General features: G+C 47.7%; 3 protein-coding genes and 1 long non-coding RNA gene across 4 annotated transcripts; 3 read left to right on the top strand and 1 right to left on the bottom strand.

Annotated features, from left to right (window-relative positions):
* The first annotated feature begins 47,385 nt into the window (after positions 1 to 47,385).
* Positions 47,386 to 90,305, top strand: LOC101935733 (sodium- and chloride-dependent betaine transporter-like). Its single transcript, XM_065582120.1, has 14 exons — positions 47,386 to 48,236; positions 48,881 to 49,015; positions 49,779 to 49,919; positions 52,787 to 52,874; positions 55,145 to 55,277; positions 60,556 to 60,690; positions 63,186 to 63,289; positions 64,361 to 64,485; positions 64,988 to 65,100; positions 66,051 to 66,188; positions 68,371 to 68,473; positions 76,060 to 76,160; positions 77,531 to 77,701; positions 86,862 to 90,305. The coding sequence occupies exons 1-14, from the start codon at positions 47,930 to 47,932 to the stop codon at positions 87,021 to 87,023; spliced, it is 1,956 nt and encodes a 651-aa protein (XP_065438192.1). The 5' UTR covers positions 47,386 to 47,929; the 3' UTR covers positions 87,024 to 90,305.
* Positions 90,306 to 122,191: 31,886 nt separating this feature from the next.
* Positions 122,192 to 188,879, top strand: LOC101933957 (sodium- and chloride-dependent betaine transporter-like). The gene is made up of 15 exons (XM_065582111.1): positions 122,192 to 122,345; positions 129,048 to 129,258; positions 136,676 to 136,810; positions 137,562 to 137,702; positions 140,374 to 140,461; positions 142,897 to 143,029; positions 146,889 to 147,023; positions 149,504 to 149,607; positions 150,690 to 150,814; positions 151,807 to 151,919; positions 152,605 to 152,742; positions 164,381 to 164,483; positions 170,233 to 170,333; positions 171,709 to 171,879; positions 186,421 to 188,879. The coding sequence occupies exons 2-15, from the start codon at positions 129,069 to 129,071 to the stop codon at positions 186,580 to 186,582; spliced, it is 1,839 nt and encodes a 612-aa protein (XP_065438183.1). The 5' UTR covers positions 122,192 to 122,345; positions 129,048 to 129,068; the 3' UTR covers positions 186,583 to 188,879.
* Positions 182,716 to 189,062, bottom strand: LOC135981044 (uncharacterized). Its single transcript, XR_010598019.1, has 2 exons — positions 188,805 to 189,062; positions 182,716 to 184,314 (listed from the first exon to the last, which is right to left on the bottom strand). It is a non-coding gene; the product is annotated as an uncharacterized LOC135981044 (long non-coding RNA).
* Positions 189,063 to 245,715: 56,653 nt separating this feature from the next.
* On the top strand, positions 245,716 to 281,779 carry LOC135981042 (sodium- and chloride-dependent GABA transporter 1-like). Its single transcript, XM_065582102.1, has 14 exons — positions 245,716 to 245,953; positions 250,916 to 251,047; positions 252,480 to 252,580; positions 257,492 to 257,601; positions 258,059 to 258,191; positions 259,680 to 259,814; positions 263,216 to 263,319; positions 263,953 to 264,077; positions 265,445 to 265,557; positions 274,416 to 274,547; positions 275,430 to 275,532; positions 276,703 to 276,803; positions 278,027 to 278,194; positions 281,247 to 281,779. The coding sequence occupies exons 1-14, from the start codon at positions 245,716 to 245,718 to the stop codon at positions 281,349 to 281,351; spliced, it is 1,800 nt and encodes a 599-aa protein (XP_065438174.1). The 3' UTR covers positions 281,352 to 281,779.
* The last annotated feature ends 976 nt before the right edge of the window (positions 281,780 to 282,755 follow it).

Here is a 282,755-nt window from a genome sequence, read left to right as displayed (position 1 = left end):
TGACTCTTCCCTTCTTCTTATAGGACTAGCTGCTCTTCTCTTGTTCCTTGCCCTCTCACCTTCAGCAACCACCTGCTGTGCCCCTTCTTCTTCATTTTCCAACTCCGCAAACCTGTTCCTGAGCTCTATTTCTCCTTCACTAGCCTGTCTTTTCCTCTGCCTGGTTCTCTTAGTCACATGCTTCCACTGTCCACTTTCCTCACCCAGCAGTCTCCCCTCAGAGTTCTTTGGTCCTGTTTCCATCTGCAAGTCTGAACTTTTCCATTCAGACTCCTCATGTCCTTGCTCCATCATCCGCTCGACCCCCGTTGTAAACTCAACCAGAGTTTCCACCTGCATCTCCAATCCTCAGATTTTTTCTTCCATCAGCTCTATCAGGCGGCACTTCATGCAGATGAAACCCTTATCAGGTACCCCCTCTGGGATCATGTACATGCTGCAGCTTCTACATCCGGTCATCTTCATTGTGTCTTCCACTGCTTGGGTCACTACCACTACTGCCTCTGAATCTGTCATAGGCTTCCCACCTAAATCCTGTAAATCTGGGAAACACAAACCAAACCAAACCAAAACACCACCACCCACAGCAAAACACCCCCAACAAGCACTAAAACACTGCTAGAACACTGCACACTCCCTTCACTAGCTTGTCTGATCCTCTGCCTGCCTCTCTTAGTCTTCCCCCAAACTCCCCCTGCAAACTCCCCTGTTTACAGCTCTGTTTGCTGGCTCCTGTGCCACTGCAGCTCTCCCCCTGTTTGTCTCTGTTTGAATGACAGCTCAGGCTGATGGAAATGTAAATGAATTGGGGAGGATGGAATGTAACTCTGGGAAGCTGGGGGGAGTTATTCAAATCTCGCTACATGAGATGAGTGGAGAGGAGAACCCTGCAGTACTATTGCATCAGGGGGAAAATGGGCTCACAATGTCTTTTCCAGCTCTGTCACCTCAGGGAAGGTGAATCTGTGTCCACGAGGCTCTTATTTCCTGGCTAGGAACTCTAACTTAATTAGAAGTGACAGGCTGTGTGGCAATGCTGATTAGTGCCAACCTCAGGTGCCTAATGAGTTACAAGGCAAAGACCCATTCAGAGGAGAGGAGGAGAAAAAGCCTTGAGGGAGGAAGGCAGAGAAGACAGTCAAGGAATGCAGCCTCCTGGATTGGAAACAGCACTGGGAGTCAGGAGACCTGCCTTCTAGTATTGACTACATCCGTGCTCTTAGGCAAGTGACTTGGCTTTACTGGCCCTCTCTGCACAGGGGAAAGGATGTTTTTATCAGCTGAACCAGCTTTATGCAGTTGGAAAGGCCCTTAACACCTGGGCCTAGTCTACACTGATTTTGTAGCAGTATTGCTATTTCGGTTAGGGTTGTTGTTTTTAATTGGAACGGTTATACTGGTACAACTGGTACTGGTACAACCCTTAATGTGGATGCAGTTATATTGGTATAAAGGTGCCTTTTGTGGGTATACCTTAATCCCCTTCCCACACTGGAATAAGCTAGACTGGTATAAGCACTTTAATACTAGTGGGACTGTTCTTAGCTTTTAGCTGTGGAATCTCCTGAGCCTAGAGGCACATGCAGCAACCCATTTTCCCCACTGCTGTCTGTCCAGAGCAAAATGTTTGACTCAATAATATGTAGTCTCCATGGTGGAAACATCATTTTCAGTCATCCTGGAATAACTCATTCAACGTCCTCCATGCCTTCTTTTCCCCCCAAGAAGAATCCAATTTAAGACATACCTTGTGCTTCTGCTACGGGTAACCTGATGGTATGGCCAAACCACCGTAGCAGTCTCTGTCTGATCACAAAGGTCCTGGTGGATTCTCCATCATTGGCCATTTTTAATTCAAGATTGGATGTTTTTCTAAAATATAAATTCTATGGCCTGTGTTATACAGGTAAGAAGTCAGACTAGATGATCACAATGGTCCCTTTTGCCCTTGGCATCTATGAATCACTGAGTCCTTAGTCTGCTGACCCATGTGATGCAACACTTCCGCATTGGTTATATGATCTTTCTAATGAGTTCCTTAGAGTTTTTTTAAGTAATGCCTGTGGAATGCTTTTAGTATCCTCTTGTGTACTTCTGCCATCTGCCATGTTTCTGGGCGCACAATAGAACTGTACAATCTCATTTTTGTGTGTAGCTGTGTCTTACTCTTCCAGATGTTTGACACATGGGAAAATGATCCACTGACTTTGTCGATTCTTGCCTTCACATCTTTAGTGAGATGGCCATTAGCAGATATTTAATTTCCAAAATAGATTAAGTCATTAACTCTTTTGTAATCGTCTCCATCAATCACACATCTGCCCGTGTTGATAGCATTCTCTCCGATCTCCATGATTTTGGTCTTCTGTATACAGATACAAAGTCCCACTTTGGCTGCTTCTGCTTTTGGGTTCATAAAGAGTCTTTTCATTCCATCCCAGCTGGTATCCAGCATGACTATATTGTCTGCAAAATCTAAGTCTTGCAGCCTATTTCTTGCGTAAACAATACCACTGTTCTCGTCAGTAGCGGTCAGTCTTACCATCACAAAATCTATGACCGTACACTACAACCCATCCTGTGATCTACAACCCATCCTGGACAATGATCCCTCACTTTCACAGACCTTGGGAGGCAGGCCAGTCCTCGCCCACAGACAACCTGCCAACCTTAAGCAAACCTCGATGCCAATTCTGCCCACATATCTACACCAGCAATACCATCACAGGACCTAACCAGATCAGCTACAACATCACCGGCTCATTCCCCTGCATGTCCACCAATGTTATATATGCCATCATATGCCAGCAATGCCCCTCTGCTATGTACATTGGCCAAACTGGACAGTCACTACGCAAGAGGATAAATGGACACAAGTCAGATATCAGGAATGGCAATATACAAAAACCTGTAGGAGAACACTTCAACCTCCCTGGCCACACAATAGCGGATGTAAAGGTAGCCATCTTACAGCAAAAAAACTTCAGGACCAGACTCCAAAGAGAAACTGCTGAGCTCCAGTTCATTTGCAAATTTGACACCATCAGATCAGGATTAAACAAAGACTGTGAATGGCTATCCAACTACAGAAGCAGTTTCTCCTCCCTTGGTGTTCACACCTCAGCTGCTAGCAGAGCACCTCACCCTCCCTGATTGAACTAACCTCGTTATCTCCACACTGATTTATACCTGCCTCTGGAGATTTCCATTACTTGCATCTGAAGAAGTGAGGTTCTTACCCACGAAAGCTTATGCTCCCAATACTTCTGTTAGTCTCAAAGGTGCCACAGGACCCTCTGTTGCTTTTTACAGATTCAGACTAACACGGCTACCCCTCTGATACTTCTAATACTAGCACTCCTATACAGCCTGGTGTTCAACTGTGATCTTCTCTAGCACCTACTAAAGACAACATGATCAAGCTGTTTCTGGGTGAAGCCATCATTTCATCACCATGTCAGTTTGTCTTTCCTTGTGTGAAAATGCATAGATTGCATCGGACACAGAATTATAAAAACATTTTCCATTGTCAGTCTGTTCTAATATGCCATTTCTGCCCATAATGTGCTCAGATCCAGTATTATCATCGCCAACCTGTGTATTTATATCTCCCATAGAGATAACAATATCATATTTATTGATCTTGCCAAGGACGCTCTGCAACCTTTCATAGAAACAATCTTTGCCTTGTTCATTGCAATCATTCGTTAGGTGCATAACACTGAACAAGTGTGACTTTTGCTTGGTTTGTTATAAAGTGAGCGGTCAGTATTCTTGAGTGTGCAGGTACCCATTCCTTCAATGTTGTAGTAGCTTCCTTGCTAAACTTAACCTTCCCAATGTTTATCATCTTCTCTTCAACTATGCCTTCCAATGATAATTAGATGGGTCCAGTCCACCTCATCTCAGTCAGTCCAAGTATACTTAGGACAAAGATTTTCATTTCTCTGATAACCTGTGTCAGTCTACCTGTGCTCTTGTCACAACCCAGTGGCCCCCTTTCTGAAGGGGTCCCTTGCGGAGGCAGATCAGCATTGTATGTTGCTAACGCTGTTGCAAGCATTGCAAGGCATTTTGGGAAGGGTTAAATGGTTAAAGATGTGAGTGTGGAGTGGAAGATTCCTTTTCAGGTTGCGAGAGGCCGAAGGGGGAGGAAGGGAGAAGAGAACGGGTTAACTCAACGCCTCCACTCTCAGCTCAGCCCGAAGATAAGACGCTGGCTCCAGTCCAAGGACACGGCGCTCAAACAGACTCTATGCAGCCAAAAAACCTGCAGCCACATCTGCTTCTTACCCAACCCCAGCCAAGCGGGGGAAAGGGTGGGGTCAGCTGGGCAGGGGATCTAACATTCCAACTCCCAATTCTTGACTTAGTTTTAGCTGTGAAGATACCCCATTTCACATTAAAAACTTCCTTGTGGATTTGATTCTCCAGCATCAGAATGTCAGCCGGATTTGCTGGTTGATCAGTACTATCTTGTCTTACATCCAGCACATCATGGTTCTGCACAGTTGATATTTGTATTTGCAAATCTGTGACAGATTCATCTTGTCGCCGGGATGTTTCTGTAACAGAGAACATTTTTGTAAGACATGTGGACTGCCTTTATTTTGGCTCCTACCCTTTGACCTTTCTGTCTTGGGTGACCCTACCAGGAGTTCTACACCTGCCAACATAGCTCTCAGGGTACCTGGAGCACACAAGCATACGCACCACATCAAGGTGCAGTCCCTGAGGAAACTATAACTGTCCTCACACTGGAGGGGTGGTTATTGTATTAACGAGACCGATATAATTAAAGTGGTAAAACTTGTGTGTAGACAAGACTTCAGCTACCTAGTCTACAACACAACCAGCTTACACAGCTGAAAGATGTTAAACTGTCTAATATTAAAGGTAGATGGGGGCCTTTGTGACTTAACTTTCCCAGCTGTAAAATGGGAATGATACTTATCCACCTTTGGTAAGCATTTTGAGATCTACAGCCAAAAAGTTCCTGTAGGTGCCAAATATTTTATTATGATGCGTTAGTGCTAATTTATAAGTGTGCTCAAGTGACTGATTTAGTCAAGTTACAGATAAGAGATTTTTTTGTTTACCTCTCACTTTATATAATGTCAGATATAACTTCCATGGACTTTTTAACTGTCTCTTTATAAAGAAGCTTCCGAGGACATGGATTAGAAATGTAGGAAGGGGTCTGTCTACCTCGTCCCCCCCCGCAAAGAAAAATCCTCAATGAATATTTGTTCTGATTTTGAAACGGCGTCTCCCTGACTGTGCTCGTGCCCCTCTTTCATTCACTGCCTATGAATATTTTAAGCAATGCATGTAGTGGCAGCAAAGCTCCAAGGAACAGCATACTGTATTTCAAGTGACTATTGCAGTATATTCATGGAAAGCACATTTCTAATTGGTAATTGTGACTATTCACACCAACAAGCTGATTCCCAGAGTTCCACTGGGCCAATCAGGAAACACAAACATTGTTACCTTATGTGACCAGCTAAAAACAGCTCAAATTCCAAACACGGAATCACAAACAAGCTACAGGCCAAAAACTATATCAGAAATTACTGGATGAATATTTTTGAATCAATTAGAGAAATTAACAATCTGTTCGCAGGCAATTCACAAAGACTGTGTGTCAAAATTAGTTATATAAATGAGTTAATTGCTCAGCCTTGTTTGTGATATGGTCTGTAAGCATGTGATCAGATGAGTGATGTGTGCTGAACCAGACAGTTGGAGTAGAAAGATATATGTAGCTATGAATATAAATGTCTGTTAGAGAAGTGTTTGATGCTCAGTGAATCTGAAAACCACTGAGAAACACTTCTTTGTGGTAGTCCCAGACAGTGCAGGGTCTCAGGAGGGTATAGGGTATGAGACAAATGCTAGAAACATGGAGTGGGGGAAGATCTATAGCTAAAAGCATCTCTCTCTATGGCACTGCTCTGTGGGTAGGTGTGTGCAGTGGGATAATAATATTACCTAACATTTTTCATCCAATGATTGCAAAGCATGGCACAGCCTCTAATGAAAACCTCCCAGGACCCCTGTAAGGAGGGCAGTATTAGTAACCCATTTGCATGTTTACAGTTGATGACATGGGTACAAAGAGCTGAAGATGCTGATTTTTCTATTGACGTGAACTGGATCTGTGACTGAGCATCACTTCTTTATTATCAGCCCTTCGAATCGGATGAGTTCTGGGGTGTAGCATTAGTGAAAATACCCCTGCAGTAGTGGGAGACCATCCTGAGAAAATGTCATACCAATGGTAGGCTGTTATGTCTTTCTGTAGTGGCAATTCTTAACATGTCCCCGTTTGTATGTATAATATGAATGGTTCGGTTTTCCACATTACCTTTTAGTTTGTTCTAGGAACTATGTTACCTTTTTACCTTTAGCAGATGATTGGTAACTTTCTGCCATTCAATGCCAAGATTGATAGAGAACTCAGCTAAATCAGTGCTCACAGTAAGCTGAGATTTTTTTGGTTGTGGCAAGTAGTACATGTGATTATTGGTAAACACAGTACTTGCATTCCATTTACATTTGTCTATTGGAAGGTTGCTAACACTTCCATCCTTTCAAAACACTTCTTTCCAAGACTTAACACGTACACATTGCCCATTATACAGTACTTTGGTCTCATTATCCATTTTATCCCATATATAGGATCCTAGTGAAATGTCTTTACTACAGGGCTTTGGAGCAACAGGCATGGATAAGCATACCCACTTTTGAGGGGTCCACTTGGTACAACCTCTGGTGTCCAATAGCTTCCCTCCCTCCCCAGCCCACTGGCTCGAGGTCCGGGGCAGCCAGAATGATCCCATGTGCAATATGGGCTAACCTTCCATATCTTTGCTTCCAGAGCCTGTTGGTGTGTGATTTTAACAACAATTTAAAGGTCTGGCCGTACTATGCTAGATACATACTGCATCCATTCACGTTTATATGTATTAAACAAAGATCTTTTTCGTTGTTTTAGCAAGTGTATCAAAACCTTTGTGTTTCCTGATATTACCCAAAACATTTTGTGTTCCAAGGTGGACAAAGCAAATCTTTACATTTCAGTACATCCCATATCTATAGTGGTATGGTTTTTCATTTCCATTTGTTTCTGTATTAGGTTGTCCTGTAGCTGGTATTCGCTTTTTCTGATTTTCTGAAAGACAAAAATAACATTTTTCTACCCCTCTTGGAGTAGCATTGATTATTGCTTAAAATATTTCTTTCTTTTACAAATACCCTTGCAGTTTGCAGGCAAAACAGAGGAATTACCTGCATATTTTCCTGTGTTTTTGTTCTATAGGCAGGCCAGGTTTTAATGGCTTCTACCTTTAAGGGTTATGGGGAAATTATCCCACTGTTTAGTCATTAAATCCATGAGGTGGTGTATCTCAGTTTTTCTTCTCATGCAGCAGACCAAGTTTGTAATTTTTTTCCTGCTGTGTTAAGCTTTAAGTTTATTTACAGGTGATAGCTGAGAAGCATCATTACCATATTACCTTAAAGGATTTTTCCAAAAATCATACACACTATACATTGTTACAGGGGTACTTATTAGTATTACATTTTAACAATAACATTATCATTGAATCTATTAAAGGTATTCTGTTATACCGTGCCTTCTATTTAGACAATTTGTTTGCTGACCAGGTATGTCCTTTATCTGCAGCTTCTTCTGTGCTGGCACTTCTTGTCTTCCTTTATCAGTTAGGTAATTTGCATCAACACAGGCTTGGCTTTTGGATTCAAAGCCATCAGCAGCTCAGAGACTCTGTCTTGAAAGGAACACAATTCACTTTTACCAGAGTTTTGATAACTTTTAACTCTTGCTTCCAAAACACACACAGATCTGAAAAAGAAAACACAGCCTATTGTGGCTTTTTTGGAGCCCTAATAGGATTTTAATTAAGTAGCATGTTTTGTTTGCATTTCTTTTACCCCTTCCAGAATATACACTGCACATGTCCTGGGGAAAAGGCACATTCCTTCTATACTTTAACTTTTAAAACATTAGCCATATCAATTTTTACATAAGGTGTAACTGTTTCTTTTGTTCTTACCCAGTTTTTATGTACCCTTATCAAAGTGACAGTCTGATTACACAGAGCCATCTCATAGCTCAGTGTTTCTAATATTGCTTCTTTTTGTTTTGTGCACCTCACCCCTGCTGTTGCTTCAGAGGGGCACTGGTTTTTTTATTATTATTTCTTATTCTTTTACTACAGTTCTGACCTGCTATTTTGTTACAAAAAACAACCAAACAAACAACCAAACAAAAAGAATCCAGAATCTTTTCCCATTCTCCTGATTTGAACTGCCCTGCTGCAGCCACGACTTTGGTCTTTATTTAAAAACATTTTAAATTTTGTAAAGAATCAAGTTACCCCTTAAGGATTAAATGCCAAATCCCAAAGCCAAACAAGAGTGAAATGGATTTTTAGTGGCATTAAAAAACAAAACCAAACCAATTTATCTTAAACCTACAAAACAGGAGTTTTACAAACCAGATGTGTTGGTTTAGGTTCTTAGAACCTCACATATTTCCACAGACAAATAGATACATACACTTTTCTTTTCCTTAACATCCCTTTCACACTGTTTTATTTTTACATAGCTATACATAGATTACACTCCCATTTTACATTTGTGACAGTTAAGTTCCAATAGAACCCCCTTATGTTCTTTTAGCAACTTTGACTAAATTGTTCATAGGCAAATGATTTTAATCAGATAGTCTCTTTACCTGGATTATTTACAGACACTCTTTTGGAGAAGGGCCCATTTTTCCTCCAGAATGGCTGCAAAGAAACCAAGAATTATTATTTTTTCTTTAACATGGTCCTTTTTAACATTTTCACCAAGTTTAACTGCTTAATTCTCTCCAGCCTCTGTAGAGTTAACTTTTTACTTTCTTTCCTTAAATCACTTGTTTATCTTCCAAAATGACATCTTTATCAACTCAGATTTCACCATTTTAAGTATTGTCCAGGGATTCATGCCTGCACTTGCTGCTTTTCTTACTCCTGCCACTATGCCCTTAGGGCTTCCAACCTATTTTCCAATTTCTCTATCTGTTGCTTGTCTGCTTGTCTGGGCCCGATCCTGCTTTTTCCAATGAACCTTTCCTTTCCATGAGCACAAGCTTTGTTCCACTACCAATTTAGCAAGGAGGGTGGGCTTCTTAACTAGCCCCCACCCTTCCTGGTTCCTTTCCTTAAACATTTCTTTCAGAATTGTGAAATGACCACAATATCACTCACAAAAAATACTACACTGCCCAAACTCCTATATCCTTCAGAGTTTGGTTTAACAGAACAAGATCTGGATCTTATGTTTGCCCGTGCCAGTGTTGGGGCTTATGATTTTAACCCCCTCTGGGCCAGAGGGAGAGCTTCCCTCTGTATTGCTCGGCCTTTTACCACTGAGGATTCATACACCAAATTAGGGTTACCATACGTCCTCTTTTTCCCGGACATGTCCGGCTTTTCGGCACTCAAACCCCCGTCCGGGGGGAATTGCCAAAAAGCCGAACATGTCCGGGAAAATGGCGGCTCTGCTCCTCCCCTGACTCTTCGGCTCTGTTTAAGAGCCGAGCTGCCCGAGCGCTACCGGCTTCGGGCAGCCCCCTTGCCTCCGGACCCTGCGCCCCTAGCCGGGCACTTCCCCTCCCGGGCTCCGGCGGCGCAGGGTCCGGAGGCATGGGGGGCTGCCTGAAGCCGGTAGCGCTGGGGCAGCCCGGCTCTTAAACAGAGCCGAAGAGTCGGGGAGGAGCAGAGCCTCCGGCCGCGGTGGCTCTGCTCTTCCCCGACTCTGTTTAAGAGCTGGGCTGCCCGAGCGCTACCGGCTTCGGGCAGCCCCCATGCCTCCGGACCCTGTGCCGCCGGAGCCCGGGAGGGGAAGTGCCCGGCCGGGGGCGCAGGGTCCGGAGGCAAGGGGGCTGCCCGAAGCCCAAGCGCTACCGGCTTCACGGTTTGCCGGGCAGCCTCCAGACCCTGCGCCCCCGGCCGGGCGCTTCCCCTCCCGGGCTCCAGCTGTGCTGGGGAAGCGCCGGCTGGGGGCGCAGGGTCTGGGGGCTGCCCGGCAAACCGTGAAGCCGGTAGCGCTGGAGCAGCCCTTTCCTCGTGGCTGGGAGTGGGAGGGAGGAGGGGGCAGGGTTAGGGCGGGGAGGGGCGTAGTTGGGGCTGGGCTGGGGGTGGGGAAATGGACGGGTCCAGGGCCCGTGGAGGGTCCTCTTTTTTTATTTGCTGGATATGGTAACCCTACACCAAATATTAAAAAAAAAAACCTCCCAAGGGCAGAGCGAGAAACCCTAAGTTCTCCTCTTATGCTCAGTCATGCTACGACCGAGGGTGTATGCACCTATAGTTTTCTTTCTTTCAGTTTGGAGCGAGGATCTCTAAGTCCTCCTCCTACTGCCTGACCATACTACAACCGGGGGTATGCCCACCTTCTCTCAAACATTTTTAAAAGCTTGTTCAAACTTTCCTTTTGCTCCTGACACCGTTCAGTGAGTGACACAGCGTAGATTCTGAAATCGTAGCTTATCCAATTTCCCCTTCACACCTGACACAGGTCACTGAGTGACACAGCCTAGATTCTCTGATCCTGCTACTCCTTGTTTCAGTGAGCAGCACTGCCTGGCCCTTAGGCCTTCTTGTTGCCCCTGATACTTCGGTGAACAAAAGGATGTGGATTCTGTAATCATAGCTTAGAATTATATTATGAGTTTGTTATTCTCCTGCTACCTATCCGGAGGCCGGCAGGTTTGGTTAACCAGATTGTATTGTGCCAAGTTTACTTGGCGGTGTGCACACCAATCTTTACAATAACTGAGGCCTTTTACCAATATTCCCCCTTTCGCAATTCTCCACCAATTATGTTACATTAATAAAATAATACAAACAGGATCTTCTAAGAGAGATGAGGCAAAACACCAGATTTATTGTAAATACAGAGAAAGAGCGAGAAATCAGGATATGCAATTCAATATTATTTCACTACCATTCCTTATTCATTCACACACTCATTCATACAAGTTCTGCAGAGTTGTTATAGTTACCAGCCTAGAGGCTGCTCGTGGCAGAGTACTGGCCAGGTAGCCAGGATTTCGGCTTGCCCTCCAGGGGTCATCCAGTTATCTCCGTGCTACGCATTCTTCGGCCATCGGAGATCAGTTATAACTCTTAGGCTGGCACCTTTGATTTGCTACTTATTTATTTGCATCACACACATTCATTCACATTCATCTTTATCTTTAAGTCACATCTTACACTTTTGTTTTACTACCTCCTCTTCCTTGACATCCTTATTTTACAATTCTATTTTCCAGCTGTGACAGACTTTAATCAGTCTATTTAACCTTTTCGATACAATAGCAGAAGACAACCAGGATAATAAACGAAGGGGGTAAGGGATTTCTGCAAGACCAATTTCAGAGCACAGTTGTTTTTACAACAACTCTTATCACCTCCTCGAACAGACTCTTTGTCTGTGGATGTGTAACTTTTCACATAGAGATACAGGGAGGATAGTTTTAATTAGCTTGTCCTTGGTGTTCAAGCTTCTATATTCCTTTCTCTTGGCTTCAAATTAAGTCATAAGGGGCTTGTCTGAGACCACTGGAGATGTGAGGCAGAACCAGGAGTAGAACCCTTGTGTACTGATTCCCACTCCTGTGCCTTAAACAGAAAACCGTCCCTCCTCCCATAAATACATCTCTAGTGCGCCTTGTGATACATGTGTCCCAAAATGTAAACAAATAGCAACATTGTAAGCCTGGAGGTTGAATAATCATGGATGAGAACTGGCTAAAGATCAGAAAAGTAAAGTGTGTGTGTGTGTGTGTGAGAGAGAAAGAGAGAGAGGAATGGAAAGTGGAGAGGATTAGCTCTCTGAAATGCCTTTGCCCACAGCAATTACTGTGGATTGCTATTGGGTGTCAGTTTGTTTACCAGTTTAATTAACAGAGATTCCCTCTGTCTGCCTGTCTCTCTGCAGAGGCTAAAGCAACTCACTTCCCCAGCCAAAGAAGCACCGGGCTAGCATGTCTGAACCATTGGAGAGCTCCAAAGCAGAATAAAGGATCTCATCCCCATCAGCCAAGGAATGCTCATAACCACAGAGAAGGAAACCCACTTGTAAAGCATATGGGAAAGGATTTCGCCTTTGCATTCTGGAGGGATTCCCCTTCTTGTTCCTGAGGTGGCTTCTCTTCACACCTGGGACAATGCACTCTTCATTTCTCCCCTGCACACCTGAGGCAGAGCCTCCTAGTCAGTGACTCTGGGACATCCTTCTCCTTCCCCAAGTTGATCAGGTAGTTAACTATACAGACGGGATGGCAGTTCTTTTGACACCGCTGGGGCAGCTCTCTCCTTCTGCACCTGGGAAAGAGCAATGTGACTTCACCAGAGGCGCTTTAGAGCCCTGACACTGAAAAAAGGAACTGGTGCCCCTATGCCTGACTTGGGGCACAGCCACCACCCCAGCCCACGGACCCTCAGAACACACCCCCTCCCCCCATTGCTGTCACACACCGAGCTTCATACGCAGCAGATGCTGCAGCAGCCCGGGCTCGTAGCCTGGGAGGGGAGGGACGAGGCAGCAAAGGATACCGAGCGGCCTGGCCCACCTCACAGCGGTGGAGAGTCACAATTCCGCACCCTGTACCCTTTCCCTCACATTCGGCTCTGTGAATATGGGCCCTGCCTAAGGAGACTGCAGCACGCGCTGGGTGTGCGGGAGCCGACCTGCTCTTACCTGCTGTCCCGGTGGTGCCCCAAATTTTCGGGTGCCCTACGCAGCCACCTATGCCTAAGGACGGCCCTGAGGAGACTGGAGGTATTTCAACTTGAATAAGGCATTAGATAGAGTTTCACATGGCAGTCTCCTGAGACTGAATTCAAATAGAACAGGTATAAACTGAAATGCCAAAAACGACATCGATGTATATCAAGGCTGCACAGTTAAAATCACAGGAAAAGCTGAAGTTAAGGGCCCATCAGCCGCATTACCTCAGCTCCGTGGCACGTATATTGGTATATAGACTGTGTGACATAATAGCAGCCTATTGAACTGAAGCACACACTGAACCAGAAAAAGAAGAGGGGCAAATACTACACACTGTGGGACTGGTTCTCCATTGCACTGCACTTTGTGGGTATGTCTACACTGCAGCTGGGAGCGAGGCTCACAGCCCAAGGGGAGAGACCTGGTGTTGCTGGGGCTGAAGCTAGTGCGCTAAAAATAGCAGTGTAGACATTGCTGTGCTGGCGAAGGCTCAGGTTAGCCAGCCAAGCTTGGATCCTGTTTCATTCCTGTCCAAGCTTGGCTGGCTACCCTGAGTCTCTACCCGTGCAGCATCATCCACACTGCTATTTTTAATGCTCTACCTTGAGTCTCACTAGTGTGAGGTCTGTCTGGGAGGTTCACTCCCAGCAACAATGTAGACATAACCTGTGTGGTCATTGACACCTGTGCTGAGTGGGCGTAAAACACTAACACTGATGAATGTGAGTGGAAAATCCATGCCTCTTGTGTGCAATGCAGTAGCATCTAGATTGCTGTTGGGGCCTTAGCTTTTGCTCTTCTTGTGAATGTCACTGTGCAGCCTTATTGCTGAATTAGCACAGGTTTTTGTGTTTAGTTTCCTTTCCTTTAAAAAGAGAAGAAAGAAAGAAAGAAAGAAAGATTGCTGGTTCAAGGAATATTTAAATGGCCCCAATTAAGTGTCAACATTCACACTTCATGGAGGGGAATGGTTGGAAGATGTGGAAATTTGGTTGGAGACAATTTTTGGTGAGTCTAGGTGGATAGCAGGCCAGCATCGCATCTGGTTCATTGTGATGGCTGTACTTTTGCAATGAAAACAGGGTATTTTTTAAAAAGAAACTTTAGAATGTGCAGACAGCAGGAAAGTTGTGGAATGGCCTGAAAATTATGAGATCAATTGTTTCCTGTGTTCATTATTTTCTCCTTCCCTTGTGTTAATACTGATGTGGCTTTTACTTGGAGGGTTGCTATATGAGTTTCAATAAGACAAATATTGCCTCAGACAATGTTGCTCGTACAGATTGCCCTAGCAACAGCCTGAGTGCAGCAGCTGTGGCCAGCCTGGAAAATTGTGCAAATGTGCAATAAGACTGCTAAAATTTGAGCAGATGTCCACTGAGCATGCTCAGAAGTAAACTTTTCAATTGCTTATAACTGCTCTATTGTTATTTCACTACCACCTCTTCCCCCCACCCCCCCACACCCCAGCAAGCGGAGCACAAGTGCTCGCAGGATTATGCCTAGGCCAATTTTGTTTTTTAATTCCAAGTTTTAGGCTTCAGCAGTTTTTCTCGCATCCTTGCTCGAAAGAGTGTGGTACAGTATTAGAGGGGGAGTGTGTATTTTAATCTCTCTCCAATAATTCAAGTGGCAGAAGGAGAAGGTTGGTTTTGTAGCTCAGGCACTGGAGTGAGACTCAGGCTATTGGAGTTCACTTACAGACAGTGGCACAGACTCCTTCTATGTCCAGGGGCAAGTCACTTAAAGTCTCTGTGCTTCATTTTGTAAAATACTAGGGATAATAATACGTACAACCTCCCTGATATGATGGGAGGATAAATTCATTCATGTTTGTGAGGTGCTCAGATCTGATGGTGAGGAGGCTGTGGAAACACTTGATAAATGCACAGAGACCAAGGGTCAGATTCTGATCTGAGACTTGTTGGCTTAAGTGTGTGGAGTTGTATTAACAGAAATATCACCAACGAGGAAATGATTCTCCTCTACTCACCAGTAGGCAGACCTTGTTGCGCCACTTTCACGTTCGGGCAGCTCCAGTTTAAGAAGTCAGAGGGTGAAATGAAAATTGTGAAAATGATCTCTTTTGTGTTTAAATAAAATTTTGATTTTTTTTATTAAAATCAAAAAGTGTTCAGTTTTTCCTTTTCTTCCTTTTTCACCCTTTGTTTCTTTTCCACTCCTCCCTTTCCAGTGGCAAAATGGAAAAGAGGGAGGAAAGGAGGTGAAAAGGGGGGTTAAAAGAGAGAAACTGAGAAGCTGAACACCACAAATTTTTGCTTAAAGAAATTCACCAATATTTTCAAGAAATAAATAAATAAACCAAAACAAAACAAAACAAAACAATTCTTCTAAAAACCAAACCAACCCCACAAACAACACGCCCAACTTCTAAACTAAAATGGTAGTGAAATTTACTAAAGTGTTTTAGATTTTTTTTTTTTGGTGACCAGATCTACTTTGTGGCAGTGCTGGAAGGAGTTAACACCCCATTTCTCCTGCCCACCCCATGCATTAGTAGAGGTGGGTACTGAATCAGAATAGGAGATGGGCTTTTATAGGATTGGAAAAACTTCCCTCAGCCAGCATCCTCGCACACTCATCTGTTCATGAGAGATCTGTTATGAGGTTACATCTGGGATCTTCTCTTCACCACGAGAAAAAGATGTGTTCTTAACCTGAGTGAACTAAGTCAAGGTAAAATCTTAGTGTGGACAAAGAAGTCTGTGGTATTCCCATGAGCTAGCAGGTTAAGTTAAAAGCTAACCTCCCCCATAGCCTTTACCTAGACCTGCTGGCTCGTGTGAAAACTGCCAACTGGCTTGCATTCACTAGGCTATTACCCTGTGTTAGTTATCACCTGTTAGCTAACTTGAGTTAACACCCCTTTCTTCCTACTGTAAAGATGGAGCCTGTAAGTCTAAGGACCCAGCGAACAGGGTATTCTGCAGCAGAAGGCAAGAATCCAGTGGCAGGGGCAGCAGAGGGAGAAGTGGGCATTGCTATATATTTGACATGTCCTCTGCTGAATGTAGGGAGTTCTGGGTCCATCAGCACAAATTACCATGCTCTACTGTCAGAGGGGACCATGGGAAGAGAGGAACCCAGTGACAGAGCAGGCTGTTTGGTAGGGATCCACCTGTCAGGAGGCTGGCTACTCCTCATTTCCATCCAGTTACTCCAGAAGTGCTGGGGAAAGGGCCCTAATTTCGGAGTTTGGGGGGGAGGGGTGTTTGTTAGCAGTAAATTCCTTCCTTAAAAGTTGGTTACAGCACTTGTATGCACAGAATATGCCCCCATGTGCAATATTTGTACTTGTTTTTCATAGACCTGTGAATATTTTGGAAGACTTTGTACTGAACAATACTCTTAAAAATAAAGGTGTTTCGTCAGACTGTTCTTGTCTGTGCAAATAGGTAGGTGAGTGGGAGGGTTTAATCTCCAGCTAGTGGCGCTCCTGTTCAGTAACCCAGCTGGATGCCCTGCTGATAGAACTGGATGGAGATGGGTGGAGAGCTGAGTTCAGTCCCTAGGCCTGGGCTCAATACCCGTAGTTGGTGAAACCCCTGAATGACAATCCTAGGTGTTAAGGTTAATCAGGTGAAATGCTTGATTGGTTGAGTTTTAAGTTAGTTTTTATTAGCCACTTTTCACTGGCCATAGGACACAACCTATAGATGAAACTTCTCTCCTTAGCCTATGAAGAAAACTGCTGTTCATTGTCTTGGGCACTGGAAGGAGGTGTGACCTTCTACTAATTCCTGTTATTGGTTTCCTACTGAATTTTGTTGTCATATTATGCTTCATTTGCCATAGTGCCAGTTGTCAAGGAAGCAGAATTCACCCTGGGGAGAAGCAGGGGTGGCTCTATGATTTTTGCTGCCCCAAGCATGACAGTGAGGCGGCTTTCAGTGGCGTGCCTGTGGGCGGTCCACAGGTCACGCCGATTTGCCGCCGAAGCTGCGGGACCGGCGGACCTCCCGCAGGCATGCTGCGGAAGGCAGCCTTTCTGCTGCCCTCACAGGGACCGGCAGGCCGCCCCCTGCAGCTTGCTGCCCCAGGCATGCGCTTGCTGCACTGGTGCCTGGAGCTGCCGCTGGGGAGCAGAGGGCAGCAGGACCAATTCTTGCAACACTTTAAAAAAAAAAAACAATAGATCCTAAACCCTCAATTGCTATGGAGTACCAGCACCATTCTGTATCCCCTACCTGTGAGCCTTTTCTGCAAAGGAGGACATTTATGTTTGGAGCTGTCTGTTCTAATTTGTCAAGCCTCAGCATGGAGAGTCATGTAGAAAGGAAAGGAATTCCCCCAGAGAAATGGATGCAGTTCCCATGCAAAGTCAGCCATGGGCTGTTCGGTGTTACCCTCCCTTGTGACATGCTGTAGAACAGTGGTCTCCAACCTTTTTAAGCACAAGATCACTTTTTGAATTTAAGGGCAACCCAGGATCTACCCCACCCCTTCCCCTGAGGCTCATCCCTTCCCTGAGGGCCCAACCCGTTCACTCAATTCCCCCACCTCCATCGCTCACTCGTCTCCCTCACTCACTTTCACTGGGCTGGGGCAAGGGATTGGGGTTTGGGAGGGGGTGCAGGCTCAGGGCTGGGGCCGAGGGGGTTGGAGTGTGGGAGGGGGCTCTGGGCTGAGCCTGGGGTTGGAGTGCAGGAGTGGCTGAGGGGTGCAAGCTCTGGGAGGGAGTTTGGGTGCAGGAGCGGGCTCCGGACTGGGGCAGCGTTTTGGGAAGAAGGAGGGGGTACGGGATGCAGTACCTGGGAGGGGGCTCAGGGCTGGGACAAGGGGTTGGGGTGCAGGAGGGGTTTGGGAAGATGGCTCCTGGTGGGGCTGGGGGTTGGGGTGCAGGAAGGGTGTGGTCTTCCGCCGGGCAGCACTTACCTCAGGTGGCTCCCCGTCAGAGGTGCAATGGGGCTAAGGCAGGCTCCCTGCTTGCCCTGGCCCCACACCGCTCCTGGAAGTGGCCCGCAAGCCCGTGCGGACCCTGGGATGGGGGCATGTGGCTCAGTGCGTTACTCCTGCCTGCAAGCACTGCCCCCACAGCTCCCATTTGCCACAGTTCCCCCTTCCCAGCCAATGAGAGCTGCAGGGGTGGTGCTTGCAGGTAGGAGCAGCATGCGGAGACCCCTGCCCTCCCAGGGGCCACAGGGATGTGCTGACCACTTCCTGGAGCGGCATGGGGCCGGGGCTGCCTTAGCCCCGCTGCACTGCCTGACTTTTAGTGGTTGGAGATTGCGATCGACTGTCAGAGGCTCCAGAATTGACCAGTTGATCACGATCTACCGGTTGGTGACCACTGCTGTAGAAGCTATGAGCACGCTTATAAAATGCAAAAAGAACAGGAGTACTTGTGGCACCTTAGAGACTAACAAATTTATTAGAGCATAAGCTTTCGTGGACACTCTGTATGCATCCGAAGAAGTGGGCTGTAGTCCACGAAAGCTTATGCTCTAATAAATTTGTTAGTCTCTAAGGTGCCACAAGTACTCCTGTTCTTTTTGCGGATACAGACTAACACGGCTGCTACTCTGAAACTTATAAAATGCAGTCACTGTACTTTCCCCTCCTGCAGACTCTCAGAACTACAGTAGTTTCCACTATAAGGCTTGGTTGCATCCAATGCAGGGGTGGAGGGGGACTACCACCTTTTAGGAACAGAGAAATTGCCAGGATGGAGCGGAACAGTGGTCCATCTATTCCATGAGCCAGTCTCTGACAGTGACCAGCACCAGATGCTACAGAGAAGACGTATAGCAGTACATGAGAGCGTGGTGCACCACTCAGTGCCACTGGCTGCAATGGGTCAGCGAGCTTCTGAGTAAATTGAGTTTGATCGTGTTCACAAGCTCACGCTTTATTAGTAGCTGACACAAAGTTTTAGCTCTCGCACTGAAATGTCCAAAAATCCTAACTGCCATTCTTTGTTGAAGATGCCAGTTATGCTCTTGTTGGTCTCTTCTGAGGCTACCTCTCCTTTCTGTGTTCCAGGCCTGGTCTGTATTACAAAGATGGGTTGATGTAAGTTGTCTTGCATTGACCTCTTTGTACGTGTGTCTATGCTCAAATTTGTCTCTGGTCGATGTAAGTGCTTCCTGACGGTGATGCAGTAAAACCACCTCCCCCAAGAGCGTGCAGCCATGGTTGACCTGCTGGGGTCAATGCGGTGCAAGTGTAAACACTGTGTGATCTGTGTCAACCCTAACAGTCCCCCAGCAACCATCCCACAATGCCCCACTGTGACAGTGGCCATTCTGATCACAATTTTAAACTCCAATGCTCCCCACCTGAAAGTCCTCTGTGTGTTTTTGAAATGCCTTTTCCTGCTTGCCCACCTTGGTGAACACACCTAGCAGCTCCCCCTGGTTGTGTGCAATGGCACAGCCAATCATGCTGGCTCCAGACACTAGACACAATCCTCCCTGGAGTAGACAGGAGATGGTGGATCTCCTGGGCCTGTAGGAAGAAGAGGCTGTGCAAGCACAGCCATAGCACCATGGACCTCTACAAGCAGATAGCACAGGGGATGAAGGTGTATAACAGGGATCAGTAGGTCCTGCTACTGATCATGTGAGTATCTCTGCTGAAATCACTACAGAGCGAGATACAAATATAGACACAGAGAAGTTGCTTTAAAGAGGAAATCGAAGCATTTATAAAGCACACATGGGGAATGTTCCTTTAAATAAGACATGGCATCACATGAAAACAACCCAGTGGGCATGTGTCAAAACAAAGGCTTGGGGCATGCTGATCCTGGCCAGCAACAATAGTGTTACACAAGCCGTGAACTCAGACTGGGTGTACGTGTGTGTGCATGGTAGAAATGCAGACATTTCAATATGTTGCCCTGAGTGCAGTAGAATAAATATACATCCCCCTTGCACAGCTCCCAGTTCCTCCATTGCATTTTGCAGGTTGACAGCTGGATTCTTCATTCTTTTTATTCGTGCTGAGCTCCAGCACTGAAAAAGGCTTAGCATAATCATTCCTGGTGGAGTTTGAGGCGATTCATTCCATGTCCACAGTTCCCAGGGCACTGTAAGGGGATTCCACAGTTTAAAGAGCTGGGAATGTGAGGCAGTCTGGTTAGGTTTTATCAAACTGTGTGTGAGAGGAGAGCTTGCTTCGTTCCAATGACCGTAAAGGGACTTGGTTTGGGCCGTGGCTACACTCGAAACTTCAAAGCACTCCCGCGGCAACACTTTGAAGTGTGAGTGTGGTCGCGTGCCAGCACTGGGAAAGAGGTCTCCCAGCGCTGCAGGTACTCCACCTCCATGAGGGGTTTAGCTTACAGCGCTGGGGCACTATTGACACTGACGCTTTACAGCGCTGTAACTTGCTGTGCTCAGGGGGGTGTTTTTTCACACCCCTGAGCGAGAAAGTTGCAGTGCTGTAAATTGCCAATGTAGCCAAGCCCTTAGTTCCACCGAAAGTTGTAATTGCTGCCTGCAAATTTCTGGCCTTAGTTCTGTCTGGCATGGCCTCTTTTTCCCATGTTCTCTGTCTACCAGTGCTTCCTATTACAGTTAAAGGTCTGGAGAGGGAAGTATTGTAAGGGAGGTGAGGAGAAATTTCCATTGCTCACACACATTCCCCCTCTCTCCCACTCCTCCCACAAGTGAACTTGATAATAATTTAACAGGGAGATCTGATGGAGGGTGGAGAGAGGGAGGAGAGAAGGAGGAGAGAGGGAGGGATCTTTTCCCCAATCCCCTTTCTCCCAGAGTTGTAGGCACCTTGACTTGCCTGTTCTTGCATATAATGAGTTGCCTGTTGGCCACTCAGTGGGACAGTACTGCGCTGCCTATGGAGACTTGAGGTGGATTCATGTGAGCTGGGTAATTGTTCTGTCCATGTGTCTGTCTGAGTCTGTATGTCCTGTTGCCTGTGCTGGGGCCATAGCGAACTCCACAGCCCCTGACTGTCACTTAGGCAGTGACACTGCAGGCTTCATGAACATTTCAACAGAACTGCTTGCTGGAGTCCAGGGGTGCATGGAGTATTTCGATGGGCGGGCAAAGGAGTCTGTGAGAGGGAGAAGCCCCCGCTGCTGTTAGGCTAGGAAGAGGGACCTGAAGAAAGTAAATGAATTCATTTTGAGGGACCAACTGAAGGGAACTTTCCTTATTGATTTCCAATGGAAATTCTGAGGTGAGAAGGTAGGGACACCAGAGGGGCAAATGGGTGTGAGGGGACTTGGCAGCAAGGGATGCTAGAGAGATTGGCAGAGAGGTGGATGGATAGCAAAGGGAATGGGCACTGAGGGATTGCTAGTGGGGTGGAGAGCACAGGGCTGTAAGAGGGACAGGCAATAGGTACCATTAGGGTTAGGGAGTACATGGGCCAGGTAGCAAAAGGGATGGGCAGAGACAGTTACGGGCTGTGAGAAGGACATGCACTGAGGGGAGCAGGCAGTGATGGGGTTGTAAAGCAGGGATGGGTAGAGAGGGTGTATGGGGAGTGGGAGGGAGGATTCAGTGGGACAGGCTGCAGGAATTTCATTTGGTGTAAGCAAAGTATAGAAATTCCTTCTCTTCAAACACCATCTCCCCGGGGAGATTAGTGTCCTGACTTGTACTTGGGCGCCTACAGGCTGCTGCTCTGTGAGAAGAACTTTCCTGGGTTCCTGGGGTGCGTGTTTGCTGGGGAATGTTCTGATCCAAGGATTCTGCGGGGGAGAGGGGGAGCGCTGTGAATAGGGTAGCGTGAAGAACTGCACTTTTTTTTGGTTTGCTGGTACTGCAAAAAATATTGGTTTTGGTTGACCCGGATCTGAACATTGTGGAAAATATCAGTGAGTTGAAGAAGTCTGTGCTGGGTTGAATGAAGGTGGTGGCCCACTTGTAACTTTTAGGCCATGTCTACACTAGAGACCTTACTGCGACACAGCTGTACCGATGCAGGTGCACTGCTGTAAGGTCTCCTGTGTAGCTGCTCTATGCTGACAGAAGAGAGCTCTCCGATTGGCATAATTAAACCACCCCCAACAAGTGGCATTAGGTATGTTGGTGGGAGAATCTCTCCCACCGAAATAGCACTGTCCACGTTGACAACTCTGTCACTGTAACTTATGTTGGTCGGGGATGTGTCTTTTCACCCCCCTGACTGATAAAAGTTTTATTGACAAAACTGCTGGTGTAGACATAGTCTTAGACCAGTGTTTAGGGCATTAAATGTTCATTGGCATGGGGACTTGAAGTTGGATCTGCCACATTCCAGGGGACTGCCCTAATCTCCAGACTATCAAGTTATTCTCATTGTGTCTCACTCTCCGGCCCAATGACTATTCAAGTATTTTATACAAAGCACAACAATTTCAACAGGAGAGATGGAGAGAGAGCCCCACACTAGAAGAGCTAAGAGCCTGCTGGTTAGGGCAGAGCTGGGTTCAAATCCCTGTTCCAGAGCTTGGGGGACCAGTGGATTTAAGTCCCTGCTCCAGAGCAGGAATTCAGACTTAGGTCTCCACATCCCTGCTGAGTGCACTGGGCTAAAAGCTATAAAGTCCCCAACCTCTGCCTCCTCTGGCTGTTTTGTGAATCTAGCCTGGAAATTTCTCTCTGGCTGAAACTATTCAGCAAATTTGTATTAGGTTCAGGAATAGTTCCAGGTTGACTGAATAGTGTTCATCAGAAAAACTCTTCACCTAAAAAAATGTGCCAAGTTCTAATTGTAAATCCCTTGCTGAGAGCAAGAGAGAATGTGTGGCGCTAAGATGTCTTTAGGAAGAAGGAGTTTTGTCTGCGCACTGGTGAGAGTGGTCAAGTAACATGCCTACGGATAAACAGGCATATCTCTGGGCCAGATCCTCAGCTGGTCCAACTCCAGTGACTTCACAGGAGTTGCTCCCATTTATAGGTGGCGTGGTCCTGGAGGGCACTGGTCTGTGTGTCTGTGCCTGCATGCTAGTCTGTCTGCAAGTACACATCTACGCACACATGAACATTCATGTGGATCACTATGTTTGCACAGGCCTGTTGGATAAGTGTGCATGCAACAGGTCATATTAAACGTTCATAAAAGATATTCCATATCTTCTTTGAATGAGCAGAGTTTTCAGTGGAGCCCTTGATGGTCACTGCCAATCCCATTGGAAATATCTTTGCTCCAATTCTCCAGTCAGCAGCTGCTGACACCGGATGTGTAAGCCTTTGACTTTCGCATAACCTTGGATGTAAGAGCCAACTTTCCCTGAACTGGCAGGGACACAGTCTGAACCTGATGGCTGGGTGCAGGCTAAAGAGATGCTCTGGGGGAAAGCTTGCAATTGAAAGCCGCTGTTGATTTGTGTGCATCTGTACTTGGGAAGGGAATTTCAGTACTTTGTGAGAGTGAATAGAGCTGTAACCTTGGCAGAGCTGAGCTCAGCTTGTGACTATTTAGAGTGTAGGTTCCTTGTGAAAGGGAATGTCTTTGACTGTTTGTACAGTGCCCAGTGCAATGTATCCCTGATCCTCACTTTGGATGCTACTGTGATACAAATAAAAAGTGATGCTGAGGAACCGTGATCCAGCTGTCCACAGGGCCAACTACATTACTTTGCTGTAAGATTACAGCAGTAGTATAACCTCGATAGTATCCATCACCATGAATTTTTGACAGGTTTCCATGCCCCATTTAGGGTTTATGTCCCACCTTCCCACCCCATTTCCAGTGGTGCCAAAGTTTGGCACGGTCAGCCATTTTAAAAAAATGTGTGTGGGTGTGTTTGACTAGGGGAAGTGTTGTGTGTGTTTGTTCTTGGGTACATTTAGAGAAAAAGGTTGAAAGAATAGAGTGAGAGAGTTTAAAGATCAAAAAAATTATCTGTTTTTTACCAGAGATATGGAGCCTTCCTCACCCCCGCTCTCCACACACATACACACACACACACTGCCCCCCTTTTTTTTACTTTAAATTGCTTCCAAATGATAAATGCTTGCCCATGCTAAAGCATAACAGCTAATACAAACAGGCTGCCTACAAAACTGTTTCACTAAAAGCGTGATCAACATTGTCCCCTAAAACTCAGGACAGCTTTCTTACCCCCATGGCCTGATCTCTGTGGCTCTGACTTTTTTTTTTAAATTTGTTTGTCCTTGGGTTTAGATTAAAAAAAAATTAAGTGTGTGTGTGTATGTGTGTGTGGAGAGCCAGGGTGAGGAAGGCTCCATATCTCTGGTAAAAAACAGATAACTTTTTTACATAAGCTTTTTTTTCTTGTTTTTTGTACAAATCCAAACTTTAAAAAGCAATCTTATTTTCTTTAATTAAAACATGTATGTAAACTCCCTTCAATTGCCAGTTTTCATATTCTTACCCAGTTGTTGTTTTGGTACTTTAAAAACACTATTTTTTAAAGGACAGGCTAGTATCTTAAGCCTTTTTACTTCACTAAACTTCTACAAAATATTCCTAAGAGGGGCCTTGTTTTGTTACAACTCAGTCAATACTGCTTTTTCATAATAAACTTTAAAAAAACATAATGCTTCAAATAGGCCTCACTACATACAGAATATTCTTTAAAAAGGTCTTTTTTTTTTAAATGGAGATATCCTATCTCCTAGAACTGGAAGGGACCTTAAAAGGTCATCGAGTCCAGCCCCCTGATTTCACTAGCAGGACCAAGTACTGATTTTACCTCACATCCCTAAATGGCCCTCTCAAGAATTGAACTCACAACACTAGGTTTAGTAAGCCAATGCTCACACCACTGAGCTATCCCAGGCATACATCTCAGTTAATTCTGTATTTCATTTTAAATGTTAAAAACCTTTATATAATGAAACACTGCATATTTAGCAAGTGATAAAAGTATGGGGGGAAAGTCAAGGGGTGAGGATATTCTTCAGATAGGGTATCTCTAAGCTTCATGCAGTCATAAAGTGGTGGTTTTTGTCTTTTAGAATGAGTAAATGGAAAAAATACTTGTTATAACTTTCATAAAGTATCTTTCAATGCAATCTCACCATTTTTTAAAACTTTAACAGCATTTAAAAAGTTAGGAAAGAAGTCTGTGTAAAAAAACAAGCAAACTAAAGAAGTGACCCCTAGAGCCTTTTTAAAACAGCCTATAGCACATGGAGCACTGGCTAGCCTAATTAGTTTTATCTGTTTTTGAAATGTAGAGAAAGCTCCAGCTCCAGCCTGTGTTGTATTATTTTAATAAAATCTATGGACCCAAAACAAACACAGGAGCTTGTACCGGTGTCTCAGCACACGGGTTGCAAACATTTAAAAACAAAGACATTCTAATAATGCAACAAAAAAAAATCATACTTAAATCTAAAAGCCCTAGGAAAATAACAGCTTACTATAACTTTCACATGAATTTGTTAAAAAGTGGGGAGAAAATAAACTTCTCTATGATCCACTGGATTACAAAATAAGGGGAATATAAACTAGCTGTTACTAAGGTTCTGTGGTTTTCACTCTGGGGTGTTTTCTGCATGCTCTTTTTTTTTAAATGGAAACACACATGTAAAAATGTTAAATAAAGGGTTCTGTCTTCATATAGGCTTGTCTTTTAAAGTGTTTATTCCTTTACAAAACTTCATAACTTTCACTTGTATTTGTTAAAAAAGCAGGCAAAGAAGCAGCCTTCTTATCTCTGATCTACTGGCTTAACGAGGCTGTTTTTGCTGATCGCTGCTTTGCTGCAAAAGCCTGCTGTTTCAAACTGTCCTTACAAAAAAAAAAAAAAAAAAAAAAAAAGACCAGTGCTAGCCTAAAACCTAGGGGGAAACTTTTTTATCACTATACATTTCTTTTATAAACAGGTTTTCTGTGTTTTTAAGCCTGGGTTGTTTCTGCATTTTATTGAAACACTTATGCCACGGGGGCTAAATAAAAAAAAAGTGTTTTCCAGTAGCCTGTTTTTCAAAGGGGTTGTCTTCTTTTCTAATCTACTACCTTTAAAAGGCTGTTTCAAGTGGTTCTCACTAAAAAGCTTGGGGAAAAACTTTTTCTTAGTAAGGGTTTTGTGGGTTTTGGTCTGGGGTGCTTCTGCATGCTCTTTTTTATTGAAACACGCCTATAAATTAAGGAATGTGTCTTCAGGTAGGTTTGTTTTTTCATGTGTTTATTTAATAAGTTAAAAAGAGGGGGGGGTTAGATATTACTTTAAAAAACACATTTTAAAATGGTTTATCATATGTGTTGGTCAGCTTTTGTTACAGGGTCCTTGTTGTTTAGATAAGAACAGAGCAGGGGGCCTTTTCCTGGAAAAAAAACTCGGGAGGGCCTCTATCTACATACTTTAGCTTTTTTAAACTTTTATTGTAAAAAGTTTTTATTTTATATAGTAAGCTTATTTACAGTTAAAGTTACTATTCTTTTTAGTACAAGTTTTTGGTATAATTTTGTTTTAAAAGCAGGCCTAGGGCTTTCTTGTTATGTTCTGGCCTTCTTCTCTCTAATCACAGAGGCTGTTTTTGCTAACAAGGGCCTTGCTGCAGCTTCACAGTTTTTACTAAAAAAACAACCCATTTTAGTCTAAAACCTAGGGAAAAACTTTTTTATCACTATACATTACTTTTATAAACAGGTTTTCTGTGTTTTAAACCCCGAACTGTTTCTGCATACTTACATTTTATTAAAACACTTATGTCTCAGGGGCTAAATGAAAACATGTGTCTTCATATAGGCTTGTCTTTTTCAAGTGTTTATACCTTTTCAAGACTTTCACCTCTCTCTTTTTTAAAAAGTGGGGGAAGAAACAAACTTCTTTTCTCTAATCCACTGGTTTACAGAATAAGGGGAATATAAACGGGCTGTTGCTAAGGATCCGTTGTTTTAAACCTGGGGTGTTTCTGCCTGCTCTATTTTATTGAAACACACCTGTAAATAAAGGGATGTGTCTTCATATAGGTTTGTCTTTTAAAGTGTTTATCCCTTTACAAGACTTAACATAATGTTCACCCCCATTTATTAAAAAGTGGGGGAAGAAACAAACTTCTTCTTCTCTCTGATACACTGGTTTACAAAATAAGGGGAATATAAACTGTCCTTTACTAAGAATCTGTGGTTTTAAACCTGGGGTGTTTCTGCATGCTCTATTTCAGGGATAAGCAACCTATGGCACGTGTGCTGAAGGCGGCGCGCAAGATGATTTTCAGTAGCACTCATGCTGCCTGGGTCCTGGCCATCGGTCCGGGGGGCTCTGAATTTTAATTTAATTTTAAATGAAGCTCCTTAAACATTTTAAAAACCGTATTTACCTTACATACAACAATAGTTTAGTTATGTATTATAAACTTATAGAAAGAGACCTTCTAAAAACGTTAAAATGTATTACTGGCACACGAAACCTTAAATTAGAGTGAATAAATGAAGACTCGGCACATCGCTTCTGAAAGGTTGCCGACCCCTGCTCTATTTTATTAAAACACACCTGTAAATAAAGGGATGTGTCTTCATATAGTTTTGTCTTTTAAAGTATTTATCCCTTTACAAGACTTAATATAACTTTTACTTACATTTGTTAAAAAGTTTGGGAAAGAAGGAGCCTTTTTATCTCTGATCCACTGGCTCACAGACACAGTTTTTGCTAACAATGGCTTTGCTGAAAAAGCATGTTGTTTCAGATTGTGCTTACTAAAAAATAACCCATGTTAGTTTAAAACTTTTTTGTCACTATACATTACTTTTATAACCAGGGTTGTTTCTGCATACTCTTTTTTTTTTATTAAAACACTTATGCCAAGGGGGCTAAATAAAGAAATGTGTCTTTAGATAGACTTGTCTTTTCAAGTGTTTATTCCTTTACAAGCCTTTCACCTCTTTTTGTTAAAAAGTTAAAAATAAACAAACTTCTTCTCTCTGATCCACTGGTTTACAAAATAAGGGGTATATAATCTGTCTGTTACTAAAAACCTGGGGTGCTTCTGCCTGCTCTTTTTTATTGAAACACTCCTGTAAATAAAGGACTGTGTCTTCATTAGGCATGTCTTTTCAAGTGTTTATTCCCTTAAAAGCCTTAATATAACTTATAAGCAATATAAGCAATCTTCTTCTTCTCTCTAATCCAATGGTTTATGAAATAAGGGGTTTATAAACTGTCTGTTCCTAAAAACCTGGGGTTTTAAACCTAGGGCGCTTCTGCCTGCTCTTTTTTTTAATTACAACATATACAAAAGGGATGTGTCTTAGGTTTGTCTTTTCAAGTAATTATGCCTTTGCAAAACTTAATGTAACTTTTACTTGTGTTTGTTAAAAAGCAGGTGAAGAAGCAAACTCCTCTATGATCCACTGACTCATAGAGGCTGCTTTGTTAACAGGAGCTTTGCTGCAGCTTCACATTATTTTTACTTAAAAAAATAAATAAATAATCCCTGTTAGTTTAAAACCTAGGGAAAAACTTTTAAAAATTGTTTGTTAGTAAAAGCTTATGGTTTTAACTTTTATAAAAACCCCTATGCAAAAGGGCTACATGGTGGGGAAAATGCTGGGGGTCTGTTTCTTTAGATAAGAATAAGACAGTTAAAAGGGGGGAGAGAGGAGGGGAGGGGAAAGAGGAGGGAGATGGCTCTTGTTTAAAATCTTGGAACTCTAGAATTGGTTCAGGAAAATAAATTCTATGATGCTGTTGTAGAACAAACTCTGATTGGTCCGATCCAAAGGTCATGATAACAAGTCTGTGAGGGTCTGAACCAGGGAAGTTGCCTCATTCTACAGAAAGACTTGAAAGGTGAGATTTCTCTCTCTTGCTCTCTCTCTCTGTGATTCAATCATGTGCTGTCTATCTTGCGCTTTGCAAAGGGGGCTCTCTTTTCCCTTTTCTTGCCCTGTTCTTTCTTTTAACCTCTCTTTTTTTCTTAACCTACACTGGTATTGAATAGTTTAAATGCTTTTTTTATTCACTTTTTTTTATCATGGGCTTACTAAACAGGCCCTGCCTTAGTAAATTTCCTTTTTAAACCTAGTTTTATTGTTTTAAATATTATTTAATTATTTTAAAGGCTCTTTTCTTAACCTACCCTGATGGTGAGTAGCTTAAATGCTTTCCTATTCACTTTTTTACCATGTGCTTACCAAACAGGCTTTGCCTTAGTAAATGCCCTTTTTAAATCTAGCTTTTAATGTTTTTAAAGGCTCTTTTTTTAAACCTACCCTGATAGTGAATAGTTTAATTTTGTTTTTCTTAGCAACCCTCTTACCATGGGGTTACTAAACAGGCTCTGCCTTAATAAATTCCCTTTTTTGGCTATATGTGTTCTTTTTAAACCTAGTTTTTAATATTATTTAACTCTTTTCTTAAACTAACCCCTTAAAAACAAAAATTTACTTTTTTCTTTAACTTCTATCTTTCTATTCTTGAATAACCTACCAAACTAGGTCTTTACAATCCTCTCTCCTGACTCAACCTCCCCAAATAATCTTTCTTTCCTTTTTTCTCTAAACCTTACTCAACTTTCTTTTTTCATCTTTAAACTCTCTCATTCTATTCTTTCAACCTTTTTCTCTAAATGTATCCAAGCACAAACACACACAGCACTTCCCCTAGTCAAACACACACACACACAATTTTTTTCAAAATGGCCGACGGTGCCAAACTTTGGCGCCAATGGAAACGGGGTGGGAAGGCAGGACACAAGCCCTAAATGGGGCATGGAAACCTGTCAAAAATGCATGGTGATGAATACTATCAAGGTTATACTACTTACAGCTCATTCAGAATTGACAGTGGGTAGGACGGTGCTTTAAATGGCTCCTTCCAATAAGAATTACCTTGTACTTTTCAATGGTAAGTTTCATCTGCCATTTCATTTAGATCAGTTCCTCCTGATTTACCCTGGTCTATGTGAGAGCAGAATCTGGCTCTCTCTCTGTACAGTAGATACAATGTGAACCTTGCCTGACCAGTGTGCAATAATGAAGCAAAAGGGTCCGGGCAGAAGAAGTTCCTTTCTGAACTCAGAAGGGTGCTCATTCCCTGTATTTAAAATCCTAGTTACTGTGTTTGCAGATGCAGAGTCAGATTTTGATCTCACCCACACATGTGTAAATCCAGAACCACTAAACTGATTTCAGTAGAGTTACTCTGTTTAACACTGGTGACTATGAGAGCAGCATCTGGTCCATTGGTCAACTTCTCATTCCTGCCACTGGCCTCCATGAATCTCACTGAGCATACACCTTGAAAATACCCTGCAGCAGCAAGTATCATGAGTCAATTATAAGAGGAGTAAAAGAAAAAAAAATCCCCTTTTCATTTTCAAACGAGCAGCTCTTTATTTTAAGTGCTGTCTTGTAGGCCAGGGTAAATAGGTATGTTGAGCACATACTCTCCCCGCCCCCTCCCCCTCCCCATCCTCTTTGCCATTCTCCTTCCTACACTGGGAGCTGGTCTGCACACAGTTTGGTACTGCTCGTAATACATTGCTTTAGGAACAGATATAGTTAAAGCAGTACAACCCCCTAATGTGGATGTAGTTATATGGGTACAAAGACACTTCCATTGCTATAGCTTTCCTGTAAATTTACAGGCATAAACAGTACCAGTAGAGGCACTTTTGTACTGCTTTAATTATACCTCTTTCTAAACCAATACAGTACTAGTAGTGCAAAATCTGTGTGTCAGCCAGCACTAAATAATCCTGTTTTTTAATATTTCCTTCTATGGATTTCCTTCCCCCAGTATCTCTCCCCATTGTTGTTGCCCTTGTGATGCTGGCCAGTCAGGTGCCAGCTTATGCTAAGGACCCCATGCGTCAGTGGAACACTGACAAATCCATAGGTGGAACCAGTCTGGCTAACCTGGGTATTACTATTGGTCAAATTGGTATTAGATTAACAAAAATGTGCTTTGTGTTTAGGCTGTATTGAATGCTTGTAAGTTCCTGCAGGTATCAATCTCACGTCTAACATCTCTAGCCCATATCGTAAGGTGATAATTGAACATTTGCATTGTAAGCCTTTGTAACTGCATAAATCACCAGCCAGGAGAGAAGCATTAACTAGTGTGAAATACTAGTCTCCAACAGAAGGGGCGATATTCTGCCAGACAAAGAAGTCCCAGTGATACCAGGCAAATCATTATGGAACATCAGATGACAAAAAATATTGCTGATGGCTCTCCTCCCACCCTGCCCCCCCAGTAAAGAGCAGACATGCAAGTGAATTCTACCCATCAGCTAAATTTGAAACTTGAAGCAGAAGGGGGTAGGGATAAAACCCCCTAACAGGGAAGAACTGTACTATTTATGCTGCTTGGACAGTGAGGGGCAAGAAGTGCTAAGGATAAGCAAAAGAGCCCCGGTGCTCAGTCTGAGTCAGCCCTAAAGGACCTATAGTGAGCAAACTCTAGATAAGCTTCTATTCATAGGTGGCATGTGACTCTTGTGTTTGGCTGGGCGTGAGCGCTGGAAGATCTCTAGAAATATATGTGTGAGTTGGGGGCCACCAGCAGCTGGACTGTGGCTCTGACCCCTGCTCTGCTCTAGGCCCCACCCTTTCTTGACCTCCTCTCCCTGAGGCCCTACCCGTGCTCCACCTCCGCTCCACCAAGAGCCCCCACTCCAGCTTGACCTTTTCCCCCGAGACCCCCCCCGACCGCTGCTCGCTCCTCTCCAACCCTTTTTTCTGCCCTCCCCCTTTTTTCCTGCGTTAAGGGTGAGCAATGGGAGGCAGGGGAAGGGGCAGAAAAGAGTGAGTGTGGGTGGGGAGAGCCTCGGGTCAGGGGGTGAAGAGGAGGGGTTGGGGAAGGCCTCGGGGGGGAGTGGGTGGGGAGGGCCTGGGGGGAGCGAGGGCGCGGTGTCAGGGAGAAGAGGCGCAGCATGGGCAGGGCCATGGGGGAAGAGGCCAAATGGGGTTGGGGCCTCAGTCTGGGCTCTGGCAGCCCCCCCACTTCTCAGGAGTTTCTAGTGGTGGTGCTCCAAAGTCAGTGGGCTGGCATGCCTCCAAAGGGAAGAGTCGCATCTGGCATTTCTTGCCTCATTTGGGGAGGCTGAGCCTCCCCAAGCCTCTTCTACCCACTGCCCCTGCTTCAATTATGTTTTTGAAACTTAACATTGGAACTCATTTGTGTGTATGTATGTTTACCTGCTTTAACATTATATATAACTCTTGTCATTTTCCTGTATGATGAATAGCTAGATATTTTATTACAGGATTGGCTACAAGCATTGTGTTTGGTGTGAGATCTAATGTGCAATTGACCTGACTAGTCCTTTGGGACTGGGAGTAACCTGAATTGTAAGGGACCATCTATTATAAAGACAAGCTTACCTGGGTAGCAAGACATGTTGGAGTATCCAAGGGGACTACCTGGGCCTCCATGTTAAGGCTTTTGTACACTTGATAACTGGTTGGTGAAATCTAAGTATAAAGCTCACAACCAATTTGGGGGTTGTGCCCTGCTTCCTAACAGTCTGCCCTGAGCGTGGTACCCAGGCTTTTGAACCACGACAGGATGGCTTGACTGCCCCTTCCACACTTTTTTTGTCAGTGATCAAAACATAATGCAGTATTTTAGCTGACCATATATTGCCACTTTATATAACAGTATTGTAGCATTTTCCAGGTTATTCTATTCCCTTCTTATAGGCCAACATCCTATTCACTCTTTGACTCCTCCCTTGCCCCATTCAATTGTGTTTTACACTCCCTGTTGCCTCTTGTGCCTATTTAAAGTGTAGGTTCCTTGTGAAAGGGAATGTCTTTGACTGTTTGTACAGCGCCCAGTGCAATGTATCCCTGATCCTCACTTTGGATGCTACTGTGATACAAATAAAAAGTGATGCTGAGGAACCGTGATCCAGCTGTCCACAGGGCCAACTAGATTACTTTGCAGTAAGATTACAGCTCATTCAGAATTGTCAGTGGGCAGGAGGGTGCTTTAAATGGCTCCTTCCAATAAGAATTACCTTGTACTTTTTAATGGTAAATTTCATCTGCCATTTTGTTGCTCAGTGTTAAGATTTGTCAGGTTCTCATGTACTTCGAGATAATGTGGCTGAAATGATCAAATGTAGATGTGAACTTTAAGAGAGCAGAATCCTACAGCATTCACAAAAACAATCACCTTGTTTGCTGGAGGGTGGGGAAGAAAATATATGGAGGAGCATCTTCCTTTTTTGGTTGTTCAGTAGAGGATTTGGATGCCCTCTCTTGGGCTCTCAGGTTCTGATGTTCAGTGGAGATAGCACCCATAGCTCCAGTTGAAGTCAATGGGAGCTGCAGGTGCTCAGCGCCTTTGGAAATCTGACCCTCAACCAACAAGGGTGATATTCAAAAGAGAGAGTGGGTGGCGCTTGTCCTTTGAAAATCTGCTCTCGGGACTGGTTGCTCAAGCTGTCCAGGTGCTCGGGCTCAGCAGGGCATACTGCCACTTGGAATTTCAAACCCTCACAGTCACTACCACATGACGCTTTCTCTCTGTGCCTTGCTCAACCCAACTGAAAAGTCACTGACGATACTTCTGCAAACATCTCATGGCAACCTGCTGGGACAGTACAACCACTTTGTCAGCACTTGAACTGATAGAAAAGCTTTAGAAACATATTGAGGAGAAGAAGGGGAGAAATGAACACAAGTTTATGGAGATGATGATAAAACAGTTTTCCACGTTGTGTCTCTTTGGTATTTATGAATGATCTTCCCACTTCCCCATTATCCTACAAGTAAATCTAATGAAGGGTTTGTTAAATAGCGTGATATCAAATGCTACTACAACAGGCACCATTATAAATATATGTAATAATTTCCTAATTCTTTTCAGATGCACCCTGCAGTGTCTGGTCTGGGAGAGGTAAGCTCTGTTTAGTTCTGCGTGGGGTTATTCTTGTTAATTATTGCAATAGTGTCTAGGACTAGGGCCCCATTGTGCTCGGGGCTGTACACATACCGAACAAAAATGTGGCTAGTGAGAGACCAGAATAGCTCATTCTAGTACAGGACTTTGAAGAAGAGAAGCTTTATAGAAGTGCCATGTGCTGAATGGTGTAGCCTGTACTTACTGCTACCTCCAGGCTGTGGTTGTTTGTTTTAGTGGCTGTCTGAATTTCAATCCCCAGGTGGTTCCCTATTTCTCCCACAATAAGTCCCTCCCGTGAAAAGTGGCCACCTGCAAACAGTGTTTCAGGCCGCGTGCTGACCCACCCAGCTGCAGTTCTTTTGTGCAGTGTCATGTGTTAAAGCAGCCAGATAGGAAACAGCCCACCTGCCCTGGAAGCTGACAAACTGGTTGTTGCACACAGACAAGCTGCCTACAGATGCAGATAAAGGCACCGGATAGAGGTGTTGAGTTTGGAAAGCTGCAATAAAAGGCATCAGTGAGCGTGGTCAGAGAATCAGGGACAGAACAGAAGAGGTGGCTGTAACACAGGTCCAGGATATTTTTACAGAGCATAGAATCTTTTTAATGTAACTGGGAGGAAAACTTCACTGGTGAAGGTGATTTCTGAAGGAGGAGAAAGACTGAGAATGATGGTCTCCGAGAAGTACCGACTGGGAGCATCTTTATGTTACTAGACTGCAGAATGCTCCTATCAAGTGACTTTTACTCCAGTTTGAGGTATTTGAGCAGTGGTGCAAGTACGGTGGTACGGTCCGGTATGCTGTACCAGTAAGATGTGTATAGCTGGTACAGTGTACCGGAAAGACACAGGAGGCGCCCGCCACCAGCCCCATGCCCAGCCCTTCCACGCAGCTGCATCTCCTGAGTCCTCCTGCCTTAGGTCTGTACAGCAGCACTAGCAGAGGACAGGTCGAGGGGAGTGGGGGGGCGATGCTGATGGTGGTACAGCAGCCACGCCAGAGGAGCTGCTGGTGTGGGGCTGCCTCGCGGTGCCATATTCTGCTCCTTTCCCTACTGTGGTTCCAGAGAGCCCTGATCTCCTGGGAGCTGCAGCGGCAAAAGGAGCAGAACATGGGACTGCCAGAACCCACACCGGCAGTTCCTCTAGTGTGGCTGTAGCGCCCCCAGCCCTTCCACGCAGCTGCATCTCCTGAATTCTCCAGCGCATTGGGAGGAGGACAGAGCTCCCCTAGCTAATGTGGGACCGATGTGGATCATGGGAAGGGGACGGAGGGGGAGACCATGGGGGCCCCGGGCTGGGGGTAGGGCAGGGAGGGGTCACTTGGGGAGGTCACGTGCTACCCCTTTGTGTCCTTCCCATGAGTGCAGCATATTAGCAAGACATGATTTCTACTTGCACCACTGTATTTGAGATAGAAAACAGGTGGAGATGGGAAAAACTAGCCTCTTAGGAGATGCAGAATGCGTTACGCTTTGTGTCTGAAAATGAGGTGGTGAGACTGCTGCTGGTCCCTGAGAGTGGACAGTGTTAAAAGGAAACAAGAAACCATCCAGGGTCTCCTCTGACCTGAAAACACAAGGGAAAGGAATGAAATAGGGCCTCACGTCTGTGGGTTGTGCAGAGATTTTTTCTTAGAAGCAACAGGCAAAACAAAGGTGGTGAATTGACAAAAGGCAGCATAACTTGTGCTGCGTGATAGTGACTGGTGAGAGAGAGAGAGAAGCTGTTGCTAACTGAGTAAGCCACCAAACTTTGAGCATCTGTGTCACTTGCAGCCCTGCCAGTTACTTGGGGACCCAAGAAGAGAGCTTGGATGCCATCTGACATAACGGGTATATTTTTAATCTCATCTTTTTTTATAAGAAAATTAGGCTACAAAGGCACCGCGGCTTCCTGTAAGTAGACAGCACTCCTTGCCATCTGTCTGCCTAGGTGTTTATCCCATGCTTGCTATTATATACACTACCTCAGAGTCACTGCAGTTTGGTTTGGCCTATTATAGAGAGAAGGGCCATCTGCAAAGTCCAGCTCCATGTCCTGATGTCTCTGAGGTTCAGGGTAGTTTGTGGTCAGGGAATTGGCATAGGGGCAGGAACTATGGGTACGGTGGTGCTGCGGCACCTCCAGGTTTTACGTGGGGCTCTGCTCCCTGCCCTGCATGTGGGGTCCCAGATCCCAGCCCCGCACCTGGCCTCTGCTACTGCCCCCCCCCCCCCAACAGGGTTCCGGCCCCACATCCGGATGTCCCAGCTGCCAGCCCTGCGCCCGGGGTCTTGGCTGCTGGCCCCAGACTCAGCCCCCTTATCCCTGTCTGGTTCCCCACCTCCTGGAGAGACAGCCCTGCTCCCAGCCCCAGTTCTGGGGGGCAGGATGCAGACAGGGGTAAGTGGGCTGGCTTTTTGCACCACCACTATTACAAATGTTCCGGCGCCACTGGGAGAGGGACCAGAACTAACTGAAACTAGAGAACCACTTTGAACCGCTATTTTTATTTGAACTGGAACTGAACCTGAACCATAATTTTGTCCTATCTACTGAACTAGGGTGACCAGATAGCAAATGTGAAAAATTGGGATGGGAGCTAGGTGGGGAATAGGTGTGATGAACCCCTGGGGTGCAGCTTGGGAATGTGGGATCGCTGTGCCCCCTTAACTCTCCAGCCTGGGCTGTCTCTCACAATGCTTTGCTAGTGATAAGCAGCAAACCCCTTCAAGCGCTGTGATCACTTAGTCAACAACATGCATGGACGCACCCAGCTAAATTGCATGAATGCTCTCTATGTCATTCACGAACCATACCCAGGGAAAAACCAGTAAATCTCCCCCACCCCAGTGCAAGCTCATTAATTAGTTCACCATTCCTTCAAAGGGTGGTGGACATGCCTCAGCCTGTAATCTGAGCAGATTTCCCAAGCTCTTCAGACAAACTCCCTCGTTAAGATAAAACATTAAAATAAGTTTATTAAATACAGAAAGATAGGTTTTAAGTGATGATAAGTGGTAGGCATGAAGGTCAGAAATAGTTACCTAAGAAATAAAAAGAAACACGCATTCCAAATCCTAAACGTTATCAGACTCAGTTAGTTTTGAGTCAAGCAGCTTTTCTTGTCCCACTGGATATTACAGGCAGGTTATAGTTCTTAATACACAGGCTGAATTCCCTGCTCAGCCTGAGACCAATCTCCCCAGTTCAAAGTCTTTATCTTTCCAGCATTCCTGTTGCCTTCAGTGCAGGTGGGGGAGGAGAGAGGAGATCCCATGATGCCACCATCCTGTATTTTATTTTCTCAACTCATGTCCCAGGGAAGATACTGGCCAAGGCATGTCCTGGTGGGCCTTGCTGAGTCAGAGTTGATTAATCCCCATTGTGTGGTGCTTGTGCGACTGTGTCTTATTGAATTATAAATCCCTTGTTTACAGTTCCCCTGCTGGTGAATGGCTGGTGATGATCATTTAATGCTCGCCTGGATGTGAGTCCCCTCTTTTGTTGCCACTGGGGAGCTAGCTGTAGGTGCCTCCCAGCCTCACAACATATTTCAATAACAACCATATGGCAAAATCTTATAGCTTCCTACTCACTACAGATATACATATTTTGACAGAACAATGAGTTTCAGCAGATCATGACCTCTCAGATGATACCTTACAAGGCATGCTGTGTATGAAATATCACAACCAGCTACAATGATGAGTATTGGGGTTACCGGGTGCTATTTTAAGGTACAATGCCTCACAATAGGGTCCTATCAGGGGACAATAGGGTCCTATATAAGACAAAGCTCCTAATATTGGAACGGTCCCAATAATATCAGGACTTCTGGTCACCCTAAACTGAACTGGAAAAAAAATTGGGTGACTGGTTAAAATAAACTACTGTGATCTTATTTTCAAACAAGACAGCACAATAACAAATAGGCTCGTGATTGCTACAGCAAGGCCGGTGCCAGTAGAATGAGATGAGAATACAAAGATGCCAGCCCACAAGAGTAGGGAGGGAGACAGAAGCTTAGGTACAGCCTGCCCAACCATGAACCATGTCTGAGATTCCCCCTGGGGAGAGAAGAGGTGGAATGTTACCTTGTCCCAGAAGTTAACAATAACTCTTCAAGCCCACAGGCAAAGGTATTGGCACCCCAACCCTTCTCCCTCTTAGGCAGGCCACCTCCCTCCCATCCCCAACCCCTGGGGCAGCCCCTCCCTCCCTCCTGTTGCTCTCCCCGAGCTAAGGCCCATGCCCCAAACTCCAATGTATCCTGTCACTGCAGAGATCCAATATTATGCAGCAAATATTAGATGTTATATTAGTTTGCGCAAAAAAATTCTTCATAAAGACGTGTTTATTTGACAACACAAAACCAAAGTTAAATGGTGAAAAATAAAAACAGTTTCAATTTTAAGTTTCAACTTTTTAAATTTACCTCACTAAGATTGAAATTTGATCTGAACTGGTGTTTAATTTTTTTTTTCTTGAGTGGCTGGAACCAAAACTGAACCTGAACACACAGAATACAGTTGGACCCGAACCTGAACCAAACCAAAATAAATACCAGTTTGACTCCCTGCCAGGTTAAGGTACTGGGCTGTGACTGAGGAGATCTGAGTTCCAGTCCTGGTTCTACCACAGATTTCTTGTGTGACCTTCAGCAAGTGACTGAATCTCTTTCTGCCTCAGTTCACTATCTGTAGAATGGAGATCAGCCGCCTTTTCTCCCACCCATGGCCTTGTCCATGTAGGGACTCTCTTTCTATGGTGTATGTGCAGCATCTAGCATAATGGGGTCCTCATTTAACCAGAGTCCCCTAGGGGCTTCCATAATACAAAGAGATATGAATAAAAGGAGGCTGACTCTGTGGTTTTGCTTCAGGTCCATCTCAAATAAATGAAGTTAAGCCGCCTGCTCCCAGCATCGAACAACATCTCCAATCAGCACAGACAAAACCATCATCCTGCGTGATGATGTGCATTAGGCTACAGCAAATTGGAGCATAGTGAAGACTGTGACAGATCAAACGAGAGGCCTCTAAACTTTCTCTCTCCTTCCTTGCTCTTGTGCAGAAGCATTGAGATGAAATTATTAGCTGGGTGGCCTATCTGCTGCAGATGAGGTGGCAGTGAAAGACGCTTTGCGCGCTTGGGAAGCTTAGGGAAGGCTGTCAGGAGAAAGCTCTCAGAAATGGCTAGAATTCGGAATGACATGTTGGTAGGAGATCTGGCTGACGGTGACAGTGTGGGGGGTCTGACAGGTTCCCCACCCCAGTGAGCCAGAGGGAAATGCACTTGTGCTTCAGCAGTCAACAACCTGGGACAATTTAGGGATTTCTGTAGATAACAAAAGTTTAAAGGACATCTGTGCCTAATAATAATAATACCTAGATTGTATATAGTACTTTTCATCAGCTGATCTCAAAACACATTACAAAGGAGGTCAATATCATTATCCACATTTCACAGATGGGGAAACTGAGGTACAGGGCAGGAAGTGACTTACCCAAGATCACCCAGCAGGTCAATGGCCTGGAGTGGAAACCAGGTCTCCTGTCCACTAGGCAGCACTGTTCTATAGAACTGTGGGGCTGGATCCTGTATGTTGCTAGAAATAAGAGCCCCGATCCAGCATAGCACATAAACCATGGGACCTTTAACAAGCTTAAAGTTAAGCACATGCTTAAGTGCTGCACTCAGTACCTTGCAGGATCAAGCCCTTAATAGACATCTACAGGAATTCTAAGTTACTCTAGAATTCAACAGGGAGTGAGAGCCACACAAAGGGTTTTTTTAAACCATCCTAAAGAATTCTACAGTATGGTAGAATTCTCTTAAACTCTACCACCCATGCTTTTACTCTTGTTGCTACAATCACTCTTAGAAAAGACAGAATCAATTGCTTTGCTCAGGGCCCAATCCTCTTTGCATTTAAGTCAATGGGGGTTTTGCATACTGTTGTCAAAGAGAGCAGGTCAGGATGGGGCCCTCTAGCCCCCAGTCAGTTGCAGAAGTGAACTCCATCCTTGCTTTGCTATGCATGCCCATAGGAGAAAGCACATTGCCCCACAATTTATGCTGTGATTTCTTTATTTGTTTGAAATGTAGAGGAAAGATGCATTATCCCAAGTACTGAGAGCTTTGTTATGAAACTTAGATAAAAGTTGCCTTCTCAACTGTCTGCTCCTTTCTTTGCCCTGGGCCTATTATGTACAGAGAGTTAGCGTTTATCAGATCATTTTATTTGCATTGTGCAACCTGCAGACACAGTGATGATAATGTTCTCTACGGTACAGTACTGTGTCAGCTTCCCCTCTTCCCCTGCCCATTTCCCACCTTCCTTCCTTTTCCAAGCAAAATTCTGCTTCATCTTCACTCTGGTGTGCATTTCACCATTAAAATGCATGGAGAATGATTGATGTTTGTCACGTTAGCCAGTTAACACACAATTAAGGCACCACCTGTTAGAGCAGCCAAAAATAATAATGAAGTCCATAGTTATCCAGTTTCACTGTGCGCTATAATTAGTCTTGCCGGGGTAATGAAGACCCTGGGTGAAATTCAGCCTTGCTGTAAGCAAGAACTTACACCAGGGCTTGATTTGGCTCAGAAAGTAGGTACAAAGTAGAGAGGGCCCCTCACCAGAGCCTCTCTTACCTTTGGGGATGTTGAGATCCAGCTGTAGGTCTAAGCTTTCTGGCTCAGGCCTGTCTCTAGTGGGCCGAACCGTGACACGTTTTCCAACCCCTCCATGATTTTCTCATGAGTCGCATGATATTTGTTGTTTTTCTGAACGCCCCTGGAGGCCTTGTGATTGTAAAAAATAAATACATAACTAAGAGAGCGAGAAAGAAAGAAAGAGCTTAATTCTCACATAATTCTCATAGTTGTGCAGAAAAGCTTGAAAATGTGACCTGAGTGCACCCTAAAGACTCACAAACCGAAAAGTAAATACAAAAAAATTCCAAATATATTTTTAAAAACTCATGTTTTTTATGCTAATATCACTAGTGTTTGCCTTGGCCGGACTCCTGATTTTTGGGCCCTTGGGGTTGGCAATAGTAGAAACCCTAGAGCTGATTCCTGAGCCTCACTTTGCAACTTGGACCCATCTCTGGTGCCGAGAGACCAGGACTCTGGGCAAAGTCTGTTCCAAGGTTCCACAAATGATTTTTAGCCATGACTAGGATTTCACTGGGATAATTCATTAGCTGACACTTTTCCCATGAGGCAGTCGCAGGTGAATCTCTGTCTCGAAATCTGTGTTTAACGTAAATCATGTAAGGATACCCCTACCCCCGGGGCCGTCCTTAGGATTTATGGGGCCCTACACAGTATTATTAAACTGGTGCCCCTATGCCCTACTTGGTTCAAGCCTTGCTCGGACTGCAGCAGGCCTATGCCTGTGAGTGACCCCCAGAGCAACTGCCTTAAGTGCCTGGGGGAGTCACATGTTAAGGAGCAGTGCTGGAACTGCAGAAACTTTCGGTCCCACACCCAGAAGGAGCGGGACGTCCTCCTCAGGGCTCTCCTGATGGAGTCCGCCTTCCACCCGGCTTCCAAGCCATCTGGGCAGGTTGCACCAAGTGCCTTGGCCTCTGTGCACAGCGCATCACCAGCACCCGACTCCTCCTGGCACCGTTCACCATTGCCGGTGCCGAAGAAGAAGACCAGGAAGTGCTCCCTGGCACCGAGCAAGAAGGCCTGGGGTCATCTATCAAGGGACTCGGACCTGCCCACCAGACTGCTCCAGAGCCACATGATTGTGCCTCCCCAGCTGGGGCGCCCAGCCCTGAAAGGTCCATCACCAACTCTTGGGAGTGGTATGGGACCTGCACTCCTGCCTGCACCTTCGTCAGCTCAGGCTCCCACGGCATAGAGATCGCCCAGGTCTCCACCTGCTCCGCTGACTACCCTGATGCTGCAGGACCCGGCTCAGGCTCCCCAAGGGGGCAAACCCACCGTTAAGACCCCTCAGGGAACACGGGACCAAAGTTGATCACTGGACAGAACGTGTTGATCTTCGCTGCTGTGTCAGGAATCCCGAGGCAGATCGCAGTCGCATCGCTTGTCGCCCAGGTGAGCTTCCAGATCCCCGCGACGCTACTTTCCGGCATGGGGCCAACGCTCCCTTTACTTTTCCCGCCACCGTTCGCTGTCTCGACAGTTGTCCTCTAGGCATTGGTCCTGATCACTAGCATGGTGGGAACGTTCCCCATCCCAGTACCAGTTCCCCTCTCCACGCTGCAGTTACTGTTCAGTTACGCCCACATAACGGTCACCCGTAGGCATGACCAGCAAACAAACCCAGGCATCGACGGCTCCTCCCTGGTCGCTGGAAGGTGGTTCCTCTGGTATGGAGGTCCAGTTCAGCCCATCGCCACGGTCTCATCGATGTGGCTGGGCACAGGAGCTCGCTCCCTCATCAGCAGCACCACAATGGCAGCATGGCCAGTGGCAAGCGCAGTGGCCATATTGGAGCACATGGGGCGTACCGGGCATGACGATGCCTCCTTCACATCACTCCTCGGTGGCTGCGCCAGAACAGCGGGCGGCAGCCCCACCGGCACTGGACCCAGTACCAAAAGGCCGTTCTGAGGTCGGGGCAGATGAACCTGTGCCCAACCCAAAGCCTCTTTCTCTGATGGTGGTCGAGACCCCAGTATCCCTACCTGCAGTCCAGTCTTCCTCATTGTCCCCAGATGAGGCAGTGGTGGGACTGTCTAGAGATAGTTCGCTAAACGATTTTCGGGAGCAGCAATCCCTTCTCTGGAGTGTGACCGAGAACTTGGGGCTTGAGGTGCAAGAGATAGCAGAGCAGGAGGACACCCTCTTCAACATCCTCTCGGCATCTACGCCTGGCTGAGTCGCACTGCCTGTGCATGAGGGGGTCCTCAAGATAGCCAAGGCTTTGTGGCAGACCCCCTCCTCCATTCCACCCAACTTGAAATGAGCCAGGAAAAAAGACTTTGTGCTGGCCAAAGGTTTTGAACACCTTTATGCCCCCCCGCCCCTTGGCTCGCTGGTTGTTTCTATGGCAAATGAAAAGGACAAGCAGGTTCCCCCATCCCCCCCCCAATTCCCAAAAATAAGGATGCTAAAAAACTTGATTTATTTGGGAGAAAGATTTATTCTACCACCAGCCTGTAATTTTGGGTGGGGAATCATCAGGCCCTGCTGGGCCGATACAATTTTAATCTCTGGGACGGTCTCAAAAAGTTCCAGGAATCCCTCCCTCAGGGGTTGGCCCAAGAGTTTGGCACTCTGGTGGAGGAGGGCACCGTGGCGGCCAGATGCTCCCTGAAAATGGCCTTGTACGGGCTGGATTCGGTGGCAAGGGTGGTCACATCAACAGTGGTCATGTGATGTAGTTCCTGGCTCCAGACAGCAGGTCTCTCCCAGGAGATGCGGGCCGCGATCCAGGACCTCCCCTTTGATGGAGTTGGTCTGTTTTCGGATCAGACAGACACCAGAATGCACAGGTTGAAGGACGCCAGGGCTACCCCTCACTCGTTGGGCATGCACACGCCTCAATTAGCCAGGAAGCCCTTCAGACCACCAGCACTGCCAAGACCCTGGCAGCCTTGTCAGGGACCTACGAGGAGAAGGGATGCTAGTTTTTGTCATCGTCGTCCTTCGTCCTCCCGCTCGCCAGCCCACCCTGGGACAGCCAAACACTTAGGGGGACAGAAGCAATCGTTTTGGGGATGCGCACGAGAGGAACGCCCCAGTCAATCGGCCAGATCCTACCCACCCTTTCCTCAACTGCTTTTCCCCCTACCGCTTGGCCTGGTCACGGGTTACATTGGACCTCTGGGTCCTGGACATAGTGGCTCGGGGCAATACTCTGCAGTTCATGGCCACCCTCCCTTCCCGCTCCACCTCGCCCCCACCCGCATTTTCTCATCCCTCTTCAGGGACCCTTCTCACGAGCAGCTCCTCATTCAGGAAGTAGAGAAGCTCCTAGGCTTGGGGACTGTGGAGGAGTTCCTCAGGACATGGAAGGAAGAAGATTCTATTTCTGCTACTTCCTAATCCCGAAGGCCAAAGGAGGCCTCAGGCCCATCCTGGACCTGCGTGGCCTCAACAAGTCTTGCAAGAAGTTGAAGTTCCATATGGGCTCCCTGGCCTCCATCATCCCCTCCCTGGATCTGGGGGACTGGTACGCCGCACGTGACTTAAAGGACGCTTACTTTCATGTCTCCATATTCCCGAGCCACAGGCACTTCCTGCGCTTCATAGTGGCTGGGTGTCACTTGCAGTTCATGGTGTTACCCTTTGGTCTGTTCTTAGACCCCCGGGTGTTCATGAAATGTGTGGTGTCAGTAGCAACTTCGCTGAGATATCAGAGGGTCCAGATCTTCCTGTATCTCGACAACTGGCTCATCAAGGGCAGGTCTCTGGGGTAGGTCTAACGGAGCCTCAAACTGGTGTAAGCCGTCTGCGATGATCTGTCCACGTTCACGCCAGTCCAACACATATTGTTTATCGGAGCAGTTCTCGACTCCACGCGAGCCAGGTCCTTCCGTCCGGAGGCATGCTTCCAGGCCATGTCAGACTTGATTGCCCATGTAAAGAGCCATCCGCTTACCACAGCCTACATGTGCCTGCAACTGATGGGCCACAGGGCCGTGTGCACATACGTGGTCCACCATGCCCATCTTCCTCTACGACCTCTGTGGGCATGTCCAGCCTCAGTCTATATTCCCAGCACACACGCCCTGGACCGAGTGGTCACGGTGCCGAGCCATGTCCCTTCGTCCTTGGACTGGTGGCTGGATTGGGAGTTGGTGTTGCAGGGGGTTTCCTTTGTGTCCCCAACTCTGTCGCTTACCTTGGTTTCAGACACATCAGTCCTGAGCTGGGGAGCCCAACTGGGTGAGCTCAGCACCCAACACCGCTGGCTTCACAGCGATCTGGCCCTTCATATCAATGTGAGGGAGCTCAAAGTGGTTTGCCTGGCCTGCCAGGCATTCTTGCCCCACCTGAAGGGCAGGGTGATGCAGGTCCTGATGGACAATACAGCCGCGATGTACTACATCAACAGGCAGGGCAGAGCCAGGTCTTTGGCCGTTTGTCAGGAAGCTCTCAGGCTCTGGGACTTGTGTGCGACATGCCATTCATCTGGTAGCCACCCACCTGCCTGGAGCCAAGAATGTCCTGGCAGATCGCCTCAGCAGGACCTTCTCATCTCGCCACGAATGGTTGCTTCATCCAGAGGTGGTCAGCTTGATCTTCCGCAGGTGGGGGACTCCCCAGGTGGACCTATTGGCATCCAGACAGAACAGGAAGTGCCACGTGTTCTGTTCTCTGCAGGGCAGGGACAAGGGATCCCTATCGGACATCTTCTTGATTCTGTGGTCGGGAGCACTCATGTACGCCTTCCCACCAGTGCCGCAAATACACAGAGTCCTGCTCAAGGTAAAGCAAAACAAAGCATTGTTCATTCTCGTAGCCCTAGCATGGTCTCGTCATCACTGGTTCAGCATACTGCTGAGTCACTCAGCAGCCACCCGGCTGCAGCTGCCTCTTCGACCGGATCTGCTGTCACAGAACTACGGCAATGTGCTGCACCCAAACCTGGAGTCGCTGCACTTGACGGCTTGGCTGCTGCATGGCTAAGTGTGGATGAATGGGGGTGTTCCGCTGGTGTCTAGCAGGTCTTGCTGGGCAGCAGAAAACCGTCCACCAGGGCCACATATGTGGCAAAGTGGAAGCATTCCACCATCTGCTTCGAGGCGGGTCAGTTTTCACCCATCCCATGACGGGGAGCTTCCTGAAGTGGTTGTAGCGTCTTTACCCGCATGTACGAGACCCGGTCCCCCCCTTGGGACCTGAATCTTGTGCTGTCCAGGCTCATGGGCCCCCACCTTCGAATCCGTGGCTTCCTGATCCCTCCTGCTTCTCTCCTGGAAGGTCTCTTTTTTGGTTGCTATAACTTCGGCCTATAGGGTGTCCGAGATCAGGACGCTCATTTTGGAGCCGCCCTAGATGCATAGGTGCCACTTTTCCTGATGCCAGTGGGTGCTCGGCCCCGCCCCGTCTCCCCCCCCCTTCCCCACCCCACCCCCATTCCAACCCCTTCCCCAAAGTCCCCGCCCTAACTCCGCCCCCTCCCTGCCCCTATTGGACTTCTTCCCCAAATCCCCACCCCGGCCTTGCCTCTTCCCCGATTGCACCGCGTTCCCCCTCCTTCCCCTTCCCTCCCAGCAGTTGCCACCGTGACACAGCTGTTTTGTGGTGGCAAGCGCTGGAGCTAGGAGGAGAAGTGGCGCGCTCAGGGGAGGAGGTGAAGGTGAGCTGGCACGTTCAGGAGCGGAGGTGAAGGTGAGCTGGGGCGGGGCGGGGAGCTGCCGGTGGGTGCAGAGCACCCACCAATTTTTTCCCATGGGTCCTCCGTGGCTGGAGCATCCACAGAGTTGGTGCCTATGCCTAGACGGTCTTCTACAAAGACAAGGTCCAGCTGCGTTCACACCTGGCCTTTCTGCCCACGGTTGTCTCCCAGTTCCACACTGGTCAGGACATTTACTTACCAGTTCTTTGTCCAAAGCCTCATGCAAAGGATGAGAAGAGCAGGCTGCATACCTTGGACATCAGAAGGGCGTTGGGCTTCTACATTGATAGATCAAGGCCGTTCCGTAAGTCAACACAGTTGTTTGTTGCTGTCACTGACAGGATGAAAGATTGCCCAGTGTCAGTCCAGAAAATCTCATCTTGGATCACGGCCTGCATCCACTATTGCTACGAGCTGGCAAGGGTGCCCCCGCCGGTGATCATGATGGTTCATTTGACTAGGGTCCAGAGGTCATAAGCTGCCTTCCTGGAGCATGTGCTGATCCAAGAGATCTGTCGGGCTGCGACCTGGTCATCCATCCACATGTTCGCATCACATAATGTGCTGGTCCAACAGGTGCGAGACGACACTGGCTTTGGCAAAGCAGTGCTGCAAGCTGTGAGACTCTAAACTCTGAGCCCACCTCCGTTCATTCTGCTTGTGTGTCTCCTAGAATGGAATGGACATGAACAAGCACTCGAAGAAGAAAAAACGGTGACCTGCCTTTCGTAACTGTTGTTCTTCGAGATGTGTTCGAATCATGGAATCATAGACTTTAAGGTCAGAAGGGACCATTATGATCATCTAGTCTGACCTCCTGCACAACGCAGGCCACAGAATCTCACCCACCCACTCCTGTAACAAACCCCTAACCTATGTCTGAGTTACTGAAGTCCTCAAATCATGGTTTAAAGACCTCATGGTGCAGAGAATCCTCCAGCAAGTGACCCGTGCCCCAAGCTGCAGAGGAAGGCGAAAACCCCCCCTGGGCCTCTGTCAATCTGCCCTGGAGGAAAATTCCTTCCTGACCCCCAAAATGGCGATCAGCTAAACCCTGAGCATGTGGGCAAGACTCACCAGCCAGCACCCAGAAAAGAATTCTCTGTAGTAACTCAGATCTCACCCCATCTAACATCCCATGTACATTCCATTTCTTGACCTTCAACCCCTCTGTCGGAATTATCAGCAATAAGGAACTGAGAGGGCGTAGGGTCAGCGCTGCCTGATATATAGCGGCATGAGCGCAGTACTCCAGAGGGTGCCACAGCAGGCTCTACAGGTACTGCTAAGGCAAAAATCTGTGATGGCCGTGCACATGGGTGCATGCACACCTAGAATGGAATGGACATGAGCAACACATCTTGAAGAACAACAGTTATGAAAGGTAGGTAATCATTTTTTTCTCTTGTTATTGAGGGAGACTTAGGTCAAAGGAGTGTGTTTTACATTCTGCTCCCATTACATGCTATGATGTACAAAGCTGTGTTGGCTAGTGGGTCAAAAAATAGTAATTCAGGACTCCTGGCAATGTCTGGAAATAGGACAATAGGATTTTCCATACTTGTTTAGACACTTGATCCATCAAATTCACTATCCTGCCTCTGACAGTGGCCAGTATCAGATATGTTACTTGAGAGGAAGGCAAACACCCTGTAATTCACCTGGTCAATTGTACAATATTGCGCACTCTGAGGGAATTCTTCCTGATCACCATAGATGTTTTGATCAATGTATCTCCCCACAGCATTTACTTTGATTGCTTTTCCCTTTCCTGGAATTATTGGTCATAAAATTATATCCGGACATTTTAAAAAGGTTTTGTCATCAATGACAGGGAGGCTATTGGGAATAAGAGGATGGGGATGAGGTGGGTCTAGTCAAAGGGAGGTGGAGATGAAGGTGGGGCCAGGATTCCGTTTCAGCTGATGAATCAATTTGCTTCCATCTTTTAAGAAACAGCCCTTCCATGGTGCAGCTAGTTCTCAGATGGAGTTTCCCTGGACTACGCTGGGAATTGCCCTGAGCTGAGGCTTCTGTCACAACAATACGAATGTGTCCAGTTGGGTGGCTGGGTCCCTTCCAGGCTCATTTCACCTGTGTGTCCTGTAACAGCTTCTTACAGTCTGTGTTCTATTTTCCCTCCCAGTTTCCCCTGCTCCGTTGGGCCATGGAGAGTAAAGCAGCTGTGGAGGCTGAGCCCAATGTGGGCATGGTGCTGCTCGAAAAGGAGAAGCCAAAAATGGAGCCAAGAGACCAGTGGAATAATAAAATGGAGTTTATGCTCTCCATGGCTGGGAAGATCATCGGCCTGGGCAATGTCTGGAGATTCCCTTATCTCTGTTACAAAAATGGAGGTGGTAAGTCCATAAAAGCTCAGTCTGTGTGAAATGTTGGCCCAGGAGGACCCAGTTTGGACACAATAAGATTTCCTCTTACCTTCCCAAACCTTTGCTCAAACTGGTTTTAAGGGCTGAAAAGTATAGTCAACGTTTATTTTCTGTGTCTTTTTTTGTCTTCTTGCCATGCTGCTCTTCCAGGTTCTGGCCAGGACCAGACGCGGCAGTGCTGAAATAGCATGAGGACAGGGGTGCTTGTGGTATTTCCAGGACAAGAAGAAAGCCGAGAGGCTGTTCTTTTGCAAGATCCAGGGCTGCCCAGAGGGGCAATTTGCCCCAGGCCCTGGGCCCCGCAGGGACCCCCACAAGAATATAGTATTCTATAGTAGTGCAACTTTTTTTTATGGAAGGGGCCCCCGAAATTGCTTTGCCCCAGGCCCCCAAATCCTCTGGGTGGCCCTGGCAAGATCTGCACAGTTTTGCAGGCCCACTGGGTCCATTTAGTTCAGATAGACATTTACATTCAAGGGTGTTTACCTGAGCCTTGATGGTACATCTCGCTTGTTAGTGTAGCTGGTAATGGGTGATTATGATAATGTTGAGTAGTAAAGATTCCTCCATTTGCTACCCACTCTCTCTCTCTCTCTCTCTCTCTCTCTCTGCAGGTGCCTTCTTTATCCCCTACCTCATCTTCGCCTTCACCTGTGGGATCCCAATGTTCTTCCTGGAGACAGCACTAGGACAGTACACCAGCCAGGGAGTGGTCACTGCCTGGAGGAAGATCTGCCCTCTCTTTGAAGGTGAGTCAATGAATGGGTTTCTCGGGTCTACGATGGAATTTCTGGGTCTCATGGGTTTTTGTGTGAAAAATTTCATAAGATCTAGTTCTTGTTCTGAAGCAGAACCAAAATCAAATGATAAACCATGGACTTTTTTTGTGAAATGGAATTCTTGTTTTCTGTAGAGCTCTACTTTAAAACCACAGAGAATTAACCTCACAACTATCCTGAAGTTTTATGATCCCCATTTTACAGAGGGGGAAACTGAGACACAGAACGATTAAGTGTTTTGCTCAGATTGGCATTTGCTGATATTGGCAGAGCCAGGATTAGAAGGTACCTCCTAGAATCATAGAAGATTAGGGTTGGAAGAGACCTCAGGAGGTCATCTAGTCCAACCCCCTGCTCAAAGCAGGACCAACCACAACTAAATCATCCCAGCCAGGGCTTTGTCAAGCTGAGCTTTAAAAACCAATAAGGATGGAGATTCCACCACCTTCCTGACCCTATGCTTTTGCTCTGGCCCCATTCTTTGGGCGTGGGATGTAGTTAGCAGTGAAAACCCTTTTTATTTCTGATTTCTCCACCATGATGAACCACATCTGGCTCTCCCACCCTCAACCTGAGTCTTACAGGTTTCTTTGGTGAACCAAATTGCTCATTAATCTGCCCTGCCCGCAGCTCCAGTGCGATGTGGCCTATGGCACTATTTGAAGCGAAAGTCTGATATATTTGGGGCTTGCCTAGGGGTCCATTTCCTAACCCCTGTCACTTTCCCTCTTAGGAATTGGATACGCCTCACAAGTCATCGAATCCTATCTGAATATCTACTACATCGTCATCCTATCTTGGGCTATCTTCTACCTGTTCAGCTCCTTTACTGCTGTGCTTCCCTGGACCACCTGTAATAATCCTTGGAACTCAGGTACAACTTCAGCTAGTCTGCTTCTGGAAAGAGGATCTGGGTTTGAAAACTTTCCATCAAAACTGCTTTTTGACAGAAAATTGGGTATTTGATTAAACAGATTTTTTTGCACTGTTTGCTTTATGTGGAAAATTTTGAATTTTCATTGAAATATTCAGCTGAAAACTAAAATATTTTGATTTCAATATGCAGTTGTGGGCCAAATGGGTGTTGTTGGTTTCCTCATGTGCAGGGCTGGATTTACACCTTGCATGCCCCTAGGCAGGGTCCGCACACCTTCCCTGGTGTCTGGGCAGTTGCGGGGCCCTCTGGCTCGGAGCTCCCCACCCCCGCCCGCAGGGGCTCGGAGCTCCAGAGTCTCCTGCCACCTGTGACTTGGCGCTCCGGGGCCCCCCACTGCCTACGGAGGCTGGGATCAGTGGGGGCCTCCCCCCATGGCAGCCAGGAGCAGCAGGGTCCCCCCACCAGTTGTGGCAGCTCGGATCCGGGGCCCCGGTTGCCAGGCAGCACCCAGGAGGTGTGGAGTGATCCCCAGCCACCCGCAGCAGCTAGGAGCTGTGGCAGATTAGCCACTGGGCCAACAGGGCCCATGCCCAGGGGTCCTGGTCAACTGGGGTCCCCGGAAAAATGGGCACTCTGGTGCCCTGACCTGTTCCACTTCCCGCCCCGGCGCTCCTGCCCGGGAGTGGGGTCAGGGCGTGGGGGCTTGTCCCACTCCCCCCACCCACCCGGCGCTCTTGATGGGGAGCAAGAGAAGCCCCCCACACCCTGACCCCTCTCCCCAGCAGGAGTAGCAGAGTGAGGGGGGAGGTGGAGGAAGCCCCTGTGCTCTGACCTTTCCCCAGCAGGAGTGCAGGAGTGGGGGTGGGAGGGACTGCAGGTCTAAGGGGTGGGGAGTGTTCCCCACTTGCTCTGGCCCAGAGCCCTACAAACCCCTTATCCACCCCTGGCTGGGAGCTCCAGGGGTCCCCGCTGCCTGGCAGCAGACGGGAACTGTGGGGTCCCCACAGTGGCTCGGAGCACCTAACCATTGCTGGCAGTGGGGGTACTGCCACTTTTAACTTTTAGGCATCCCGCCACCCAACCCCCTCCACCACAGACAGGGCCGGCTCCAGGGTTTTTGCCGCCCCAAGCGGTGGAAAAAAAAAAGCCGCGATCGAGAACGGCGGCACTTCAGCGGCAGCTCCACCGTGCCGCTTTCTTCTTTGGGGGCACTTCGGTGGCAGGTCCTTCCCTCTGAGTGGGACCGAGGGACCCACTGCCGAATTCCCGCCAAAGAGCTGGACGTGCTGCCCCTTCCCCTTGGCCGCCCCAAGCACCTGCTTGCTGCGCTGGTGCCTGGAGCCGGCCCTGACCACAGACCCCACACTGCCCCAACACACATATACCTCCCGCACCTCCCACTGCCCAGCGCCTCTCCACAACCCCACCAGAGACGTGCTCTGCCCCCCGACTGCACTCATCAGTCCCACTGGGAGGTGACTGTGTCTGCTGGGCTGAGTGAGGAGCGATCCAGCAGGGCTGCATGGGGCCATCTCTCGCTCAGCTGACTCTGCCCCACCCCTGCTGGGACCTGGCAAAAATTTAATTTTTAGATGCCCCTAGTCACATGCCTACTGTGCCTAATGGGAAATCCAGCTCTGCTCATGTGTCCATTCTTCGATATGGGCTGGGCTCCCCAGCTAGACTACTTCTCCCATGATCCACCATGGTCAGGATGCAACAGCCTCCTGACACCATGAGGAGAGACCATGGTGCATCATGGGTTAGGTAGTCTGACGAGGGAACTCAGCTCATAGCGGGAGCATGCGACATCCAAACTACAACTCTATGGCAGCATTTCTGAATCAAAATGTTTTGGTTTTTGATTTTTCACGGGAAATTCAAAATTTTCAGCAGCAAAAAAAGCCCATTTTCAGACCAGCTTTAGTCTGGAGTCCTCACCCCACTCTAAGCCATGGAAGGAGCTTTTCAGTGGAGCTGGCACTGCCCTTATCTAGTGTAACGGGGTACAGCACAACCCACTCACTGCACCTCAGACCCTCAAGCATCTGGGCCAGCCTCTGTCACAGCAGAGAACTGTTTGAGTCCTTGGCTCTCTCAGGCCAGGTCTCTGCTAGGAGTGCACTGTCGGGATAGCTGCACCATGTACTGTACAGGCAAAGCACGTCTCATGTGGTTGCAGCTTATACTGGCAAAATTGTGCTTTTTCCAGTATCGCTTATTCCAGCTCACTCCCCGCCCCCCCTCGTTCCCTGAGTAAAATAAGCTTTCCTGGCAAACTCTTAAAGTCTCAAATCAAGGTTGGATGTTTTTCTGAAAGATTTGCTCTGGGGATTATTTTGGGGAAGGTCTATGGCCTGTGTCATCCAGGAGGCCAGACTGGCTGGTCGCAGTGGTCCCTTCTGGCCATGGAATCTGTGGATCTATGAAAGTTCCCCTCTCCATGTTCAGCCGACTCACAGTCCTTCCCTGGCCATACCCCTGACAGGAATCACTGCCTTCCCCAAAGGGGGATCCAACTCCTCCAGCTCCAGAAGCAGAGCTTTATTTGTGGGGAAAGCCAGGGAAATTCCTCTCTGAGCGATCTCTTAACATTCAGTAACTTCCCAGCCTGGGTAACCGTAGTCGCTGCCCCACAGTACCCTGCATTCCACAGCCATCTGGGTTCTATTCAGTAGGGAGCCTCCACTTCCCCCATCCCTGGCTGTTTCTGGACTAGGATTCTGGCAGGGGTCGGGGGAGAGTGATGTTTTACAGGGCAGCGTGAAGTGTGTTTGTGCAGCTGCAGTGAACAGGTAGGAGGCAGGAGGGAGCACAAAGGCTGAGAATTCTCCGGGCTCACTGACTTGCTTCCTCCTTTGTAGATCGCTGCGTGGACTTTCTGAATCACTCTAACGTGGAGAACTGGACAGCGCCTGCTAATGCCACCTCCCCAGTAACTGAGTTCTGGGAGTACGTACCCCGGTTTCACACTCTTCTCTCCTCAAGCGGTCACAGCAGTGTGAATACTCCAAATGGAGTCTCTGTAAGGCCAAAAAAGATGTGCAAGTGCCACATCTTGGAGCCCAGACCTATGGCACATCGCACATCATGGGGCACATGAGCACACTCATCGCACATGCAAACTTGCATACTGACTGGGCCCACTGACTGACAGAAAGCCATGGGGCACATGGGCACTCCCAAGACACATGCTGTCTCACCCCATGCACCACACAGCCCCAGAGGTCAGACATTGACCCTTACCGAGAACGCATGCACATACGCACACGGACACATTCTTTCTGACATGGCAGATGTACTCAGCACTCGCAGGTTGTGGATACACAGGGCCTGACCACATGTTGGCAGGACCGCCCTGACAGACACCCAGCGGTCACGCATGTACGCACACCAAGTGTGATGATTTATCTAGAGCAGGAGGCCACGTGGGAGAGGGCTGGAAGAGATTCTGCAAAGATGCTCTGCGGTGAAGCAGGAAGAGACAAAGTAGCTTTCTCCCTTATTCTAATTGAGTTCCTTGTTCAGTGTTAGAGGAAAGCAACTTTTTCTGTGATTCTTTACTGCTGGGTACCTAATGCACCCCGTGAAAACACCCAGAGGGCAAACTGAAAGGAGAAATGCTGCAGAATACACTGTAGGGAATCATCCAGCACTAGCTCTCAGGGGGCGTGAACAATATGGGAGTTGTAATTCTAAGGACTCGCACTCACAGCCGTGCCCCCTCCCAATCTAGGGAAGTCACGGGAAGCAAGTGGGAATCAGGGGCTCAATCACAATAGCACGTTTTCATCCATCGCTTTCAAAGTGCATTGCAAAGGTGATCAGTATCCATTATCCCACTTAGCCTGTCTGGATATGTCTACACAGCAACTAGACACTCACGACTGGCCTCTGCCAGGCGACTCGGGCTTGTGGGGCTGTTTCATTGCTGTGTAGACGTCCAGGCTTGGGCTGGAGCCTGGGTTCTAGAACCCTGCCGGGTGGGAGGGTCCCTGATTCTGGGCTCCAGCCCGAGCTCAGGAATCTACAATGCAGTGAAACAGCCCCGCAGCCCAACCCCCGTGAGCCTAGGTCAGCTGGCACGGGCCAGCTGCGGGTTTTTCTTTGCTGTGTCTCAGCTTCCCAATTGGTGAAGTGACTTGTCGAATGCCACAGGATGAGCCAGAGGAAGAGTTGGAACTTCAGTGTCAGGCTCCTGTGCCCTGGGCCCATCCACCAATAGCTACAAAAAACATTGTGATTTCAGTACAACGTTGCTGGCTACAAGGGAGCCCCTAGAGTTCGGGGGTGAGGGGGTGTTTGGCCTGGAGGCCATAGAGTTGTCATAGATATTAGGTCAGTTCTCACATGGTCCCTGTTACGCTATGTCTACACTATGACTGTGTGGTCCCAGCTCTTCTAGATATACTGATGTCAGCTCTCATCTGAGCTAGCGTGCGTAAAATAGTAGAAATAGTAGTGTAGCCATGGTAACATGGGCAGAGACAGCACCGTGCTAGATGCCCTGAGTACAACCCTCCTGAACGCCATGGGTACGTAGTGGGGGCTGCTAGCACAAGCAACCCCTGCCCATGCTACCACGACTACACTGCTATTGTCAGTGTGCTAACTCAGGTGAGTGTGAGGGCAAGTATGGCTGGGTGAAGTGGGAATCACCCCACTCCCCCGCTCATCGTGTAGACATAGCCTTAGGGACCCTGGGTGCTGAGGGGAAACTGTAGGGATGAGTGAGGGCCATAACCATAAGAGTTCCTGGAGAGAGCCATAGAACATGGGTTGGTTGGAGAAAAGAAAGTAGCCAGCAGGTGATTAGGAGCCATTGATGATATCCGGGAGTGCAGGGGAGGCTGCTGATGGAGTGTGGCCTGCGAGGCAGCCAAAGGGATGGCAGTGATGTGAGATCGGGAGTGACTGTGCTGTGAATGGTTGGGGGCTGCAGTGGTGCTATTGAGGGCTTTGGGAGAGTTGGAGAGCCCAGGCTGACTAAAGGGTGAGGTGGAACTGCAGGGGCCAGGCTGCTAGGGGATCCCAGAGACACCTAAGGCATTGTGGTGACCAAGAATACTGTACTGCTGTCAGGGCTAGGGTGACTGGAAGCAGGAATGATGGGGGAGATTGGGCATCTGCGCTATGGGATGTGTATGAAAACTCTGGGCGGGTGGCTGCTGGAAGAGTCAAGTCTGGGATGTTAACCTTTCTCTCTCCTCCTGCACTGGCAGGAAGCGAGCCCTGGGGCTCACAGACGGTATTCACAATCTGGACACTGTGCGCTGGGAGCTGGCTCTCTGCCTCCTGCTCGCCTGGGTCATCTGCTACTTCTGCATCTGGAAAGGAGTCAAGTCCACCGGCAAAGTAAGAGCAAACTCTGTCCCCTTAGTCCCTAAACCTCCTCCTAGCTGCCATTATATCTCTTCCCCCCCCCTTCTTAGCCTTCTCCAGGATACAGAGAGAGAATAAAGGAGGCAGGGAACACACAAGACATAGGGCCATACTCTGATTGGCACGGGTGGGAGCAACTGCATTGAAGTCACAGCTGCTTACGCTGGGTCTGAATTTAGTCCATTATGAGAAGAGCAAAGAAAGTCAGTCAATCAGAGGGGAGACAAGGGAAAGATCTTAGAAGAAATGGTGAAGTCCTAGCCCAGCATGGTCCACTGTAATGGGGAAACCTTGTGAAAGACACTGCTTCACCATTAGCAACACACAATCATCCAGTTGCTGCTGATGCACAGTCCCCATGTGGTCTGGTGGCTTTTGCACCATTAACCTGTTTTAATGTCAAATCTCCAATCACCAATAATAATTAAACACCAGAGCTGAGTGAATATCCCACTAGAAATAATCTCCTTAGGGGGTTCATCGCGGTTACCTCCCACTTCCTCATTATTTGTAATTGCTCAGTTTGGGGGTTTTTCTGTCTTTTTTCTTTAACCCAATGAATTGCTCACAAACAGGGCGCTGCTGTGAGCATTCCACACTCGATACTGAAAATTTGAGCTGGGCTGGCTGGTTGTGATTGCATAAGTCACAGGTTATTGTTTCTATTCCTGGATTGGATGAGCATAACATATTTCACATGGGAGGTTTAAAGAAGCCACTCAGGCTTCAATGGTGCAGGGCTGAAGTATAACCCCCTGAGCAGCGGTGAGGGTGGGTTATACTACTCAGGGTTGGTCTTGCACATTTCTAGAGGACCTGTGACAATCGCTGAGGGGTGAGTGGCCAGTTTCTTCAATCCCCTTCTTCCATAAAAGATGTTTCCCACTATTTGCTCTCTCTCCATCCATGAAGCTCCCATCACTCTCACCTTTTCCTGGTACAGGTATTGGGACGCATCCTTCATAATAGACACATCCCTTTAGTTCTGCGTCAATGAGGGTGAGTCCACAGGGCTGTCTTCATCTCCCATATTTACAACCTTTTTACCACTGTGCTCCTTGGCTCAACTCTCAGATGGGAATGTGTGGAGCCTGCAAGACTCTTTGCCTTTAATGGAAATGTACTGAGTTGCTCTCTCCTGCTTGCTGCATATGTGTGGAGACACAGGGGACTCAATTAAAATCCATGTCTCCTCCCCACTCTTCTCTCTTTGCACTTCAGAAAACAATCAAATACTGAAGTGTAAATATGCGGATTTAAAAAGATACTTTAAAATGATGTTGAAAAATTGGAAAGGATTCAGAAGAGCTACAAGAATGACCTGATGCCTGGAAAATCTGTTTTATGGTTAAAGCCAACCTGGAAATGGTTTTCCTGTCCTGTGGAAACTTTTGAGATTTCAAAAAACTTTTCCCATCCCGAATCAGGACAAAAGGTCAAAATATTAAAAATTTTCACAAACTGAAAAAAAAATTCAATTTGGGTGAATTGAAACGTCTAGTTTCAATAATTTTGCAATGTTTCATTTCTATTATAAGATTTCAACTTTTTTTTTTTTTTTACTTCCGTTAGTTTAGTTTTCTAAACCTAAAATTGTTTTGAACTGGTAAGCCAGAATTTGTCATGTTGGCAATTTTAAAACTTTATATACAAAACATTTTGAGAACCGATTTGTGGAAACTGACCCTTTTGAATTAAAGATTTTGGTTTTGACAAATCTGCATATTTTGATGGGCAAAAATAGTCTGATCAAAATTTTTCCAACCATAATTACTGACAGTGAGAGACTAAAGAAAGTTCAATCTATTTATCTTGACAAAGAGAATGTTAAGAGGTGACTTAATCAGTCATAAGTATTTACATGGGCAGAATATTTCTGACAGTAGATTGCTCCTTCATCTAGCAAAGTCCCACGGTTGGCAACTGAAGTTTGACCAATTCAGACTAGAAATAAGGTGCAAATGTTTAACAGTGAGAGTAATTAACCATTGGAGCAATTTACCTAGGAATGTGGTGGATTCTCCATCATTCCAAGTCTTTAAATCAAGCCTAGATATTTTTCTACAATAAATGTTCTAGCTCAGTTAGAAGTTATGGGCTTAATGCAGAAATTGCTGTGTGAAATTCTATGGCCTGTGCTACCCATGAGGTAAAATGAGATGATCATAATGGTCCTTTCTGCCTTAAAATCTAATAATCTGACTGGATGCTGTCAAGTAATTTAACTGTTCTGCTCTGTTTCTTACTGCCAAAGTTGTGCTTTGACATATTATGAACAAGCAGTAGAGAGTTCACAGAATCTCTTAAGAACTACATATCTTGGTTTAATATTTACAGTGGTGTAAGATTATTTCCAGAGATCATCTACAGAACTTTGTAGTCAACAGGAAGTCAACTCTTGACTGAAAGTTAATTTTTAATAGTCAATACTTAAAGGCCTGGTACCAGATCCTAGAGCTGGGAGAATAATTCATATGAAAAGTCTGAATGAGTAGTTTTTTAAAACCAGTTCACTTTGGCCACATTTGTGTTCCTTTTGTGTTTACTTTCCTCATACTTCGAATAAATCTGGTTTACTAGCATAAATGTTCACAAAAAGTGAATTTCAGAGACAAATTTCAGTGTCAGCAGTGCTTGTGTGCTCCTCCAATCGGGGAACAGAAACAATACCATCTGACTTATTGGACCAATCACAGTCAATAACACAGTTTGACGTTTGAATATTTGCGATCGATCCATAGTGTGAACAAAAATTCAAAAGGATATCATTTGAATGAATCTGAATAATGAATACATTTAGGGAAATTGCAGCTTGCTCACTGATATTCAATTCCATAAACAGAAAAATGGGCTTGACGAATGATTCATTCTGCTTAAACCGTTCCCTAAACCAATGCATTTCATTTCCCACACAAAAGAGAGGACAGGAGGGCTTTACAAAAACTGTGGTCAAGGCTTTCAAAAATATGTCAAGATTTTGGGTGCTCTCTGATTAAAGTTGAGATTCCTTAAGGAGGCTACATTTTTCAGTGTGGTGAGCAATCACGCTTTGAAAACACTGCTCTACAGCCAAAATGCTTCTTTAATAAATATAGTCAAACTTTACTAATTCTGGGTCACTGAGAATGAAAATGATGTTTAAAATTGTTGATTGGCTCTAGTTTTCAAGATCTGCTATTGGGTCAGTATATACGACCCTTGACTTGGGAATGGCGGAGGGTAAGTGAATTATAAAAGGAAGAGATCTCAATTTAAACCAGAAATGACTAAAATACATCTTTGACTGGATCTATGAATAAGTCTATGACTGGGTTTGGACAGTACTTGCTTTTTAGGCAAAACAATGAATGATGCAATCTGAAGCTGGTATTGCGTCATACATGCTATGAATTGCATCATGTTATTCCTAGAAGTCATGGATGATGCAATCATAACGAAGCTTACATCTCTGCTGAACAAATTGCCCTATATCAGCTCTAGAAATCATAGTGTCGTGCTCTCTTATTTGTCAGTGTTTGATTTTGCAAAGGGACACATTTCTGTTTAGCCAAAGTGAGCAGAGATGCCTCGTACTTGTGTGAACAGTGCAGATAACTTCTGTTATGTCTGTGGTGAAGTGACTTTTGCATCACAAAAGCGCAGTATAACCACTATGGTTAAGAAAGCCTATCACCTTTATTTTGGCTGCAAAATTGGAGATCAGGACAAGAGGTGGGCCTCACACATATGCTGCAACACTTGTGCAACAAATCTTCGCCAGTGGTTGAACAGGAAAAGGAAATCTATGCCTTTTGCAGTGCCAGTGATTTGGAGAGAGCCAAGAGATCATACCAGCAATTGTTACTTCTGCATGGTGCCTCCAGTTGGGAAAGGTGTGTCAAAGAAGAAAAAGTGGACTGTGCATTATCCAAACATTCCATCAGCTATACGCCCAGTACCCCACGGAGAAGGACTGATGGTTCCTGATGCACCAGAATCATTCTCACTTGAGTCAGATGAGGAAGAGGAAGAGGATGCAACTTCTGGTCCTGAACCGATTCCCACTACATCAAGAAAGATTGGCCACTCCGACAGTCATTGGAGCCTGGGAGGAAAAGTGTTCAGCATCCACCACTTGTTGAATCAAGGAAGATTTTGTTACCACCCTTACACATTAAGCTGGGACTGATGAAGAACTTTGTCAAGGCCATTGACAAAACACAAGCAGCTTTCAAGTACCTCCGTGGAAAATTTCCAAGGTTAAGTGAAGCTAAGATAAAGGAAGGTGTCTTTGTTGGTCCTCAGATTCGTGAACTTCTTCGAGATGATGCATTTGACCATGCACTGCGTGGCAAGGAAAAGATGGCATGGAAAGCCTTCCAGTTAGTGGCAATAAATTTTCTCAGAAACAACAAGGCAGACTACTACAGGTTGTTGGTGGAAAACCTCCTCAAGGCATACAAAAGCCTTGGTTGCAACATGTCACTAAAGATACATTTTTTGCACTCTCATCTAGATTTTTTTCCACCAAACCGTGAGCGACAAGCAGGGCGAGCGATTTCACCAGGACATTGCAACAATGGAGAAACGCTATCAGGGCAAATGGAGCCCATCAATGCTTGCAGACTATTGCTGGACAGTGACAAGAGATGATCCATTTAATGAATACAAGAGACAAGCCAAGAAGCGCCAAGTAGACACTGAATAGGACTAAACTATGTACATAATAGTTTTTTGCCTTTTGTTTCATAATAAATTTTATTTATATAACCCTTTTGCTGATTTTTAAAGTGTTACATAAACAGGACAGGTGAAATATTATCATGTAAAGCAACCATAAACACATGAAAAGACCTAGGTTTACAATTTATGATTAAAACTCTACTATCTACACAATATACATAGACATAAAATGTAAAAACTTAAATATCTTAGAAACAGTAGCCAATCAGTTGTCTTAATTGTCATATTTGAATTCAACACATCAAAATACATAATAAATAGCACATTTTATCTCTGAAGCAGACGACTTCTCAAAAATTGTAGACCAGTGAAATTGCTGCCTTGTCCCCCTCAAATTCACTGCTCACTTTTGGAAATCTTGGCCATGAATAGAAATATTTTCATGACCTTTAATTAGAATTCAGTGAAAGCAGAGGCTTTGGGGATTTAAAGACTCAGGTGTTGTTAATAATAGAGTTAGGGGATTTGCTTTGAATGTATAATCTATAGGGTGACAACATCCCCTTTTTATCCTTCTCTCTGCTTCCAGGTTGTTTACTTCACTGCCACATTTCCCTACTTGATGCTTTTTGTCTTGCTGATTCGAGGGGTCACCCTGCCTGGTGCTGCTGAGGGGATCATGTTCTACCTGAAGCCAGACATTTCCAGGCTTGCAGACCCACAGGCGAGTGAATACAGCCTGATACTGTGAGGTGTGGAGAGACTCCAACAAAGTGGTGATGACAAAAGCAGGGGTTCAGCACCTCGCAGGATCAGGCCTTAATTGGCTGCTATCTAGATCAGGTTGGACTTCCCTCCCCTAAGAGACCGACAAAATACTGAGGCCTCTTTAAAAGGGTTGATGGGGGAATCTCAGCCCAGCACAAATATAGCCTTTTTGTCAGGGTATTTTAAACATATGGATCTGTTGGTCATTGCCATTTAGGGGCTTGACAAATGCAGAAGCATCTATGAAATATTCAGTGTACGACAGGTGGTTTTGTTGAGCCTTAAGTGAAATGATGTTGAACAAAAGGAGAAAAAACCCTCTCGCTTCATGCTCTCTGGCCCAGCTTGAGCTTTTCTTGGTTGGAGGTTGGAGCTTCCTCAGGGAGACGAGCTTCCTAGTATAAGACAAACTGCAGTAGGTGTGTAGGTAACTATTGGAGCTACAAATGGTCAGTTTTTGTAAACAGGAGCCCCTTTATTCTGAGATTCGGCATTTCTGGCATTTGCTGTGAAATCAGCACCTTCTTGCAGAATTGTGCTCCAGAATCTCGGCTTTAATTTAAAAAACATTATGTTTCTAGCCCTTATCCGTATAGGGGAAAAAAGCTTGAAACTGTGTAACTTGCATTCAGTGTTAGTTCCCTGAGTTTGCAGAGCTCCAAACTATTGTTCCCTGCATCCCAATGGGGTTTTAATTCTGAGACCTAACGGAGGGTATTTAAACCTTAATTGTTTCACTGCTGATTATTGTAGCAGAAGCAATCAGCTAATGTGTTTTTCCCATATCTCAAACTGTCTCCCGCATCTTCCCAGATGGCAAAAGGCCCAACTGCTCTTTACCCAGTTGCTAACACCTCCAGCTTCCCCCGATGACTTTCAGATGCAGTTATGTCTTGTCAACACAAAAATCGGTGACATGTTGAAAACATGGAGAGAGCGTAAATTAAATGGAATTTTAATATGAAAATAAACAACACGAGTTGAGTGTTCTTTCATGTTCAGTTAATTCATTAAAAACCTCCATTTTGTAATCTAAATGAAGTTGATATGAAATTTCTGGTCTGCCACGTGGGAGAGCTGCAGGAGCCAGACACCTTGCTGCAGAATTTGAGTCCAGTTTGCTGTGGAGAAGGTTGGACCTTGATTATAATGGGGGTAGGGGTGACAAGAGGGGGAAGGTTCCTGGGTGAATCTGTAGGTCTGAATCCATGAGGGATCTCCATTAACTCAAAACAGCAGTGGCTGGCTGCCTGTATTTGAAGGCCTGCTTATTTGCAGCCACTTGAAGCCTGCTGGGCACCGTTTAGGGGACAGCAAGGATACTGGACAAGGTGTTCCTTCCTGGCTGTTAACTTGCTATTAATATCCTTCCCTGGCTGTGTGGAAGATTCTGAGCACTGCAACCCATCTTTGTGGCTCTGTATACTAGCATCACATGGTGTGAGAGAAAGTGCTATCAATACAGTGAAGTGGAGGAGCCAGCAGCTGAAGGCTGAAATAAACAACAAACTCTGCTGCTCTGGATGGGTGCCGGGATGAGTTAATGGTGGTGATGAGATATTATGAACCCAACATCTCCTGGCTGCTCCCGTTGTCCTGATCTTCCTCCACCCTCATGTGTAAGGAATACCAGGTGGTGTGGTGTCATATAAAGGTTTTATTGGCACTTGTTTGGGATGGCTTTATGAGATACTCCTGTTTTTTTCACTCCAAGCAGCTAAGTGATCTCCAACTTGTGCTGGTACAGTCTTTATACCATGCCACATCCCCATGCACCCTCTCTGTACATTCTCCGGGCACTTTAACTTAGAAAAAATGAATGGTGTTTGGGATTGATCTAGCCCCCTGAATCACTGCCTCGGGGGAACGATGATGACAGCCCTCTTGGAATATGCCCTCCATCAGGGTAGCTGGTGAAGGACAGATTATGCAACAGACACCCTAGGGCAGGGATAGTCAATTATTTTTTGTCAAGGTCCAAATTTCCTGGTCAAGGTATAGTCCAGGTCCAGAATCCAGAGAAATATTTTCACACCCCAATAACAATAATGATGATAATAAGCAAATACAAAGATTTTTGCGGTCCGTTCAGAAGTGTCTGGCAGTCCAGATTTGGCTCACGGTCTGCCTATTGACTGCCCCTGTCTGAGGGCTAAAAATCACTCTCCCTTCCCCACTCAGATCCATTCTTCCTTGGATTATTTGAGAGAAGCCATTGGGGTCCAGAAGGAAAATCCTCCCTTTTCATGGTGGAATCTTCAGTCCAGTCCCCCAAGCTGGGACAATCAATCCAGAGACACGTCACACCCTGTATGGATTTTTCCCTTCTCTGCCTGATGTGGATTTCTCCATGTCTGACAGACTGCTGCTCTGAAGTGTGTGTACCCTGACAGGACTTTACCATTTATTTCCTTAGCCATGGCTGGAAATCTCTGTCCTTTTCTGTTCTAGGTGTGGATGGATGCAGGCACTCAGATCTTCTTCTCTTATGCTATTTGCCAGGGGTGCCTGACAGCCTTGGGCAGCTACAACAAGTACAATAACAACTGTTACAGGTAGGAGCAGCCTCTGCCTCTCTCTTCCTCTCACATCTGGCTGAGGGCCGTGTGAGCAGCCGAGCAGAATGTAGTTGGAGATGTGGCACTCACTGCCTCGAAATCACACATGGGGCCCACGCCATTTCATCCTATGCTCTTGTCAGCTCTTGCAAGCTAAGCAGGGCTCAGCGACTGGATAGGAGACTGCCCAGGAAAACCCAGGGGCTACAAGAAATGCCTTTGGTGGCTCTGCCGGTGGCACTCTTCCATCTGCGCAGGGAGAGGGGGCACGGGAGTCCTGGAGGTGCCATTGTTGAGTTGATATGGGTATTGTAAAATGTTATCTGATGTGGAAATAAGATTTAGTAATGCATATGGCCAAATTCAGTTCAGTTACCTGGGTCTGATCTCAGGGGAATTACACCAGATTCCCAGTGGTCTAAAGAAGAGGAGAATCTGCCCCATGGCATCAAATGCATTATTAAAATCCCAGCCCCTTTAGTGCCCCCTGTGTGTGTTTTAATTCGATCAGAAAGAGCAACAGAAAGGTTTGTCTGGCATGACAGGTTCTTTTTCATCCAGTGCTTATTGCTTCTAGTTCCCTTTTCCTCTCAGGCCTGATCCCCAGCCCATTCAAGTCAATGGGAGTCTTTCTATTGGTTTCAGAGGGCTTTGGATCAGGTCCCTTGTTATTTAAGGATCCTTTTTCTCTCAATATTTGTTCCATTGCTCTACCCTCATATGATGATTCCTGCTGCCCCTTGTTGTGCCAAGTCCCTAGTGACTTCACTGGGGCATCCTGCTTACAATATATGGCTGCAGCCCTCCGTCATTTTTATTGCCAAGTATAATCATGTAGTTCTTGTAGTGCCATGGGTCAAGGCTGTAGGCAGCCGAGTTCTGTTTTGGGCTGCTGGCCTCTGGAGGAGTCTCAGGCTAGTGTTAGTGTAAGCAAGTGCATGGATTCATGTCCCATTCAGAAAGCTGAGCACAAAGCAATTGCCCAAAGTGGTAAATTTGCAGAGGAAAACAATGCCGTCTCTCTCTCTCTCTCTCTCTCTCTCTCTCTCTTTGGTTCTGCCCCAACAGGGACTGCTTCATGCTATGTTTCCTGAATAGTGCCACCAGCTTTCTGGCCGGCTTTGCTATCTTCTCTGTGCTGGGCTTCATGGCACAAGAACAGGGCGTGCCCATTTCAGAAGTGGCCGAGTCAGGTAGGTGCTTTCTAAATGTGGCAGGGCCAAAAGGAAAACTTAAAACATGGGTGGACTTTTTAGGAATTGACACCTTTGAATATGAAGCCAACCCATGAGGTTAGCAGTGCTGCTACCTTGAACCAAGGTACATCCTCTGTAATTGCTAGTGTTCCCAGTCCAGTTGCCCAGAACAGCCTCTGCCTATTCTGCGGACTCAGAGGCCCTGTCATCCAGAACCACTGCTTTATTCTCTGCTGTCCTGATGCACTTAGTGCCACTGTCCAGAAGCAGAGCTGCATTCCCTGTTGTTTTGAAATCCCTGATTCTTCTTTCCAAAACCAGCCACTCAGCCCATGTCAGCAGCTATTATCCCGAGTGTCAGTGACCATTGCACGATACATTCTGGGGAAGTGAGGTCTTGGCAGGTTAAGTTTTTTAAACAGCACATCAAACTGGTCTCTGTGTTGCTGGGTTGTATTTTTGGGGAAACCTCATCCTTACTCAGCTATCTGATTGGCAGGTCCGGGCCTAGCATTCATTGCGTATCCAAAGGCTGTAACGATGATGCCTGTGTCTCAGCTCTGGTCCTGCCTATTCTTCCTTATGCTGATCTTCCTGGGACTGGACAGCCAGGTACAGTAAATAACCCTCCTCTTTCCCTCTAACTCCAAGGTGTCTGTCACATGTTTGAGAGCCTCATGTAGATCATAACTCGTGGGTGGGAAATGGTGATGTGTCTCTCAGCCACCTGTCACACATCCATGTTACTACTTCAGAATGATAATACTTAGAGCTGGCCAGTACATCCCAGCAGTCAGCTGGTGTTAGGTGTTACTCCTTAACAGTTCTGCAAATGTATATGCAGCACCTGTACCTTCCAGCATAAGTCTCTGACAATCCAGTGACAACCAGTAGCCACGCCTCTTTGTCCTTCCCACCAAGTCTGCCCTTAGTGGCTACCAGTCATCCCTCATGAACCAGGCACTTTACTACACATTTTGTGTCAATCTCCTCTAAGTTCACTAGGACTCCCTTTGTATTGTGACAAGCCCCATCTGTAACTGTAGTTTGATGGCAGCTCCCACTGTACTATGAGTGTTCTTGATTCCAGGTGTGACTTGTGACCTGCAGTACCCTCACTGTCTCCTGGCTCCAGAGTAGCTGCTTCCTGGCAGTAATTTCTTTTATATCACAGTGGTTCCTTGTGACACACAATTTATTCCTTGATAATTCTTTGTGGTGAGGTGCAATTCCCTTAGTGTCTCCATGTTCCGTGTGTCATTTCTGTTGTACCTGAACATCCTCCCTACTACAGGTGGAAGGCTTGTGATAATCTCACTCAGTTCCAGATGTGGTTCCAGTCACTCCTCTGGGACGCTCAATTCCTGATGTTGCACCAGTAGTAACTCCACTTCCTTTGGGACTCAGATGCAGCTATACCTCCCTGTTTCCAAGCCGTTCATGCTTTAGGTGTAGGAAAAAGGAGAGAGACTACCTGAGTGGAAGAATGTAAGTGGGAAAGAGAATAGGTAGGGAAAGAGAGACATTAGGTCCTTGGTTTCTTGACATGAATTCTTCTGCAGTTCGTCTCTGTTGAGAGCGTGGTGACGGCTATTGTTGACATGTACCCAAAAGTTCTCCAGAAGAAAGGGCACCGGGAGCTCCTGATCCTGGCCATTGCAGTCATATGCTACCTGCTTGGCCTGATGCTAGTCACTGAGGTAAGAAGGGAAGTACATGGTGGGGGAGAGGGATATGGACTTGTTTGGAGCAGTATTATCTGCAGCAAGTTTGTATTTCACACTGTTAGTTATTCTCTCTCTCTTTAGCTTAGTTTATTAGCTGGTGCATATCAGAACCAGTAGTTCTTCTTTCTTATATAGTGCCAGTTGAGATGTTGTCATACTGTATAGCTGAGCCTTCCTCTGGGGTATGTCTCAGAGATAACCTAGCACAGGGGTCAGCAACCTTTCAGAAGTGGTGTGCCAAGTCTTCATGTATTCACGCTAATTTAAGGTTTCGCGTGCCAGTAATACAATTTAATCTTTTTAGAAGGTCTCTTTCTATAAGTCTATAATATATAACTAAACTATTGCTATATGTAAAGTAAATAAGGTTTTTAAAATATTTAAGAAGCTTCATTTAAAATTAAATTAAAATGCAGAGCCCCCCCAGACCAGTGGCCAGGACCCGGGCAGTCTGAGTGCCACTGAAAATCAGCTCGATTGCTGCCTTTGGCACACGTGCCATAGGTTGCCTACCCCTGAACCTAGCATCAGGGAAGGGCCACCTGAAAGGAACTTTATATCCAAACTCCAGTCCTGATGGCTCTCAGGTCAAAAGTAGAGGAGCTACACGTGAGATGTGAATGCTGCCACTCTTTGCCGTGGTGGAGACCTTCCAAGGGAAGGCACAGTTGGCTGGCTGTCATGGAAAACATGACTGGGGGTATGAAGGCTGTTGATAGCAGGTCCTAGACTAAGTTAGAGCAGTGGCTTTCAACTTTTCCAGACTACTGTACCCTTTTCAGGAATCTGATTTGTCTTGTGTACCCCCAAGTTTCACCTCACTTAAAAACTACTTGCTTACAAAATCAGACATAAAAATACACAAGTGTCACAGCACACTGTTACTGAAAAATGGCTTACATTCTTATTTTTACCATATAATTATAAAAGAAATCAATTGGAATATAAATATTGTATTTACATTTCAGTGTATAGTACATAGAGCAGAAAAGACAAGTCATTTGTCTGTATGAAATTTTAGTTTGTACTGACTTCACTAGTGCTTTTTATGTAGCCTGTTGTAAAACTAGGCAAATATCGAGATGAGTTGATGTAGCCCCAAGGTATGTGTACCCCTGGTTGAGAACCACTGATTTAGAGGAAAGAAGTCATTGATAGCTGCTCCCCACACTCTGGAGACAGCAGGATCTTGCTATCTGATACAGCCTCTCTTAGATGGCATTCCTGCAGTCATCTGAAAAGTCAGAGGTCCTTGCTGAGATTTTACTGGGGAGAATTCCCGCAGAAGGCAATAGGAGTTTTGCCTGAGTAAGGACTGGGTGAAAACTGCATCAGGACTTCAGGACGTATCTAACTTCCCTGGGGCTTTTACACATTGCCCATCACTGCAGGATAATCTAAACACTGCACAAAGCTGGCTCAGTGTTTGGTGGGATTAATAGGAAAGCTTTTCTTCTGTCTCTGTGGCCATTCAAGGGGTTGAATAATTTTCCAATGTATCTACTCCACTTTTTTCTTTTCTTGGAGGTGCTATTTTCTTGTCAAGACCAGTTGTGAGAACACAAGAGAGCGTCAGATTGTACAAATAGCTCTCCTGAGAGTAGAACAAATGCTCAGTCCATTGTCATCGCACAACAGAGAGCCAAAGGCTGTTGTCTCCATAAGGCTTCCAACTATGCTTGGGACCCTTGCAACATGTAGAGATGGGCTTGAACTAGAAACCTGGCATCTAAACATACTGAACTTCAGGGTAGTTCACACCTAGATCTAAACTTTACGGCTTATGCCCAAAGCGCAACATAGCCAAGGACCACATTCAGAAACAGTGTGAGAAACTTGCCAGGGAGAATGGTCTGTAGCAGCGTTTAAAAAAACCCCAAATCCTGTTCTCTGTGGACACTGAAATCATGCTATGAAATGATTGTGAAACATTATCCTGGCCCCATGCCTGACCATCATTTTAGTGCCTCGTGGTACCTAGTATAATTTCCTAGTGTGGACAGGCCTACAGAGAGATCCCTCCTCCTATGCCCCTTTGCTCTGTGTGCAGTTTCCCGTCCCTCAGCCTTGTTTTGTATTTGTCCAAATTCCATTTTCTCTTGCACATACCTTTCTGCTGAGCCCTCCACGTCTCCCCTTTCTCTGCTTGACACAGGGTGGAATGTACATCTTCCAGCTGTTTGATTATTATGCTGCCAGCGGTATGTGCCTACTGTTCCTGGCCATTTTTGAAGTCATCTGTGTTGGCTGGGTGTATGGTAAGTGGAACACAAGGACCCAGGTTGCTATGGGAGGGATGGGAATAGCCGTGTCAGCCCCATGGAAAAGCAGGAATGCCTCGTGCTTCCCATTTAATCTGTTCACCCATGGGATTCCTCAGTTCCCATACACTTAGTGTAGGAATGATTCTTATCTCTGCTTTGAAAGGGATTTTCCCAGGAAGAGAAGTGAATTCAGTCTTCCTGCTCATTCAGGCATAGGTTCTATCTCCCACGCACTGTGCCGTTCTGCCAGGGGACCTCTAGCCCTTTCTGGCTGACACAGACTACACTCATTTAGAGCAGAATAGGATTCTCCACGTAGGAGTGACACTGGCTGCCATTTTATGGCTGACCTGTCATGCGATCTCCCTCTGTCTTTCTGTTAATTTAATCCTGACAATTTATTTAACCTGAAATTCCATATACATACACACTGTGAATTAGCATGCATAAAACTCATTTGCATAGTGTCTGGCCACAGTTACAAATGAAATTAAAGGTCTGATCTAGCGCCCAGTGAAATCAATAGAAAACTCCCAATGACTTCAAGAGGAGCAAGGTTGGACCCCAAAAGCTTGTGCCTGCTCCCTCTGTGTGTGCATGTTTCTTGTGAGAGAGATTTATACAAATGCAAAAACCAGAGCATGGATTCATTGCAGGACCACCCAAAATGCTGCCTTAGGGCATCACTTCACCTCGTATCTGCTCTGGTTATCTAAAACAGTCCTCATGGTTTCAATCTCAGCTCTGATGCAGCAAGAGGACTGTATCTGAGCTCTCTTCTGGAACAGTTAATCCCAGTGTGTACACTGTTGTTTGGAGAATGCTCCTTGCAGCATGTTATTGGGGCATCAGCCTTCAAATCCAGAGCTTCAAAAACTTATCAACTTATTCTACGCTCGGTTTTCAGAGCTGGGAAAAAATTACATTAGTGCTTCCCCTTTGGCAAATGCCATCAGTGGGTTTGACTCAGCCTGCTCTGTTTACAGGACTAAAGCTGTGCACCAGAAATCTCAAATCCTTGTAACAATGCCTTGCTGACAGGCAGGAGGAAGCTACCTAGTGGTGGATGGCATCATAATTGCTGGCAATAGGGAAGCTTGGAATGTGTGTTTGTGTTAGCGCCACTGCTGTAATACTTTGCAGTGTAAGCCAGAGAATCAGTGCTGCCGACCCATAGGCAGGGAAAACCCATTAACTGGCATTAGTCACTTTTTTTTAACTAACTCCCCCATTTTTTCTACTGACTCCATTTCAACACTCTTAGAAATGAAGCCAGCAAGTGCAAATTAGAGTAAAGCCATTACAATCACAACATGTATTGTCCTGACCTGACCTATGAGGAAATGTTAAAAAAACAAAACAAAACTGGGCATGTTTAGTCTTAAGAAAATAAGACGGGGCAGGGGTGGGGGGCTGAGAACAGTCTTCAGATATCTTAAGGGCTGTTCTAAAGAAGTCGGGGATCAATCGTTCTCCAGGTCCACTGAAGGTCGGACAAGACGTAATTGGCTTAATGTAAAATAAGGGAGATTTAGGTTAGATATGAGGAAAAACTTTCTAACTATAAATAGTAGTTAAGCACTGGAACAGGCTTCCAAGGGAGGTTGTGGAATCCCCATCACTGGAGGTTTTTAAGAACTGGTTAGACAAACACCTGTCAGGGATGGTCACTTGGTCCTGCCTCTGTGCAGGGGCTGGACTCGATGCCCTCTTGAGGTCCCTTCTGCCCCACATATCTATGATTCTATGAATACGCAGCATGCGAACACTCAGCAGGATAGCGGCTTCCAACAGGGCTGGCTTTCTTCTTCGTTCCCAGCTGCTATGTCCCATTACAGACTGCTAAGAGTGCCCTGACTTCATTGCTAGTCATTCTTTTCTACATGAGCAATCGGTGAGGTTGTCACCAGCGTGTTATATGATCACAGTTGGGAAGGGATGTGGCCTGTGCAATTGTGAACGCGGAGGCGTGATGCTCAGGAGGCCGTCTGTCTGTAAATGTGGTCCACGCCCTGGTAGTGTTTGAGAAGCCCTGCAATAGGGGGAATGAAATCTCATTGCCATAGAATGAATGGAATCCTCCCCCCCTAGAATTTAAACACAGCCTGGGTTTTCTTCCACAAGATCACCTGGGGACCTTCACCTTTACGATTCATCCCTCAAACAGACCTTCTCCAGGTGGAGATACAGAGTCACACAGGGATTGGGCCCCAGGATCTGTTCCCTTTTTAGTAAGAGGGAGGGAGGAGAGTAGCTCCCTTTATGGGACTCTTTCACTAATTTCTGTAATGTGTGTCCAGCTACAACAGCTCTGGGCTCCTTCCTGCATATAAAGTTTTACGAAGAACAAGGGATCCCCCTCACCACCCTCATGGAGCATTACTCCTCTGGCTAACTGCATGGGTTATCCCTTTCTCCAGAGCACTAGCACTGACCATCAGATACCGGACATAATGATCCATCTGGTCTGAGCAATCCTGTGCTCCTAGTCAGATATGATTCTAAGAGGTGCTGACTGCCTGCAGCTCTCACTAAAGTCAAGGAGGGATGTGGGTGCTCAGCACGGCTCAGTATTAGACCCCAGGCCTGGAAATGTCTGATCTCTAAGCAGCAACACATGTTATAACTTGAGTGAAACTTTGCAATGAAGATAAGCCCATAATCAGTTCCTGCAGGAATTAAGCACTTTTGGAGGGGTGGGTGGGGAGGAGAAGAGGTTTCTAGCTCCTATGATTGTGGAGAGAACCTTCCAAAGGGAAGCTGAGGCAGAGCTGTCAGACTGAGTTTGGAGAGAGAGAAGCCATTGTTTCTCTATTGTGACTGCACCCGGGATACCTTACACTGCTCCTTTGGCAAGCAGTGAAGCCAGCCACTGGGGGATTCCACCTGCATAGGAGAACCTCAGGAGGGGTAGTTGCTGTAGTGACTTTATGCCAACCCCTCTTCCCGTAGTCTGTGCAGGAGATAAGGCTGGAGGAAGGGACCATAGCCCCAGTGACCCCTGGCTGCCACAACACCCCCTTGGGACCATTAGTAGTTAGTGTTTAGTAGAGAATCCACCAGACTTGTCGAATTTATGCCAGGAACAGGCCCTGTGTTCGCACAGTCTAGGACTGAGGAGCTACAGGGGGCTGTGCTGTGCCCTAGCCCCAGCTGCACCAAGCCCATCGAGAGGCGTGAGAGTTCTTCCCGCCTCCCTGGGGTGCTGTGTTTCAGGAGCTCTGCTGCCATTGTGATTGTAAACTCGCAGGGCAGGGACTCGGTGTCTTCCTGTGTGTTTGTGCAACATCCAGCAGAATGGGGCCCTGATCCTGATTGGGTGCTACAGCAATGTAATTAACACATAAGAATGAATTACACTTTTTTTTGGCCCTCCTCCCATCTTCAGCGTGGATTCCTGGACAACTAATCTTTGCCATCGCCTCTTCTCCTTCATAACATGATCCCTGGCTGGTGCTCTTTCCTTCCCCTCTCATGCCTCCATTCACTCTTCTGCTTTCCTTTCCCTTCTGCAGCTTCAGCCTGCTGAACTGGTACTTGTGCTTTCCCTGCCATCCAATGGGTGCGTTGCTTAGAGGGCTCTGCTGCCTCTTTGCCAGACTGCCATATTTTAGCTTCTCTCTGGTTATGCTTTGCAAACTCATGTCTTTAATGCCTCCTCATCAGTCTCCCTCTATTTCAGGCATGGTGAAGGCCTCTGGGTACTTTATCCTGGTCTAAATATTGCCACATAAGGTTTGCATTGGAGACTGCCAGGGTCTTTCCATTTGTTCACCTTCGATGAATTCTCTTCGCCCGTGCCTTGTGCTGGTTTCCAGTTCTCCCACCTCATGACACAGCTCACTCTTGCCCATGACTATGGCATTTTCATGGTCAGTAAACTGTCCCTTGGTTTCTTCCCACTCACACATGCACCAAGCACCGTCTCTCTGCTTCATTCTTCATCACTTTCCTTACAGCCCATGTTTCTGTTCCATGGAAGGATGTTAAGTGTCAACCTGATCTTTTCAAACCGAGAGGCCTCTTACTCTTTGTGATGTTGTTCAGCTTCCCCAGTGGCTTCTTGTCCATCCTGGAGTCTTCTCCTCAGCTCTGCCTTCTGCTTTGGAATAACAGGGACTGGTTATCTGAGGCAAGCATCCACTTTAGCAGCTTCCCTGTCCACTATGATCGATTCCTGTTCTACATTTGCATGTGACATTTCAGAGCTCTGTCTCTGCCTACTGTGCAGATTGCTTATAATTTAATCTGCAGACTCCCAAGTCCCGGTAGCTCACACTTCTACTCCCCCACTCCGCTCTATCCCATCCTGAACTGAAATGACCTTTTGAGCCACTTTTGAAATGAACCAACACCATGGCTGATGAATTCCAGTGTAGACAAGTGCAAAGAAATGCATGTTGGGAAGAATAATTTAAAATACACACCTGCACTGATGGCTTCTGAATTTGTTTCATCCTCTCAGAAAAGAGATCCAGGCATCACTATGGTCATGTCAGTGAAGATGTCTGCTCAGTGTGTGGTGTTAGTTGAAGATGTGATTGAGGCTGTATTAAGAAGAGAGAGAATAAAACAGACAACATGGCTGTTCAGTGGATAGCTCAGAGAACAGAGAGTCTGAAGAACTTGGGCCAGATCCTCAACTGGAGCTATGCCAGTGTGCATCAACTAAGGATTTGGGCCGTGGTTTCCATTCTGGGCTTTCCTATTGCTTAGCTGGGCAGATCTTGGACAAGTTATTTGGCCTCTCTGGGCCTCAGCTTGCTCCTCGGTAGAATAGGGACAATAATATCTACTTTTGTAAAGTGCTTTGAGATCCTCAAATGAAAGGTTCTATAGGACTGCAAATGATGATTATGCTACCCTATGAATGGGTTGTATAGTTGAATTCTGCTTTCGGCTTTGGTGAGTTCATCTCAAAATAGAGAAAGAAGGGCAATCAAACTGTGGATGGTAGTTACTGTATGAGCAATTGCACCTTTTTATCTTTTCTCATAATACAAGAACAAGGGGAGACAGACAAGCACAAATTTAAAATGGATTGAAGGAAAACTTTTTTTCCCTAATGCACCATATAATTAACCTGAGGAACTCACCATTGCTGGATAGTCTTGAGAAAACCAAAATTTAATAACTTCAAAAATGGATTAGACACATTTCAACTTGAACAGCATCTGTGGTTCTTATAGGCTAGAGAAAACATTATAAGGGCTCTGCATCCTGATGCTTCAGGGCGTAAACAGATCACCAGCTGGGTTCAGAAAGAAACTTCCCCTCTGGATATAGGTTTGCAAAATTAGGGGAACTGTCAATGGGGTTTTTATGTCTTCTAAAACATCCAACACTGGTCACTTGCAGAGGAGATATTGGGGTTCATGGACTATTGCTTTGTTCCAGTCTGGCAACTCTTAGGATGCGCAGGATAAAAGCAGACACGTCTCTTCCTTCCAGCGAAGATCGCTCTGGGGAGATCTTTAGGGCATTCCCTCCCATAATGCATATAATCCTTCCAAATCTGTACTGGGGAGAAAGGGCAACACATGCTGTGCCTCCTTCTTCTTCTTAGCTAGAAAGCAATGGTGACTGGGTGAACTGATAACTTCTTCAGCCTGATTACTTTGTCATTTGCTTGTGAAAGGTAGATCATGCAAACCTCATGTTCAAGGGCACTCCGAATCCATTCATGTCAGGTCCCAAGGTGTACCACTGCATCATTCACTGCTTGCAATCGGCGCGCTGGAACCACAGAAAATGGTGTTTATCTGGAACACATTTGGAAAAGGAAACATTAACGATACTACTACTAAATATAATTAGTAGAATATGGATTCCTGGGCAGAGGTGTCTTCTGTGTTCTCCTTGCTATCGTTTGGTATATTTGCTTTTAAAAAAGAGCTCTTTCTCCAGTCATCCAGAATTTCCCATTCCACTTGATCCTGTAGAGAAATCCAGGATGAAAGTTTTTCTTCACACAATGCACAGCGAGTGGAACTCTTTGCCAGAAGATGTTGTGAAGGTCAAGACTATAACAAGGTTCAAAAAAGAACTAGATCAATTCATGGAAGATAGGTCCATCACTGGCTATTAACCAAGATGTGCAGGGAAGGTGTCCCTAGCCTCTGTTTGCCAGAAGCTGGGAATGGGTGATGGGATGGATCCACTTGATGATTACCTGTTCTGTTTGTTCCCTCTGGGTCACATGGCATTGGCCACTGTCAGAAGACAGGATACTGGAGTAGATGGACCTTTGGTCTGACCCAGTATGGCTGTTCTTATGTTATGTTCATGATACTCTATTGACTTCAGCAGATTTACACCAGGGATGAATTTGCCCAGGCTGTATTTAACATCACAATGTGTTCCTGTGGAAAGATTGTGCAATGTCACACAGACTATTCCATGGTCCTGTTTGAATCTGGAAAGTGATATCAGTAAAGCTGGTGCAAAAAAAGCTTTTCCCCCCCGTATGGAAAATTTCAACTTTTCAGGAGAAAAAAGAAACCCACCACACTGAATATTTTTGGCCAAAGTCAGAAATTCAGAAATGCTGCCTCATGGCCAGACTGACTATGCCTTGATATGCCCCAATCTCCCCTCTTTACTGAGCCACTGCAGTGCATCATGGGAATTACATGGATGTGGTGCACCACGGAAGATATAATACAGCTGGGGAACCCAGCCACAGACAATGAGGGCATGAGCCATCCACTTCAACTCCCATTAAGCACCATGTCAACATTTGCAAATTGAATTTTTTTTTGATTTCAGCAAAAAGTGTTGATTTCCAAGTTTTCAGATTTTAAACAAAAAAGGTCAAAATTTTCTATGGAAAGTTGACACTTCATGGAAAATTTTGCTTTGTCAAAAACCCAATTTGCCTTAAAAAACATTTTGAGGGAAAATATTGGACCAGCCCTAGAAACCAGCTAGGACAATTAAGCCGAAAGCCCCAGATGTATCCATCTGGTTACTAGGGCAGAATATTTTTCAGAGAGCCCCATCACCCACAGCCACACAGTTAATCTAACAGAACTGTCTCTTGTTGACCTACGGGGCACATTACAAAGCCTGTGTATATCCACAAGTTTATTCTGAGGGGGAGGGGATCAGCTAGGTTAGGGAGTTCTTTTAGGCCCAAATTGTTAAGAGGGGGTGCCTAAAGTGAGACACCTGGCCATAGGGGTCATTTCAGAAAAATTCAGGTGGGCAAAATTTGCTTTCCTGATGACCACATCCTAAGGGGGGGAGGGGGCAGAGAAGGGGAGGGCAAAAAGTGGAAGACCTAATGGAGCATGAGTGAGAGTCAAAACCAAGGTCTAGCAAGGGACACCTGCCCCTCTTGCCCCATAGCAAATAACGCCCCTGCACCTATTTCCATATTTAGGCATCTAAATAAGTGGCCTGAATTCCAGAAATTCTGAACATCTGGGGGACCAAATACATCCCTGCTGTATGGAATTAAAGCTTTCATGTTAGTAAAGCATAACTAAACCTGGACTTGGCATGAGTAATTTCTGAAGAACAAAAATTCTCACCCCCCTTACCTCTCTCTTTCTCTGTCCTTTCCTCTGGTGGTCAAGGTGCAGACCGTTTCTATGACAACATCGAGGACATGATTGGTTATCGGCCATCGCCGCTGATTAAGATGTGCTGGCAGGTTGTCACCCCTGGTGTTTGCCTGGTAGGTATAAACTATGGTGAGGCATGTTTGTACAGGGACCCTAGAATCTGAGTGAAGAAGAGAATTTGAGGGGGCATTATTGTTTCATAGAATTGCTGTGGAGGAGCAGTAGCTTCTCCGTAGTTGAAGCTGGAATCAATTTCCATTGTAAAGCCTTGTCTTAGGTCTGGAAATTTCATTTAGCCTGAAAATTGGCATATTTATTCTGCAGGCTAAGGAGAATGTATCTGCAAAGCCTGAAGGGAACTGATCAAATCATTTTTGAATTTCAGCCCATTAAAGAATTACCTTGTTCTGAAATGTTCTCTTCTGTCTACATTTCTATGACTCCCGCTAGTTCAAAAACATCTTGTTCCTGCACCTTGCTTTCCATAAAGTCAAATCACCTTGAAAATGCACCCACGGACTATGTTTGAAGAAAACAGTTTATAATTAAGGAAAGATATTAACTATTTTTGTCTCGTGCCCAGTTCTGTTTCCATTGATTTCAGCAGATGGTATGGGCCTAATCCTGCTCCCATGAACGTCATGACATTTGTTTGCCATTGACCTCAATGGGATCAGGATCAGGCACTATGGCCAAAATCTTCAACAGCTTGGATAGGCACAAATAGCTTTTGGAGCTGCCACCTGAGGGCTCCAATGGGAGTTGAAAACAATGAGGGAGTTTTCATGCTTGGTCGTGTATGAGTTGCTGAGAGCTCACTGGTTTGAGTGCTCTATAGGGCTGGGTGCTGGCTGAGAGATCATCTTTCAACGAGTATTTTCAGAGAGGACCTTGGGTGCCCCAGGGCTGTTCTCGGAGCTCAAAAGTCAGTCCTGTCAGAGGCATGACTAAGCCAGGAGTCACCAGAGAAGGTGCCCAAACTGCAGCCCCTGATTGGCTGCTCCAGAGTTTCTGCACCCTGACTACAGAGAGCTTACAAATAAGGACCTTCCTCCTACACATACATTGGAGAGAGAGGGAATTTCCTGGATGTTTAGAGGATCCATGTTGGAGAGGGCAAGGGAAGGTAAGGATTTGGGTAGGGGCTGGAAAGGTGGGAAATAGGAGGTAGAAGAGCACTGAGACTCACATCCCAAAGGTTCAGGGGAGGGGAGGGGTTGGTGAATGGAAAACAGCACGGGGTGGGGGGGAATTCCAAAACCAAAAAAAGTTTCAAAACTCAGTTAAGGCTGGTAAGTAACAGCAGTGTACATACCCATCAAATTATTTCCAACTCCCAAACGAACAAGGATATAACTAGATAAGGAGATCACAAATCTTCTACTGCTTATACATCCCTTGTCAGGAACTGTCTCTCACCACCTGTTTCTGACTCACCATGTACCCACCTGCTATTCTGACTTTTATGTTCTTCATTGCTCAGGCGACCTTCCTATTTTCACTGATCAAGTACACCCCCCTCAAATACAACAACTGGTACGTGTACCCTCCGTGGGGCTACGCTCTGGGCTGGTTGGTGGCTCTCTCTTCCGTGATCTGCATTCCACTCTACATCATTTTCATCCTGCTGAAAACCAGGGGATCACTAAAGAAGGTAAAAGACGGTCTAGAACTTCTAGGTCCCAGATTCAAATCTAGCCCACGTCATCAGTGACTAAAGTCTGTGTGAGTGCTTCCCATTGGCTTGTGTGAAATGAATAGATGGTCTCCATCCAGTACAATAGAACCTCAGAGCTATGAACCCTTGGGAATGGAGGTTGTTCATAACTCTGAAACGTTCGTAACTCTGAACAATACATTATGGTTGTTCTTTGAAAGGTTAGAATTGAACATTGACTTAATACAGCTTTGAAACTTTACTATGAAGAAGAATGCTACTTTCCCTTTATTTTTTTAGTAGTTTACATTTAGCACAGAACTGCACTGTATTTGGCTTTTGGTTTTTTTGTCTCTGCTGCTGCCTGGTTGCATACTTCCAGTTCCAAATGAGGTGTGTGGTTGACCGGTCAGTTCATAACTCTAATGTCCATAACGCTGAGGTTCTACTGTACTAGTACGAAGCCATCTCGGCAACTGGCCCTAATTGAACCTCTTGTTGAGAGGTTTAGAGGAGAGGCCACAGATGAATAGAGGTGTGGGGAATAAAGTACCCTCCTGCTCCCAGAGGTAGTCACTGTGGATCACATTTGAGACACATGAGTGGGACAGTGGGGATGAAGATAATCCTTATGCTGCCCATGCTGTCCTTGATCTGTGGCACTGTCAGTACAGCAGTTTTCACGACCGTGAATGTTATTCAGACAATTCAGTGCGTAACATTTCTTTAAAGGGATAGACATAGAGGAGGGCGTGGTTCACTGAGGCCTGGCACCGTGTTCATTGGTTACATCTGTGTAAAGTTGGCATAAGTTAGAATGGGAGCAATTTGCACTAGTGTAAAATGATGACACGAGATGCAGGGAAATGGAGAATCTGGCCCGAACTGTTTGGAAGTGCTTCAAAAAGAATATAGTGAATCAATGAGGTGACCAAATAGAAATGTCTCCTATCATCTACCTCTCCTCTATAGGCATGTGACCATATCTGTCAGTTCTTTCCAATGCATCCCTTTTCCTGTCAGCCCTTTGATTCTCTAGCTGAGAGTTGTAATGTGATGAGAATGGAAGGAGCTGTGTAAGAGAAGGCTCTCTTGCCAATATCATTTGAGACCATGAAAGGATAGGGAAGAGGCCAGTGTAGATGAATGGAGGGATTTGGAAGGAGGGCAGAGAGAAACCAGAATTGTGCATTTGGCTGGAACAAGTCCATGGAGAGTTTTAAAAAGAAAGAGGAACATTTTGGACTGGATGCTGGAGAAAATGGGGAAGCAGCAGGGTCATTTGAAGCTGAGGCTGAAGGTGATGTGGTGAGGCTTTGTGGGACAAAGGTACTTTCATTTGGTAGCTGCCAGTTTATAGGAGCCCAAATCCTGAAGCCCTTACTTAGGCAAAACTCCCAGTGACTTCATTGGAAGATTTGTCTGTATTAGGAGTTATGGGTCCATGGTCAATGGGCAATACACAAAACAGTGGTCAGGATCGCCTCCTATGATAAAACTCACAGGATGGGGCTCAGAGGAGGACATCTCAGTGAGGATCTCCTTGGCTAAGTCCTCCCCTGATCATTTGGTCTGGGTGGCCTGCCGTTTGTCTACTGCAGAATGACCTGCAGCAGCCGTTGCTACACTGGGAAGGTTCCCATGAATTTACTCAGCTCCCAGGGGACCAACAAGCACTTCGGCCTTCCTGGAGCGGGTCAGATCCGCAGTTCTATATGCAACCGATATGCATGACTATGATGATGCAAGGGAACCATAATGCTGAATTAACCAGCTAGTGGAGGATTCCCCCAGTGTGGCACAGAGCTGTCATAGCAGCATCTATCTCTACCCCTCCCACTCCCTGGTGCAAAGAGTGTCAATGGAAAAGGGAGTTTGACTGAGGCAACTCTATACTCTGTCAATCCCTGGCTTCCAGAAAGGCCCCCTGATGACACAGGCTTCTGGGCTTAATTTCCACTGGAGATCAGCTGCCCCCAGGATCAGGGGGAGTGAAGGTGGCATAGAGCACCCTCCTGAGTTGTGCCAAGTGCAAGTCCTGGATCAGACACTGGCTCTTTACCTCTGATCTCCCCCTTACTCCTTACCAGTGTCTCCCCTGGCCAGGGCTGCCCCAGATAACTCTTCACAAGGTGTATTACCTAACCCTGCCCTGGCCCAGGCAATCTCTCCAGGGTCAGTATGGGCAGGACATATGACTTTCTCCAAGTCTATACAAAGCTGCCTTTCCCCTGCCCAATCCCCTCTCCTTCCATCACAGGGATCCTGAACCTGTGGAGAGCCTTATGCAAGGTTCTAAGATGTCGGGGGGGGGCGTGAAGGGGGAATGGGGCCATGGAGGCGGCCACCCCCTATTCCAAGGTCCATACACACTGGGTTACTTCCTTGTGAAGACCTGGGGAAACAGAATCTCTCCCCCTGTTTGTCCCAGTTTGAATGACAGATCAGGCTGATGGAAATGTAAATGAATTGGGGAGGAAGGCATGTAACTCTGGGGAGCTGGGGGGAGTTATTCAAATCTCACTACATGAGATGAGTGCAGAGGAAAACCCTGCAGTACTATTGCATCAGGGAAAAAACTGGGCTCACAATGTCCTTTCCAACTCCGTCACCACAGGGAAGGTGAATCTGTGCCCATGAGGCTCTTATTTCCTGGCTAGGAACTCTAACTTAATTAGAAGTGACAGGCTGTGTGGCAGTGCTGATTAGTGCCCACCTCAGGTGCCTGAGTTACAAGGCAAAGCCCCATTCAGAGGAGATGGGGAGAAAAAGCCTTGAGCAAATGGGAAAGGGAGGAAGGCAGAGAAGTAAGTCAAGGAATGCAGCCTCCTGGATTGGAAACAGCACTGGGAGTCAGGAGACCTGCCTTCTAGTATTGACAACATCCGTGCTCTTAGGCAAGTGACTTGGCTTTACTGGCCCTCTCTGCACAGGGGAAAGGTTGCTTTTATCAGCTGAACCAGCTTTATGCAGTTGGAAAGGCCCTTAACACCTGGGCCTAATCTACACTGATTTTGTAGCAGTATTGCTATTTCGGGTAGGGGGGCTGTTTTTAACTGTAATGGTTATACTGGTACAACCCTTAATGTGGATGCAGTTATATTGGTATAAAGGTGCCTTTTGTGGGTATACCTTAATCCCCTTCCCACACTGGAATAAGCTAGACTGGTATAAGCACTTTTATACTAGTGGAACTGTTCTTAGCTTTTAGCTGTGGAATCTCCTGAGCCTAGTGGCGCATGAAGCAACCCATTTCCCCCACTGCTGTCTGTCCAGAGCAAGATGTTTGACTCAATAATATCTAGTCTCCATGATGGCAACATCATTTTCAGTCATCCTGCAATAAGTCATTCATTATCCTCCATGCCTTCTTTTCTCCCCAGGAAGAATCCAATTTAAGACATACCTGGTGCTTATGCCACGGGGTTACCTCATGGTATGGCCAAACCACTGTAGCAGTCTCTGTCTGATCACAAAGGTCCTGGTGGATTCTCCATCACTCATGATTTTTAATTCAAGATTGGATGTTTTTCTAAAATATAAGTTCTATGGCCTGTGTTATACAGGAAGTCAGACTAGATGATCACAATGGTCCCTTCTGCCCTTGGCATCTATGAATCACTGAGTCCTCAGTCTGCTGACCCATGTGATGCAAGTTTCTCAATGAATCTTCTCAAGGTGAAAATCTGTTCTGAACATGACCTACCAGATTGAAATCCAGCCTGTTCTTCCCTGAGTACTTTATCAATAGCAGTTTTCATCCCATTCAAAGTGATAATACAAAACACTTTCCCAGGTACAGCTAGGAGTATCACCCTTCTCTACTTATCACAAATAAGCTGTTCTACCTTTTCAGGGATTTTGGAGATAACACCTCTTCTCCAATCTTTGGACGGGTGTCCCTTCTCCAGATCACTCTTCAACTGCCTGCACATGTAATTCACCATCACTTCCTCCCCAGTGTTTAACATTTCAGCATTTGTTTTATCCTAGCCTGGTGCTTTAACACTTTTCAGCTGGTTTATAGCCCTAGTTCCTTCCTCCAAGGCGATTACTTGTAGTGATATAGATAAGACCGCTATGTCTTCACATTTCTCAGTATGTGTTAATGGTTCTGGCTGGTTTAGCACAGCCTGGGAATGTACCATCCAACAGGCACTCTGTCCATCCTTTATGGTTGAAATCGTACAGTCTTGAGCTTTTCTACACAATTCTACAAAGATTAGAGCATTGTGATGTCAGTTGTTTAAATACTAGAGAAAACTTTTTCTAATCCTCTCTCCTGTGTGCCTCCGCAGTGTCTCTTGCTTTATTTTTCATCCATTCTCTATGATCTCTTCTGGCTAATCTTTTAACTTCCTTGTCTCGATCCGCATATTCTTGTTGCAGAATAGTTCTTTTACTGCTTTCTCATTCTTGTTGCTTTCTCTTCTTTAATTCTTTCCTCTATTCCATTAGCTTCCATGTATTTGGTTGGAGACATTCTTCTTTCTTAGATAGTCTCATTCCACATGGTAGTCCTGGATGCATCCTCACTTGCTTCTTTGAAAAACTTCCATTGTTTTTCTGTCATCCATCTGTGTCTTTAACTCTTCAAATCTATTGCTAAATTGCATCTTGAAATGTGCCTTCACTGTTGGATCTACTAACTTTCTAGTATCACACATACCTTCTGCCTTGAGTGTTGTGATTTTTTTGTTTGTTTTATTTTGATTGTCCCAATAACAACATGGTGGTCACTTCTAATACTAGCACTACTATACAGCCTGGTGTTCAACTGTGATCTTCCCTAGCACCTACTAAAGGCAACATGATCAAGCTGTTTCTGGGTGAAGCCATCATTTCATCTCCACGTCAGTTTGTCTTTCTTTGTGTGAAAATGCATAGATTGCATCGGACACAGAATTATAAAAACATTTTCCATTGTCAGTCTGTTCTAATATGCCATTTCTGCCCATAATGTGCTCAGATCCAGTATTATCCAATATTATCATCGCCAACCTGTGTATTTATATCTCCCATAGAGATAACAATATCATATTTATTGATCTTGCCAAGGACACTCTGCAACCTTTCATAGAAACAATCTTTGCCTTGTTCATTGCAATCATTCATTAGGTGCATAACACTGAACAAGTGTGACTTTTGCTTGGTTTGTCATAAGGTGAGCGGTCAGTATTCTTGATTGTGCAGGTACCCATTCCTTCAGTGCTGTAGTAGCTTCCTTGCTAAACTTAAGCTTCCCAATGTTTATCATCTTCTCTTCAACCATGCCTTCCAATGATAATTAGATGGGTCCAGTCCACCTCATCTCAGTCAGTCCAAGTATACTTAGGACAAAGATTTTCATTTCTCTGATAACTTGTGTCAGTCTACCTGTGATCTTGTCACAACTCAGTGGCCCCCTTCCTGAAGGGGTCCCTTGCGGAGGCAGATCAGCATTGTATGTTGCTAATGCTGTTGCAAGCATTGCAAGGCATTTTGGGAAGGGTTAAAGGTGTGAGTGTGGAGTGGAAGATTCCTTTGCAGGTTGCGAGAGGCCAAAGGGGGAGGAAGGGAGAAGAGAATGGGTTAACTCAATGCCTCAGCTCTCAGCTCAGCATGAAGATAAAACACTGGCTCCAGTCCAAGGTCACGGCACTCGAACAGACTCTATGCAGCCAAAAAACCTGTAGCCACATCTGCTTCTTACCCAACTCCAGCCAACCATGGGAAAGGGGGTCACCTGGGCAGGGGATCTAACATTCCAACTCCCAATTCTTGACTTACTTTTAGCTGTGAAGATACCCCATTTCACATTAAAAACTTCCTTGTGGATTTGATTCTCCAGCATCAGAATGTCAGCCAGATTTGCTGGTTGATCAATATCATCTTGTCTTACATCCAGCACATCATGGTTCTGCACAGTTGTTATTTGTATTTGCAAATCTGTGACAGATTCAACTTGTCTCCAGCATGTTTCTGTAACAGAGAGCATTTTTGTAAGACTCGTGGACTGCCTTTAGTTTGGCTCCTACCCTTTGACCTTTCTGTCTTGGGTGACCCTACCAGGAGTTCTACACCTGCCAACATAGCTCTCAGGGTACCTGGAGCACACAAGCATACGCACCACATCAAGGTGCAGTCCCTGGGGAAACTATAACTGTCCTCACACTGGAGGGGTGGTTATTGCATTAATGAGACCGATATAATTAAAGTGGTAAAACTTGTGCGTAGACAAGACTTCAGCTACCTAGTCTACAACACAACCAGCTTACACAGCTGAAAGATGTTAAACTGACTGATATTAAAGGTAGATGGGGGCCTTTGTGACTTAACTTTCCCAGCTGTAAGATGGGAATGATACTTATCCACCTTTAATAAGCATTTTGAGATCTACAGCCAAAAAGTTCCTGTAGGTGCCAAATATTTTATTATGATGCGTTAGTGCTAATTTATAAGTGTGCTCAAGTGACTGATTTAGTCAAGTTACAGATAAGAGATATTTTTTGTTTACCTCTCACTTTATATTAGGTCAGATATAACTTCCATGGACTTTTTAACTGTCTCTTTATAAAGAAGCTCCTGAGGACATGGATTAGAAATGCAGGAAGGGATCTGTCTACCTCCTTCCCCCCTCCAAAAAAATCCTCAATGAATATTTGTTCTGATTTTGAAACGGCGTCTCCCTGACTGTGCTCGTGCCCCTCTTTCATTCACTGCCTATGAATATTTGAAGCAATGCATGTACTGGCAGCAAAGCTCCACGGACCAGCATACTGTATTTCAAGTGACTATTGCAGTATATTCATGGAAAGCACATTTCTAATTGGTAATTGTGACTATTCACACCAGCAAGCTGACTCCCAGAGTTCCACTGGGCCAATCAGGAAACATAAACATTGTTACCTTATGTGTCCAGCTAAAAACAGCTCAAATTCCAAACATGGAATCACAAACAAGCTACAGGCCAAGAACTATGCCAGAAATTACTGGATGAATATTTTTGAATAAATTAGAGAAAATAACAATCTGTTGGCAGGCAATTCACAAACAGAGAGAGTGTGTCAAAATTAGTTATAGAAATGAGTTAATTGCTCAGCCCTGTTTGTGATATGGTCTGTAAGCATGTGATCAGATGAGTGATGTGTGCTGAACCAGACAGTCCGAGTAGAAAGATACATGTAGCTATGAATATAAATGTCTGTCAGAGAAGTGTTTTGATGCTCAGTGAGTCTGAAAACCACTGAGAAACGCTTCTTTGTGGTAGTCCCAGGGATTGCAGGGTCTCAGGAGGGTATAGGGTGTGAGACGAATGCTAGAAACATGGAGTGGGGGGAGATCTATAGCTAAAAGCATCTCTCTCTATGGCACTGCTCTGTGGGTAGGTGTGTGCAGTGGGATAATAATATTACCTAGCGTTTTCCATCCAATGATCACAAAGCATGGCACAGCCTCTAATGAAAGCCTCCCAGGACCCCTGTAAGAAGGGCAGTATTAGTAACCCTGTATTACAGTTGATGACACGGGTACAAAGAGCTGAAGATGCTGATTTTTCTATTGACGTGAACTGGATCTGTGACTGAGCATCACTTCTTTATTATCAGCCCTTCGAATCGGATGAGTTCAGAGGAGCCACAACTCCCATTGAAGTCAGCGGTGTTACACTAATAAAATAAATCCAACAGGATCTTCTAAGAGAGATGAGGCAAAAGGCCAGGTTTATTGTAAATACAGAGAAAGAGCAAGAAATCAGGATATGCAATTCAATATTATTTCACTACCATTCCTTATTCATTCACACACTCATTCATACAAGTTCTACAGAGTTGTTATAGTTACGAGCCTAGAAATTGCTCGTGGCGGAGTACTGGCCAGGTAGCCTGCACACGAGGGTGGAGCCGAGTCCTTGTCAGATGCGCATCCGATGCTCCTGGAGGGTGGTTGCAGAACCAGATTCAAAGTTTTCAGTCTTTAGAGTCTGTTCTTATAGGATGTTGTCCTTATACAAGTCTATGGGAATTGCTTCATCATGCTGAGGTTTGTTTGCAGTGATTATCAATCAGCAGGTGGCACCTCCCCGATGGCTGAGTGTCTGAGTGTTATCTTGTTCTTCGGAGTCAGGGGAGAGGGGAATGGGGGGATTTTGGTTTGCCCTCCGGGGGTCATCCAGTTATCTCCATTCTACGCATTCTTCGGCCATAGGAGATCACAGTTATAACTCTTAGGCTGGCACCTTTGATTTGCTACTTATTTATTTGCATCACACACATTCATTCACATTCATCCTTTATCTTTAAGTCACATCTTACACTTCTGTTTTATTACCTCCTCTTCCTTGACATCCTTATTTTATAATTCTATTTTCCAGCTGGGACAGACTTTAATCAGCCTATTTAACCTTTTTGATACAATAGTAGAAGACAAGCAGGATAATAAATGAAGGGGGTAAGGGATTTCTGCAAGACCAATTTCAGAGCACAGTTGTTTTTACAACAACTCTTATCACCTCCCCGAACAGACTCTTTGTCTGTGGATGTGTAACTTTTCACATAGAGATACAGGGAAGATAGTTTTAATTAGCTTGTCCTTGGTGCTCGAGCTTCTATATTCCTTTCTGTTGGCTTCATTTGGTTTGGGGTCTAAAAGGGGCTATATCTATACCTATGAAATCACAAAACCATCTATATATATACAACTATCAATATCTCAACAGCAGAAGTTGTGACTACTCAGCACCACAGAAAAATTAAGTCACAAGGGGCTTGTCGGAGGCCACTGGAGATGTGAGGCAGAACCAAGAATAGAACCCTGTGGACTGATTCCCACTCCTGTGCTGTAAACAGAAAACCGTCCCTCCTCCTATAAATACATCTCTAGTGCGCCTTGTGATACATGTGTCCCAAAATGTAAACAAATAGCAACACTGTAAGCTTGGAGGTTGAATAATCATGGATGAGAACTGGCTAAAGATCAGAAAAGTAATGTGTGTGTGTGTGTGTGTGTGTGTGTGTGTGTGTGTGTGTGTGTGAAGACGGAGGAGAGGAATGGAAAGTGGAGAGGATTAGCTCTCTGAAATGCCTTTGCCCACAGCAATTACTGTGGATTGCTATTGGGTGTCAGTTTGTTTACCAGTTTAATTAACAAAGATTCCCTCTGTCTGCCTTTCTCTCTGCAGAGGCTAAAGCAACTCACTTCCCCAGCGGAGGACTTGCCTCAGCCAAAGAAGCACCGGGCTAGCGTGTCTGAACCATTGGAGACCTCCAAAGCAGAATACAGGATCTCGTCCCCATCAGCCAAGGAAGTGCTCATAACCACAGAGAAGGAAACCCACTTGTAAAGCATATGGGAAAGGATTTTGCCTTTGCAGTCTGGTGTAATCCCCCCTCTTGTTCCTGAGGTGGCTTCTCTTCACACCTGGGACCATGCACTTTTCATTTTTCCTCTGCGCACCTGAGGCAGAGCCATCCTAGTCAGTGACTCTGGGACATCCTTCTCCTTCCCCAAGTTTATCAGGTAGTTAACTATGCAGACTTGGGACGGCAGTTCTTTTGACACCACTGGGACAGCTCTCTCCTTCTGCACCTGGGAAAGAGCAATGTGACTTCACCAGAGGCGCTTTAGAGCCCTGACACTGAAAAAAGGAACAGTAGATATAAAATAATGGGGAAAGGAAATTGCAAAGAGTAGAGAGGTTCAGAAGTAAAGTCAGGAAGGCAAAGGCACAAAATGAGGGGGTGTGAGCAAAAGGAACAAGTTAAATGGTTTATAAGTACATAAAAAGCAGGAGGCTGACAAAGGAAAGTGCACAGGTAGGTCAGCGACATACCAGGGAGAGAGAGCCAATCACACACTAAAGACGCTGCAATGCTGAGTAGCTATTTGGCTTCAGCTGTCACTCAAAGGGTGAGTGACAGGATACTTAACATAATCCTAGTTAATGAGGAAAGGGAGAGACCACAAGACAGACTCAGGATGGAACAGGCTGAAGGATATCTGGGTAACTTGCGCTAATTCAAATCAACATGGGCCAGTGAAATTCATGCTAAAGAGGATGAAGCTAGCAGAGAGCTGGCGATTCTTTCGGGGAGAGCCTGGAGTGCAGGGGAGGTCCCACAATACTAGTCAAGAGTAAACATAGCACATAGGGGGCAAAAGGGGCTACAGGAATTACACACGAGAAAGCTTAACTGCATTGCCTGCAGCTGTCTAGAAGAATTAATAGAGACGTCGATAGGCCTGTTTCCCTGCTACACTGCACTTTGTTGTGTCATTTATACCAGGGCAAGTGATACCACATCAGAATGGGAGCTTTTTACACCACTTTGCCCTGTGTAAATGTCCAAGTGCAGATAGGAGGAAAGTTGTGGAATGGCCTGAAAATATGAGATCAATTGTTTCCTGTGTTCATTATTTTCTCCTTCCCTTGTGTTAATACTGATGTGGCTTTTACTTGGAGGGTTGCTATATGAGTTTCAATAAGACAAATGTTGCCTCACACAATGTTCCTCATACAGCTTGCCCTAGCAACAGTCTGAGTGCAGCAGCTGTGGCCAGCCTGGAAAACTGAAAAATTGCAAATGTGCAATAAGACTGCTAAAATTTGAGCAGATGCCCACTGAGCATGCTCAGAAGTAAACTTTTCAATTGCTTATAACTGCTCTATTGTTATTTCACTACCACCTCTTCCCTCCCCCGCCCCCCAGCAAGCAGAGCACAAGTGCTCGCAGGATTATGCCTAGGCCAATTTTGTTTTTTAATTCCAAGTTTTAGGCTTCAGCAGTTTTTCTTGAAAAAGTGTGGTACAGTATTAGAGGGGGAGTGTGTATTTTAATCTCTCTCCAATAATTCAAGTGGCAGAAGGAGAAGGTTGGTTTTGTAGCTCAGGCACTGGAGTGAGACTCAGGCTATTGGAGTTCATTTCCAGGCTGTGACACAGATTCCTTCTGTGTCCAGGGGCAAGTCACTTAAAGTCTCTGTGATTCATTTTGTAAAATACGAGGGATAATAATACTTACAACCTCCCTGATATGTTGGGAGGATAAATTCATTCATGTTTGTGGGGTGCTCAGATCTGATGGTGAGGAGGCTGTGGAAACACTGGATAAATGATCATCTTTGCACAGAGACCAAGGGTCAGATTCTGATCTGAGACTTGTTGGCTTAAGTGTGTGGAGTTGTATTAACAGAAATATCACCAACGAGGAAATGATTCTCCTCTACTCACCAGTAGGCAGACCTTGGTTCGCCACTTTCACGTTCGGGCAGCTTCAGTTTAAGAAGTCAGAGGGTGAAATGAAAATCGTGAAAATGATCTCTTTTGTGTTTAAATAAAATTTTGATTTTTTTAATTAAAACCAAAAAGTGTTCCGTTTTTCCTTTTCTTCCTTTTTCACCCTTTGTTTCTTTTCCCCTCCTCCCTTTCCATTGGCAAAATGGAAAAGAGGGAGGAAAGGAGGTGAAAAAGGGGGTTAAAAGAGAGAAACTGAGAAGCCAAACCCCACAAATTTTTGCTTAAAGAAATTCACCAACATTTCTACTAAATAAATAAATGAACAAACCACACCAAACCAAAACAGTTCTTCTAAAAACCAAACCAACCCCACAAACAACACGCCCAACTTCTAAACTAAAATGTTAGTGAAATTTTCAAAAGTGTTGTAGGTTTTTGTGTGTGTGTGTGTGTGTGACACCAGATGTACTTTGTGGCCGTGCTGGAAGGAGTTAATACCCCATTTCCCCTGCCCCACCCCCTTCATTAGTACTGAATCAGAAAAGGAGATGGGCTTTTATAGGATTGGAAAAACTTTCCTCAGCCAGCATCCTCGCACACTCATCTGTTCATGGGAGATCTGTTATGAGGTTACATCTGGGATCTTGTCTTCACCACGAGAAAAAGGTGTGTTCTTAACTTGAGTGAACTAAGTCAAGGTAAAATTCTAGTGTGGACAAAGAAGTCTGTGGTATTCCCATGAGCTAGCACATTAAGTTAAAAGCTAACCTCCCCTATAGTCTTTACCTAGACCTGCTGGCTCGTGTGAAAACTGCCAACTGGCTTGTGTTCACTAGGCTATTACCGTGTGTTAGTTATCAGCTGTTAGCTAACTTGAGTTATCATCCCTTTCTTCCTACTGTAAAGGTGGAGCCTGTAAGTCTAAGGACCCAGTGAACAGGGTATTCTGCAGCAGAAGGCAAGAATCCATTGGCAGGGGCAGCAGAGGGAGAAGTGGGCATTGCTATACATTTGACATGTCCTCTGCTGAATGTAGGGAGTTCTGGGTCCATCAGCACAAATTACCAGACTCTGCTGTCAGAGGGGACCATGGGAAGCGAGGAACCCAGTGACAGAGCAGGCTGTTTGGTAGGGATCCACCTGTCAGGAGGCTGGCTACTCCTCATTTCCATCCAGTTACTCCAGAAGTGCTGGGGAAAGGGTCCTAATTTCAGAGTTTGGGGGGGAGGGGTGTTTGTTAGCAGTAAGTTCCCACCTTAAAAGTTGGTTTACAGCACTTGTATACACAGAATATGCCCCCATGTGCAATATTTGTTCTTGTTTTTCATAGACTTGTGTATATTTTGGAAGACTTTGTACTGAACAATACTCTTAACAATAAAGGTGTTTCGTCAGACTGTTCTTGTCTGTGCAAATGGGTAGGTGAGTGGGAGGGTTAATCTCCAGCTAGTTGTGCTCCTGTTCAGTAATCCAGCTGGATGCCCTGCTGATAGAACTGGATGGAGATGGGTGGAGAGCTGAGTTCAGTCCCTAGGTTTGGGCTCAATACCCAAAGTTGGTGAAACCCCTGAGTGACAATCCGAGAGGTTAAGGTTAATCAGGTGAAATGCCTGATTGGTTGAGTTTTAAGTTAGTTTTTATTAGCCACTCTTCACTGGCCATAGGACACAACCTATAGATGAGACTTCTCTCCTCAGCCTATGAAGAAAACTGCAGTTCATTGTCTTGGGCACTGGAAGGAGGTGTGACTTTTTACTAATTCCTGTTCCTGGTTTCCAACTGAATTTTGCTGTCATTTTATGCTTCATTTGCCATAGTGTCAGTTGTCAAGGTAGCAGAAATTCACCCTGGGGAGAAGGGGAGAGCAGAACCGATTCTTGCAATGCTTAAAAAAAAAAATAATCAATAGATCCTAAACCCTCAATTGCTTTGGAGTACCAGCACTATTCTGTATCCCCTACTGTGAGCCTTTTCTGCAAAGGAGGACATTTATTTTTCGAACTGTCTGTTCTGTGGAGGGGGTGCAGGCTCAGGGCTTGGGCTGAGGGGGTTGGAGTGTGGGAGGGGGCTCTGGGCTGAGCCTGGGGTTGGAGTGCAGGAATGGCTGAGAGGTGCAATCTCTGGGAGGGAGTTTGGGTGCAGGAGGGGGCTCCGGGCTGTGGCAGAGTTTTGGGATGAAGGAGGGAGTACAGGATGCGGGGTCTGGGAGGGGGCTCAGGGCTGGGGCAGGGGGTTGGGGTGCAGGAAGGGTGTGGGCTCCTGCTAGGCGGCACTTACCTCGGGTGGCTCCCGGTCGGGGTGCAGTGGGGCTAAGGCAGGCTCCCTGCTTGCCCTGGACCCACACCGCTCCTGGAAGTGGCCAGCATGCCCCTGCGGCCCCTGGGATGGGGGCATGTAGATCAGTGCCTTGCTCCTGCCTGCAAGCACCACCCCCACAGCTCCCATTGGCCGCAGTTCCCCCTTCCCCGCACTGCTGGACTTTTAGTGGTCAGAGATCATGATCGACTGCAGAGGCTCCAGGATCGACGAGTTGATAGCATTGGTGACCACTGTTGTAGAAGCTGTGAGCGTGGTTATGAAACGCAGACACTGTACTTTCCCCTCCTGCAGACTCTCAGAACTACAGTAGTTTCCATTATAAGGCCTGGTTGCATCCAATGCAGGTGGGAGGGGGGCTACCACCTTTTAGGAACAGAGAAATTCGCAGGCTGGAGCGGAACAGTGGTCCATCTACTCCATGAGGCAGTCTCTGCCAGTGACCAGCACCAGATGCTACAGAGAAGACATATTGAAGTACGTGAGAGCGTGGAGTGCCACTGGCTGCAATGGGTCAGCGAGCTACTGAGTAGATTGAGTTTGGTCGAGTTCACAAGCTCACGCTTTATTAGTAGCTGACACAAAGTTTTAGCTCTCACACTGAAATGTCCAAAAATCCTAACTGCCATGCTTTGTTGAAGGTGCCAGTTATGCTCTTGTTGGTCTCTTCTGAGGCTACCTCTCCTTTCTGTGTTCCAGGCCTGGTCTGTATTACAAAGGTGGGTTGATGTAAGTTGTCTTGCATTGACCTCTTTGTACATGTGTCTATGCTCAAATTTGTCTCTGGTCGATGTAAGTGCCTCCTGATGGTGATGCAGTAAAACCACCTCCCCACACAGCATGCAGCCATGGTTGACCTGCTGAGGTCAATGCAGTGCTAGTGTAAACACTGTGTGATCTGTGTCAACCCTAACAGTCCCCCAGCAACCATCCCACAATGCCCCACTGTGACAGTGGCCATTCTGATCGCAATTTTAAACTCCAGTGCTCCCCACCTGAAAGTCCCCTGTGTGTTTTTGAAATGCCTTTTCCCTCTTGCCCACCTTGGTGAACACACCCAGCATCTCCCCCTGGTTGTGTGCAATGGCACAGCCAACCATGCTGGCTCCAGACACTAGACGCAATCCTCCCTGGAGTAGACAGGAGATGGTGGATCTCCTGGGCCTGTAGGAAGAAGAGGCTGTGAAAGCACAGCCATAGCACCATGGACCTCTACAAGCAGATAGCACAGGGGATGAAGGTGTATGACAGGGATCAGCAGCAGTGCCACATGAGAACAAAGGAACTTCGGCAGGAATACCAAAAGGCCAGGGAGGCCTCTAATAGATCTGGTGGTGCCCTGCAGATCTACTGCTTTTTTATTGAACTGCCTGTCATACTTGGAATAGACCCCACCAGAAACCCATAGGCCACTGTGGATACCTCGGAGGAGCCTGAGCTAGAGACCCCGGCCATGAAAAGTGAGGAGAAGGAGCGGAGAGACTTAGCGAGGAACTCCAGCGAGGCTGTGAGCCAGGACCTGTTCGAGACTCCATCACAGAAGACAGTCCTGCCAGGTAGTCACTAATGAGCCTGAGAACGGGGAAGCGAATTTGAGTGTGTGTGTGTACATGCATTTTCCCTTACAGTCTTTACACTTAATGATGGCACCCAGCTCATCCACAAGTTAACAAAACACAGCTATTGGAGACACAAGGTAGGTGAGGTAATATTTTTTATTGGACCATCATCTGTTGATGGAAAGATCAAGTATTCAAGCTACACAGAGGTGTTCTTAAGGTTTGGGGAAGGAAATTAGAGTGCCTGAGCTAAATACAAGTTGGAACAGATTGTTAAGTAAAAGGGGTAATGCAAGTTGTAGGAGGCCACTTGAAAAGAAGTAGACAATTGAGGGTTACATTGTCATGCATAAGAGGTTTGAAGTAGGCAATTAAAGGTTAGCAAGCAGTGGGGTGTGTTACAAATTGTTGTAATGAGCCATAAAACTGGTGTCCCTATTGAGTCCAGGGTTTTAAGTGTCTAGCAAAGTTATGAATTTAATTCCTTTGAGGAAGCAAAGAGTACTTTGTAAACGTACAGCAAGCGCCACACAATTTATAGGATCACTAAAATATACCTAGTCCTATTTATAAAAGTACAGCAAACACCAGACAGTTCCTAACAGCACCCTAATATTCAGACCAGAGAACACTCCAAGAAAGAACATTGCTGTGAATGACCTTAAAGTGCTCATTCAAAGCCTCCCTTAGTTGCACAGCTTCATGTTGGGCTCTTGTAATCAGGGCCGGCTTTAGCAAGAGCGGGGCCCGATTCCTGGGGGCGGGGCTTGCTGCAAGCCCCGCCCCCAGGACCCGAGCCGCGCCGCCGGGGGGGCCCGAGCCGCGCCGCCGGGGGGGCCCCGAGCCCAGCCGCGCCGCGCCGCAGGGGGGCCGGGGGGGCCCCGAGCCCAGCCGCGCCGCGCCGCAGGGGGGCCGGGGGGGACCCGAGCCCAGCCGCACTGCCGGGGGGGCCCCGAGCCGAGCCGCGCCGCGCCGTGCCACCGGGGGCCGGGGGGGCCCCGAGCCGCGCCGCCGGGGGGGCCGGGGGGGCCCCGAACCGCGCCGCTGGGCGGGCCGGGGGGGCCCCGCGCCGCGCCGCGCCGCCGGGGGGCCCCCGAGCCGCACCGCGCCGCCGGGGGGGCCCCGAGCCCAGCCGCGCCGCGCCGCAGGGGGGCCGGGGGGCCCCGAGCCCAGCCGCGCCGCAGGGGGGCCGGGGGGCCCCGAGCCGAGCGGCGCCGCGCCCCAGGGGGGCCGGGGGGGACCCGAGCCGCGCCGCGGGGGGGGACGGGGGGGCCCGAGCCGCAGGGACCGGGCCGGAGCCGGGCCACGGGGGCCATGCTGGGGCCTGCGGGAACGGGCCGCGCCTCCCCAGAGCCCTTCTCCCGCCCCCACCCCAGCTTACCTCGTGCTGCCGGCTGGCCCGCCCCTGCTGCTTAGTCTCAGACTTCCCGCGAATCTCTGATTCGCGGGAAGCAGGGGAGGGGGCGGGGCGTGCAGGGCAGGGGAGGAGGGGGAAGTGGGCGGGGTGAACAGCTGCAGCGCGGGGCCCTCTTGGCGCGGGGCCCAATTCAGCCGAATCGGCTGAATCGGCCTAAAGCCGGCCCTGCTTGTAATGGCCCTTGTGCCTGGTTGTTCAGAATCAGCCAATAGCCTCCCCACAGGAAGCAACTTTCCCCCCTTTGCCTCACAGCTATTATGCAGGACACAATAGGCAGCTATAACCATGGGAATATTGTGACATTGTATAAAAGATGGGTGATCATTTATATTATTGATCCCATTATTATATAATTTCAAGAAATCTTGTACAAAGTACATCATGTAAGGTATCAATGGAAAAGTTACTCTGTCAAGTATGATTATCCTGGTTAAATCCATGCGTCATCACAATATCTGACGTTCTAACTATTGGTGATGTATTTGTATCTCAGATGTGTTTGTTCTTGGGGTGACACCCACAGGGTAGTTTACATCCAGTCTCTCCAGTCCATTGTGAATGGACTAGTCAAGCTTGATGGGCCACTAAGAAGAATCAACTCTCCAGATAGCAATTCCTGAGGATGTCTCAGACAACAAGGAGCCAATGGCCACCCCTGTGATTTAACAAAACATATTGGGGCATTTGATGCGGACATGTGACTTCAGACTCCTTCTTTGTCAGTAACTTTCCATACACAGGGGCTATGGGCTTTGTTTGGTATAGGTAAATTTCCATGCACATGGCAGAGAATATAAAAGACACCTGAGAAATCTCCATTTTGCTTCTTTCCTGCTACAGTTCTCTGGACTGGATTGACAACTGAAAGGAGTGTTTTGAACTATGGACTGAGGAAGTTAGCAGCGTTATCTTTTGGAAGTTACCAGTGGGACTTTTGCAAACCAGCAGACTATTCCTTCACTGCTACAAACCTGATTCAAGGACTTCCCAAGCATTGGTGAGTATATGATCTTTTAACCATTGTGACAAAGTTCCGTCCTTGACTCTGTGGGTCCTGCGTTACCTGACGGAGTTTGCTAGCCTCAGAGCCTCTCACTGTGACCCTCCACATAGCCCTTCTCTCTCTAGAGGCAAGGGTCGCAGTCTACTGAGCCATTTTCATCATATACCAGCAAGGGAGGTGAGGAGAAACAACCCTCCCTCACACAGTCTCTGTTGTCTCCCAGTATCAGTGATTAATCAGGGTGGGGAAGGGGGAGTCCGGGCCCTCCCTCTACTCTGGGCTCCAGCCCAGGGACCCTAAAATTAGCAGCTATGGAAGCTGACTTTTTGGAAATAGGATGTGTACAATTCCCTGGGCTACTTCCCCACAGCAGACCCCACTCAATATCTTCTTCACAGTTACCTCAGGGCCTCCTTCCTTGCACGTGATATGGATTCATACTACTTCGTTCCTCCAACAGCACAGCTCCCTCCTATAGGTCCCGACACCCACACCACACTGACTAACTGGGAGGCTTTTAACTAGTTCCAGCCAGTCCTTGATTGGCTTCAGGAGTCCCAATCAATCTAGCTATCTCCACTGCCTTCTAGAAGGATCTTAATTGGCCCCAGGAGTCTTGATTAACCTGGAGCAACTGCCATTTGGTTACCATGGTACCAGGGATTTGTTTAGCCTAAAGCTAACATGCCTATTCCTCACTACTTTACTGTAGCCATCTGGCCTTGCCCCATCACTCTATATATAACTCTGTTCTTTTCTTTTATTAATTAGTTCTTAGCAGGGTGGATTTGATTGAAATCAAATTGATTTAAATCATGATTGATTTAAATCACTAGTCAGGAAGACTCCATTTAACCATGGTTTTCTACATAAAAGTGCATTCTTGTTGGTTGTTATAACCTTAATACATATTCTTCACAACTCAGAGATAGATGTAGGTTTCATTTTTAGAAGGTACACACTATACATTTTTAAACAGTGGTTTATTTTGAAAACTTTTCAGATTAGTTTTACAGCTATATCAGAAAATTAATGATTATTTGGTTATTTCATTTACCAAAGGTAAGTGAAACAGATATTTATGACATCATTGGGAGGTGAACTATTTCCAATTCAACAGGTTAATCGTTAATATTTGGAGGATTTTCTTGCCAGGCTGTATTAGGAGGAGAACATCACTAGACAGACATTTAAATTGTTTTATTTAACTAAAACAACAACATTAAGTATTCTGGATTGTTTTCTTCAACAGCAAACATATAATATTTTAACAAAAAAGCGTATGTCCCTCGCTTCTCACATTTATCTCCAGACTTCTTCTCCTTGTCCAGATCTATTCCGCCCCCAACAATCTTCTATTTGTTGAACTTTTTGAAACTTTGCACTTTTAGACAGAGGTAAGGGATTGACTCTGTGTACACAAATTTGCAGAGGAACAATAGGATGGAGGTCTGTTATTTCTCACCTCTCTATATTATTTATTTATTTTAAAACATTTTTGCTGTTAACAAGCATGTTACCTCTGGAGACACAAATCCACAGTTTGAGAACTGCAAAACTAAGTATCTCTGATGGTATCTTCTAGACCGAACACTGAGTCCCATTGGGTAGATAGAAAGATTAACCTAAATAATCTATACAGAAGCCTGTGGAAACCCATAAGATTGGGTCCATGAACTATTGGAACCCCTTTACAAAACTTTTCTTAAACATTACATGAATATATTGTCTCATACTATAGAATTAGAATTTATAATCCCTATTCCATGATGAGATATCTTTGATCTATAATGTATCTTAATTAAAACTATCTTCAGATACATTTTCCCTCAAAAATCCGATTTAAATAAAAAAAATCAGATTTTTTTTATTTAAAAAAAAAAACATTGATTTTTATCCACCCTGATTCTTAGTTTATTAAAGATTGGTTGACAGCATGAAAATTGGGTAAGACCTGAGATATATATTGACCTCATGGTAAGTGTCTGATCCTTTGGGAATGGTAGAACCTTACATACGGTGAACTGGGTTTTCAGTAACCATTCACTATATTAGACCAGTTGGTCTGGATGGAAGCCAAGGGCTGGAGTGCCTAAAGGGGACTGTTTGGCTTCTTGTTAACCAGTGGGTACTACAGAACCACTTTGTTACTGGTTTGGCAAATCTAATTATAGAATAAACCACCAGTTTTGGGGGATTGTTTGCCCTGTTTCTTGCAGTCTGCCCTGAGTGTGGCATTCTCAGTGTGGTCCATTCCAGGCACAGATCACAGATATTTTTCTCACTGAAATCCCATCTAGTAACTAAACATTGCCAGCATCCCTTCAGTCTACCAAAATCACATCAATCTGTCATTCTGCACCTGCTGAGCCGGTAGTTGAATCTTCCCTTGGTGCTAGTGAGGTGGCCAAAGTATGACTTGATGAGGCAGGGGAGCAAGGGGTAGGCTGGGTTCCACAGAATCACTATTGGCATTTCAATGTTGCTGTTGGTAAGCCACCGGTCAATAAAGAATGTCCCTGCTTGCAGCTTTCTAAATAGTCCTGTGTTGTTAATAATGTAGGCATCGAGCAACTTCCCCACCCAGCCCACATTGATATTGATGAAGAATCTCCTGGGATCCATCAACATTTGCATAACCATAGAAAAATAGGCTTTTTGCTATACTCTGTGGCAAGGTGGGCTAGTGCCAATCTAGGGCCGTGTGTGTCATCTATACATGTGCATGACAATAGCTCCCATTGTGGATTTTCCAGCTCCAGAATGATTTCCCACTGCCCGGTAGCAATCTGGCATTGCAAGCTTCTAGAGTGTGATCATCACTCGCTTCTCCACTGTCAGTGCAGCTCACATTCTGGTGTCCCTGAGTGGGGCCAACACGGCACACAGATCCAGGAATGTGATCTTTTGCATCCAGAAGTTCTGTGGCCATTGCTCATCATCTCAAACCTGCATTACAGTGCAATGCCACTAGCCAGTGCTCATTTCTCGGGCCCCAAAGCAGCGCTCTACCATCTACAGCTGCTCCATGAACGCTACCAACAACCTTGAATTGCTTTTCGCTATGTCCCTTAGCAAACTGTATTTGAAGAAATTATCATGTCCCCCTTTGTGGTTCTTTCTGTGGCTCTGAAAATATCAGCAGATTATTTGTGTTGTGTTTGCCATGGTCATGACAATACTGCAGAGCTTCTGTCAGAGATGGCGGACAGCAAAAAAGTGCCACATGGGTTTGTGGGACTAAAAAAAAAAAGCTCAAAAATTATGGGATCTGGATTGCATTATGGAATGGAGAAAATTGCATAAGGGTAACTTGACCCATTGCTTCTAGTCACCCCTGCACAACTTGTTTCTATCTCATGATGCATTGAAAAAATTTCCCAAAAGACGGTGCACCGGACAGTGGCACATGGCACATTGGGATACCTACCTATGGTATACTGGCCTGTGCATCAACACAAGCTCTCTTGTTGAGCACACACAGTGCTGACTCACACAGCCAAGTATACACATGCCTGAGCGATATACTAACTGTGATGGCTTTGTAGAGTAGGCATGGCCCCAGTCCCCCATCCATAAAATGGGAAAACAATACTTATCCTTACAGGTGGTGTTTATATAATGCTTTGAATAGCTGTCTGTGGGCTTGATCTTACTCCATTGACTTCAATGGTGCAAGAAAGTAGCAATGGCCGTACGGATCAGACCCAAGGTCACCCAGTCCAGTATCCTGTCTCCAACAGTGGCCAGCATCAGATGATTTGTGGATAGTTATGAAAGAACCTGCTCATAAGCCCTTGTTTCTTCTTAAATCCTTGAGTAAGTGGTTGGCTTAGTTCCTGAAGCATCAAGGCTTATATCCCTGCTCAGCGTTTTTAAAAGCTCTTTTACATCCATAAATGATGTTACCATGACTGTTCTCATTATCTACATGTCTCAGCTTGTTCTGAAACCCATTAAATTCTCAACCCCTTATATCTTGTGGTAGTGAGTTCCATAGGATAAAAATGCATTATGTAAAAAGTGTTTCCTTTTATCAGTTTTAAATTTGCTCTTGAATGTCCCCTTGTTCCTGTTTATGAGAGGTTAAGGAGTGCCCAGTTTACCTTCTCTATAACTTCATTGTTTAGCTATGTCTGTGCTACAGAAGCAAGAGTTCTGCCAGTGTAGGATCACTCCCTTTCCTGAATTACATTAGCTATGCCAACAGAAGTACTCTTCTGTCAGCATAGCTGTGACTACATGGGAGGTTTTGCTGGCATAGCTATTTTGCTAGCGTGTGTGGTTTTTTTCACAGACCAGACCAACACAGCTATGCCCGTATACATTCTGAGTGTAGTCCAGGCCTATTTATTCACCATCATATCCCTTCTTGTTTGTCTCTTGTCTACACTGAAGAGTTACATCAGTGTAGCTCTGCCCTGGTCTACACTATGAGTTTAGATAGACTTTAGCAGGGTTAAATCGAATTAAGCTTGGACACATCCACACGACGAAGCCCTTTCTTTCGACTTAAAGGGCCCTTTAAACCGGTTTCTTTACTCCACCTCCGACGAGGGGATTAACGCTAAAATCGGCCTTTGCGGTTCGGATTTTGGGTAGTGTGGACAGAATTTGACGTTATTGGCCTCCGGGAGCTATCCCACAGTGCTTCATTGTGACCGCTCTGGACAGCACTCTCAACTCAGATGCACTGACCAGGTAGACAGGAAAAGCCCGGCAAACTTTTGAATTTCATATCCTGTTTGCCCAGCATGGAGAGCACAGTGACCATGCAGACCTCATCAGCACAGGTAACCATGATGAAGTCCCAGGATCGCAAAAGATCTCCAGCATGGACAGAACGGGAGGTACGGGATCTGCTCACCATATGGGGAGACGAATCAGTGCTAGCTGAACTCCGTAACAGTAAACGAAATGGCAAAATATTAGAAAAGATGTCAAAGGCCATGAAGGACAGAGGCCATAACAGGGACGCACAGCAGTGCTGCGTGAAAATTAAGGAGCTAAGGCAAGCCTACCACAAAGCCAGAGAGGCAAACGGAAGGTCCAGGGCAGAGCTGCAGACATGCCGCTTCTACACTGAGCTGCATGCCATGCTAGGGGGTGCAGCCACCACTACCCCAACCGTGTGCTATGACTCCATCAATGGAGAAGCACACAACAGGGAAGCGGGTTTGGGGTACGAGGAAGATGATGATGAAGACAATGAAGCTCACAGCAAGGAAGCAGAGAAACTGGTTTCCCCAACAGCCAGGATCTGTTTATCACCCTGGACCTGGAACCCGTAATCCCTGAACTCACCCAAGGCGTGCTCCCAGACCCTGAGGGCACACAAGGGACGTCTGGTGAGTGTACCTTTGTAAATATCACACATGGTTTAAAAGCAAGTGTGTTTAATGATTAATGATTAATTTGCCCTGGTAATCGCGGCCAGTACAGCTACTGGTAAAGTCTATTAACGTGTATGGGGATGGAGTGGAAAACCTCCAGGGACATCTCCAGAAAGCTCTCCTTCATGTACTCCCAAAGCCTTTGCAAAAGGTTTCTGGGGAGGGCTGCCTTATCCCGTCTGCCATGGTAGGACACTTTACCACGCCAGGCCAGTAGCACGTAGTCTGGAATCATTGCATAACAAAGCATGGCAGCGTATGGTCCCGGTGTTTGCTGGCATGCAGACAACGTCCATTCCTTATCTCTCTTTCTCTAATATGTGTCTTTTTTAACCACCTCTCCCTTGTCCTCCACCAGCTGCAAATGTTTCTCCTTCACAGAGGCTAGCAAAGATTAGAAGGAGAAAACGGCGGACTCGGGATGATATGTTCACGGAGCTCCAGATGTCCTCCCATGCTGAAATGCAGAATGCGTGGAGGCAGTCAATGTCACACTACAGAAAAGCACAATATGAACGAGAGGAGAGGTGGCGGGCTGAATCGCGGGATGAACACAGCAAGTGGCGGGCTGAAGATGATAGGTGGCGTCAGCTTGCAGACAGAAGGCAAGAGTCAATGCTCCGGCTGCTGGAGCATCAAACTGATATGCTCCAGCGAATGGTTGACCTGCAGGAAAGGCAACAGGAGCAGAGACCGCCGCTACAGCCTCTGTGTAACCAACAGCCCTCCTCCCCAAGTCCCATTACCTCCTCACCCAGACGCCCAAGAACACGGTGGGGGGGCCTCTGGCCACCCAGTCACTCCACCCCAGATGATTGCCCGAGCATTGGAAGGCTGGCCTTCAATAAGAGTTAAAGTTTTAAAGTTTTAAACTGCAGTGTGTCCTTTTCCTTGCCTCCTCCCGCACCACTCTCGGGCTACCTTGGCAATTATCCCCCTAGCTGTGTGATGAATTAATAAAGAATGCATGAATGTGAAGTAACAATGACTTTATTGCCTCTGCAAGCAGTGCTCGAAGGGGGGAGAGGAGGGTGTGGTGGTTGGTTTACAGGGAAGTAGAGTGAACCGGGTGGGTGGGGCGGAGGGTTCATGAAGGAGAAACAAACAGAAGTTTCACACCGTAGCCTGGCCAGTCATAAAACTAGTTTTCAAAGTTTCTGTAATGTGCACCGCACCCTGCTGTACTCTTCTAACCGCCCTGGTGTCTGGCTGCGCGTAATCAGCGGCCAGGCGATTTGCCTCAACCTCCCACCTCGCCATAAATGTCTCCCCCTTACTCTCACAGATATTGTGGAGCGCACAGCAAGCAGCAATAACAATGGGGATATTCTTTTCGCTGAGGTCTGAGCGAGTCAGTAAGATGCACCAGCGCGCTTTTAAACGTCCAAATGCACATTCCACCACCATTCGGCACTTGCTCAGCCTGTAGTTGAACAGGTCCTGACTACTGTTCAGGCTGCCTGTGTACGGCTTCATGAGCAATGGCATTAAGGGGTAGGCTGAGTCCCCAAGGATCACGATAGGCATTTCAACATCCCCAACGATTATTTTCTGGTCCGGGATGAAAGTTCCTTCCTCCAGCTTTCGAAACAGACCAGAGTGCCTTTCCCAGCCATCCCACGTTGATGTTGGTGAAACGTCCCTTGTGATCCACCAGGGCTTGCAGCAGCATTGAAAAGTACCCCTCGTGGTTTATGTACTCGGTGGCTTGGTGCTCCGGTGACAAGATAGGGATATGGGTTCCATCTATCGCCCCACCACAGTTTGGGAATCCCATTGCAGAAAGCCATCCACTATGGCCTGCATGTTTCCCAGAGTCACTACCCTTGATATCAGCAGGTCTTTGATTGCCCTGGCAACTTGGATCACAGCAGCCCCCACAGTAGATTTGCCCACTCCAAATTGATTCCCGACTGACCGGTAGCTCTCTGGCGTTGCAAGCTTCCACAGGGCTATCGCCACTCGCTTCTCAGCTGTGAGGGCTGTTCTCATCCTGGTATTCTGGCACTTCAGGGCAGGGGAAAGCAAGTCACAAAGATCCATGAAAATGCCCTTACGCATGCAAAAGTTTCGCAGCCACTGGGAATCATCCCACACCTGCAACACGATGCGGTCCCACCAGTCTGTGCTTGTTTCCCGGGCCCAGAATCGGCGTTCCACAGCATGAACCTCCCCCAGTAACACCATGATTTGCACATTGCTGGGGCCCATACCTTGTGTGAGGGCTGTGTCCATGTCAATTTCCTCATCACTATCATCGCTGCGCTGCAATCGCCTCATCGACTGGTCCTGGTTTTGCTTTGGCATGTTCTGGTTCTTCATATACTCCAGGACAATGCGCGTGGTGTTCATAGTGCTCATAATTGCCGCGGTGATCTGAGCGGGCTCCATGATCCCAGTGCTATGGCGTCTGGTCAGAAAGAAGGCGCGAAACTGACGGAGGGAGGGAGGGGCGACTGACGACATGGCATACAGGTACAGGGAATTAAAATCAACAAAGGTGGCTGTGCATCAGGGAGAAACACAAACAACTGTCACACAGAATGGCCCCTCCCCCAAAGATTGAACTCAAAACCGTGGGTTTAGCAGGCCGTTGATTTCACAGAGGGAGGGGGAAGCAAATGAATACATCTATTTTTTACATCTTAAGCTGGCAGCAGACGGTGCAGCATGACTGATAGCCCTCGGCATCTTCTGGGTGCTTGGCAGAAGATACTGTACTACGACTGCTAGCCATCATTGTCAAGACGGTTCAATAGGACTGCCAGCAGGACTGAGTCTCCAGGAGACTCATAGACTCATAGACTTTAAGGTCAGAAGGGACCATTATGATCATCTGGTCTGACCCCCTGCATGCTGCAGGCCATAAAACCGTCCCTACCCCTTCCCTGGACTCTGCTGTTGAAGTCCCCAATCCTGTTTTTAGTGACTGCAATCGGCAGAGACCCTCCTGCTAGAGATCCCTGCCCCATGCTGCGGAGGAAGGCGAAAAACCTCCAGAGGCTCAGCATGTCTGCCCAGATGCCTCTGATTGAACTGGAATACGACGATGATGGATATCAATCTTAATACACCATTTACTGCCAAAAGCCAAGGGGCTGCTGCTGTGTAGCAATGCAGCCCCACGTCTGCCAGCACCCAGATAGCCGATGAACGCTACCAGTCATACTGCACCGTCTACTGCCAAAAGGCAATTAGCTGCTGCTGTGTAGCAATGCAGTACCATGTCTGCCGGCACCCAGATGACATATGGTGACGGTGAGCTGAGTGGGCTCCCTGCTTGCTGTGGTATGTTGTCTGCACAGGTAACCCAGGTAAAAAGGCGCGAATCGATTGTCTGCCGTTGCTCTGACGGAGGGGGAGGGGCCTGACGGGATGTACCCAGAACCCCCTGCGACACTGTGTTGCATCATCAGGCATTGGGATCTCAACCCAGAATTCCAATGGGCGGCGGAGACTGCGGGAACTGTGGGATAGCTACCCACAGTGCAACGCTCTGGAAGTCGACGCTAGCCTCGGTACTGTGGACGCAGTCTGCCGGCTTCATGCACTTAGAGCATTTTATGTGGGGACACACACAATCGACTGTATAAAACCGATATCTATAAAACCGTCCTCTATAAATTCTACCTAATTTCATAGTGTAGACATACCCTCTGTCTCTCAGGGGTGTGAAAAATCCACACCCTTGAGCAGCGTAGTTAAGCTGACCTAACCCCTGGTGTAGACAGCGTTAGGTCAATGGAAGAATTCTCAGGGAGATGGATTACCTACAGCAAAAGGAGAACCCCTCCCATTGCTGTAATGTCTATGCCGAAGTGCTGCAACTGCACTAGTGTAACGTTTTAAGTGTAGACATAGCCTTAGTGGTTCCAATCTTTTCAGTCTCTCTCTCTCTCTATATGTACATTTGCTGTGCACTTTTGTTGCTGACAGTCCCTGTATTATTATTTTCCAAGTTCTTTGGTCTCCCTTAAACCCGTGAACATGTGCCACATTCATTACTTATTGGAGATGATGAATATAATGTATTCTGCATAGAGCTTGCAATTAGTTTTTTTGGTATGGGGCAGTTTGCACCTGTGTAGGATCAGAAGTCAAAGATACTAAATGTTCAGTATAAATCCCACTCGTAATTACTAATTGGAATGATTGACATTAATTTGTAAGTCACCGTTCACATAAAGATCCCCAAAGTGCTTGGCTAACTTTACCCTGGGGCCACTTGAACCACTGCTCGGGTAGAGCGCAGCAGGTGTTCAGTAACATGCAGCCACACCGCACGGTGGTTCAGAGAATGAAGGGGGGCATATCGTTTCCAGCTGATCTTGCAAGGGGAATCCAGGGAGAGAGAGAATCTCATTTCCTAACTGGAATCGGACCAGATCCCTGGGGTACAGCCCCTGCACTCTTGAAAAAGGTTTTCTATTCTGCTGCATCATTCAAAAGATAGCACCCCAAACACTGTGCCGGGGCATTGGTGTAGTATTGTCTCCGAGGGAACTGCTGCTGGGGGGAAAAAAAAACTCCCCATAAGTACCGGCACAAAAAACCTGCAAATAATAAATACATCTGGTCAGCAAACAAGCTACTCTAAAAGACTCAAATTATGGCCCTCCAGAAAAGGGAGGTAAAAAAACAAATCATGCCTAAAAATAAGGGAAACAGGTTAACCCTAAGGGAGGAAGGGATGTGTGTGTGTGTGTGTGTGTGCAAAGAACAAATCTAAAGCTGTCTCTCAGCTATTACCTAAAAATAAACTTAAACCTTGGTACAGTAAAAAAAACTATTAAAAACCTGGTCTGTTGTACAAAAGAAAAAACCAAGGCACACCACCTCATAGATTTCATAAATGACCAGTAAGTGGGGCAATTCACTAGCCTGACTATAAAACAAAATAAAAACAGCCTAAAGGTAATTCTTCTGTTTTTCCTGCAATTAGTAAGAAAATTTGTAAAAAACATTGGTATTATTATTAAGCAATAATCTGTCCCCACTAAGGGGGTGTTTCTTTTGTTTTTCAGACACTCTACAAGCATGCTGGCGCCAGCCAAAAAAAATAACCCAAAATACCATAAATCTATGTTTTGTGTTGTTTGTCTGTAGCGTTTGTCTTGTTGCTAGCATAACGTGGGTGGGAAATGGCTTCAAAAGGCTGACCGGGGGGGGGGGGGGAGGGGGGAGACGTGTATGGGAATGCAAAATGCTCAACTAAAAGGCCAGCACCTGTGTAATAGCTACCATGGTGCCTAAAAATAAAACGGCAACTAAGGTGGGCCCCACAAGCCCTATAAAAATAATGAGAAGGGGAGGAGCTCACTAAAAATCAATAAAGGGGTGTGTAAAATGGTGTAAATCAAAAAAGATGTTTGGCTGTGCCCCTCTCCTATAACTATGGAGGAGCAGAATCAATGGCCTATGGCAAGAGGGAGACAATTGGGTGTACTGTGTATAAGGTGTTTTGCTGAAAATGTACATATTACTTAGGAAGCACAATTACACCAGCCCCTAACCAAACTACACACATCTACACGCTGCTATCTAAACTTTGGTGCACAAATAAATCTGTAAAAACAACAAGGAGTCTGGTGGCACCTTAAAGACTAACAGATTTATTTGGGCATAAGCTTTCGTGAGTAAAAACCTCACTTCTTCGGATGCATAGAGTGAAAGTTACAAATGCAGGCATTCTATACTGACACATGGAGAGCAGGGAGTTACTTCGCAAGTGGAGAACCAGTGTTGACAGGGCCAATTCAATCAGGGTGGATGTAGTCCACTCCCAATAATAGATGAGGAGGTGTCAATTCCAGGAGAAGAAAAGCTGCTTCTGTAGTGAGCCAGCCACTCCCAGTCCCTATTCAAGCCCAGATTAATGGTGTTGAATTTGCAAATGAATTTTAGTTCTGCTGTTTCTCTTTGAAGTCTGTTTCTGAAGTTTTTAAATCTTATTGCTGTAAATAATCAAACCAGGGCATACTGCCTAATTCCATACCAAGTGGTTAAGTTGGTTTAAACAATAACCCATTTCTCTGTAAACATTCAATAAACTTATAATGTAAACAAAAGTATGCAAAACCTGCAGGGGCAGTTTGTTGCAACTGCCAGCAAATGGACGCATTACAATCTTAACCCTGTCAAAGGAGGAGAGGCAGTGTTTTGGTGGTGTCTCAAATGTTGGACCATACTGCAGTGGTCAGGACTCGGTGTTGCTGTAAATTGTGTATTGTTAACTGTACTTGTGTTACGTTGCATATAAAAATAACCTATAAGTAATGTAGTAAGCCCTCCCCACCCCGCAGTGTGCAAAACAACCCGGACCCAACCTTCTCGGGCCCACTATAATAAAAAGTCTGAAACACTAATTAAAATAGGTGTGTTATGCCCGTACGAGAGAAGGTGCAGGGCACTGTACTACACAAGGGGCAGTGGAACAAATAAAATATCAACACCTTCCACCTTGATGCCTGGCCCTATCAAAAAATGTGTTGCCATATGTCCTATGCTTTTCCAGGAATACCTGGGCAGGAGGATCCCAAAAGAAAAAGAAAAAAAAAAGGGGTGGAGTGTTAGGATATAGATATTCAGGCCTGTCTGCAAAGGCCTATACTTTAAGGATTTAGGTGTATTCTTATCACTTAGCTAGTTATAGAGGTATAAAAGAAAGAATCAAAATCACTGTCTGCCGGTGTAAGGCCCTTCTCTTACTGTGACAGTCTGAGGCCTGGTTCTTAGGCTAAGGCCTTCAGCTAAGCAGCAGAGGCCAGCCATAAACTGGGAAGTGTATGGTCACATCCTCACATTCCAAACTAGTCACATTGAAATAAGGTGCTATTGGGCTGTTAGGAACACAATCCTGTCCTGATATTCCTATCACCTCCAGAGAAAGGGAAGAGCCTAGAAGATCTAAAAGGAAACTTAGTTAGATAGCATCATGTCTGGCAAGAACTCACTTACCAATAGCTGGGATGTGAAATCCTCATTTCTGTATTGTTCTATCACTGTAGTCTCCATTTCCCTATTGTTCGTCTGTATAATCTCTGTCTGGTTCTGTAATTGTTTCTGTCTGCTGTATAATTAATTTTGTTGGGTGTAAACCAATTAAGGGAGTGGGATATAATTGGTTAAATAACCATGTTACAGTGTGTTAGGATTGGTTAGTTAAATTTCAGTAAAATGATTGGTTAAGGTATAGCTAAGCAAAACTCAAGTTTTACTATACAGTCTGCAGTCAATCAGGAAGTAAGGGGGAATGGGAACAGGGAATGGGGATGGGGGAATTGGGATCATGTTTTGCTAAGGGGGGGAATGGGAACAGGGAATGGGAACAGGGGCACAGACAAGGCTCTGTGGTGTCAGAGCTGGGAAGGGGGACGCTAAGGAAGGAAACTGGAATCATGCTTGCTGGAAGTTCACCCCAATACACATCGAATTGTTTGCACCGTCGGACTTCGGGTATTGTTGCTCTCTGTTCATGTGAGAAGGACCAGGGACATGAGAGGGTGAAGGAATAAGCCCCCTAACAGAGCTCCTATTGGCACACACAGGCTCACACCTGCTCAGCTTGCAAGGTCTGACACAACCTCAGCTCAAAGTGACACAGCAGCTAGTCGAGTGAAACGACAGCACATGTTTGATTTGTTACTCGGATGAGTGGTGGAGGAATGTCCTTCCTCATAAACACTAACATCCAAGAGGACTGGGTTTGTTCCAAGGAGCCATGATGTCCACAGATGGGAGGGTAAGGTGTGTGTGTGTGTGTGTGTGTGTGTGTGTGTGTGTGTGTGTGTGTTCAGAAGGTGCTTTGGAACAGCATTTGCATTGGAATTTGTATTTATGAAGCAAGGGTGGGGGACATCTCTGTGGGATTCCTTTCTCTTTTTGCTGAGTCATTCAGCAGCTGCTTGAAACTGAGGTGGACTCTTAGAGAGACAGATGGGTGCTGATGGCAGGTGAGATGGCTGCAGTCAGACCTACCCATACAGCAAAATAGTGAAGCCCAAGAAAATTCTCTGTGATTTCTCAGCCAGCCCTGTTCTCCCCCGTCTCCAGATTGCTCTTATCAAGTTTGAAAAAAATCAACATCACATCAATGAAATTTTAAAAAATAAACCAGAAAAATAATATCCCCATTGTGGTGAATCTAGATAATGGGAGGGATTCAAGAGCTGTTTTTAATGGTACATGTTGGGAATTTGCTGGAAGCAAGTCTAATTTACACTGTGACTGCCCCCCCCCCCCCGCCTCCTATTAGAGGAGGAAATGGGATCTCTGTGGTCCAGGCAGGCAATGTTGTTATTTTAATCACCTTTATTACAGTTGTGCTTAAGGCCTAACTAATAAAGAACTGCAAACCAAGAATGAAATGTGAGCTAAGCATACACATCTATGCTGAACACTTCCTTGTCCAGGCTACCGGCAAAATCCAACACACAAATTTGCACTTTAACAAACCTCTTATTATATTTTTAAAAATACAAGTCTCCCTCTGAAAACGTGTTGTGTGTCATAGTTTTCAGGTCATTACAGATATCCCTAGAAATGCCATTACAAACCATGTTATTTGTAATGTCATGGAATGATGGATGCTGGGATACCTTTAGCAGATCAGAAAGTAAGAAGATTTCATAGATGAGGGGGAAACTATTTTAAAATGGTTACTTCTAACATTTCTGTGCTGACCACCTCCAAAGCCTAATCAGTAGGGGCCTGCAAAAATGACCCTTTTAACAGGCACTGGGCCTTTTCACACATGGGCGATTGATAAGCTGGGAACTAAATTGAACCTGCATTTACAGCATTGCCATTACAAAAGTCATGTATTCCTCCCCTCAAAAGCATGACTTTTTAAAAAAAACAACACACTGGGATTCTTTTTCTTTGTTTCTGGTTTGAGAGTGTTTGGGTGCAACCTCTGAATGTTTTCAAGCTTTTCTCTGCAACCAGGAGGGTTAGAATCTCGCTCTATTTTTTTTAAATGGAAGTTGAGATTTCATGCGGTCTCTTGATTCATACAGCTGGGGCATCACTAATAACTCCAAATATCATGAGATGCAACAAAATCACAAGAGGTGGCAACCCTGTCGAGGCAGACTTTCACTGCTATATGCTGAGGCCCAGGGAGCCTGTACGGTGGCAGAAAGGGCCACATTTTAAAAGGTATTTAGGTGCCTAAAGATTTTCAGAAGCACGTAAGGTGCTTTTAAAAATTGCATTAGGCACCTCTGAACATCTTTAGTGTTTAAATGCCTGTATAAATCTGATGCAAAGTCTCCAGGGGCGTGGGGCAGGGCATTCTGACTGCAACGTCCCTTTCAATTGTGAGTCGGGGCATAAGACTCCAGAGCAGACCAAAAACAGAGGGTGATGCTGCCCGGGAAGGGAGTGTGGCTAAGTGATGAGCTCATTCAGCACAGCACCCGGGCAGCCTCCACTAATGGGGCTCCTGTTCACTGATTTTTAAGGCCAGAAGGGACCACTGTGATTGTTTTGTCTGATCCCCTGGATAACACAGGCCACAGGATGTCCGTGAATTAATTCCTGCTTTAAGTCCAATAGCTGTGGTTGAACTAGAGCAGAGGTCTGCCATGGGGTACGTCAACTCAGCTGGATATTTACCTAGATGTACAACAGGCTACATAAAAAGCACTAGCGAAGTCAGTACGAACTAAAATTTCATATATACCATGACTTGTTTATACTGCTCTATGTACTATACACTGAAATGTAAGTACAATATTTATGTTCCAATTGATTTCTTTTATAATTATATGGTAAAAATGAGAACATAAGCAATTTTTCAGTAACAGTGTGGCTGTGACACTTGTATTTTTATGTCTGATTTTGTAAGCAAGTAGTTTTTAAGTGAGGTGAAACTCGGGGTATACAACACAAGTCAGACTCCTGAAAGGGGTACAGTAGTCTGGAATGGTTGAGAGCCAATGAATCAGGGCATATCTTATAGAAACACTTCCAAACTGGCTTTAAAAATGGTCAGTGATGGAGAATCCACCACCCTTGGTAAGTTGTTCCGATGGTTAAGTGCCTTCACTAGACATTAATTCTAGTCTGAATTCAGCTAGCTTCAGCTTCCAGACATGGCTGCTGAGCTATAAACAATGTGCATTGTTTGTAACAGAATTGTCTCTTGCTTTTGCCCAGGATTTTTGTGCCTCTCTCTTTCACTGACGGTTATTAAGCGTGCAGAGGTAACACCTAGTTAGTTAGTCATGTGTGTTCAAAATTCTGTGTATCCACCTCTGGTGAGTTTTAGCTTTCACTGGTGTGTGTGTGTGTAAGTCAGATAACCTGAGAGAGGATTATGCCCTTGTATTTTCAATTTTTGAAATGCACCAATCTGATGTACGTGTACTGTCAGAATCCTGTTGAATAACTACATCACTGCTAGGATTCTAGTATGTGAGACTGGTTCACAGCTATAAATAGAGGTGGTTTATAACCTCGGCAAACTTTTCTGAAGTCTCCCTCCCTGTTTGGAGGAGCGGGAGGCTGTTTGTGCCACATTTACCCTGGGCAGACTTGTCAGCAGCACTTTCAGATCATTCTGGCAAGAGTCCTGCTGATGGGCTGACGTATGGCCCATCGAACAACTGTAAAACAATTTCAAACTGTCCAATTCTATTGACAGCAGCAACTCCCCCACTGGGGACGAAACCCTATTAATGAAACCAAGAGCTCATTTCCTGCCAGCATGTCACATGAGCAAACAGTAGCAGGACACATTTTCTCTCTGACACAGTTTGTCTCTCTCTCATGCACAGACACAAACAAAATCTATCTAGCCATCCATCCCACCATCGCAGTGTCCAAGCAATAAACTGGTAAGATGCGTCTGCCTGGCACTGTCCAATCGAATGTAGATTTGAAAGCAGATTCAGGTCTTTGCCCTTCCCGGGTTCTGAGGTAGCTCTGGTTTTCTTCTTTTCTCACTTGCTCACTCACAACTCGCACTAAGAGCCATCTTCAAAAGGCCACACCCTTAGGAAGCCTTTAGCTGAAGATACCAGCCTCTCAAAGGCAATATTAGTAGTAGTAGCAGAAGTAGTATCACTCTTTCAAGGATATAATTTTTCTGGGGAACTAGACTTTTTGCCACAGTCACTCGGTGTAAAAACAGCCAGAAATGTGTGCCAGTGGGAGAATGCCCTCCCAATAACAAAAAGTAAGGTTCAAAAAATTAAAAATGAGGGTCACGCCCCACAATTTTTCCAAAACTTTTGATGTAAAGGAGGATCTTCCTTTGCCTCCTCCTGAGGGAAGAGTGACGTGTCTGATCTGAGATTGACAGGCATCATGTGTCCAATGTGTTACATTTTGATCTCTTTTGCTGTGTCTCTTCTTTGTTCTTCAGGTTCTGATACCACCATCATCACTGTGGCAGCTCAGATGGATTATTATTCCTCCTGTAATGTCTCTCCTCTCCACATTGCATGGCCATTGTCCTCCTCATGTTTCCTCCCCAAATCTGCTATTCTTCCCCCAGTAAAACAGCATCTTTGCTAGAGCTTTTATCAGCATAGTTACATTGGTAACAAAAATCACACCCTATCCTGGCATAGCTGCCATGGCAAAACTTTTAAGTGCAGACAAGTGTAGGGCGGTTCGGCCCCCTCCAGGGAGCTAGACCGCCTCGCTACGTGGGTCAGGTGTGTCGGGGAATTAGCTTGGCTGTGCGGCTCTCTGGCAAGGGCTGAGCAAACAGGTTCAATATTAGCAAGCCCAGGTCCTGGGTCAGGGCAGGGCAACAAACAATCAGTAGCTCAAGCCCTCAGGCAGGGTTTGAGCAAACAGGTTCAATATTATCAGGCCCAGGCCCAGGCCCAGGCCCTGGGTCAGGGTGGGGCGACAAACAGTCAGTAGCTCAGGCCTCAGGCAGGGGCTGAGCAAACAGGTTCAATATTAGCAAGCCCAGGCCCTGGGTCAGGGCGGGGCAACAAACAATCAGTAGCTCAGGCCCTCAGGCAGGGTTTGAGCAAACAGGTTCAAGAGCAAATCCCCAGGCTCCTGGCTTTGATCAGCCAGAGAGAGGGGGAGATTACTACCCGCTCGGTGGGTGGCAGGGGGGACGCAGGCCCTCCCACTCCACTGCGTCCAAGCCTGGGGCCCTAGCAGTGGCAGAAAACCTACTGCTGTGTCAGTGGGGATCCTGACCGCAACAGACTGACATTGACTCTGGCAGTGTTGCAGCCAGACTTGGGTCGGCTGTCCCCGGGGTACTTCCCAATTCCCCCTCTAGAGGTACCTGGGTCCAGACGGCATCCTCCATGGGGTCACACACCATGGGCTCATCGGGGTAGCTGGCGAGCGGTTGGTTTGGCAGTTCCTCAGGGTAATGGCTGAGCGGTAGGCTTGGTAGCGTCTCTGGGCTCGGGCTAGCATCAGGCATTGGCTGGTCTGGCCAGTCCGCCGTTCAGCCGCTGTGGTCTCCCCCCTGGGAGCTACACCACAGGCGTCTGGTCTCTCCGGTGGCTGAGCTTCAAGTGAGCTCTGGGCTTTTATACTTCCTGTCCTGCGCCTTGACCTCTAAGGGGCAGGCGCAGGGTTTGCTGGCTATGCCCACTTTGGTGTCCAGGGACGCTTGTCCCGCTCCGGGGCAGCGGGGAGCCAGACCACCTCTCTACAACACGGCATAAGGGTTTAATCTAACCAGAGAGTTACACTGGGTTAACATTAAGGGCATGGCTACACTTGCAGATTTAGAGCGCTGGGAGTTAAACCGGCCTTTGGAGACCGCAGCAGGGAAAACGCTGCTGTGTGTTTACACTGTCAGATTCAAGCGCACTAGCATGGCCAAATTAGCAGCTCTTAAATGCCACAGAGAGCAGTGCATTGTGGTAGCTGTCCCAGTGTGCAAGTGGCTGCAACATGCTTTTCAAATGGGGGAGGGTGGATTGTGACAAGCAGCGTGTTGTGTGTATGTGGGGGGGAGATACAGTGTGTTTTGGGGGGCTGAGAGTGTGTCAGCATTCTGTCTTGTAAGTTCAGACAGCAGCAGACTCCCCTTTTCCCCCCCCCAACCTCTCTTTCTCACACACACTCACAGCAACAGCATTCCACAGTAATGGTTGCTTTGTCCCAGAGCAGATAAGCATGCCGGCTGTCAGAAAAGGAGTTTTGAAAGGGGATATTCGGATTCCTACAGCTGATTCCAAAACAATGACAAGAGTGGCCACTTGACTTCAGGGGATTATGGGACATTTCCAGAGGCCAATCACAGCACAGTAATGCAACACATCGTTCACACTGATGCCCGGGCGTTTCGGCCGGGGCGCAGCAAGCGTTATGCTTCTCGTGGAGGTGGATTACCAGGAGTGCTCCAGCTGCAGAGTCCGGGTGCTCTCCGTGCCTTGCCAGTGTGGATACGTCGGGAGTTAGGGCGCCTGGGGCTGCTTTAACGCGCTCTAACTTGCAAGTGTAGCCAAGCCATAAGTGTAATTTTAAAGAGGTCTAGTTAAGTGGCTGCAGAAGGGTGTGTGGTCACTCTTATTTTGGTTTAAACCAGGCTAATTTCAGTTTAATTTAGGTTGATCAGGATCAGATTTAAGCTAAACTGATTTTCGGGCTGGTATACAAATGGTTTTTACATGAATTAAAAGCGATACAGTTCAGTTGGCACAACCTCTATTGTATCCCACTAAAGGTATCACGGCTTCCGTCGGTCCATGGCATTACAGACAGCATGGTTTGCAATGGGATGCTGGGTATTTCTGGGGAATTCTTGATTGAACAAAAACCTATCCCATCAAGGTGTTTCAGAGGGAGACTTCTTTTAAAAAAAGGTTAGTTAAAGTTAATATCAATAAACAGATGTTCCAAATCTTTAACTAAATTTACCACAACAAGCCATTCTGATAGCAACTTCTTTATACTGATATAACTGCACCCACGCTAGGGATTGCACTGATTTAATTATATTGCTATAAATTGATGCACAGATGGTGTGTAGACCATCCCTGAAATAGTCTTAAAGCAGAATAAAAGTGTCTACACCAGGGGTTTGTACTGTGTTAACTAATCTGGTTTAACACAAGATTGTGAGTAATGTAATCCACTGGTGAGTGTGTGTTACAGGTCCACCTCTGTGCCCAATCCACAGAGGATGTGAGTCTGTTATAGTCTCTACTAGGGAACCTTGCCTCTTTAGCTCAAGCTGTAGCAGTTTGTGCTTTTAGCTCTGGAGGCACCTGATTCAATCCCCCGTGATTCAGCCAAGATGGCAGCCATCACAGCAGTACAATTAGAGATACCCAATACTCCAATGTCCCAAGTCATGCACAGCTGTGTCCGGCACTAGGGACGGATGGCGGGGGGAGGTGGGGGATACACAGGGGTTACACAGAAAGCGTATCTGCAGGCTCTTTGTACTCTAGGTAGTAGGATGCTAAGTGCAGTATTCTCCACGGGGATGCTAAAACCTCAGTGTATCCCAGACACACACGTTCTTGTGGCTGCTGCATTAACAAACAGCCTTCTTGGCACAAGTTAAATTCTCACACTCGGTGGCCTGCAGCTGCCAGCTCTTACTTGGGATTAACCAAGTGACAGTTACAAAGCTTTCTGGCAGCTCATGGAGGGCAGGCATCGATAATTAAATCTCACACTTTGGTGGCTGCAGCTATTTGGCTTTGCTGCTTTTGAAATGCAACATGGGTCCTTCCTCGGTCAGCATGAAACCAACGCATCTGACAGTGCTCTTATGGCAAACTGGGCAAATAGCCTCTCAGTCACTAACTACATTGTACCAATAGCTTGGGACATCCTTCCTTTAGTGCCATCCTCATGTGCAACTCTGCCAGGTTATGCTCCCGTTAGCAAAAGGACATGGTCTCGGTCCTCTTGATGTCTGTGTTTTCCTCCTCCACCAACAGTTAATAGAGTCCATAGGCTGTAAGTTGTTAGTTTTGCAGCAATGATCATGTATCAATGTCTGTTTTCCTCCTTTCAGAGTGTCCCACCCATATCGTCAACAGCAATGAGTAAGGGTAGAAGAACTCACCTCATATCCAGAAGTATCATGCCAAAGGATGGGGATGGGGCTTTCATTCAAAGAAAAGAAAGATAGAGTTCTGCAAAGAAAGGGAAAAACGGTCTCCCCTCTCCCCCACATCTAGAAATATCAGGAATGTCAAGTCTAGTTTTCTTCTCTAGTTTTGCTGGAGAAGTCTTAGAGGTCTCAGATGTGGATTAGGAACATTCTCAGTCTTTACCTAAAGGGGAAAGATATTGAATCTTCAGCAAAGATCTCTCTTCTCCCAAGTGTTTCTCAGGCACACAAGTTAAATTGGTGTTAATGAAAAAGAAACAAAACACACCAAAAAACCCACCAAGTTTTAAACAATCTGACTTTCTTTCAGCTGATGAAATTTCACTTGCACAGTGTCTCTGATGTAATTAACTTAGTGGTTCTCCGGTGTGATAAAGTTCTTCCTCTATCTTTGTGAGTCCTGCGCTTATTGGCAGATTTTCTTGCCTCAGATTCACCATGTGGGTTGGGGAACAGCCCAGAGACCGTCCCCTCCGGAAGAACCCACAGTCCAGGTCAATTGAGAGGTTTGGGGGGAACCCAGGCCCACCCTCTACTCCGGGTTCCAGCCCAGGGCCCTGTGGACCGCAGCTGTCAATAGTGCCTCCTGTAACATGACATGCTACAAATCCCTAGGCTACTTCCCCATGGCCTCCTCCAAACACCTTCCTTAGTCTCACCACAGGACCTTCCTCCTGGTGTCTGATAACGCGGGCAGGGCAGGGCCTCCCTCTCTCTCAGCTCCTTGCACCTCTCACTCCTAGCTCCTCACACTCACACCACAAACTGAAGTGAGCTCCTTTTAAAACCCAGGTGCCCTGATTAGCCTGCCTTAATTGATTCTAGCAGCTTCTTAATTGGCTCCAGGTATCCTAATTAGCCTGCCTGTCTTAACTGGTTCTAGCAGGTTCCTGATTACTCTAGTGCAGCCCCTGCTCTGGTCACTCAGGGAACAGAAAACTACTCATCCAGTGACCAGTATATTTGCCCTCTACCAGACTCCTGTACCCCACTGGTCTGGGTCTGTCACACCAGTCACCCCTAGAGTCCTTCAGGATAAATAGAGTAGACAAGCCCTGAATTTCTGATGTAAAAAACAAGCTGGGAAAAAACTTTAATTGAGTAAAAACCTTTCAGACTTCCTTTCTACATCACAAAAGGAGCAATCAAAGGGCACCAGCCCTATCTTTTTTCTTTTGCGGGACACATTTAGCCTTGATCCAGGTTGGAAGCTTCTCTCACCCGCGTGTTCTTAAGTCTCTGTCTCTCTTTTGTTATTGGCCTGTCTTTTCTTTCCTTGCCTTTCACTTTGCTCCTCTCTGTTTGTGCTGCTGGCAGTGGTGTGAAGATGCTTAAGAACTCCCACTCTTTGACACAGATAATTTCCTGGGAGAATTGTTCCCCGGGGTTCAGAGGAGCTGCGGGGGCAAATAGCAGAGTAGTGGGTGCTGGCTGCTGATCTTTTTGACAGGCTTTTGTTTGAAAGCTCTGTGTGGGGCCTTGCAGTGTGGCTGGGAATTTGTGAGTGACTGAAAATGAGGGGCCAGAACCTGGCCATGAGCTGTATTAACCCCTGAGGCCAAGTACATAGGTGAAGATTATAGGAGATGTCCTGTGGTAGGGATAGGAAGGAATCAGACTCGGAGAGTCTCTGAAAAGAGAAGAGAGCAGCAGGGTCCAGTGGAAATTAGGAGCCTGACAGTAGCTTACTGTGTGACTTCGGGCAAGACCGTCTCTGTGCCTAAATGTTCCTGTCTGTAAACTGGTATTAATGATTCTTGTCCACCTTTGTGAAGTGCTTTAAGATCTATGGACAAAATAAGCACTGAGTGTTAGTAGAGCTGAGACTCAGATTCCTGTCGACTGCCAACGACTGCACAGCACAGCTCAGGAGAGCAGAGGCAAGGAGGCACAAGAAGCTGAAGCCTGGTTTACACCTAAAACTAAGGTTGCTTTAGCTATGTTGCTTGGGTGTGAAAAATCCTCCTGCTGAGAGACGCAGTTAAAGTGACCTAACCCCCAGTTTAGTCACTGCTAGGTTGAGGGAAGAATTCTTCCATTGACCTTGCTACCGCCCATAGATGTGGATTCTGTGGGTGCTCAGGGGCTCAAGCACCAACAGAGAAAAAACATGGGTGCTCAGCACCCCCAGGGCTGTATGGAGCTGCTAATCTGGCGGCCCTGGAGCTGGCCACCAATCAGCTGTTAAGAAGCTGGCCCTGCGCCCCAATCAGCTCTTCAGTGGCTGCCCCACCCATCAGGTGTTGAGCAGGGCCGCCCCGCTACTCGCTCCTCACTGCCCCTTCCTCCCCTCACTGCCCTTAAGGCAGGATGGGGCAGAAAGGAGTGAGCTGCGGGTGGGAGGTGCTCGGGGAGGAGGAGAGAGGTCTTGGGGAAGTGTGCAGAGCTGGGGCGGGAAGAGGTGGAGTGAGGGTCTTGGGGGAGGGGGCAGAGCTGGTGTGGAGCATCCACCGGCAAAACCAGAAGGCAGCACCTATGCTACTGCCTCTTGAGGGGGTGGAATAACTACAGCTCTGGAAAAACCCCTTCTGTCACTGTAGCAAGTGTCTATGCTACAGTAGGGTTACCATATTTTGTGCCTCCAAATGGAGGACACTCCACGGCCCCCGCCCCCAGCCCCGCCCACACCCCCGCCCCCTCCCCAAAGTCTCCGCCCCCTCCCCTGCTTCCCGTGAATATTTGATTCGCGGGAAGCCTGAAGCAGGTAAGGGGGGTGTGGGGGGAGGAGGCGCGGCCCAGGCTGGCCCCCCGGCGTTTCCAGCCTGGGTCGGCTCGGGCCCTGGGGTGCCGGCCCCGGCCGACCACCCCCGGCCCGCCCAGCACTGCCGGCCCCCGGCGCACCCCCCGGCTCCCGGCCCTGCGGGCCCGGCTCCCCGGCTCCCTGGCTCCCCGCGGGCCCGGCTGACCGGCTCCCCGCCGGCCCTGCTCCCCGCCGGCCCGGCTGACCGGCTCCCCGTGGGCCCGGCTCCCCGCCGGCCCGGCTGACCGGCTCCCCGCGGGCCCGGCTCCCCGCCGGCCTGGCTGACCGGCTCCCCGCCGGCCCGGCTGACCGGCTCCCCGGCCCCGCGGGCCCGGTTCCCGGCCCGGCACCGCGCCCCCGGCTCCCCGTCCGGCCCGCGCCCGGCCCGGCACTGTGACCCTGGCCCGGCACTGCGCCCCTGGTTCCCGGCCCGGCACCATGCCCCCGGCCCCGCACCGCCCGCCCCGGCCGAGCACCACCGAGCCCTCCCGATTTTCCCGGACATGCCCGGCTTTTGGGGATTTCCCCCCGGACGGGGATTTGAGCCCCCAAAAGCCGGACATGTCCGGGAAAATCCGGACGTATGGTAACCCTATCTACAGCAGTGCAGCTGCAGTGCTCGTAGAGGAGGCATACGCTGATAGCTCTGAGACTTTTCTAATTTATGCGTATGGCTGGGCAAACTCCAAGAACGGGAGAAACACACAGGTTGGCACAAACCCTGGGCCCCCACCTCCATTTTTGTGCTGAGCAGAGCTTGGGATGAGCTGATAATCAAGCCCAGCTGGTCTAATCATGGTGAAAAATGTAGCCAGCTTGGCTCAGAGCTGAGCTAAAAACCTTAGAAAGTCTTTTGTCTGAGGCAATTGCTGCCAGGTCTGTGGTGCTTAGTGCCCAGCCTCTGAAGTTTGTGGGATATGTCTGCACTTAAAATGCTACAGCGGCACAGCTGCAGCGCTTCAGGTGGCTACCTGAGCACATCTGTTGCAAATACACGCTTGCATGAGTATTTGAAACACTTTTGGCAAGTTCCTTAGTGAATGAAAATTCACTCACATGAATGTCTGTGGAGGACAACCAATAAAGGAGTTCCAAATGCCATCCATCAAAGTAAATTCTCAAGTCTTAGTCTCAGGCATGTTCCCAAATGCATGTATTATTGGTGGTGACCTAATCAGAACCAGGCAGGCACATTCCTCCCCTGCCCTCTTCTCTTCTCGATCCCACTTTCCTTTGGGTTGGACAATATAGATTTACCCAGTTTGACACCATGTTGTGGAGAGTCCTTGCTGCCCTGGAATCCAGTGTTCTGGACATCCACAGTGTGTTAATTTTTGTTATAACACAGGTGTTCCTCTCAAGCTCCTTTCTCATTCCTTCAGCAAGAGCAGCTGCTTTGTGTTCTGCTTTCTCTGCACATCTGTGAAGAATAGCACTTGGGCAGATGCCTGTGCCGTTCCCAGTACAGGGACTGCCTCTCGCATGAAGTTTGCACAGCGCACATGTCATTGCCATTTCTATTACCGTTACTTAATATTTATATTGTGGTAGCATCCAGAGGCCCCAATCAGGATTGTGCAAGGAGCTGTACAAATACATACAAAGATGTAGGCCATGCCCCAAAGCATTTACAATCTACAGCCTCAGTTCACCAATGTACTTAAGCACCTGTCTACCTTGAAACATGTGAGTACTCACATTGACTTGAGTGGGACTACCCGTGTGCTTAAAGTTAGACACATGCTTAAACACCTTGCTGAACTAGGGCTTGAGAGGGCAAGTGACATGGGTCAGGAGAGAGGGGGCCAATAAATACATACATATGCCTGGATTTGCTTTCTGGACATTATTATAACTAGATAAAATCAATGGTGGCTATTCCCATCTGCCCCTCCTGACAGCCACCACTGACTATCTGATTTCATTGTTGCAGGGGTCATATCAGAGATGGGTCTTGAGGAGGGATCTGAAGACCCAGAGGGAACTGCAATGAACTGTCCCAAGGAATGGAGTATTCATGAAGTCAGTGAGCCTGAAGCCTCGCTGCAGAACTGGCTTTATGTTAATTTTTGATTTGAGAGCTGGAGGACTAGGGGCTGGGTATAGGCTTCCCACCAAACATGCTATTTGCACGCACTGTGAACTGCCACCATTGGCCACTTCTCTTCCAACCTGGTTTTGCCCATGGAAGTAAACCTTGCCTACCTAACACAGTATCACCTCCCAGGCGACTAGAGATCTCCTTAAATCAAGACACTGAGACTCGACAGCAAGGTGTATAATAGATGAGATTCAAAGGTAATAACAGCACTTAGCTCTTACATCAAGCTTTTCAGCCCTACGTCCCTGTAGTGAGGCTGAGAGGCCTCCCTCCGAGCAGGAGAGCGAGGAACCATTACACGCCTCTTGAAGGGCAGGGCCTAGATCACCCCGCCCCCGTTGCCGGAAGGACTGGGGCGGGGCCGGAAGTATAAAAGGCCGGCCCTACAGCTCAGTTGGGGGAGAGCCTGCTCCGGAGGAGGACGCTCGGCCTGTTCTCCAGAGGCCCCGAGAGGAACAGGCGCGTGGCTGTTCCCGATCCGCAGACGTGGACGACGACTGGCCCGGAGTACCTGCTGCGGTTTACCCTGAAGAGCCGGAAGAGGCCTGGAGACTGCAGGTACCAAACCCCAGGGAGGCACGAAGTAGCCCGGGGCAGCCACGGAGCGGCCGGCTGTGAAGCCCGCCGTGGCTCAGTCGGCGTGTTGCGGCTGGATTCCCACCTACACATGGTCAGCCAATCCTGCCCTTGCCAGAGCCCTGGGCTGGGAAGTGGTGGAGTAAGATGGGCCTGCATCCCCCTGCCACCCCACCCCGGGTGTCTGACCCCCTACACGGTGCAAGAAGGCTCTAACTCAGGACCGGAGCTCCCTTACCACTCTCCTTTAAAGACTGTTTGTTTGCTGGCTGCCTGAGCCCCACCCAGTCCAAAGTCAGCCCCTTAGAGACTGTTTGCTGGCTGCCTGAGCCCGGCCCAGGCCAAACCAGCCCCTTAGAGACTGTGTTTCAGGGCTGCCTACTTGAGCTCCTTAAGCCTAGGCTAAAGCCTGGTAGGGACTGTTAATCGCGCAGCCCTATTGGAAGGCTCTTGCTGGTCTGACAGACTCTGGGCCTGACCTGACAGGACGAGCCTGAGTGGCCTCCCTCGAACCAGGAGAGCGAGGCACCATTACAGTCCCCAAGCACTTTACAAATGGGGTTAACCTTATTATCACCATTTTACAGATAGGGAAATCGAGGTACAGGGAGGGACGTAACTTGCTCAAAGTCACTCAGCAGAGCCGGGACTAAAACCCAGGTGTCCTGAGTCCCAGTCTAGTGGGGCCAAATTCCAATCTCCCCTATGCCAGTACAAACTAGGAATAATTCCAGCGGAGTTATCCCAGTGTGAGAGAAGAACTATTCCCCTTTTTCTGCTCTGCTTGTATCCACAATGAACTAACTAAATGCCCACAGTTCAGAGCCGCCTGCACTGGGCTCACTCTAAAACTTGGGACGGATTTCTTTGACGGTAGGGAACACAGACTCCTTGTTGTTTCTAAGTCCTGGTTGGAGTACAAAGGAGCGATCTCCAGGACATTATGTGTAGTATTCTTTTCCTTTAATCTTATCAAGTGCCAATCTAATTAAGGGGTTGGTATGTCCCATCCCAAACCAACATAGCATCTATTGGCAGGTCTTGTAGGACAAACTCTCCAGTGTGTGTGTGTGTCTGTGTGCATGTGTTCTAAAGAGTCCTCTCTGAAATAACTGCTTACATTTTAGATTGGCTTTCTGCAGTGCTGGTCCATCTCCATTTCCTGGTTGAAAGGAAGAGTTGGTGTCACTCCTCTGATCACACCACCAGCAGGACAGAGCAGACAGTCTCCCTTTGCTCGGCTGGGACACCCTGCACAAGGTAAAATAAATGGTTCTTGACTTCCCCTATCCTTATAAAGAGGCCAGGAGGGTGAACGAGTGACTGATGCAGAGACTTCATGCCAGAGGGAGAGGAGTTGTGTGTCTGGGGTATCCAGAGCAGGTGGCTGAGGGAATTGCTTATGCAAGGCAGGAAGAGCCGATGAGGGAAGGACGAGGATGACTCATTGGGCAACTGCTTTTAGAGCCGTTCAAACCAGGGAGATGGCGTCTAATCCCCCAAATGACCCTGGGATGGGCTGATTGGCAGGAGCCTGTCAGCAGAAGCAGTTTGCCCTCATACCTTCTCCACCTCTCTCCTTACGTGTGAGGCTGGTGGTAGGAGAGGAGCTGGTAAGGAGGCATGATGCCGCTCCTGGGCAGGGAAAGGAGATGATCAGCATCCGGGGAGAGAACCTGGCAGTGCCCTAAGGGAGGCCAGGCTGGCGAGCAGAGACATAACGCTCACCTGCCTACTCCTGGCAGGAAGCCCTGGAGAACTCCTGTGAGTGTGTGAGGAGAGAGCCGGAGGAGTAGGGCCTTTGAGTCTCTGACAGGCTGCACAGCTCGGAGTCTCACCCTCTCTGGGCCTACCTCAGCTCAGATCAAGTGCCGTTCCCTCAGGATACCCTGCGGGGGAGCCAGGGCCTCAGATCCAGTCTTCTGCTTCAACAGCAAATGCTGCACATTAAGGTTTAGCATTTGGCTGGCAGAGGCTGGGCCTTACCAGCACATCTGTGGGCTCTTCTCCCCTTTCCCATTCTCCGCACAGGCAGGCAGAGGGTTCCCTATCTTCAGCCTGGCCAGCTCCTTATATCAGCTCTGACACTGGCATCTATCTCCTTTGCCCAGTGGCCAAGAATGGCCTGTTGTCTCTCCTGCACTTCCCTGACCCCACTTAGTCTCTGATCTGATTTAATAAAACACTTATTTATATGGATGGGCCCTTCTGGGTATGAATTGTCATTCAACATAGCTCAGTGGAAAGGGACTAGCACAGCTCTCTTTTAAAGAAGGAGGCGCTAAGGAGGTTCTCATAGACTTTGACATTCTCCTCTCAGTTATGTAGTGGTGTGTGTTCCAGTGTGGTTCGGTTCTGAAAATAGCACTTAAAACAGCATCCTGGGGCTCCATGTTTGTGTCTCAGTGACTCCAGATCAGAGGTGCTGCGCTCACCTGGGAAAAGATTTTTCCCCATAGCTATCAGCTCTGCAAACTCAACCTGAGATCTTAGTGCGAAGCCCAGTTCTTTCCTTCTTGGGTATCATCAGCAGTTATAAAGTGTCTCAAAGCCCTGGTATGCCCTCAGCCCTGGTATGCCCTCAGCATTGCCTCCAGTGGGTTTGCGCAGGTGTAACTGATTGGAACTAAGCCAACCATTCTGTTGACGATGCACCAGAAAGAATCGAATCCAGGTCAATTTTGGCTGTGTCTATTGCAGGGAAAGAGCTGTTAAGAGCTGTATTTTTGTCATTAATTTGAGCCCATACAGCTCTGCATTCACACAAGGAGCAGTTCTGATAAGTAAGAAGGTGCATTTTTACAGGCATTTTCTGAGTAGAATCATATGTTCACTCTCTTGACTGCATCTGTGTCTCTGAAAATACCATCCCTAATGAGGAGGAGGCACTTGCTTACAATTCCTTTGAGAGACATCCCAGCATTCCCAGTAGATGCCAATTGTTGCAGGTGAAGAAAAAGGAAAAACCAGGACTTCTGGCTATCCCCACTGGGAGAAACATTGGATTTGTAATATCAGACAACTGGTACATCCATGCCTCTGGCAGTGGCCAATACAGGATGCTTCAGCAAAAAGCAATTCTCTCCCTCTCCTTCCCCAATACAAAATCAAACCAACAGCCAACAACGCCATTGGCTCTCTGCAATGCTGTACATTAGGGCACACTCCTTCTCAACCCCTGCAGTGATCATTTTATGTCCCAAAGCCCGAGATGTGTCCACTGTCACAAAACAGGAGTGACAATCCAGAGCAGGGGAAGGCTACTGAGCAGAAAACTGCCCTCTTGTGTGCTCCGTGCTGGGTGTCGCATCGTCCACAAGATCACGAGAACTACACCCACCTTGAGCGCCACATCTTCTGAGGGCCCCTGGGATCTGGAGAGCACCACTCCAACCATGGGGCATGCAAGTGCCTAGAGCCAGCACTAGCTACAGTGCCTGCATTGTTGACCTCACCCCCACCTCCTTTTTGGCTATGCTACAGCCAGCCCAATGGGACTGCCCCAACCCCAGTGTCTTTGGGGAACCGTTTGCATCACATTCACCCACCCCCTTTCTTATCATGGACCTGCCTGTTAGAAGGATGAGCCCTGGCTTGCTCTCCCTCCCCACCTCCATCCCATGTGTCCATGTCCTTGAATCCTTTTCTCCCCAGGCTACTTCCATAGGAACATGTGTTTTTCCAGCGGAGTCCAAGCCCCCCGACGGGCGGAGCGTTGATTTGATCAGACATGAGCTCAAAGCTCATTAGCAACTTGTCAGTATTGGTAATGAGAAACTGTTTGGGGCAAGTCATAGGGAGGAGGGCATGTGGCAGGAGGGGCTCAAAGCTCTCCTGTCAGAGCCAGGACTTTCCAGTATGTGCTCCTCTGGCCCGGAGTTCCCTTGAGCTGCTCCAAGAGTCACAGCGATCATTAAGAACCTTGAGCAAGAAGCTCCATGAGGTAGGTTTCTCTTCTGGTATGTGAGTGTGAGTCCCAGAGACCTCCTGGAATGGTGATGGCCTATAGCAGGGGTGCAAACTTCTGGGATCTGGCAGCAAAGAGGACATTTTAGCGGAGAAGAGGGAACAGCTGCCTGTCCAAGATGAGCTAAAGAGCAGTAAAACAAATCTGGGCTGGGGCCATGTGGGTCCAGTGCTGCCGGGTACTGAGCAGCCTTAACTCTTGTTGAACTTGATGGGAGCTGAAAGCGCTCTGCACCCACGGGACCAGGAAGGAAGGGACGGACTCTGGTTTCCAACAGTGTTCAGTCGACTTTTCCTCACCCATTTGCCATTCTGACTGTGAGTGTTCCCTGGGGAAAGGAAGGAGGCAGCCAGCTGGTCTCACTGGAAAGAAAGCACTCTCCCAACTGATATCACCCAATCATCCTTGGCAAACAGCAGCTGAAGGCAGTGAGAAAAAAATCCCTGCTGTAGAGAAGAACTATAATGAAACGGATACCTGGCAAGAAGTGGGATAATACAGCAGAAGGGTTGGGAGTGGCGAGCTGGGCAGAGAGCAGGGGCAAATATTTTGAAAGGTTTGGTGGGAGATCTAGGGTCCTTATTCAGGGATTAGGGTCCAGGCATTTCCTCAACTGTTTCTCAACTGTAGCATTTCTCTTTGGGCCTTGGCTATGTTCTGCCCTTTGAGAAAGCCTGTGACACACTCAGAACCCATCCTTGGGATCGTCTTGTCCCAGGAGCTCACTCAGCAGGGGGCTCAGGCCATGACCTGTCACTTCCTGCCAATGCTGCATCATCGATGCTCGGGGTCCCAGATCCCTGCCCTCCTGTGCCCTTTCCTAAACTGCCTTTCCCCATACCACTTGGCCTGGTCATGGGTTTCATTGGATCTCTGGGTCCTGGACATAGTGGCTTGGGGCAATACCCTGCAGTTCATGGCCGCCCTCCTTTCCTGCCCCCCATCTCATTTTCTCGTCCCTCTTTAGGGACCCTACTCATGAGCAGCTCCTGATTCAGGAAGCAGAGAAGCTCCTAGGCTTGGGGGCTGTGGAGGAATTCCTCGGGATATGGAGGGAAGACGATTCTACTTCCGCTACTTCCTAATCCCGAAGGCCAAAGGAGGCCTCAGGCCCATTCTGGACCTGTGTGGCCTCAACAAGTCTCTCAAGAAGTTGAAGTTCCGTATGGGCTCCCTGGCCTCCATCATCCCCTCCCTGGATCCGGGGGAGTGGTACGCCACTTTTGACTTAAAGGACGCTTACTTTCATGTCTCCATATTCCCAGGCCACAGGCACTTCCCGCACTTCATAGTGGCTGGGTGTTACTTCCAGTTCATGGTGTTACCCTCTGGCCTGTCCTTAGCCCCCCCAGGTGTTCATGAAATGTGTGGTGCCAGTAGCAACTTCCCTGAGACATCAGGGGGTCCAGATCTTCCTGTATCTCAACAACTGGCTCATCAAGGGAAGGTCTCTGGGGTAGGTCCAATGGAGCCTCGACCTGGTGCGATCCATCTGCGATGATCTGGGCTTGTTAATAAACATAGAAAAGTCTACGTTAATGACAGTCCAACACATATTGTTTATCGGAGCAGTTCTCGACTCCACGCGAGGCAGGGCCTTCCTTCCAGAAGTATGCTTCCAGGCCATGTCGGACTTGATTGCCCATATAAAGAGCCATCCGCTTACCACAGCCCACATGTGCCTGAAACTGATGGGCCACATGGCCGTGTGCACATGCGTGGTCCACCACGCCCATCTTCATCTACGACCTCTACAGGCATGGCTGGCCTCAGTCTATATTCCCAGCACACACGCCCTGGACCGAGTGGTCACGGTGCCGAGCCACGTCCTTTCGTCCTTGGACTGGAGGCTGGATCGGGAGTTGGTTCTGCAGAGGGCTCCCTTTGTGTCCCCATCTCCGTCGTTTACCTTGGTTTCAGATGCGTCAGACCTGGGCTGGGGAGCCCATCTGGGTGAGCTCAGCACCCAGGGCCACTGGCTTCACAGCCATCTGGCCCTTCATATCAACAACAGGGAGCTCAAAGTGGTTTGCCTGGCCTGCCAGGCATTCTTGCCCCACCTGAAAAGCAGGGTGATGCAGGTCCTGATGGACAATACAGCTGTAATGTACTACATCAACTGGCAGGGCGGAGCCAGGTCTTCGGCCCTTTGTCAGGAAGATCTCAGGCTCTGGGACTTGTGTGTGACATGCCATTCATCTAGTAGCCACCCACCTGCCTGGAGCCAAGAACGACCTGGCATATCGCCTCAGCAAGACCTTTTCGTCTCGCCACGAATGGTTGCTTCATCCAGAAGTGGTCAGCCTGATCTTCTGCAGGTGGGAGACTCCCCAGGTGGACCTGTTCGCGTCAAGACAGAACAGGAAGTGCCACATGTTCTGTTCTCTGCAGGGCAGGGACAAGGGCTCCCTGTCAGACATCTTCGACCGGATCTACTGTCACAGAACTACGGTAACCTGCTGCACCTGAACCTGGAGTTGCTGCACTTGATGGCTTGGCTGCTGCATGGCTAAGTGTGGATGAATGGGGGTGTTCCGCTGGTGTCCAGCAGGTCTTGCTGGGCAGCAGAAAACCATCCACCAGAGCTACATATGTGGGAAAGTGGAAGCGGTTCGTGCAGATGAGGCCCCGCTGCAGGACATCCTGGACTATTTACTGCACCTTAAGCACGAGAGTCTGTCGCTATTTCGATCAAGGTTCACTTGGTGGCCATTTTGGCTTTCCACCCTCTGCTTCGAGGCGGGTCAGTCTTCACCCATCCCATGACGGGGAGCTTCCTGAAGGGGTTGTAGTGCCTTTACCTGCATATACGAGACCCGGTCCCCGCCTTGGGACCTGAATCTTGTGCTGTCCAGGCTCATGTACCCCCACCTTTGAACCCTTGGCTTCCTGCTCCCTCCTGCTTCTCTCCTGGAAGGTCTCTTTTTTGGTTGTTATAACTTTGGCCTGTAAGGTGTCCAAGATCAGGACGCTCACATCGGAGCCATCCTAGATGCATAGGCGCCACTTTTCCTGGCGCCGGTGGGTGCTCGGCCGCACCCAGCCCCGCCCTGACTCCACCCCTGCCCTGCCCCCATTCCATCCCCCATTGGACTCCTTCCCCAAATCCCCTCCCTGGCCCTAAACGTACCGCTAAGGCAAAAATCTCTGACGTCCGCGCACATGGGCGCATGCACACCTAGAATGGGATGGATATGAGCAACACATCTCGAAGAACAACAGTTATGAAAGGTAGGTAACCATTTTTTCTTTCTCTTGTTATTGATGGAAACTTAGGGCAAAGGAGTGTGTGTACATTCTGCTCCCATGACATGCTATGATGTAATAAGCTGTGTTGGCTAGTGGGTCCAAAAATAGTAATTCAGGACTCCTGGCAATGTCTGGAGATAGGACAATAGGATTTTCCATATTTGTTTAGACACTTGATCCATCAAATTCACTATCCTGCCTCTGACAGTGGCCAGTATCAGATATGTTACTTTAGAGGAAGGCAACCACCCTGTAATTCACCTGGTCAATTGTACAATATTGTGCACTCTGAGGGAATTCTTCCTGATCCCCATAGATGTTTTGATCAATGTATCTCCCCACAGCATTTACTTTGATTGCTTTTCCCTTTCTTGGAATTATTGGTCATAAAATTATATCCGGACATTTTAAAAAGGTTTTGTCATCAGCAACAGGGAGGCTATTGGGAATAAGAGGATGGGGATGAGGTGGGTCTAGTCAAAGGGAGGTGGAGATGAAGGTGGGGCCAAGATTCCATTTCAGCTGATGAATCAATTTGCTTCCATCTTTTAAGAAACAGCCCTTCCATGGTGCAGCTAGTTCTCAGATGGAGTTTCCCTGGACTACGCTGGGAATTGCCCTGAGCTGAGGCTTCTGTCACAACAATACGAATGTGTCCAGTTGGGTGGCTGAGTCCCTTCCAGGCTCATTTCACCTGTGTGTCCTGTAACAGCTTCTTACAGTCTGTGTTCTGTTTTCCCTCCCAGTTTCCCCTGCTCTGTTGGGCCATGGAGAGTAAAGCAGCTATGGAGGCTGAGCCCCATGGGGGCATGGCGCTGCTCGAAAAGGAGAAGCTGGAAATGGAGCCAAGAGGCCAGTGGAGTAATAAAATGGAGTTTATACTCTCCATGGCTGGGGAGATCATCGGCTTGGGCAATGTCTGGAGATTCCCTTATCTCTGTTACAAAAATGGAGGTGGTAAGTCCATAACAGCCCAGTCTGTGTGAGATGTTGGCCCAGGAATATGAGCACCAGAGCAGGCACTTTCATCCGTTCATATATACACGCCCATACATAGAGAGCACGCCCACCCCCCGTATCTCCAGTGAAGCAATCACACAGTGAGGTAAGCTGAGCTGTGGGAGACAAATCTCACTCCAGAATTGGATGCTCAGAGAAGCTCTGCCAGATGGAGAGGAGAAATCCAGCTTTCAGTAGGCTCCCCATTTTAATAATGGATGAACCTCTAGGTTTGCCATTTGTAGAGACAGCCAACAGGTGAGATGATTATCTAAAATACAGCTGAATTATCAGAACCTTTGGGGGCTCCCACCACCAGGGCACCCACCCTGTCAGTTCCCTGACCCAACAGTACCTGGGACCCTTCCTCTCCAGCCCCCGTGCATTTCCCCCTCTTCCCAGCTATTCCCAAGAGCTCTCTGATCACAGCTGATTTTCTGGCAGGTGAAAACACTTTGTTGATGTTATCTCCTTCAGGGCCTGGGCTCCTCCTCAAGGGCACTTGGGCAACTGCCCCCCTATCTTGTATGTTCTGTGACCCAGGTGATGCTCCAGTCCCCACTAAACCCACCCTTCAGGCCTGACTGGCCCATGATTGTAGCCTTTCTCACAGTACTGTGGTATTTCTGGTAATCCCTGACAGGACACTTAGCCAAACAGAGGTGTGTTGTCCCCAGTGAACTCTAAAGCTGCGTAAGGTCACTGGATTTTCAAAGCCAAAGAGCAAGGCACTTGTCCCAGGGGTAAAGATGAATTTGAGGAGCTTCAGGAGGGTGTGCCTGGGAGGATGAGAAAGGAAAGGACACTTCTACCTCTTCCCTAGTAATAGATCTATAAGTAGCCAACCCCTGGCCAGGGGAAACATTCCCACAGAAAGATTCCATCCACCTTCAGTGCTGCTTCTTGTGTGACTTGCTTAATTCCTTAGTCCAGTAAAACTGCAGTAAGATCTTTTACATGATTAAAAATGAGATTTTCTAGTGACCGTAAAATGAGAGGTGGGAGGGAGGGGAAGATAATCGAACATCACCAATTTGTTTATAAAAATGGTTGGACTTTGGTTTATTGAGGAAAACTAAAATAATATAGTCCTGTAAGGTATTGAGAACACACCTTGTGCTCCCATTCCACGGTCAGGACCTGAGATAATGTTCACAGTCATATATACCACTCCCCCTTTGACTTCCCATTCAGTAAAGGCCAGGTCACAGTGACCTTGAATTTGGGTCTCTTCTGCCAGGTGAAGCAGGAGTATCAGGATTGATAATCCTTGCAATCTCTATCCTGACCAATGTAACTGAAAAGGCTACTTGCATAGTTTCTGTTGCATTAAAAATTACTAAATTATTTGCCTCAATGATTATTTTTAATGTAGCTGTAACATATCAGGCTGTGATCTTGTTAGATCTCTCAAAGTGACCACAGCTAGGTCTGGGCAAAACTTGGCTGGGAGACTACCACAGAAAATTCAAGATGCTGCAGAAAGTGGTTTTCATGTTCTAGTACAAAGCACCCTTCCCGTTGAGATCCAATGGCTCAGAACTGTGTTGCGGGGTTGGCTGACCACTTGTAGTGTCATGAAAGCATCCATGTCATTTTTTGCAAAAATAGATGTTAACCCTGGTATCCTGGCTAGAACTTTGGGAACTTCAGAACAGAAAGAAGCTTTATAAATGTAAGGTGGCACTCTTATAAATGATTATTGATTAAATTGATCAGCCACTAGGACGATCAGAATCAGAAAACAGGGTATGGTATCTCCCTAAGGATTCATCTAATCAAGTACTGGATAATACTGTTGTCTCAGAAGAACTCTGACTGAAGGTCTTTTATGTGGCTGTGAAAGGAGCAGCTTCCTTTAGCTGAATACGTACAGGATCTATGTTTCCTACTTCATGAACTTGGACTGATCCTGTCTAGATGTGAAGGGTCTGCTGGCCCTATGTCCCCTGCAACTATAATACATCCATGTTTAGGGAACATTTTGATGTTGCTCTTTATTTTAACATTATTGACATAAGAACAAGGAGAAATGTTCTTTATTTAGACCCAATTGTTAATTATCCTTATAGATTCATAGATTCTAGGACTGGAAGGGACCTCAAGAGGTCATCGAGTCCAGTCCCCTGCCTGCATGGCAGGACCAAATACTGTCTAGACCATCCCTGATAGACATTTATCTAACCTACTCTTAAATATCTCCAGAGATGGAAATTCCACAACCTCCCTAGGCAATTTATTCCAGTGTTTAACCACCCTGACAGTTAGGAACTTTTTCCTAATGTCCAACCTAAACCTCCCTTGCTGCAGTTTAAACCCATTGCTTCTTGTTCTATCCTTAGAGGCTAAGGTGAACAAGTTTTCTCCCTCCTCCTTATGACACCCTTTTAAATACCTGAAAACTGCTATCATGTCCCCTCTCAGTCTTCTCTTTTCCAAACTAAACAAACCCAATTCTTTCAGCCTTCCTTCATAGGTCATGTTCTCAAGACCTTTAATCATTCTTGTTGCTCTTCTCTGGACCCTTTCCAATTTCTCCACATCTTTTTTAAAATGCGGTGCCCAGAACTGGACACAATACTCCAGCTGAGGCCTAACCAGAGCAGAGTAGAGCCGAAGAATGACTTCTTGTGTCTTGCTCACAACACACCTGTTAATACATCCCAGAATCATGTTTGCTTTTTTTTGCAACAGCATCACACTGTTGACTCATATTTAGCTTGTGGTCCACTATACCTCCTAGATCCCTTTCTGCCATACTCCTTCCTAGACAGTCTCTTCCCATTCTGTGTGTGTGAAACTGATTTTTTCTTCCTAAGTGGAGCACTTTGCATTTGTCTTTGTTAAACTTCATCCTGTTTACCTCAGACCATTTCTCCAATTTGTCCAGATCATTTTGAATTATGACCCTGTCCTCCAAAGCAGTTGCAATCCCTCCCAGTTTGGTATCATCCGCAAACTTAATAAGCGTACTTTCTATGCCAATATCTAAGTCGTTGATGAAGATATTGAACAGAGTTGGTCCCAAAACAGACCCCTGCGGTACCCCACTCGTTATGCCTTTCCAGCAGGATTGGGAACCATTAATAACAACTCTCTGAGTACGGTTATCCAGCCAGTTATGCACCCACCTTATAGTAGCCCCATCTAAATTGTATTTGCCTAGTTTATCGATAAGAATATCATGCGAGACCGTATCAAATGCCTTATTAAAGTCTAGGTATACCACATCCACAGCTTCACCCTTATCCACAAAGCTCGTTATCCTATCAAAGAAAGCTATCAGATTGGTTTGACATGATTTGTTCTTCACAAATCCATGCTGGCTGTTCCCTATCACCTTACCACCTTCCAAGTGTTTGCAGATGATTTCCTTAATTACTTGCTCCATTATCTTCCCTGGCACAGAAGTTAAACTAACCGGTCTGTAGTTTCCTGGGTTGTTTTTATTTCCCTTTTTATAGATGGGCACTATATTTGCCCTTTTCCAGTCTTCTGGAATCTCTCCCGTCTCCCATGATTTTCCAAAGATAATAGCTAGAGGCTCAGATACCTCCTCTATTAGCTCCTTGAGTATTCTAGGATGCATTTCATCAGGCCCTGGTGACTTGCAGGCATCTAACTTTTCTAAGTGATTTTTAACTTGTTCTTTTTTTATTTTATCTGCTAAACCTACCCCCTTCCCATTAGCATTCACTATGTTAGGCATTCCTTCAGACTTCTCGGTGAAGACCGAAACAAAGAAGTCATTAAGCATCTCTGCCATTTCCAAGTTTCCTGTTACTGTTTCTCCCTCTTCACTAAGCAGTGGGCCTACCCTGTCTTTGGTCTTCCTCTTCCTTCTAATGTATTGATAAAAAGTCTTCTTGTTTCCCTTTATTCCTGTAGCTAGTTTGAGCTCATTTTGTGCCTTTGCCTTTCTAATCTTGCCCCTGCATTCCTGTGTTGTTTGCCTATATTCATCCTTTGTAATCTGTCCTAGTTTCCATTTTTTATGACTCCTTTTTATTTTTTAAATCATGCAAGATCTCGTGGTTAAGCCAAGGTGGTCTTTTGCCACATTTTCTATCTTTCTTAACCAGCCCAAAAGCTTGCTTTTGGGCCCTTAATAGTGTCCCTTTGAAAAACTGCCAACTCTCCTCAGTTGTTTTTCCCCTCAGTCTTGATTCCCATGGGACCTTACCTATCAGCTCTCTGAGCTTACCAAAATCTGCCTTCCTGAAATCCATTGTCTCTATTTTGCTGTTCTCCCTTCTACCCTTCCTTAGAATTGCAAACTCTATGATTTCATGATCACTTTCACCCAGGCTGCCTTCTACTTTCAAATTCTCAACGAGTTCCTCCCTATTTGTTAAAATCAAGTCTAGAACAGCTTCCCCCCAGTAGCTTTTTAAACCTTCTGAAATAAAAAGTTGTCTGCAATGCAGTCCAAGAATTTGTTGGATAGTTTGTGCCCCGCTGTGTTATTTTCCCAACATATATCCGGATAGTTGAAGTCTCCCATCACCACCAAATCTTGGGCTTTGGATGATTTTGTTAGTTGCTTAAAAAAAGCCTCATCCACCTCTTCCACCTGGTTAGATGACCTGTAGTAGACTCCTAGCATGACATCTCCCTTGTTTTTTACCCCTTTTAGCCTAACCCAGAGACTCTCAACACTTCCGTCTCCTATGTCCATCTCTACCTCAGTCCAAGTGTGTACATTTTTAATATATAAGGCAACACCTCCTCCCTTTTTCCCCGTCTATCCTTCCTGAGCAAGCTGTACCCATCCACACCAACATTCCAATCATGTGTATTATCCCACCAAGTTTCAGTGATGCCAACAATGTCATAGTTGTATTTATTTATTAGCACTTCCAGTTCTTCCTGCTTATTCCCCATACTTCTCGCATTTGTATATAGGCATCTAAGATACTGGTTTGATCTTTCCTCCCAGTTTTGTCCTGACCCTCCTTTCTCTCTGCCAATATAGCCCACACTCCCTCTCGTTTCCGACCCATCTCCCAGGTCTCCATGTTCCCCACTTACCTGTGGGCTTTGCTCACCTGTCCGTGTCAAACCTAGTTTAAAGCCCTCCTCATTAGGTTAGCCAGTCTGTGTCCAAATAGGGTCTTTCCCCTCCTCGAAAGGTGAACGCCATCTCTGCCTAGCAGTCCTTCCTCGAATAGCATCCTGTGGTCTAGGAAGCCAAAGCCCTCCTGGCGACACCATCTTCGCAGCCAGGCATTCACCTCCATGATGCATCTGTCTCTGCCCGGGTCCCTACCTTTGATGAAGAGAATACCACCTGCGCTCCAAACTCCTTCACCCGTACTCCCAGAGCCCTGTAGTCACTCTTGATCCGCTCAGTGTCACACCGCGCAGTATCATTTGTGCCCACATGGATGAGTAGCATGGGGTAGTAGTCAGTGGGCTGGATAATCCTTGACAATGCCTCCGTAAAGTCTCGGATACGGGCTCCCGGCAGGCAGCATACCTCCCGAGATGAAATGTCAGGGCGACAGATGGACACCTCCGTCCCCCTCAGCAGAGGGTCTCCAACCACCACTACTCTGCATTTCCTATTCGCAGTGGTAGCAGCAGACCTCCCAGCCTTAGGGGTACGAGGCTTCTCCTCCTTTACTGTAGGAGGTGATTCCTTCTTTCCTGTATCAAGAAGAGCATAACGGTTACCTATTACTACGGCAGGAGGATTTGGAGCAGGGGTGGAGCACTGCCTGCTGCCAGAAGTAACCAGCTGCCAGTATCCACCCTGAGCCATCTCCTCCTCCACCAGTGGTGTATCAGCAGTCCTGTGTACTGGGACAGCTACCTCAGCTGTCTCCACATGGACACTGTCGAGGAATTGCTCGTGGATTCGGATGCTCCTCAACCTAGCCACCTCCTCTTGTAGCTCTCCTACCTGCTGCCTGAGAGATTCCACCAGCAGGCACCTCTCACATTGGAGATTCCACCAGCAGGCACCTCTCACATCCCCCCAGCCTGGATATCAGTAAGTGGAAATTGCAAGTTACAGTCTCTGCAAAACCACACCAGGATCTGGGTAGAAGCATCCATGCTCAGGCGCTCTGTCTGGCTACAGGCACAGGTGGAGGAGACAGAAGCAGTGCTGGCACAGGTGTTGCGGGTCTTCCTAACCATCGTAAGCCTCCCTCTGTCAAACTCCCATCTGCAGCCCCCTGTCCGCTGAAAGGGTTGTTTAAGCAAGAAGTTTTGAATGTAATTGGTTTATAGGTTTTAAGGGGAATAAAGGGAAAACAGATAGAACTGGCAAGGGACCCTCGCCCCCTTCCTAACTCCCTTGCAAAACTTCCTGTTAGCAGCCCCTGGTCGCAAAAGCTCCCTGGTCGCTTGTGCGCTGCTTTATAAAGCCCTGGCCTATATGAATGCCCCGCCCACTGATTAAGGCTCAGCCACTTACCAGAGGCTTCTAGCTTTCAAACCTTCCCTTTGAAGCTCACAGCTTCCAACTGCCAGCCACAGCACACGGTCCTTCGAACAACCAACCAACCAAACAGACTGACAAACACAAGCCCAGCACACATTCCTTCATGGGAAGGAATGTGGGTCTGCATGACTGATTCTGGCAAGGGAGAAACAGATCTAAGAACAACCAGATTTGCTTTCGAGAGAAGGAGCCCAAATCTTTCTTCCAAACATCTGTGTTTTTATCAGAGGACTGGGGCAAAGGATGGGAATATATTCACTTATCATTTGTTCCTTGTGTCTGATGAGGCCCTGAGGGCTGTTGTTTCAACCAGGAGGAGAATGGCATTTGCCTTCCTTATGTCTGCCGTTACACTGGAGTGGGTGGGTTCTGAAGTGTGGAGTCCAGCTGCTCTCTTTGGAAAGACAAATTAGGAGATGGGAGAAGGAAAGGCTGGAGACTAAACCAAGATCCTGGAAGCAGATTAGAAGCAACTGCAGAGAGCTCTCCTGTGACTGCTGGGTAAGGAGGACCCAGTTTGGATACAATAAGATTTCCTCTTATCCTCCCAAACCTTTGCTCAAACTGGTTTTAAGGGCTGAAAAGTGTAGTCAACGTTTATTTTCTGTGACTTTTTTTGTCTTCTTGCTATTCTGCTCTTCCAGGTTCTGGCCAGGACCAGACACGGCAGTGCTGAAATAGCATGAGGACGAGGGTGCTTACGGTATTTCCAGGACAAGAAGAAGAAAGCCGAGAGGCTGTTCTCTTGCAACATCTGCACAGTTTTTCAGGCCCACCATTTAGTTCAGATAGGCATTTACATTCAAGGATGTTTACCTGAGCCTTGATGGTACATCTCACTTGTACCTGGTAATGGGTGATTATGATAATGTTGAGTAGTAAAGATTCCTCCATTTGCTACCCACTCTCTTTCTCTCTCTGCAGGTGCCTTCTTTATCCCCTACCTCATCTTCCTCTTCACCTGTGGGATCCCGGTGTTCTTCATGGAGACAGCGCTAGGACAGTACACCAGCCAGGGAGGGGTCACCGCCTGGAGGAAGATCTGCCCTCTCTTTGAAGGTGAGTCAATGAATGGGTTTCTCGGGTCCACGATGGAATTTCTGGGTCTCATGGGGTTTTGTGTGAAAAATTTCAAAAGGTCTAGTTCTTGTGCTGAAGCAGAACAAAAACAAATGATAAAACCTGGACTTTTTTGTGAAATGGAATTCTTGTTTTCTGGACAGCTCTACTTTAAAACCATAGAGAATTAACCTCACAACTATCCTGAAGTTTTATGATCCCAATTTTACAGAGGGGGAAACTGAGGCACAGAATGATTAAGTGATTTGCTCAGATTGGCATTTGCTGATATTGGCAGAGCCAGGATTAGAAGCTACCTCCTAGAATCATAGAAGATTAGGGTTGGAAGAGACCTCAGGAGGTCATCTAGTCCAACCCCCTGCTCAAAGCAGGACCAACCCCAACTAAATCATCCCAGCCAGGGCTTTGTCAAGCTGGGCTTTAAAAACCAATAAGGATGGAGATTCCTGACCCTATGCTTTTGCTCTGGCCCCATTCTTTGGGCGTGGGATGTAGTTAGCAGTGAAAACCCTTTTTATTTCTGATTTCTCCACCATGATGAACCACATCTGGATCTCCCACCCTCAACCTGAGTCTTACAGGATTCTTTGGTGAACCAAATTGCTCATTAATCTGCCCTCCCCGCAGCTCCAGTGGGATGTGGCCTATGGCACTATTTGACGCTAAAGTCTGATATATTTGGGGCTCGCCTGGGGGTCCATTTCCTAACCCCTATCACTTTCCCTCTTAGGAATTGGATACGCCTCACAAGTCATTGAATCCTATCTGAATATCTACTACATCATCATCCTATCTTGGGCTATCTTCTACCTGTTCAGCTCCTTTACTGCTGTGCTTCCCTGGGCCATCTGTAATAATCCTTGGAACTCAGGTACAACTTCAGCTAGTCTGCTTCTGGAAAGAGGATCTGGGTTTGAAAACTTTCCATCAAAACTGCTTTTTGACAGAAAATTGGGTATTTGATTAAACAGATTTTTTTGCACTGTTTGCTTTATGTGGAAAATTTTGAATTTTCATTGAAATATTCAGCTGAAAACTAAAATATTTTGATTTCAAAATGCAGTTGTGGGCCAAATGGGTGTTGTTTGGTTTCCTCATGTGCAGGGCTGGATTTACAGGCAGGGTCCACACACCTTCCCTGGTGTCTGGGCAGCTGCGGGGCCCCCTGGCTCCGAGCTCCGCACCCCCGCCCGCAGGGGCTCGGAGCTCCAGAGTCTCCTGCCACCCGTGACTTGGCGCTTCTGGGCCCCCCACTGCCTACGGAGGCTGGGAGCAGCGGGGCCTTCCCCCCACGGGCAGCCGGGAGCAGCAGGGTTCCACCACCGTTTGTGGCAGCTCGGAGATCCGGGGGCCCCGTTGCCAGGTAGCATCCGGGAGCTGTGGGGTGATCCCCAGCCACCGGCAGCAGCTGGGAGCTGTGGCAGATTAGCCACTGGGCCAACAGGGCCCATGCCCAGGGGTCCTGGTCAACTGGGGGCCCCTGGAAAAATGGGCACTCCAGTGCCCTTACCTGTTCCATTACCCGCCCTGGCGCTCCTGCCCGGGAGCAGGGTCAGGGCGCAGGGGCTTGCCCCACTGCCCCCACCCACTCGGCGCTCTTGATGGGGAGCGAGAGAAGCCCCCCGCACCCTGACTCCTCTGCCCAGAAGGATTAGCGGGCCGGGGCAGGAGGCGGGGCAAGCCCCTGTGCTCTGACCCCATTTCCCCAGCAGGAGTGCAGGGTGGGGATGAGAGGGACTGCAGGTGTAAGGGGTGGGGAGTGTCCCCCACTTGCTCTGGCCCAGAGCCCCACAAACCCCTTATGGGCCTCTGGTCGGGAGCACCAGGGGTCCCCGCTGCCTGGCAGCAGACAGGAGCTGTGGGGTACCCCCACAGTGGCTCAGAGCTCCTAACCATTGCGGGCAGTGGGGGTACTGCCACTTTTAACTTTTAGGCATCCCGCCACCCAACCCCCTCCACCCACAGACCCCGCACTGTCCCAACACAAACATATCTCCCACCCGCCCCCCCACTGCCCAGTGCCCTCCACAACCCCCCACCACCCAAAGCCTTTCCACAACCCCCCAGAGACCTGCTCTGCCCCCCGACTGCACTCACCAGCCCCACTGGGAGGTGACTGTGTCTGCTGGGCTGAGTGAGGAGCGATCCAGCAGGGCTGCATGGGGCCATCTCTCGCTCAGCCGCCTCTGGCCCCACCCCTGCTGGGACCTGGGAGTGACAAAAATTGAATTTTTAGGCGCCCGTAGTCACGTGCCTACAGTGCCCAATGGGAAATCCAGCACTGCTCATGTGCCCATTCTTCTTTATGGGCTGGGCTCCCCAGCTAGACTACTTCTCCCATGATGCACCATGGCCAGGATGCAACAGCCTCCTGACACCATGAGGAGAGACCATGGTGCATCATGGGCTAGGTAGTCTGACCAGGGAACTCAGCTCATAGCAGGAGCATGCGACATCCAAACTACAACTCTATGGCAGCATTTCTGAATCAAAATGTTTTGGTTTTTGATTTTTCACGGGAAATTCAAAATTTTCAGCAGCAAAAAAAGCCCATTTTCAGACCAGCTTTAGTCTGGAGTCCTCACCCCACTCTAAGCCATGGAAGGAGCTTTTCACTGGAGCTGGCATTGCCCTTATCTAGTGTGACGAGGTACAGCACAACCCGCTCACTGCACCTCAGACCCTCAAGCATCTGGGCCAGCCTCTGTCACAGCAGAGAACTGTTTGAGTCCTTGGCTCTCTCAGGCCAGGTCTCTGCTAGGAGTGCACTGTCAAGATAGCTGCACCATGTACTGTACAGGTAAAGCACGTCTCATGTGGTTGCAGCTTATACTGGCAAAATTGTGCTTTTTCCAGTATAGCTTATGCCAGCTCCACCCCTTCCCCTCCCCCCCCCCCCCTCCTCACCCTCATTCCCTGAGTAAAATAAGCTTTCCTGGCAAAACTCTTAAAGTCTCAAATCAAGGTTGGATGTTTTTTTCTGAAAGATTTGCTCTGGGGATTATTTTGGGGAAGGTCTATGTCCTGTGTCATCCAGGAGGCCAGACTGGATGGTCGCAGTGGTCTCTCCTGGCCGTGGAATCTGTGGATCTATGAAAGTTCCCCTCTCCACGTTCAGTCGACTCACAGTCCTTCCCTGGCCATACCCCTGACAGGGGTCACTGCCTTCCCCAAAGGGGGATCCAACTCCTCCAGCTCCAGAAGCAGAGCTTTATTTGTGGGGAAAGCCAGAGAAATTCCTCTCTGAGCGATCTCTTAGCATTAAGTAACTTCCCAGCCTGGGTAACCGTAGTCGCTGCCCCACAGTACCCTGCATTCCACAGCCATCTGGGTTCTATTCAGTAGGGAGCCTCCACTTCCCCCATCCCTCTGGCTGTTCCTGGACTAGGATTCTGGCAGGGGTGAGGGGAGAGTGATGTTTTACAGGGCAGCGTGAAGTGTGTTTGTGCAGCTGCAGTGAACAGGGAGGAGGCGGGAGGGAGCACAAAGGCTGAGAAACATGAGAATTCTCCGGGCTCACTGACTTGCTTCCTCCTTTGTAGATCGCTGCGTGGACTTTCTGAATCACTCTAATGTGGAGAACTGGACAGCGCCTGCTAATGCCACCTCCCCAGTTACTGAGTTCTGGGAGTACGTACCCCGGTTTCACACTCTTCTCTCCTCAAACGGTCACAGCAATGTGAATACTCCAAATGGAGTCTCTGTAAGGCCAAAAAAGATGTGCAAGTGCCACATCTTGGAGCCCAGACCTATGGCACATCGCACATCATGGGGCACATGAGCACACTCATCGCACATGCAAACTTGCATACTGACTGGGCACACTGACTGACAGAAATCCATGGCCACATGGGCACTCCCAAGACACACGCTGTCTCACCCCATGTACCACACAGCCCCAGAGGTCAGACATTGACCCTTACAGAGAACACATGCACATACGCACATGGGCACATTCTTTCTGACATGGCAGATGCACTCAGCACCCTCAGGTTGTGGATACACAGGGCCTAAACACATGTTGGCAGGGCCGCCCTGACAGACACCCAGCGGGCACGCATGTACGCACACCAAGTGTGATGATCTATCTAGAGCAGGAGGCCAGGTGGGAGGGGGCTGGAAGAGATTCTGCAAAGATGCTCTGCGGTGAAGCAGGAAGAGACAAAGTAGCTTTCCCCGTTATTCTAATTGAGTTCCTTGTTCAGTGTTAGAGGAAAGCAACTTTTTCTGTGATTCTTTACTGCTGGGTACCTAATGCACCCCGTGAAAACACCCAGAGGGCAAACAGACGTAGCACCCGAGAGGAGTCCTGAAAAGAGAAATGCTGCAGAATACACTGTAGGGAATCATCCAGCACTGGCCCTCAGGGGGTGTGAACAATATGGAAGTTGTAATTGTAAGGACTCACACTCACAGCCGTGCCCCCTCCCAATCTAGGGAAGTCACGGGAAGCAAGTGGGAATCAAGGGCTCAATCACAATAGCACCTTTTCATCCATCACTTTCAAAGTGCTTTGCAAAGGTGATCAGTATCCATTATCCCACTTAGCCTGTCTGGATATGTCTACACAGCAACTAGACACTTGCGGCTGGCCTCTGCCAGGCGACTCAGGCTTGTGGGGCTGTTTCATTGCTGTGTAGACGTCCAGGCTTGGGCTGGAGCCTGGGTTCTAGAACCCTGCCGGGTGGGAGGGTCCCTGATTCTGGGTTCCAGTCCGAGCTCAGGAATCTACATTGCAGTGAAACAGCCCCACAGCCCAACCCCCGCGAGCACGGACCAGCTGCAGGTTTTTCTTTGCTGTGTTTCAGCTTCCCCACTGGTGAAGTGACTTGTCAAATGCCACAGGATGAGCCAGAGGAAGAGCTGGGACTTCAGTGTCAGGCTCCCATGCCATGTGCCCATCCACCAATAGCTACAAAAACCAATGTGATTTCAGTACAACGTTGCTGGCTACAAGGGATCCCCTAGAATTCTGGGGGGCGGTGTTTGGCCGGGAGGACGTAGAGTTGTCATAGATATTAGGGTAGTGAGAGGCTGCAGGGGAACTGTCTGGACATGATGGTCAGTTCTCACATGGTCCCTGTTACGCTATGTCTACATTATGAACGGGGGTGTGTGGTCCCAGCTCTTGTAGCTATACTGATGCCAGCTCTCATCTGAGCTAGTGTGCATAAAAGAGTAGAAATAGTAGTGTAGCCATGGTAGCATGGGCAGAGACAGCACCGTGCTAGATGCCTTGAGTACAACCCTCCTGAACTCCATTGGTACGTAGTGGGGGCTGCTAGCACAAGCAACCCCTGCCCATGCTACCACGGCCAGACTGCTCATCATGTAGACATAGCCTTAGGGAGCCTGGGTGCTGAGGGGAACCTGTAGGGATGAATGAGGGCCATAACCATAATGGTTCCTGGAGAGAGCCATAGAACATGGCGCGGTTGAAGGAAACAAAGTAGCCAGCAGGTGATTAGGAGCCATTGATGATACCAGGAGGCTGCAGGGGAGGCTGCTGATGGAGTGTGGCCTGCAAAGCAGGAAAAGGGATGACAGTTAGCTCAGTGGTTTGTGCATTGGCCTGCTAAATCCAGGGTTATGAGCTCAATCCTTGAGGGGGCCACTTAGGGATCTGGGGCAAAATCAGTACTTGTTCCTGCTAGTGAAGGCAGGGGTCTAGATTCAATGACCTTCAAGGTCTCTTCCAGTTCTAGGAGATAGGATATCACCATTAATTTATTTAAAGTGATGTGAGATCGGGAGTAACTGTGCTATGAATGGTTGGGGGCTGCAGTGGGGCTATTGAGGGCTTTGGGAGAGTCAGAGAGCCCACGCTGACTAAAGGGTGAGGTGGAACTGCAGGGGCCAGGCTGCGAGGGGATCCCAGAGACATCTAAGGCATTGTGGTGACCAAGAATACAGTATTGCTGTCAGGGCTAGGTGGAGTGGAAGGAGGAGTGATGGGGGAGATTGGGCAGCTGCGCTGTGGGATGTGTATGAAAACTCTGGGCGGGGGGCTGCCGGAAGAGTCAAGTCTGGGATGTTAACCTTTCTCTCTCCTCCTGCACTGGCAGGAAGCGAGCCCTGGGGCTCACAGACGGTATTCACAATCTGGGCACTGTGCGCTGGGAGCTGGCTCTCTGCCTCCTGCTCGCCTGGGTCATCTGCTACTTCTGCATCTGGAAAGGAGTCAAGTCCACAGGCAAAGTAAGAGCAAACTCTGTCCCCTTAGTCCCTAAACCTCCTCCTAGCTGCCATTATCTCTCTTTCCCCCTTCCTAGCCTTCTCCATTATACAGAGAGAGAAGAAAGGAGGCAGGGAACACACAAGACATAGGGCCATACTCAGATTGGCACGGGTGGGTGCAACTGCATTGAAGTCGCAGCTGCTTATTGTGGGTCTGAATTTAGTCCATTATGAGACGAGCAAAGAAAGTCAGTCAATCAGAGGGGAGACAAGAGAAAGATCTTAGAAGAAATGGTGAAGTTCTAGCCCAGCATGGTCCACTGTAACGGGGAAACCTTGTGAAAGACGCTGCTTCACCATTAGCAACACACAATCATCCAGTTGCTGCTGATGCACAGTCCCCAAGTGGTCTGGTGGCTTTTGCAACATTAGCCTGTTTTAGTGTCAAATCTCCAATTACCAATAATAATTAAACACCAGAGCAGAGTGAATATCCCACTAGAAATAATCTCCTTAGGGGTTCATCGCCGTTACCTCCCACTTCCTCATTATTTGTAATTGCTCAGTTTGGGGGGTTTCTGTCTTTTTTCTTTAACCCAATGGATTGCTCACAAACAGGGCACTGCTGTGAGCATTCCACACTTGATCCTGAAAATTTGAGCTGGGCTGGCTGGTTGTGATTGCATAAGTCACATGGTATTGTTTCTATTCTTGGATTGGATGAGCATAACATATTTCACATGGGAGGCTTAAAGAAGCCACTCAGGCTTCAATGGTGCAGGGCTGAAGTATAACCCCCTGAGCAGCGGTGAGGGTGGGTTATACTACTCAGGGTTTGTCTTGCACATTTCTAGAGGACCTGTGACAATCGCTGAGGGGTGAGTGACCAGTTTCTTCAGTCCCCTTCTTCCATAAAAGATGTTTCCCACTATTTGCTCTCTCTCCATCCATGAAGCTCCCATCACTCTCACCTTTTCCTGGTACAGGTATTAGGACGCATCCTTCACAATAGACACATCTCTTTAGTTCTGTGTCAATGAGCTGCTGGGTCCACAGGGCTGTCTTCATCTCCCATATTTACAACCTTTTTACCACTGTAACCCTTCTGCCCCTCTGAGTTGGCAGCAACAAGGGCCGGGTTCAGTATCTAGGGGTTCCGTTTCAATAATGCAATGCAAAACCGGTTCGAGCCCCCACCCAGTGACCTGGGACAATTACATACCACCCCCCGGGCGCCTCTAGGAGGCAATACTTCCCCTCTCGCAAGCACGGAGTCTGAGTGTAGCAAAAACCTTTTAATAAAGAAGGAAAACCATGCAGCATTATGTTGGGGAAACACCACAAACAGGATTCATAACACAAACCATGAGCAAAAGACCCACCTCCAAGTAAGTTTGGCAGTATCCTTTTCCCCTCAGGGTCTTAACTCCAATTACTCCAAAGTCCAACAGCCCCAAAGTCTCTGTCCCTGGTCAGTGCCGCCCCAGAGTTCAAAAGGTTATCTGCAAAGTTTTACCCCCCCAGCCTGGCCGGAAATCGGGGGGGCACACAGGATGTTAAGGGGCACCTTACGTGGTCCGAGGCCGACTGCTCCACCTCTCCGTGGAGTTCCGCTACAGCCTTTACCACGAATGGCTCCCTTCTACCAGCCGCGCCGCGCCACTCCGCTCCTCCAGCCGTCCCTGCAAACTGCTCCGCTCTGCACCCCGTTCAGTGGGCCGCTCCAACCATCCCACAAACTGCTCAGCTCTGCCAGCTGCTCCACTCCACCAGCCGTCCCATGAACCGCTCCAGCTGCCCCCGCAAATTGCTCAGCTCCACTCTGCGCCGCTCCACTCGCTGTTCCATGGGCCGCTCCAACCGTCCCACAAACTGCTCGGCTCCACCAGCTGCTTAGCAATATATCTTCAGGCTCCCCCCCGGTTAACACAGCACTGAGTGATCTCAGCTCAGCAATTTTAGCTCTTTTAGAGATTTCAGCTTGTAGCAGGGGAGCTCCAGTGCTAGTGCACGATTAGTCCAAAGTAAATTCAGTTCAGCAACTTCTAGCAAGACTTCTAATGGAAGCAAACTTAGCTCTGCTATTCAACATTGGAGAGAGGAAGTAGTACAATTGGTGTTCCAGGCCCTCAAAAGGGGCCCATACCATCAGGTACACATACCTGCCCCCCAACCTCTCTCAATTCACTGGGTTTTGTAACCCATGCCCCTTGTCTAGCGAGTGCTACTTAGTTACTGGTGAGTCCCTCTGTCATCCAACAGTTCCACTGGCCTTGATTCACAGAATCAGGGTAACAACACTTTATTCTTCCTGCCCCAATAACAGAGAAACTGGGGATCCCACACCAGCCAAAGTAACCACTTTCAGTTGTTGTTGTCCCAGGCTAGGCGGGTGGGTGTGCCTATGCAAACAAGATCAGCCCCTAAAGTTCTTTTCCACCCTCGCCATAATTCACTACCAGATGTCAGGGTACAGCTTATCCTGACTCTGCTTACACCACTGTGCTCCTTGGCGCAACTCTCAGATGGGAACATGTGGAGCCTGCAAGACTCTTTGCCTTTAATGGAAATGTACTGACTTGCTCTCTCCTGCTTGCTGCATATGTGTGGACTCAATTAAAGGGGACTCAATTAAAATCCATGTCTCCTCCCCATTCTTCTCTCTTTCCACTTCAGAAAACAATCAAATACTGAAGTGTAAACATGTGGATTAAAAAAGATACTTTAAAATGATGTTGAAAAATTGGAAAGGATTCAGAAGAGCTACAAGAATGATCTGATGCCTGGAAAATCTGTCTTACAGTTAAAGCCAACCTGGAAACGGTTTTCCTGTCCTGTGAAAATTTCTGAGATTTCAAAAAACTTTTCCCCTCCTGAATCAGGACAAAAGGTCAAAACATTAATTTTTTTTCACAAACTGAAAATTAAAAAAAATAAATAAAAAAAAAATCAATTTGGGTCAATTGAAATGTTAAGTTTCAATAATTTTGCAATGTTTCATTTCTATTACAAGTTTTCAACTTTTTTTTTTACTTCCATTAGTTTAGTTTTTCTAAACCTAAAATTGTTTTGAACTGGTAAGCCAGAATTTGTCATGTTGGCAATTTTAAAATTTAATATACAAAACATTTTGAGTACCCATTTCTGGAAACTGACCCTTTTCAATGAAAAGTTTTGGTTTTGACAAATCTGCATATTTTGATGGGCAAAAATAGTTTGATCAAAATTTTTCCAACCATATCTACTGACAGTGAGAGACTACAGAAAGTTCAATCTAATCATCTTAACAAAGATAAATCACAGTCAAATAACACAGTTTGACATTTGAATATTTGCGATCGATCCATATTTTGAACAAAAAATCAAAAGGATATTATTTGAGTGAATATGAATAATGAATACATTTAGAGAAATTGCAGCTTGCTCACTGATATTCAATTCCATAAGTAGAAAAAGGGGCTTGACGAATGATTCATTCTGCTCAAACCGTTCCCTAAACCAATGCATTTCATTTCCCACACAAAAGAGAGGACAGGAGGGCTTTACAAAAAGTGTGGTCAAGGCTTTCAAAAATACCTCAAGATTTTGGGGTCTCTCAGCTTCAAGTTGAGATGCCTTAAGGAGGCTAAATTTTTCAGTGTGGTGAGCAATCACGCTTTGAAAATTGCTGCCTTGTCCCCCTCAAATTCACTGCTCACTTTTGGAAATCTTGGCCATGAATAGAAATATTTTCATGGCCTTTAATTAGAATTCAGTGAAAGCAGAGGCTTTGGGGATTTAAAGACTCAGGTGTTGTTAATAATAGAGTTAGGGGATTTGCTTTGGATGTATAATCTATAAGGTGACAACATCCCCTTTTTATCCTTCTCTCTGCTTCCAGGTTGTTTACTTCACTGCCACATTTCCCTACTTGATGCTTTTTGTCTTGCTGATTCGAGGGGTCACCCTGCCTGGTGCTGCTGAGGGGATCATGTTATACCTGAAGCCAGACATTTCCAGGCTTGCAGACCCACAGGCGAGTGAATACAGCGTGATACTGTGAGGTGTGGAGAGACTCCAACAAAGTGGTGATGGGAAAAGCAGGGGTTCAGCACCTCGCAGGATCAGGCCTTAATTGGCTGCTATCTAGATCAGGTTGGACTTCCCTCCCCTAAGAGACCGACAAAATACTGAGGCCTCTTTAAAAAGGTTGATGGGGGAATCTCAGCCCAGCCCAACTATAGTCTTTTTGTCAGGGTATTTTAAACATATGGATGTGTTAGGTCATTGCCATTTAGGGGCTTGGCAAATGCAGAAGCATCTATGAAATATTCAGTGTACGACAGATGGTTTTGTTGAGCCTTAAGTGAAATGATGATGAACAAAAGGAGAAAAAACCCTCTCGCTTCCTGCTCTCTGGCCCAGCTTGAGCTTTTCTTGGAAGAGGCTGGAGCTTCCTCAGGGAGACGAGCTTCCTAGTATAAGACAAACTGCAGTAGGTGCGTAGGTAACTATTGGAGATACAAATGGTCAGTTTTATAAACAAGAGCCCGTTTATTCTGAGATTCGGCATTTCTGGCATTTGCTGTGAAATCAGCACCTTCTTGCAGAATTGTGCTCCAGAATCTCGGCTTTAATTTAAAAAACATTATGTTTCTAGCCCTTATCCATATGGGGGGGAAAAAGCTTGAAAGAGTGTAACTTGCATTCAGTGTTAGTTCCCTGAGTTTGCAGATCTCCAAACTATTGTTCCATGCATCCCAATGGGGTGTTAATTCTGAGACCTAATGGAGGGTATTTAAACCTTAATTGTTTCACTGCTGATTATTGTAGCAGAAGCAATCAGCTAATGTGCTTTTCCCACAATCTCAAACTGTCTCCCGCATCTTCCCTCATGGCAAAAGGCCCAACTGCTCCCTACCCAGCTGCTAACACCTCCAGCTTCCCCCGATGACTTTCAGATGCAGTTATGTCTTGTCAACACAAAAATTGGTGACATGTTGAAAACATGGAGACAGCCTAAATTAAATGGAATTTTAATATGAAAATAAACAACACAGGCTGAGTGTTTTATTCGTGTTCAGTTAATTCATTAAAACCTCCATTTTCTAACCTTAATGAAGTTGACATGGAATTTCTGGTCTGCCACATGGGAGAGCTGCAGGAGCCAGACACCTTGCTGCAGAATTTGAGTCCAGCTTGTTGTGGAGAAGGTTGGACCTTGATTATAATGGTATGGGGGAGGTTCCTGGGTGAATCTGTAGGTCTGGATCCATGAGTGATCTCAGTTAATTCAAACAGCAGTGGCTGGCTGCTTGTATTTGAAGGCCTGCCAATTTGCAGCCACTTGGAAGCCTGCTGGGCACCGTTTAGGGGACAGCAAGGATACTGGACAAGGTGTTCCTTCCTGGCTGTTAACTTGCTGCTAATATCCTTCCCTGGCTGTGTGGAAGATTCTGAGCACTGCAGCCCATCTTTGTGGCTCTGTATACTAGCATCACACGGTGTGAGAGAAAGTGCTATCAATACAGTGAAGTGGAGGAGTAGCCAGTGGCTGAAGGCTGAAATAACAACAAACTCTGCTGCTCTGGATGGGTGCCGGGATGAATTAATGGTGGTGATGAGATACTGTGAACCCAACATCTCCTAGCTGCTCCTGTTGTCCTGATCTTCCTCCACCCTCATGTGTAGGGACTACCAGGTGGTGTGATGTCATATAAAGGTTTTATTGGCACTTGTTTGGGATGGCTTTGTGAGATACTCATGTTTTTTTCACTCCCAAGCAGGTACGTGATCTCCAACTTGTGCTGGTACAGTCTTTATACCATGCCACATCCCCATGCACCCTCTCTGTACATTCTGCGGGCACTTTAGCTTAGAAAAAATGAATGGTGTTTGGAATTGATCTAGCCCCCGAATCACTGCCTCAGGGAAACGGATGATGACCGCCCTCTTGGAATATGCCCTCCATCAGGGTAGCTGGTGAAAGATAGATTATGCAACAGACACCCTAGGGAAGGGATAGTCAATTATTTTTTGTCAAGGTCCAAATTTCTTGGTCAGTGTATAGTCCAGGTCCAGACTCCAGAGAAATATTTTTACACCTCATTAACAATAATGACGATAATAAGCAAATACAGAGATTTTGTCCATTTGAAAGTGTCTGGCAGTCCAGATTTGGCCTACGGTCTGCCTATTGACTGCCCCTGTCGGAGGGCTTAAAAATCACTCTCCTTTCCCCACTGAAATCCATTCTTCCTTGGATTATTTGAGGGATGCTGTTGGGGTCCAGAAGGAAAATCCTCCCTTTTCATGGTGGAATCTTCACTCCAGTCCCCCAAGTTGGACAATCAATCCAGAGACACGTCACGCCCTGTATGGATTCTTCCCTTCTCTGCCTGATGTGGATTTCTCCATGTCTGACAGACTGCTGCCCTGAAGTGCGTGTACCCTGACAGGACTTTACCATTTATTTCCTTAGCCATGGCTGCAAATCACTGTCCTTTTCCGTTCTAGGTGTGGATGGATGCAGGCACTCAGATCTTCTTCTCTTATGCTATCTGCCAGGGGTGCCTGACAGCCTTGGGCAGCTATAACAAGTACAATAACAACTGTTACAGGTAGGAGCAGCCTGTGCCTCTCTCTCCCTCTCATATCCGGCTGAGGGCTGTGTGGGAAGCCGAGCAGAGTGTAGTTGGAGCTATGGCACTCACTGCCTCGAAATCACGCGTGGGGCCCACGCCATTTCATCCTATGCTCTTGTCAGCTCTTGCAAGCTAAGCAGGGCTCAGCGACTGGATAGGAGACTGCCCAGGAAAACCCAGGGGCTACAAGAAATGCCTTTGGTGACTCTGCCGGTGGCACTCTTCCATCTGGGCAGGGAGAGGGGGCACAGGACTCCTGGAGATGCCATTGTTGAGTTGATATGGGTATTGTAAAATGTTATCTGATGTGGAAATAAGATTTAGTAATGCATGTGGCCAAATTCAGTTCAGTTACCTGGGTCTGATCTCCGGGGAATTATGCCAGATTCCCAGTGGTCTAAAGAAGAAGAGAATCTGCCCCATGGCATCAAATGCCTTATTAAAATCCCAGCCCCTTTAGTGGACCCTGTGTGTGTTTTATTTCGATCAGAAAGATCAACAGAAAGGTTTGTCTGGCATGTCAGGTTCTTTTTCATCCAGTGCTTATTGTTTCTAGTTCCCTTTTCCTCTCAGGCCTGATCCCCAGCCCATTCAAGTCAATGGGAGTCTTTTTATTGGTTTCAGAGGGCTTTGGATCAGGTCCCTTGTTATTTAAGGATCCTTTTTCTCTCAGTATTTGTTCCATTGCTCTGCCCTCATATGATGATTCCTGCTGCCCCTTGTTGTGCCAAGTCCCTAGTGACTTCACTGGGGCATCCTGCTTACAATATATGGCTGCAGCCCTCCGTTATTTTTATTACCAAGTATAATCATGTAGTTCTTGTAGTGCCATGGGTCAAGGCTGTAAGCTGCCGAGTTCTGTTTTGGGCTGCTGGCCTCTGGAGGAGTCTCAGGCTAGTGTTAGTGTAAGCAAGTGCATGGATTCATGTCCCATTCAGAAAGCTGAGCACAAAAGCAATTGCCCAAAGTGGTAAATTTGCAGAGGAAAACAATGCTCTCTCTCTCTCTCTCTCTCTCTCTCCCTCTCCCTCCCTCCCTCTCTGGTTCTGCCCCAACAGGGACTGCTTAATGCTATGTTTCCTGAATAGTGCCACCAGCTTTCTGGCCGGCTTTGCTATCTTCTCTGTGCTGGGCTTCATGGCACAAGAACAGGGCGTGCCCATTTCAGAAGTGGCCGAGTCAGGTATGTGCTTTCTAAATGTGGCAGGACCAAAAGGAAAACTTAAAGCATGGGTGGACTTTTTAGGAATTGACACCTTTGAATATGAAGCCAACCCAAGAGGTTAGCAGTGCTGCTACCTTGAACCAATCCTACATCCTCTGTAATTGCTAGAGTCCCCAGTCCAGTTGCCCAGAACAGCCTCTGCCTATTCTGCGAATACAGAGGCCCTGTCATCCAGAACCAGGGTCAGCTCTGGCTTTTTGGCCGCTCCAAGCAAAAAAAAAACGGGGCGGCCAGAACGGCAAAGCAAAAAAAAAAACCCCTGTGGCATGGCCAGAGCGCGGATACAGGGGGACCAGCTGGGGAGGGGAGGAGGGAGAGGGAGCGGGCGGGAGAGAGGGAGAGAGAGAGAAGGGGGCGGCCAGGGCTACAGCAGGGGTGCTGCCACGTGGCCCCTCCCGCTGCGCCGCCTCCTGCCGCCTGCCGCGAGGGCTCCGCTCCACTTGGCAGGGAGGGAAGGAAGAGGACTGCCCTGCAGGGTGCTCTGGTTCTCCGCGCCGCCGCCCCCTACAGGGCAGCCGGAGCGGAACAAGAACAAAAACACCCCCCAAAAAAACAAACAAAAAAAAGCAGCCGTGCCACCCTAGGGTTTGGCAGAATTCCGCCTCCAACAATCTGCCGCCCCAAGCACCAGCTTGCTCAGCTGGTGCCTGGAGCCGGCCCTGTCCAGAACCACTGCTTTCTTCTCTGCTATCCTGATGCACATAGAGCCACTGTCCAGAAGCAGAGTTGCATTCTCTGTTTTGAAATCCGTGATTCTTCTTTCCAAAACCAGCCGCTCAGCCCATGTCAGCAGTTATTATCCTACGTGTCAGTGACGATTCCACGATACATTCTGAGGAAGTGAGGTCTTGGCAGGCTAAGTTTTTTAAACAGCACATCAAACTGGTCTCTGTGTTGCTGGGTCGTGTTGTTGGGGAAACCTCATCCTTACTCAGCTATCTGATTGGCAGGTCCGGGCCTAGCATTCATTGCGTATCCAAAGGCTGTAACAATGATGCCTGTGTCTCAGCTCTGGTCCTGTCTATTCTTCATTATGCTGATCTTCTTGGGACTGGACAGCCAGGTACAGTAAATACCTTGGATTTAGCGGGAAAGAGGAGGGTTGTCTGTCACATGTTTGAGAGTCTCATGTAGATCATAACTCGTGGGTGGGAAATGGTGATGTGTCTCTCAGCCACCTGGAACACCTGTCACACATCCATGTTACTACTTCAGAATAATCATACTTAGAGCTGGCCAGTACATCCCAGCTGTCAGCTGGTGTTAGGTGTTACTCCTTAACAGTGACCTGCAGCACCTGTCCCTTCCAGCATAAGTCTCTGACAATCCAGTGACAACCTGCAGCCACGCCTCTTTGTCCTTCCCACCAAGTCTGCCCTTAGGGGCTAGCTGTCATTCCTCATGAACCAGGCACTTCACTTCACATTTTGTATCAATCTCCTCTAAATTCACTAAGACTCCCTTTGTATTGTGACAAGGTGCAAGGCTTGTGATAATCTCACTCAGTTCCAGATGTGGTTCCAGTCACTCCTCTGGGGCGCTCAATTCCTGATGTTGCACCAGTGGTAACTCCACTTCCTTTGGGACTCAGATGCAGCGACACCTCCCTGTTTCCAAGCAGTTCATGCTTCAGGTGTAGGAAAAAGTGGAGAGAGACTAACTGAGTGGAAGAATGGAAGTGGGAAAGAGGATGGGTAGGGAAAGAGAGACATTAGGTCCTTGGTTTCTTGACATGAATTCTTCTGCAGTTCATCTGTGTTGAGAGCCTGGTGACGGCCATTATCGACATGTACCCAGAAGTTCTCCAGAAGAAAGGGCACCGGGAGTTGCTGACCCTGGCCATTGCAGTCATATGCTACCTGCTTGGCCTGATGCTAGTCACTGAGGTAAGAAGGGAAGTACATGGTGGGAGAGAGGGATATGGACTTGTTTGGAGCAGTATTATCTGCAGCAAGTTTGTATTTCACACTGTTAGTTATTCTCTCTCTCTTTAGCTTAGTTTATTAGCTGGTGCATATCAGAACCAGTAGTTGTTTCTTATATAGTGCCAGTTGAGATGTTGTCGTACTGTATAGCTGAGCCTTCCTCTGGGGTATGTCTCAGAGATAACCTAGCACAGGGGTCAGCAACCTTTCAGAAGTGGTGTGCTGAGTCTTCATGTATTCACTCTAATTTAAGGTTTCGCATGCCAGTAATACAATGTAATGTTTTTAGAAGGTCTCTTTCTATAATATACAACTAAACTATTGTTGTATGTAAAGTAAATAAGATTTTTAAAATGTTTAAGAAGCTTCATTTAAAATTAAATTAAAATGCAGAGCCCCCCAGACCGGTGGCCAGGACCCGGGCGGTGTGAGTGTCACCGAAAATCAGCTCGCGTGCTGCCTTTGGCACGCGTGCCATAGGTTGCCTACCCCTGAACCTAGCATCAGGGAAGGGCCACCTAAAAGGAACTTTATATCCAAACTCCAGTCCTGATGGCTCTCATGTCAAAAGTAGAGGAGCTACACATGAGATGTGAATGCTGCCACTCTTTGCCATGGTGGAGGCCTTCCAAGGGAAGGCACAGTTGGCTGGCTGTCATCCATGGAAAACAGGACTGGGGGTATGAAAGCTGTTGATAGCAGGTCCTAGACTAAGTTAGAGCAGTGGCTCTCAGCTTTTCCAGACTACTGTACCCTTTTCAGGAATCTGATTTGTCTTGCGTACCCCTAAGTTTCACCTCACTTAAAAACTACTTGCTTACAAAATCAGACATAAAAATACACAAGTGTCTGTCGGAAAAAAACTGCATTCTCACTCTCATGTTGGGTGCAGCAAGTCAGATACTTTATTATCTCTAGCAATTGCGTGGAGGGAGAGAGCAAAACAGGTCTCTCTCTAGGTAAACAATTACAGCAAGCATTTATACCTTTTGTTACAGACAATAATGGGCAACAGCTGCATTTTGTTTATACATAGGTCATCCTGATATCTTATTTTTCTCACCTCTATTTAAACTATAGTCTACATTCCATACTTATCTAATACAAGGTCGCAACAACTTCTCACACAGTTCTTTCTCACTTGCCTCACACAATCCTCGCTTCTACAAATCTCGTGTTATTAGCTTTACAGCTAGCCTGACTCTTGCTCACAAACTACACTATTTGCATTGAAATCCCCTTCAATTCCATCTCTACTTCCACACACGCCCCTTTTGTGCTTCTAGCACAACAAACATTCTTAAATCTCCATTTGCACCAAGCCTTGGATTTCAGATTCTACATCAAATGCTTCAACCTTAGGGGTTTTAATTGGATGCAATGACAATGCATGATTAGTATGGACATGAAAGGTATTACTATTATTATGTCCTTTACAACAACAATAACATAATCCTAAACTAAACAACAATAAAAGCAGTAACATTCCCACAGCAATAATATGATGGGGTTGTTGTACAATTTTAGTCACAAAGCACAATACATCATACTTGGTACATAAAGAAGACACTCTGTAAGCTGTATGAAAGGCAAACTTTTCAACTTGATATATATTTTGAAGCACGTGAATTTGCCCTTGTAATTCAGAGATTCTTTGAACCTCTGGTAACAGTGAAAGCAAAATTTGAAATCAATCAGGTACTAAACTAGTCCAATTAAAGGGTATCTGAAATTTGAGGGCTACTTGTAAAATTCTATCCGCAGGCCAGTAAATAATATGACTGCCTGCAGCAGTAGTGAGATTAAAATGTATATCTCACAATGTGGTGGTTTTAACATACACACAGCTATCATTAGCTTGAAAAAGTAGGTGTCCTGTAAGGGTAGTTCCTTGTCCCCTACCCTCCCAGCAAATGTTGTCATGAACAGTGACAACTTCCCCTTGCTTCAATTTCCTTATGCGCTGAAGCTGCGGGGGTTCTAAGGGCCATAATGTCCACTGATTCCCTATTCCAATCCAAATATTGGGTGTTATTCCAGGAGCACTAACAGCAAATCGGCTAGGCATTACCAGGTGGCCTAATCTCCCAGATATCACAGTGAATAGTCCAGTCCCACATGCATCCTCCCCATGGACCCGACAGGATTCAGTATGTGGGAGTCCACACCCCTCCTACCGGCCCATATGCTTGGGAGGAGCACTGCGAGTATATACAACTCCATCCTGAAAATCTCCAAGTATGTCTCCATGGCCACAAATCAGATGGCATTCCTGAGGTATCTGTAAGGGCAGTAGGCCATGCCTCATGCTCAAGATCACTCCCAATGGCCATCAGATGGTCATTCAGGAAATCTTGAATTTCTGAACATGCCAAATCCCACTGCAATACCTTCCCAGCCTCAGTGATATTCAATACCACCTCTGTCCACAAATCCTGGTTATTGAACTAAGGGCAGAAATAACACGTAATTCACCAACTCCAGCTTGCACTTGGGTCAGCTATGCTCCCCTAATAAGACCTGTGGCTTTCTCTAATTGTCCTAATTTCTCGTCATGTTTTTGGCTTTTAAAAATATTCCAAATTGCTGCTGCACTATTGGCACCATCCCATAGGGATCCGTCCAAGTCCTTCTTCTTTCTAGAGGAAATAACCAAGGCCCTTTCCTATGCTAATCTAATGGCAGCCCCTTTTGAGAAGTTTGAATATGTGGAGGTGATCTGAAAACTGGATAAGGGCAGTGTGAATTTAACAGTCCCTAGTGTAGTATTAATCACAGTCCATCGATATCCTAATACATCTCTCTTTGGTGTAGTACCACATCTGTTGGCTGTATACCTTTATATACTTCTGAGAGGCATTGGCATTAATGGCATAAGAGGGAGTATATTGCAATAGGGTACAGGTTACATTATTAGTTACTGGAATCATTTCAGTACAAGTAAACTTTCCAGTGGCAGAACACACTCTTTGAGTATGAATCTGATTATTTACTAATTGGGTAACCAAAACAATAAGGACCCCTTCCCCCTGATATACTACAGACCCCTAGAATGGCCATTATATCAACCCCATTATAAAACCTTAATTTCAAATTCTTGAAGCTCATTTGTAGTGATGTCATATACTTTTATCTCCTCTGACCAGTCTTTTTCCACTAAATTGTTCGCTTATATGGGATGTCCTGAACCTTAAATTTTTTTTCCGAACAATATTTAAATAAATCACTAAAGTGTGAAGGCCTTGGCCATTGGGTTTTATCAGATATATGACATTGTCTGTATTTGGATGTGTTACAGGGATAATAATGTAATGGAGGAAATGGCGGGGGCAGTGGCAACAAGGTGCCTTTGGTATTTGTCATTTAAAATCCAATTAGGGAGGGCAATATATGCTGAAGGACTTATCCAAAAACACAGGGCACAGCCTGTAGCATAAACCCCAAAATCCAATCAATACCACATTCCCAAGGATGGGTCCCACAAGTTTCTTCCTGCCAATGTGTAGTGGGGCAGCTGCCCCACTCCCTGAATTTGGGCTGCAGCAGGCCAGTGGGCCTGCACAGACAGAGAGCCAATCAGGGAAGGCCTTATAGGGAACCAATCAGGGCCCAGATTGGAGGAAGCCAATCAGGGCCAGGCGCAGCCCTATAAGAAGGCTGCTCAGGACAGGAGCAGGCAGTCTGTCCCAGGCCTTCGACAGTGGAAGGTCTGTCTCCAGGCTGGGAGACTAGCACCCGGGACAGCAGAGGGTAACTCCAGCCAGGAGTCTGTTAGGCTTCATGCCCTGAAGGGAAGGGCCTAGCCGGTGCGAGGGGCCGAAGGGGAAGCGGCCCAGGGACGTGGACAGACAGAGGGAGAGAAGGAGGGCAGGACGGCTGCCACTAGGGGGTCCCTGGGTTGGGACCCAGAGTAGTGGACGGGCCTGGGTCCTCCCCCCCACCCTTGCCTTACCCCCGGCCGACGGAGTGGCCATCTATAGCTGCACCAACCCCCTGCCAAGAAGGGAGTGACTTTGAGGGTGCAGTTGGCCACATCAGCCAGGATGCAGAGAGGCAGCTGATTGATCCCCTCCCAGAAGGGGGCAAGGATGGACTAAGGGGCACTGCCGGAGGGCAGCGGCTCGAAGAGGATGCCGCGAGCTTGGGAGCAACGCAGGTCCAGACACGCCAACTGAGGGCGAGACGACGGACGGGACACCACCAGGAGGGGGCGCTCCACTGGACAGAGCTAATTCCTGAGACAACCAGTAGGAGGTGCTGCGGTGGTGAGTCCCAACCCCGTCACACAGTGTATAATTCTTTTTCTTCACCAGGGTCAGTTCTTAATGTCTTTTGTAGTCAGGAATCCCTGGACTTTGGTGGTTTCAGTGGAGCGAGTGTTCCTTATTCTCTTTTCCTGAAACAGTCATGGTTCAGCATGGGACAGGGGAGAGGTTACTAGCACATCATCCTGTAATGGTTTGATTCTTCTAGAAAAATTCAAAGGCACAGTAGGTCTGTCAGTGGACAAGGGAGAGGTTACTAGCACTTCACCTTGTCCTTTTTTCCCTGCTGTCCAGAAGGCACAGCAGAGCTAGAAAGAGAAATAGGTCGATCATCAGTCGGAGAATCATCTCCAGGTGGAGGGGTCTTTTTTTTTTTTTTTTTGCAGTGAGAAGTGTGGGTCCAGGTAGGTAGTCCTTGGCACTTCACAGTGGTGTTGGTGGTTAACAGGACTTGGAAAGGGCCTTTCCAGCGTGGAGCCAAAGCAGTCTTTCATTGGTGGACCTTTACATAGATCCAAACTCCTGGTTTCAAGGAGTGGCAGGGCTGCTAGGGTTTTGGTTTTTTTTGTGTTTTTTTGGGGGGGGGGTAACGTGTTTTTTACCTGTGAGAAAAGAAACCTAACACATTTCATTAATGCCTGGCAGTGTTTTGCAGATTTTACAGCTGCTTGGACACATTCAAGCCTCCCTTCTTGGCTTTTTTTAACCTACAAAGGAAACTTCCACTCTTCACTCATACACCTTTTCCCAACAACGAACACATACACGTTGCCATTAAACAGTACTTTAGTCTTATTATTCAACGTATGCCACATAGACCCTTCCAGTAAAATAACTTTATTACAGAGCTTTGGTGCAACAAGCCAGGACGAGCACACCCACTTTTGAGGAGTCCACTCGGTACAACCTCTGGTGTCCAATAGCTTTCCTCCCACCGCAGCGCTCTGGCTAGAAATCTGGGGTAGCCAGAAGGATCCCATGTGCAATATGGGAAGTGGGTTAACCTTTGATGTCATTGTTTCCAAAGACTGTTGGTGTGCAAATTTTAACAACTATTTTTTCTATTAAAAGATCTGACCAATGACCTTTCTTTTTTCTTACTTAAGCAACTGTATTAGACTTTAGTATATCACATTTTCCTGACTTATCCAAACACTTTGTATTTCAAGTTGAATAAAACAGGTATCCGCATTTTGATTTAACCCTTCTATTTGATTTTGAACTAGACTGTCCTATGAAAATATTAAACACAACAATTCTGGCCACGAGACAAACACCACAAAACAGGACCTAGAACACAGAACATTCCTATTGTGCAAATAAATGCATGGTACGTTGAATGCTGTTCAGCTGGCATCAGTTTTCTCTGATTATCTGAAAGACAAAAAGAACAGAGGTCTACCCCTTCTGGGCAGCCAGTCATTGCTTAAAATATTTCCTTTATATACAAATATCCTTGTTGATTTCAGGCAAAACAGAGGAATTACCCCATATTTTCTGTATTTGTTTCATAGGCAGCCCAGATTTCAGTGGCTTCTACCTTATCACTTAGATAATTTGCATTAATACAGATGCTTTCTGGCTTGCTTCTGGATCCAAAGCTATCCACAGCTTAAAGACTCTTACTTAAAAGGACACAATTGTTTTTGCCAGAATTTTGATTGCCTTTTACTTTGAACTCCTGCTTTCAAAACACACAACGATCTGAAAGAAAATACCACTTATTGTAGCCCCATAGAGCCTAATAGGATTTTAATTAAGTAGCACTGTATATTTACATTTCTTTAGCTAATTCGATTAAATTGTTCATAGCCAAATGATTGCAATCAAATAAATTTCTTTGCCTGGATTTATTTAGAAACATTTCAAAAACACCAAGAATTTTTCTCTTTAGTATTTTACAAAGTTCAGCTCCTTGATTCCCTTTAGCAACTACAGAGTTAACTTCTCACTCTTTCCTTAAATCACTTGTCTCCCAAAGGACACTTTTTATCAATTCAAATCACCATTTCAAGTATTGTCCTGGGGATTTGAAATCCCCATGCTTATACTTACTTAGTCTTTTCCTTCTACTATGCCCTCAAAGTTTCCAACCTGTTTTCCAATCTCTCTATCTGTTGCCTGCCCGCTTGGGCCTGATCCTGCTTTTCTCGCTGAACCGTCCCTTCCATGGGCATCAGCTTTGTTCCATTACCAATTTAGCAAGGAGGGTGGGCTTCTCAACTAGTCCCCACCCTTCCTGGTCTCGTCCCTTAAACATTCTTACAAGGCTACCCGAGTCCTCCCCCGTGAGGCTTGCCACCTGGGCAAAAACGCATGGCCCATTGGCATTTAACTATTCAATTTCCTCTTTGTGGCAAACACGCTGCTGTTATGGCGTATGCTGAGCACAAATGGTTACATTTTGACAAGTCCCTGAAGGACCGGTACTTGCTTAGACAGTGCTTCCTTTTCTTTCTGGAAGTCCTGTCTCAAGACTTGCAGCTTGCCCTGGGCGTAGGTTTGAGTTGCTGCCTGGTTCATAATCTATGCTCTTAATTGCTCAATTCTAGTTATCAAGTACACATCTCTTCCCTTTTCTCTGACAATGTGGGGGCTCGTCCGGGGTGGTAACACCTGCTGAGACAGCAGCAACTGCTGCGGATCGTTCCCCTTCGAACCCCAGGGTGCCACAATAGAGGTAAGAGACCTTTTGAAATCTCTATTGGGGTGTCGGAGGAGGACTGTCCGTGGAGCCGTTTGTCCCTGTTGGGCTTACGCCATCTGAACTTATTGACTGTGTGCAGCAAGATCAGATGCAGAGCGGTACTGGGGAACTGTTTGGCTGCCCCCAATAAGGTCAGTTTGAAGTGGTACTGAGGACTTAGTTTGCCACCCTCAATAAGGTAGTTGTATGCGGTACTGGGGACTATAGTTTGGCCACCCCCAATAAGGTTAATGCATAAGGGAAATGCATTAGGTTAATGCACCGGTGTTGAGGGGTTGTTACTACCTCAAAAGGGAAAGTGTATTGAGTCCGGACATAAGGTAAAGATGCATCGTGGTATTTAGAAATAGAAGGGGTGTGTGTGTGTGTGTGTGTGTGTACACCAGTGTGAATGAGAGTCACAGGAAGACGCCCAGAGCCATCTGTGAAGCTGTAGGCTCGTGACCAGAGATACTCTAACGCAAGCCCTGTGACTCCACCTAGTGGACCAGTAAAAGGTCCTGACTAAGGCGGCTCTCTCAGCCTGGCATTGTACAGCGAGGTGCCTGCCTGAGTCTAGGATTGTGTGATTCCATCTTCCCTTCCCTTTTCCTCTCCGCGTGAGCCACTGACTGGTCTGATCATCTCACCGGAAGCAATTAGAGTAAGCGGTGCTGTCTCTCTGAGACTAGCCGACGCTCTTTGCTGAAGGGAGGTGTAGGAGGGTCACGGACATCCTTATTAATCTTTCCTGTGTGAGTGACCTGAGTGGAAGGTAGTGTGATATCCTTAGTTTATGAGCCGCTAGCGGACAGGGTGCCCTCCCTGTGTGTGTGATTGGAAAATGAGTGGGGGACAGTCTAAGCATTTCCCCTCACCCCCTAAGAGTACCCTAGCATATTACATGTACATACATTATGGTCCTAGAATCTGCAGATATTTTGAAAATTGGAATCTTTACATTTGTGAAAATCCATCTAAACAATGCCCACTAGAAGGTACCTTCAATCTAGATAAGATCATGTATCTCAGAGGAGCTTTTAATCACCAAAAAGCCTCTGACACACAGTGGGAGCAATTTGTCTATTGAGGAAAGGAATGGGTTAATTTGAAATTCAGCTTGGCCCAGAGACAAAGAGAAATCTATGCTCTTAATTGCTCAATTCTAGTTATCAAGTACACATCTCTTCCCTTTTCTCCGACTTCTCTATTGCCCAGTCCTGCTACGACTGGGGGTAGATCCATCTGACACCCTTCCCGCTCAACCAGGGTAGAGAGAGGAATGCTAAACCCCTCTCCAGTTCTCAGACTTACTGCGGCTGAGAGTGGGCACACCTTTAATCATGCAATACTCAACATATAACACCAACAGTACCAAACAAAGCAAACATAAAATAACAAGGGCAAAACAAATAGATGGTGTGCGTTCTGCCGGGCTCCCCCCTTATTCAATTTTCCACCAAACTGTGACAGATTTCTGTTACCAATCTATCCCTTCTGTCAGGTACTCAGGCTGACACCGCAGGATCGTTGGGGGAAGATAAAGAAAACACACCATATGACTGAATTTTAAAGCTTCATTAATAAAATAATAAAACAACAGAGCATTGGGAACGCTCCCACATCACTCAAGGGAAGAAAAACGTTAATGCCCGAAGCCCTAAGCCACTTTCATACTCTCACACGTATGTCCAGACTGGCCACGTCTGTGTATAACGTCTAGAGAAGGGGGGGTGGGGTGGATGGGAGATTATCCTGTATACAGCTTTTCCAGAGATACGCTATGCAATCTCCAACTTGCTTCCACTCTTGGGAGGGCTGTTCTTTTACACCCTGGGGTCTCCTGCGGCGTCTCTTTCAGAGATTCCAGTCCAGGCCGGCTGCCTGTGGCTTCTTCAGCATCCCCAAACCACGCCGGCTCCAGGGTCGCAAAGGCAGACTGTTGGAGCTCACTGAACAGCTAAGCTTTGCAAATGTAATCTCAGTCCTGTAACTTGTATTGCCTTTGGTTTACCTCTGTCTAAATTTTTTCACAGCCAGCTGGGGCTGAAAGCAGTTTTTTCTTTGTATTTGGCATGGTCTGTGTTGATTCTTGACCTTGAACGCTAAATTTTACTGCAATACCTTCCCAGCATATGGGGGAGAGGGATATGGACTTGTTTGGAGTAGTATTATCTGCAGCAAGTTTGTATCTCACACTGTTAGTTATTCTCTCTCTCTTTAGCTTAGTTTATTAGCTGGTGCATATCAGAACCAATAGTTCTTCTTTCTTATATAGTGCCAGTTGAGATGTTGTCGTACTGTATAGCTGAGCCTTCCTCTGGGGTATATCTCAGAGATAACCTAGCACAGGGGTCAGTAACCTTTCCGAAGTGGTGTGCCGAGTCTTCATGTATTCGCTCTAATTTAAGGTTTTGCGTGCCAGTAATACAATTTAATGTTTTTAGAAGGTCTTTTTCTATAATATACAATTAAACTATTGTTGTATGTAAAGTAAACAAGGTTTTTAAAATGTTTAAGAAGCTTCATTTAAAATTAAATTAAAATACAGAGCCCCCCAGACCAGTGGCCAGGACCCAGGCAGTATGAGTACCACTGAAAATCAGCTCGTGTGCCACCTTTGGCATGCGTGCCATAGGTTGCCAATCCCTGAACCTAGCACCAGGGAAGGAATTTTATACTCCAGTCCTGATGGCTCTCATGTCAAAAGTAGAGAAGCTACACATGAGATGTGAATGCTGCCAATCTTTGTCTGTATGAAATTTTAGTTTGTACTGACTTCACTAGTGCTTTTTATGTATCCTGTTGTAAAACTAGGCAAATATCTAGATGAGTTGATGTACCCCCTGGAAAACCTTGGAGTATCCCCAAGGTATGTGTACCCCTGGTTGAGAACCATTGATTTAGAGGAAAAAGTCGTTGATACCTGCTCCCCACACTCTGGAGACAGCAGGATCTTGCTATCTGATACAACCCTTAACCTCTCTTAGATGGCATTCTTGCAGTCATCTGAAAATTCAGAGGTCCTTGCTGAGATTTTACTTGGGAGAATTCCCACAGAAGGCAATAGGAGTTTTGCCCGAGTAAGGACTATGTGAAAACTGCATCAGGACTTCAGGACCTATCTAACTTCCCTGGGGCTTTTACACATTGCCCATCACTGAGGGATAATCTAACCACTACACAAAGCTGGCTCAGTGTTTGGTGAGATTAATAGGAAAGCTTTTCTTCTGTCTCCGTGGCCATTCAAGGGGTTGAATAATTTTCCAATGTATCTGGTCCACTTTTTTCTTTTCTTGGAGGTGCTATTTTCTTGTCAAGACAAGTTGTGAGAACACAAGAGAGAGTCAGATTGTACAAATAACTCTCCGGAGAGTAGAACAAATGCTCAGTCCATTGTACGGTCATTGCACAACACAAAGCCAAAGGCCGTTGCTTCCATAGGGCTTCCAACTATGCTTGGGACCCTTGCAACATGAAGAGATGGGCTTGAACTAGAAACCCTGCATCTAACCATATTGAACTTCAGGGTAGTTCACACCTGGATCTAAACTTTACAGCTTATGCCCAAAGCTCAACATAGCCAAGGACCACTGTCAAGGTTCCTTCCTCACTCTGAACTTTAGGGTACAGATGTGGGCGTCCTGCATGAGAAGCTCTAAGCTCAATTAACAGCTTAGATCTGGTCTGGCTGCCACCACTCCCAAGCACTAATTCCCTTCCCTGGGTAGCCTTGAGAGACTTCACCAATTTCCTGGTGAACACAGATCCAAATCCCTGGGATCTTAACACAAGGAGAAATTAACCATCCCCCCTCCTTTCTCCCACCAACTCCTGGTGGATCCAGATCCAACCCCTTGGATCTAAAAACAAGGAAAAATCAATCAGATTATTAAAAAAGGCTTTTAATTAAAGAAAAGAAAGGTAAAAGAAAACCCTCTGAGAGAGATTAGCATACCAGCTACTCTCACAGACAACAGATTCCAAACACAGAGGATGTTCCCCTGGGCAAAAACTTACACAAAAAATACCCAAATACCCAATTTGACTATTCCTCTAATTGCACAAGACAAGTTACAAAGAAATAAACATAAACCTATTTATTTCCTTCACTAATACTCTCTACTTAATAAGAGGCTGAATTCTGGAGCTCCAGTCCGGTCCAAAGTGAAAAATGACCCAGACAAAGGGAACTTCCCTCCTTCCTTTGGTTCCTCTGGTCAGGTGTCAGCTAGGCTAGGTGAACTTCTTAACCCTTTACAGGTAAAAGAGGCATTAACCCTTAACTATCTGTTTATGACAACCACATTCAGAAACAGTACGAGAAACTTGCCAGGGAGCATGGTCTATAGCAGCATTTAAAAAACCCAAATCCCTGTTCTCTGTGGACACTGAAATCACGCTATGAAATGATTGTGAAACATCATCCTGGCCCCATGCCTGACCATCATTTTAGTGCATGGTGGTACCTAATATAATTTCCTAGTGTGGACAGGCCTAGAGAGAGATCCCTCCTCCTATGCCCCTTTGCTCTGTGTGCAGTTCCCCTGTCCCTCAGCCTTGTTTTGTACTTGACCAAATTCCATTTTCTCTTGCACATACCCTTCTGCTGAGCCCTCCACGTCTCCCCTTTCTCTGCTTGACACAGGGTGGAATGTACATCTTCCAGCTGTTTGATTATTATGCTGCCAGCGGTACGTGCCTACTGGTCCTGACCATTTTTGAAGTCATCTGTGTTGGCTGGGTGTATGGTAAGTGGAACACAAGGACCCAGGCTGCTATGGGAGAGATGGGAATAGCCGTGTCAGCCCCATGGAAAAGCAGGAGTGCCTCGTGCTTCTGATTTAATCTGTTCACCCATGGGATTCCTCAGTCCCCATACACTTAGTGTAGGAATGATTCTTATCTCTGCTTTGAAAGGGATTTTCCCAGGAAGAGAAGTGAATTCAGTCTTCCTGCTCATTCAGGCATAGGTTCTGTCTCCCACGCACTGTGCCGTTCTGCCAGGGGACCTCTAGCCCTTTCTGGCTGACACAGACTACACTCATTTAGAGCAGAAGAGGATTCTCCACGTAGGAGTGGCACTGGCTGCCATTTTATGGCTGACCTGTCATGCGATCTCCCTCTGTCTTTCTGTTAATTTAATCCTGACAATTTATTTAACCTGAAATTCCATATACATACACACTGTGAATTAGCATGCATAAAACTCATTTGCATAGTGTCTGGCCACAGTTACAAATGAAATTAAAGGTCTGATTTAGTGCCCAGTGAAATCAATAGAAAACTCCCAATGACTTCAAGAGGAGCAAGGTTGGACCCCAAAAGCTTGTGCCTGCTCCCTCTGTGTGTGCATGTTTCTTGTGAGAGAGATTTATACAAATGCAAAAACCAGAGCATGGATTCATTGCAGAACCACCCAAAATGCTGCCTTAGGGCATCACTTCACCTCGTATCTGCTCTGGTTATCTAAAACAGTCCTCACGGTTTCAATCTCAGCTCTGATGCAGTGAGAGGACTGTATGTGAGCTCTCTTCTGGAACAGTTAATCCCAGTGTGTACACTGTTGTTTGGAGAATGCTCCCTGCAGCATGTTATTGGGGCATCAGCCTTCAAATCCAGAGCTTCAAAAACTTATCAACTTATTCTACGCTCGGTTTTCAGAGCTGGGAAAAAATTACATTAGTGCTTCCCCTTTGGCAAAGGCCATCAGTGGGTTTGACTCAGCCTGATCTGTTTACAGGACTAAAGCTGTGCACCAGAAATCTCAAATCCTTGTAACAATGCCTTGCTGACAGGCAGGAGGAAGCTACCTAGTAGCTAGCAATAGGGAAGCTTGGAATGAGTGTTTGTGTTAGCACCACTGCTGTAATAATTTGCAGCGTAATCCAGAGAATCGGTGCTGCTGACCCATAGCAGGGGGAAAACCCATTAACTGGCATTAGTCACTTTTTTTTTAATTAACTCCCCCATTTTTTTCTACTGACTCCATTTGAACACTTTTAGAAATGAAGCCAGCAAGTGCAAATTAGAGTAAACCCATTACAATCACAACATGTATTGTCCTGACCTGACCTATGAGGAAATGTTAAAAAAACAAAACATGGGCATGTTTAGTCTTAAGAAAAGAAGACAGGGCAGGGGTGGGGGGAGCTGAGAACAGTCTTCAAATATATTAAGTGCTGTTCTAAAGAAGTCGGGGATCAATTGTTCTCCAGGTCCACTGAAGGTCGGACAAGACGTAATTGGCTTAATGTAAAATAAGGGAGATTTAGGTTAGATATGAGGAAAAATTTCCTAACTATAAATAGTAGCTAAGCACTGGAACAGGCTTCCAAGGGAGGTTGTGGAATCCCCATCATTGGAGGTTTTTAAGAACTGGTTAGACAAACACCTGTCAGGGATGGTCTAGGTTCACTTGGTCCTGCCTCTGAGCAGGGGCTGGACTCGATGCCCTCTTGAGGTCCCTTCCCGCCCCACATATCTATGATTCTATGAATACGCAGCATGCGAACACTCAGCAGGATAGCGACTCCCAACAGGGCTGGCTTTCTTCTTCGTTCCCAGCTGCTATGTCCCATTACAGACTGCTAAGAGTGCCCTGACTTCATTGCTAGTCATTCTTTTCTACATGAGCAATCGGTGAGGTTGTCACCAGCGTGTTATATGATCACAGTTGGGAAGGGATGTGGCCTGTGCAATTGTGAACGCGGAGGCGTGATGCTCAGGAGGCCGTCTGTCTGTAAATGTGGTCCACGCCCTGGCAGTGTTTGAGAAGCCCTGCAATGGGGGAATGAAATCTCATTGCCATAGAATGAATGGAATCCTCCCCCCTAGAATTTAAACACAGCCCGGGTTTTCTTCCACAAGACCACCTGGGGACCTTCACCTTTAGGATGCATCCCTCAAACAGACCTTCTCCTGGTGGAGATACAGAGTCACACAGGGATTGGGCCCCAGGATCTGTTCCCTTTTTAGTAAGAGGGAGGGAGGAGAGTAGCTCCCTTTATGGGACTCTTTCACTAATTTCTGTAATGTGTGTCCAGCTACGACAGCTCTGGGCTCCTCCCTGCATATAAAGATTTATGAAGAACAAGGGATCCCCCTCACCACCCTCATGGAGCATTACTCCTCTGGCTAACTGCATGGGTTATCCCTTTCTCTGGAGCAGTAGCACTGACCATCAGATACTGGACTTAATGATCCATCTGGTCTGATCAATTAAGTCAGATATGATTCTAAGAGGTGCTGACTGCCTGCAGCTCTCACTAAAGTCAAGGAGGGATGGGGGTGTTCAGCACGGCTCAGTATTAGACCCCAGGCCTGGAAATGTCTGATCTCTAAGCAGCAACACTCGAGTTACAACTTGAGTGAAACTTCGCAATGAAGATAAGCCCATAATCAGTTCCTGCAGGAATTAAGCTCTTTTGGAGGGGTGGGTGGGGAGGAGAAGAGGTTTCTAGCTCCTATGACTGTGAAGAGAACCTTCCAAAGGGAAGCTGAGGCAGCGCTGTCAGACTGAGTTTGGAGAGAGAGAAGCCATTGTTTCTCTATTGTGACTGCACCTGGGATACCTTACACTTCTCCTTTGGCAAGCAGTGAAGCCAGCCACTGGGGGATTCCACCTCCATAGGAGAACCTCAGGAGGGGTAGTTGCTGTAGTGACTTTATGCCAACCCCTCTCCCCGTAGTCTGTGCAGGAGATAAGGCTGGAGGAAGGGAGCATAACCCCAGTGACCCCTGGCTGCCACAACACCCCCTTGGGACCATTAGCAGTCAGTGTCTAGTAGAGAATCCACCAGAGTTGTCGAATTTATGCCAGGAACAGGCCCTGTGTTCGCACAGTCTAAGACGGAGGAGCTACAGGGGGCAGTTCTGTGCCCTAGCCCCAGCTGCACCCAGCCCATCGAGAGGCGTGAGAGTTCTTCCCGCCTCCCTGGGGTGCTGTGTTTCAGGAGCTCTGCTGCCATTGTGATTGTAAACTCGCAGGGCAGGGACTCGGTGTCTTCCTGTGTGTTTGTGCAACATCCAGCAGAATGGGGCCCTGATCCTGATTGGGTGCTACAGCAATGTAATTAACAGATAAGAATGAATTACACTTTTTTTGGCCCTCCTCCCATCTTCAGCGTGGATTCCTGGACAACTAATCTTTGCCGTCGCCTCTTCTCTTTCATAACATGATCCCTGGCTGGTGCTCTTTCCTTCCCCTCTCATGCCTCCACTCACCCTTCTGCTTTCCTTTCCCTTCTGCAGCTTCAGCCTGCTGAACAGGTACTTGTGCTTTCCCTGCCATCCAATGGGTGCGTTGCTTAGAGAGCTCTGCTGCCTCTTTGCCAGACTGCCATATTTCAGCTTCTCTGTGGTTATGCTTTGCAAACTCATGTCTTTAATGCCTCCTCATCAGTCTCCCTCTATTTCAGGCAAGGTGAAGGCCTCTGGGTACTTTATCCTGGTCTAAATATTGCCACATAAGGTTTGCATTGGAGACTGCCAGTGTCTTTCCATTTGTTTACCTCCGATGAATTGTCTTTGCCCGTGCCTTGTGCTGGTTTCCAGTTCTCCCACCTCATGACACTGCTCACTCTTGCCTATGACTATAGCATTTTCATGGTCAGTAAACTGTCCCTTGGTTTCTTCCCCCTCACACATGCACCAAGCACCGTCTCTCTGCTAAATATAATTAGTAGAATATGGATTCCTGGGCAGAGATGTCTTCTGTGTTCTCCTTGCTATTGTTTGGTATATTTGCTTTTGAAAAAGAGGTCTTTCCCCAGTCATCCAGGATTTCCCTTCCACTTGATCCTGTAGAGAAATCCAGGATGAAAGTGTTTCTTCACACAATGCACAGCATGTGGAACTCTTTGCCAGAAGATGTTGTGAGGGCCAAGACTATAACAGGGTTCAAAAAAGAACTAGATCAATTCATGGAGGATAGGTCCATCAATGACTATTAGCCAGGATGTGCAGGGATTGTGTCCCTATATCCTCTGTTTGATAGAAGCTGGGAATGGGTGACGGATGGATCCACTTGATGATTACCTGTTCTGTTCATTCCCTCTGGGTCACAGGGCATTGGCCACTGTCAGAAGACAGGATACTGGAGTAGATGGACCTTTGGTCTGACCCAGTATGGCTGTTCTTATGTTATGTTCATGATACTCTATTGACTTCAGCAGATTTATACCAGGGATGAATTTGCCCAGGCTGTATTTAACATCACAATGTGTTCCTGTGGAAAGATTGTGCAATGTCACACAGAATATTCCATGGTCCTGTTTGAACCTGGAAAGTGATATCAGTAAAGCTGGTCCAAAAAATGCTTTTCCCCCCCGTATGGAAATTTTCAACTTTCAGGAGAAAAAAGAAACCCACCTCACTGAATATTTGTGGCCAAAATCAGAAATTAAGAAATGCTGCCTCCATGACTCATGGGAGTTTTCTGGTGCCTCATGTCCAAATTCCTCTAGGGGTGGACAGTGGGCTCCCTGGCCAGACTATCTATCCCTTGATATGCCCCAATCTCCCCTCTTTACTGAGCCACTGCAGTGCATCATGGTAATTACATGGATGTGGTGCATCATGGAAGATATAATACAGTTGGGGAAACCAGCCACAGAGAATGAGGGCATGAGCCATCCACTTCAACTCCCATTAAGCACCATGTCAACCTTTGCAAATAGATTTTTTTTTAATTATTTCAGCAAAAAGTTTTCAGATTTTAAACAAAAAAGGTCAAAATTTTCTATGGAAAGTTGACACTTCACAGAAAATTTTGCTTTGTCAAAAACCCAATTTGCCTTAAACATTTTGAGGGGAAAATATTGGACTAGCCCTAGAAACCAGCTAGGACAATTAAGCTGAAAGCCCCAGATGTATCCATCTGGTTACTAGGGCAGAATATTCTTCAGAGAGCCCCTCCACCCACAGCCACACAGTTAATCTAACAGAACTGTCTCTCGTTGACCTACGGGGCACATTACAAAGCCTGTGTATACCCACGGGTTTATTCTGCGGGGGCAGGGGTTCAGCTAGGTTAGGGAGTTCTTTTAGGCCCAAATTGTTAAGAGTTGGTGCCTAAAGTGAGACACCTAGCTATAGGGGTCATTTCAGAAAAATTCAGGTGGGCAAAATTTGCTTTCCTGATGACCACATCCCAAGGGGGGGGGGGTGGGGGGAGAAGGGGAGGGCAAAAAGTGGAAGACATAGTGGAGCATGGGTGAGGGTGAAAACCAAGGTCTAGCAAGGGACAACTGCCCCTCTTGCCCCATAGGTGCAGGGGCGTTATCTGCTCTCTCCATATTTAGACATCTAAATAAGTGGCCTGAATTCCATAAATTCTGAACACCTGGAGGACCAAATAAACCCCTGCTGTATGGAATTAGAGCTTCCATTTTAGTAAAGCATAACTAAACCTGGACTTGGCATGAGTAATTTCTGAAGAACAAAAATTCTCACCCCCTTTACCTCTCTCTTTCTCTGTCCTTTCCTCTGGTGGTCAAGGTGCGGACCATTTCTATGACAACATCGAGGACATGATTGGTTATCGGCCGTTGCCGCTGATTAAGATGTGCTGGCAGGTTGTCACCCCTGGTGTTTGCCTGGTAGGTACAAACTATGGTGAGGCATGTTTGTACAGGGACCCTAGATTCTGAGTGAAGAAGAGAATTTGAGGGGGCACTATTGTTTCATAGAATTGCTGTGGAGGAGCAGTAGCTTCTCCGTAGTTGAAGCTGGAATCAATTTCCATTGTAAAGCCTTGTCTTAGGTCTGGAAATTTCATTTAGCCTGAAAATTGGTATATTTATTGTGCAGGCTAAGGAGAATGTATCTGCACAGCCTGAAGGGAACTGATCAAATCATTTTTGAATTTCAGCCCATTAAAGAATTACCTTGTTCTGAAATGTTCTCTTCTGTCTACATTTCTATGACTCCCGCTAGTTCAAAAACATCTTGTTCCTGCCCCTTGCTTTCCATAAAGTCAAATCACCTTGAAAATGCACCCACCAACTATGTTTGAAGAAAACAGTTTATAATTAAGGAAAGATATTAACTATTTTTGTCTCGTGCCCAGTTCTGTTTCCATTGATTTCAGCAGATGGTATGGGCCTAATCCTGCTCCCGTGAACGTCATGACATTTGTTTGCCACTGACCTCAATGGGATCAGGATCAGGCAATATGGGCAAGATCTTCTACAGCTTGGATAGGCACAAATAGCTGTTGGAGCTGCCACCTGAGGGCTCCAATGGGAGTTGAAAACAATCAGGGAGTTTTCAGAGCTGCTGCTTGGTCATGCATGAGTTGCTGAGAGCTCAGTGGTTTGAGTGCTCTATAGGGCTGGGTACGGGCTGAGAGATCATCTTTCAACGAGTATTTTCAGAGAGGGCCTTGGGTGCCTCATGGCTGTTCTCAGAGCTCAAAGGTCAGTCCTGTCAGAGGCATGACTAAGCCAGGAGTCACCAGAGAAGGTACCCAAACTGCAGCCCCTGATTGGCTGCTCCAGAGTTTCTGCACCCTGACTACAGAGAGCTTACAAATAAGGACCTTCCTCCTACACATACATTGGAGAGAGAGGGAATTTCCTGGAGGTTTAGAGGATCCATGTTGGAGAGGGCAAGGCGAGGTAAGGATTTGGGTAGGGGCTGGAAAGGTGGCTGATAGGAGGTAGAAGAGCACACTGAAAGGTTCAGGAGAGGGGAGGGGTTGGTGAATGGAAAACAGCACAGGTGGGGAGTGAAAATTCCAAAAACAAAAAAATGTTTCAAAACTCAGTTAAGGCTGGTAAGTAACAGCAGTGTACATACCCATGACACTATTTCCAACTCTCAAACACTTACGAACAAGGATATAACTAGGTAAGGAGATCACAAATCTTCTACTGCTTATACATCCCTTGTCAGGAACAGTCTCCCACCACCTGTTTCTGACTCACAATGTACCCACCTGCTATTTTGACTTTTATGTTCTTCATTCCTCAGGTGACTTTCCTATTTTCACTGATCAAGTACGCCCCCCTCAAATACAACAACTGGTACGTGTACCCTCCGTGGGGCTACGCTCTGGGCTGGTTGATGGCTCTCTCTTCCATGATCTGCATTCCACTCTACGTCATTTTCATCCTGCTGAAAACCAGGGGATCACTAAAGAAGGTAAAAGAAGGTCTAGAATTTCTAGGTCCCAGATTCAAATCCAGCCCAGGTCATCAGTTACTGAAGACTGTGTGAGTGCTTCCCATTGGCTTGTATGAAAGGAATAGATGTTCTCCATCCAGTACAATAGAACCTCAGAGTTATGAACCCTTGGGAATGGAGGTTGTTCATAACTCTGAACAAAACATTATGGTTGTTCTTTCAAAAGATTAGAATTGAACATTGACTTAATTCCTTGTCTTTAGCAAAGCTTTTGATACAGTCTCCCACAGTATTCTTCCCAGCAAGTTAAAGAAGTATGGGCTGGATGAATGGACTATAAGGTGGATAGAAAGCTGGCTAAATCATCGGGCTCAACAGGTAGTGATCAACGGCTCCATGTTTAGTTGGCAGCCGGTTTCAAGCGGAGTGCCCCAAGGGTCGGTCCTGGAGCCGGTTTTGTTCAATATCTTCATTAATGATCTGGAGGATGGCGTGGACTGCACTCTCAGCAAGTTTGCAGATTACACTAAACTGGGAGGCGTGGTAGATACGCTGGAGGGTAGGGATCGGATTCAGAGGGACCTAGACAAATTAGAGAATTGGGCCAAAAGAAACATGATGAGGTTCAACAAGGTCAAATGCAGAGTCCTGCACTTAGGACGGAAGAATCCCATTCACTGTTACAGACTAGGGATGGCTAGGAAGCTTTTCTGCAGAAAAGGACCTAGGGGTTACAATGGACGAGAAGCTGGATATGAGTCAACAGTGTGCCCTTGTTGCCAGAAGGCTAATGGCATTTTGGGCTGTATAAGTAGGGCCGTTGCCAGCAGATCGAGGGACGTGATCATTCCCCTCTATTCGACATTGGTGAGGCCTTCATCTGGAGTATTGTGTCCAGTTTTGGGCCCCACACTACAAGAAGGATGTGGAAAAATTGGAAAGAGTCCAGCGGAGGGCAACAAAAATGGCTAGGGGGCTGGAGCACATGACTTACGAGGAGAGGCTGAGGGAACTGGGATTGTTTAGTCTGCAGAAGAAGAATGAGGGGGGATTTGATAGCTGTTTTCAACTACCTGAGTGGGGGTTCCAAAGAGGATGGATCGAGACTGTTCAGTGGTACCAGATGACAGAACAAGGAGTAATGGTCTCAAGTTGCAGTGTGGGAGGTTTAGGTTGAATATTAGGAAAAACTTTTTTTACTAGGAGGGTGGTGAAGCACTGGAATGGGTTACCTAGGGAGGTGATGGAATCTCCTTCCTTAGAGGTTTTTAAGGTCAGGCTTGACAAAGCCCTGGCTGGGATGATTTAGTTGGGAATTGGTCCTGCTTTGAGCAGGGGGTTGGACTAGATGACCTCCTGAAGTCCCTTCCAACCCTGATATTTTATGATTCTATGATAAAGTTTCAAAGCTGTATTAATTATGCAGAAGAAGAATGCTGCTTTCCCTTTATTTTTTTAGTAGTTTACATTTAGCACAGAACTGCACTATATTTGGGTTTTGGTTTTTTTGTCTCTGCTGCTGCCTGGTTGCATACTTCCAGTTCCAAATGAGGTGTGTGGTTGACCGGTCAGTTCATAACTCTGATGTCCGTAACGCTGAGGTTCTACTGTACTAGTACAAAACCATCTCGGCAACTGGCCCTAATTGAACCTCTTGTTAAGAGGCTTAGAAGAGAGGCCACAAATGAATAGCGGTGTGGGGAATAAAGTACCCTCCTGCTCCCAGAGGTAGTCACTGTGGATCACATTTGAGACACATGAGTGGGACAGTGGGGATGAAGATAGTCCTTATGCTGCCCATGCTGTCCTTGATCTGTGGCACTGTCAGTATAGCAGTTTTCACGATTGTGAATGTTATTCAGACAATTCAGTGCATAACATTTCTTTAAAGGGATAGACCTGGTTCACTGAGGCCTGTCACCGAGTTCGTTGGTTACATCTGTGTAAAGTTGGCATAAGTTAGAATGGGAGCAATTTGCACTAGTGTAAAATGATGACACGAGATGCAGGGAAATGGAGAATCTGGCCCGAACTGTTCGGAAGTGCTTCAAAAATAATATAGTGCATCAATGGGGTGACCAAGTAGAAATGTCTCCTATCATCTACCTCTCCTCTATAGACATGTGACCATATCTATCAGTTCTTTCCAATGCATCCCTTTTCCTGTCAGCCCTTTGATTCTCTAGCTGCGTGTTGTAATGTGATGAGAATGGAAGGAGCTGTGTAAGAGAAGGCTCTCTTGCCAATATCATTTGAGACCATGAAAGGATAGGGAAGAGGCCATTGTAGATGAATGGAGGGATTTGGAAGGAGTGCAGAGAGAAACCAGAATTGTGCATTTGGCTGGAACAAGTCCATGGAGTTTTAAAAAGAAAGAGGAACGTTTTGGACTGGATGCTGGAGAAAATGGGGAAGCAGCAGGGTCATTTGAAGTTGAGGCTGAAGGTGATGTGGTGAGCCTTTGTGGGACAAAGGTACTTTCATTTGGTAGCTGCCAGTTTATAGGAGTCCAAATCCTGAAGCCCTTACTCAGGCAAAACTCCCAGTGACTTCATTGGAAGATTTGCCTGTATAAGGAGTTATGGGTCCATGATCAATGGGCGATACACAAAACAGTGGTCAGGATCGCCTCCTATGATAAAACTCACAGGATGGGGCTCAGAGGAGGACATCTCAGTGAGGACCTCCTTGGCTAAGTCCTCCCCTGATCATTAGGTCTGGGTGGCCTGGCGTTTGTCTACTGCAGAATGACCTGTGGCACAGAGCTGTCATAGCAGCATCTATCTCTACCCCTCCCACTCCGTGGTACAAAGAGTGTCAATGGGAAAGGGAGTTTTACTGAGGCAACTCTATACTCTGTCAGTCCCTGGCTTCCAGAAAGGCCCCCTGAGGACACAGGCTTCTGGGCTTAATTTCCACTGGAGATCAGCTGCCCCCAGGATCAGGGGAGTGAAGGTGGCATAGAGCACCCTCCTGAGTTGTGCCAAGTGCAAGTCCTGGATCAGACACTGGCTCTTTACCTCTGATCTCCCCCTTACTCCTTACCAGTGTCTCCCCTGGCCAGGGCTGCCCCAGATAACTCTTCACAAGGTGTATTACCTAACCCTGCCCTGGCCCAGGCAATCTCTCCAGGGTCAGTATGGGCAGGACATATGACTTGCTCCAAGTCTATACAAAGCTGCCTTTTCCCTGCCCAATCCCCTCTTCTTCCATCACAGGGACCTGAACCTGTGGAGAGCCTTATGCAAGGTCCTAAGATGTGTGTGTGTGGGGGGGAGAAAATGGGGCCATGGAGGCGGCCACCCCCTATTCCAAGGTCCACACACACTGAGTTACTTCCTTGTGTAGACCTGGAGAAGCACAATCTCTCATAGAATTATGACTTTAAGGTCAGAAGGGACCATTGTGATCATCTAGTCTGACCTCCTGCACAATGCAGGCTACAGAATCTCATCCACCCACTCCTGTATCAAACGTGTGTCTGAGCCATTGAAGTCCTCAAATCATGGTTTAAAGACTTCAACGTGCAGAGAATCTTCCAGCAAGTGACCCGTGCCCCACGCTGCAGAGGAAGGTGAAAAACCCCCAGGGCCTCTGCCAATCTGCCCTGGAGGAAAATTCCTTCCTGACCCCAAATATGGTGATCAGCTAAACCCTGAGCATGTGGGCAAGACTCACCAGCCAGACACCCAGGAAAGAATTCTCTGTAGTAACTCAGATCCCACCCCATCTAACATCCCATCACAAGCCATTGGGCATATTTACCGCTAATAGTCAAAGACCAATCTCATTATACCATCCCCTCCATAAGCTTATCAAGCTCAGTCTTGAAGCCAGATATGTCTCCCCCCCCCCCCCAACTCCCCTGGAAAGGTTGTTCCAGAACTTCATTCCTCTGATGGTTAGAAACCTTCATCTAATTTCAAGTCTAAACTTCCTGATGGCCTGTTTATAGCCATTTGTTCTTGTGTCCACATTGGAACTGAGCTTAAATAATTCCTCTCCCTCCCTGGTATTTATTCCTCTGATATATTTGTAGAGAGCAATCATATCTCCCCTCAGCCTTCTTTTGGTTAGGCTAAACAAGCCGTGCTCTTCCTGTCTCTTTTCATAAGACAGGTTTTCCATTCCTCAGATCCTCCTAGTAGCCCTTCTCTGTACCTGTTCCAGTTTGAATTCATCCTTCTTAAACATGGGAGACCAGAACTGCACCCAGTATTCCAGATGAGGTCTCACCAGTGCCTTGTATAACGGTACTAACACCTCCTTTATTTCTACTGGAAATACCTCGCCTGATGCATCCCAAGACCACATTAGCTTTTTTCACGGCCATATCACATTGGCGGCTCATAGTCCTCCTGTGATCAACCAATACTCCGAGGTCCTTCTCCTCCTCTGTTACTTCCAACTGATGCCTCCCCTGCTTATAACAAAAATTCTTGTTATTAATCCCTAAATGCATGACCTTGCACTTTTCACTATTAAAATCCATCCTATTACTATTACTCCAGTTTATGAGGTCATCCAGATCTTCCTGTAGGATATCCCGGTCCTTCTCTGTATTGGCAATACCTCCCAGCTTTGTGTCATCCACAAACTTTATTAGCACATTCCCACTTTTTGTGCCAAGGTCAGTAATAAAAAGATTGGTCCCAAAACCGATCCCTGAGGACCTCCACTAGTAACCTCCCTCCAGCCTGACAGTTCACCTTTCAGTACGACTCGTTGTCGTCATCTCCCCTTTAACCAGTTCCTTATCCACCTTTCAATTTTCATATTGATCCCCATCTTTTCCAATTTAGCTAATCATTCCCCATGTGGAACCATATCAGATGCCTAACTGAAATCCAGGTAAATTAGATCCACTGTGTTTCCTTTGTTTAAAAAAATCTGTTACTTTCTCAAAGAAGGAGATCAGGTTGGTTTGCACAATCTACCTTTTGTAAAACCATGTTGTAATTTGTCCCAATTACTGTTGACCTCAATGTCCTTAACTACTTTCTCCTTAACATTTTTTTCCAAGAGCTTGCATACTACAGATGTCAAACTAACAGGTCTGTAGTTGCGTGGATCACTTTTTTTCCCCCTTTCTTAAAGATAGGAACTATGTTAGCAATTCTCCAGTCATATGGTACAACACCTGAGTTTACAGATTCATTAAAAATTCTTGCTAATGGGCTTGCAATTCCATGTGCCAGTTCCTTTAATATTCTTGGATGAAGATTATCTGTGCCCCCCGATTTAGTCCCATTAAGCTGTTCCAGTTTGGCTTCTACCTCAGATGTGGTAATATCTACCTCCATATCCTCATTCCCATTTGTCATCCTACCATTATCCCTAAGCTCCTCATTAGCCTCATTAAAGACTGAGGCAAAGTATTTGTTTAGATATTGGGCCATGCCTAGATTATCCTTAACCTCCACTCCATCCTCAGTGTTTAGCGGTCCCACTTCTTCTTTCTTCGTTTTCTTCTTATTTATATGGCTATAGAACCTTTTACTATTGGTTTAAATTCCCTTTTCAAGGTCCAAATCTACATGGCTTTTGGCCTTTCTCACTTGATCCCTACATGTTCTGACCTCAATAAGGTAGCTTTCCTGGCTGATCACTCCCATCTTCCACTCCTTGTAGGCTTTCTGCTTTTCTTAATCACCTCTCTGAGATGCTTGCTCATCCAGCGTGGTCTACAACTCCTGCCTATGAATTTTTTCCTCTTTCTTGGGATGCAGGCTTCTGATAGTTTCTGCAACTTTGACTTGAAGTAATTCCAGGCCTCCTCTGCCTTTAGATCCTCAAGTTCTTCAGTCCAATCCACTTCCATAACTAATTTCCTTAATTTTTTAAAGTTAGCCCTTTTGAAATCAAAAACCCTAGTCAGATCTATTTTTGTTTATCCTTCCATTTAGTTTAAACTCAATTAGCTCATGATCGCTCGAACCAAGGTTGTCCCCTACAACCATTTCGTCTATGAGGTCCTCACTACTCACCAAAAGCAAATTTAAAATGGCATCCCCTCTTGTTGGTTCAACAACTACTTGGTGAAGGAATCCATCAGCTATCGTATCTAGGAAAATCTGAGCCCTATTATTATTACTAGCACTTGTCCTCCAGTCTATATTTGGGAAGTTAAAGTTTGCTGTGATCACACAATTCCTATTAGTATTTACTTCATTAAAAACATTAAAAAGGTCTCTATCCATATCTAAATCAGATCCCGGTGGTCTATAGCACACCCCAAGCACTCTCTCAGGGGAGGCTCTAGTAGCTTTCTTCCCCAATGTGATTTTTGCCCAGACAGACTCTGTCTTATCCATTCCATCCCTTCTTATTTCTTTAGTCTACCTCATCACTGATATACAATGCTACTCCACTACCTTTGCCTTTATTTCTGTCTTTCCTAAACAGCACATACCCTTCAATACCTGTACTCCAGCCATGACTACTATTCCACCATGTTTCTGTTATCCGTATAATATCTGGTTTCACTTCCTGCACCAGTAACTCTAGTTCCTCCATTTTGTTACCTAGGCTCCTCGCATTGGTGTACAAACATCTTAATTCTTGCTGTTTGGCTTTGCTCACATTCTATACCCGATTAGGCCCACACATTCTACCACCAGTATCACCTATTAGAATGGTAGCTACACTACCCTTCCTCCGTATGTCCATTCTCCTACCCATGGCTGTATCCTTTCTTTCTTTGTTTTCTTCCCTCTCAATGTTAAAATCCAGGATGGAGATTACCTGTACATCTCCCCCCAATTCCTAGTTTAAAGCTCTCTTAATCAGTTGTGCCAGCCTCCATCCTAGAAGTCTATTTCCCTCCCTACTCAGGTGAAGTCCATCCTGAGAGAACAGTCCTCTGTCCATGCATGCTTCCCAGTGGCCATACATTCCAAAGCCCTCCTTATAACACCACTGACTGAGCCATCTGTTGATCATCATAAACTTGTCACACCTTTGTTGCCCTTCTCTAGGAACAGACAGAATCCCACTGAAGATCACCTGAGCCTCGATTTCCTTAAGCGTCTTCCACAGCCTGGGCCTAGTGTCCCTTGATACGTTCCAGTGAGAATCTAGCTGTATCATTTGTTCCCACATGAAGGACAATCAGCGGATTCTTTCCCGCTCCCATTAGGATTCTCCTCAGCCTCAGGTCCACATCCCGTATCTTAGCACCTGGCAGACAGCACATCCTTCTGTTCTCTGGATCAGCTCTGGTTACAGGCCTGTCTATTCTTCTCAGTAAGGAGTCTCCAATCACGTAGATCTGCCTTTTCCTGGTGACGGTGCGATTCTCCGGTCTATCCCCTGTTCCCTCTGGCTGCAAGTCCTCTCGATTCCTATTCACCCTTGCAATCCTCCGCAACCCATCCTGTATCCTCCTGGGGCTCATGTTTGGTGTGGTTATCTCCATTGACTCTTCCTTTCTTCTTATAGGACTAGCTGCTCTTCACTTCTTCCTTGCCCTCTCACCTTCAGCAACCACCTGCTGTGCCCCGTCTTCATTTTCCAACTCTGCAAACCTGTTCCTGAGCTCTATTTCTCCTTCATTAGTCTGTCTTTTCCTCTGCCTGGTTCTCTTAGTCACATGCTTCCACTTTCCTCACCTAGCAGTCTCCTCTCAGAGTTCTTTGGTCCTGTTTCCATCTGCAAGTCTGAGCTTTTCCATACAGACTCCTCATGTCTTTGCTCCATCATCTGCTCGAACCCTCTTTCTAAACTCAACCAGAGTTTCCACCTGCATCTCCAATCCTCAGATCTTTTCTTCCATCAGCTCTATCAGGCGGCACTTCATGCAGATGAAACTCTTATCAGGTACCCCCTCTGGGATCATGTACATGCTGCAGCTTCCACATCCAGTCATCTTCATTGTGTCTTCCACTGCTTGGGTCACTACCACTGCTGCCTCTGCATCTGTCATAGGCTTCCCACCTAAATCCTGTAAATCTAGGAAACAAACCAAACCACCACCACCCACAGCAAAACAAACCCCCAACAAGCACCAAAACACTGCTAGAACACTGCACACTCCCTTCACTAGCTTGTCTGATCCTCTGCCTGCCTCTTAGTCTCCCCCCAAACTCCCCCTGCAAACTCCCCTGTTTACAGCTCTGTTTGCTGGCTCCTGTGCCACTGCAGCTCTCCCCCTGTTTGTCTCTGTTTGAATGACAGCTCAGGCTGATGGAAATGTAAATGAATTGGGGAGCATGGAATGTAACTCTGGGGAGCTGGGGGGAGTTATTCAAATCTCTCTACACGAGATGAGTGGAGAGGAGAACCCTGCTGTACTATTGCATACAGGGCCGGCTCTAGGCACCAGCAAAACAAGCTGGTGCTTGGAGCGGCACATTTTTAGGGGCGGCATGACCGGCCAGAATGCCGCCCCTAAAAATGTGCCCCGGCCGCCCTAGCTCACCTCCGCTGCTGCTGCCATGGCGCACGAAACAGCTGATTCGCGCGCCGCTACTCCCCCTCCCTCCCAGGCTTGGGCGCCTGCGAGGGAGGGGGAGAAGCGGCGCCTGCGCCGCGTCCACTCGGAGTCTCCCCCTCCCTCCCACGCTCTCAAACCTGGGAGGGAGGGGGAGACTCCGAGTGGCCGCGGCGCAGCGCTGCTTCTCTGCCTCCCTCCCTCCCTCCTAGGCTTGAGAGCCTAGGGGGAGGAGGCAGGGCTGGGGATTTGGGGAAGGGGCGGAGTTGAGGTGGGGCCGGGGGTGGGGTAATTAAGTAAGGGGTGGGGGGCGGCCAAAATTGTTTTTTCTTTGGGCGGCAAAAATCCTAGAGCCGGCCCTGATTGCATCAGGGAAAAAACTGGGCTCACAATGTCCTTTCCAACTCTGTCACCTCAGGGAAGGTGAATCTGTGCCCATGAGGCTCTTATTTCCTGGCTAGGAACTCTAACTTAATTAGAAGTGACAGGCTGTGTGGCAGTGCTGATTAGTGCCCACCTCAGGTGCCTCAGTTACAAGGCAAAGCCCCATTCAGAGGGGAGAGGGAGAAAAAGCCTTGAGCAAATGGGGAAGGGAGGAAGGCAGAGAAGACAGTCAAGGAATGCAGCCTCCTGGATTGGAAACAGCACTGGGAGTCAGGAGACCTGCCTTCAAGTATTGACTACATCTGTGTTCTCAGGCAAGTGACTTGGCTTTACTGGCCCTCTCTGCACAGGGGAAAGGTTGCTTTTATCAGCTGGACCAGCTTTATGCAGTTGGAAAGGCCCTTAACACCTGGGCCTAGTCTACACTGATTTTGTAGCAGTATTGCTATTTCGGTTAGAGTTGTTGTTTTTGGTCTGGTCTATACTACCCGCCTGAATCAGCGGGTAGAAATCGACCTCTCGGGGATCGATTTATCGCGTCCCGTCGGGACGCGACAATCGATCCCCGAATCGGCGCTCTAACTCCACCAGCGGAGGTGGGAGTAAGCGCCGCCGACAAAAAGCGGCAGAAGTCGATTTTGCCGCCGTCCTCATAACGGGGTAAGTCGGCTGCAATACGTCGAATTCAGCTACGCTATTCACGTAGCTGAATTTGCGTATCTTAAATCGACTCCCTGCTGTAGTGTAGATGTACCCTTTAACTGGAACGGTTATATTGGTACAACCCTTAATGTGGATGCAGTTATATTGGTATAAAGGTGCCTTTTGTGGGTATACCTTAATCCCCTTCCCACACTGGAATAAGCTAGACTGGTATAAGCACTTTTATACTAGTGGAACTGTTCTTAGCTTTTAGCTGTGGAATCTCCTGAGCCTAGTGGCGCATGAGGCAACCCATTTTCCGCACTGCTGTCTGTCCAGAGCAAGATGTTTGACTCAACAATATCTAGTCTCCATGATGGCAACATCATTTTCAGTCATCCTGCAATGAGTCATTCATTGTCCTCCATGTCTTCTTTTCCCCCCAGGAAGAATCCAATTTAAGACATACCTGGTGCTTCTGCTACGGGTAACCTGATGGTATGGCCAAACCATCGTAGCAGTGTCTGTCTGATCACAAAGGTCCTGGTGGATTCTCCTTCACTCACGATTTTTAATTCCAGATTGGATGTTTTTCTAAAATGTAAGTTCTATGGCCTGTGTTATACAGGAAGTCAGACTAGATGATCACAATGGTCCCTTCTGCCCTTGGCATCTGTGAATCACTGAGTCCTCAGTCTGCTGACCCATGTGATGCAACTTTCTCAATGAATCTTCTCAAGGTGAAAATCTGTTCCGAACATGACCTACCAGATTGAAATCCAGCCTGTTCTTCCCTGAGTACTTTATCAATAGCAGTTTTCATCCCATTCAAAGTGATAATACAAAACACTTTCCCAGGTACAGCTAGGAGTATCACCCTTCTCTACTTATCACAAATAAGCTGTTCTACCTTTTCAGGGATTTTGCAGATAACACCTCTTCTCCAATCTTTGGATGGGTGTCCCTTCTCCAGACCACTCTTCAACTGCCTGCACATGTAATTCACCATCACTTCCTCCCCAGTGTTTAACATTTCAGCATTTGTTTTATCCTAGCCTGGTGCTTTAACACTTTTCAGCTGGTTTATAGCCCTAGTTCCTTCCTCCAAGGCGATTACTTGTAGTGATATAGATAAGACCGCTATGTCTTCACATTTCTCAGTATGTGTTAATGGTTCTGGCTGGTTTAGCACAGCCTGGAAATGTACCACCCAATGGGCACTCTGTCCATCCTTTATGGTTGAAATCGTACAGTCTTGACCTTTTCTACCCAATTCTACAATGGTTAGAGCATTGTGATGTCAGTTGTTTAGATACTAGAGAAAACTTTGTAGAATCCTCTCTCCTATGTGCCTCCGCATTGTCTCTTGCTTTATTTTTCATCCATTCTCTATGATCTTTTCTGGCTAATCTTTTAACTTCCTTGTCTGTATCCGCATATTCTCGTTGCAGAATAGTTCTTTTACTGCTGTCTCATTTTTGTTGCTTTCTCTTCTTTAATTCTTTCTCTATTCAACTAGCTTCCATGTATTTGGTTGGAGCCATTCTTCTTTTTCAGATGGTAGTCCTGGATGCATCCTCACTTGCTTCTTTGAAAAACGCCCATTGTTTTTCTGTCATCCCTCTGTGTCTTTAACACTTCAAATCTATTGCTAAATTGCATCTTGAAACGTGCCTTCACTGTTGGATCTACTAACTTTCTAGTATCATACATTCCTTCTGCCTTGAGTGTTATTTTTGGGGGGGTTTATTTTGATTGTCCCAATAACAACATGGTGGTCACTTCTAATACTAGCACTACTATACAGCCTGGTGTTCAACTGTGATCTTCTCTAGCACCTACTAAAGGCAACATGATCAAGCTGTTCCTGTGTGAAACCATCATTTCATCTCCACGTCAGTTTGTCTTTCCTTGTGTGAAAATGCAAAGATTGCATCGGACACAGAATTATAAAAACATTTTCCATTGTCAGTCTGTTCTAATATGCCATTTCTGCCCATCATGTGCTCAGATCCAGTATATCATCGCCAACCTGTGTATTTAGATCTCCCATAGAGATAACAATATCATTTATTGATCTTGCCAAGGGCGCTCTGCAACCTTTCATAGAAACAATCTTTGCCTTGTTCATTGCAATCATTCGTTAGGTGCATAACACTGAACAAGTGTGACTTTTGCTTGGTTTGTTATAAAGCGAGCGGTCAGTATTCTTGAGTGTGCAGGTACCCATTCCTTCAGTGTTGTAGTAGCTTCCTTGCTAAACTTAACCTTCCCAATGTTTATCATCTTCTCTTCAACCATGCCTTCCAATGATAATTAGATGGGTCCAGTCCACCTCATCTCAGTCAGTCCAAGTATACTTAGGACAAAGATTTTCATATCTCTGATAACTTGTGTCAGTCTACCTGTCCTCTTGTCACAACCCAGTGGCCCCGTCCCTGAAGGGGTCCCCTGCGGAGGCAGATCAGCATTGTATGTTGCCAATGCTGTTGCAAGCATTGCAAGGCATTTTGGGAAGGGTTAAAGGGTTAAAGGTGTGAGTGTGGAGTGGAAGATTCCTTTGCAGGTTGCGAGAGGACGAAGGGGGAGGAAGGGAGAAGAGAACGGTTAACTCAACGCCTCCACTCTCAGCTCAGCCCGAAGATAAGACGCTGGCTGCAGTCCAAGGTCACGGCACTCGAGCAGTCTCTATGGAGCCAAAAAACCTGCTGCCACATCTCCTTCTTACCCAACTCCAGCCAACCGTGGGAAAGGGGGTCAGCTGGGCAGGGGATCTAACATTCCAACTCCCAATTTTTGACTTACTTTTAGCTGTGAAGATACCCCATTTCACATTAAAAACTTCCTGTGGATTTGATTCTCCAGCATCAGAACGTCAGCTGGATTTGCTGGTTGATCAATACTATCTTGTCTTACATCCAGCACATCATGGTTCTGCACAGTTGATATTTGTATTTGCAAATCTGTGACAGATTCATCTTGTCTCCGGGATGTTTCTGTAACAGAGAGCATTTTTGTAAGGCCCATGGACTGCCTTTAGTTTGGCTCCTATCCTTTGACCTTTCTGTCTTGGATGACCCTACCAGGAGTTCTACATCTGCCAACATAGCTCTCAGGGTACCTGGAGTACACAAGCATACGCACCACATCAAGGTGCAGTCCCTGGGGAAACTATAGCTGTCCTCACACTGGAGGGGTGGTTATTGCATTAACGAGACCGATATAATTAAAGTGGTAAAACTTGTGTGTAGACAAGACTTCAGTTACCTAGTCTACAACACAACCAGGTTACACAGCTGAAAGATGTTAAACGGTCTGATATTAAAGGTAGATGGGGGCCTTTGGGACTTAACTTTCCCAGCTGTAAAATGGGAATGATACTTATCCACCTTTGGTAAGCATTTTGAGATCTACAGCCAAAAAGTTCCTGTAGGTGCCAAAAATTTTATTATGATGCGTTAGTCACTTGAGCATACTTATAAATTAGCACTGATTTAGTCAAGTTACAGATAAGAGATATTTTTTGTTTACCTCTCACTTTATATCATGTCAGATATAACTTCTATGGACTTTTTAACTGTCTCTTTATAAAGAAGCTTCCGAGGACATGGATTAGAAATGCAGGAAAGGATCTGTCCACCTCCTTCCCCCCTCCAAAAAAATCCGCAATGAATATTTGTTCTGATTTTGAAACGGCGTCTCCCTGACTGTGCTCGTGCCCCTCTTTCATTCACTGCCTATGAATATTTTAAGCAATGCATGTACTGGCAGCAAAGCTCCAAGGACCAGCATACTGTATTTCAAGTGACTATTGCAGTATATTCATGGAAAGCACATTTCTAATTGGTAATTGTGACTATTCACACCAGCAAGCTGACTCCCAGAGTTCCACTGGGCCAATCAGGAAACACAAACATTGTTACCTTATGTGACCAGCTAAGAACAGCTCAAATTCCAAACAAGCTACAGGCCAAGAACTATGCCAGAAATTACTGGATGAATATTTTTGAATAAATTAGAGAAAATAACAATCTGTTCGCAGGCAATTCACAAACAGAGAGTGTCAAAATTAGTTATAGAAATGAGTTAATTGCTCAGCCCTGTTTGTGATATGGTCTGTAAGCATGTGAGCAGATGAGTGACGTGTGCTGAGCCAGACAGTCTGAGTAGAAAGACACATGTAACTATGAATATCAATGTCTGTTAGAGAAGTGTTTTGATGCTCAGTGAGTCTGGAAACCACTGAGAAACACTTCTTTGTGGTAGTCCCAGGGAGTGCAGGGTCTCAGGAGGGTATAAGGTGTGAGACGAATGCTAGAAACATGCAGGGGGGGAGATCTATAGCTAAAAGCATCTCTCTCTATGGCACTGCTCTGTGGGTAGGTGTGTGCAGTGGGATAATAATATTACCTAGCGTTTTCCATCCAATGATTGCAAAACATGGCACAGCCTCTAATGAAAGCCTCCCAGGACCCCTGTAAGAAGGGCAGTATTAGTAACACTGTATTACAGTTTATGACATGGGTACAAAGAGCTGAAGATGCTGATTTTTCTATTGACGTGAACTGGATCTGTAACTGAGCATCACTTCTTTATTATCAGCCCTTCGAATCGGATGAGTTCAGAGGAGCCACAACTCCCATTGAAGTCAGCGGAAGTTGTGACTATTCCGCACCACAGAAAAATTAAGTCACAAGGGGCTTGTCTGAGGCCACTGGAGATGTGAAGCAGAACCAGGAATAGAACCCTGTGTACTGATTTCCACTCCTGTGCCTTAAACAGAAAACCGTCCCTCCTCCTATAAATACACCTCTAGTGAGCCTTGTGATATATGTGTCCCAAAATGTAAACAACTAGCAACATTGTAAGCCTGGAGGTTGAATAATCATGGATGAGAACTGGCTAAAGTGCAGAAAAGTAAAGTGTGTGTGTGTGTGTGTGAGAGAGAGAGAGAGAGAGAGAGAGAGAGGAATGGAAAGTGGAGAGGATTAGCTCTCTGAAATGCCTTTGCCCACAGCAATTACTGTGGATTGCTATTGGATGTCAGTTTGTTTACCAGTTTAATTAACAGAGATTCCCTCTGTCTGCCTGTCTCTCTGCAGAGGCTAATGCAACTCACTTCCCCAGCAGAGGACTTGCCTCAGCCAAAGAAGCACCGGGCTAGCGTGTCTGAACCATTGGAGAGCTCCAAAGCAGAATACAGGATCTCATCCCCATCAGCCAAGGAAGTGCTCATAACCACAGAGAAGGAAACTCACTTGTAAAGCATATGGGAAAGGATTTCGCCTTTGCATTCTGGTCATAGGCATGCACAGCACATTTCATTAGGGTGTGCACCCAGGGAGCCTCGCCCAAGCCCCACCCCAATCCACTCCCTCCCATTTCCTGCCCCCTGACTGCACCCCTAAGAACTCCCAACCCCCCCCCCTCCGCTCCTTGTCCCCTGACTGGCCCCCCCCGGGCATCCTGCCCCTAACTGCCCCCCAGAACCCCACCCCCTATCTAAGCCTCCATGCTCCTTGTCTCCTGACTGCCCCCTCCTGAGACCCCCCCACTGTAACTGCCTCCCTAGGACCCTACCCCCTACCTGTGCCCTGACTGCCCCGACCCTTAGCCACACCTCCACACCCAGACAGACCCCCGGGACTCCCATGCCAATCCAACTGCCCCCTGACAGGATCCCCAGAACTCCCGATCCATCCAACCCCCCCCCCGCTCCTTGTCCCCTGACCGCCCCCTCCAGAGGCCCCCCCTATCACCTAATCACCCCCCAGGGCCCTACCAACTATCCAACCTCCCTGTCCCCTGACTGCCACGACCCCTAGCCACACCCCCACCCCCTGATAAGCCCCCTGGGTCTTCCACATCCTATCCAACACCCTCATTCTCTGTCCCCTGACTGCCCCCGAGACCCTCTGGGCCATATCCAACCTCCCTGGCCCAGCCCGGCCCCCTTACCACACCCCCACTCAGAACAGAGTCCCCACCAAATCCCACCCCCGGCCATCCCCTTGACCAAAGACGTGATGGCACTTATGGGACAGGCGCAGAGAGCGTCAACCAAGCTGGAGCACAGCGATGGAAGAGTGCTATGACTGACATAAGTCAAAAGGTCATGTGTAGTGCTGGGGAGGCAACGATTGGCTGGACGGGCCCAGGCAGGGGAGCAAGGGGGGGGTCACGGTAGCAGCATGGGGTTCACTGTGTGACACAATTATAACAACTTTGTGCAGCTGCTGGGGAAGTTTGTACAGGCAGCAAATACACCCTGCACTGGCAGGCGGGATCCTGTCACCCCGACTCAGAGGTGCTGACTTTTGGTTTTGCCGGTGGGTGCCCCATCCTGGCTCCACCCCCTTATCTAAGGCTCTGCCCCCACTCCACCTCTTCCTGCCCCATCCTCCTAGACCCCCCTGAATGCCACCTTCTTGCCAGCTCCCTCCCCTAAATGCCTCCCACCAGCTGCTCACTCCTTTCTGCCCCCTCCTGCTTTAAGGGCCAGGTGTGGGTGCTGGAGGGGCACTCTGCCAGTTTTGAGGGGAGGCTACTTTCAACATATTTATACACTTTCATTCTAGTTATTGAAAGTGTGTCTATCATGGTATCTCCCCTTCCTGATGTTTCCCAGTTCTTGCTCTCCACCTGTGTCCCTTTTCCCATCTCTCTCGGTTTCCCACTTCCTGGTGGCTCTGTTTAGCGCCTGCTCCCACCAACACACTCAAAGCAGCTCTGTCTCTCCCCCCAACCCCACCCCCTGCAGCCAGCCTAGAAACTACATGCCCTGACAGAGAGAGAAATTTAATTCAACAGCCCAGCATAGAAATGGCCCATTCATTCATCCTGCTGTGTCGCTCCAGCTCTTCCCAATCCCAGGGCTGCAGCCCACCCCCACTTTGACTCCTTCACACACTCTACGACTTTTGTGGGAGGAGGGGGATGGTGATAGGCGGGGAGGGGATAAACTTCCTCTCTGCGTGGAAAAGCCTCTCAGGCAGGCTTGATCTGGGCATGGGAAAGGGGGAGACAGCTTTGAGCTGGGCAAGCATTACTTTCCCAGGCATGAGGCTGCAGTGAAGCCCCTCTGGACGGGTAAAGAAGGGGCAGGGGGTGAGCTGCGGGACCCAGCCCAATTTCACTCATGAAACACAAGGGAGAACTTTTCTTAAAGGAGCCATGTCCTTTGGTTTGTCCCCCTGCCCAGTACTAAGGGGGTCTACAGCTGGTTTCTCCTGGCTGAAGGGGGAGCACAGGTCCTAGGGGAAACACCAGGGTGGGCTGAGACTGACTAGCTCAGTCCTTGAGAAAGCCCCCAGCCCATACTCCCCCCAGCAGCCCCATGGAGCCAGCTGAGAAGCTGCCCACCCATCTCCCCCCAGCCAAGAGGCTGCCCACCCTTCTGCAGCTAGCCCAGAAGCTGCCATGCCCTGGCTGCTGGTCCCGCCTAACCCAGCTCCCTCTACCCTGAAAATCAGAAAGACTCACTCACCTCCGCCTGCAGTCTGGGAGCTTCAGCAGTGGCAGGGGAAACAGCTGATTGGCTGCAGCCAGCCAAAGAGCTGATGAGAGCTGCTGCAGCATGCTAAATAGCTGATTGGCAGTTGCCTGATCTCCCCAGGGGGTGCTAAGCAGCCTCCTCCTCTTCCTCTTTCCCCCTCCGAGCCTCCAGCGGGGGAGTGGGGAGGAGCAGCCTTAGCAGCCTTCCTAGATGGAGCTCAGGCATGATTAGGGTGTACCTGGGCACACCCCGTGCGCACGCCTATGATTCTGGTGTGATTACCCCTCTCGTTCCTGAGGTGGCTTCTCTTCACAATGCACTCTTCATTTCTCCTCTGCGCACCTGAGGCAGAGCCATCCTAGTCAGTGACTCTGGGACATCCTTCTCCCTCCCCAAGTTTATCAGGTGGTTAACTATACAGACTTGGGATGATAGTCAGGGCCGGCTCTAGCTTTTTTGCTGCCCCAAGCAGCAAAAAAAGCTCCGCCCCCGAGCCCCCCCGCCGAGCGCCGCGCCGCCCCCTGCGCCGAGCGCCGCCGGAACCCCCCCTCGAGCGCCAAGCCCCACGCCACCTCCCCCCCCATCGCCGCGCCGCCGGAGCCCGCCCCTGCCGAGCACCACTGGAACCCCCCTCCAGCGCCGCGCCCGTGCCGCACCCCCACCGAGCGCCACGCGCCGGAACCCCCCCCGAGCGCCAAGCCCCGCGCTGCCCCCCCCCGCCGAGCGCCACGCTGCCGGAGCCCGCCCCCGCCGAGCGCCGCCGGAACCCCCCTCCAGCGCTGCGCCCGCGCCGCCCCCTCGCCGAGCCCCGCGCAACCGGAGCCCGCCCCCCCAGCGCCGCGCCGCGCCGCCGGAGCGCCCCCCCCCCCCGCCGCCCCTTACCAGGTGCCGCCCCAAACATGTGCTTGGGTGCCTGGTGCCTGGAGCCTGGAGCCGGCCCTGATGACAGTTCTTTTGATGCCGCTGGGACAGCTCTCTCCTTCTGCACCTGGGAAAGAGCAAAGTGACCTCACCAGAGGCGCTTTAGAGCCCTGACACTGAAAGAAGGAACAGTAGATATAAAATAATGGGGAAAGGAAATTGCAAAGAGTAGAGAGGTTCAGAAGTAAAGTCAGGAAGGCAAAGGCACAAAATGAGGGGGTGTGAGCAAAAGGAACAAGTTAAATGGTTTATAAGTACATAAAAAGCAGGAGGCTGACAAAGGAAAGTGCACAGGTAGGTCACCGACATACTAGGGAGAGAGAGCCAATCACACACTAAAGACGCTGCAGTGCTGAGTAGCTGTTTGGCTTCAGCTGTCACTCAAAGGGTGAGTGACAGGATACTTAACATAATCCTAGTTAATGAGGAAAGGGAGAGACCACAAGACAGACTCAGGATGGAACAGGCTGAAGGATATCTGGGTAACTTGCGCTAATTCAAATCAACATGGGCCAGTGAAATTCATCCTAAAGAGGATGAGGCTAGCAGAGAGCTGGCGATTCTTTTGGGGAGAGCCTGGAGTGCAGGGGAGGTCCCACAATACTGGTCAAGAGTAAACATAGCACATAGGGGGCAAAAGGGGCTCCAGGAATTACACATGAGAAAGCTTAACTGCATTGCCTGCAGCTGGCTAGAAGAATTAATAGAGATGTCGATAGGCCTGTTTCCCTGCTACACTGCACTTTGTGGCGTCATTTACACCAGGGCAAGTGATAGCACATCCGAATGGCAGCTTTTCACACCACTTTGCCCTGGTGTAAATGACTGCACAAAGTTCGATCAGGCTCAAAACCTGAGCGCCTCCAGGCAAATACATGATCAATAGTAAGGCAACGAATAGCCAAGATGAGTTAATCAGAAAAAAGTAATGCCAAAGTATCTTAATCTCTTTCTTTGACAGGATAATGCCCGAAGGGAATGCAGGGACAGGGCCATCCTTAGGATTTATGGGGCCCTACGCAGTATTATTAAACTGGTGCCCCTATGCGTCACTTGGGGCACAGCCACCACCCTGGCCCACGGACCCCCCATAACCGCACCCCCTCCCCATTGCTGACACACACCGAGCTTCATACGCAGCAGATGCTGCAGCAGCCTAGGCTCACAGCTTGGGGGGGAGGGTCAAGGCAGCAAAGGATAGCGAGCGGCTCGGCCTGCCTCACGGTGGAGGAGAGTCACAGTTCCCCACCTCGTACCCTCTCCCTCACACAGTATGTGCCGTGCCAGCTCATTCGGCTCTGTGAATACGACCCCTGCCTAAGGAGACTGCAGCGTGCACTGGCTGTGCGGGAGCTGACCCGCTCTTACCTGCTGTCCCGGTGGTGCCCCAAATTTTCAGGTGCCCTACGCAGCCATGGATGCTGTGTATGCCTCAGGACGGCCCTGAGGAGACTGAAGGTATTTCAACTTGAATAAGGCATTAGATACAGTTTCACATTCCAGTCTCCTATGGAGACTAAATTCAAATGGAACAGCTATAAACATCGATGTATATCAAGGCAGCACAGTTAAAATCACAGGAAAAGCTGAAGTTAAGGGTCCATCAGCCGCATTACCTCAGCTCCGTGGCACGTATATTGGTATATAGACTGTGTGACATAATAGCAGCCTATTGAACTGAAGCACACACTGAACCAGAAAAAGAAGAAGGGCAGATCTACTCTGTGGCAGTGCTGGAAGGAGTTAACACTGCATTTCCCCTGCACCACCCCCTGCATTAGTAGAGGTGGGTACTGAATCAGAAAAGGAGATAGGCTTTTATAGGATTGGAAAAACTTCCCTCAGCCAGCATCCTCGCACACTCATCTGTTCATGGGCGATCTGTTATGAGGTTACATCTGGGATCTTGTCTTCACCACGAGAAAAAGGCGTGTTCTTAACTTGAGTGAACTAAGTCAAGGTAAAATCCTACTGTGGACAAAGAAGTCTGTGGTATTCCCATGAGCTAGCAGGCTAAGTTAAAAACTAACCTCCCCCATAGTCTTTACCTAGACCTGCTGACTTGTGTGAAAACTGCAAACTGGCTTGTGTTCACTAGGCTATTACCGTGTGTTAGTTATCACCTGTTAGCTAATTTGAGTCAACACCCCTTTCTTCCTACTGTAAAGATGGAGCCTGTAAGTCTAAGGACCCAGCAAACAGGATATTCTGCAGCAGAAGGCAAGAATCCATTGGCAAGGGCAGCAGAGGGAGAAGTGGGCATTGCTATACATTTGACATGTCCTCTGCTGAACGTAGGGAGTTCTGGGTCCATCAGCACAAATTACCAGGCTCTACTGTTAGGGGGGACCATGGGAAGTGAGGAACCCAGTGACAGAGCAGGCTGTTTGGTAGGGATCCACCTGTCAGGAGACTGGTTATGCCTCATTTCCATCCAGTTACTCCAGAAGTGCTGGGGAAAGGGCCCTAATTTCAGAGTTTGGGGGGGAGGGGTGTTTGTTAGCAGTAAGTTCCTTCCTTAAAAGTTGGTTTACAGCACGTGTATGCACAGAATATGCCCCCATGTGCAATATTTGTACTTGTTTTTCATAGACTTGTGTAAATTTTGGAAGACTTTGTACTGAACAATACTCTTAACAATAAAGGTGTTTCGTCAGACTGTTCTTGTCTGTGCAAATAGGTAGGTGAGTGGGAGGGTTTAATCTCCAGCTGGTTGCGCTCCTGTTCAGTAACCCAGCTGGATGCCCTGCTGATAGAACTGGATGGAGATGGGTGGAGAGCTGAGTTCAGTCCCTAGCTAGTCAGGCACCAGGATAGAGCCAGGAGGCCTGGGCTCAATACCCGTTGTTGGTGAAACCCCTGCGTGACAATCCGAGAGGTTAAGGTTAATCAGGTGAAATGCCTGGTTGGTTGAGTTTTAAGTTAGTTTTTATTAGCCACTCTTCACTGGCCATAGGACACAACCAGGGCTGGCTCTAGGCACCAGCAAAACAAGCTGGTGCTTGGGGCGGCACATTTTTAGGGGCGGCATAGCCGGCGCCAGAATGCCGCCCCTAAAAATGTGCCCCGGTCGCCCAGCTGATTCGCGCGCCGCTACTCGCCCTCCCTCCCAGGCTCTCCGCCCCTTCCCCAAATCCCCAGCCCTGCCTCCTCCCCCCAGGCTCTCAGCGGCGCGCAAATCAGCTGTTTCACGCGCCGTGGCGGCTCGGGGTCTCCCCATCCCTCCCAGGCTCTCAAACCTGGGAGGGGGGGGGAGATCCCGAGCGGCCGTTTCGCGCGTCGCTGCTCCCCCTCCTTCCCAGGCTTGGGAGCCAGGGAGGGAGGGGGAGAAGCGGTGCCCGCGGCGCGGCCACTCGGAGTCTCCCCCTCCCTCCCAGGCTCTCAAACCTGGGAGGGGGGGGGAGACTCTGAGTGGCCGCGGCGCGGGCGCCACTTCTCCCCCTCCCTCCGTCCCTCCTAGGCTTGAGAGCCTGGGGGGAGGAGGCAGGGCTGGGGATTTGGGGAAGGGGCGGAGTTGAGGCGGGGCCGGGGGTGGGGTAATTAAAGAACTGTGGGGGGGGGCGGCCAAAATTGTTTTTGCTTTGGGCGGCAAAAATCCTAGAGCCGGCCCTGGACACAACCTGCACCCCTATAGATGAGACTTCTCTCCTCAGCCTATGAAGAAAACTGCAGTTCATTGTCCTGGGCACTGGAAGGAAGTGTGACCTTCTACTAATTCCTGTTACTGGTTTCCTACTGAATTTTGCTGTTATTTTATGCTTCATTTGCCATAGTGCCAGTTGTCAAGGGAGCAGAATTCAACCTGGGGAGAAGGGGGCAGCAGGATCAATTCTTGCAACACTTTTTTTAAAAAATAAACCAATAGATCCTAAACCCTCAATTGCTGTGGAGTACCAGCACCATTCTGTATCCCCTACCTGTGAGTCTTTTCTGCAAAGGAGGACATTTATGTTTGGAGCTGTCTGTTCTGGTTTGTCAAGCCTCAGCATGGAGAGTCATGTAGAAAGGAAAGGAATTCCCCCAGAGAAATGGATGCAGTTCCCATGCAAAGTCAGCCATGGGCTGTTCAGTGTTACCCTCCCTTGTGACATGCTGTAGAACAGTGGTCTCCAACCTTTTTACGCACAAGATCACTTTTTGAATTTAAGTGCAACCCAGGATCTACCCCACCCCTTCCCTGAGGCTCACCCCTTCCCCGAGGGCCCATCCCACTCACTCAATTCCCCCACCTCCATCGCTCGCTCGTCTCCCTCACTCACTTTCACCAGGCTGGGGCAAAGGGTTGGGGTTTGGGAGGGGTGCAGGCTCAGGGCTGGGGCCGAGGGGGTTGGAGTGCGGGAGGGGGCTCTGGGCTGAGCCTGGGGTTGGAGTGCAGGAGTTGCTGAGGGGTGAAAGCTCTGGGAGGGAGTTTGGATGCAGCATGGGGCTCTGGGCTGGGGCTGAGTGTTGGGATGAAGGAGGGGGTATGGGATGCGGGGTCTGGGAGGGGGCTCAGGGCTGGGGCAGGGGGTTGGAGTGCAGGAGGGGGTATGGGGTGATGGCTCCAGGAGGGGCTGGGAGTTGGGGTGCAGGAAGGGTCCAGGCTCCCGCCAGGGCTAAAGTAGGCTCCCTGCTTGCCCTGGCCCCACGCTGCTCCTGGAAGTGGCCAGCACGCCCCTGCAGTCCCTGGGATGGGGGCATGTGGCTCAGTGCACTGCTCCTGCCTGCAAGCACCACTCCCACAGCTCCCATTGGCCACAGTTCCCCCTTCCCAGCCAATGGGAGCTGCGGGGGAGACCCCAGGGCCGGTGCAACCACTAGGCAGACTAGGCGGCCGCCTACGGCACCAAGTGGTTGGAGGCGCCAAAAAGCAGTGCCTCCCGACTCCAGAGGGGCCGCCCACAGTGCGGCCAGTCCCTCCCCCCAGGGGAGCAGCCAGTTGCGGAGCGGGGAAGGGCGGGGGTCTAGCGCTAGCAGCTGCGCCATTTTCCCCGTGCCGCGGGCTGAGCTGGGCTCCCCGCCACCCCCGGGGCTCTCAGCAGTGGTGGCAGCAGGCTCGGGCGCCGGGGGGCTGGCTGCCTGTGCTGCCGCTGAGAGCCGCAGGGGCGGCAGGGAGCCTGGCTCAGCCCACGGCGCAGGGAAGAAGGCGCAGCTGCGCTCTGCTCTTCGGGCAGTGGAGCTGGGTGTCTACTCCACCTGCAAGGTACCTAGCCGGGCCACAGGGAGCTGCACGGGCCCGCAGAGCACCGGGGGGTGGGCAGGTCCAGTCCCTGGCCTAGAGAATGGTGTATGTGGGAGCAACCTGGGCACCCTTCCCCCAGCCAGTGCCACCTCCTCCAATACCCACCGACTAGCTACCTTCTCCCCTGTGCACCCCCCGCCCTAACAACCCACCCTGTCCTGCCACTTTTGCCTCTGGCCAACCTCCAACCAGCATCCTTGCACCGGCCCTGGGAGACCCCTGCCCTCCCAGGAGCCGCAGGGTCGTGCTGACCACTTGTTGAAGCTGCATGGGGCCGGGGCTGCCTTAACCCAGCTGCACTTCCAGACTTTTAGTGGTCGGAGATTGTGATCAACTGTCAGAGGCTCCAGGATCGAGCAGTTGATCGCGATCTACCGATTGGTGACCACTGCTGTAGAAGCTATGAGCATGCTTGTGAAACACAGTCACTGTACTTTCCCCTCCTGCAGATTCTCAGAACTACAGTAGTTTCCACTATAAGGCTTGGTTGCATCCAGTGCAGGGGGGAGGAGGGCTACCACCTTTTAGGAACAGAGAAATTGCCAGGCTGGAGCGGAACAGTGGTCAATCTGTTCCATGAGCCAGTCTCTGCCAGTGACCAGCATCAGATGCTACAGAGAAGACGTATTGCAGTACATGAGAGCAGGGTGCACCACTCAGTGCCACTGGCTGCAATGGGTCAGCGAGCTACTGAGTAGATTGAGTTTGGTCGTGTTCACAAGCTCATGCTTTATTAGTAGCTGACACAAAGTTTTAGCTCTCGCAGTGAAATGTCCAAAAATCCTAACTGCCATGCTTTGTTGAAGGTGCCAGTTAGGCTCTTGTTGGTCTCTTCTGAGTCTACCTCTCCTTTCTGTGTTCCAGGACTGGTTTGTATTACAAAGATGGGTTGATGTAAGTTGTCTTGCATTGACCTCTTTGTACATGTGGCTATGCTCAAATTTGTCTCTGGTCAATGTAAGTGCTTCCTGATGGTGATGCAGTAAAACCACCTCCCCCCACAGCGTGCAGCCATGGTTGACCTGCTGAGGTCAATGCAGTGCTAGTGTAAACACTGTGTGATCTGTGTCAACCCTAACAGTCCCCCAGCAACCATCCCACAATGCCCCACTGTGACAGTGGCCATTCTGATCACAATTTTAAACTCCAATGCTCCCCACCTGAAAGTCCCCTGTGTGTTTTTGAAATGCCTTTTCCTGCTTGCCCACCTTGGTGAACACACCCAGAAGCTTCCCCTGGTTGTGTGCAATGGCACAGCCAACCATGCTGGCTCCAGACACTAGACGCAATCCTCCCTGGAGTAGACAGGAGATGGTGGATCTCCTGGGCCTGTAGGAAGAAGAGGCTGTGCAAGCACAGCCATAGCACCATGGACCTCTACAAGCAGATAGCACAGGGGATGAAGGTGTATGACAGGGATCAGCAGCACTGCCACATGAGAACAAAGGAACTTCACCAGGAATACCAAAAGGCCAGGGAGGCCTCTAATAGATCTGGTGGTGCCCTGCAGATCTGCTACTTTTTTATTGAACTGCCTGGACCTGTTCAAGACTCCATCACAGAAGACAGTCCTGCCAGGTAAACACGAATGAGCCTGAAAACGCGGAAGAGAATCTGGGGGGGGTGTATGTGCATTTTCCCTTACAGTCTTTACACTTAATGATGGAACCCAGCTCATCCACAAGTTAACAAAACACAGCTATGGAGACACAAGGTAGGTGAGGTAATATTTTTCATTGGACCATCATCTGTTGATGGAAAGTACAAGCATTCAAGCTACACAGAGGTGTTCTTCAGGTCTGGGGAAGGAAATTAGAGTGCCTGAGCCAAATACAAGTTGGAACAGATTGTTAAGTAAAAGGGGTAATGCAAGTTGTAGGAGGCCACTTGAAAAGAAGTAGGCAATTGAGGGTTACATTGTTTTGCATAAGAGGTTTGAAGTAGGCAATTAAAGGTTAGCAAGCAGTGGGGTGTGTTACAAATTGTTGTAATGAGCCATAAAACTGGTGTTCCTGTTGAGTCCATGATTTTAAGTGTCTAGCAAAGTTATGGAGTATTTCTGGCACCTTAGAGACTAACAAATTTATTTGAGCATAAGCTTTCATGGGCTAAAACCCACTTCATCGGATGCATAGAATGGAACACACAAACAGAAGATATTTATACATACAGAGAACATGAAAAGGTGGGAGTAGCCATACCAACTGTAAGAGGCCAATCAATTGAGATGAGCTATCATCAGCTGGAGAGAGAAAAAAGTCTTTGAAGTGATAATCAAGATAACCCATAGAAGGTGTGAGGATATTTTAACATGGGGAAATGTGTAATGACCCAACCATTCCCAGTCTCTGTTCAAACCTAAGTTAATTATATCTAATTTGCATATTAATTCAAGTTCAGCAGTCTCTCTTTGGGGTCTGTTTTTGAAGTTTTTTTGTTACAAAATTACCAGTCTTTTGAGGGTGTTGCGCAGATTTCCTTTGAGGAAGCAAAGAGTACTTGTAAATGTACAGCAAGCACCACACAATTCATCTGAAGGTGCATCTGAAGAAGTGAGGGTTTTTTACCCATGAAAGCTTATGCCCAAATAAATCTGTTAGTCTTTAAGGTGCCACCAGACTCCTTGTTGTTTTTGTGGATACAGACTAACACGGCTACATCCTGATACTTGACACAATTCATAGGATCACTAAAATACCCAGTCCTATTTATAAAAGTACAGCAAACACCAGACAGTTCCTAACAGCAACCTAATATTCAGATCAGAGAACACTCCAAGAGAGAACATTGCTGTGAATGACCTTAAAGTGCTCATTCAAAGTTAGTTGCACAGCTTCATGTTGGGCTCTTGTAATGGCCCTTGCGCCTGGCTGTTCAGAATCAGCCAATAGCCTCCCCACCTCCCCACAGGCAGCAATTTCCCCCCTTTGCCTTACAGCTATTATGCGGGACACAATAGGCAGCTATAACCATGGGAATATTGTGACATTGTATAAAAGATGGGTGACCATTTATAATATTATTGATCCCATTATTATATAATTGCAAGAAATCTTGTACAAAGTACATCATATAAGGTATCAATGGATAAGTTAGTCTGTCAAGTATGATTATCCTGGTTAAATCCATGTATCATCACAGTATCTGACGTTCTGACTATTGGTGATGTATTTGTATCTCAGATGTGTTTGCTCTTGGGGTGACACCCACAGGGTAGTTTACACCCAGTCTCTCCAGTCCATTGTGAATGGACTAATCAAGCTTGATGGGCCACTAAGAAGAATCAACTCTCCAGATAGCAATTCCTGAGGACATCTCAGACAACAAGGAGCAAATGGCCACCCCTGTGATTTAACAAAACATATTGGGGCATTTGATGCGGACATGTGACTTCGGACTCCTTCTTTGTCAGTAGCTTTCCATACACAGGGGCTATGGGCTTTGTTTGGTATAGGTACATTTCCATGCACATGGCAGAGAATATAAAAGACACCTGAGACATCTCCATTTTGCCTCTTTCCTGCTGCAGTTCTCTGAACTGGATTGACAACTGAAAGGAGTGTTTTGAAATATGGACTGAGGACCTTCCAGTCTTTTGGAAGTTACCAGTGGGGCTTTTGCAAACCAGCAGACTATTCCTTCACTGCTACAAACCTGATTTAAGGACTTCCCAAATATTGGTAAGTATATGATCTTTTAACCATATATAACTCTATTCTTTTCTTTTATTAATTAATTCTTAGCAGGGTGGATTTGATTGAAATCAAATTGATTTAAATCATGATTGATTTAAATAACTAGTCAGGAAGACTTGATTTAATCATTGTTTTCTACATAAAAGTACATTCTTGTTGGTTGTTATAACCTTAATAGATATTCTTCACAACTCAGAGATAGATGTAGGTTTCATTTTTAGAAGGTATACACTATACATTTTTAAACCGTGGTTTATTTTGAAAACTTTTCAGATTAGTTTTGCAGCTATATCAGAAAATGAATGATTGTTTGGTTATTTCATTTACCAAAGGTAATTGAAGCAGATATTTATGAAGTCATTGGGAGGTAAACTATCTCCAATTCAACAAGTTAATCAATATTTGGAGGATTTTCTTGCCAGGCTGTATTAGGAGGAAAACATCACTAGACAGACATTTAAATTGTTTCATTTAACTAAAACAATAACGTTAAGTATTCTGGATTGTTTTCTTCAACAGCAAACATATAATATTTTAACAAAAAAGCATATGTCCCTCGCTTCTCACATTTATCTCCAGACTTCTTCTCCTTGTCCAGATCTATTCTGCCCCCAACAATCTTCTTTGAAACTTTGCATTCTAGAGAGAGGTAAGGGATGACTCTGTGTACACAAATTTGCAGAGGAACAATAGGGTTGAGGTCTGTTATTTCTCACCTCTCTATATTATTTATTTATTTAAAAACATTTTTGCTGTTAACAACCATGTTACCTCTGGAGACACAAATCCACAGTTTGAGAACTGCAAAACTAAGCATCTCTGATGGTATCTTCTAGACTGAGCATTGAGTCCCATTGGGTAGATAGAAAGATGTAAAACAGGCTACATAAAAAGCACTAGCAAAGTCAGAACAAACTAAAACTTCATATATACAATGACTTGTTTATACTGCTCTATGTACTATACACTGAAATGTAAGTACAATATTTATGTTCCAATTGATTTCTTTTACAATTATATGGTAAAAATGAGAACATAAGCAATTTTTCAGTAATAGTGTGGCTGTGACACTTGCATTTTTATGTCTGATTTTGTAAGCAAGTAGTTTTTAAGTGAGGTAAAACTTGGGGTATGCAACACAAGTCAGACTCCTGAAAGGGGTACAGTAGTCTGGAATGGTTGAGAGCCAATGAATTAGGGCATATCTTATAGAAACACTTCCAAACTGGCTTTAAAAATGGTCAGTGATGGAGAATCCACCACCCTTGGTAAGTTGTTCCGATGGTTAACTGCCTTCACTGTTAAAAATTAGGACATTAATTCTAGTCTGACTTCAGCTAGCTTCAGCTTCCAGACATGGATGCTGAGCTATAAACAATGTGCATTGTTTGTAACAGAATTGTCTCTTGCTTTTGCCCAGGATTTTTGTGCCTCTCTCTTTCACTGACGGTTATTAAACATGCAGAGTTAACACCTATTTAGTTAGTTATGTGTGTTCAAAATTCTGTGTATCCACCTCTGTGGTGAGTTTTAGCTTTCGCTGGTGTGTGTGTGTGTCTGTAAGTCAGATAGCCTGAGAAAGGATTATGCCCTTGTATTTTCAATTTTTTAATTGTGACAATCTGATGTACGTGTACTGACAGAATCCTGTTGAATGAATACATCACTGCTGGGATTCTAGTATGTGAGACTGGTTCACAGCTATAAATAAAGGTGGTTTATAACCTTGGCAAACCTTTCTGAAGTCTCCCTCCCTGTTTGGAGGAGCGGGAGGCTGTTTGTGCCACATTTACCCTGGGCAGACTTGTCAGCAGCACTTTCAGGTCATTCTGGCAAGAGTCCTGCCAACGGGCTGACGTATGGTCCATCGAACAACTGTAAAACAATTTCAAACTCTCCAATTCTATTGACAGCAGCAACTCCCCCACCGGGGAAAATACCCTATTAATGAAACCAAGAGCTCATTTCCTGCCAGCATGTCACATGAGCAAACAGTAGCAGGACACATTTTCTCTCTCTGACACAGTTTGTCTTTCTCTCATGCACAGACACAAACTAATCTATCTATCTATCTATCTATCCATCCATCCCACCACTGCAGTGTCCAAGCAATAAACTGGTAAGCATCTGCCTGGCACTGTCCTATCGAATGTAGATTTGAAAGCAGATTCAGGTCTCTGCCCTTCCCGGGTTCTGAGGTAGCTCTGGTTTTCTTCTTTTCTCACTTGCTCACTCACAACTTGCACTAAGAGCCATCTTCAAAAGGCCACACCCTTAGGAAGCCTTTAGCTGAAGATACCAGCCTCTCAAAGGCAATATTAGTAGTAGTAGCAGAAGTAGTATCACTCTTTCAAGGATATAATTTTTCTGGGGAACTTTAGACTTTTTGCCACAGTCACTCGGTGTAAAAACAGCCAGAAATGTGTGCCAGTGGGAGAATGCCCTCCCAATAACAAAAAGTAAGGTTCAAAAATTTAAAAATGAGGGTCACGCCCCACAATTTTTCCTCCTTTACATCAAAAGGTTTGGATCTTCTTTGTCGCTTTTCCCTCAGGAGGAGGCAGTGTGTCTGATCTGTGATTGACAGGCATCATGTCTCCAATGTGTTACATTTTGATCTCTTTTGCTGTGTCTCTGTCTCTTCTTTGTTCTTCAGGTTCTGATACCACCATCACCACTGTGGCAGCTCAGATGAATTATTATTCCTCCTGTAATGTCTCTCCTCTCCACGTTGCATGGCCATTGTCCTCCTCATGTTTCCTCCCCAAATCTGCTATTCTTTTCCCCCCCACCCACTACTCCCCTCTCCCATCCTCTTTTCACACACCCAAGTGCTCGCAAGGTTCGATTCCAACAGCCAGTGTTTCACATTCAGGCATTCTCTACACTAGGAGGGTTTTGCCAGTGTGGTTATACCCAGGGAACCAACACAAGTTATACCAGTGGTTCTCAAACTTTTGTACTGGTGACCCCTTTCACACAGCAACCCTCGGAGTGCGACCCCCCTTATTAATTACAAATACTTTATCTATTTAACACCATTATAAATGCTGGAGGCAAAGAGGAGTTTGGGATGGAGGCTGACAGTTCGCGACCCCCCATGTAATAACCGCACAACCACCTGAGAGGTCCTGACCTGCAGTTTGAGAACCCCTGAGTTATACCGATATAACCATGCTTATACCAGTAAAACAGCATCTTCGCTAGCGCTTTTATCAGCATAGTTACATTGGTAACAAAAATCACACCCCATCCTGGCATAGCTGCCATGGCAACACTTTTAAGTGCAGACAAGTGTAGGGCGATTCGGCCGGGGCTCGTCCCCCTCCGGGGCCGCAGGGAGCCAGACCGCCTCGCTACTTGGCTCAGGTGTGTCGGGGAATTAGCTTAGCTGTGCGGCAAACAGTCAGCAGCTCCGGCCCTCAGGCAGGGGCTGAGTAAACAGGTTCAAGAGCAAATCCCCAGGCTCCTGGCTCTGAGCAGCCGGGGAGACTGCCACCCGCACGGTGGGTGGCAGGGGAGACGCAGGCCCATCCACTCCACTGCGTCCCAACCCGGGGCCCTAGCAGCAGCAGAAGACCCGCTGCTGTGTCAGTGGGGATCCTGGCCGCAACACGCTGACATGGGCTCTGGCAATGTTACAGCCAGACTTGGGTCGGCTGCCCCTGGGCTACTTCCCACCTCCCCCTCTACAGGTACCTGGGTCAGGGTGGTGTCCTCCATGGGGTCACACACCATGGGCTCCTCGGGGTAGCTGGCGAGCGGTTGGTTTTGCAACTCCTCGGGGTAACTGGCAAACGGTAGGCCTGGCAGTTCCTCAGGGTAATGGGCGAGTGGTAGGCTTGGTAGCGTCTCTGGACTCGGGCTAGCATCAGGCGTTGGCTGGTCTGGCCAGTCCTCGGTTCGGCCACTGATCGCCGTTGTCTCCCCACTGAGAGCTACACCACAGGCGTCTGGTCTCTCCAGTGGCTGAGCTTCAAGTGAGCTCTGGGCTTTTATACTTCCTGTCCTGTACCTTGACCTCTGAGGGGCAGGCGTAGGGTTTGCTGGCTCCACCCACTTTGGTGTCCAGGGAAACTCATCCCCCTCTGGGGCAGCGGGGAGCCTGACCGCCTCGCTACACACACACACCCTTAAGTCTGGCCCCCGCTCATCAGGGCCAGACTCTTCCATACCTCCCAGGTGGTATAGAAAGTCAGCATTAGTGAGGTCCTTGCCTGCCCTATGGCAAACTGTAAAGGCGTAGGGCTGGAGCACCAGGTGCCACCGCTGTATTCTCATATTATTGTCTTTCATTTTATTCATCCATTGAAGCGGGGCGTAGTCGGTGAGAAGGGTGAAAGGGGCTCCAAGAAGGTAATAATGTAGGGCATCACAAGCCCATTTCACTGCCAGGGCCTCCTTCTCCACCAGCGCATAGTTCTTCTCCTGAGGAAACAATTTCCGGCTGATATATAAGATGGTCTTCCCCATCTATCTCTTGGGACAAGACAGCACCCAGACCTACCTCCGAGGCATTAGTTTGGAGGATGAAGTCTCGGTTGAAATTTGGTCTGTCGAGGACCGGTTCAGGGCAGAGACTCTTTTTGAGTTCCTGAAAAGCATCTTTGCATTCCGGGGTCCAAACCACACGTCGAGGGCTGTCCTTGGTTAAAAGGCCGATCAAAGGAGCAGCGATAGACGCAAAATGGGGAATGAAACGCCAATAATAGCCAGCGAGGCCCAAGAACTGTTGCACCTGACACTTTGTGGTGGAAGGCGGGCAAGCCGCCAGGGCTGGACTTTTCCCATGAGGGGCTTCACTTGTCTGTTCCCTATGGTGTAGCCCAGATAAGTAGTCTCTTGCCATCCAATGCAGCATTTTTTTGGGTGGGCTGTCAACCTGGCAGCCCGCAGGGATCTCAGGACTGCCGCTACCTGTACCGAATGATCCTCCCAGTGGCGGCTCTAGATGACCGCATCGTCCAGGTAGGCGGCTGCATAGTCTCGATGGGTTTGGAAGACACGGTCCATCAGCCGCTGAAACGTGGCTGGGGCCCCATGGAGGCTGAAGGGCATCCAGGTGAATTGTTACAGACCTGCTGGGGTAGCAAACGTGGTCTTCTCCCTCGAAGCAGGGTCAAGGGGGATCTGCCAGTAGCTCTTGCTGAGGTCAAGTGTGGTGAGGGAATGAGCCTCCCCTAACTGGCCAAGCGGCATAGGATATTTTGGAAATGGCATTGACGCGTCGGAAATCGATGCAGAAGCGCCGCATCCCATCAGGCTTGGGATACGCCATTCACTCTGTGAGGGTTCAATTATGCCTAGCTCTAGCATGGCTTGTACCTCTTCCTCGGCAATCTGCCACATGCGGTGTGGCAAGGGCCTGGTTGTTTCTCGGATCACTATCCCAGGTTCTGTCTGAATGGTATGATAAATAAGGGTTGTGTAACCTGGCTGGCCGGTGAAGGTTCGCGGGAATGCCTGCAGGAGGCACCGGGCTTGCTTGCGTTGTTCTTCCGTGAGGGTCTCCGCAAGCTGGGGCCCCTTGGTGTCCTGGGTCAGGGCGGCATGGGGGGCCCAGTTCTGGCTCCGGCGGGTAAGGGTTCATTAATAAGCCCTCGCGTTCCCACCAGGGCTTCAGGAGGTTGACATGGTACTGCTGGGTTTTCTTATGTTGGTCCAGTTGGTTAACCTCATAGGTGACGGGTCCCACCTTCCGGACCACCGCGTAGGGGCCCTGCCAGTGGGCCAGTAGCTTGGATTCGCTTGAGGGCAGGAGAAGCAGCACCCAGTCCCCAGGTTTAAAGTCGCGGCTCTGCATGTCTCAGTTATAGGTTCATTCTTGAGCCTCCTAGGGAACCCGTAAGTTTTCCCAGGCGAGTGCCCAGGCCTGAGTGAGGCATTCCTGGAGCTGGAGGACATACTTCAAGAGGCCCTGGGTTGGTGATGGACTTGGTTCTGAGTTTTTGCGCATCAGGTCAAGCAACCCCTGTGGGCGGCGGCCATACAACAACTTAAAAGGGGAAAACTTCGAAGAGGTCTGGGGCACCTCCCAGATCACCAGAAGCAAAGGCGGGAGTAGCTGGTCCCATTGGCGTAGTTCTTCTGGGGGGAATTTGCACAACATGTCTTTTAGAGTATGGTTAAACCATTCAACCAAACCGTGGATGGTAGATAGAGGTGCGCAACTGCTTGATTCCCAGGAGCCTACACACCTGCTGCAGCAGTTGGGAGGTAAAGTTGGTGCCCTGGTCCGTGAGGATCTCCCAGGGCAGGCCTACATGAGCAAAGACCTTTACGAGCTCACCCGCAATGGTTCGGGCGGTGATGCTCCGCAGCGGTACTGCCTCCGGGAAATGGGTAGCATAATCTAGTAGAACCAACACATACTGAAACCCTGCGGTGCTTTTTGGGAGGGGCCCCACCAGGTCCATGGCCACGCGTTCGAAGGCCGTTTTGACTATGGGCATGGGGACCAACGGGGCCATGGGTGTCCGCAGGGGTGCGGTTAGCTGGCACTCTGGACAGGAATTACAATAGCACCTTACTTCCTGATGCACGCCAGGCCAGAAGAAGCGTGTCAGTATCCGGACTAGAGTCTTCTCGTGGCCCAAGTGCCCAGCAGCAGGGAAGTCGTGGGTGAGTTTCATTACTGCCCTCCAGTGACAACGAGGCATGAGTAGTTGGCTCTGGGGTTCTCCAGTGCGCGGGTCTCATTCTACCCAATAGAGCCGGTCCTGTCACAGTTTGAAGTGTGGCCACTGCTTCTCCTGGTGCGGGTTAATTATGGCCCCATCGACCGTGGCTAGTTGCTCGTAAGCGTAACTGAGGGTGGGATTTGCCCTTTGGTCATGACAAAAGTCAGTGTGAAGCAGGGGTTCAGCAGCAGCTTCTGGAGGGGAGTCCTCGGGCTCTTCTTCCTGTCCGTTGGGGTCTGGTGCCGCCTCCCCCTCTGACTGGGTCTCAGGGAGGCTCCCTTCCAGTACTGGGGTAGTGCCTCTCGTCGGCATTGAAGCGGAGGACTTCCGGAAAGTCTGGCCAGTCCCGCCCCAGGATCACCGGGTAGGCGAGCCGAGGAGCCAGGCCAACCACCATTGATCGTGTGACTCCATCCACGGTCAGACGGACTTGGGCACTGGGGTAGGGTCGTACGTCGCCGTGAAAGCATTGTATACGGATCATCCCCAGGCGTGGGTCAGCCTGGAGGCCTAGGCTTTGGCGAACCAGCGTCTGGCTGCAGCCTGAGTCAATTAGGGCCAAGGTTGGGCAATCCCCAACAACCACTGGCATCGTAATCTTGGCGGCTTATAAGCATCGGGCGCGGGCTTCTCCCATGCAGACCTGGCTGAAGCTGCAATCCATCTCGACGCAGTCTCACTCTAAATGGCCATATTTCCCACAGGAAAAACAGGGTCCGATATCCGAGCGCCCAGGCCGGGACAGTGTTCCCACCTGGCTCCTGGGAGGGCTTTGGTTGGCCCCTCAGCAGGTCGGGGTCGGAGCTCCGGGCCCCGTGATGGATTTTGTGGCTTCTCTGGGTTAGGGCGCTCCTGTCCTGGTGGGACAGCCCAAGTGATAGATCCCACTGGTTCTTCGGCAGCGAGGAAATCCTCCATCAGGGTGATGGCAGCAGTTAAGGTCATAGGCTGATAACGGAGGACCCAGGCCCTCCCTGGGAGTATATGGATGAATTGCTCCAGAATAATCTTTTCAACGAGCTCATCCGGGGATCGCATTTCGGGTGGTAGCCACCGCTTGCAGGCTTCCCTTAACTCTTGGGCCATAATCCGGGGTCGGGCCCCCGTAGGGTAGACCAAGCTCTGGAACCGCTGTTGGAAGGTCTTCGGGTTAACATCCAAGGCATCTAAGATTGCCATCTTTACCTGGGTGTAGTCCCGAGTCGCGTCCGTGGACAGGCCCCGATATACGGTTTGGGCGGTCCCGGTCAGATATGGGGCCAAAATAGTAGGCCATTAGTCTTGTGCCCAGCCTGCGACTAATGCCGCCCTTTCAAAAGTTACCAGAAAAGCTTCTGGGTCGTCATGGGGGCCCATCTTTGTCAACCGGATGGGAGGGGCTAGGCTGGGTGGTCCAGTGGCACCCGCAGGCTGGGGCTCCGCAGGACGGTGCAGAAAGGTCGCCAACTGCTGCAGGCATTGCTGGTGGTGGTCCCAGTTCTGGTGTCCCAGCTCCAAAATCAGCTGTTGCTGTTGGGTCCCGAGCTGCTGGACCAGCTGCTGCTGCTACTGGAGCTGGGCGGTGGCCTGCTGCTGTTGTTGGCTTTCGGCTAAGAACTTAATAAGCTTATCCCTATCCGTGGTCGCTCAGGCACGCTCCACCGCAGATCCCTTCTCACAAGGATCGGGGGATCAGGGCCCCCATTCTCCGCTATGTGTAGGGTGGTTCGGCCGGGGCACGTCCCCCTCCAGGGTGGCAGGGAGCCAGACCGCTTCGCTACTTGGGTCAGGTGTGTCAGGGACTTAGCTTGGCTGTGCAGCAAACAGTCAGCAGCTCCGGCCCTCTAGCAGCTGCTGAGCAACCAGTTCAATAGTACCAAGCCTTGGCCCTGGGTCAGGGCGGGGCAACAAACAGTCAGTAGCTCAGGCCCTCAGGCAGGGGCTGAGCAAACAGGTTCAAGAGCAAATCCCCAGGCTCCTGGGTTTGAGCAGCTGGGGCGAGGGGGAGACTGCCTCCCGCTCGGTGGGTGGCAGGGGGGACACAGGCCCACCCACTCCACTGCGTCCCAGCCCGGGGTCCTAGCAGCAGCAGAAGACTCGCTCCTGTGTCAGTGAGGATCCTGACCGCAACACATGGACATTGGCTCTGGCAGTGTTACAGCCAGACTCGGTTCGGCTGCCCCCAAACTACTTCCTACCTCCCCCTCTAGAGGTACCTGGGTCCAGACGGCGTCCTCCACGGGGTCACACACCATGGGCTCCTTGGGGTAGCTGGCGAGCGTTTGGTTTGGCAGTTCCTCAGGGTAATGGGCGAGCGGTAGGCTTGGTAGTGTCTCTGGGCTCGGGCTAGCATCAGGCGTTGGCTGGTCTGGCCAATCCTCGGTTCGGCCGCCAATCGCCGTGGTCTCCCCACTGGGTGCTACACCACAGGCATCTGGTCTCTCCAGTGGCTGAGCTTCAAGTGAGCTCTGGGCTTTTATACTTCCTGTCCTGCACCTTGACCTCTGAGGGGCAGGCGTAGGGTTTGCTGGCTCCGTCCACTTTGATGTCCAAGGAGGCTCGTCCCCCTCCGGGGCAGCGGGGAGCCAGACCGACTCGCTACAACAAGGCATAAGGGTTTAATCTAACCAGAGAGTTACACTGGGTCAACATTAAGGGCATGCCTGCACTTGCAGATGTAGAGCGCTGGGAGTTAAACCAGCCTTTGGAGACCGCAGCAGGGAAAACGCTGCTGTGTGTTTACACTGTCAGATTCAAGCGTACTGGCATGGCCACATTAGCAGCTCTTGCAACGCCACAGAGAGCAGTGCATTGTGGTAGCTGTCCCAGTGTGCAAGTGGCTGCAACATGCTTTTCAAATGGGGGAGGGTGGAGTGTGACAAGGAGAGTGTTGTGTGTATGTGGGGGAAGAGACAGTGTGTTTTGGGGGGCTGAGAGTGTGTCAGCATGCTGTCTTGTAAGTTCAGACAGCAGCAGACCCCCCTCCCCCCCGCCTCTCTCTCTCACACACACTCACAGCAACAGCATTCCACAGTAATGGTTGCTTTGTCCCGGAGCAGATAAGCATGCCGGCTGTCAGAAAAGGAGATTTGAAAGGGGATATCCGCGTTCCTACAGCCAATTCCAAAACAATGACAGGAGTGGCCACTTGACTTCAGGGGATTATGGGACATTTCCGGAGGCCAATCACAGCGCAGTAATGCAACACCTCGTTCACACTGATGCCTGGGCGTTTCAGCCAGGGCGCAGCAAGCGTTATGCTTCTCATGGAGGTGGATTACCAGCTGCAGAGTCCGGGCACTCTACGTCCCTTGCCAGTGTGGACGTGTCAGGAGTTAGGGTGCCTGGGGCTGCTTTAACGCGCTCTAACTTGCAAGTGTAGCCAAGCCATAAGTGTAATTTTAAAGAGGTCTAGTTAAGTGGCTGCAGAAGGGTGTGTGGTCACTCTTATTTTGGTTTAATCCCGGCTAATTTCAGTTTAATTTAGGTTGATCAGGATCAGATTTAAGCCAAACTGAATTTTGGGCTGATATACATACAGGTTTTACATGAATTAAAAGCGATACAGTTCAGTTGGCACAACCTCTATTGTATCCCACTAAAGGTATCACAGCTTCCATCGGTCCATGGCATTACAGACAGCATGGTTTGCAATGGGATGCTGGTATTTCTGGGGTATTCTTGATTGAACAAAAACCTATCCCATCAAGGTGTTTCAGAGGGAGACTTCTTTAAAAAAAAGGTTAGTTAAAGTTAATATCAATAAACAGATGTTCCAAATCTTTAACTAAATTTACCACAACAAGCCATTCTGATAGGAACTTCTTTATATTGATATAATTGCACCCACGCTAGGGATTGCACTGATTTAATTATATTGCTATAAATCGATGCACAGATGGTGTGTAGAAATAGTCCCTGAAATCGTCTTAAAGCAGAATAAAAGTGTCTACACCAGGGGTTTGTACTGTGTTAACTAATCTGGTTTAACACAAGATTGTGAGTAAGGTAATCCACTGGTGAGTGTGTGTTACAGGTCCACCTCTGTGCCCAATCCACAGAGGATGTGAGTCTGTTATAGTCTCTACTAGGGAACCTTGCCTCTTTAGCTCAAGCTGTAGCAGTTTGTGCTTTTAGGTCTGGAGGCACCTGATTCAATCCCTGGTGATTCAGCCAAGATTGCAGCCATCACAGCAGTACAATTAAAGATACCCAATAGTCAGGGCCGGCTCCAGGCACCAGTCCACCAAGCATGTGCTTGGGGTGGCGCCTGGAGGAGGGCGGCACGGCGGGGCCCCGGCCGGTCGGGGAGAGTGGCCCCGGCCGGGCTCATCACCCTCCCTCCGGTGCTCCAGCTGGTTGGGGAGAGCGGAGAGCCACGGCGGGCTTGCTGCCCTCCCCGCAGCGCTCTGGCCGCCGGGGAGAGCAGAGAGCCCCGGCCGAGCTCTTCGCCCTGCTCCCAGCGCTCTGGCCGCCGGGGAGAGCGGAGAGCCCCAGCCAGGCTCGCCGCCCTCCCCCCGGCTCTCTGGCCGCTGGGGAGAGCTGAGAGCCCCGGCCGGGCTCTCCGCCTTCCTCACGGTGCTCTGGCTGCCGGGGGCTCTCCGCCCTCCCCCTGCTGCTCTAGCTGCTGGGGAGAGCAGAGAGCCCCGGCCAGGCTCTCCACCCTGCTCCTGGCGCTCTGGCCGCAGGGGAGAGCGGAGAGCCCCGGCTGGGCTCTCCGCCCTCCTCCCAGCACTATGGCCGCCGGGGGCTCTCTGCCCTCCCCCCCGGCGCTCCGGCCGATCGGGGATTGCAGTCCCGCGGCCGGGCTCGGCGCCCTCCCCTGCTGCGCTGAGGGTGCGGGGAGGGGGGCGGCGGGTGGCTTTTTTGCCTAGGGTGGCAAAAAAGCCAGAGCCGGCCCTACCAATACTCCAATGTCTCAAGTCATGCACAGCTGTGACAGGCACTAGGGACGGATGGCGGGGGGAGGTGGGGGATATACAGGGGTTACACAGAAAGCGTATCTGCAGGCTCCCTGTACTCTAGGTAGTAGGATGCTAAGTGCAGTATTCTCCACGGGGATGCTAAAACCTCAGTGTATCCCAGACACACACGCTCTTGTGGCTGCTGCATTAACAAACAGCCTTCTTGGCACGAGTTAAATTCTCACACTCGGGTGGCCTGCAGCTGCCAGCTCTTACTTGGGATTAACCAAGTGACACTTACAAAGCTTTCTGGCAGCTCATGGAGGGCAGGCATCGATAATTAAATCTCACACTTTGCTGGCTGCAACTATTTGGCTTTGCTGCTTTTGAAATGCAACATGGGTCCTTCCTCGGTCAGCATGAAACCAACGCATCTGACAGTGCTCTTATGGCAAACTGGGCAAGTAGCCTCTCAGTCACTAACTGCATTGTACCAATAGCTTGGGACATCCTTCCTTTAGTGCCATCCTCATATGCAACTCTGCCAGGTTATGCTCCCGTTAGCAAAAGGACATTGTCTCGGTCCTCCTGACATCCATGTTTTCCTCCTCCATCAACAGTTAGTAGAGTCCACAGGCTGCAAGTTGTTATTTTTGCAGCAATGATCATGTATCAATGTCTGTTTTCCTCCTTTCAGAGTGTCCCACCCATATTGTCAACAGCAATGAGTAAGGGTAGAAGAACTCACCTCATATCCAGAAGTATCGTGCCAAAGGATGGGGATGGGGCTTTCATTCAAAGAAAAGAAAGATAGAGTTGTGCAAAGAAGGGGGAAAATGGTCTCCTCTCTCCCCCACATCTAGAAATATCAGGAATGTCAAGTCTAGTTTTCTTCTCTAGTTTTGCTGGAGAAGTCTTAGAGGTCTCAGATGTGGATTAGGAACATTCTCAGTCTTTACCTAAAGGGGAAAGATATTGCATCTGCAGCAAAGATCTCTCTTCTCCCAAGTGCTTCTCAGGCACATGAGTTAAATTGGTGTTAACGAAAAAGAAACAAACAAAAAACACCAAAAAACCCACCAAGTTTTAAACAGTCTGACCTTCTTTCAGCTGATGAAATTTCACTTGCACCGTGTCTCTGACGTAATTAACTCCCTGGTTCTCCAGTCACCCCTAGAGTCCTTCAGGATAAATAGAGTAGACTAGCCGTGAATTTCTGATGTAAAAAACAAGCAGGGAAAAAACTTTAATTGAGTAAAAACCTTTCAGACTTCCTTTCTACATCACAAAAAGAGCAATCAAAGGGCACCAGCCCTATCTTTTTTCTTTTGTGGGTCACATTTAGCCTTGATCCAGGTTGGAAGCTTCTCTCACCTGCGTGTTCTTAAGTCTCTGTTTCTCTTTTGTTATTGGCCTGTCTTTTCTTTCCTTGCCTTTCACTTTGCTCTGCTCTGTTTCTGCTGCTGGCAGTGGCATGAAGGTGCTTAAGACCTCCCACTCTTTGACACAGATAATTTCCTGGGAGAATTGTTCCCCAGGGCTCAGAGGAGCAGCGCAGGCAAATAGCATCAATTGTGTGTTGAGAGTAGTGGGTGACTGAAGATAAAATTGCTGGCTGCTGATCTTTTTGACAGGCTTTTGTTTGAAAGCTCTGTGTGGGGCCTTGCAGTGTGGCTGGGAATTTGTGAGTGACTGAAAATGAGAGGGCAGAACCTGGCCATGAGCTGTATTAACCCCTGAGGCCAAGTACATAGGTGAAGATTATAGGAGATGTCCTGTGGTAGGGATAGGAAGGAATCAGACTCCGAGAGTCTCTGAAAAGAGAAGAGGACAGCAGGGTCCATTGGAAATTAGGAGCCTGACAGTAGCTTACTGTGTGACTTCGGGCAAGACTGTCTCTGTGCCTAAATGTTCCTGTCTGTAAACCTAACCCCCAGTTTAGTCACTGCTAGGTTGAGGGAAGAATTCTTCCATTGATCTTGCGACCGCCCATAGATGTGGATTCTGTGGGTGCTCAGGGGCTCAGGCACCCACAGAGAAAAAATAGGGGTGCTCAGCACCCCCAGGGCTGTATGGAGCTGCTAATCTGGCGGCCCTGGAGCTGGTCACCAATCAGCTGTTCAGAAGCTGGCCCTGCGCCCCCATCAGCTCTTCAGTGGCTGCCCCACCCATCAGGTGTTGAGCAGGGCCGCCCCGCTACTCGCTCCTCACTGCCCCTTCCTCCCCTCACTGCCCTTAAGGCAGGATGGGGCAGAAAGGAGTGAGCTGCGGGGAGGAGGAGAGAGGTCTTGGGGAAGTGTGCAGAGCTGGGGTGGGAAGAGGTGGAGTGGGGGTCTTGGGGGAGGGGGCAGAGCTGGTGTGGAGCATCCACCGGTAAAACCAGAAGTCAGCACCTATGCTACTGCCTCTTGAGGGGGTGCAATAACTACAGCTCTGGGAAAAGCCCTTCTGTCACTGTAGCAAGTGTCTATGCTACAGCAGTGCAGCTGCAGTGCTTGTAGAGGAGGCAGACGCTGATAGCTCTGAGACTTCTCTAATTTATGCGTATGGCTGGGCAAACTCCAAGAACGGGAGAAACACACAGGTTGGCACAAACCCACCCTGGGCCCCCACCTCCATTCTTGTGCTGAGCAGAGCTTGGGATGAGCTGATAATCAAGCCCAGCTGGTCTAATCATGGTGAAAAATGTAGCCAGCTTGGCTCAGCGCTGAGCTGAAAACCTTAGAAAGTCTTTTGTCTGAGGCAATTGCTGCCAGGTCTGTGGTGCTTAGTGCCCAGCCTCTGAAGTTTGTGGGATATGTCTGCACTTAAAATGCTACAGCGGCTCAGCTGCAGCGCTTCAGTGTCGATACTTCCTATTCCGATGGGAGGGATTCTCCTGCCGACGTAGGCAATCCCCTCTCACCTCTATGAGAGGCAGTAGCTTGGTGGATGGAAGAATTCTTCTTTTGACCTAGCACTGTGTATTCGGGGATTTATGTTGGGTTAATTTAGTCACTCAGGGGTGTGGGTTTTTCATACCCCTGAGTTGACGTAGTTATGCTGACCTAATTTTCTAGTATAAACCAGGTCTTGGGGGGTGTGGATTTTTCACACCCCTGAGAGATGTAGCCAAGTCAAAGCAAGTTTTCTGTGTAAATCAGCTCTAAAGCTGGTCATGCCAACAGCAGCAGCAACCAATTCATTCAAGGCACATGACCCTTTCTGTTGTTCACAAATTATCCATGACGAGGCTTAAGTTTGTAGCCTTTTTATTATTTTAAAATCCTTTAACTAATTGTTTATGCAAATCAGTTTCAAACTAATAGGTTGCTCACAAACTCTTTGACCATTATTACTGCATCGAATGTCAATTTATTCATAACTTGCTCTCTGCACTGTGTGATTGTTCACCCAGGTCATGTGGTATGTTATTGCTCCTCGTTGGGTAACTTCCCAATCCACAAAGAGCTTTGCAGGTGGCTACCTGAGCACGTCTGTTGCAAATACAGGCTTGCATGAGTATTTGAAACACTTTTGGTAAGTGCTTTTAGTGAATGAAAATTCACTCACATGAATGTCTGTGGAGGACAACCAATAAAGGGGTTCCAAATGCCATCCATCAAAGTAAATTCTCAAGTCTTACTCTCAGGCATGTTCCCAAATGCATTCTGTATTATTGGTGCTGGCCTAGTCAGAACCAGGCACGGCACATTCCTCCCCTGCCCTCTTCTCTTCTCGATCCCACTTTCCTTTGGGTTGGACAATATAGATTTACCCAGTTTGACACCATGTTGTGGAGAGTCCTTGCTGCCCTGGAATCCAGTGTCCTGGACATCCACAGTGTGTTAATTTTTGTTATAACACAGGTGTTCCTCTCAAGCTCCTTTCTCATTCCTTCAGCAAGAGCAGCTGCTTTGTGCTCTGCTTTCTCTGCACATCTGTGAAGAATAGCACTTGGGCAGATGCCTGTGCCGTTCCCAGTAAAGGGACTGCCTTTCGCATGAAGTTTGCACAGCGCACATGTCATTGCCATTTCTATTACTGTTACTTAATATTTATATTGTGGTAGCACCCAGAGGCCCCAATCAGGATTGTGCAAGGAGCTGTACAAATACATAGAAAGACGTAGGCCATGCCCCAAAGCGTTTACAATCTACAGCCTCAGTTCACCAATGTACTTAAGCACCTGCCTACCTTGAAACAGGTGAGTATCACATTGACTTCAGTTGGACTACCCATGTGCTTAAAGTTAGACACATGCTTAAACACCTTGCTGAACTAGGGCTTGAGAGGGCAAGTGACATGGGTCAGGAGAGAGGGGGGCCAATAAATACATACAGTTTATATATGCCTGGATACATTTGCTTTCTGGACATTATTATAACTAGATAAAGTCAATGGAGGCTATTCCCATCTGCCCCTCACGACAGCCACCACTGACTATCTGATTTCATTGTTGTAGGGGTCATGTCATAGATGGGTCTTGAGGAGGGATCTGAAGACCCAGAGGGAACTGCAAGGAACTGTCCCAAGGAATGGAGTATTCATGAAGTCGGTGAGCCTGAAGCCTCGCTGCAGAACTGGCTTTATGTTAATTTTTGATTTGAGAACTGGAAGACTAGGGGCTGGGTACAGGCTTCCCACCAAACATGCTATTTGCATGCATTGTGAACTACCACTGTTGGCCACTTCTCTTCCAACCTGGTTTTTCCCATGGAAGTAAACCTTGCCTACCTAACACAGTATCACCTCCCAGGCGACTAGGGATCTCCTTAAATCAAGACACTGAGACTCGACAGCAAGGTGTATAAGTGATGAGATTCAAAGGTAATAAAAGCACTTAGCTCTTACATCAAACTTTTCAGCCCTACGTCCCTGTAGTGAGGCTGAGTGGCCTCCCTCGAAGCAGGAGAGCGAGTCACTATTACACGCCCCTTGGAGGGCGGGGCCTTGATCACCCCACCCCCCTTGCCGGAAGGACTGGGGCGGGGCCGGAAGTATAAAAGGCCGGCCCTACAGCTCAGTTGGGGGAGAGCCTGCTCCGGAGGGAAAGTGAGGAAACAGATTGAAAGAGCAAGACGGGTACCCAGAAATCACCTACTACAGGACAGGCCCAACAAGGACAATAACAGAACACCACTGGCCATCACATACAGCCCCCAGCTAAAACCTCTCCAGTGCATCATCAAAGATCTAGAACCTATCCTGAAAGCTGATCCCTCACTCTCACAGATCTTGGGAGACAGACCTGTCCTCACTTACAGACAACCCCCCAACCTGAAGCAAATACTCACCAGCAACTACACACCACACCACAGAAACACCAACCCAGGAACCAATCCCTGTAGCAAACCTCGTTGCCTACTCTGTCCTCATATCTACTCTGGCGACACCATCAGAGGACCCAACCACATCAGCCACACCATCAAGGGCTCATTCACCTGCACATCTACTAATGTTATATATGCCATCATGTGCCAGCAATGCCCCTCTGCCATGTACATTGGCCAAACCGGACAGTCATAGAATCATAGAATCATAGAATATCAGGGTTGGAAGGGACCTCAGGAGGTCATCTAGTCCAACCCCCTGCTCAAAGCAGGACCAATTCCCAACAAAATCATCCCAGCCAGGGCTTTGTCAAGCCGGGCCTTAAAAACCTCCAAGGAAGGAGATTCCACCACCTCCCTAGGTAAAGCATTTCAGTGCTTCACCACTCTCCTAGTGAAATAGTGTTTCCTAATATCCAACCTAGACCTCCCCCACTGCAACTTGAGACCATTGCTCCTTGTTCTGTCATCTGCCACCACTGAGAACAGCCGAGCTCCATCCTCTTTGGAACCCCCACTCAGGTAGTTGAAAGCAGCTATCAAATCCCCCCTCATTCTTCTCTTCTGGAGACTAAACAATCCCAGTTCCCTCAGCCTCTCCTCATAAGTCATGTGCTCCAGACCCCTAATCATTTTTGTTGCCCTCCGCTGGACTCTTTCCAATATTTCCACATCCTTCTTGTAGAGTGGGGCCCAAAACTGGACACAATACTCCAGATGAGGCCTCACCAATGTCGAATAGAGGGGAATGATCACGTCCCTCGATCTGCTGGCAATTCCCCTACTTATACAGCCCAAAATCCCATTAGCCTTCTTGGCAACAAGAGCACACTGTTGACTCATATCCAGCTTCTCGTCCACTGTGACCCCTAGGTCCTTTTCTGCAGAACTGCTCCCTAGTCTGTAGCAGTGCATAGGATTCTTCCGTCCTAAGTGCAGGACTCTGCACTTGTCCTTCTTGAACCTCATCTGGTTTTTTTTGGCCTAATCCTCTAATTTGTCTAGGTCCCTCTGTATCTGATCCCTACCCTCCAGCGTATCTACCACGCCTCCCAGTTTAGTGTCATCTGCAAACTTGCTGAGAGTGCAGTCCACACCATCATCTAGATCATTAATAAAGATATTAAACAAAACTGGCCCCAGGACCGACCCTTGGGGCACTCCGCTTGAAACCGGCTGCCAACTAGACATGGAGCCATTGATCACTACCCGTTGAGCCCGACAATCTAGCCAGCTTTCTATCCACCTTACAGTCCATTCATCCAACCCATACTTATTTAACTTGGCGGCAAGAATACTGTGGGAGACCGTATCAAAAACTTTGCTAAAGTCAAGGAATAACATATCCACTGCTTTCCCCTCATCCACAGAGCCAGTTATCTCATCATAGAAGGCAATTAGGTTAGTCAGGCACGACTTCCCCTTGGTGAATCCATGCTGACTGTTCCTGATCACTTTCCTCTCCTCTAAGTGCTTCATAATTGATTCCCTGAGGACCTGCTCCATGATTTTTCAAGGGACTGAGGTGAGGCTGACTGGCCTGTAGTTCCCTGGATCCTCCTTCTTCCCTTTTTTAAAGATGGGCACTACATTATCCTTTTTCCAGTCATCCGGGACCTCCCCCAATCGCCATGAGTTTTCAAAGATGATGGCCAATGGCTCCGCAATCACATCCACCAACTCCTTTAGCACTCTCGGATGCAGCGCATCTGGCCCCATGGATTTGTGCTCATCCAGTTTTTCTAAATAGTCCCAAACCACTTCTTTCTCCACCGAGGGCTGGTCACCTCCTCCCCATACTGTGCTGCCCAGTCCAGCAGTCTGACCTTGTTTGTGAAGACAGAGGCAAAAAAAGCATTGAGTACATTAGCTTTTTCCACATCCTCTGTTAGTAGATTGCCTCCCTCATTCAGTAAGGGGCCCACACTTTCCTTGACTTTCTTCTTGTTGCTAACATACCTGAAGAAACCCTTCTTGTTACTCTTAACATCTCTTGCTAGTTGCAACTCCAAGTGTGATTTGGCCTTCCTGATTTCACTCCTGCATGCCTGAGCAATATTTTTATACTCCTCCCTGGTCATTTGTCCAATCTTCCACTTGTAAGCTTCTTTTTTGTGTTTAAGATCAGCAAGGATTTTACTGTTTAGCCAAGTTGGTCGCCTGCCATATTTACTATTCTTTCTACATATCGGGATGGTTTGTTCCTGCAACCGCAATAAGGATTCTTTCAAATACAGCCAGCTCTCCTGGACCCCTTTGCCCTTCATGTTATTCTCCCAGGGGACCCTGCCCATCTGTTCCCTGAGGGTGTCAAAGTCTGCTTTTCTGAAGTCCAGGGTCCATATTCTGCTGCTTTCCTTTCTTCCTTGTGTCAGGATCCTGAACTCGACCATCTCATGGTCACTGCCTCCCATCCACTTTTGCTTCCCCTACTAATTCTCCCCTGTTTGTGAGCAGCAGGTCAAGAAAAGCTCTGCCCCTAGTTGGTTCCTCCAGCACTTGCACCAGCAAATTGTTCCCTACACTTTTCAAAAACTTCCTGGATTGTCTGTGCACCGCTGTATTGCTCTCCCAGCAGATATCAGGGTGATTAAAGTCTCCCATGAGAACCAGGGCCTGCGATCTAGCAACTTCTGCTATTTGCCAGAAGAAAGCCTCGTCCACCTCATCCCCCTGGTCTGGTGGTCTATAGCAGACTCCGACCCAGACATCACCCTTGTTGCTCACACTTCTCAACTTTATCCAGAGACTCTCAGGTTTTTCTGCAGTTTCATACCGGAGCTCTGAGCAGTCATACTCCTCTCTTACATACAACGCAACTCCCCCACCTTTTCTGCCCTGCCTGTCCTTCCTGAACAGTTTATATCCATCCATGACAGTACTCCAGTCATGTGAGTTATCCCACCAAGTCTCTGTTATTCCAATCACATCATAGTTCCTTGACTGTGCCAGGACTTCCAGTTCTCCCTGCTTGTTTCCCAGGCTTCTTGCATTTGTGTATAGGCACTTTAGATAACTCATCGATAGTCCCTCTTTCTCAGTATGAGACAGGAGTCCTCCCCTCTTGTGCTCTCCTGCTTGTGCTTCCTCCCAGGATCCCATTTCCCCACTTACCTCAGGGCTTTGGTCTCCTTCCCCCGGTGAACCTAGTTTAAAGCCCTCCTCACTAGGTTAGCCAGCCTGCTTGCAAAGATGCTCTTCCCTCTCTTCGTTAGGTGGAGCCTGTCTCTGCCTAGCACTCCTCCTTCTTGGAACACCGTCCCATGGTCGAAGAATCCAAAGCCTTCTCTCCGACACCACCTGCGTAGCCATTCGTTGACTTCCACGATTCGACGGTCTCTACCCAGGCCTTTTCCTTGCACAGGGAGGATGGACGAGAACACCACTTGTGCCTCAAACTCCTTTATCCTTCTTCCCAGAGCCACGTAGTCTGCAGTGATCCACTCAAGGTCATTCTTGGCAGTATCATTGGTGCCCACGTGGAGAAGCAGGAAGGGGTAGCGATCCAAGGGCTTGATGAGTCTCGGCAGTCTCTCCATCACATCGTGTATCCTAGCTCCTGGCAAGCAGCACACCTCTCGGTTTTCCCGGTCGGGGCGGCAGATAGATGACTCAGTCCCCCTGAGGAGGGAGTCCCCGACCACCACCACCCTCCTCCTCCTCCTCTTGGGAGTGGTGGTCGTGGAACCCCCATCCCTAGGACAGTGCATCTCATACCTTCCAATCGGTGGAGTCTCCTTCTGCTCCCTTCCCTCAGAAGGGTCATCTAGTCCACTCTCCACATTAGTACCTGTAGAGAGAACATGGAAAGGATTGCTCACCTGTATCTCCATTGCTGGTGCATGGACGCTCCTCTTTCTCCTTCTGGAGGTCACATGCTGCCAAACTTCTTCACCATCCTTCTGTCCCTGCTGCGCCTGCTCTGAATCTTCAGAACATTGTGGCCGTAGAAGCATCTCCTGCCGTCTGTCCAGGAAATCTTCATTTTCCCTTATGCAACGCAGAGTCGATACTCGTTTCTCCAGACCTTGAACCTTCTCTTCCAATATGGAGACCAGCTTGCACTTTGTACAGACAAAGTCGCTTCTGTCCTGTGGAAGAAAGACAAACATGGCACAACCTGTGCAGATTACAACAGCTGATTGCTCACCTTCCATATCACCTTCCTCTTAAGAGCTTCCTCAGCTGTTGCAGGAACTACTCAGAGAAACCTGCAGATGAAAGCCTCAGTGAGCTCTCCCCAGGCGAACTCCCTCTGTTAGCCTCTGCTGTTCGCCGCTCAGCTGGTTTGCTGCTGACTGCCCTTATATACCAGTCAGGCCCACTCAAGGCCCACCTGGAACAAAGCACTCCAAATTCACACACAATTTTCCCTCCGCAAAAGAATAAATGGACACAAATCGGACATCAGGAATGGTAACATACAAAAGCCAGTAAGTGAACACTTCACTCTCCCTGGTCATTCTATTACAGATTTAAAAGTCACTCTATCATTGAACAAAAAAACTTCGGAAACAGACTTCAAAGAGAAACAGCAGAACTAAAATTCATTTGCAAATTTAACACCATTAATCTGGGCTTGAATAGGGACTGGGAGTGGCTGGCTCATTACAGAAGCAGCTTTTCCTCTCCTGGAATTGACACCTCCTCATCTATTATTCGGAGTGGACTACATCCACCATGATTGAATTGGACCTGTCAAAACTGGTTCTCCACTTGCGAAGTAACTCCCTGCTCTCCATGTGTCAGTATATAATGCCTGCATCTGTAACTTTCACTATATGCATCCGAAGAAGTGAGGTTTTTACCCACGAAAGCTTATGCCCAAATAAATCTGTTAGTCTTTAAGGTGCCACCAGACTCCTTGTTGCTCCGGAGGAGGACGCTCGGCCTGTTCTCCAGAGGCCCTGAGAGGAACATGCGCCGGGCTGTTCCCGATCCCCAGACGCGGATGACGACTGGCCCGGAGTACCTGCTGTGGTTTACCCTGAAGAGCCAGAAGAGGCCTGAAGGCTGCAGATACCAAACCCCGGGGAGGCAGCAAGTAGCCCAGGGGCAGCCACGGAGCAGCCGGCTGTGGAGCCCAGCGTGGCTCAGTCAGCGTGTTGCGGCTGGATCCCCGCCGACACAGGGGCAGCCAATCTTGCCCCTGCCAGGGCCCTGGGCTGGGACGTGGTGGAGTAGGGTGGGCCCGCATCCCCCTGCCACTCCACCCTGGGTGTCTGACCCCCTGCACGGTGCAAGGAGGCTCTAGCCCAGGACCGGAGCTCCCTTACCACTCACCTTTAAAGACTGATTGTTTGCTGGCAGCCTGAGCTCCACTCAGGCCAAAGCCTGCCCCTTAGAGACTGTGTTTCAGGGCTGCCTACTTGAGCTACTTCAGCCCAGGCTAAAGCCTGGTAGGGACTGTTAATCTCGCAGCCCTATTGGGAGGCTCTTGCTGGTCTGACAGACTCTGGCCCTGACTCAACAGGACGAGCCTGACTGGCCTCCCTCGAACCAGGAGAGCGAGGCACCATTACAGTCCCCAAGCACTTTACAAATGGGATTAGCTTTATTATCACCATTTTACAGATGGGGAAATCGAGGTACAGGGAGGGACATGACTTGCTCAAAGTCACTCAGCGGAGTCGAGACTAGAACCCAGGTGTCCTGAGTCCCAGTCTAGTGGGGCCAAATTCCGATCTCCCCTATGCCAGTACAAACTAGGAATAATTCCAGCGGAGTTATCGCAGTGTGAGAGAAAAACTATTCCCCTTTTCTGCTCTGCTTGTATCCACACTGAACTAACTAAATGCCCACAGTTCAGAGCCAGCCTGCGCTGGGCTCACTCTAAAACTTGAGATGGATTCTTTCAACGGTAGGGAACACAGACTCCTTGTTGGTTGTTTCAAAGTCCTGGTTGGAGTACAGAGGAGAGATCTCCAGGACATTATGTGTAGTATTCTTTTCCTTTAATCTTATCAAGTGCCAATCTAATTAAGGGGTTGGTATGTCCCATCCCAAACCAACATAGGACTATTGGCAGGTCTTGTAGAGCAAACTCTCAAGTGCATGTGTGTCTGTGTGCATGTGTTCTAAAGAGTCCTCTCTGAAATAACTGCTTACATTTTAGATTGGCTTTCTGTAGTGCTGGTCCATCTCCATTTCCTGGTTGAAAGGAAGAGTTGGTGTCACTCCTCTGATCACACCACTAGCAGGACAGAGCAGACAGTATCCCTGTTGCTCGGCTGGGACACCCTGCACCCTTCCCCTATCCCTATAAAGAGGCCAGGAGGGTGGATGATTGACTGATGCAGAGACTTCATGCCAGAGGGAGAGGAGTTGTGTGTCTGGGGTAGCCAGAGCAGGTGGCTTGAGGGAATTGCTTAGGCAAAGCAGGAAGAGTCGATGAGGGAAGGACGAGGACGACTCATTGGGCAACTGCTTTTAGAGCCGCTCAAACCAGGGAGATGGCGTCTAATCCCCCAAATGACCCTGGGATGGGCTGATTGGCAGGAGCCTGTCAGCAGAAGCAGTTTGCTCTCATACCCGCTCCACCTCTCTCCTTACGTGTGAGGCTGTTGGTTGGAGAGGAGCTGGTAAGGAGGCATGATGCTGCTCCCAGGCGGGGAAAGGAGATGATCAGCATCCGGGGAGAGAACCAGGCAGTGCCCTAAGGGAGGCCAGGCTGGCGAGCAGAGACATGACGCTCACCTGCCTACTCCTGGCGGGAAGCCCCAGAGAACTCCTGCTGGTTTGTGAGTGTTTGGGGAGAGAGCTGGAGGAGTGGGGCCAGTGAGTCTCTGACAGGCTGCACAGCTCGGAGTCTCACCCTCTCAGGGCCTACCTCAGCCCAGATCAAGTGCCGTTCCCTCAGGATGCCCTGCAGGGGAGCCAGGGCCTCAGATCCAGCCTTCTGCTTCAACAGCAAATGCTGTACATTAAGGTTTAGCATTTGGCTGGCAGAGGCTGGGCCTTACCAGCACATCTGTGGGCTCTTCTCCCCTTTCCCATTCTCCGCACAGGCAGGCAGAGGGTTCCCTATCTTCAGCCTGGCCAGCTCCTTATATCAGCTCTGACACTGGCATCTGTCTCCTTTGCCCAGTGGCCAAGAATGGCCTGTTGTCTCTCCTGCACTCCCCTGACCCCACTCTCTGATCTGATAGTCTCTGATCTGATTTAATAAAACACTTATTTATATGGATGGGCCCTTCTGGGCATGAATTGTCCTTCAACATAGCTCAGTGGAAAGGGGCTAGCACAGCTCTCCTTTAAAGAAGGAGGCACTAAGGAGGGTTCTCATAGCCTTTGACATTCTCCTCTCAGTTATGTAGTGGTGTGGATTCAAGTGTGGTTCGGCTCTGAAAATAGCACTTAAAACAGCATCCTGGGACTCCATGTTTGTGTCTCAGTGACTCCAGATCAGAGGTGCTGCGCTCACCTGGGGAAAGATTTTCCCCCCTTGCTATCAGCTCTGCAAACTCAACCTGAGATCTTAGTGCGAAGCCCAGTTCTTTCCTTCTTGGGTATCATCAGCAGTTATAAAGTGTCTCAAAGCCCAGGTATGCCCTCAGCAGCACCAGTGCAGTCCCATTGCCGCCAGCGGGTTTGCCCAGGTGTAACTGATTGGAACTAAGCCAACCATTCTGTTGACGATGCACCAGAAAGAATCGAATCCAGGTCAATTTTGGCCATGTCTATTGCAGGGCAAGAGCTGTTAAGTGTATTTCGTCACTAATTTGAGCCCATACAGCTCTGCATTCACACAAGGAGCAGTTCTGCTAAGTAAGAAGATGTCCTTTTTACAGGCATTTTCTGAGTAGAATCATATGTTCACTCCCTTGAGCGCATCTGTGTCTCTGAAAATACCATCCCTAATGAGGAGGAGGCACTTGCTTATAATTCCTTTGAGAGACATCCCAGCATTCCCAGTAGATGCCAATTGTTGCAGGTGATGAAAAAGGAAAAACCAGGACTTCTGGCTATCCCCACTGGGAGAAACATTGGATTTGTAATATCAGACAACTGGTCCTTTACATCCACCAGTCCTGCCTCTGGCAGTGGTCAATACATGATGCTTCAGCGAAAAGCAATTCTCTCCCTCTCCTCCCCCAATACAAAATCAAACCAACAGCCAACAATGCCATTGGCTACCTGCAATATTGTACATTGGGGCACACTGCTTCTCAACCCTGAAGTGATCAGTTTATGTCCCAAAGCCCAAGATGTGTCCACTGTCACAAAACAGGAGTGACAATCCAGATCAGGGGAAGGCTACTGAGCAGAGAACTGCCCTCTTGTGTGCTCTGTGCTGGGCGTCGCATCGTCCACAAGACCACGAGAACTACACTCACCTTGAGCGCCACATCCTCTGAGGGCCCCTGGGATCTGGAGAGCACCACTCCAACCATGGGGCATGCAAGTGCCTAGAGCCAGCACTAGCTACAGTGCCTGCATTGTTGACCTCACCCCCACCTCCTCTCCGGCTATGCTACAGCCAGCCCAATGGGACTGCCCCAGCCCCAGTGTCTTTGGGGAACCCTTTGCATCCCATTCACCCACCCCCCTTCTTATCATGGACCTGCCTGCTCCCTGCCTGTTAGAACGATGAGCCCTGGCTTGCTCTCCCTCCCCACCCCCATCCCATTTGTCCATGTCCTTGAATCCTTTTCTCTCCAGGCTACTTCCATAGAACATGTGTTTTTCCAGCGGAGTCCGAGCCCCCCGACATGTGGAGCGTTGATTTGATCAGACGTGAGCTCAAAGCTCATTAGCCACTTGTCAATATTGGTAATGAGAAACTATGTGGGGCAAGTCATAGGGAGGAGGGCATGTGGCAGGAGGGGCTCAAAGCTCTCCTGTCAGCGCCAGGGCTTTCCAGTATGTGCTCCTCTGGCCCGGAGTTCCCTTGAGCTGCTCTGAGGGTCGCAGCCATCGTTAAGGACCTTGAGCAAGAAGCTCCATGAGGTAGGTTTCTCTTCTGGTATGTGAGTGTGAGTCCCAGAGACCTCCTGGTGTGGTGATGGCCTATAGCAGGGGTGCAAACCTCTGGGATCTGGCAGCAAAGAGGGCGTTTGGGCAGAGAAGAGGGAACAGCTACCTGTCCAAGATGAGCTAAAGAGCAGTAAAACAAATCTGGGCTGGGGCCATGTGGGCCCAGTGCTGCCGGGTACCGAGCAGCCTAAACTCTTGTTCAACTTGATGGGAGCTGAAAGTGCTCTGCACCCACGGGACCAGGAAGGAAGGGATGGACTCTGGTCTCCAACAGTGTTCAGTCGACTTTTCCTCACCCATTTGCTATTCTAACTGTGAGTGTTCCCTGGGGAAAGGAAGGAGGCAACCAGCTGGTCTCACTGGAAAGAGAGCACTCTCCCAACTGATATCACCCCATCGCCCCAATCCTCGGCAAACGGCAGCTGAAGGCAGTGAGAAAAAAAATCCCTGCTGTAGAGAAGAACTATAATGAAACGGATACCTGGCAAGAAGTGGGATAATACAGCAGAAGGGTTGGGAGCGGGGAGCTGGGCAGAGAGCAGGGGCAAATATTTGGAAAGGTTTGGTGGGAGATCTAGGGTCCTTTATTCAGGGATTAGGGTCCAGGCCTTTCCTCAGCTGTTTCTCAACTGTAGCATTTCTCTTTGGGCCTTGGCTACGTTCTGCCCTTTGAGAAAGCCCGTGACACACTCAGAAGCCATCCTTGGGATCATCTTGTTACAGGAGCTCACTCAGCAGGGGGCTCAGGCCATGGTCTGTCACTTCCTGCCAATGCTGCAGCATCGAGTGCCCACGGGCATTCGGGGTCCCAGATCCCTGCCCCTCCTGTGCTCAGTAACTGAGTTACTGCTGTTCCCCTCAGGAACCTCATCATTATAAGACAGAGAGAGTGAGAGGAAAAGGGGTAGAGGAGAGAGGGAGCAGAAACAAATGTGTCTGTCCTTCTTTGGACTCCCAGTGAGATGCTGCTCTGTGGCCTTTCCCTGCCTCTCAAGACCTTTCGGTGAGGGGAGAAAAGCCTCCACAAACTTTCTGTGGCTCTGACAGTCTCTCTGCCTCAGCCACTGGGTTTCCAGGTTGTGCGCTTTGAGGGGTTGTCTCTGCCAAATGTACAAATCCACCCTCGTGCCACCCCATCCCACAGCCAGTCTGAGAGAGAGCCATTCCCCCAGGAAATTTATCGCTCTGCAGGTAAAGTTCTTTAGTTTCTTGCTCCTCCTTCTCACCCCTCCCCCACCCCCCTCAGAGTGGTGTATGACTGAGGACAGCTCCATCACTAGATCTCTCTTCTGCCTTTCTCTGGCCACTAATAGTTGCTCTAAAGACCAGGTGGTTGCCTTCTGGAGAGGAAAGGCTCTTCATTTCCCTGGGTCCTTGCTCAGATTGCATCAGTGTTTGGTGCAGTTCTCTTACCTGTGTTAAATACCTCTCCCCCCCCCTACCCCCCAAAGGTCTGGCACACTTTCAGACTCCATTTATCACAGAGCCAGGGGCAAACATCAGCACTCTCATCTACCTGCAAATACATTTTTTTCTGTATTTACTGATTCACATTCCAAAGTGCCGACCTACACACCCCTCTCATCATCTCACAGAGCCAGGAGGGGCCCATTCATTGGAGAAGCAGGGAGCCAGTGATTCAAGGTCTGCAGCTACTGCTGTGGCTGTAGAACTCCAAGGCCTGTCAGTGACACCCCCGCGGGAGATGATCTCCTGGGGAAGGCCCTGGACTTAGACTCCCGAGATCGGGATGCAGTTCCTGGCTCTGTTACAGACTGCTTGTGTGGCCTTGGGCACATCTCTCTGTGTCTCTCTTCCCCAGCGGTAAACTGGGAATGATAATCCTTCCTTTTCCCCACTTTTTGCCTGTCTTATCTGGTTAGATTGTAAACTCTTTGGAGCAGGTGCTGTTTCTCACTGTGTGTTTACAGAGCCTAGCAAAACAAGGGCCCTTTCTCAGTGGAAGCCTCTTGGTGCTACAGGAATAGAAATAATAATTCATTTAATATCCAGACACTTACAGGCAAGTCCCAGACAGTGTGAAATGTTGCCCTTTCAGATGTGTGCAAATGAAAGCTTTTCCTGAGACAGTCAAGGGAAATCTCTGACCAAGGGATCCCTCTCTCTGGCTTGCACATAAAAGAGGCACCACTAGCTAGCACTGTTGGCTTGTGATTCCTGCAGAGGAACTGTGATTTGTGCTGGGGCATTTTGTTTTTCCAAAGAGCTTTAAAAACAGGAGTAAATGAAGCCTCACAGCACCTTGAGGAGGGAGGAGAATTAGCATCACCTCCATTTCACAGAGGAGGAGAATGAAGCAGTTTGTGGCTGAAAGGAGAATACAAGTCCCCTCGCTGCCTGACCAGTGCTATAGCTACCGACGGTTGTTCCCCTCCAATTCAGTGGACTTCACTTAAACTCAGTACTGAACCAATGCACTCATATGGTATAAGTTGGTTTTGTCATTTGAATGAGATCCTGGTCCTATGTGTGGTTATTAAAAATTCCATTGCCCTTTTTGTGAGAGACGGAATATTAGCCCAAATTCCAATGAGGTGATTACATTCTGCCTCCCTAAATTCCACCTTACCGTTTCAGTGGTTAGGCGTTTCAAGGCAGTGCAGGAGATACAGCCACACATCTTCCATGGAAAGAGACGGACGTAGTGAGGCTGAATTAATTGTGCTGCTTTGCAAACCTCATCCAGTGTTCTTCCCTATCCATCCTGAACAGTGGTGCAGTGTTGCTATATACTGCTAAATAATAGCCTCACCCCAGCAGTGGGCAAAGTGATCCCTGTATGTAAAGCTTTATGGAACCCTGTGGGAGATAAATATCAGCCATTACTTTTATTCTTGTGCCATGTAAGGGAAGAAGAACTCACTTCCTTGAGGCTTTAACCATCATGGATCAATCTTTGGATTGTCACCTCCACTTTTCCAGCCTTTTGTTCTTCTGGTTGTCATTTTCACCATGAAGTTTCTGATCCTTTGCTGTTCCATTATAAAACCACAACAGTTAAGGTTTCCACTACAATCCCAATTTTGATCTGCCACCTATCCTGTAGCTTCCTCAAAAAAAATCTTTCTGCCTGAAATTTCTCTGTGTAATCTCTGGCGAGATGAGGGTTTTGTTGGTGTGTTTGTTTTAGTGGGTAGGTGAACCTGAGGCAATCTGGACAGGTTGTTCACAGATATGAGTATCTCTCTTAATTAAAGACCTTAAGAGTAGACCCGGCTACAAAACTTCACTGGACCCTTCTCTTCTATAGATAACATTACCAAAAGGTTGTGGTCCATGCCATGACATTAGCCACAGCCTCACTATGGTCTGGATACCCTCTGCATCCCATTCACCCTTCCAGCATTTAACAAACACTTCCATTCTCTAGATACAAGGTACAGATCAATTTTTCCCATTTCAGCCCTAAGCGTACAGGCCACTAAAGCTAGAGGCACACACTACCCTACAAACCATAGTAGGATAGACTTAAGACACCCCCCACTTACTTTTACATAGACTGGAATCAAGGGTGCAGATTCTGATGAGGCAACAAGACTATACTATTGTAGTTCCAATATACACCAGGGAATGCCTGTGTTACATTCAACTGACAACTCCGACATTCTCCCACTAGCATGGGAAGACTAAGGGCTGGTCCACACTAACCCCCCAGTTCAAACTAAGATGTGCAACTTCAGCTACATGAATAACGTAGTTGAAGTCGAAGTATCTTAGTTCGAACTACAAGGTACTTACCGCAGGTCCACACGCGGCAGGCAGGCTCCCCCGTCAACTCCGCGTACTCCTCTCGTGGAGCAGGAGTACCGGTGTCGACGGCGAGCACTTCCGGGATCGATTTATCGCGTCTAGACAAGACGCGATAAATCGATCCCAGAAGATCGACTGCTTACCGCCGAACCTGGAGGTAAGTATAGACGTACCCTAAGTAAGGTCAAGGGGGCAGAGTTAAGGTTAGAGTTGGAAACTTAGCTAGTCCCAGCCTTTTAATGTCTACAAGCTTCTAATTTCCTGTCAAACATTTATATTTTAAAAATCTTACTGCTCAGTTTCTTCTTTTACCTTTTTTTTTTTTTAAGTCAACATTCTGGTAATGTTGTTTTACAGCAAGAGATGTTGTTACCAGATGTGTCCGTTATTTTGGGGTATGCTCATTTATTAAGGTTACTCTTAGGGGTGGTTCTGTAATTCTATTAATGTACTGCTTGTGTCACTTGTGTGTTCATATGGAGCTCTGCTTGTCCCTTCTGCAAGTCCCCTCCCAATGGAGCTATCCTGCAGGACCTAGGTTCCCTGGGGCTGGGTTCCTCCAGCCCCAGAATCAGATGAACACACACATACACACACACACACTAACAGAGCAAGTCTGAGTGGACCAGGTCAATCAGCACTCTCAAGCTGACCCTCTTATATGTCCCTGTACTCAGTGGGCTGTGTCAAGCAGCACTTTTAGCTGCCACCCTTATATGCCACAGGTTCAGCACATCCCTATCACATTACAATTGTACTGGTAGTAACCCACTTGATGAGCAAACCCCACAGTATTTTTGGGAGCTACAGGGATCTTTAGCTTAGGTAAAAGAAGCGATGCTGCTTAGTAAATGGGGAAGCTAGAAACACAAAAGCATAAAGTTCAGCGAGAGAGAGAGAGAAGCAACCAGCTTAACTATAAAAGTTCTTTATTGAATAATAGTGATAACTACACAAGGAGGACTAAAGAAACATAACAGTTACATTATTAAAGGTTAATACCTGAGGTAGAAAAGAAAACAGAGAGAGAGAGAGGGAGGGATCTCACCCACTCCATGAGGCTTGAACTGGTCGGGGTTCCCAGGTGATGGTGGTAGCTCAGGGTCCTGAGTACTGGAGACAGGCAGAGCCCCCAGCACGATCGGTCAGGAGATGGAGTCCCAGTGGAACTGATGCAGAGTTTGGGTCCGTGCATCAGAGCACTTACTTGGGCATGGGGAGGGGTTTTTGTAGAGAAAATACAATGGTTCAAGGGAGAACACTAGATTTGTTTATGGGTAAACTGATGACTTAGGGTTTTCTTTAGGCTAGACAATAAGAGCTGATCACTCTTGGCTATGGATGGTGTTTTCTTCCAGGGAGCTCACAATGCAATTAGGCTGCTTCAGTATTTTGGATATCAATCAAGGATTCATTACTAGAATTGGTCTGGTAACTGCTGAGCTGGGTGTGTGCAGGCGTAGGTTCATTAACATCTGGAGCAGAGATCCCCCATGATGCAGTGCTTCCCTGCTTTTTCTGGTCCCAGTGTTCAGTGCGGTTCTCTGTTCTCCATTCTGTATGCTAATGGCAATGTCTTAATCTTGTCACCCTTGTCAGGAGAGGTCTAGGTGTGTCTCTCAGCGCCCTTCACTGCTCTCTGCAAGGCTTTTCTCTGATCGGTTTTGGTTCAAGCAGAGGCTGGGGAGGGGGGGTGTCATTCATGAGTCAGACAGGCTAGATACTGCGCCCTGGTTTCCCAAGAACACAGAGCTGACTGGTATCAGTGTTTCTTACATTGCCTGAAAGGTCTTTTATATTCCTAGTGCAGCTGTGCCTACCACATATTACTGTCGCCATTGGGAGTCTTTGCAAGTATGCGGTGAGTGATCCTTCCCTGAGAATGACCATGCCTGCCAGTGACTGTCCTGAACGCTGATGCTTGAGTAATAAGGTGTATGTTTACCAACTCTGATGCATTCCCCTATAGAAAGGCGAGGTAATGCCCTAGGGAATGGTAGCCTCCACATCTCCTGTCTGCCACTGGATTCTGAACCTGACGATTCTCTGAAGGAAAAAGACATAGGAATCATCATGGAACAATGAAGGTGTCTGCCCAGGGTGAACAGGGTGCATTGAGTGCACTGAAAAGAATATAGAACATGTAATGTGAATGCAGCATTCTAGTGCAGAAACTCCCCTGAAATGTGGCCTGTGTCCATTTTCAGCTGCCTCTGTCCTGATTATGTTTCTACTGAAGTCACTGGGAGTTTTGGCATAAAGTTCATTGGGAGCATTGAACCATTATCTCTTATAGAGGACTAAGTAGGAACAGAAAAAGCCCATTGATGAGCAATGGACATTAGTACAGGACAGTGTGTATGAGAAAGAGATGTGGTATGGGCGAGAGGGCAGCTTCTGTACTAGGAGAGAAGAAATATGACAGGGCTAATTTAGCCTGGCAAAGTGAAGAGTATGACAGGAGTGTATAAAATATTGGCATTGAGACAATCATCTGGGCATTTCTATGTACCCAGTTGTATTGTATAAGAATAAGGGAGCATTGGATTAAATTTAAAAAGCAAATGTAAAATGAATGAAGTTATACCCTTTTTAAATGCAATGGCACTGCTGAGAAGGAGGGAGGCTGCCACCCTTATGCCTCTTCCAGTCCTGGAACCAGTGCCGTAACAAGGGCAAGGCGAGTGAGGCCCTTGCCTCAGGTGCACAAAGCCAAGGGGCGCAGAAAGCAGCGGAGAAAAAAAAAGCCATGATCGGCGGTGCTTCGGGGCAGCTCTATCGCCGCTGCTTCATTCATTCTTCAGGGCGCAGAAAGTGGCGGAGAATTCCACAGCGGGGGAGTCCCAGATCTGTCTGCAGTGAGGGGAGGGGACAATAAAAGAGAGGGGGAATTTCTGATGGCTAGGGCTCTCTGGGAAGGTGGGGGGGGGAGGGGTGTCCCAATCAGTGTGAGAAGGGAAAGAAGGAGGGAGGTCATGGGGGTGGGGAAGTGAGGGAGGTCTGTCTGTGGAGTTGGAGGGAAATGTGGCTTCAGGTTTTAGTGAGATCATTTCAGAATAAGAGCTCTGGTATCCCAGCCAGAGGGTAGGGAAGGGGTGGAGAAAGGTGGAGTCACTGCTTGGCTGAACTCTAGATGGAAGGGGGAACTGGGCCCGAATGGGAATTGAATCTCCCTCACCCCCAGGGTCAGGGCTGTGCAGCAGCTGGTGCAGAAAGGGGCCTAGGTCTTGCCTTGCCTGAGCGATCCCGTGGCTACCTTCACCTTGTGGGGCCCCTCTGGGCTCTCTTCAGATTGGGACAGGGGGGAGATAGGGCAGGGGCCAGACCTCTCATGGTCAGAAGGAAGTTAGGGTTCATTTCTGCCCCAGTCACCAGAAGGCGAGTAATCCTGCCCTGCAAACCTGAACTTCCAGCATTCTCAGGACACATCCTGATCCCTAGTGGCCACTGCTGATATCCAGCACCTCCCTCCTCTCTTAACCTGTGAGTCCCTCTCTGGATTGAAACTGGACTGGAACCAAAGACCATCTTGGAAGCAACATTACCAGCCCAAGCAGTCAAAAATCATGAGTTAGACCCCCCCAAAATCACAGGCTCTACCACTGCCGCTTCATTCATTCTTCAGGGCACAGAAAGCGGCGGGGGGGGGAAGCCGCGATCAGCGGCGCTTCGGGACCCACCGCCGAATTGCCGCCGAAGAGCCGGCCCTGGGGGAGGGTGCAATTTTATATTCTTGCCTGGAACCAGCTGTGGGTTGAAACAACCCCAGTGCAAGTTAGAGCAGTGCAAGAGCAGCTCTAACATATGCCGGCTTGTAATGGCTGCCTAGAGGCCATTAGGCTGGCATGGCTGGCTGGGGTGCAGTGTGTTCTGTCCTTGCCTCCTACACTGAAGGGATGGGGCCGGAGGGGCCAGGAGAAGCAGACATAGAGCTGTCCATGACAGCTTTACAACAGCTGAGGATTCCCCCACTAAAGCAATCTTCATCTGCCCTTTTCCGTCAGGTTTAAGGCCCCTTTGCACTATATTGGAGGTGCTAAGAGAACTCAGCAAGGCCAAGGGTTTGGACTGACACACACAGGTATCCTCTGGAACTCACAGCTTCAAGCTGTTATTTTAATGAGATGTATGAACAGGTGAGACACTTCCAACAAATGTCCCCTTCCCCTGGGTAGAATATTACAAATTAAAGTTCTGGAGATTACAGAGGAGCATCACTTTCCTCTGAAGCATCTGAGACCAGCAACTGATCGTGGCTGGGTACTGGACTAGACAGACCAGTGTCGGTGTTGGTATTTGATTCTGCTTTCAGGCATAGCAGTGTCAGCCCTGAGTAAGTCCATTGATTTTGGCAGAGGTCCTTCTGATAATATAAGGATCTCTAACTTCCTTCTGACCATGAGAGCAGGATCTCGCACACATGGGATCCATTTCCAATGTCTGTTTGTCAAATACCACCTTTCTTCTGGCCTAGCAGGGAGCAGGCTTTGGCCTTGCTTTCCCCTGAAAGGAGAAGAGTTCATGGGGATTTAAGTGATGTACAAAAATATGGAGGGTCTAAAGAGACATTCCTTCTTTTTACATAATATGAGAATTAGGGAATCGCTTTATGCAGTTACTGGGCAGTGAACTTAGAACAAAGGATTAAGGGTCAGTTCCTCCCACAGGGCATCATCCTGTGGAACTCTGACACTCCCACAGGATATCCTGGAGTCAAAAATGATAGTTCAGTGGTTCTTGGGCTGTCTTCTCTGGGCCACTGGCAGCCCCAGTAGCACTTCCAGGTAGGTTACATCTACACCGCAATAGAAAACCCCGCAGTACCAAGTCTCAGAGCCGGGTCAATTGACTTGGGTTCATGGGGCTCGGGCTACAGAGCTAAAAATAGCACTGTAGTAGTTCTAGCTCAGGCCAGAGCCCGGGCTGAGACACTCCCCATGAGTGAGGGGCATGAGCCTGAGCCCAAACATCTACACTGCAATTTTTAGCCCTGCAGCCCAAGCCCTGAAAGCCTGAGTCAGCTGACCCAGGTGAGCTGTGGCATTGTGTTGTACATGTACCCAGATCTGCTTCCGTTAGAATGGTGAAGCATTAGTCAGTCCTACAGCAAGGACACTTCCAGCTAGCTGGGGGGTATCCCAGTCCAGGCTTCTCTTAGAATTTCTTGATGATTTGTTTGCCTGACTAAACTTAAACCACCAGCACTTCTCTGCACTCTCCCTCACTTTCTTAGCCAGGTGTTTTCTTTGGAATAAATTTGACCAGTATCAAATGTGAGGATGACACTAGAATTGGAGGGTCAGCAAACCAACTTGAAGGTGGAGCTAAATAGCAAAGTGACCTAGAGAGATTAGAGCAGTTGGGGGCTGCAGACAACAGAAGGAGATTGGGTAATAAGTAATGTCAGGACTGAGACCCAGAGAGAGAGAGAGAATAAACTGTGCAGATACAAAATGGGGGGGGGGCGGAAGGGAGGGAACGGGAGGAGGAGATGGAGAGAAACAAAACAGCTGCACCTGTCAGATTAAAGCAAGTTTATTTACATCTTGTCTCCTTAATACTGTGCTAACATTAATTTTTCATGTAACCGAGCACTGAAGTCGCTTCAGGGAAAGTGCAGAATCAGGATTGGGAGGGAGTCGATCTCAGCCTTTTTCACAACGTGGAACACTTCTCAAAAGCTGTCTGATGTAGCCAGCCATCCCTTTAGTTATTTATATAGTGCCAGTCACTCAGTGCAGTGCATCTTACAAGAGTCTCCTGGCCTGAAGCAGTCCACAGTGCGAAAGGCATCGAAGAGCTGCTATTGGAGCTAGAGAGCAAAGGGGGCTAGTGTTAATAACCTTTGGCGCTCTGCATGCTAAGGTAATAGGTGGTCAGATTTCATGTTCGGGGCTGTCAGGCTCAGGAATCCCTTTCCCCTGTGCTCTCAGAGGGCCAGATTCTGCACCGGGTGAAGAATGCAAGAAACTTCTCTGTCTTTGCACCCTTGTGAAAGGGTCACCCAGGGTCCCACTGAGGAGCACAACACCTGCTTCCTACTAGCACCACCTGTGAGTGCTAACTGCCTTTAAGGCATTGAGGGAGAGGTAAGGTGAGACTCAGGCTATGGTTTCAAGTCTTTCCCCGGCACTGACCAGCATGGAATGAGGAGCAGCTGGCACCCTCTCTATGGGTTGTAGGGGTGCTTCTCCAGCAAAGTGCACCTAGGGAACACCAGAGGATGGTCTGTCTGAGTCAGTTAACAGCATGGCCCCTTCACACCTTTCAGTGCACCACCAGCACCCAGGGCAGAGACTTTCCCAGAGGCAGCCTAGGGGGGTAGTGAGTGGGGAGCAGTCGACCATCAGCTTCCTGTCTGCTGTGCCCAGAACCACCTGGTTCTGGGAGGCCGGCAAGAGAAAAAACCCAAACCTCAGGCTGTGGAAGCCAGCAGCTCCCATGGCATTGGCTAGGGTCACCCATACCCATACTCTATGCATCCGAAGAAGTGAGGTTTTTACTCACGAAAGCTTATGCCCAAATAAATCTGTTAGTCTTTAAGGTGCCACCAGACTCCTTGTTGTTTTTGTAGATACAGACTAACACGGCTACCCCCTGATACTTGACACCATACCAGGGAGGAGTTTGTAAAACCTGGGCCAGGCCTGGCCAAATTGGTTCTGTTGGCAGGGAAATCCTATTGGTTCCTGCTGTGAGAGAAATGAGGAATATTTCCACTGCTCCCCTCCTTTCAACATCAGGAAGGTCCTCCCTTTGACTCTAAAGAGATCAGGACAGAGGGCGGGGTCAGAACCTTCAGTGTCTCTCCTTCCTGTTGGCGGTGTTGCAGGCTTGAGCTGATTGGGAGAAGGGAAGGGGCAATTCTGGCAGAAAATTGTGACTAATAGATTCCCCCCTTTGTTTTTGTCAAAAAAATTGAGAGGAAATTTTTGCTTTTCCATCAAAGCAATCAACCCCTGAAACACAGTAATTTTCACCTGAAAACTGCTGGAAACAAACAAAAAATCCAGTTTCTAGTTTCTCAGCAAAAAGCCCCAAAATTTCCAAAGCAAGAGGGCACTTTCTGTGAAAATTTTGTTGTCGAAGACCCAGCTTTCCTTTGGAAAAAAGTTTTGAGGGGAAAATTTTGAGCAGCCCTATTTGCAGCCTCACTGCTCTGCTACGGGTGCCAGTAACATTAATGATCACAGATGCAAAAGACTTAAACATATGCTGCTTCTGCAAAGAGCAGAAAATCCGCACAGACTCTGTTGTGGCCTGATCAGCTGGTCACAGTTCTAAACAAGAAGTTACTGTGTGGGGGAGGACTGGGAGCAGGGCTGCTTGGCTGTCATTAAAATGGTGTGGATGGAAGGAGCAGGCTAATTGACTAAACAAGGGCCTGGGCCATATAATTAAATTAATTGCAACTCTACCTGTGACATTCATTTGTGTGGTTAGCAGAGCTCTGCCAAACGTGGAGGGGTGTGAAAATATCTTTCACAAACATTGCTGCGGGTATTTTTGCTGGTTTGTTTCAGGCAATTTTGTACCCCTGAAATTTTGTTTTTCTGTGAAATTTGAGGAGTCGGTTAATATTTCATGTTGAAGGATGTGAAAACACAAAAGGTCACTGCTGATCTCAATTTCAGTTTGCCACATTTGAAGCAGAGGTTGTGCATTTTCAGGGGGATTTTAAGTGGAATTCTCCCAAAATTAAGGCTTTCAGAAACAGAGGCTTGATCCAACACGGATCAACATGGGAATGTGGGCACTGGATCACGCCCCAGCAGGTACCAAAAGTTAGGGCCCTAATGGCTCAGTGCTTAGCACTTTTGAAACTCAGGTCACTTATTTAGCTGCCACAGATTTAGGACCCTAACTTTTGCCAAGTGCTTTTGAAAATCTTAGCTTGAGTTTACAATGGGAATGTCTACACTACGGGATTAATCCGAATTTACAGAATTCTAATTTTGGAAACAGATTGTATAAAGTCGAATGTATGCGGCCACACTAAGCACATTAATTCAGTGGTGTGCGTCCATGTACCGGGGCTAGTGTCGATTTCCGGAGCGTTGCACTGTGGGTAGTTATCCCATAGCTATCCCATAGTTCCCGCAGTCTCCCCCGCCCATTGGAATTCTGGGTTGAGATCCCAGTGACTGATGGGGCAAAAAACATTGTCGCAGGTTGTTCTGGGTACAGCCTCACCCCTCCCTCCATGAAAGCAATGGCAGACAACCGTTTTGCACCTTTTTTCCTGGGTGAACACAGCAGATGCCATACCACGGCAAGCTTGGAGCCCACTCAGCTCAAGACAGCAGTCATGAACATTGTAAACACCTCGTGCATTATCGTGCAGTTTATGCTGAACCAGGACCAGAAAAAAGAGGCAAGGAGGAGGCGGCGACGGCAGCACGGTGACGAGAGCGATGAGGACATGGACATGGACACAGACTTCTCTCAAACCACGGGTCCCGGCGCTTTGGAGATCATGTTGTTGATGGGGCAGGTTCTATCCGTGGAACGCCGATTCTGTGCCCGGGAAACAAGCACAGACTGGTGGGACCGCATAGTGTAGCAGGTGTGGGACGGTTCCCAGTGGCTGCGAAACTTTCGCATGCGTAAGGGCACTTTCATGGAATTTTGTGACTTGCTTTCCCCTGCCCTGAAGCGCCAGAATACCAGGATGAGAGCAGCCCTCACAGTTGAGAAGCAAGTGGCGATAGCCCTGTGGAAGCTTGCAAAGTCAGACAGCTACTGGTCAGTCGGGAATCAATTTGGAGTGGGCAAATCTACTGTGGGGGCTGCTGTCATGAAAGTAACCAAAGCAATCATTGAGCTGCTGCTACGAAAGGTAGTGACTCTGGGAAATGTGCAGGCCATAGTGGATGGCTTTGCTGCAATGGGATTCCCTAACTGTGGTGGGGCAATAGATGGAACCCATATACCTATCTTGGCACCGGAGCACCAGGGTACCCAGTACATAAACCGCAAGGGGTACTTTTCAATGGTGCGAGCACTGGTGGATCACAGGGGACGTTTCACCAACATCAACGTGGGCTGGCCAGGAAGGGTTCATGACGCTCGCGTCTTCAGGAACACTACTCTGTTTAAACGGCTGCAGCAAGGGACTTACTTCTCGGACCAGAAAATAACCGTTGGAGATGTTGAAATGCCTATAGTTATCCTTGGGGACCCAGCCTACCCCTTAATGCCATGGCTCATGAAGCCATACACAGGCAGCCTGGACAGGAGTCAGGAGCTGTTCAACAACAGGCTGAGCAAGTGCAGAATGGTGGTGGAATGTGCATTTGGCCATTTAAAAGGTCACTGGCGATCGTTACCGACTCGCTCAGACCTCAGCCAAACCAATATCCCCATTGTTATTGCTACTTGCTGTGTGCTCCACAATCTCTGTGAGAGTATGGGGGAGACCTTTATGGCGGGGTGGGAAGCTGAGGCAAATCGCCTGGCTGCTGATTACATGCAGCCAGACACCAGGGCGATTAGAAGAGCACACCAGGAAGCACGGAGCATCAGAGAAGCTTTGAAAACCAGTTTCATGACTGGCCAGGCTACCGTGTGAAAGTTCTGTTTGTTTCTCCTTGATGAAAACCCGCCCCCTTTATTGACTCATTCTCTGTAGGCAACCCACCCTCCCCCTTCGATCACAGCTTGCTTTCAAAGGAAATAAAGTCACTATCATTTAAAAATCATGTATTCTTTATTAATTGATTATAAAAAGAGGGAGAGAACTGAGAAGGTAGCCTGGGTGGGGTTTGGGAGGAGGATCAGAGGGAAGGAAAAGGCCACTAAAAAAAGGATAAAATAATGACAACCTTTTGCTTGGGCTGTCCACTGGGGTGGAATGGGAGGGTGCACGGAGCCTCCCCCCCCCCCCACGTGTTCTTACATGTCTGGGTGAGGAGGCTATGGAACATGGTGAGGGGGGAGGGTGGTTATACAGGGGCTGCAGAGGCAGTCTGTGATCCTGCTGCCATTCCTGAAGCTCCACCAGACGCCGGAGCATATCTGTTTGCTCACGCAGCAGCCCCAGCGTTGCATCCTGCCTCCTCTGATCTTCCTGCCACCACCTCTCATCTTGAGCGTCTCTCCTCTCCTCACGTTGGCCCCTCCTGTCCTCACGTTGGTCCCTCCTGTCCTCATGTTCACTGGCATCTTTCCTATACTTTGAAACCATGTCCTTCCACTCATTCAGATGAGCTCTTTCATTGCAGGTGGATTCCATGATTTCCGCGAACATCTCGTCTCGCGTCCTCTTTTTCTGACGCCTTATCTGAGATAGCCTTCGGGATGAAGGAGGGAGGCTTGAAAAATGTACAGCTGCTGGAGGGAGGGAAAAAAGGAGAGACTTTTTTAAAAAGATACATTTTACAGAACAATGCTTATACTCTTTCACGATGAACAACACTATTCACATTACATAGCACATGTGATTTCTGTGCAAGGTCGCATTTTGCCTCTTAATATTGAGTGCCTGTGGCTTTGCTGCTAGAGATCACAGACACAGGTCCGGGCAACAGAATTTGGCCTGCATGCGGCCATGGTAAGCCATTGTCTTTCGGCTTCTGCGCCCTTCTTTCCCACATACCAAGCAAAGCTTGTTGACTGCTGCGGTTTTCCTGTTAACCTTCAGCAGCAGAAAACAAACTAACACCCCCCCCCATCCAATTCTCTGGGATGATCGCTTTATCCCTCCCCCCACCACGTGGCTGGTATCAGGGAAGATCCCTGCTAACCACACGTGAAAAGCTCAGCGCCAATCCCCTCACCCCCACCCCCCGCGCTTGGCTTACTACAGGGAAGGATTTCTTTTCAGCCATAGGCAAACAGCCCAGTAGGAAGGGCCACCTCTGTCCCCTTAATTAAATTCCCGTATTTCAACCAGGTTACCATGAGCGATATCACTCTCCTGAGGATTACACAGCGAGATAAAGAATGGATGTTGCTTGAATGTCAGCAAACACCGGGACCATACGCTGCCAGGCTTTGTCATGCAATGATACCAGATTACTTGCTACTAGCATGGCGTGGTCAAGTGTCCTACCATGGAGGATGGAATAAGGCTGCACTGCCCAGAAACCTTCTGCAAAAGCTTTTGGAGTACCTCCAGGAGAGCTTCATGGAGATGTCCCTGGAGGATTTCCGCTCCATCCCCAGACACGTTAAGAGAATTTTTCCAGTAGCTGTACTGGCCGCGAATGCATCCCAAGTCCTCAGGGCAAATTAATCATTAAAAGACACTTGCTTTTAAACCATGTTTTATATTTTAAAAGGTAAACTCACCTGAGGTCCCTTCCATAGGGTCATGGTCTTGGGTACTGGCTTGGGAGGGTACTTCAGTCAGGCTGAGAAAAAGATCCTGGCTGTTGGGGAGAACGTAGTGCTGTGTGCTCTCCTCAAGCTCATCCTCCTCCTCCTCCTCTTCCCCGTCCGCAGAATTCTCAGGCATGGCTGAGATTACCCCCACCTCGGAATCCACGGTCAGAGGTGGGGTAGTGGTGGCGGCCCCCGCTAGAATTGCATGCAGCTCAGCGTAGAAGCGGCATGTCTGCGGCCCTGACCCGGAGCGACCGTTTGCCTCCTTTGTTTTCTGATAGGCTTGTCTGAGCTCCTTGACTTTCTCGCGGCACTGCTCTGAGTCCCTATTGTGGCCTCTCTCCATCATGCCCTTGGAGATTTTTTCAAAAGTTTTGGCATTTCGTCTTTTCGAACGAAGTTCTGCTAGCACTGAATCCTCTCCCCATATAGCGATCAGATCCAGTACCTCCTGTACGGTCCATGCTGGTGCTCTTTTTCGATTATCGGCCTGCATGGTTATCTGTGCTGATGAGCTCTCTGTGGTCACCTGTGCTCTCCTGTGCTGGGCAAACAGGAAACAAAATTCAAATGTCCGCGGGGCTTTTCCTGTCTACCTGGCCAGTGCATCCGAGTTCAGATTGCTGTCCATAGCGGTCACAACTGTGCACTGTGGGACAGCTCCCGGAGGCCAATACCATCGAATTGCGGCCACACTAACCCTAATTTGAAATGACAATATCGATTTCGGCGCTACTCCGCTCGTCGGGGAGGAGTACAGAAATCGATTTTAAGAGCCCTTTATTTAGAAAGAAATGGCTTCGTTGTGTGGACGGGTTGTGACAATGTGGTTCTGGCAGAACCCAACTGAGAGTGCCAACTCAGGACAAATTGCTCAAATAGGGCAGTTACAGCCCAAGGCTGGGGTTTTTTCCACCTCTAAGGCAAACCAAACCAGCCAGACTAAGAGGACTTCGGTCTCACCCCCTGGCTAACTGCAAGTCTTACAAGCAATTTCCTTAGACACTCCAGTTTCCTAGTATTACCACCAGTGCCACTCGTTATGGGGACAAATGGTTATGAAAACCAATACCTCAGTAAAAGAAAAAGGTTCTCCTGATCCCAAAGGACCAAGCCCCAGACCCAGGTCAATATACAAATCAGATCTTACCCACAAATCACGCTGCTGCCAATCCTTTAGAATCTAAAATCTAAAGGTTTATTCATAAAAGGAAAAAGATAGAGATGAGAGTTAGAATTGGTTAAATGGAATCAATTACATACAGTAATGGCAAAGTTCTTGGTTCAGGCTTGCAGCAGCGATGGAATAAACTGCAGGTTCAAATCAAGTCTCTGGAATACATCCCCCGCTGGGATAGGTCCTCAGTCCTTTGTTCAAAGCTTCAGCTTGTAGCAAAGTTCCTCCAGAGGTATGAAGCAGGATTGAAGACAAGATGGAGATGAGGCATCAGCCTTATATAGTCTTTTCCAGGTGTAAGAACACCTCTTTGTTCTTACTGTGGAAAATTACAGCAAAATGGAGTCTGGAGTCACATGGGCAAGTCCCTGCATACTTTGCTGAGTCTCAAGGCATATTTGCCTTCTCTCAATGGGTCCATTGTATAGCTGATGGTCCTTAATGGGCCATCAAGCAGGCTAGGCAGAGCTAACACCAATTTGTCTGGGATGTCACCCAGTAGCATAGCATAAGTTTGAAATACAGACAGTATAGAGCCAATATTCATAACTTCAACTACAAAATGGATACACACATATAGACAGCATAATCATAACCAGTAAACCATAACCTTGTCTTAGACACCCCATTTGACCCCCTTTATACAAGATTTGCGTGCCACTACAGGACCTTGGTTGCAACAATGATCTATATGGTCCCAGATTATATCAATAACGTCACACGGGTGCAGGGTTAATTAGATTTAATGCTGCTAAATTCGAATTAAACTCCTAGTGTAGACCAGGCCAATGTGTGCAAAGCAGGCTGCATGCAGAAACCCACCACTGCATCACATTTAAGCTCTCTGGCCTTGTTTTCAAGGCTCTGCAGAGCACAGCCTAACTCCTGCTTGTAGCTCTGCTCTCATTAATTAGGATTCCATGGGGTTTACGGTGCCCCAAAGTGTGCTAGGCACTTTACAGGACAATTAACATGACATGACAGAGAAGCTGAAAAGTACTCTGTTCTCACCAGGGAGCCAATGTATGGCCTGGAGCCCAGGAGTTGGTCTTTATGAAGACCTGTGTTCCTGAGGTAGAAGGGCTGTTGCATTTTGTACCAGTCAGACCTTTTGCATGGTGTGCGGTTACATTCCTAGCCAGGACTACAGAAATCAAACTGGGAGGCAACTAATGCATGGGTCACTGGCCCGGGCGGTGTCTGATAGGAAGGGGTACAATCTCCTGTCCAGTCACATATGGAAGTGAGTGGTTTTTGCTGCCAAGGTTATTTGGGTATCGAGGAGCCTGAAAAATCCCCAGGGCTGCAGATCAGCACAAGCGTCTGAGGGCAGATGCCTTCAAAAGTGATGGATTTTGTGGAGTAATCGTTGTTCAATGTGCTCCTCTCTTCTAAGCAGCACCGACTCAGCTCTGCCTAGGTTCAGTTTTAACCAGCTGGTGATTTTGGCTAGCCACTGAGAAAGCTGGGAGCGGGTGCTGTTCACATCTGATGTATAGGAGATGTAGAGCTGGGTGTCACCTGCAGGCTACTCGCATTTCAGCCCATGTGGCCTTTCCCAACACACTGCATTTTCCCGCCATTGATGCTCATTTTCTTCCACCTTCAGTTTCTGTCGCACAATCATGCTACAACACTAGTGATGTGTGAAAACAGTGGGGAATGCGAGGGCACTGTTAGTGTCTATAGCAGTAGTGTCTATAGCAGCAGTCCGAGCGTAGTTGTGATGCCTCACTGATTCTTCCTCTCCTTGGCCTCTTGGTTGGGTTGAGTTTCCTATAAATCAGTTTTGGCAGGGGTCAACAGTTTAGCCACCTCCAGGTGGAGATAAAACAATTTCCTCATTGCAAGCAAAGACAAAACCTCCAGTACAGTCCAATTTCTCTCCATCCCCACCCTAAATATAGAACATGTGACATACCATCATTTCTTTAAGCGGTCTGACTGTAGAAGCTTGGGAAAGGAGCAATGGGAGAATGGGTGTTATTTTTTTAGACATCAGCCTACATACAGCTTCTGTCTCTGAGCAAAAGAGTCAAAATGGCTTTGGCTGATCCTTGGTTACTCTAATTTGTTATGTCTCCAGGCAAAGCTAATTGTACGGATAGCCCACCACTGAGTCTACCCATAGGGTTTTTGGTGCTGCCTCTTCTGTGTTGTTTTGTAAATAGTCCTTTATTCCCTTTTATTTCCTGACACATTTTCTACAATCTTTTTGCTCTTAAAAATGAGCAATTTAAATACCAGGATTGGGTGGGTTGTTGGTTTGGATCGGGTTAGCAGATTGAGTAGGACAGAGAGATGATCTGATAATTCAAACTTTCATTTCAAATGTCAGGAAATGGGCTATTCTGGCATTTGTGTCATGGGCTATTGAAAAGTGTCTCTTTCTTGTGTCTCAAAGTATCAGCTGAGCCCTAGTTCTGAAGTGATAGTTAACAATTTGTTGGAGAAAGGAGTTACATTGATCAAAATTGGCCTTGTAGCGTGCAGGAAAGTGGTTTGAGTCTCTATTCTGTGTAGGGTGGGTGGGAAGCAGAAGCTTTTGTGGCTCCTTGTTTATAGTATAAGAATTACAGTTATTTTCTTGTCCCTCCCATTCCCTTTTATCATCACCATACTTTTTCTACCTTCCTTGTCAGATTATACGGCAGAAGAAAATCTATCTATTGTATTTAATAGGATGCCAATCACTGTAGTTGCTAGGACCCGATAATACCACTTAGCATGTTTGTGGTAGTTACATTATGTTCAAAGCACTTTGGAATCATTCGCTAATGAATACTCAGAGTGAGGCAAATGTGTATTATTATCTCTATAAACTGAGACTGAGAGGTTAAATGACTTGTCCCAGCCCAGCGTTAGGCACTAGACACTGCTGTCTCTTCACTGCATTATTATATATTCTAATACTTGCTCTATTATTTTTTGAATTTGCACATTTTGTTGCCCCAACAAATCTCTCTGGAGGATTGTAAGGACGGTACCATTGAGTATAATACAAGCTCCCCTTAGTGGAGGGTTAAATTTACCTGGTGCAAGGTGCCAACACGAGGCCAGTGCAGGCTTATGTCCTCTGCTTAGGGCCTCAGGTCAATGGGCATCTTCAGTGGGCTTTCGATCAGGCTCTTGCTGCCTTATGTTGAGGGCTTCAAAGGTAGGGTTACCCTACGTCCGGTTTTTCTCGGACATGTCCGGCTTTTTGGTAATCAAACCCCCGTCTGGGAGCCGAACATGTTCGGGAAAAATACCGCCGGCCGGGCACTTCCCCTCCCGGGCTCCGGCGGCGCAGGGTCCAGAGGCATGGGGGCTGCCCGAAGCCGGTAGCACTCAGGCAGCTCGGCTTTAAACAGAGCCAAAGAGTCAGGGGAGGAGCAGAGCAGCCGGAGCCCGGGAGGGGAAGTGCCCGGCCAGGGGCGCAGGGTCCAAAGGCAAGGGGGCTGCCTGAAGCCCAAGTGCTACCGGCTTCATGGTTTGCCGGGCAGCCTCCAGACCCTGCGCCCCCAGCTGGGCGCTTCCCCTCCCGGGCTCCCGCTGTGCTGGGGAAGTGCCGGCTGGGGGTGCAGGGTCTGGAGGCTGCCCGGCAAACTGTGAAGCCGGTAGCGCTCAGGCAGCCCTTTTCGTGTGGCTGGGAGGGAGGAGGGGGAGTTAGGGCGGGGACTTTGGGGAAGAGGCAGGGAAGGGGCAGAGTTGGGGTGGGGGCGGGGCCAGGGCCCCTGAAGTGTCCTCTTTTTTATTTTTTAAATATGGTAACCTTATTCAAAGGGACTTAAGTGGTGCAGAGGCCCATGCTGGCCCTCAGCACAGGGGTGAAGTTCATCTGGAGAGATTACCAATAGAAAATGACAATTCGATACATTCGCACACCGATATTGCGCAACAAAAGAGACTCAAACGTCACAACAAAATGCAGGCGGGTATGCCATGGCACGGGCAGCCATCTTCATGTTGTGACCCCCTTTGATCCGAGCAGTTAGCCAAATGCAGCGTGTTGCAGATTGTTCCAGTTAGCAGTAGAAATTGGTGATAGGTATTTCTTTGATGCAGTCCTGTTTATTTACAAAGTCCTGTTTCCATGAGCACAGGAAGAGCCAAAGAGGACACAGTGTCCTTTCTTACAGGGCCAAGTCTCGTTCAGTCAGCACCCTGACCCCAAACCTCTCTCTTGGCTTCTCCTGGGGGCCACACCCTGTGCTTGCAGGCAGTGTCTGCTTGGCTTTCTTTCTGCTTCTCTCTGTCTCTCTCTGTGTCCTGTGTCTTCTGCTTCTCTTATACACAGCCCCTTATCCCCAGGGGCCACTCAAGCCAAACTGCTTCCCTAAGCAAAACTTCATTGTGCCATCCCCCTCCTACCTCCTTAGAAGTTTGCAGCAGGAACCCACACCCCATCCGCCCCCTGGAACTCTCCTCTGGCCTCCTCCAGCCCCTGGAGCCAGAACCTTCCAGCCCCCTGCAACCTTTCCCCTGGAGCTGCACAGCTCAACTACAACCTTCCCTCGTCCAGCCCTCTGCACCATCCTAGCCTGCCCCCCCCAGCCCTGCCCCCTGCACACTCCATCCCCAACCCTCACCCCCTGCCTGGCCCCCAGCACCCTCAGCACCTCCCACCTGCCCCCCCCCCCCCAGCCCTGCACCTTTCCAGATGAGCTCTTCGCTGTTGGGTTTGTAAATGGGGCAGGTGGGGAACAAGTGCAGAGAAGTTTGCATGACTTGCTGAAGGCTGCACAACGAGTCCATCTATGAGCGTTCAGGAGGACGTGGCTCATAGTCCTATGTCCCTATCCCACTGTTTTGGGCAAAAAGCAACTTCTCCCTCTACTTTCTCCTCAGAGGTACCAGCAGGAGCTTTGTCCAACCCACCAGTCCCATTTAATCTGAGATCAGCTGGGACTGAGAGTGTCATTCCCGTCCCTCCAACCCATGCAGTAACTGTGAGCAGCGATGGGGAAGATTGACAACACGTCTGTGGAGCTGAATTCGCCCTCCGAGGTGAAGCAGGCAGCCATTGAGGAATTTGAGCCAATCGCCCAAGGAGATGGAAGCACCAAGAAGATAAAGGAGCTCCCAGACAGAGGTTCTTGGAAGGGCAAATTTGACTTCTTGCTGTCCTGTGTGGGCTATGCCATTGGGCTGGGCAATGTCTGGCGGTTTCCATATCTCTGTGGCAAGAATGGAGGAGGTGAGCATAGAATGCTAAACACATGTTTTCCTTTATATCAGCCTCCACCCAAGGGTGTAGTTAGTGCTTTGAAATTTGTCTGCACACTGACTGATTCTTTTTCCTCCCGTCCTGCCCTCAGTGTACCCTGATTCACCACATCAGATATACTGAGGCAGCATAAGCCAATTGCCAGTGAGATCAGGAAGAAATCATAGTAATGCTTTGCATTTCCATTTCCATACAGCAGAGCCTTTCACCCACGGATGGATCGTAGGGGCATGAATGAGTTAAGCCTCACAACACAGCTGTGAGAGAAGTTAGTATTACTCTCCCCATTTTACAGGTGAAGAAACTGAGGTACAGAGAGGTTAAGTAACTTAACAATGGTCACTGAGGAATTCTGTGGCACAGCTGGAAATAGAGCCCTTCTCTTCATGTATCCAGTGTCTTGCTAAATGCTATCACTTCTTACTCTTCAATTCCACTAAAATCCCACTTTTCCTCACTGCCCCCTTGGCCTCACCTTGGTCATCTCTTAAAGTGTGTGAGAGTGATGGTCTGATGGAAGCAGGGCACTGGACTAGGAATCAAGGGAACTGGATTCAATTCCCCGCTCAGCCACAGACTCCTGTGACTTTGGCAAGTCACATAATCTACCCTGTGCCTCCATTCTGTCTCTATAAACTGGGCTATTTGTACTAGCCTGGCTCACAAGGATAAAATCCATCAGTGATTGAGGCACTAAGATACTCCAGTGATGGTGGTCATAGAAGTACCCAAATGGCCTCGATTTTCTGTAGTCCTCTCCTCCCTCCCCACCATTTTGTCAAAGCTCTGCTGCTAACATCACCTTCCTCTCTCACTGCTTCATCCATGGCACTCACTTTCTCTACTTGTCTCACTGGCTTTCCATCCCTTACCATGTCCAGGTCAAACTCCTCCTCCTCATCTCCAACGCTACCAATAATCTCAGCTCCAGCTGTCACTAGGTTCACATTTCCTCCTACATCCTTCCCCACCCTCTTCACTTCCCCCACTCCATCTTCTTTTCCCAGTCTTGATTTCCCCACTCCAGTCATGCTGCCCCCTGTGCTTGAAAAGCCTTCCCTTCCTAGGCCACCAGTCTTCTTTTCCCTCTCCTTTAAATTCCTCCTAAAAACTCACTACCTTTCTGACCTGCTTGTCCTTCTCATGAGCTCTCTCTCCCACCGCTTCCTTACTGTACTGTTGTCCCATGTCTGATATTGCCTTTGTGTTTCATCTAGTTTGCATGTTGGGAAAAGAGATCCGTCCAACTGATCATAGGTGTCCTGACTCCCTGTCCCCTACACTAACCGCTAGACAATACTCTGCCCATGAAATTCCACCACAGCACATTATCAAATCATAGAAATGTAGGGCTGGAAGGGACCTCAAGAGGTCATCTAGTGCAGGGGTTCTCAACCTTTTTCTTTCTGAGGCTCCTCCTAACATGCTATCAAAATTCCATGGCCCAGCTGTGCCACAACTGTTCTTCTGCATATAAAAGCCCTTCTGTTCCTGTTTTCTTATGTCAATTCCTAGGGAATAACAGTTTTATGGGGAAGTACTGAGAGACGGGAGAGGTGGCTTTTATTGCTGGTTCTGCCACATGGTAGGTGTATGATCTCAGACAAGTCAGGGCACCTCAGCATGGCTGTTTCTTCATAACTAAATTGGAGATAATAATAGATACCTCAGGGGTGTTATGAGGCTAAAATAATTCCTCTCTGCAAAACATGCTGAGCCCCAAGGAGGGAAGTGCCAAGTGCTATTGTTAGTGTTACAAATCCAGCACTATATGATCTCTAACACAGCAGGGGCAGGGATGCAGAGCAATCCAGCAGGATGTTCAGAAAATACTGGATGAGCCTAGCAAATTTGCCAGTTGCCATAAGAACTGTTGCTCTCAGAAAATGTAAAGTTGTGCGCCGTGCCTGCGTACTTTCAAGGCCCCATGCTGCTGGTCCATGCAGGCTGTTCCATTGCTGTCTACATCAGTCACTCCTCTGGTCCTCTTCCAGTCTGGCTGCCAACAAGCAACTGTTTCTGCAGCCTGCCACAGTGAGCAGCAGTGGAGGCTGCTGACGTCTGAAAATAAGCAGGCAAAGGGACACACAAAGCACTGTCAGAGCCAATTGAAAGCAGAGAGGAAGGGTCAGGCAGCATCTGACTCAGAACCAGGTAGGCAACGCCTCCCCCGCCGAGGCTGAGGCACCTCCACTGCTGAGCAGACCGTGGGTGGAACTCCAATTATATATCCGCACATGCAATGTTGAAAGCAAAGTTGTGTGGGCTGCTTTCATTACACACAGGCAAATTGAACGGAATGACAATATTGTCGCTTCACTTACTGCTGTCATATCGGATCAACCCCCAGTTGATTTAATCTGTATTGTAATCAGGGATACAGTGAGGGTGAGATTCACCCCGGTGGACAGACCCTTAGCACTCAATGTAGCTCAGTAGGTCCTAACAATTGTCTGATGAGAAATTTAGACTGTGCATACCTGATAGTGAATGTTTCTTTAACTGCTTATGACTGGCACTTGACCTTGATTGAGGCTACAAGCAAAAACATATTGGTGCTTTTATATCCTGGTAATTAATCAGTGGGCAGTGGTGGCCATTTTATTTACTAATTATTAGTAGTATTTGTTTGTATCACATTAGTGCCTAGAGGCTCCAACCAAGATTGGGGCTGCATTGTGCCAGGTGCGGTACAAACCCGGTCCCTGTTCCAAAGAGCTAAATCTAAATAGAGAAGGCAAACAAGGCAAGGGGAGTAAGGAAAGATTATTTTCATCCCCAAGAGACTGACTTGCCCCAGATCACACTGGAACAGAACCCAGATCTCCTGAGTTCCACCCCTGTTTTTGTGCTCAAAATTCAGTGTGCTCATTTTTAGTTCTACCAACATTTCTCCAAATCATTTCAGCCCAGGGTGTAATTTTCCTCCCAGAATGTTATAATAGGGTGGCCAATGACGCATCCCCAGAATACAGGATATCGCCTTGTTTGTCTCCACCCCTTTCTGTGTGACCCTGCCCCAGCCTGCGTGACCTCACACACTACAGGGGTGGAGCAGCACACTGCACAATGGTGTCCTCTGTGCGTGATACTGGTTTTATATCAGTACTGGACAGGGGAAAAACCATACAAATCTGGATGGTCCGGCCGAAAACCAGACAAATGGCCTGCCTGTGTCATAAGCACCTGATTATAGAGGCCTTCCTCAGCTGGTGGCCCCACCAGAGTGGCTATGGAATTAGAGACAGGCCAGAGCTGTGGGGTCAGATCAAGCCTTAGGTCTGAATTTGAATTTCCCCGCAATACAAGGGGTGTTTGTATCTGCTGATCTAGGTCAGCCCATCACAGAGAGAGGAATGTAAGCAGGGACCACTTGTGGTTACCTGTGTGTATAGCACCTTCCCCGACAGGGCCCCGATCATGGTTTGTGATGTCTAAGATCTACCACAATATGAATAAATACTAATAGCCTTGGAGATTGGATCAGACCTTTCCCAAAGTTCTTGGAAGGCTTGACTCTGATTTCTGGCTTGCGGGCATTCATTGCTAGCTAGAATGCTGTAGAGGGTGCTGATTGGCACATTTCTATAACAGCGTTGGAGAGTTTTTTTTAAGTCAAGATGTTGTTGAATATAAGCCGGCACTTTTTGCCAGCTGGGAGTTCAAGCTCACAGCCATCAAGCTGCTTGCCCGCAGCACACTGACCGTGTCCCCCTGCCACCTGCTTCCAACTTATGTTCCTGAATCACTGCCCTAGATCCATGTAAAGGAGCTTGAAGCCAAATTCCCCCTGTGGGGCTCAGCTGTCTATCCAGCTCCCATTGGGCCTCAGCTGTTTTACCCACTGACTCAGCAGTCCTGACTGATGTGATGTGTCTCTGCAGAGCCATCCCTAGTGGTTTGATGGAGCCCAATACTGTCAGAGATGGACCCAGCCACAGTGATCCATGATTTCAGGTTGTCCAGGTTTGATTATTGCAAACCCCTATACCTGAGACTGAAGATGCAAATTCTGGGGGAGAAAGACCCAGCTAATCCAGAACGCAGCAGCCCTCTGCTGAGTGACCCTGGGAGGTGGGAGTGTATCACTGCAGTGCTCCAGTCATGTCACTCCCTCCTCGTTAAACAGAGTGTCCGTTCAAAGTCATGGTGCAAATCTTCAGAGCTCAGGGGGTTGGGTCTGAGGTAGCTGAGCAACCACCACTCTCTCCACAATCAGGACCCTCTGTGACAGCATCCATCCTAAGGGCAATGGAGCTCTCTACAACCTGTGTTAGACCTGCAAAAGCTGGAATCTGAGCTTTCCCAACAGCCATCCTATGGCTGCAGAACTGCCTTCCTCAAGAAATCCGACTGACCTCAAATCTCGCTGCCGGCGGGTCCAGCTGCAAGACCCAGCTGGTTTGCCCTAGCTTTTCTGCAACAATAACACAATAGCTAACAAATGAACTAATGGGTAATGCCAAAGCCTCCTGTCTGCTGTTGGGCTGGTGGGGAGAGAGAGAACAAATTGCCCATGAACTACCAGTTCCTGTTTCTGTTTTCTTGCCTTGGTCTCAGATAACACATTTGATCAGTGTGGTATAAATATCTAGACCGATAAGTCAGATCAGCACATGGGTGATGGGGCAGAGGGTGATGGGGATGTGAGAAGGAAGAAGTGATAGAGAAAGATACAGTCCAAATAGTAATTGAACAGCCACCATGGAACAACCCTTGTTCACTATCGAACAGGGGAATCAAAGCTGGGGGTGGCATTGAGAACTGGAGCTGGAACAGAGCATTGGGACTGCAACGTGAGCCCAGGGATTTGTGCAGTAATTGTGAGCTGAACTTTACATTTCTTGGGGAGAAGAGGTGGCCAGGGCCCCAAAAGTCTTGTGGTGATGAGACCTTGCAGAACCTGCTGCTAACAGCTGTTTGTTCTTTCAGGAGCCTTCCTGATTCCCTATTTTCTGACGCTGGTGTTTGCTGGGATTCCTCTCTTCCTGCTGGAGACAGCTCTCGGCCAGTATACCTCTGTTGGTGGATTGGGGGTCTGGAAATTAGCGCCCATGTTCAAAGGTACTGTACTGTAAGTCCATGATGCTGATGCCATATATCTAGCTTTACAGCTGAAACCATTTACTGGAATGGGAAGCAACACCTCAGGGACTGGGACATAAGCCCTTGGGGAATGGGTGGTGAGTCCCTGGAGACTGTTATATCTGATCAATGGTGTTTGCAGGATCCCGTTCGCCATGGTGTCTAGCAGGGCCAGCTCTGGCTTTTTTGCTGCCCCAGGCAAAAAAGCCTCCCGCCGCCCCCCGCCCCTCCCCCCAGCGCGGCAGGGGAGGGCACCGAGCCCGGCCGCAGGCCACTCTCCCCGACCGGCCAGAGTGCCGGGGGGAGGGCGGCAAGCCCGCTGTGGCTCTGCTCTCCCCGGCGGCCAGAGCGCCGGGAAGAGGGCGGTGAGCCCGCCGCGGCTCCACTCTCCCCGGCGGCCAGAGTGCCGGGAGGAGGGTGGAGAGCCCGCCGCGGCTCCACTGTCCCCGGCGGCCAGAGCGCCGGGGGGAGGGCGGAGTGGCGGCCAGAGCACCGGGTGGAGGGCGGCGAGCCCACCGCAGCTCCGCTCTCCCCGGCGGCCAGAGTGCCGGGGGGAGGCCGGAGAGCCCAGCTGGGGCTCCGCTCTCCCCGGCGGCCAGAGCGCCCAGCCGGGGCTCCGCTCTCCCTGGCGGCCGGAGCTGGAGCACTGCGCCGCCCCCCTCCAGGTGCCGCCCCAAGCACAAGCTTGGTGGGCTGGTGTCTGGAGCCGGCCCTGGTGTCTAGGCATCAGTAACACTCCAGCTCTCTGTTTGAATGACCTTTGATAGTGACAAAACACTCAGGTAGACAACACTGCCTTGATGGAGGCAAACGACTGAACGGAGCCACCTGGCACATCAGGATTGTACTTAAAATGAGATGCAGGAAGTTGGTGGGGAGGACAGTGCTGCTCTGTACCAGCAGAACCCTGTTTACTGTACACTAAAAGGTTGGCTCTCCCCCAGTTGGGTGTAAACCTGTTGTTGTTGTGTTCAGTAACAACATACGAGAGGCTAGTGATGAATTAAAATAAGTGTTTTTATTAAGAGAGACTAATTGAACTACAGGAGCAGGCAGAGACACAGCTGGTTCCCCCTCTTTGGTTTTCATAGAGCTCCACACATACAACTCTGCTAGCAGGGTACTGAAAGACACCACCATTCAATCTTTGAAACATGGGAGAGAGGCATAACATCCGAACAAGCCTTCATTGGCTGATCAGTGAACTTGAGGCAACGTTCATTGTCACTTACTGATCTCTGTGAGATGATTCACATTTCCTAGGTGTACAAACCTTCACCTCTCCTCTGTGCAGTCACTTCTCGACTTGCTGTCCCCACTTCAGCACAGGAGGTTCGTATCCATCTGCTCAATACAACTCCATAGACTTTGGATGGCTTGTGTTGAGCATGCTCTGTTTCTTCTCTCCTAGGAGTGGGCCTGGCCGCTGTGGTTCTCTCGTTCTGGCTGAATGTCTATTACATTGTCATCATTGCCTGGGCACTGTACTATCTCTTCAACTCTTTCACTGCGGTGAGTTTCAGACATTTCTATAAACCCTTAATTGGCTCTGTGTAATTTTGGCAGTTCCTGTTTCTCTCATGAAATGTGGAGTTTAACATATTTCTTGCTGTTTGTGCCATGAAATATACAACATACAGTTTACAGATTGTGCAAAGGGGCTCGCTTAATGTTGCTGCTGGATGTGTTGCTGAGACAGCCTATGACATCAACTGTTCTGCATTACTGTGTGCTGTGTTCTTTTAGGGGCTATGTTCCCATTAGAAATCTTAGAAATCTGTCCCTCTGCCCCACAGCCTTTCACATTCTCCTTTCTGTCTATCATAGTCAGAGAGCACCAGTCACGGTAATAGCAATGTGGTTGTAAAATGGCTTCTTCATGAGATTGTCTCATTACCATGGGCTTGGTTGTGAACTTAATTAGACCCCATTTACGCTGCTCCCACTCCATTGATTCCAATGGAAAAGCACTTAAGCATGTGCTTACATCTATCCCCTAAACAGGACAGCATTTAAGCAAATAACTTCTAGCATAGGCTTAAGTTCCATTGACTGCAACGGGATGCGTTCCTGAATCGGGGCCTTGTGCCAGTGTATACGAGATCAGAATGAAGCCTCGAGTCTGAAGTACATTTCTTCACAACTGAACCATTCTTATCAATCTAAAGGCAGAGAAGAGCTCCCTTAGCAATCCATAGACATAAAGATATCTAATTCCATGGGTCCTGTAGGATTCCATTTCATTTAGACCCGCCTGCTAAAATGCTGTGCATGTACCATCGTTCAGTCCAGCTTCAGTTTTTATTTGATTATGTTTTCCAGCATCTGTGAAGCCATTTGTCAAAATGTTCTTGTGTGTAGTCTCCAGTGCTTTCCGAACACCTGCAGTATTTGTTGTTCTCTCTTAACCCCACACTAGCAATTTCTACAAGTGTCAGTTGTTGTGGTCCAAGTAGATCCCCTACATATTCCTGAATAAGACTTTACAACATAGGAGGGCAAACTACGGCCCGCGGGCCAGATCCGGCCCATCAAGGCTTTCGATCTGGCCCGTGGGATTGCCAGCCCAGTGGCGCAGCGGGGCTAAGGCAGGCTCCCTGCCTGCCCTGGCCCCACGCCGCTCCTGGAAGTGGCTGGAACCACGTCCCCGCAGCCCCTGGGGAAGAGGAGGAGCAGAGGGCTCTGAGCGCTGCCCTCGCCTGCAGGCTCCGCCTCTCGCAGCTCCCATTGACTGGGAACGGGGAACCGCGGCCAATGGGAGCTTCGGGGGTGGTACCCTCAGGCAAGGGCAGCGTGTGCCTGCCCCACCCCCAGGAGCCACTGCTGGACATGCTGGCCACTTCCGGGAGTGGCGCAGGGCCAGGGCAGGCAGGGAGCCTGTCTTAGTCCTATCACACGCTGCTGTCACCCCGGTGGCGTTGGGCTGGAGCTTGCACTCCAAACCCTTCCTGCATGCCAACCCCCTGCCATGAGGCCCCTAGCTCCCTGCCACACCCCTCCCGTACCCCAACCCCTTGCCCTTAGCCCCATCCTGCACACCGCACCCCCTCCCACATCCTGCACTCTCTCCTGCACCCCAACCCCCTACCCCAGCCCTACTTTCATGGCCCTGCATACAATTTCCCCACTCCTGCTTTACAACCACAAAAGAAGAGTCTGCACCCAGAGGATGCGTCCCAGCTTTCATCCTGATCCCACTACACCTTGGAACAGGACTTTGGGAGTTCAGTCAGTGCTGCCTACGCACCCAATAAAGCTGATCATTATGTACCTCAATGTAGAAGATCGGTGATTTGATTCAAGGAGCTCATAGTTATCAGAGCTACACCATCAGTTTCTTTAAATTAAGTGGAGATGGGTCTGAATCAAAATCTCAGACTGGAGCATCCCTAAAATTTGGGTCAAGGGGGTGTTAAATCAGATCCCGGTCTGAATTTTGCAGCTTGGGCCCACCTCTAGAGTAAGATAAAGTGGGACAAAAATAAACAAATACCATGCAATCCCCCACCCCTGCCACACCAGAAACTCCTTAATCATAGTCCTACCCGGAGCTATTCCTCCCTGGGATCGCGCCACTGAAGTGAATAGACCAGGGATGAATATGGTCAGTTGCCTCAGGCTCCCAGGGCTCTGGCTGTGGGGCTATAAAATTGCACTGTAGATGTTTGGACTCAGGCTGGAACTTGGGCCCTGAGACCCTCCTGCCTTCTGGGGTCTCAGAGCCCAGGTTCCAGCCCGAGCCCAAATATCTACACTGCTATTTTTAGCCACACATGAACCTGACTCAACTGAGCGTCAGGGACCTGACTCAATTGACCCAGGCTCTGAGACTCAGTGCTGTGGGTTTTTCATTGCAGTGTAGACATGCCCTAACACACGAAGTCAGTAAAGTACATGCTAAATCAGCCATTATTTGTAATAGGACCTAAGTGGGTGTTTAAGTGCTTTGCTGAATAGGGAGGGACGTGAGCACACACAGAAGTGCTTTGCTGAATTGGGGCCTTAATCCTGACTTTTCAAGTGCAATACAGATTGGTTTTTTAGTCCTATAAATCTAGGTACAAAAAAATATTTCAAACTCAAACCATATGTTTATTTTTTGTTCAACAAATCAAACCATTAGTTGCAGGTGAGGCTAACAAATTACATTACTATAAATATGCTATCCCTCAACCTATGAACTTTTGAGATCTAATAATGAAAAGCAACATGAGAGTGCCTGGTTTAATTAATAGCTATTAATTAGTGACAAGCAATTTTAAATACTTAATATTTAAGCAATTAATGTCATTTTATTAAGGTTTTAGTATTGCCCTAGTCATAGCCTGATATTATTTCAAGGAGTACTTTGGCTAATACTCTGGAAAGTGACTAGCAAGTCTGGCTGCTGAGCTCCTGGCCTCTGACATTCAGACCCCTTTCAAGTGTCTCAAGATGGGTTCCCAAACATCTGGGCACCAAACATCACTAACTAATCACCATTTCCATTGACTAATTCTACCAAGAAGATAAAGTGTGTGTGTGTGTGTGTGTGTGTGTGTGCACATATTTCATTTTAATATATATGTATTTATCCAATCTCCAAAAAAGATACTTCTTTTTAAATTGCAGTGAACTTGCTGTTCCTTATCCGGGAGTCATGTAGAGCAAAATGTGAATAAATCACTTTTCAATAGAGCAAAACCTCCTTCTGAAAGTAAGATAATTTCACAAGAAGTTTTGTACCAGTATTCAGACGCATCACAAACATTCCAGAGCATATACCTGCCCATATGCTGCACTAGGAACTATGTGCAAAATTACTTTGAGATCCCGTAGGCCTGTCTCAACCATTTGGATCAAAGAATCAGTCCCTGTGACTGAATGCTGGATGCTTTATATGGGCTCAGAATTCTGCTTTTCCTTATATAGGGCCTGATCTAAAGCCTATGAAGTCCTTGGAAAGACTACTGTTGACTGCAATGGCCTTGGGATCAGGCCCATTGTACATTTAGTGGCATAGGCTGATATATTTTGGGTAGATAATTTCAATAGAAAACTAGATAAATCATTCCAGAAAAGCCTTCAGATGAAGTTAATAAAATTGGACAAAGTATGGATGTCTCTCTGAAGCCATTGATGTAATATTGTTTTAATAGTATTAAGTTTATAAATAAGCTTTAATCTTTCACGTAAACTTTGATCTTTTGTGGTGATCGGGCATAAATATTTTACCTGGTCCTTAACTTATATTGGCACAGGCTCATATGCCCAACAGCCCTCCTTCCATCATATCTTTGAGATGCCTACAGAGCCCTCTCCATCACATCTTCACATTCTCTGCAGTCCATCCAGCACATCCTTGCCTTCCCAAGCACAACCTCACATTCTTCACAGTTTCCCAGGTATGCCCTGGCATTCCCTCTACACTCCCCACTGGTGCACCCTCATGTTCCCAATGCACAGACATCCGTGCATCCTTGCATTCCCCACAGTCCCACTCAGGTGCTTCTGGCTATTCACCCCCAGGACATCCTTGTCTTCCCTACAGTACATCACAGAGCCTATTCACATTCCTCACAGTTCCTCAGGTATATCCTAGTGTTCTTCCCAGGTTCCCCAGCATGCCCTCATGTTACACATGAGCTCTGGCACGGTCCTCCTTTCCCTACAGTTGTCTGCCCAGTACAATCTCATATTCCCAATGTCCTTGCAATCCCCAACCTCCACAGCATGACCTTGGGATCTCCATTCCTCATGTTCCCCACAGTTCCCCTATCACATCCTTGAGCTCTCCCACCCACTATGTCTACATGTTCCCCACAATCCCCCCAGCATGTCCTGATGCTCCCTGCAGTCCTCATGTTCTATAGGTCCCTTCTACCACTCAATGCATTTTCACATTCCTACAGTGACCCACATTCCCCACACCAATATGGCTTCACAGTCCCACCCCCTACTTCGTACATCCTTGCACTTCTGCAATACCCCTTTGCCATGCCCTCATGACTTCAGCTACCTATCCCTGTGTTTCCGTGTTCCCCCCACACACCTCAGATATCCTCATGTTCCAACAGTCACCCTGCTCATCCAGCCTCACAGTCTAGTTTTTCCACCCACCCAGCCTTCTGTTTACACAGCCCCCCAGAACATTCTTACATTCCTGCCTGCCCCCCCCAACCCGTCTCATGTTTCCACACACCCTGAACACTCCCTATCCTTGAGGAAGTCCTCACATTCCCTCACCACAACCCACAGAATATTCTGTTGTTAGAATGTGATTTTTTAATTCAAATGGAGACAGGAGCAGCTTAACAAACAAGTATATTCTAAATCATAACAGGGCAATGAAGCAGGGATAAGTGATTGACAGAAGAGAGCATTTCAAGAACAGAACTGAGCCATGCTTCCCTAATTGTATCCTCCCCTTCCTCTTCCCATTAGGATCTGCCATGGCAAAGCTGTGGCAATGCCTGGAACACAGAGAGATGCTTTTCCAACTACTCCCTCAATGATACCACCAACCTGACCAGCGCTGTGACCGAGTTCTGGGAGTACGTCTCCAGCCTAAGTCAGGATTCACCACTGCAGGGACCATCTCATCAATTCATGGGGGCTTCTTGTTCATCCATTTGAGAGTAGCTTTGAAAGACTCTGTTGGAGGCATGAAATTGTTCCTCAGACCGTGCTGAATGGGTGCTCTCTGTCTCCTGAGGGGGCATTCCTGCTAAATGTCCGGTTCGTGTGCAGTTAAACCTTCAGACAGAGCAAGGAGGGTCAAAACACCTCCCATCATCCATCCTTCTTCCTTCAGGCCCTCACACTAAATCTCATATTCTTTCTGACCTTCATGCCTTTTGCCAATGTTTGGGCTCACACCCACCTTTTGTGCCCTCTGCCCCATCTGGGCTTGCCCCCATCCTTCGTTCCTTCTGCCTGTGTCTGGAATCTCAAATCATTCAGTTGCTGTAGATTATACTTTTTTTCTAATTCTGTGTCTTTTGTCTGCAGGAGGAACATGCACCAGATCTCTGGTGGCCTGGGGGAGCCAGGTAACATCCGCTGGCCCCTAGCAGGAACTCTTGCTTTAGCATGGGTTCTGGTCTATTTCTGCATCTGGAAAGGAGTAGAGTGGACTGGAAAGGTACTTTGTAATAATCAAATGATACAGTATTGCCTTTCATTACTGTACTCATCTCTCATGGTGAAATGTCCTCCAGATTCAATTTTGAGTGCCTGTAATTAGGGTTTACTGTGTTTCAAGGAAGAATTGGAGTGTGTGCCATTAAATTCTTTACCTTTCACAGTGGTAAAAATTGTTACGGTATTCTAAGCATAGAGAATACTTCTTAACCGTAGCATCTCCAGACTGAGTATTGAACTTTCAGACTTTTAGAAAGATTTAAGCCAAGCTTTTAAAAAAATGACTTTCAAAGCCCAACTTGAAACACCATAACGGGGTCTTTGCCCCTCCCTGAGCTCCCGCTCTCTGAGGTCATTTTAGGGGATCAGAAATTGAGCATCCAGAATCACTGGTCTCTTTTCACCTCATACATTGAGTTTTGAGGCTGACCCTCGAAATAGAAACATATTGCTATTTCCTAGTGTATAACATTACAGACCAGTACCATAAAAAAGAAACACCTGAGAAATTGCTTAGTTTGGTAAAATGGTGCTACTGGGATATATTATGTAGGATGTAACTTGGAGTAATGGGATGACATTAAGAAAAGAGTAATCTAGACTGAATGTCAGAAAAAAATTCTTCACAGTAAACTTTCTTAGGTTATGAATTAGTCTCCCAAGAAAAGTGGGGGAAGCACCTTCAGGCAAATTCATATTACTTGAATCATTTAAATAAAGAAAGACTAGGCAAATCACTAGAAAATAAGGGCTAGATTACTTAAGTTGGTTACATCTCTGACTTCTTTGGCCCAAATTCATCACTTGTGCAATTCCACTGCTTTCGGTGTAGTTACACCAGGCTCTAATTTCTGTGATCAGTAAAGCCTCTTGTTGTTAGTAGAAGAAACCCCCAATATTCAGAAATATTACTTGAAGAGAAACCTAACACAGAATCTGCAAGAAAAGTGTCAACCAGTTTCTTACAAAAGAGCCATTAGCCCTCAATTTTAACTTCATGGAGGCCATGTCCTTCCCTAATTATCAGTCTTGGCAGAAAGTACTAACACACTTAGGGCATGTCTGCACTTACCGTGGATCGATACTGCGGTGATCGATCCACGGGGGGGTTGAGTTAGTGGGTCTAGTGAAGACCCGCTAAATCGACCATAGATCGCTCTCCCATAGACTCCGGTACTCCACCAGAACAAGAAGCATAAGGAAAGTCTACTGGAGAGTTTCTTCTGTCAACCCAGCGCGGTGTAGACACCGCAATAAGTCGGTCTATGCTATGTCGACTCCAGCTATGTTATTCACATTGTTGGAGTTGCACAACTTAGGTTAACTTATTCCTGTAGTGTAGACCTGCCCTTAGAGCCCAGTTCGCTTCTCACTTACACCAGTGCAAATCAGGAGTAAACCCACTGAAGCTAGGAGAATCAAATCACTGCTGTAGCTCTGACTGTGAGTGCCTCACTACACAACTAACATCTCCCTTTGTCTCTCTCAGGTTGTGTATTTCTCAGCCACCTACCCTTACTTCATGTTAATTATTCTTTTCTTTCGTGGAGTCACTCTACCAGGAGCCAAGGAGGGAATTCTCTTTTACATCACACCAGACTTCAGTAAACTCTCTAAGTCTGAGGTGGGTCCTGCAATGTTTAAAGCTTTTACACTGCTGTATTCAAGTTCCTTGGCACTTTGAACATTTCAAGTTTCTCTCATAACCAAAAAAACCTCCCAAGAATCCCAGTAGCCACAATCTTCACAGTCAGAGACAAAACTAGGCCAGATTCACAACTGGTGTAGATCAGTGGCACTCCATGGAAATCCTGTAGTATTATCAATGGAGCGATGCTGATTTACACCAACTGCAGACGTGCCCCTCTGACATGCAGATGCTCCATTACACTGATTATTCTAGGGGTAACTATTTGGGTTGGACAGTGCAGTCCTACGTAGAGGAGGCAATGGAACCCTATATTGCCCATTCCTGCAATGCTAGATGTAGGTACAAGTTCAGCATTAGACATAGCTGTTATTTTAGGTGGAAGTGTTTAAATGGCAAGTGATAGCCATATACTGTTTGCTTTGCTCAATGGGAAGCCCAGTGCAGTAGAGATGCTTGAGAAGGCAAGTTTCTCTCTGTTATAGAGTAACAATTCCTTAGCGGTCTGTGAGGTCGCTGGTCATGCACAAGTGATGACAACTGAATAGTCCTGATTGTCTAGAGCTCCCAGTGATCCCTCTTTGTAGGAACCACTGCACTGTAACAGTATTGCCAACCCATGAGTAAGGCTTCCCACAAAAAATTACAAGATTGGTTTAAACATCATGCCATATATATAACAAAAACACCTTCTGTGGTCTTTTTATTAGCCCACTGGATTTTGGGCCTTTAAGTTACACGGGGGGCACATTTTCCAGCTTTTCTCTGCAACTATGCAGGCTAGAAACTACAACTTTTAAACAATGAAAGCTGAGATTCTCATGTAATCAGCTGACTCCGGGGGCTGGGGCTTTAAGAAAACACACCAGCTATGGTGAGACTTGTGATAAAAGACGAGTGTTGGCACTCCTGCTCTAAGTACAGATCTTTCGCAGACCCCTTCCCTTCCACTTGCATTGTGAGGTGGAGAAAATGTTTCAGAATAATTAAGACACAATCTCAGCCCCACCCCCAGTCTCTGACCATTTCTGGAACCAAAACCTGAACCAAAGTATTGTAAAGATTCTGGGATGTTCATTTAGAGCCAGGTTGCAGCTGGCTCTTGGTGTGTCTGTAAGTTGGGGAAGGCACAAGGAGATCTCCTCTTCTTGTGGCGGATGAAAAGCGCTGTATAAGAGCTAGGTATTATTATTGTGCATCTCCCAAGCACAGGGACTGCTCTCTTCTAGAACCCTCTGGGACATTAGCAACCCCAAAAAGAGCAAAGGCTGTACCCCCCACCTAGCCTGTATTGCTGGCTTGCTTTAGAGAAATGTGCTTGTTTCATCCTCCCATATGGTGGAGCAGCATGTGCATCCCCCAAGTACAAGAGGAATTATGCTTCTGTAACACCAACAGACCCCGGTTGTTGGTGGGCAGGATTGAACCTGGGGCCTTAGTGCATGAGCCTCTACTGCATGAGCTAAATGCCAACTGGCTGGTAGCTGAGGCTATAGAGCAACCTCATTAATCTCTCTCTCTCTAAGTGTTCTCAGTGCCAGGAGGTGGGTGGGTTACACTTCTATGAAGTAACATGTCTCCACTTGGGACCCCCACCCCCATACAACACAGGCTAGTGTCTTAAAGCGCAATCTGGCCCTTAACAATTTTCTTCCATTACTGTTCATCTCCACCTGTCTCTGTGCTTCTGAGTTCAGGCTGACTCTGGAAGCGCTGAAATATGGGGAGAAAGCTGTTCTCCTGGCATTTCTGGAAGCTGGAAGTATTGGAAATCAAGTGTAGAAGCCTGTGCTCGTGAGATTTCCAGTCCTGCCTTGCTGGCCCCAGAAGCTCTGGTTAGTTTGGATAAGCAGCCAACCTTTTAGGTGTTTATGTGAAAAGAACCCAAATTTGAAATCATTTGAGGTTCCCTCGTCAGTAGTGCCAGACAAGAGCAGAGCCTGAGTTGCAGAGTTTAGATCAGAGTTTAGTGCTGAGAGCGAGACGGGAGGTGGGGGAACATGCTAATTAGGGCCCATCTCCAGCACTGATTTTTATTCCTGTTAGTTGCTGTACAAGCAACCTGGGAGTCTCACTGCACCAGGCTTTTCTGCCCCAGCTAAACAGTGTAGGAGTCAATACTGCACAGCCTGAAGGGAATCGTAGGCCTGTGGATAAGGACATCGACATTCGTTTCTGGAGTATGTCAGTGTAGTCCAGAGGTGGGCAAACTACGGCCCGTGGGCCACATCCAGCCCGTGGGACCGTCCTGCCCGGCCCTTGAGCTCCCAGCCGGGGAGGCTAGCCCCCGGCCCCTCCCCCGCAGCCTCAGCTTGCCGTGCTGCCAGCGCTCTGGGCTGTGAGCTCCTGCCGGGCAGCGGGGCTGTGAGACTGCATGGCTGGCTCTGGCCAGGGGGGGAGCGGGGGGGAGGGGGGTGTTGCAGCTGCAGGTGTAATGTATTAAACTGCTCTCAGTAAGAATGTGCTGCTGGTAGCAGTTACTGATACATAACATTGTAAGAAACTGCTATTGTATAAAACTACTACCTGATGTAGCAAATGCCTTCAGGTAGCAGTTTCTTGCACTGTAGTGTGTGTGAAATTGCTACATGTAGAAATGTGCTATCTGTAGCAGTTATTGATATGGATAGATTGTAAGAAACTGCTGTTGTAAAAAACTTTAATTTAATACACTACACCAGTCCTGGTGCTCTGAGCGACATGGTAAGGGGGCTGGGAGTGGGGGGGTTGGATAAGGGACTGTGAGTCCCGGGGGGGCAGTCAGGGGACAGGGAGCAGGGGGCGGTTGGATAGGGCGGAGGTTCTGGGGGAGGGGTCAGGGTATGGGGAACAGAGGGGTTGGATAGGCATGGGAATCTCGGGGGGCCTGTCAGGGAGTGGGGATGTGGATAGGGGCTGGGGCAATCAGGGGATAGGGAGCAGGGGGGCTGGATAGGGGGTGGGGTTCCAGGGGGTGGTTGGGGTGGGTCCTGGAAGGGGGCAAACAGGGGACAAGGAGCGGGGGGAGGGTTGGTTGGGTCGGAGGTTCTGAGGGGGACAGTCAGGGGGCAGGAAGTGGGAGGGGGCAGATAGGGGGTGGGAGCCAGCCTGTTTGGGGAGGCACAACCTTCCCTACCCGGCCCTCCATACAGTTTTGGAACCCCAATTCATCCTTCAGGCCAAAAGGTTTGCCCACCCCGGTGTAGTCTCTTACCTAAAACTTCATCAAAATCAACATTTTCACTGTCCCACCTGCCACACTTCCCCTGCTACATGCTTTAGACACGATAAGTTATTGTTCAAAGAAAATCTAGAGAGCTAGATGGACAGATTGGATTATGCAGAATGTTCCGACAGTGCTAAGGAATACTGAGTCATGGCTTGTTCTTCCTTTGCAGGTCTGGATGGATGCAGCCACACAGATCTTTTTCTCCTATGGACTGGGGTTGGGATCTCTGATTGCCCTGGGAAGCTATAACTCCTTCCATAACAATGTATACAAGTCAGTATTCTTCTAATACCTCTACAATCAGAAAGACACACAGAGGCAAACTGTGAACCCCTGTGTGACATTGGTAAGCGTTTAGTCACAGGGGTATTCCCATTGCAGTCACCGAGACTACTCCTGTGAGTAACTACTCACCAGTGTGAGGGGTTCACAATCTGGCCCATAGTACCTGATGCTGTACGGTCTGTAATTCACCAGCATGCAACCCAGGCCTCACCACTGATCCTCATATCTGAAAATCTTCTGGCCACAGGACATCACCAAGTTACTCACCCCACCTCTGACCTTCACCTCTGACAGTCACCTGTCCACAGCATGGTAACATGCCTCCTCATGTAACCCACACACCTTCTTGGTGTGGTGTTCTGTCCCATCTAGTGGCACCGAGGCCACTTAGAGAGAGAGATAAAATGAGTCTGCTTTACAGTCTTAGTTAAGAGCCAGTTGGCTTTTAGCTCATGCGGTAGAGGCTCCAGAGGTTCCGCCCGCCGACGACTGGGGTCTGTCAGTGTTACACTCAGGCCATATTTTCACCCTCACCTCATCCCCTAACTCCGATTCTGTTCTGATTCGCTGACTGGACCAAAAATGCAGAAGGTTTTCTCACATCTCTGTTTGCTTTTCTAGAGACTCAATCATTGTCTGCTGTATAAATTCCACCACCAGCATATTTGCAGGATTTGTCATTTTCTCCATTGTTGGCTTCATGGGTCACATCACCAAGAAGTCAATTGCTGAGCTGGCATCTTCAGGTAAGCTGACATTGCATGTGTAGTGTTCAGACTAGCAGTGTGATCCAGTGGGTGGGGCACTGGCATGGGGGTCAGGAAAGCTGCGTTTTATTTCCAATTCTGCTACTGACCTATTATGTCACCTTGGACAAGTCACTTCACCTCTCTAGCCTCTGTTTCTCCCCCTACCCTAACAACACTGCGAACTCATACCCTTTGTAATGCCATTGAAGCTCAATGGAGTTACGGGGAGTAAATGAGAGGAGAATAAGGCCAGTTTTGGAGGAGAATTTTTATATATCGTGTACAACTAATTCTATTAAACTTACGAGACCAGAGCCACCACTGCCTTCAATGCAGCAATGCCAGTTTTCACGTCTGAAGATCAGGCCCATGAAGTGAGTGAAAATGACCCCAAAAAAGAAGACAGGTTCCAAATGTTCAGAATGTGATCCTAGTGAACAGCATTTTGTCGATCAGCATGGTGTTCTCACTGAGCCTTCCTGACTGGGGCACAAGTGTGTAATTCAATTTCCTGAGATCGTACAGAGTTGTAGGACTGGATGGCTCAGGAGATTGGGAATGAGCCATTTGGCAAATTCTTTGCCAAGCTGAACAGATGTGAGGAATGGCCTGGGTCCCAGAGGAATTTGGAAGCCTATTCCTGATAGACTCAGGTGCTCTTTCCTCTCAGGTTCCCAACACAGGAAATTCTGAGGTTTGTTGTTCTACACCTGGATTGTCTATTGCTCAGGATTGCTGCACTTAAGGAGGCTCTTTATGGGCGTAGCCCTTTGTTAGAGCTTTCCCACGGAGTAGCTAAGCTCTGATCCGATCAGTATTCTCACAAGAGCGGGCTGAAACTCAATGTTTCCTTTTAGTGGGAAATTCTGACATTTTTGTTCTGAATTCCATTTTCAACCTTATCAAAGAGGGTCTTTTTTTTTCAATTTACCCCCCCTCACCTCCAACTAAATTTTATTGCAATCGACATGTTTCCCCAGAAAGTTTCAATTTTGACTAAATGGCAGTTTGGGACCGAAAAAATCCTGTTGGAAATTGTTTGACAAACCCTAATTCTCAGTAACAAAGTATATGCATTTCCAGGAAAACGTTTGATCTCCCAGTCTGTTCCTGCATCATTGATTATGGTAACAAAATGGCATTGTTGTTTAAATGGGGGAAAAGATGAATGGATTCTCATGTCCCTCACCCCTCCTTTGTGCAGCACAGGCCAAGGGGGCAGATTTTCGTGGAGCCCATACTAAATATTGGCAAGTTTTTGCTGTTGCCATCTCCTGGTTTAATACTCGTACTGAGCTCTGACATGCCTCATTGTTAAAGCGCGTTAGAAATATAAACTATTCAATACGTTTTCATTCTGGTAGGTCCAGGACTGGCTTTCCTCGCCTACCCACAGGTCGTCACACAGCTGCCCATGTCCCCTCTCTGGTCGATTCTCTTCTTCTCCATGTTAATGATGTTAGGCCTTGACAGCCAGGTGAGACAACACACCAGGGAAAGTGGGGTAAGAAGCAAAGTTGTGGTTAGATGAGAACCGCCACGGATGACAGTTGTCTGTCCTCCTCTGTCAGTCCTGTACAGTGTTCCATCTAATTTTTTCCATCCATGTGCAGAATGAATTTTGTTATGTGCACCATATTGAGGTAATGTGCGGATTTGTGCCACCAATAGAAACCAAAAACCTAGATATAATATATATTTTTAAAAAGTTACCATAGGGATGATTACTCCAGCCAGGACAGGTTAGGCATTTTAGAACTCACTATTCAAAGAATTAAATGTAAGTGTAAGAGAGAAATAAAAATTATGAAATGCATAGACCAGTCAAAACACTAAAATAACACACTTTGAAAGAAGTATCAAGAAGTAACAACAACAATACAAGTATGTGTTGGGAGGTGAGTGTGAAAGACAGTGTGTGTGTGTGTGAGAGAGAGAGACAGATGCACACAGTGTGTGTGTGTGTGTGTGTGTGTGTGTGACAGACAGAGAAGTGTGTTGCCCCTTTAAGTATGCTGCCCTTTTAAATAGATCAGCAAGTTTAGACACAGCAGCAGCTGCCAGCAAGCTCCCTCCGTCCTGAGCCTTATTGTGTGTCTCCGCCCCCCGACCCCCCGGCTCTGTGGAAATGGTGTACAGGGGCAGGGGGACACCCTGACATCAGCACCCCACCCCCTTGCTCTGCACAGCAAGCAGGAGGCTCCTGGGAGCAATTCCAGGGCAGGGCCAGCACACAGCAGTGGGGGGAGGGACACCTGAACTCCCCGCACTTGATAGCCTGCTGAGCGGCTTCCCAGCCGCACAGCTTACAGGGAACGTAGGTCCTGTATAGAGTGATTTCTCTCACTCAGCAATGAGATCCTCCATTCTAGGCAGATATTCAGTGGAGTGATCTCCTGTACTCCTGATGAGCCCTGTGCACATAACCAGTTGTATATGAGGTGACCCCCCATCCTGCCTTAATAAGTCCCTTTCCTATCGCAAATCTTTTGTGGCTGATCTCCTATAGACTTCAATCTGTCCCATCCATATAATCAGTTATTTGTGGGGTAATCTCCAATTTGCTAATGGGCAGTGGGTAGTGGGCAGGAACCATCTTTTTATTCTGTCTGTGCACAGTGCCTAGCATGATGGGGCCTGATCACTGTCTGGGTCCTCCAGTCAGTGCCACAGTATAAAGCAATAGTGGTAATAGTAATGATCAATAGTCTGTGTACCTGCAAAACAAGGCAGTCTTAAAAAGTGGCCACCATTTTCCCATCAGTCTCTTTTGAAAGCTCTTTTTCATTCAAATGAAAAATTCAGATGTTAATTTGCATACACCTGAGCTCCCAAGGTGCCTCATAGGAGTTGTAGTTTAGTTATCTTATGCCCTCATTGTCCTTCTATATGGGCTCAGCTCCTTGGACAGACTACATCTCCCATGATGCACCATGGTCTCCTATTCTGTGAAAAGTTTTGCTATTTCAGTTTGTTGTCCACAATTTCCTCAGTCCTGAGCCTGGGAAAGAGATAGTCTATGCGATGTGCCAAGAGTCAGTCGCATCACAATGTGCTGGTGCAATGCTAAGGAGCCACATTTCAAAAAGTAGTGACAGGGCAGAGGTAGAGAGCTAGACTTTGGCTCTGAACTCTTCCAGAATTTGGGGGTGTTCAGTGTTTCACCTCAGCCCCATCTCTAGTAAAAAGAGACAACCTAGTGGCAGTGAAAGCGTTCTCAGTTTCTCAAGCACCCTGGTAAAAGTGGCTGGCAATGTCATAGAGTGAGCAGGCACAGCGTCTGGCTGGTGCTCTGGCTAGTACTAGCAGCGAGGTTCCAGACGAGCTACAGCCAGACCTCTTTCCTGCCAGAGGAACGTGAGTTGTGGCTCTACAAGAATATCCTGTGAGGACACTGGACGGAGCAATATCAGGTGTACCAGAAGATCCCAACCCACACACACCAAAAAAGAAGGGACTGAATGGTACTTATGTATTTCGCACATGATAACTTGCATAATTTTTGATAACGTGAGCATCAAAATAGCCAGGTAGCCAACCAATTAATCCTGTAAAAGCTCTCTTTTGGTTGGGGTCTGCGGAGGGCTTGTGTACTCCTCAGCCCATAGAGAGCACACTGAGCTGGGATGGGAATGCAGCATTAGGCAAGCTCAGGTGCCTGAAAAAAACATTTCTGGGTAAACAGCTGAGCTGTGTGGATACCTCAAATCTACGAATGTTCACCGGATAAAGACTTGAATCCCCTCCTGCTTTGTTTTTCATTGTTATTGGCATTAAGGTAGCATCTAGAGAACTCAACTAAGATCAGGCCCTCCTTGTGCTAGGCAGGTACAAATACATAATAGGAGACAGTCCCTGCTCTGAAGATCTTACGATCCAAATAGACAAAACAGAAAAAAGGTGTGAGGGGAAATGGAGGCACAGGGAGGTGAAGTGTTGCCCAGGGTCACCAGCAGGTGAGTGGCAGAGCTGGGAATAAATTCCAGGTCCCCTGGGCCAGTTCCCCATCCCCAGGCTCATGCAGCCTCTCCGATGCCCCTTATTTGTCTGGGGTCTGCAAGTATTCATTTCTGCTGAATGAGTTTACTGGCAGGAAACTCCACGTACAAGGGAAATTTTAAGCAACTACTAGAGAATATTTATAGAAGGTGAATTTGGCAATAGGAATTGTGAGTATTCACCTGGGAGACCTGATTCCAAGAGATACCACTCAGAGTCAGAGAACACAGGCACCAGGATTTCTTTGTACTGCAGTAGCTCCTGGCCCTATTGTACAGGGTATAGGACAGACACAGGCAAGTTAGCTTACTTTATCAAAGGAAATATCAGCTGTTTCTGAGTGACACATCCAAATCACCAGACACTGGCTGATTCCTTGAAAGGCTCACAGAAGCAGTGGGTTTGGAAGGGGAAGATGATAGTGCCCTTCCCAGTTAATTCCAGGAGGGCATTCTGTGTGTATGGGGCACTGCAGGAGAAAGCCCACACCTTATAGGAAACCTTGTGCCGTGACCTGGTCTAGTCCCACTCTCTGGAGGGACACCAGCCTGTTGTGATGGGATCTGATTGCTGAATCCTACATGCTTCCTAGTCCCTGGGTCCAGGTAGTGACATAATAGCCATAGAGCAAATGCTTCCTGCAGAGATGGAAGGGGTTTTTCTGTTGCTGTAGGTAATCCACCTCCCTGAGCAGCAGTAGCTAGGTTGATGAAAGAATTCTTCTGTCAACCTTGTTGCGTCTACATCGGAGGTTAGGTCGACTTAGCTATGGTGCTCAGAGGTGTGGATTTTTTACACCCCTGAGCACTGTAGCTATGTTGATCAAAATTTTAAGTGTAGACCAAGATTTAGATAAGTTCCTTGTAGAGCCCACCTGGTGGTGGGAGCTCTGGTTTCTAGTTAACCCCTTCAGGGCAATGTGTAGGTAAAACAAGGAAACACAGGCTTAGTAAAGGGATTTCTTAAACATAAACACACACCCCTTACTCTTAAAAAGCACAAGAGAGTTTTGTTTGTGAGTTCTGGGTTTGGTTCAAGGCCTTCGGGGAGGTAGAGTCCTTCCTTCCTCCACTCACTCCAGCTTGCCTTCTGTATCTGGTGATGAAATGGCTTCCTTGGCTTAGAAAGCAACTACCTTGTCAAAAAGATTGGATTAGATGGGGGAGAGGTAGGATTCCAGCTCCTCCTCTCCACAGACAGATTTCTGTGAAGAGAGTCCATTCAAAGCCAAAGGCCCTGCTGACAGAAACCCTATTGTTTGAGCAGGGGAAATTTGCTCAGTGTTGATGGCCCTTGATTGCTCTGTCACATCTTCCTTCCTCCCTCCCTCCCCTCACTCCTACATAACCTCTCCACTTCAAAATGCTGCAAAATGGATGATCTGATCTATAATAACAAACTGGTTGCAATTACAGATAGCGTTCATAAAACCACATGAAATTCATAAATGGACGCAGACATATTCCCCAACTGTCACACCTAATGTCCAATCAAATCTAATCAACCCAGCTGGAGTTTCACATGCTGAATGCTCCCACCGAACAGCTCAGACCAGGACTTATTGCAGATATTATTTGGCAAACAATCTCAAATAAATAGTAAATGTTCCCAAAGTAGCTAAGTTCACTGACAGAACTATTCTCTATGGATCATTCACTCGGCTCTCGTAAATAGTTCGATACATGACAATAAATCTCCTAAACACTGTGTGGAATTATTGATGCCTTTGCTTCTCAAATATCACCTGAAAGTCTTAGAGTCCCATATGACTGTCAGTCTCACAGGCCTGGAGTAGGGTTACCATATGTCCTCTTTTTCCCGGACATGTCCGGCTTTTCAGCAGTCAAACCCCCGTCCGGGGGGAATTGCCAAAAAGCCGAACGTGTCCGGGAAAATGACGGCTCTGCTCCTCCCCGACTCTTCGGCTCTGTTTAAGAGCCGGGCTGCCCGAACGCTACCGGCTTCGGGCAGCCCCGTGCCTCCAGACCCTGCGCCGCCGGAGCCCAGGAGGGGAAGTGCCCAGCTGGGGGCGCAGGGTCTGGAGGCACGGGGGTGCCCGAAGCCGGTAGCGCTCGGGCAGCCCGGCTCTTAAACAGAGCCGAAGAGTCCGGGAGGAGCAGAGCCGCGGTGGCTGGAGCCTCCAGCCGCCGGGGCTCTGTGTAACTGACACAGTGTCAGTTACACAGAGCCAAAGAGGAGCAAAGCCTCCAGCCACGGGGGCTCTGTGTAACTGACACAGTGTCAGTTACACAGAGCCGCAGCCGCTGGAGGCTCTGTTTAAGAGCCGGGCTGCCCGAGAGCTACCGGCTTCGGGCAGCCCCCTTGCCTCCGGACCCTGCGCCCCCAGCCGGGCACTTCCCCTCCCGGGCTCCGGCAGTGCAAGGTCTGGAGGCACGGGGGCTGCCCGAAGCCGGTAGCGCTGGGGCAGCCCGGCTCTTAAACAGAGCCTAAGAGGAGCAGAGCCTCCAGCTGCGGGGGCTCTGCTCCTCTTCGGCTCTGTGTAACTTATACAGTGTAAGTTACGCAGAGCCACCGGAGCCCCGGAGGGGAAGTGCCCGGCTGGGGGCGCAGGGTCCGGAGGCATAGGGGCTGCCCAAAGCCCGAGTGCTACCGGCTTCACGGTTTGCTGGGCAGCCTCCAGACCCTGCGCCCCTGGCTGGGCACTTCTCCTCCCGGGCTCCAGCTGCGCTGGGGAAGCGCCAGCTGGGGGCGCAGGGTCTGGGGGCTGCCGGGAAACCGTGAAGCTGGTAGCACTGGGGCAGCCCTTTCCCCCTGGCTGGGAGTGGGAGGGAGGAGGGGGCGGAGTTAGGGTGGGGAAGGGGCGGAGTTGGGGGCGGGGCTAGGGGTGGGGAAATGGGCGGGGCCAGGGCCCGTGGAGGGTCCTCTTTTTTTATTTATGAGATATGATAACCCTAGCCTGGAGCTCTTAGGGGGCTGTCAGTGCCTGGGGGAGGGGGTGCATGAGGCATCAAAAGCAAAACAAGCATTTAGAAAAACAGATAAATAGATGTTGAGGGTTTCTATCTGCGTACTGGAGATTTCCTCGTTCAGTGTATGATTTACACATACAGCGTAGAACCCACGATGCCGGCTTCTGCATGCAAAAAATATGCCTACATTTGCTCATGCAGTAACAACTGTGCATGCAAATAGGTAGGTTAGGTGCCTGGCTAGTCATTAATACACACAGGCTCCTGATTTGCATGTGTTGCGATAACTGAGCACACAAATGCAAATGTGCAATTGCACAAGTACTTCAGGCTGCCATTTTTGACAATTAGGCCCCACATGTTCTCAGAAAGCCTTGGTTGTGCAGAGGAACATATTCTACAGGACGGTCAGCAGCCCAGTCCATGACTGCTTAGTCCAGGTCAGGTGCAGCAAGGTGGTAAGGCTCTTGTGTCAAACCACACCCTTAACAGGTGCTAGAACCCTTCAGAAGGCTGCTGAAGTTCTGCTGGCTCATTGTAGCAGGTGCAGTTCGTTATTGCACCGGCGCTAGAAGGGCGGTGGGAGTGGTTCCCTGGAGAAAGGGCAGAGTTGGTCCTGGAGGGACACCCAAGCTAAGGTTGAGGTTTATGTTCTGGTAATGTTTATCAGCTACCAATAAAACCAAACCCCATGGGGGGGGGGGGGGTGCTTTGGTCAGTAAGATGTTGCTGAGCTCAGTGTTGAACACCTAACTGATTTAGGAGCCTAAATCTCATTTCCTAAGGGGTTTAGGCACTTATAACCCTAAATCCTATCGACTCTCAAGGGGATTTAGACTCCTAAATGAGCTAGGCATTGCAATGCTAAGCAGCGCAACACCTAAATACCTTTAAAAATTGTGCCTCAGGACCCATTTCAGTGAAGCACTTAGGCACATGTTTAACTTTCAACATGCGCTTAAGTCCATCCCGGTTCAACAAAACCCTTAAGCATGTGCTTAAAGTGAAGAATGTGTTTAAGCACTTTGCTGAATCAGGGCCTAACTCCGGGTCTGTGTGCTCTGGGGAGGACAGAGTCGGGACTCAGCCTGGTCACACCTGGGCTTAAGGAGAACACCTGGGCTTCTGGTGACACTAGTCAGCACAGGTTGCTGGAGAGTCAAGGGGAATAACAGGGTCTGTCTGTGTCCAGTAGCATCAGTAAAGAATCCTTTGTGTATTTACTACGCCATGAGGGACATCGCAAATTCTTATTCACAGCTGCAGTGGCATACATTGATACGCCCAGACACACGCACCCGTTTTCACTCGTGGGTTTAGTTCTCTTGCATCTAGACCCTCTTGCATAATATGCTAATGATTCCTTTTAACTACCAGTTTCCAGGTCAGGCATTTGCTCCACCAGGGGAGTTAGTGGCACCTTGTGATTCCAAGCCCGCGTGTGTCCCATGTGATGCCATCTCTTACAGGTTATTCATGAGCATTTCTCGCTGATGGAATCAGAGTCCTGCAGAGCAGAAACACCCACTCACAAGCCTATCCGCTGCACAGCTGTTTTTCTGCAGTTAAACTCCCTTTGGGCCGTCGTCTTCTCCTGCATGATACAAGGAGCTCTCCCGGAAGCAGTGCGAGTTCTTTGTATCCTGTGGTGGGGGCTGAATGCCCCTCGGGCTGTGGGAAAACTCTCTTGTCTGCTAATTGATGTGAGGTGCCAGCCTGTCAGTGACTCAATATTCTACGGAGTCTCCTGCCCCACCATTGATGGCGTGACCAGACCCCGACAAGGGGGAGGGGGGAAAAGAGTGGGGGAGAATCAGGAATGGAAATAAGAAACAGGAAATAACAGGATCACCAACTCAGGTTTGGGGTGGGGGGGCAGACGCCGATAATCGAAAAGCAACAGGAATAATGAAGAGACACAACAATATACTGAGGAAAGGGAAACATTTCAGAAAACACACCAAAGCCACTGTAAAGAGAAAGAAGGAAGTGAGTACACAGAGTAATAACAATTATTATTTATTATTTGTATTATGCTAGCGCCTGGGAGCCCCAATCACAGACCTCAGACTGCCATTGTGCTAGGTGCTGCACAAACACAAAACAAAAGACTGTCCCTGCCCCAAAGATCTTATACTCTGAGCATACAGCAAGAGATAACAGCTGGAGACAGACAGACCAATGGGAGGGGAGGGGTGAGGACAAGGAAACAATGAGACACTATTGGCCAGCACGATAGGCAGTGGACTCAGCACACCAGCAGCCTAAGCAATGTGAAAGAGGAAACACGGCAATGGCCTGCTCTTCAGAGGTACGGAGCACTCGCAACTCCAGCTGACGTCAGTGAGAACCGCAGGAGCTCAGCACAGCTATAAATCAGGCCATTTTTATTTAGGTGCCTAAATGTTCTATTTGGGTGTCTAACTTTAGGCATCCAGGTTTGAAATCTTTAGCCTTAATGACTTGTCCAAAGTCACATGGCACATCAGTGTCAGGATTAGACCTTGAGGCCGCCTAGTTCCCAGCCAAGTGCATAAGCCACTAGACCATGCTTCTGCTCTGGCATTTAGATCCACTATGTGTCAGTAATCATCATGAAACAAGATACCATGTTACGTGGGGATTGTACTAGGAGCATTGCACAATTTCACCATCTCTTCCTGTGTGTTCCATGTGGTCTAGTTAGGACATGGAGAAGTTTGTATCCTGTTGGTATTTACTGCTTCAGCCTTCCTCTCCCCCTCCACTACTCCTCACACAACTCCCCTAGGACTTCCCCAGGCACATCTGCTCCAGTGACTTCCTGTGCCCACTTCCCTCTCCTCCCATACACCACTCTTAATCTGAAGTAACTTCCAGTTCCCTTGCCGTTTACCCTCTTGCCCATAGCTTTCCACACCCATATCTTTCACCACTTGATGGTCTCCCATATCCATGCCCTTCTCTATTTCCCACTACCTTCTCCCCATGACTTGGCATATCCAGTCCTCCCTCTCAGCCAGCCTCCCCTTCACTTCCACACCAGCCCCTTTCCTTCTCCACAACACCAATCATCATCCAGCTACCTGTGGTAACTCCTGCAGTCAAGTGGAAGGAACGGATTTTGACACACACACACACCAGGCTTCAGCGTGGTGGCCCTTCAGCACCGTCACTACATGCTGGAGCACTTACAGGAAATGAGGTGTAGGTTGAGGTCATTCACCACCTACAGGCAGCAGGGAAACAGTGGTTGGTTGGACACAGAGATAGAAGAAGTGACACAAATCCAGGCTGAGAGGTGGTGCGTTCTCCAGAGAGGAGGGAGGTGGCACTACCCCGGGGGGTGAGGGAAGGACGAGGAGGAGTGTTTCAAGGGAATGCAGAGGGTGGTGATGTATTTGTGTGTGTGTCTTTCCTCCTGCAGTTCTGCACCGTGGAGGGGTTTGTCACAGCCCTGATAGATGAGTATCCCTATCTCCTCAGGGCCAGGAAGAAGCTCTTCATTGCTGTGGTCTGTCTTATCTCCTACATTGTCGGATTCTCCAACATCACCCAGGTACCTCTCCCTGTGCTCACTCCAGCGCCTGTTCCTGGTGCTCTTCCATCCACCTCCTTGTATAACAGCAGCAGAAGAAGCCTGGGGGAAGGGCCATTGTCCGTGAAAGGCACTAGGGCCACTGCTGGTCTGGGATTTGCCCAGCACAGTCATCTGTCCAGCAAACTGTAGTCTCCACATTAAATCTCAGTAAGTTACCATCAGCCTTGTAGTCAGTCTAGCTGGGGCTCCTGTTGCTTCCCGGATGGGCCTATGTATGCCCTGTGGGGTGACACATTCTCTACGCAGAAGATTGAGATAAACCAAAAGAGAGCAGGTCTGGTGAGGCTCCGAGGCAGTGACACTAAGGCCCAGGCTCCATGTTTACATGCCCTAGTGAGTGACCTAATGCAGAGATCTGTATACTGGGTGTATGGCAGTGAGGCCCAGGCTCTGTGTGCGGACTTCGGGACCCGGATCAGTGACATGGAGGCCAGGGTTTGGCTTTCCCACTTTGTGACTTCATGCTGGATGAGTCACAGAACATGGAACATCTGCAGAGACATCTGATGTGCAGCAGGAGGGACAGAATGGATTCATTTTACAAAGTGGCTTCACCTCACACTAGAGGGGGAAGGCAGCCACTCGAGAGTCCTGCTTCTCTCCCCACCCTGAGCCAGGCCTGAACACTCACTCCTTGACCACATTCCAGAGTACGTCTGTTAAAATGGCAGGAATTAGATTATAACAAAATCATGCATCTTTGTTGGCTTCCATGGGCCAAGGAAATTAACATACAAAGGCAAAATGATTAGAGAAAAGTATTGATGATATTAATCCTCAGCTCCCCACCCAGGCTGTACTCCGTAACCAGGCCCCCTCCCCTTGGCTTTGTGTCCTCAGGGTGGCATTTATGTCTTCAAGCTGTTTGATTATTATTCAGCCAGCGGCATGTGTCTTCTCTTCCTCGTCTTCTTTGAGACCATCTCAATTTCCTGGTGTTATGGTAAGAGCAACTCACCTTGTTCCTTTGCTGCTTATCTACAGGCATAGAAGATGCCATTTTCAAAAGCCCTCAACACTAGCCATTGAAGTCAGTCGGAGATTGACAATTGACTACAGTGTTGGGCCAAAGCTGAAACCTTTTGAAAAACCCCGGGAGACACTCATCTTGCTTCCTCAGACAGCCACTCAGCTGAGCACACATTCACAAATGGAAATATGCACAGGCCTCTAGATTTCTCGAGGGTATGATATGAACAGGGCTGGCTCCGGCTTTTTTGCCGCCCCAGGCAAAAAAGCCTCCCGCCGCCCCCCGGCGGGGAGCGCGGCAGGGGAGGGCGCTGAGCCTGGCTGCGGCCCCGCTCTCCCCAGCCGGCTGTAGCACCGGGGGAGGGCGGCGAGCCTGGCCACGGCCCCGCTCTCCCCGGCTGGCCGGAGCACCCAGGGAAGGCGGCGAGCCCGGCCGCGGCCCCGCTCTCCCCGGCCGGCCAGAGCGCCGGGAGGAGGGCGGCGAGTGCGGCTGCGGCCCTGCTCTCCCCAGCCAGCCGGAGCGCCAGGGGAGGGCAGCAAGCCTGGCCGCGGCCCCGCTCTCCCCGGGTGAGCGCCGCCCCCCTCCAGGTGCCGCCCCAAGTACATGCTTGGAGGGCTGGTGCCTGGAGCTGGCCCTAGATATGAATATAGAATTTGTTAGGCCAAATCTGACTGCTGAGCCATCTGCCCTGGTATCCTGGCAGTGTCCAATTCTGATGCTTCAGAGGGAGACCAAAGTCCCCTCTCTTCAGTAACTTGCCCATCCAATTGTGCAGTGCTGGGGTATTGGGGAATTCCTTCTTGACCCCTCCAAGGTCAATCTATGACCTAGTCTAGCTTACGATCTAGACCTTTGTTAGTTGATTACTATCACTGTCTTAGCTTGGGAAGCTGTAGATGTTTTTAGCGGTCATAAAATTATCTAGGTACCTGTTCAGATCCCAGTCCAGTGTTTGTGTCAATGGCCTCTACATTTTATCTGGGGAGTGAGCGTTACACTTCTCCACGCTCACCTTAAATGTCTGCTCTCCTCTCTGATCCCACATGTCCTCCTTCTCCTGTTCTGTGTTGGGTCACTGGACAGAGGTGATGAGAATGATGCTGAGATATCATTGCTGCTGCTAACACACATTTTTCACTGTAGGTGTGAACAGATTTTACATGAACATTGAAGAGATGATTGGCTACCAACCTTGCAGCTGGTGGAAGCTCTGCTGGGCCTTCTTCACTCCCCTCGTTTGCGTGGTAAGAACAAAGCAACTCTCTTTGGGGAGGTTGATCTAGAAGGGCCACCTCACTGGGATCGTTCTGTGAGTGGGGGAAACACTAAATTTTTAATCTAGGTAACTCTGATCCAAATCCAGATCTGACATTAACCTCAAGTTGGTCCTAAGAAGAGTCAAAGCGACTGGCAGGAAAAGAAATATGCGGAGCCTCTTTTATTCTCCCACTTGAATCCCTGCAACTGACTCTCAGAAGAGAGGGGGGAGCTTGGCCTAGAACATGCAGTTAGTAATATGTTGTTCCTGTGTTTGATATTTCAGAAGCTGAACTGGTGATTTATGACTTTAAAAATCATTGTTGGCTGTGGAGAAAACTTTCAGACACTCTAGCTCCAGCCTCAGCCCCTCTCAAGCCTCTCTCAGCAGGAGGCACTCTCAGATATAATAGAATTGGCACTGTTGAGCTCTCAGCTCCTCCGCTCCCCCCTCCAACCCTTCCTCTCCCAGCAGGAGGTGCTATTGGGATTGCCGCGGGAATGCTGGGTGTGGGAAGTTCTTAGCTCCTGAGAATCAGCTAAGAGGAAGCTGTTTAGGAAATGGTTTGGGAGTGTGGTGTGCAGCAGAAGCTGAAGTAGGGAGGGGTGTAAGTGCCCTGGCTTGGGCAGGGGCCTTTAGGGCCACTGACCATGGGGAAAACATTACCATGCATTCTCAGCCTGTCTCAGCCAGAATTGCTGTAGGAAATGGGGTAGAAACAGTCTCTGGTGGAATGAGAAGATTAGAGAGAAAGGTGCAGTTGGTGCAGGAACCCTGGCTGTGGGAGTAGCTGTTGGGACTGGTCTAGGAGCCCTGGCTCTTGGGGGCAGCTCTTGGGAATGGTGCAGGAGTCCTGGCTTGGGGGATGGGGAGCTGTTGGGAATGGTGTGGGAGCCCTGGCTTGCAGGAGGAGCTGTTGGGAACGGTGCGGGAGCTCTGGCTCGGGGGGGAGCTGTTGGGAACGGTGCGGGCGCTCTGGCTCGGGGGGGAGCTGTTGGGAATGGTGCGGGAGCTCTGGCTCAGGGGGGAGCTGTTGGGAATGGTGCGGGCGCTCTGGCTGCGGGGGAGGGAGGGAGGGCTGTTGGGAATGATGCGTGATTATTGACTATAACTCATAGTGAGAATTTAGGGAACTCTCAAAAGGACAAAGTCAGTGAATATTTCTGCTTGTGCCATACTATGCTGTGACTGCTGATCCTGTTCCTTCAGGGTGTTTTCTTCTTCAGTGTGGTTGAAATGACCCCTCTGACTCTGGGGAAATATGTCTATCCCCCATGGGGACAGGGCATCGGCTGGCTCATGGCTCTGTCTTCCATGGTGCTGATTCCGGGCTATATGCTGTACTACTTCTTCACCTCCGAGGGGACCATCAGGCAGGTAAAAGCAACTTTCCAACTTCTGGCTCTGCTCAATTATCTGTCCAGAGGGAATTTCCCACCAGCAACCCACTATAAACTTCACGCAGCCCCTGTGTCAGTGTATTGACTCCTGTGGTCTTTGTAAACCAGGACTTCCCAAATACTCCCTCCTCATCCCCCAATACCCTCTGTGCTCTTCTGATCTGCTCCTTATGCTTTCTACTACGTCCTGCATGACACATTCCATATAAGCCAATAGAAAGCCCTTCCTCACTGAGGCAAATGAATGCCTTAGAGGATTGGGGTAAGGAGATATGTGCCTTTACCTCTTGGCTACAATCCCTCACAGGTCAGTAGTTACCAAAAATTGTTACCTTCTCATTCCTGTTTGGTGTCTTATGTGAAACAAGTCAAGGGACTCCTGGTCCCATTCCTAGCAGACTGCTGTCCACATCAGCATAGCACTGTTACATAGAGAGATGTTTGAAAATCTTCCAACAGAATGTTTTCCCATTGGAAAACACAACTTTCTAAGGGGACATGTTGATTCCGAAAAAAATTTGTTTTGAAAAAAGAAATTGAAATGATGCGTTTTGTGAAGGTCAGAACATTCTGTCTGGACCATTTCGGAAATGGAACATTTTGATTTTTTCATTTCCGAATGACTTTTCATTTTGAAATTTATTTTATATTATAATTTATTTATTTTTTTCAAAAAAAGTCAAAATCAAAAAAAGTCAAAAACCTTTTCATACATCTTGTTTCATGGGAAATTTCTAAATTCTTTTTTGTTCCGATTTGGAATGAAAGCAAATGTTTGAAAAGGTGGAAATTCCAATTCCTGCCCGGTTGTAGCTATGAATGTCACTAACAGGCAATCTCAGCAAAGATGCCACATTCTGAATGAGCATGAAGTCTGAAGTAGCTCAGAGCCAAGGTCTATTGGTGAGGGAGGTTGCACTGGAACTGGCTGTCTCATGGATAAAAAGGGCTGTCAGTCTCCTATCTTTCTCCAGCATTCAATTCACTTTAAAAATGAAAGAAAGACAGAGAGAGGCCTCAGCGCTGCACCAATATAGACCCCACCATAATGTCATTTTCTTTTGGGCCAGAAGAAGAGATTCAGTCAAAGGCAGTCACAGGGCATTACTCTTCTCTCTACTGATAGCAATAGGCTGAGAATCGTGTTGAGAAATCAAAGCGAACAATCCCCACTCAGACCCATCTCTGATCCTTACAGATGATCCTTGCTCAGAGCTCCATAGGATGGTATGAACACTCACCACCCCTCCCCGCCACTCACTGGTAATGTGCTATGGGGGGAAATCCCTTCTTGTCTCCTGATTGGGGCATCAGTTCCTCCCTGTGTGTGGTTCCAATTCTATTCCCATTGAAGCTGGGGACAGTATTCTCCTGACTTCACTGGGAGCAGGAGCAGGCTGGGAGGGCCAGATTGTGATGTCCTGACTCACACTGAGTAGCATCAAAACCCTCAAGTACTTCCACTGACTTCAGGAGGGCGACTTGTACTATCCCAAGTGATTAAGGATATCGCAGTCTGCCCCTAAGTGAGCTGAATCTGTAACCTGAGATCCCACCTGGTGTCCACGTGATTATCCACGTTTCCACTGAATCCCTGTCTTGCAGGCCCATGGAGTGCGGTTATATTCTGTTGCTCCAGGAGCTCTCTCAGCATCTGGTGCATACTGACAATGTCAGTCAATGGGAATTAGAAATAACAACAGTGTGATTGGCTTCTATTTACCTTCCCTTCCCTTTGCTCACTCTATCAGACTCGATATCCCCGAGTGCACTGACCGTTCTGCCAGTTCAGTGGAATGTCACTTTTTTCAGAGGCAGCCAACACACACACCCAGGCCCCCGGCCTCCATGATCCATTGCACTAGCAGCAAACAGCAGGTGGCAGTAGGGATAATGTGTGTGTGAGAGAGAGAGAGAGAGAGAGAGTGTGTGTGTGTGTGAGAGAGAGAGAGAGAGAGAGAGAGAGGATTAGCTTGTAACGGAGCTGAGGCTGGAGGGAAATTAGATGTCAATGCAGAATAAAGGGGTTTTGACAGACAGGAAAGATTATAAGCCATTTTAATCCTACTGAGCATGAATATAAGAAAAAAGCACATGAATGGCAGGAGAGCCTCACTAAACATTTCAGGGGCTTCACCCAGCAAGAAACACTTCAAATATGTCTGAGTACAGGGGCTCTTCCCTCTCCTGAAGGGGCTCTTCTCTGGGTCAGTGATGTCCATTCACTTCAGGCCCCCTTCCCCTCTGCCTCATGTTCCATAATTTAAAGCACCACTTCCCCTCCTGGAATTTAGCCTCCATGTCCATTCACCCCTAAGCTTCAACCCATACTGCTCAGACAATGAGTGCCCCCCCGCCTGAGGGACTGTTCTCTCCCACATTCCATCTCCCTGGCTGTCTTCCGGACACAGCTCTACCAATGGCCCTCAGTTTCATTTAGATTTTGATCCTGTCAGGTTGATATAAATGGGAACTCATGCTGGCATAAAGAGCCATGCAGGATCAGAGCCATAATCTGTAAATTCCTTCGCGTTCTGTAACCATTGGATAACATTTTTAATGAGAACTTCATGAAAAATGGAATAGAAAATGAAAAGTGGGTCCGTGTTAAATCCTTGTGAAATGGGAAGAACCTTGACATTTTTGGTCATTTAAAAAATGTTTTTGACTAGCTTTAGCGTCTAGGTGCTGCTACAACTGTGCGGTAACTATTGGCTTACTTTGTAATGGTGATCTCTGTCGTTCAGAAGAGAGAACTGTGTATAATAGAAGAGCAAAAGGGAAGTGATTACATTGCCAAATGGAGGTGTGTGGTATCTGGAGCAATTGTCCTAATCGCCTTCAGTGTTCACTATCCCCTTGGTAGCCCTCTTGCTGTAACTAGGGCTGTCTCTTCAATTTGGAAAGAAGGGTTATGACCTGCAGCTTCAGCCACATGCCACGTGTGGAGGTGGTGGTGGTGAAAGGGTCTCCTCATTTTTCCCTGGGTACTTGTGTCCTTCCTGTAATCTTTCTTTGTTCCTGGACAGCGTTTTCAGCAGATGACTCAGCCCACGCAAGAGGTGAATGTTCAGAAAAATGGACTAAAACCGAAGACCTCATTGAATGGGAGAGTCTCTGAAGCTGCTGTCTAGGCAGAGGGCAGAACCTCTTCATCCTGCTCTGTAGCTGCTCCCGCCACTGCCCTTTGACCTCCTCTGGTGCTGCTTGTGTGTCCCCAACTCCACTGGTGGTTTCAGTCAGCGTGGGAAGGATCTAACGGAGGAGCCCTTTCATGGCACTGCCCCCTAGCCCAGCTGATCGAGACTCTGTTTTAAATTCCACAAGGACAATGTGCAGTGACTGTCTTTGTAATTTATGATCCCAATCCATACCACAGAAAGGAATGTCCCAGGCCCTAGTTTCCTGCTGACCAGAGGTGGTATTTTCTATAGTAAAATAACGTCTCCTTTTTCGTTGTGTTCTTCAGCCCCTCTTCTATACTAAAGTCCACCACGCACCCTCTAATGAACAGCGAGGCTGTCACAGCATAAAACCAGCTGTATTTTGGCTACGGATTCAAATTCCAGATAATAAAGCACCTTTAATGAATAAATAGTCCTAAGTGCTGTACAATGGATGCACCAACCAGGACTACAGAATATTGGTGGCTACTGGATACCCCTCAGCAATCTGGTCAGGCATGAGGGGTGCTGTGCTGTTGGAGCTGCTGTCCTTCAGCCACGAACACACCATTATTATTAGCAGTCGTTTATACAGAGCCATAGATATAAGATTCCCTTGTCCTGGTGGAGGAGACATCCTTTATAATGTGGACATGCTCCATTCCAACACACCCTGGCATGGTGTTACATGGTGTCCTATGATGCTGTATGTGTCATATCCACTATCTACTCCCTAAAACGCCATCATGATATCAAGGAGGTGCCTGTGGCTGGAGGTACAACCCTTCATCCTCACTTAGGCATATTAGACCAGCATCTCATCATTGACCCTGACACGTGTTAGCCTGTAGCACCCCAGCATGGCACTGAGGGTAGTGTGGTGTTGTAGGTGATGTTGGAGGAGAGGTGAGAGCTCCAGAGGAAAGTGAGAACTGGCACTGAAGTCACACTTCCAGGTTACAAAGTCATTTCAGAGCAGGTGGCTTGTAACAGCAGCCGTATACATCCTGGAATCTGTTATTTTCACTTGCCCTAGTTCTCTAATGCACCTAGGACCCCAATATTTTATGACCAGCAGATAGGACCCCAGTCAAGTGTAAGAGCAGTGTTCCACACAGGACAGCCCCAAAATGGCCCTCTTGTGGGGCCACCTATGGGTTAGGTGTGTCTGAAGAGTAACTTCTGTATCGATGTGCGAATTGGAGTTGTCTATCTCCTAGTTACGCACCAATGACCATGTAATAAGTTTTTCACTGGGGATGGCGTCCCTGCTGACAGTCAGACCCAGTTTCAGTGCAGAATAAATAAGCCTGAGAGGGGAACAGGTATCTTGTGGGACGAGCTCAGGCGGGGTCCTGAAGCGGGCAAGGAAGG

This window comes from Chrysemys picta, chromosome 1 (genome assembly GCF_011386835.1).
Source record: "Chrysemys picta bellii isolate R12L10 chromosome 1, ASM1138683v2, whole genome shotgun sequence".
Classification (NCBI taxonomy): Eukaryota; Metazoa; Chordata; order Testudines; family Emydidae; genus Chrysemys; species Chrysemys picta.
Note: the sequence above shows the minus strand (reverse complement) of the source record. Positions and strands in the feature narration are given on the sequence as shown.

Coding starts and splice junctions, on each gene's coding strand:
- LOC101935733 (XM_065582120.1), top strand. CDS start 47,930: ATGTGTCCAGTTGGGTGGCTGGGTCCCTTCCAGGCTCATTTCACCTGT. Junction 60,691..63,185: donor CCAGGCTTGCAGACCCACAG/GCGAGTGAATAC, acceptor TTTCTGTTCTAG/GTGTGGATGGATGCAGGCAC. Junction 63,290..64,360: donor TACAATAACAACTGTTACAG/GTAGGAGCAGCC, acceptor CTGCCCCAACAG/GGACTGCTTCATGCTATGTT.
- LOC101933957 (XM_065582111.1), top strand. CDS start 129,069: ATGGAGAGTAAAGCAGCTATGGAGGCTGAGCCCCATGGGGGCATGGCG. Junction 137,703..140,373: donor TAATAATCCTTGGAACTCAG/GTACAACTTCAG, acceptor CCTCCTTTGTAG/ATCGCTGCGTGGACTTTCTG. Junction 149,608..150,689: donor TACAATAACAACTGTTACAG/GTAGGAGCAGCC, acceptor CTGCCCCAACAG/GGACTGCTTAATGCTATGTT.
- LOC135981042 (XM_065582102.1), top strand. CDS start 245,716: ATGGGGAAGATTGACAACACGTCTGTGGAGCTGAATTCGCCCTCCGAG. Junction 252,581..257,491: donor TCTTCAACTCTTTCACTGCG/GTGAGTTTCAGA, acceptor TCTTCCCATTAG/GATCTGCCATGGCAAAGCTG. Junction 276,804..278,026: donor TCACTCCCCTCGTTTGCGTG/GTAAGAACAAAG, acceptor CTGTTCCTTCAG/GGTGTTTTCTTCTTCAGTGT.